At 55.6% G+C, this 270,058-nt stretch overlaps 19 protein-coding genes across 47 annotated transcripts in view; 11 read left to right on the forward strand and 8 right to left on the reverse strand.

Moving 5' to 3' along the window:
- The first annotated feature begins 252 nt into the window (after window positions 1-252).
- On the forward strand, window positions 253-12,463 carry CCDC130 (coiled-coil domain containing 130). Of its 5 annotated transcripts, none has more exons than XM_027587693.2 (11): window positions 253-317; window positions 2,510-2,568; window positions 2,662-2,862; window positions 4,114-4,167; window positions 5,390-5,472; window positions 6,870-6,925; window positions 8,277-8,337; window positions 9,081-9,223; window positions 9,306-9,478; window positions 11,463-11,601; window positions 11,768-12,463. In XM_027587693.2, the coding sequence occupies exons 3-11, from the start codon at window positions 2,860-2,862 to the stop codon at window positions 12,247-12,249; spliced, it is 1,194 nt and encodes a 397-aa protein (XP_027443494.1). In that variant the 5' UTR covers window positions 253-317; window positions 2,510-2,568; window positions 2,662-2,859; the 3' UTR covers window positions 12,250-12,463. The 5 variants fall into 5 exon arrangements, with proteins under 5 accessions (XP_027443494.1, XP_027443496.1, XP_027443493.1 ...); XM_027587692.2 differs by lacking the exon at window positions 253-317 and adding an exon at window positions 324-740 and having other exon boundaries at window positions 2,480-2,568; XM_027587694.2 differs by lacking the exon at window positions 253-317 and adding an exon at window positions 324-740.
- An 871-nt stretch (window positions 12,464-13,334) lies between these two features.
- MRI1 (methylthioribose-1-phosphate isomerase 1) lies at window positions 13,335-19,240 on the forward strand. Of its 2 annotated transcripts, XM_027587596.2 has the most exons (7): window positions 13,335-13,724; window positions 13,805-14,043; window positions 14,861-15,036; window positions 16,459-16,635; window positions 16,713-16,937; window positions 18,603-18,732; window positions 19,181-19,240. In XM_027587596.2, the coding sequence occupies exons 1-6, from the start codon at window positions 13,593-13,595 to the stop codon at window positions 18,728-18,730; spliced, it is 1,077 nt and encodes a 358-aa protein (XP_027443397.1). In that variant the 5' UTR covers window positions 13,335-13,592; the 3' UTR covers window positions 18,731-18,732; window positions 19,181-19,240. The 2 variants fall into 2 exon arrangements, with proteins under 2 accessions (XP_027443397.1, XP_027443395.1); XM_027587594.2 differs by lacking the exon at window positions 19,181-19,240 and having other exon boundaries at window positions 18,603-18,832.
- A 339-nt stretch (window positions 19,241-19,579) lies between these two features.
- On the forward strand, window positions 19,580-25,618 carry C1H19orf53 (chromosome 1 C19orf53 homolog). Its single transcript, XM_027586824.2, has 3 exons — window positions 19,580-20,130; window positions 20,208-20,263; window positions 22,576-25,618. The coding sequence occupies exons 1-3, from the start codon at window positions 19,827-19,829 to the stop codon at window positions 22,717-22,719; spliced, it is 504 nt and encodes a 167-aa protein (XP_027442625.1). The 5' UTR covers window positions 19,580-19,826; the 3' UTR covers window positions 22,720-25,618.
- Window positions 25,619-29,540: 3,922 nt separating this feature from the next.
- ZSWIM4 (zinc finger SWIM-type containing 4) lies at window positions 29,541-47,641 on the forward strand. The gene is made up of 14 exons (XM_027585150.2): window positions 29,541-29,693; window positions 31,690-31,891; window positions 33,355-33,711; window positions 34,329-34,477; window positions 34,578-34,728; window positions 35,536-35,703; window positions 36,297-36,659; window positions 37,983-38,120; window positions 38,439-38,693; window positions 39,191-39,326; window positions 41,818-41,972; window positions 43,126-43,289; window positions 45,100-45,181; window positions 45,571-47,641. Exons 1-14 carry the CDS (start codon window positions 29,541-29,543, stop codon window positions 46,428-46,430), a joined length of 3,333 nt encoding a protein of 1,110 aa, XP_027440951.1. The 3' UTR covers window positions 46,431-47,641.
- Window positions 47,642-47,781: 140 nt separating this feature from the next.
- LOC118357267 (serine/arginine repetitive matrix protein 1-like) lies at window positions 47,782-55,369 on the forward strand. Its single transcript, XM_035728944.1, has one exon. The coding sequence runs from the start codon at window positions 51,922-51,924 to the stop codon at window positions 52,849-52,851; it is 930 nt and encodes a 309-aa protein (XP_035584837.1). The 5' UTR covers window positions 47,782-51,921; the 3' UTR covers window positions 52,852-55,369.
- A 12,862-nt stretch (window positions 55,370-68,231) lies between these two features.
- C1H19orf57 (chromosome 1 C19orf57 homolog) lies at window positions 68,232-103,653 on the reverse strand. 4 transcript variants are annotated; one of them, XM_027581765.2, is made up of 11 exons: window positions 103,626-103,653; window positions 103,275-103,338; window positions 102,762-102,813; window positions 98,746-98,923; window positions 95,380-95,461; window positions 95,033-95,143; window positions 90,980-91,370; window positions 90,093-90,199; window positions 85,931-86,016; window positions 83,799-83,891; window positions 82,824-83,553 (listed from the first exon to the last, which is right to left on the reverse strand). In XM_027581765.2, the coding sequence occupies exons 3-11, from the start codon at window positions 102,790-102,792 to the stop codon at window positions 83,403-83,405; spliced, it is 1,230 nt and encodes a 409-aa protein (XP_027437566.2). In that variant the 5' UTR covers window positions 102,793-102,813; window positions 103,275-103,338; window positions 103,626-103,653; the 3' UTR covers window positions 82,824-83,402. The 4 variants fall into 4 exon arrangements, with proteins under 4 accessions (XP_027437565.2, XP_027437566.2, XP_027437564.2 ...); XM_027581763.2 differs by having other exon boundaries at window positions 90,093-91,370; XM_027581764.2 differs by lacking the exons at window positions 82,824-83,553; window positions 102,762-102,813; window positions 103,275-103,338; window positions 103,626-103,653 and adding an exon at window positions 68,232-68,438 and having other exon boundaries at window positions 90,093-91,370; window positions 98,746-98,972.
- On the forward strand, window positions 70,417-80,939 carry NANOS3 (nanos C2HC-type zinc finger 3). Its single transcript, XM_027581766.2, has 3 exons — window positions 70,417-70,540; window positions 76,419-78,652; window positions 80,625-80,939. The coding sequence occupies exons 2-3, from the start codon at window positions 78,199-78,201 to the stop codon at window positions 80,690-80,692; spliced, it is 522 nt and encodes a 173-aa protein (XP_027437567.1). The 5' UTR covers window positions 70,417-70,540; window positions 76,419-78,198; the 3' UTR covers window positions 80,693-80,939.
- A 153-nt stretch (window positions 103,654-103,806) lies between the features above and the next one.
- CC2D1A (coiled-coil and C2 domain containing 1A) lies at window positions 103,807-119,656 on the forward strand. Of its 3 annotated transcripts, none has more exons than XM_027587459.2 (29): window positions 103,807-104,101; window positions 105,462-105,597; window positions 107,172-107,287; window positions 107,382-107,447; window positions 107,720-107,854; window positions 107,953-108,187; window positions 111,488-111,612; window positions 111,945-112,017; window positions 112,165-112,236; window positions 112,345-112,475; window positions 112,554-112,626; window positions 113,292-113,425; window positions 113,775-113,889; window positions 113,971-114,143; window positions 114,862-114,984; window positions 115,070-115,128; window positions 115,220-115,336; window positions 116,583-116,656; window positions 116,731-116,789; window positions 116,905-116,956; window positions 117,081-117,180; window positions 117,261-117,351; window positions 117,649-117,786; window positions 117,883-117,947; window positions 118,524-118,587; window positions 118,683-118,809; window positions 118,888-118,964; window positions 119,052-119,099; window positions 119,176-119,656. In XM_027587459.2, the coding sequence occupies exons 1-29, from the start codon at window positions 104,042-104,044 to the stop codon at window positions 119,194-119,196; spliced, it is 2,859 nt and encodes a 952-aa protein (XP_027443260.2). In that variant the 5' UTR covers window positions 103,807-104,041; the 3' UTR covers window positions 119,197-119,656. The 3 variants fall into 3 exon arrangements, with proteins under 3 accessions (XP_027443260.2, XP_027443263.2, XP_027443262.2); XM_027587462.2 differs by having other exon boundaries at window positions 117,886-117,947; XM_027587461.2 differs by having other exon boundaries at window positions 113,778-113,889.
- A 466-nt stretch (window positions 119,657-120,122) lies between these two features.
- PODNL1 (podocan like 1) lies at window positions 120,123-125,161 on the reverse strand. The gene is made up of 10 exons (XM_027586256.2): window positions 125,020-125,161; window positions 124,682-124,906; window positions 124,020-124,113; window positions 123,654-123,718; window positions 123,419-123,528; window positions 122,957-123,113; window positions 122,581-122,696; window positions 121,462-122,119; window positions 120,708-120,856; window positions 120,123-120,553 (listed from the first exon to the last, which is right to left on the reverse strand). The coding sequence occupies exons 1-10, from the start codon at window positions 125,020-125,022 to the stop codon at window positions 120,403-120,405; spliced, it is 1,728 nt and encodes a 575-aa protein (XP_027442057.1). The 5' UTR covers window positions 125,023-125,161; the 3' UTR covers window positions 120,123-120,402.
- A 13,725-nt stretch (window positions 125,162-138,886) lies between these two features.
- DCAF15 (DDB1 and CUL4 associated factor 15) lies at window positions 138,887-147,430 on the forward strand. Of its 2 annotated transcripts, XM_027583997.2 has the most exons (13): window positions 138,892-139,298; window positions 141,033-141,130; window positions 141,233-141,368; window positions 142,081-142,187; window positions 142,271-142,410; window positions 142,494-142,664; window positions 144,488-144,922; window positions 145,009-145,100; window positions 145,203-145,331; window positions 145,442-145,527; window positions 145,760-145,864; window positions 145,945-146,060; window positions 146,432-147,430. In XM_027583997.2, exons 1-13 carry the CDS (start codon window positions 139,167-139,169, stop codon window positions 146,485-146,487), a joined length of 1,803 nt encoding a protein of 600 aa, XP_027439798.1. In that variant the 5' UTR covers window positions 138,892-139,166; the 3' UTR covers window positions 146,488-147,430. The 2 variants fall into 2 exon arrangements, with proteins under 2 accessions (XP_027439799.1, XP_027439798.1); XM_027583998.2 differs by lacking the exon at window positions 145,203-145,331 and having other exon boundaries at window positions 138,887-139,298.
- RFX1 (regulatory factor X1) lies at window positions 147,248-178,650 on the reverse strand. Of its 10 annotated transcripts, none has more exons than XM_027583985.1 (23): window positions 178,580-178,649; window positions 177,946-178,400; window positions 170,431-170,782; window positions 163,268-163,377; window positions 162,962-163,045; window positions 162,154-162,261; window positions 161,067-161,183; window positions 159,840-159,935; window positions 159,069-159,452; window positions 158,165-158,259; window positions 155,000-155,384; window positions 153,392-153,573; window positions 152,251-152,370; window positions 152,048-152,163; window positions 151,699-151,817; window positions 151,488-151,597; window positions 150,977-151,128; window positions 150,796-150,893; window positions 149,595-149,744; window positions 149,284-149,492; window positions 148,731-148,884; window positions 148,606-148,651; window positions 147,248-148,496 (listed from the first exon to the last, which is right to left on the reverse strand). In XM_027583985.1, exons 3-23 carry the CDS (start codon window positions 170,735-170,737, stop codon window positions 148,327-148,329), a joined length of 3,312 nt encoding a protein of 1,103 aa, XP_027439786.1. In that variant the 5' UTR covers window positions 170,738-170,782; window positions 177,946-178,400; window positions 178,580-178,649; the 3' UTR covers window positions 147,248-148,326. The 10 variants fall into 10 exon arrangements, with proteins under 10 accessions (XP_027439786.1, XP_027439789.1, XP_027439784.1 ...); XM_027583988.1 differs by having other exon boundaries at window positions 163,268-163,374; window positions 170,431-170,786; XM_027583983.1 differs by having other exon boundaries at window positions 170,431-170,786.
- RLN3 (relaxin 3) lies at window positions 178,614-198,587 on the forward strand. 2 transcript variants are annotated; one of them, XM_027584000.2, is made up of 5 exons: window positions 178,614-178,745; window positions 179,271-179,362; window positions 181,848-181,999; window positions 195,882-196,098; window positions 197,859-198,587. In XM_027584000.2, the coding sequence occupies exons 4-5, from the start codon at window positions 195,905-195,907 to the stop codon at window positions 198,082-198,084; spliced, it is 420 nt and encodes a 139-aa protein (XP_027439801.1). In that variant the 5' UTR covers window positions 178,614-178,745; window positions 179,271-179,362; window positions 181,848-181,999; window positions 195,882-195,904; the 3' UTR covers window positions 198,085-198,587. The 2 variants fall into 2 exon arrangements, 1 of the variants encoding a protein (XP_027439801.1); XR_003518065.2 differs by lacking the exon at window positions 195,882-196,098 and having other exon boundaries at window positions 197,870-198,005.
- A 266-nt stretch (window positions 198,588-198,853) lies between these two features.
- Window positions 198,854-214,558, forward strand: IL27RA (interleukin 27 receptor subunit alpha). Its single transcript, XM_035726212.1, is given in 15 exon segments — window positions 198,854-199,030; window positions 199,515-199,632; window positions 202,788-202,945; window positions 203,034-203,191; window positions 204,671-204,830; window positions 204,932-205,005; window positions 207,065-207,248; window positions 207,343-207,531; window positions 209,335-209,436; window positions 209,512-209,670; window positions 212,664-212,789; window positions 213,198-213,291; window positions 213,484-213,575; window positions 213,702-213,781; window positions 213,783-214,558. Coding segments are annotated over 15 exon segments (1,965 nt in total). The 5' UTR covers window positions 198,854-198,936; the 3' UTR covers window positions 213,960-214,558.
- A 152-nt stretch (window positions 214,559-214,710) lies between these two features.
- Window positions 214,711-224,347, reverse strand: PALM3 (paralemmin 3). Of its 2 annotated transcripts, XM_027583995.2 has the most exons (7): window positions 222,844-224,347; window positions 220,361-220,409; window positions 219,222-219,302; window positions 218,524-218,666; window positions 218,283-218,367; window positions 216,654-216,699; window positions 214,711-216,550 (listed from the first exon to the last, which is right to left on the reverse strand). In XM_027583995.2, exons 1-7 carry the CDS (start codon window positions 222,882-222,884, stop codon window positions 214,791-214,793), a joined length of 2,205 nt encoding a protein of 734 aa, XP_027439796.2. In that variant the 5' UTR covers window positions 222,885-224,347; the 3' UTR covers window positions 214,711-214,790. The 2 variants fall into 2 exon arrangements, with proteins under 2 accessions (XP_027439796.2, XP_027439795.2); XM_027583994.2 differs by lacking the exon at window positions 222,844-224,347 and having other exon boundaries at window positions 220,361-220,592.
- Window positions 224,348-227,859: 3,512 nt separating this feature from the next.
- Window positions 227,860-230,267, forward strand: MISP3 (MISP family member 3). Of its 2 annotated transcripts, none has more exons than XR_003518063.2 (3): window positions 227,860-228,968; window positions 229,338-229,558; window positions 229,831-230,267. XR_003518063.2 is itself a non-coding variant. In XM_027583982.2 (3 exons), exons 1-3 carry the CDS (start codon window positions 228,398-228,400, stop codon window positions 229,846-229,848), a joined length of 663 nt encoding a protein of 220 aa, XP_027439783.2. In that variant the 5' UTR covers window positions 227,860-228,397; the 3' UTR covers window positions 229,849-230,262. The 2 variants fall into 2 exon arrangements, 1 of the variants encoding a protein (XP_027439783.2); XM_027583982.2 differs by having other exon boundaries at window positions 229,485-229,558; window positions 229,831-230,262.
- A 1,100-nt stretch (window positions 230,268-231,367) lies between these two features.
- C1H19orf67 (chromosome 1 C19orf67 homolog) lies at window positions 231,368-237,326 on the reverse strand. Of its 3 annotated transcripts, none has more exons than XM_027583981.2 (6): window positions 236,828-237,326; window positions 235,979-236,123; window positions 235,756-235,856; window positions 235,484-235,669; window positions 234,992-235,126; window positions 231,368-231,669 (listed from the first exon to the last, which is right to left on the reverse strand). In XM_027583981.2, coding segments are annotated over exons 1-6 (903 nt in total). In that variant the 5' UTR covers window positions 237,163-237,326; the 3' UTR covers window positions 231,368-231,668. The 3 variants fall into 3 exon arrangements, with proteins under 3 accessions (XP_027439782.1, XP_027439780.1, XP_027439781.1); XM_027583979.2 differs by lacking the exon at window positions 231,368-231,669 and adding an exon at window positions 234,153-234,534; XM_027583980.2 differs by lacking the exon at window positions 231,368-231,669 and adding an exon at window positions 234,180-234,534 and having other exon boundaries at window positions 235,484-235,606.
- Window positions 237,327-238,367: 1,041 nt separating this feature from the next.
- On the reverse strand, window positions 238,368-241,613 carry SAMD1 (sterile alpha motif domain containing 1). The gene is made up of 5 exons (XM_027583978.2): window positions 240,322-241,613; window positions 239,602-239,896; window positions 239,413-239,509; window positions 239,189-239,300; window positions 238,368-239,095 (listed from the first exon to the last, which is right to left on the reverse strand). Exons 1-5 carry the CDS (start codon window positions 241,279-241,281, stop codon window positions 238,937-238,939), a joined length of 1,623 nt encoding a protein of 540 aa, XP_027439779.1. The 5' UTR covers window positions 241,282-241,613; the 3' UTR covers window positions 238,368-238,936.
- Window positions 241,614-243,456: 1,843 nt separating this feature from the next.
- PRKACA (protein kinase cAMP-activated catalytic subunit alpha) lies at window positions 243,457-260,104 on the reverse strand. 3 transcript variants are annotated; one of them, XM_035722367.1, is made up of 10 exons: window positions 260,058-260,104; window positions 252,622-252,683; window positions 252,035-252,163; window positions 249,068-249,166; window positions 247,939-248,021; window positions 247,013-247,139; window positions 246,815-246,910; window positions 246,593-246,715; window positions 244,528-244,692; window positions 243,457-244,112 (listed from the first exon to the last, which is right to left on the reverse strand). In XM_035722367.1, exons 1-10 carry the CDS (start codon window positions 260,101-260,103, stop codon window positions 243,987-243,989), a joined length of 1,056 nt encoding a protein of 351 aa, XP_035578260.1. In that variant the 5' UTR covers window position 260,104; the 3' UTR covers window positions 243,457-243,986. The 3 variants fall into 3 exon arrangements, with proteins under 3 accessions (XP_035578260.1, XP_035578262.1, XP_035578264.1); XM_035722369.1 differs by lacking the exon at window positions 260,058-260,104 and adding an exon at window positions 256,639-256,675 and having other exon boundaries at window positions 243,920-244,112; XM_035722371.1 differs by lacking the exon at window positions 260,058-260,104 and adding an exon at window positions 253,252-253,385 and having other exon boundaries at window positions 243,920-244,112.
- A 2,105-nt stretch (window positions 260,105-262,209) lies between these two features.
- Window positions 262,210-270,058, reverse strand: part of ASF1B (anti-silencing function 1B histone chaperone) — an 8,349-nt gene continuing 500 nt past the window's right edge. Inside the window, exons 2-5 of one of the 2 annotated variants that reach the window (XR_003518285.2) lie at window positions 265,762-265,877; window positions 263,802-263,978; window positions 262,971-263,419; window positions 262,229-262,624 (exon numbers count right to left, since the gene is read on the reverse strand). Coding sequence is in view for 1 of the 2 variants with exons in the window: in XM_027585433.2 (XP_027441234.1) it covers window positions 263,213-263,419; window positions 263,802-263,978; window positions 265,762-265,877 (500 nt within the window). In the remaining variant the exon portion in view is untranslated. Of the gene's footprint in view, window positions 263,420-263,801; window positions 263,979-265,761; window positions 265,878-270,058 lie in introns of both variants that reach the window. The other variant, XM_027585433.2, reaches the window with a different exon arrangement.

A 270,058-nucleotide genomic window follows, 5' to 3' on the forward strand; every position in this document is an offset into this window, starting at 1 on the left:
CTAGCCGTTCAAAAGCAAGGAGCACGTTCCATCTCCCGCTTCGCCCAGGCAGACCGCGCTCCCCGGAAACCTGGCCTCACACTGGGCCAGGCTGGGCGGGCGGGGCCTGGGAAGCATCGTGACGCCCCACAGTTGGGAAGGGAAAGCCTGGATTGGTCCACTCCTTTTGGCATTTAGCCAATCAAATCAGGGCGACGCTACCTCTTAGCCCCGCCTCGCGCCAGCGTCCGCGTTACGCGAAGAGTGTGCCACGCCCCCTTGAGCGCCCAGGACTCACTTCCGGGCACTGGCACGGCGTGACGTCAGGAGGAGGGCAGGTAAGTACGCGCGGGCGGAGGGGCGGTCAGGCCTGGTGAGGGCCCGGGGTCTGGTCGTTGCTTCACCCGGTCTCGGAGCCTCCCGATGGGGGACGAGCGCGCTGGGGGCCGCGGGGGCTCTGCGGTTGTGGGCCCATGTCCGGAGCCGGCTCCTGTCCCAGCCGCGACCCCCGACTGAAATCCCCGGGCCCCGGCCGCGACCTCAGCCCCAGCGCCGGGCCATATTATGCCTGAAGGGCCCTTAGGTTTTCTTCTCTGAAAAATGGGACCAGTGAGCCCCTACCTCACTGGGTTATGGTGAAGATTTTGATGCTTGTAAAACGGTTTGGCATGAGAAATAATAGAAGGTACCAGCATACAACTCTGCATCAGGCGCTGGACTAAGTACTTCAACTCACTGAGTTTTGACAGCGACCCTATCAGGTTGATACTTTTATAAACCCTCTTTATAGATGAGAGAACTGAGGCGCAGAGAGAAATGCTTTGCCAGAAGTCAAAACGCTAGCAAGCAGAGTCGGGATCCAAGCGCTATGCCCTAAGCCAGTGGGGTTTATAATTACTCCTAACACCAAGGACCAGAGATTTCTATACATTCATCCTGTAGCCCCACCTGTGCCAGTCACTGTGGTGGTAAATCCCCTGTAAGAGCCCCAGCTCCTGAAAATGGGGTACCCTGCAAACACTTCCCAATGTCTTATTTCATTCACCGCAATCCCAGAAAGTCCTGTCACCATCACAGACTCTTTACAGGTGTGGAAATATAAGTTCAGAGATGCTCAGACACTGGCTGAAGTCACCCAGTTGGGAAGGAGTGGAGCTGGGTTGCAGGCCCAGGGAACTGCGCCCCAAAGCCTGAGTGGGCACTTAGCTGTTTTGTTGACAAAAGCATTTTTAGGTTGGAAGTGACCTTGGGAAAATCTGGTCCAGGGACACACTTTACAGATGGAGGATCTGAGGTGAATAGATGTTCAGGGTCATGGCAGAACTGTATACATCTGGAACTTTTCACCCCAACTTTGCCTCTGATCCTGGGCAAGTCTCTTAAGCCCCCATGTCCTCATTCATCAACTAGGGATAAGAGTGACATAAAGCAGACGAAACGAGGCAGTGATGTCGGAGTCGGTACAGCGCCTGGCATGCAGTAACTGGTAGACAGTACACAGCTAAGTTGGCAGAAACAGTTAGATACTTCCTGACTCTAGCATAGGGAGCCAACAAACTACACCCACAGGCCAAAACTACACCCACAGGCTACTGCCTGATTCTGTACAGGCTGACAGCTAAGAATGGTTTTGACTTCATAGGTAGTTGGGAGAAATCAAAAGGAAGTATATTTTGTGACAGGTAACAACCATGTGAAACTCAAAATTCAGTGTCCATAAATAAAGTTTTGATGAAATGCAGCTGACCCCCATTTACATACTGTCTGCAGCCGCTTTCTAGCTGTGACAGCAGAGTTGAGTCATTGGGACAGAGGCAGTTGGGTCCGCATAGTCAGAAATATTTACTATCTGGTCCTTGATAGAGAAAATTTGCCAATCTCCATTCTAGAATACGCTTCAGTCCCTCGTAGCGTCTCTCTTTGGTGTCAAGTAGAACTTTCTTTTATTTGACCTAAAAGTCTCTCCTGCAAACATACGGGAGGAGGGAGGTCGCCCACCCCAGCTTAAGGAGCTGTGTGTCTGATACCTGTGTCACCTGCACTAATTCTTAGGGGAGTGGTTCACACAGTCAGCATTTATCAGGGGCTAGGCACTGTCCCAGGTGCTGGAGATACAGCACAGTGTGACCTGGTGGAGGAGACAGACGGTACACAAGTAAACCGCCACAGGGCCATGTGATAGGAACCCCAGGGAAGAAGCGACTTTAGATCAGGTAGTCAGATGAGGCCTCTGACAGAGATGATGTTTGAGCTGAGGCCTGTGACAGAGAACAGACAGCTGGTGGAAGAGCATTCAGGGCAGTTAGCCTGCACCGGCTGAGGCTTTGAAGGCAGCCAGGGAGCCAGCATGACTGGAACAGAGTGAGGGAGAGGGAGAGGGGTAAGAGGCATGCTTGGAGAGGCAGGCAGGGGCCCCACAGGCTATGGGAAAGGGTTCACTTGATTCTCCAACCGATGGCAATCACTAGAGGGGTTTAAGCAGAAGAATTTATATTTTAAGATCTCTTTCTGGTCCCTGTGGGGAAAACAGACTGTAGCAGTCAAGAGCAGAGCCAGAAGACCAGGGAGGAGGCAGCTGCGCTGGTCCAGGTAAGCGATGATGGAGGCCCGGAAGGATGAGAAGTGTCAGGTGTGAAATACATGTTGGATGGAGAGTGAACAGGACACTATCTTTCTAAACAGACAAACACCGCTCTTTGGAGGATCCTCTAAGCTGCCGCCACCACACACAGCCCACAGCATCTTCTCCGGGAAGCCGTGGTCCCTCCACCAGGCTCCCCGGGAGGGCAGGACTGGGTAGGGGGTTGACACTGCACAGTCCGTGTCTCATCTTTTCAGATCAGCCGTGTTGAGGGCGAGGACCGGTAGGCAGCTGCCAAGATGGTGAGTGGACAGCCTTGTGCTCATTGGGTTTCTCTTCTGGTCTTCATCAGGCCCCCAAAGTAGCTCTTTCCCTCCCTGTCCCCAAGCTGTAAGGTGGTATTTCCAAACTCTGGATCATGATCTTTTTGGTGCAGTGGTTCTCAAACTTTGCCATGCACTAAAATCATCCAGGCAGCTTTTTTCTTTTCTTTTCTTTTGATTTTGTTTTTTAAGGAGGTGAAATTCATTAACTGTTGTAGAGTGTATGATTTAGTGGTGTTTAGTATGTTCATAGTGTGGCACAGCCACCACCTTTATCTAGTTCCAAAGCATTTCCCTCTCCCCAAAAAGGAAATCCCGTCCCCATGAGCAGTCACTCCCCAGCCCCCCTCCCCCAGCCCCTGGCAGCCACCAGCCTGCTTCCTGTCTACATGGACTCGTCCATTTGGGACATTCCTTGTAAGTGGAATCATACAATATGTGGCCTTTCGTGTGTGGCTTCTTTCACCGAACCTAATGTTTTTGAGGTTCATCCGTATTGCAGCAGGAATCAGAACTTCGTTCCATGTTGTGGCTGAGTAATATTCCCCTGTCTGGATCGGCCACATTCTTCGTATCCGATCATCCACTGATGAACATTTGAGTTGTTTCCACAATTTGGCTGTTGTAACTAGTGCTGCCGTGGGCATGCGTGCAGAAGGATTTGTTCAAACACCCGTTTTGCAAGGTGCCTTTTAAAAGCCCTGTGTCCCGGCACCACACCCCAGAGCAGACCCTGTCAGGAGAACTTCTGGGGGTGGGAGCCAGGCATCGGTATTTTAGAAACTCCTCAGGGGGATGTAATGTTCAGCCAGGTTTGAGACCCACTGCTTTGGTGGGTGATGAGGTCAGTTTATTGGGGGGCTGCCAGCATTGAAAAAGCAAGACCCTCACAGCCGGGGTAAGCGTTCTTTCATAAAACCTGCACTGGGCTTCGCTCTATTACATGTGCGTGTGCACAGTGGCAGTGTTAAATGTGTCTTGCTGTTGGTCGTGGTCCCAAAAACACTGAACACCCTTGCTTTAGGAGAGTCTGATCCTCGTGGAGTTTTCCACAGTGATGATGGTGGTTCACCAGTCCCCAAGTCACAGTCTCCATTCAGACCCTCAGAGCCCAGGGCTTCTCTAGGATGTCCCTCAGTCTCCCTCATCGGGGTGCTGCCCCTCAAGGCTGCACGACGAGGTCTCCTCCAGGACACCCTCTCTGAGTCACGTCTCTCTTCTGCTTCCCAGGGTGAAAGGAAAGGTGTAAACAAGTACTACCCTCCGGATTTCAATCCTGAAAAGGTAAGGGCAGGTTCCCTTTCCCGTGTCCACACTAGCAAAGAGACTCCACAGCAGGGGCCGCAGAGCACATCATCCGCTCCTGGGGTCAGAGCCACGGCTGCAGAGCGTGGGTGGCCTCTGAGGGCTTGCTGCCATGCACTTGTCACATGGGGCTCAGGACAGTCTTTGTTCCCAGTGGTAAATGTGGCTGTGTCATCAGTGACCTTTTACTCTGGGCCCAGCTTGGCGTGTTTGCGGCAAAGGTCAGGAGGAGGTCCAGCACACGTGCTCTGTGTCAGACCCCTTCGCTCTCCCAGCTCCACCTCCTCTGGCTTCCTCTTTGTTCCCTCAGCTGTTCGCTCTGCCTGGAATCCCTTCTTCTAACCACAGGCTCCTTCCCTCCCTTCAGGTCTCTCCCCACAGAGGGCCTGCCTGACCACCATCTCGTTCTCTGTTGCATCACCTAGTGCTTTATTTCTCTTTGTAGCCCTTACAACTCCCTGATGCACCATCATTTCATTTGGATATCGTCCCTCTCCCCCTCTAGAACTTCTGCCTAAGGGCAGAGATGTCCATCCGTCTCGGTCACAACTGTGGTCCCACACTGTAGGCACTATGTAAGGGCCTGGGGACAAATTGTCCCAGCTACGTGATCCCGGGCACGTGACTGGGCTCGCTGTGCCACAGTTTCCCCATATGTCAAAAGGGGGAACTAAAAATCAGCCCAACGTCACAGGATCCTTAAGGGGTTAAAATGAGATGACGCAGGGCGCCTGGCTGGCTCAGTCGGTAGAGCTGTGACTCTTGATCTCAAGGTCGTGAGTTCGAGCCCCATATTGGACAGAGAGATGACTTAAAAATAAAATCTTAACCTTAAAAAAAAAAAAATGAGGCCCGTGAAGTGCCCAGTAAGCGCTGACCGGTGCTGTCCCCCCACCTCAGCATCCTCACAACACCAGAGGCGATTACAGTCACCGTCCCCAGTCGACAGATGGGGGAAACAGAGGCTTGGCAGGCAAAAAGCAACATCACTCCCCAGGGTCACACAGCTCTTTCAGCTCCTAAATGGAAGAGCAAAGATTCAAACTCATGTATTCCTGCTTCCAACCCCACTTGCTTCCCCAAGGCCTTAGTGCCGCGTGGTTCGCTGTTGGCACCTGCCGCAGGACGTGAGCAGGCGGCCTCTCAGCCGGGGAGAGCGGGCGTGGCTGTGCTAATCCGCTCCCTTGTCCTCTCCCCACAGCATGGCTCCCTCAACCGGTACCACAACAGCCACCCGCTGCGGGAGCGGGCTCGGAAGCTGTCGCAAGGCATCCTCATCATCAGGTAAGGCCCCAGCACCGCCTGGGGACCCCTGCACTTTGTGCCACCTGGCATCGGGCTCTAGGAGAATTCAGCACCCCTGATTTTGTCCAGTGTCGCAGGGTCTTAATTCCAGAAAGCAGGAAGTTGCTCTATCCGTCAGCTATTGCCACGTAACCAAATGATAAACACGTAATGTGTGTTGCTCACAATTGTGCAGCTCTGCTGGATGCCTCTCTTGGCCTTGCCTGGACTTGGCTGACTCGGGCTGGGCTCTCTCACCTGTTCAGGGGTCACCTGCCTGGAGACTGGCTGGGCCGGCACGACTGGGCCCTGCTCCACGTGTGTCTCATCCTCCAGTTGGCTAGCTTGGGCTGGTTCACGTGGCAGCGCCCGGGTTCCAGAAGGGAGTGAGCACAGGCATGCAAGGACTCTTGAGGCCAAGCCCCAGAGCGGGCACGTCATCCCTTCTGTCTCATTGCCCAAAGCCAGTCGTGTTGCGGGGGGTTGGGGGGGGTGGTAATTCATCCACCTCTTGACAGGAAGCATTGCAGAGTCACATTGCAAAGGGCACAGATACGGGGAGGATAAAGAATCCCAGCCATGACCGCCATTGAGCCAGGACAGTGGCCCTTCCCGCAGGGCTCTCCTTCTGTGTGTGGCCCGCTCCCCAGTGGCCCAGCCACAACAGGAAGCAGAAGCCAGCCTGTGGTGCCTTGAAGGATGAGCCCTTGTCTGCTTCATGGACTCTGACCTCCGTCTCTGCGGTGTAGCCTGGGCCTGAGTGGAGGATCCAACAACAATCATGAGAGGCCGGAATGTTGATGGAAAAAGAATCCAGATCTGAGTGCCAGCAATGGCCTCGGGGGGCACAGAGCAGAAGGTCGCCTTGGAACACCCCCCCGCACCTCCAGCCCCAGAGCCCACCATGCTCAACCGCCACGGTCTGTGCACACCAGCTGCTCCCACTCTTGTCTGTGGGGCCCTCCACTCATACCACAGTGTCTTTACTTCGCCTCATTATTCATCATTTCGTGGTCTTTTAAAATGGAAGCTCTGTCACTCCTGCACACGGACGGCCAGATCAGTGTAGCAAATAGAACCATGGAAAGAGATCCAGGGACCGTACAGCAACCCCGCTAAGCTCTGGTCGGGCCACTGCTCCACTCAGCTCGCTTCCTCCTCTGCTCCAGTTGGTTTAGCTGACAGGGTGAGGCATGAAGACAGGGCCACACCGGTGGAGACTCACCCGGATGGGGTGAGCCCGCGGGAGAGCAGGATGACAGGATCGGCCTGGCTGTAGGAATGCCTACTGCTGTCTGTCCTCCCCACGCCGCGGGCTGTGGCAGGAGGTACGGGCGCGCAGACCCAGGCAGGGCTCAGGCAGACAGGTGCCGATCGGCCGTTTTCTGTTCTTGTAGGTTTGAGATGCCCTATAACATCTGGTGTGACGGCTGCAAGAACCACATCGGCATGGGTGAGCTTCGCCTGCCCTTCCTCTCCTCACCCCACCCCCGACCGTTCAGCCCCGCAGACGGCGAGCCCCTTCCCCGCCCGGCTCGTGAGAGACCGTCTCCACCCGGGGCCTGTGATCAGGAATCGGAGAGGAGATAGGCATCCCAGTGACCGGTGGGTTGTGGAGAGCAGTGAGGAGGCCCGGCTTTGCCACTTCCTAGCTTGGGGACCCTCAGTGGGTGACTTAGTCTCTGTGTGCCTCAGTTTACCCAGCCATAAGTTCAGATGGTATGAGTGCCCCACCTGTGTGGCATACAAAGTACATAGCACACAGCACATGTGAGGGCTCATAAACTCAAACTGCCACTGCCCTTGCTGTTACCTTTAGCGTCTGGACCCCTGTCCATGCCGCAGTTGGATGGACAGACAGACAGACATGGGTCCATGGTCCTATGGGCAGCTCTGAGAGCGCAGGCCAGTGACTTGACCCACCTGGCTTCCGTTTCCAACTCTGTGATACAGGGACCCTCAGCTCTTCATGCAGTGTCTGGCCCAGGACAGGAGCTCGCTCTGTAAATAGGAGTGGTGGCTCCTGGCATGAGGGTCCAGCCTCTCTCACAGGGACCACGGAAGAGCAGAAGGAGGGGCTGGGCCACCCCACTGCTGAGGAGGATGAGTGACACTCCCCTCTCACCAGTAGGTCCCCTGATCAGACCCAGCCAGGGGCATCTGCAGCAAAGGCCACCAGGTGCTCAGGGGACAGAAACAGGGTGCAGCCTGACACCAGAGGCGGTTTACCCTCAGGGTCATGAACTGAAGCAGCCACCAGGAAAGGAAAACTCAGGCCACACCACCCACCAGCCCAAGCTCTATTTTTGTAGCTGAAGCTGTTTTCACCCAATGAGCAAGATTAAGCAGATCAAGATTATATATCATCTAATCAATGAAAAAACAAAAAACACAGACGTTGATAATAAAAGCCAACCCTTCTTGAGCACCTGCCACGTCCCAGGCCCTATGCTAAGTGATCTGTGAGTACTATTAGCTCCTGTGATTCTCACAACAGCGCTGCGTGGTAGGCGTTAAGAGTCTTCCCTATTGAACAGATGGGGAAACTGAGGCCCAGAGGGCCAAAGTAGCCGGCCTAAGGTTGCCTAGCTGGAATGTGGTGGAGTCTGGATTTGAACCTGGACCCTCCTGCTGCCCACCCACCCTCCCCAGCGGCTTGAGCACCTGTCATGGAGCCTGGACATGGCTCTTTCCCACCTTGAATTTTAGGGCCCTCCAGGGGTGTCCCTGGAGGAATACCATCCCTTTCTGTCCCCCACTCAGGGAAAAGATGCTGAGCCTCCATTCTCTCCCTCTTCTCCCAGGTGTTCGCTACAATGCAGAAAAGAAGAAGGTTGGCAATTACTACACAACCCCAATCTACAGGTACAGGCAGCCTGGTTGGTGTCTCAGAGGGATGCATCAGATAGCTGCAGGGCGAGGGGGCTCCAGTGGTGTCCGACTAGAAGGTCAGCCATTCCGTGATGGCCATTTCCTGCGGTCCGTTCCTGGAAACTGTCCCGCTCTGTCAATCGGGGCACATCCCCTCTGCCTAGAACCCTCCATGGCTCCCACCTTCCTCAGACTAAAAGCCTGAGCCCTCCCCATGGCCCACAAGGCCTTGCACGCTCAGCCTGGTCCCCTCCCTATCCTCACCTCCGCCCACTCTCCCCCTCGAGGTCCCTCACACACCCCAGAAGGACCCCCTCCTTGGGTTTCTGCTCCAGCACCACCTCTGAGAGAGGACTTTTCCAAAGCAGCGCTCACCACCCGACACTGGTTGCTCGTGCATTTGCTGCCAGTGTGGCCCCTGCTGGAATGTCAGTCCCTCCAAGAGCAGGCTGGCATCCCTCACTGCTGTGTCCCCAGCAGCTGCCGCCCAGCCTGCCACAGAGCAGCCTGACTCGGGAGGGGTTTGTTGAACGCGTGAGTGAAAAATGAACAAACACCAGACAGCATGTCAGTTCTGGGCTGATAGGACGGTGTCTGTCTCACCCACGGCCCTAATCCCAGATGCAGAGCTTGGTGTGTAGTAGGTGCTCAGTGAGCACTTGTCACGTGACGCGCACAAACAGAAGGAAGCAGGCGGGGGTGCCGGGTGGCCTGACTTCCGCCCTCTGCCCACCCAGGTTCCGGATGAAATGTCACCTCTGTGTCAACTACATCGAGATGCAGACGGACCCCGCCAACTGTGACTACGTGATCGTGAGCGGCGCCCAGCGCAAGGAGGAGCGCTGGGACATGGTGGATAATGAGCAGGTGCTGACGACAGGTGAGCACGGGGCGTGGGCCCCAAGGCCAGCCGTGAGGCCGAGCGGGAGCCTGAAGGCCTTGCCGCCTTCTGGCTATCACAGAGCACGAGAAGAAGCAGAAGCTGGAGACGGACGCCATGTTCCGCCTGGAGCACGGTGAGGCTGACCGGAGCACACTCAAGAAGGCCCTCCCCACCCTGAGCCACATCCAGGAGGCCCAGAGCGCCTGGAAGGATGACTTTGCGCTCAACAGCATGCTGCGGAAGAGGTTCCGGGTGAGTGGGGGCGCCTGCCTGCGGTCGGGACCACGAGGGAGCGGGCGTCGCTGACATCGGAAGGGGGAAAATGCAGGGGCAGCCGTCGCCATACCACGTCCTAGCTCTGAGCCACGTCCCTACCTCAGGGCACCCACAGGGAGCCCCAGCTTGCCACGCACTTACCTGCTACTCAGCTCATAACACACATTTCATGGATCCACTCATCTATCCCAAAACGAAGTCCATAGATCGGCAGCCCACCCCTACATAGATCGGCAGCCCACCCCTACATAATTGCCAAAATCATCTCTGCAGTGCCCTGTCGTTAAAAAAAAAAATTTTTTTTCTTTGAAGGGAAAGTCACCTACAGTGAAATGTAATCGTGCACGTTTCAGTATACGAATGTTTGGCCAAGACCCCTGCCCTGGCATGGAGAGTCACCAAGGGTACAGGGGCAAATGCCGACCCCTGTCCCCAGGGACACAGTCCTGGCTCGAGGACACCCCAGGGCCCTGCTGTCAGTGACCACAATGGCTTCTGAAGTTGTACCAAAGATACTGGGCGGTGCCACGTCACAGGGAGTCAGGGCCCAGGGTCAGATGAGTGTACCATGAACGGATTTTTCACCCTCTCAGGCATCTGGCAGGGCACCAGAAAATCCTGCAGGACGTGAGAACCTTCCCTCTTCCCTCACTCTTTGGGGCGCCTTGTGCCCCCCAGGCAGGCAGGAGCTTCCCCAGCAACCGCCATGGAGCGCAGGCTGTCACCATCCTACAGCTCCTGTCCCTTCCTGCTTCCTTTGCTGATTGTTCTGTGGTCATTATTAAGAGTAAAACGACTAGTTTTCTTACTAATTATTTGTTATCAAAAACATACGCTTCCAGCCGGTCCTGTGCCCTGAGCTATGTGTCCCCTGCCTTCTGGGTGTCTCCCCATGAGGTGTCTAAGGACCCTCAAACATACAAGCCGCCATCTGGCCCTAAGCCACCCCCCCGCATCTTCCCCTTGTCGGCAATGGAGGCATCTCTGTCCTTCTAGGGGCTTAGCCCCCAAAACCTGGAGTTGACCTTGACTCCCCCTTCACCCCTGTCTCTTGTTGGCAAATTTTTCAGGGTCTGACCACTCCCACAGCTCCCATCATCTCCTGCCTGGACCAGCACAGTCTCTCAGCCCTGGTCTCCAGGCGCTCACCCCCACACCCCACAGAACACAGTCTGTTCCCCACATGGCCACCAGGAGGCACCTGTGAATACCTGAGTCATTTCACATCTCTGCTTAGAATCCTCCCTGACTCCCACTTAAAATAGAAGCCGCTGTCCTCTGCACGGCCCACAGCCTGCATGGTCTCACCTCCTCCCTCCCCACTGTCTCCACCTTCTCCTCAATCACTTTATTCCAGCCACACGGGCCTCCTCGCTGTTCCTCAACCACCCCAAGCACGCCTCTGCTTCTGGGTGTTTGCACAGGCTGTTCCTTCTACCTTGGAACACTTTTCCACCAGATACGCACTTAACTCCTTCATTCAGACATCTTTTCTCAAATGTGACTTTCTCGGGGAGACCTTGCCTGACCCTTCCCGCCATCCTGCACCGCCATTTACAGTTGAACCCCTCGCTCCCTACCGCCTTCCCGGCATTCTTTTTCTCCTCGCCACTTTGTCTCTCTCACCCACTAGAATGTCAGCCACGTGAGGGCAAGGGTTTGTGTCTGCTCACTGCTGCATCCCCAGTGCCTAGAACAAGGCCTGGTACAAGCTGGCCGTTCTGTGAATATTCATGGGACGGATGAGCAGAGGACTGAACAGTGCGCCTATTAATGATCCTTGCATCTTGCACTTGCTGAGTGACTTCTGCATCCTGGGCCCTGTGGGAGGCCCTTTCCTCGAACGAGCTTGAAGAAGAGGAAGCTGAGCGGAGGGACACAGCCCAGGTCAGCGGGCAAGGAAGAGGCAGGTCTTTGACACCCACCATACCTTTCCCCCACCCCGTCCCCCACCACACAGGAAAAGAAAAAAGCCATGCAGGAAGAAGAAGAGAGGGACCAGGCGCTGCAGGCTAAGGCGAGCCTGGCCATCCCACTGGTGCCTGAGACAGAGGACGACCGCAGGCTGGCCGCCCTGCTCAAGTTCCACACCCTGGACTGTGCGTGGGGAGCCAGCAGGCGGGAGGGGGGGGCTGGGGGGGTGGGAGGGGGACTGGGCAGGCAGAGATGGGGGTCCCCGGCCACGAGTGGGCTGTGGCAGGCCAAGGCAGGGGGCAGCTTTGGACCTCCTTCCCTCTCTTCCCTCCCTTCCCTCCCAACCCCCAGCCTACGAGGACAAGCAGAAACTCAAGCGGACAGAGATCATCAGCCGCTCCTGGTTCCCCTCGGCCCCGGGACCCGCCACCAGCAGCAGCAAAGCTGGCAGCGTCCTGAAGAAGCTGGCCCAGAACCGCAGATCAGCACCGGCCTGCTCTGCCATCACTGTGGGAGACCTGGGCATCGTGCGACGGCGGTCCCGGGAGGTCTCAGAGAGCCCCCAGCACGCAGCAGAGACCCCCAAGTCTGGGGAAACATGGGTGCCAGAGGGGAACACCCAGGATGGGCCCACATGCCCCCAAGACTGCTCTCCAGAGACAGCCGAGACCCTCAAGAGCAGGGGGCCTCGGGGGCAGGAAGGGACGTGTCAGGACAGGCCCCGGTCCCCGCCAGGCTCCTCTCCAGAGGCAGCCACCCCCCAGGACACGCCACACCCGGGCACCCTCAACTCCTCTCTCGTGGCTGATTACTCCGACTCCGAGAGCGAGTGAGCCGTTCTGGGAACTGGACCTGCTCCAGAGGCTGCGGCGGGCCCAGGAGGCCTCTCAGACTGCAGCCCTGCTTGCCCACCAGCCCTTGGAGAGCTCAGACGCTGCCCCTCCCCAGACCTCGCCTTCCCGCAGCAGGGAAGATATTTATTTGGTCCTGGAGAGGGTGTTTGTGCCTTGTGGGACAACATCCCAACATTAAAGCCCTGCTTCTTTGTCCCTGCCTCAGGTTGCTAGTTGGGCCCAGGGGCTGTCTCTCCCACCCCCACCCAACTGAGCTTTGGGGACCCTCATCAGCCAGTGTGATGCTGCTGCCGCACCTGTGGCCCCAGCCATGATCCCCACCCGGCCTGATGAGGGTTTCAAGGTGGAGGCTCAGGTTGGTCTGCAGTCCAAGCCGACTTGCCAGAGAAGGCAGCACAGGCTGAGGGCGAAGGGTGGAAAGGGAACCAGGCTGCAGGAACCCCACCGGGAAGGCAGGGGGGGGGGGGGGCGCTGGGAACATAGGTGGTGCCTGAAGCGCCTGGGCCTGGGGTACGCAAGTGTGGGGGTTTTCGTTATCCCCAGCCTGCAGGGATGCCTTGGAAGGTCGTGAACGAGCTCCCCTGCCCCTTCCCTACCATGATGCATCTTTTGAAGGGAACTGGCAAACTGAGCAGAAAAGGGCTCAGAAACAGCAGGGCATCCACCCAGAGATGCTGCCTGCCCCCTCCCCCTAAACCGTGGAAAAGGAAGATCATTTAACAAGCATTGGTGGGGTGTTTGCATTGTGCCAGGCACTAACCTAGGCCCTGGGGATACAGTGGTGAACCAGACACACGGCCCTCTTGGGGCTGAGGTTCTGGCCAACTTCTTATTTGTGCCTGTCCCTCGGGGGAGATGGTAGCCCCAGTGGCTGTCCCCAGCCCACCGGCTTTTGCTCCCTGCCGGGATGGGAAGGTTTCGGGGCAACAGTTAGACCCCTCAGTCCTTGGAATCCCCCAATTCAGGCCTTTCTCTCCTTGAGACCACCTTCTGCACTCTGGCCAAAGTCAGGCGCCTAAGGGTGACTTGGGGGATCACGCTATGAGGCCCTAATTCTCTCCGGCTAAACACAAGGCCTAGAATCCAGTAGTTGCTCCATAAACGGTGCCATCGGTGCTTTCCAGGAGGCGGCTAACTGCCCAGACTAACCGGGAAAAGTAAGGCGGGATTAGTCGCGGGGTCCTGCGGGTTTGCTGTGCGCATGCGCCTCCTTGGGGGAGGGAGCGCGCCGGTCCCGCCCCCACCTCGCGTTCCGGGCCAGTCCAGCGTGCTCGGGTCGCCCCCACTGCTTCCTGAGTGGCCGTGAGCGAGGCGGTGACACCATGTCCCTGGAGGCGATCCGCTACTCTCGGGGCTCGCTAGAGATCCTCGACCAGCTGCTCCTGCCCCAGGACAGTCACTACGAGGCAGTGGGCTCGGTGCGCCAGGCCTGGGAGGCTATCCGCGCCATGAAGGTGGGGCCACGCGGCGGAGCGGCGGGGCCGGGGGGGGGGGGGGGGGAGCCCCCGCCTGACCCCAGGATCCCCCCCTCCAGGTGCGCGGCGCCCCGGCCATCGCGCTCGTGGGCTGCCTCAGCCTCGCCGTGGAGCTGCAGGCGGGCGCGGGGGGACCGGGACTCGCCGCGCTGGTGGCCTTCGTGCGCGACGCGCTGAGCTTCCTGGTCACCGCCCGGCCCACCGCTGTCAACATGGCCCGCGCGGCTCGCCACCTGGCCGAGACCGCAGCCCTGGAGGCTGAGCGCGAGGGCGCCACGGAGGAGGCGGTCCGAGAGAGGTAGGGGGACCTTGTGCCAGGCACTGCTCCACGTGGAGGCTATTAACTCATTTTTTCGCAGAGCGACCCGTTTTACATATAGGGAAACTGAGGCAGGCACGGCACATCAGTCCAAGGCCACACAAGCAGGACTAAGAGCCCGCCCCAGACAGCTGGGTCCCAAGGTTCTTGCACTCAGTCCCTTGACTCTCCCTCCCCAGAACACGCCCAGCCCCAACTGCCTTAGAGGTCCTTTTCCAAGCCACTGCATTCTCCTGGTTTTTGCTTTTGAGGAATTTTGTTTCCTGTCCTGATCCCCTCCCTGCCCTTTTGTTTTTCCACTCTCCTCTGCTGCAGCTCTGTGGTTACCTTCCGTGTTCCTTGACCCCACCAAGCTTACTCCTGTCTCAGGCCCTTGGCATATGCTATCTCTGCAGGCGGCTATCCACAGAGCTAACTCTCCATCAGGTTTCAGATTTCTGCCTTTCCCACCGCCTCACGTAACACCGTTCATCTCCTGTGCTCTGTCCCCCGATTCGGCTGCCTTCTCCTTCACTTCATTAACCGCTCACCACCTGCTTCCCCCACCCTACTGTGAGCTCCACAGGGGCAGAGATCGTTCTCCTATTCATTGCTCTGCTCTCCCACACACACGAGGTAAACGTGTTGTGTGAGCAAATGGCGTGACAGGTGACAATAACGGAAGCGTGTCGGCCCCCAAAGCCTGGAGAGGCTTTGAGCAAGAGGGCTCCTGCCCAGGAGTGTTGGCAAGGGAAGAGGGGCTAGCCTGGGCACGAAGGCCTGGTGGCTGGTGCTGAGAGCCTCTTGTCGGCCCCAGAGTGATACGCTGCGCTGAGGACATGCTGGAGAAAGACCTCAAGGACAATCGGAGCATCGGGGACCTAGGAGCCCGCCACCTCCTGGAGCGGGCAGCTCCTGGGGGCGGCAAGGTGACCGTGCTGACCCACTGTAACACTGGTGCACTGGCCACTGCTGGCTATGGCACAGCTCTGGGTGAGTGGGCATCCATGGGAATGGGGAAGGGGCCTTTTTGGATGCTAGAGAAAGAAACCCTAACCACTTTACCCACCAAAAAGATGTGAATTTATTCTTGTACACAAGTGTTTAGGGTGTTATCTTTAGGTATGGCTGGATCCGGGGGTCAAATAGTGGCATCAGGAGCCATCTGTCCCTGTTCCTAAATTCTGCCCTCCTTGGTGGCATCATTCTCTGCTCCACAGGTCAGCAGGGAGGCTGCTAGGGTTCAGATCATGAAGAGCCAAGTCTCTAAGCTGACAGTGCCAGAAAAGGCTCCTTGTATCTCAGGGGCTTTAATGGGGTCACTTGCTTATCCAGGATCAATCAGTGGGTCCAGCCCAACCCGTGTGCCTAGAGAATGCGCAGGATGCAAACTCCAAGAGGACTGAGAAGGGAGGGGCTCCCCAAAAGAAAGCTTGGGATAGCTCTGACCAAGAGATTTGACTGCCTGCCTGGGCCCTGCCTTTGTGCCTGGGGACTGAGGCCTTGATGGCAAGACACCGATTTATTCACTAAACAAACATTGTTTAAGAACTAGAGTGCCCCACCATTCCTGCATACGTGCATTCCTTTATCTACTCAGCACTTACTAAGCACCTACTGTGTGCCAGGCACAGTTCTGGACACCGGGGACCCACCACTGAACACAGTAGACAAAATCTCTGCCCCGAAGATTAGGAAAGTAGGAGAAACAAACACAACCAATCAATAAATAATGTGTGCTGTGTTCAAAGGTGGTAAGTACTAAAGAGAAAGCCAGGAAGGGGTCGGAGGTGTGGGGTTTGCTGGGGGAGATTGAGGGATCAGGGAAGGCCTCACCGAGAAGATGTTCTGAGGACCCATGTACCCGGCAGAGGGGACAGCCACTGCAAGGGCCTGGGGATGGGACTGTGCCTAGTGAGCCTTTGGTGAGCTGTGCTTCTATTTTTTTTTTAACATTTTATTTATTTGGGGGTGCCTGGGTGGCTCAGTCATTAAGAGTCTGCCTTTGGCTCAGGTCATGATCCCAGGGTCCTGGGATCGAGCCCCGCATCGGGCTCCCTGCTCAGCGGGGAGTCTGCTTCTCCCTCTCCCACTCCCCCTGCTTATGTTCCCTCTCTCTCTCTCTCTCTTTGTCAAATAAATAAATAAAAATCTCTAATATTTGTTTGAGAGAGAGAGAGAGCAGTGGGGGAGAGGGAGAGAGAATCCCAAGCATGCTCCACGCTCAGCACAGAGCCCGATGGAGGGCTCGATCCCACAACCCTGAGATCACAACCTGAGCTGAAATCAAGGGACGGACATTCAACCAACTGAGCCGCCCGGGTGCCCCTGAGCTGTGCTTCTCAACAACGAGCCACCCTGCCTGTGTGTCACCTTCCGTCTCATCCTGACATCCTGGTGGGCCGGGCCCCACAGGTGTGATCCGCTCACTGCACACCCTGGGCCGTCTGGATCATGCCTTCTGCACGGAGACCCGACCCTACAACCAGGGAGCCCGGCTGACTGCCTTCGAGCTGGTGTACGAGCAGATCCCTGCCACTCTCATCGCAGACAGCATGGCAGCAGCTGCCATGGCCCACCGGGGCGTGTCAGGTGTGTGGGCGCGGTGCCGGGGGGTGGGGCTCCGGGCATCCAGGGCCAGGTTATGACCCCAGCATCTTGCTCCCCAGCTGTCGTCGTGGGAGCCGACCGCGTGGTTGCCAACGGTGACACGGCCAACAAGGTGGGAACCTACCAGCTGGCCATCGCCGCCAAGCACCACGGCATCCCCTTCTATGTGGCTGCCCCCAGCTCCTCGTGTGACCTCCGTCTGGAGACGGGCAGGGAGATCGTCATCGAGGAGCGCCCAGGGCAGGAACTGACCGACGTCAATGGGGTCAGGATTGCAGCCCCCGGTAAGCTCTCCCCTTAGAGGGATCACCACAGTGCCTGGGCACCCCCCTTTAGGCACCGTGGCCCCTTCACGGGGCTGGTGGATTTAGGGTAGAATCAGCCTTCTGGGGCATAAGCAGCTTTTTCCAGCCATTTCTTGGAACAGAAGCACCTTGAAGGTCAGATTCAAGGTCAGAGTGTACAACTAATGAGTTAGGAGACTTAAGGCAAGTTGTCCTGCTATTCTCCGTCTGGGTTTCCTCCCTTGAAGAAGAAATGAGAATACTGCCTTGCATAGTGCATATGGAGAGACACTGATGTTCTCGCCTTCCTCACGCCACCTGGCTGCCATGCGCAAGATGCCTGCATTCTTGCATCCCCCAGGGCCCCAGTGTTCACATCTGTAAGATGAGCGCTTACTACGGCCCAGCTTACAAACCCCAGGGTTGTCAGTGAATGCACCCACGTGATGTGGAGGACAGTGCCTGACCCTTGCTTAGCGCTCATTAGATGGTAACAATTATGGTTGAAATCTTTTATGAAAAGGACCCAGTTAAGATCCCTAAGCACCGAAAATACTGTGGGGCTGCTACCCCAGAGTCCCAAATATGGAGCTAAGGCAAAAATCACACTGTACAGCTAAGCAGAGGGAAGTCCCAACATTCTGTTGTTTTGTGCTCCAATTCGTTACAGCATTTTAAAAATAGATATATTAATTCTATAAATTTTTTTCCTTCGTTTTGTTTTTGGTGCCCCTGCTTTCCTGGAGGCATAATGAGCACTGGCCAAAATCCCTGTGAGCAGAGAAAACAGAGGCCACCAGTTTGCAGCCTCTCGTGTAAGAGGTTATTACTCTCAGCAAATATTTTTGAGTACCTGGCCGATTCTCGATGCTGTGCTAGGGTGCCGGGGACACAGGAGTGAAAAAGATGTAAACGCCCCTGCACTCACGGAGCTGACAATCCAGTGGGAGAGATAGACGACAAACAAGATAAATACAAAACCACAGTGTACGTTAGAAGCGGGTGTGAGCGCAGGAGAAATAAACAAGGCAAGGACGGGCATGGGAAGTGTTGGTTGCGGGAGATTTAGACACAGTGATTGGAGAAATCCTCGCCGGGAAGGTGACATGTGAGCAAAGACCTGAAGGAAATGAAACCGTGAGTCACGTGACTACTGGAGGCAGAGGGGACTGCCCGTGCAAAGGCTCTGAGGTGGGTTCTTAGAACTTCTTACAGAGACCCTTGGAGCCGGCAAAAGTGGGGTAAGATGTCTATAAGACTTCTTTTTTTTTTAAAGATTTTTTAAATTTCTTTGACAGAGCGAGAGCAGGAACACAAGCAGGGGGCGTGGCAGGGAGGCTGATTTGGGGCTCAATCCCAGGACCCTGGGATCATGACCTGAGCCGAAGGCAGACGCTGAACGACTGAGCCACCCAGGCGCCCCGTCTATAAGACTTCTAAGACTTCTTGGACAATGACAGCCCAGGAATGGGGGGTGGGGGTCTAAACTAGTTACTGGGTGCTAAAGCCCCATGTAATGCCTTCATGCACTTACAGAGTGAGCATCCCCAGATTGTCAAGGATTCCCCAACTCATGAACCACCGTGGGGGAGACAGGTGACAAGAGCCTGAGAACTTTCACAGAGCTAAATACCTGCTCTCTTGCCTCCCCTTTCTCTCCTGCAGGCATTGGGGTTTGGAATCCTGCCTTTGATGTCACCCCCCATGAGCTCATCACTGGCGGCATCATCACAGAGCTGGGGGTCTTTGCCCCTGAGGAGCTCCAGGCAGCCCTAAACGCCACCGTCTCCTGAGGGTAGGGACCCCTAGATGGACCCCAGAAGTAACCAACCTGACTCTCCATAGTCTGCCCCCATTCTCTTAGGTTTTATAATAAACTTCTTGAATGGCTTGCCCCCAAATTGATCTTCTTCCCCAACCACCCTTCTTCCTAGAGTAGGGAGAGCACACAGGGCCTTTGCATGGCTCTTAAGAGCCCTATAACTGGAGCCAGTCTGCCCAAGTTCAAAACCCAGCTCAGCCCCTTTCTCTACAGTGTGGTCTTGGCCAAGTCACTTCCCCTTTCCATGCTTTGGTGTTCTCATTTATAAAATGGGGACGATACTAGCACTGCCCTCGTAGGTTGCTTCAGGGCTAGAACTAGGGCAGTGCCTGCGGTACAGAATTTTAGAGGGGACACCGAAGAGCTCAGTAATCAAGATAAATAAATAATAGCTTCCTGAATTATTTTCTATTTTTTCTAGAGAAAGAGAATGAGAGCGCAAGCTGGGGGTCGGAGCAGAGAGAGAGAGAGAGAGAATCCCAAGCAGAATCCATGCTCAGCATGGAGCCCGACACGGGCCTCAGTCCCACAACCCTGAGATCATGACCTGAGCTGAAATCAAGAGTCGGACATTTAACCAACTGAGCCACCCAGGCACCTCCGATATTTTTAAGTAATCTCTACACCCAAAAATGTGGCTCAAACTCACAACCCCAAGATCAAGAGTCACATGCTCCACTGACTGAGGCAGGCAGCACCCCTAAAATTCTTTTTTTTTTTTTAAGATTTTATTTATTTATTCGAGAGAGTGAGAGATAACATGAGGGGGAGAGGGTCAGAGGGAGAAGCAGACTACCTGCTGAGCAGGGAGCCCAATGCGGGACTCGATCCTGGGACTCCGGGATCATGACCTGAGCCGAAGGCAGTCGCTTAACCAACTGAGCCACCCAGGCGCCCTAAAATTTTATTTTTAAATGTTGAGAATGCTATTTATATTGATTACTGAATTTTAGGCACCCTTAGAGTTTGCACCATTGAGTGCCTCAGTCACCTCACCCTAGTCCTAGACCAAATTTTATGTACAAAGGGCATAAAACTGTTTTACAAAACAAATGAGTCCTCAGTAAATGTTATCTTACCATTATAACCTTTACTTGGAAGTTTTTGCGAAGGTTTGCGTACGATCCGCTCCTCTGGGCGTCTGTCTCTTTAATGCTTTGCCACGTTGTGTCCCGTGGGCCTTTGCGCCCTGCGGCCCCGCTGTATCCCGTCGTGCCTTGCGCCTTCCGGCTGCGATTGCTTACAACCCCGCCTTTTCCGGCACATGCCAGATCATGGCGCAGGGGCAGCGCAAGTTCCAGGCGCGGAAGCCGGGGAAGAGCAAAGCAGCGGCAGCGGCCTCAGAGCGGAACCGGCGCCCGAGGAAGGGTGGTGAGGAGCTGTCAGGGTTCTGGGGGGCGAGGAGGGCCTGGAGCTCCCCGGCCTCATGCTAGCGCGTCTCTTCCCAGGTCGTGTGATCGCCCCCAAGAAGTCGCGCATCGTGCAGCAGCGAAAGCTCAAGAAGGTGAGTGTGGGCGTGCGAGCGGCGAGGGAAGGAGCCTGGAGGCCCGTGAGGGGCGGAGGATGGTGCCCGGACAACTCAGCTCTCTGAGTCTGTTTCGACCCCTGTGCCATGAGAAACGGTACCTCACGTACCACACTCAGCGGGCCTCGAAGGAGCAAGGCCTGACGCGCAGAAAGCGTGAAACGCACGTTAGCCGCTCTCGCTGTTACCGTTCTTTAATAGAAGTGGGGAGGGGAGGTGGCGTGGCAAAGTAGAAACCCCAGCTTTGCAGAAAGGCAGTGCTGCGTGCGGTCGCAGCTCCAACAGCTAGTATTTCTTCACCCTGCGTCTTCTAACTTGTAAAATGGTCATAGTAATAGCACCTTTCTCCCAGAGTTGTAGGGATTGCTTCCAACCCCGCCTTTTCCGGCGCTTGCCAGATCATGGCGCAGGGGCAGCGCGAGTTCCCGGCGCACAATACGATGCCATGGGGCTTGTAAAGCGCCGAGAACAGCACAGGACGCAAGTGAACGTTAGCTGCGTTGGTTGTCATTTTTGTGGTTGTGTTTAAATGTAGCTTCTTTATATAGGTGGGTAGGGGTGAGTTTACAAAGAAGTTTAATTTGAAACTGGTTTTATTGGAGTCAGATTTGAGTTCAAATTGTACTCCACATTAACTAATGTGTAATCTTGAGCAAATCGTTTCGTTTCCTCAGAGCCTCGGTTTTCTGAGACCTGGGTACCGAGCGATCTGCCTACCTCCATCTGGCAGCGGGAGGCGGGCTGTCTCATGGGCATCTCAAACTCAGCATATCCAAAACCAAGCTTCTGATCCTCTCCTCTGCCTCCCAGACCTGACCCTGCCACAGTCTTGATTCAGCAAGACTCTGTCCTTCCAGATACTTGGGATCATCTTTGATTCCCCTCTTCTCTCATATCTGGGTCAGATCCCATTCTTTTTGCTTTTAGTATTAATCTAGAATCCACCCATTTCCCCCCTACCTGGTCCCATCCCATCAGCTACCCCCTGGACCAGTGCAGGGACATCCTCCTGGATCGCCTGCCTCCTCTCACAGCCACCAGAGGGCGCCAGTGAGCACCCAAGTCTGGTCTTCTGCTCAGAGCCTTCAGTGTCTTCCACCCTACCTCAAGAAAAGCCCACATCCTCTCCATGGCCTGCAAGGCCCTGCATGATCTGCCCCTGTCACCTCCCTGCCCTCCTCCTACTCTCCCCCTTGCTCACTGGCCCCTTAACTGTTCTTATCCCACCTTAGCACTTCACTGGCTGTTTCCTCTGCCCAGATTCTTCTCCCAGAAATCCACACAGCTTCCTTTCTCAGAGTCTAGTCTGACTGCAGGTGGTGCTTCTGAGCAGCTGTCTCCGATAACACGCATCCCTCCTCGTCCCATGTTCTTTCTTGGATAGCAGCGCTTACCTTCACCTTAACCTAGTGGGTCATGGGCATGTATGTTGTCTCCATACGCACGGGTATGGCTGAGTGCCAGCTCCCAGAGGGCAGAGATTTTTCTGTGTTTTGTTTGCTGTTGTGTCCCCTGCACCCAGGTATGTGACAGTCATGGTGGTCATGGTCCTTGGAACTCAGGCAGGACAGGGCAGTTTGGGAAATATGATTAAACTACCAGTTTGGGGGCGCCTGGGTGGCTCAGTTGGTTAAGCGACTGCCTTCGGCTCAGGTCATGATCCTGGAGTCCCGGGATCGAGTCCCACATTGGGCTTCCTGCTGAACGGGGAGTCTGCTTCTCCCTCTGACCCTCTTCCCTCTCATGCTCTCTATCTCTCATTCTCTCTCAAGTAAATAAATAAAAATCTTTTTAAAAAATAAAATAAAATAAAAATAAACTACCAGTTTGGAACCCAAACCCCTGTGCCTTTGCTTGCTCACGTCTCTGTGTCTCGGAGCTCCAGTTCCACCATCTGCCAGGCGGAAATGACATGGGCCAGGAAGGGACTGCTGCCTGGAAGCTGAGACCAAACGCTCTGGGCATGCAGGGTTCCAGTCTCCCATCCTTCACCTGTTTGGGGAAGCCTGGACAAGTGCCTCCTCACTGCAGGAACCTGTTTCTTCATCTGTAAAATGGAGATGAGTAGAGGTGTAAAAGCTGAGGTCCAGAGATGAGAACAGGATTTTTTGTGTGTAACACCCCGAAGGGTGCAGGACAAGACTTAAACCCCAGACCCTCAGGTGCTGTTTCAGGGGGAGTTGCTCATCCAGCCCCCTGTGCACGCTCGCCAGTGAGAGGGCATTGGGTCAGGCGCTCCCCTCCCTCCACCTCAGGTCCGAGTCTCATTGCCCTGTGGTTGCCCCCCCCAGGACCTGGAGGTCGGGATCCGGAAGAAGATCGAACACGACGTGGTAATGAAAGCCAGCAGCAGCCTGCCCAAGAAGCTGGCGTTGGTGAAGGTTCCCGCCAAGAAGGAGGCAGCCTCTTCCTCCTCCACCAAGACACCTTCCTAAGGACACCAGCCCATTGGAGGCCATCGCCGCAGCCTCCGTGCTCAGCCCTATGCAGGTGACCCCACTGTAAGAAGCCGTGCTCCCCACAGCTTCGGGTGACATGCACCTCAAATTGCATTGGGGGCCTAGCCCATGAGCAGGTGATCAGCAGATCTGGAGTGCACTGGTCAGCTTCCCAGGGTGCCAAGGACTCCAGAAGGGAAGGAATGTTCACCAGCTTCCTGTGTCCCCCTCCTCTGGTCTTGTCTCCCCTGGTTTAACCCAGAGCAATAAACGTGACTGTGATTCCTCCTGCGTTCCCATGCTCCTGTGAGTGGGGACCAGGTGTCCCAACTGGGTTAGTCCCAGCGGTTCCCACCAGAGACCAGCCGTGTGCCCACGGAGGGACAAATGGGCTTCTGCACCTTCAGCCCGGGAGCTGGAGGCGAGTCTTCGCCCCTCCCGCCCTGGGTGACTCCCACCAACCCCCTCACTTGCCTGCATGCCCAGGTCACCACCTCTGCCAGAGACAAGCCAGGCATCTATGGGGAACGACCCATAGGACAGATGCTGACACCGCCTGGTGGGGTCTCAGTGCTAGTTCTCAGCACTTGTGAACTGCTCAGGGCCACCTTGATCTTGAAAGCCCTAACAGCTTGTATTTATGTAGTACCACCAGTGGTCCAGGCACCATTCTGGCGCTTCCCTTGCAATGGCCCAGTTAGGCCATGTCAACATTACCGAGCAGGGATTTGCACAGCCACTTGCAGGGTCCCCACTCCCCACTGACCAGCTGCTGTCTCCTCCAGACTGAGACCCTCTCCTTCTGCCTCTTGGAACCCTCCGTCATTCCCGGTTGGCAGTCGTGCCTGTGAATCAGCCAAGAATCTGACAGCCTTCCTGCCCTCCCCCTGCTGGGGTGTGGGGAGCGGGTCACGGCCCAGGAACAAGGCTGCAGTCGGGGTGACACTGAGCTGCTGCCTTGGGGGAGGTGGCAGCACCTGTGGGTACAGGCAGCCACACCTGTGAGTGACTGGCTCCCAGCCAGCGAACCCACCGCAGTCGGCTTTTCTGGGTCCCACATAGTGGTGGTCAAAAATTTCTGAACTAAAATTTTTCTACAAGATAGGGGACAACTACGGTGGAAAACAGTTCAGTGGCTCCTCAGTAAGTTTAGCCTAGAATTACCGCCTGACCCAGCCATTCCACTCCGAGCCACATGCCCAGAAGGACTGAAAACAGGGACTCGACTCGACAACAGCTTGTACGTGACGTTCACGTCACCTAAAGATAGCAACAACCCAGGTGGCCCTCAACAGACGGTGGGGAGCATGTGTGTCTGTACGAGGAATGTGCTTCCGCCGTAAAAAGGTATGAAGCACCCACATGCCACGACATGGATGCACCTCGAAAACATGCTGAGTGAAAGAAGTCGGCCGCAAAAGGCCATGTGCTGTAGGATTCCATTGATGTGAAATGTCCAGAAAGGGCAAATCCACAAGAGAACAGACCTTGATACGGGGGTCCATGGTTGAGCGGGGGAGGGGGAGTTGCTAATGGATGCTGGGGTCATCTTTTGGAGTAAGAGTTTTGGAACTAGACAGACATAATGGTTGCAAAACAGTGAAATGCCACTGAACTGTACACTTTCTTTTTTTTAAGATGTATTTTAGTACAGGGAGGTGGGGCAGGGGGAGAGAGAATCCCAAGCAGACCCCCACCAAGCTTGGAGCCCCACTTGGGGCTCGAGCCCATGACCCTGAGATCATGACCTAAGCTGAAATCAAAAGTCAGCCGCTCAACCGACTGAGCCACCCAGGTGCCCCTGAACTGTATGTTTTTAAATGATGGATTTTATATGTGAGCAATTTCACACCAAAAAAAATTCTAATTTATATCTTGAAAAATCAGAACTTGTGGCAGCAGAGCCCAAATTCAATGGAAAGACTGGCTTGGGGTTTCCCCAGGCCCGATGCTCGGGTTTCAGCGGGGGCAGGGGTGGGGGAAGAGGGGCTGGAGGACTGGAGGGCAGGGCTGCGTTCAGGGGTGTGGCACGCGCACGCGCCCTTCCTTGAGCCCCACTCGGGCAACCCCGACACCCGTGCCATCTGCCCACAGCATAGCAATGTCTCCCCTAAGCAGGCAGCGAGGGGCTTCCGCTTTTTGAGATGGAGCCCCTCTGCCCACTGGGCATTTACTGTATGCCTGCCCCGTGCCAACCTCAGCTCAGGAGAGCTGAGAACTGGCATTGTAGTGGGGAAAACAGAAAACCAGGAAAACCCGCCAAGGCTGCCCCCTCCAAACCCCCACCTCCTCTCTGTCCTGCCTCCTGCTGTGGTTCCCTCCCCCTTCCGGATGTCACCTCCGAGAGCCCTCTGCCCTCCCGAACCTCCAGCCCCAGGAGCGGTCACTCGGCACTCGCTCTAGACTGGTCTCCTTTGCGTCTTTGTTCACTGCTGTGTCTCCAATACCTAGGACAGTGCGCAGGAGGCGCTTAATGAACAGGTGTTCATTGAATGAAGGAAATAATGAATTGTTTCCCTTTTTTGCAAGGAAAATCTTGCATTTCAGTGAATCAGTTCTGATTATTCAGTGCATCATCTCTATACAACACGCCCTTCCGGGTTATCTGATTCATAGCATTGTCTTTGACCTCAGCTCTGTAAATTGTAAGCAACTGATAGCAATATAAAACCACTTATCTGTAGACATGCAAATTCCATCCCGGCCAGCAGGGGTTTCGCTGACAATCCTCCTTCCCTATGGAAAAAAACAATTTGCCCCCATCTGCACGTTTATTTGCACAAATAGTCTGATAATGTAAAAGTGCCTGTTCTCCAGATTCTCTTTTGAGCCGCGTATAACATCTGCCTGGTTCCCACGTGAGTTCAATAAAAACGTTAACACGTGTCCATCTTTACGTGTCTACGGGAATCATGATTTCTCCCTCTTCTGGAAATTATTTGTTAACCTTTTTCTGGAATCTCAGAAGAGCGGGGACTGGGACAGGGTGCCTGGAAGCCAGGCCAACCCTACTGGGTCCCGCGGCGCCCAGGCGGGCCAGGGACTCCTGTAAACTGGCTCCTTTGTCCCTCTGACACCAGCCCTTTGGAGGAGGACCCCAGGGGCGAGGAAAGGCATTCAGGCGCAACAGGTATGAGGTCTGGAATGTCAACCCACTTGTTCCCCCTTGGCCCCACCCCCTCGGCCTCCCCAAATAGCCTCACGGCCCGCATGACTTTTCCCTCTGCTTGTTCCTTCCAGCTGCCCACAAAAGCCCACCAATGGTGCGGAAGCCAAGAGCCCCAGACTTTGGAAAATAACTATACCTTGAGTTCAGTGCCAGTTTCTGCCACTTCCTGGCTGTGTGATCTTCAGCAAGTCCTGTCCCCTCTCTGAGCCTCTGTTTGCCCATCTGTTAAATGGGGATCCTAACACCCCTCGCTCAGTGTGGAGAATTCTGGAGCCTGAGGGCTGTGAGGGCTGTAAGGGCTGCTTTTGTCCGAAGAGTGGAGCCCAAGACTAGCCACTCAGCCTGTCCTGTCTTGCCTGTCACACTGGCCCTCTCTGCACGGCCAGGGCAGCCACTAAATACGGCTTTTGAGACACGGTTATTCCTTCCCAAGCCTTTCCTCTCCTGCTTCCACCATCCCCCTCCGCCTGAATGCCCACTTCTCCCGGCAGGGCCCTGACGCTCAGCCCATGAACCTGTGTTCCAAAAGGGAAAAAAAGAAATGAAAGAAGTAAATCTTGCCAGTTGGGCAGGCCAGAGGGGCTGCATCAGAACCAGGAAGCGAAACTGCCCGGGCTGGTTTCCCGCCTGAGTCAGCAAGGGCAGGGGTTGGGGGGGGGGGAGGGGGTTGGGGGGGGCGCAGCTGGCAGAGGACAGGGACCCTGGAAATGGGTGGGGTGGCCACAGAGCTGGGGGCCCCTGTTCCCCTCCAACTGAGGCTTCAGGGCCACCCTATTTCCCATGGGTCTCAAAGACATGTGGGTTTAGGATCAGGAGCTGTGGATGCCTAGACAGTGAGCTCACAGAGGCCTGGCGGGGTAAGTGCGGCTTCCATCTCCCTGCAGCCCAAGCTCACTGGCTGCATGGAGAAGGCAGGACATGTGGATGGCTGAAACTCTGCTCCCAACCTCTCCCAGGAGGAGAGCTGGCCGAGAGAGACTCCCAGGGGCCTTTCTGACCTCATAGATTCCCCAGAGATCACTGTATGGCCTTGGGCAACTTTCTGACCTTCTCCGGGCCTCATTCCCCTCATTCGTAAAATCAGGAAAATGGAATAGAATGTTGGTGCTTCCCAAACACTGTGCATTTGATTCCCAGCCAATGCGACAGACCCAGCCCACCCACAGGGCTTGAATGCTGGCCCTATCCTAACCCTGCTGGGGGCCTGGAGCATGTCACCTGACATTTCTATGCCTGTTTTTTCACCCAGGAGATGGGGATGATGACAGTGTTAGCATCTGTTGTTAGACAATAAACATCCTCACTCTGTAATAGCCTAGTCTCAGTTCCTCCTCCAGTAGTCAACCGACTAGAGCAGCCTTGAGTGACTTCAACATCTCGGGACACCCACTGAAGCATCCTCGGGGACCGGGACCCGGGCTTAGCTGATACAGCCACACACCAGATGCTGAAGAGGACTGCTGGTAAGGGCACCCCCGCGGTCCTGTTTGCGAGGGGAGCAGTTGACACGCGGGCTTTGCTGAAGTCCTCCCTGCCTCTCGCCACACGCCAGTGACTCCTTCCCCATGCGTCCGTCTTTGCCTCCAATCCTTTGCAAGAAAGGCACGTGGCGTAAGTCTAGGGCTTCCCAGTCTGGGTGACTTCAGGCAAGCACTTTGCTCTCCAAGCCTCAGTTTCCTCATCTGAGAAATGGAGCCTGCGATCCCCACTTTGCAGCACTGGTGGAAGGCTTAAGCGTGATAAATGCGTGGGAGCAGTGAGTACGCCATTGCCATTATCCGTGTCCTTTCTGTTGTCACTGTGGCAAGCTGTCTCAACACCGCCGTTGTCCAACAGAAGTTACAATGCAAGTCACGTATATAACTTTAAACATCCTGATACCACATAAAATATAAAACATGAAACAGGTGGAATTAATTAGAATAATGTGTTTTATTTACCCAAACTTACCTAAAATACTATCATTTCGACATGTAATCAAGATAAAAAATTTTTTTCAATATCAAAAATTCTTAATGAGCTATTTTACCTTTTTTTCCCCTCAGCTAAGTCCTTGAAAATTACATTTACAGCATAACCCAATTTCGCCCAGCCCCATTTCAAGGACACAAAGGCCACTTGTGGCCAGTGGTGACCCTACTGGACAGCACAGGTTGGTGGGAGTTTCCTGAATGGTGAGCTGGGGACCCGCCAGAGAGTGCAGCTGGAAATTCCTGGAAGGAAAAAGCTGAGTTTCCATACGCGGTGGGGAGACTGGGGGCAGCCATCAGGCCACTTTAGGACCAACTTGGGCTGTTCCTGCTTTGTAGACGTTTCAGCGGAATGGGAGCAGAGAGTACGAGTTGATTCAGTCACTAAGTTACTACACATTGAATGACTGCTGTATGCCGGGCGCTCTTCGTGTGCTGGCCCTAAAGCAATGCTCGGATTACACATACTACTGCCACTGGGGGTCTCAGTGGAGAGGGAAGAGACCGAAATTAAGCAACTGCCGAACTAGATAAAGAAATGTAGTGATCCTGGAGAAAAGTATGGCTAAGAGGAAATGTAGGATTTTCCACGTACAGGGGGAGAGGAAGGATGGCGTGGGCCGCGGGGCGGGAGGCGGGGCGGGGCCGGCGATCAAGACCACGGGCGGCTTCCGGGCAGGAGAGGCTGGCCTGGACAAAATGGGTCAGAAAAACAATCGGAGGTGATCGGATGTGACAAGTATTAGTTGAATCTTATGAAATTGCCATCTTAGTAGGTCGGAAAATCAGCAATTTCATATGACTCAACGTAATATTCAAGGCACAGAATGGATTGAGGGTTCTCAGCTTGGGGCATGGGTTGGGCCCTATTGCTAGAGAACAGGTCTGTAGCCCCCAAGAGCTCTACAAGGGGCCTGTGATCCCCGCCACGCCCCCAAATATCAGAACTTGACTCCGCGCACAGAGAGGCTGAGAGAGTTTCTCGCCTCACGCAGCCCAGAGGGAGGAGGGGCTGAGCTGCCGCCTTGGAATCCCGCCGCTCAGTCTCGCTCCCGGCCGAGCCGTGTTGATTGTCCCCTTGCGGAGCCCGGAAGCGACCCTCGGTAAACAAAGCCGTGTGTGGGCGCAGCCCCAGCTGCCCGGGGCGCGCTGTCCAGCCGGAGGGGGGCGGGAGAGGAATGTTGTGAATGAACTCAGGGCCCGCCCCGAAACTCCGCATAAGGCCTGCGCCGCGGGGGTCCTCCCACCGTGATTGGCCGCCGGCGCCCCATGATTGACAGCACCGCCCGATGAGCGCTCTGATTGGGCTTCCCCGCAAAGGACAGGCAGCATGTCCAACGAATGAACAACGAGAACTTGGCGACGAGTCTGGCGGTGTAGCCAATAGCGGAGGAGAGTCTCGGAGGCCGAGGGGGGTCCAATGGGGACGGGCGGCGGGGGCGGGACGACGGCGGAGGATAAAGCGGCGACTGAGGCAGCTTCATTGTTGTGAAGAGTCTTAAAGGGGCCGCATCACCCGGCCGGCCCGGCGCCGGGCGGGGGTGGGTGCGGCTGGGGTCCCGGGGCGGCCGAGCGCGGAAGACGAACTGGAAAGCGGGTAGGGGGCGCGGGAGCAGGCAACGCAAAGCGGGCATCGGACTGACCCCCCAACAGGCCCCGCCCCGGCCCCGGCCCGGCCGATGGACCCCCCCGCGGCCAAGCGGAGCCGGGGCTGCCCCGCGGGACCGGAGGAGCGCGATGCCGGGGCCGGGGCCGTGCGCGGCCGGGGCCGGCCCGAGGCGCTGCTGGACCTCAGTGCCAAGCGAGTAGCCGAGACCTGGGCCTTCGAGCAGGTGACGAGGGGTGGGGGGGTGGAGGGACGCACCCCCAACCCCTTCTCCCGACTTGCCTTTTCCTCCCCTCCCAACCCCCAGCCTCCGGACCTGCCCGCGTACGAGACACCCCCAGAGGTTCCCTCCAGGATCCTTAAGTCCGCCCGGAAACACCCTCTCATCCTCCCATTTCACTCCTTCAAGCCCTGTGACCCACCCCCATTCCTCCTGCCATCCCTGCCCTCCACCCCACAAGACACAGGGATGCCCTCAGCGCCCTAGATCCTAGCTCAGGACACTTCCTTCTTCTCCTGCCCCAGGGTCCTCGCACAACCCTGGGTACCCTCTTTTCCCACCTCATCCTCAGCTCCCAATTAAGGCACCTCATTCAATCCTCACTTCTCTTTCCGACTTCTACAAGCCACCCCCACTTGGGGGGACACCCCCATCTCATCCCCTAGAGACTCCAGATCTCTGCCCCACACCCCCAGTAAAGAACTCCCCCATTTCTACAGACCCTAGCCTCAAGATACTCCTTTCTGTCCCCGATCCATGCCTCCAGAACCCACCTGTCCCCTGGGGAACTCCCCTCCTCCAGATCCTTCCCTGGAGTCCTGCTCCCCTCCCTCAGTACTTCTGGGACCACCTCCCACCTGGGGCTGCCCAACCCCTCCAGTGTCAGGGTACCCTCTTACATTCCTCCTATTTCCCCGATGCTCACCCTCCCTCTGTCCCCCAGCCATTCTAGTCCTTCCATAGGTCGGCGGCAAGGGCAAGGCTTGGGTCATAGTCCATGTACAGGTGCACCTGGAACCCTACCTCTGTAGTTTCTGGGGGCTCTGCCACAATGCCTCAGGGCTGGGGCGGCTAGAGTCCCCTTTTCCAGCCTCAGAGTGTGCCTCTGGGGAGTGGAGATGTGGCCTGGCTCTGACCAAGCCTTCTGCAGTCCCCATAGGCTCTGTCCTCTATCTGGCTTTGGAGGGTGCTCTTTGCTCCCTGGCCTCTCCAGAGTTAGAAGCCTGCTGGGACCGATGAGTCTGGGCCAAGTGTGGACGGGGCAGGCTCTGAATCACGGCCTGGAAAATCCCTCCTTAGTCATCTGCCAACTGTCCCTGAGGCCTAAGCCAGTCACTGTCCCTCCCACTTCCCCCAGAAACCCAGGCCTGGGAGCTCTGGGAGGTCGCTGCCCCTTTATTGTGCGTGAGACACCCAGCATAATCCTGAAACCATCTCTCATGGTTCCCATGTGCCCGCCCTGATCAGGCCTGGTGCTAGGAAAGCTCTTGGCCCTCAGAAGCTCCTGGAATCCTCTGCCGCCCTTTGGAGTTGTTGTTCTCCCTCCCACTTTGAGGAAACTGGAGCACAGAGAGGTTGAGAAACTTGCCCAAGGTCACTCAGCCAGTGAGTAGCAAGCCCAGATTGGAACATTGGTTCAACCAGCTTGGTTCACTGCCCAAAGCCCACAGGGGTGGTGAAGACATCCCTCCCACCCTGCAGGCCCATGGAGGCTGAGAACGGAGCCTGTCTTGGGAGTCCAAGCTTGCCAGCTGTGAGACTGAGCAAGTGAATTCAACCCATTTCTGAGCCTCAGAGTATCCAGGCTGCAAAATGCGGTGATTACTAATATCACTGAGATGTTACTATGAAAATTATGGAGAATCACATACACAAAGCATTTAGCATAGTGTAGGCTTAGAATATGGAGGCCTGATCACTATTCTTATCATTTTTGTCTCCGTTTCTCCTGCCCCTTCAAAGCCTGGGAGGTGAGACTATGTTACATCAGGACCCCAGACCTGACATCCAGGAGGGAAGTAGCACAAAGTTCTAGAACACTGAGTACAGGCCAGGTGTTATTGCAAGTGCGATACTCAGGAGGCAGGTGCCGTTAACATCCCCACCTCACACTTGAAAAAACAAGCTCAGAGAGGCAAAGTGACTTGCTCAGAGTCATACTGCTCCTAAGTGGCAAAACCAGGATTCAAGCCGGGTTTCTAAGCCACCGCCCTTCCCACAGGTGGAAGAGCGGTTCTCCCGGGTGCCAGAGCCGGTCCAGAAGCGCATTGTGTTCTGGTCATTCCCACGCAGCGAACGGGAGATCTGTATGTATTCGTCCCTGGGCTACCAGCCCCCGGAGGGCGAGCATGACGCCCGGGTGCCCTTCACCCGCGGGCTGCACCTGCTGCAGAGCGGGGCCGTAGACCGAGTGCTACAAGTGGGTGAGTGCTTGCCCCCACCTCTGCCAGGAAGGCCAGGAGGTCCAGCGCAGGCGTGGAGGAGAAGGGGGTAGAGGGGGGCCTGGGCCAAGGCGAGGGAGGGTGGTTCCAGACCTCTGGCTTCAATGCCCAGAGAGGGTTTTACAAGATATTGTGAGCTTAGGATCACAGATCTGCCTAGACCCCAGGCAGCGGGCTTAGACGGGGCTTGGGGGAAGGATGGTGAACCAGAAAGCGGGAGGGGAGGTCCCAGAACTTAGGTGGCAAGAGCCAGCTGAGGGTGGAGCACTGAGGCTATTTCTAGATCCTAGGTGGAGGGCCACTACGGGGGTTGGGTACGGGATTCTGAGCTAAAGGCAAGGGTGGTCCTAGAGTCCTCAAGACCGCTTGCCTGGTGGGCGGGAGTAGAAGTGGTGACGCTGGGAGGAGGGCTGAGGAGCAATTTGTAAACCAGGAGTGAGAGGAGGTTTCAGACCTCAAACGGAGGGACCCGGTGATGTTCTGGCGCCAAGGTTTCAAGCCGGAGGTGAGACGCAGTCTTAGACCTCAGGCAGAGGGACTCGGGTGGAAGTTGGGACCAGATGTTTAGGGGTGGTCTCACATATAAGGCAAAGAGGCTTAGGTGGGAGCCTTGAGTAGAAGTTTAAGATCAGCTATGAGGGATGGTCTTAGACCCAGTGGGGTCCAGGTGAGGGAGGGTAGGGGGCAGAGGTTTGGAACTAGAGGTGAGAGAGGATTCTAGACCCCAGGGAGTGGGGCTCAGAAGGGGACAAGTAGAGGTTGAGCCAGAAAGCAAGTAAGCCCAGGAAGAGTACACCTCCTAGCTGGAGGCAGGGGCTTGGCTAAGATGACCTTCCCTGAACCCTGTCAGCCTGGGGGCCCCCTTGCCTGGACATGGCCCAGCCCACCACAGGCTTGGCCATCTTCAGCCGGTATGAGGAAGCTGCCGTCTCTCTGCATGACGCAGTCAGGGCCAGATGGGGCCTGAGCTGCCCAACCAGTTGGATAAGCCTGGCATCTGGGCTCCCCAGGGGCCAGGGAGGGGTGATGGAGTGGCCTGGCCCCTCGCCTGCCACATCAGCCCCTCACCCCCAAGTGTCGCAGGCCTTGGGCATCTTCCCAGGAAGTTACGGGACTCCTGGAGCCCAGGCCGTATTCACGGTAACCCAAGGGCTGAGAAAACCACCTTCAGCATCATCACTATAATATTCTTCAGAATTAGAACAGGAGCAAGCATTTGACTGTATGCCTACAGGGTTCTAAGCACTTACCAAATACTAGCTCATTGAATCCTCTTACAAATGCATGAGGAAGATGTCACTATTCGTTCCCATTGAACAGAGAGGTTAAGTGGCTTGCATGCTAGGTTACTTCATGGGATTTGCACTTGGGTCTTGCTGTGCACCATGGACGAGCACCCCTGTCCTGGGGTGACACAGCATTGGCTGGCTTGGCTTTGGTCTTAGGGTTCCATCTGAGCGGAAACATCCGGGAGCTGGGGGGCCCTGGAGAGCCCGAGCGCCTTTACCACGTCTCCATCAGCTTTGACCGCTGCAAGATCACGTCTGTGAGCTGTGGCTGCGACAACCGTGACCTTTTCTACTGCGCCCATGTGGTGGCCCTGTCGCTGTACCGCATTCGGCACGCCCGCCAAGTGGAGCTGCGGCTGCCCATCTCCGAGACGCTGTCTCAGATGAACAGAGACCAGCTGCAGAAGTTCGTGCAGTACCTCATCAGCGCCCACCACACCGAGGTGCTGCCCACCGCCCAGCGCCTGGCTGACGAGATCCTCCTGCTGGGCTCCGAGATCAACCTAGTGCATGGTAAGGGCCCCCCCGGGGACCTGATGGTGGCGGCATCCTCAGGTCCCCTTGATCCTTGAGTGCGGGTGGGGAGAGCGCCCTTGCCTGAAGTGGAGGTCACACACCTCCTAAGTGGCAGATCCTGGATCTGACCTGGCTGGCCCCGGACACAGGGAGCTTCAGCCCCAGGGTGAGGGTGCCCCAAGAGCACAGGAGCCGGCCTGAGTGTGGGTGGGTAGAGGGCATGAAGGGTATGTGTAGCCCATGGGGGCGGGGGTGGCAGGGGTGGGGGATGGGTGGGGGATAGACCGGGAGCTCTTGGGAGGATTCGGAGCTACAAGAGGCTGTGGGAGGATGGGGTAGGGCGGAGGGTGGGGGCTGATGGATAAGCGGTGGATAATTGAGGATGGCGATGGGTGGATGATGGGGTGTTGGGGTGACCTGCGCGTGTGCAAAAGCGGATGCGCTGAGCCCACGGATGGTCAAGTAGGACTGCAGGTTAACGCGGAGCTGGCGGGAGCTGGCGGGGCTCCGGTGGGAGGGGCTTTGATCGGGATCAAGGTGGACTGGCGGGGCTGGGCAGAGGGGGCCTGAGGGAAATTGGAAGCCCCAGCCTCACTGTCCCTCCCTCCCCGCAGGTGCCCCAGACCCCACGGCGGGTGCAGGCATCGAGGACGCCAACTGCTGGCACCTGGACGAGGAGCAGATCCAGGAGCAGGTGAAGCAGCTGCTGTCCAACGGCGGCTACTACGGCGCCAGCCAGCAGCTGCGCTCCATGTTCTGCAAGGTGCTGCGCGGGCACGGCGGGCACGCGGCGGCCCGGGACTCGAGGCCCTGGCGCCCCGCCCCCTCCTCACCACGCCGTCCCTGCCCCCATCCCGGCACAGGTGCGGGAGATGCTGCGGATGCGGGACTCCAACGGGGCGCGCATGCTGATCCTCATGACCGAGCAGTTCCTGCAGGACCCGCGCCTGGCCCTGTGGCGGCAGCAGGGCGCGGGCATGACCGACAAGTGCCGGCAGCTGTGGGATGAGCTGGGTAAGGCCTGGCCCGAGGCGCGCGGCGCGTGGCGGGCTCTGGTTGCCAGGTCGTGCTCACCCCGACATGAGCCTCTGGCCCCCGAATCCCTTCCATGTTCACTAGCACCTCTGATGCCCGAGGCACTGTGTGTGTCGGGTTGGGGGGGGGGGGCTGGGCAGGAAACAAGGGATTGACCCCTGCGCTCCCGGAGCTGCGGAGCTGACACTTGGCGGCAGAGACAGACAAGACACTACTACAGACGTCCTTTTCTCTAAGGGCCGGTAGTCAGTCCCTTTGACTCTGTGGGCCATTGGTCTCTGTCACGGCTTCTATGGCGGCATTCCAATACAATCGTATTTAGAGACACTATTTATAGGAAGTTCATGTAATTTTCACAAGTCACAAAATATTCCTCTGATGTATTTTTCCCCAACCATTTAGAAATGGAGAAGTAAATCTTAGCTTGCAGGCCATTCAAAACCAGGTGGCGGGTTCAGTTTTATCCACGGGCAGTAGTCTGCTGACCCCTGTAATACAGGGTGGTAAGTGCTATGGGGGAAAAAAACAGCAAGAGGAGTCTGACAGCCTGGGGTCGAATCCTGCCTTCCCACTTCCCCAGCTGTGTGACCTTGAGCAACTGCTTTTGCCTCTCTGTGCTGTAACGTGAAGAGACTATTGGTTGCAACCTCAGAGGCTCGAGATGAGGGGTAAGCAGAGACCAGTGCCCAGCACACAGCAGGCACTCCACACGCGTGTGTGGCTACTGTTGGCGTGAATGTCAAGTCTCCCTCATGCGCATGTTCACTGGCCGCCCTCCCTCCCCAGGGGCCCTGTGGGTGTGTGTCGTCCTGAGCCCCCACTGCAAACCAGAGGAGCGGGTGAGCTGGCTCCAGCTGCTTGGCAAATGGGACAAGCTGGATGTGTGCCCGCTGGAAGAGGGCAACTACTCTTTCGACGGGCCCAGCCTGCAGCCCACCGTGGCCCTCAGCCCAGGTAGGAGAGGGGCCCCCAGCCTTTGCCTGTCCTCCCCGCCAGGAGGGAGTGAGTGCCCAGGCCAGGGCGGCGGGCAGCTCGAGGTGCCTGAAGTGAAAGGCTTAAGATGCCGGTAGTTCTGGGCTGGTCTCCCCACTCAGCCTCCTCCTGGCTGTGGAGGCAGGGATGGGGGGGGGACTGAGAGAAAAGGAAAAAGATATTTAGGAGAGAGAGGCAGAGATGGAGAGAGAGAAAGGGAGAGACAGACAGGAGAAAGGAATGGGGTGTGGGGAGAGATGGAGGGAGGAGAAGAGGGATGAAGTCTGGGGAGGGGGCAGGATGGACAGACATATGGACAGTTATTCACCCTCCATTGTCCGTTGACACGAAGGGCTATAATAGCTCCCCCAGCGCGCGCATGCACACGCACATGCACGCGCGCGCGCACACACGCATCTTTGAAAGGCTGTTTAAAGGATCTGGGCAGAGGACACACCGCAATCGCTGTGTGTCCCAGGGGAGTCTAGTCCCAAGCTGGCGCTCGGTCAGGGGAGCTGGCCTCAGCCCAAGTGCTAGGGCCCCCTAACCAGACCATGTGGGCGCCCCTCCCGCAGGCCTGGAGGAGGAGGAGGAGGAAGAGGAGGAGGCAGCAGCTGCAGGTTCCCGCCACACCGTCTTCGGCCGCGCCCTCCAGGCCGGGTCGCTGCACTGGAGTGACGCCCACCTGCAGAGGATCCTGGCCAGCGACTCCTACGGCCCCAGCCTCACAGGCACCATGGGCAGTGAAAAGCCCACCTTTGACCCCCAGGGCCGCCCACTGTGGCTGGGCGAGCCATTCCCCACCGCCTGCGCCCGCGTGGACACCCTGCGTGCCCACGGATACCCCCGCCAGGCCCTGCGGCTGGCAGGTGCCATCATCAACACGCTCCGGCTACAGCGGCGGCATCAGCTCGAGAGCTACAAGCAGCAGAAAAAAGGTGGGTGCCACGACCGCCCTGCGCCCCTGGGCCGTAGGCACAGATGCCGACTGATGGGCGCTGTGGCACCCCTGACGTCTGTGGGTTCCGCTCGGGGTCCCATCAGGAAAGCCAGGCCACCCGGAGTCTTGAGCCAAAAAGAATTTAATACGGGGGATCGAGGGCTCACAAAAGTACCGGAAGAGCTGTAGGATTGAAAGTCAGAGAAGCCACTGCTTAGGCTCAAGAACTTGAACTTCAGAAGCACAGGGATTGCAGCAAACTGCTGACAGTGAGCTCAGCAGCCTGCAGCCCTGGCAGGGGGGGGCCGCTCCCAAGAGAATACTCGGAATCTGCTCGAAAAACCTCCTGTCTGTGCCCTGCAGACAGCCACACACCTGCTCACGGAGGCTGCAGGAGAATCAGGGCCTCCTGTCCCAGCCTCCGTATCTCACACAAAGGAGCCTGGGACTTGTAGTTTCTAAGTTTCCAGCCCCTGTGGTATGGGGTGGGTGCCAGTCACAAGTCTTTCAGGAATGGGGACCCAGTGTGGCCAGATCTTTCAATTTTCCAAGACAGGCCAAAAATCTGTATTATGCGATGTACAGTTTACTGATTTGTAAACATGGGAAACAAATTCAAATTTGTGTTAGAGAAAAAAAAAAAAGCCACACTGTATGGGCCAAAAAAAGAACATGTTTGTGGATGAGCTATGGGGAGGCAGGAGGGAGGCCACCAGTTTCATTGTCTGGGTTGATGGGTCAGTTATCAGGAAATTGAACCCTGGGTGTCAGGGAACCCTGGGGGACCTGGGACCCCAGCAGAGTCCTGCCCCGGCCTAGAGGCACAGGGAAAGCCCCCCAGAACAGGTGAGAGCTATGCTGAGATCTTACGGACGTACAGGAGTTTCCCAGGAGAAGAAGAAGGAGGAACAATGTACCAGGTAGAAGGAACAGCAGGGGCAGAAGCCCAGAGGCAGGAGAGGGCCAGCTTATGGGAGGAGATTGGAGAATGGGCTTTCAGGTGGGGCAGGTGGCCACATGGGGCCCTGAAAGCCAGTGGGGCTCAAGAGAGGTGGGAGGGAGGAGAAAGACAGGGGGTAGATGTTTTCCGAAGCGCCCAGTTTCACCCCCTCTGTCCCTGCCAGGCCAGGGTCTGGCTGTGGGACAGGAGGCCAAGGCTGTGGAGGTGAGGGCTGCTACAGAGCTCCTGGGCAGAGAGGATGACTGCCTGGTGGGCGGTTGGTGGGCGGGCACTAGGAGGCTGGGCTGGGGTTCAAGGAGAGAAGCCCCCCCCACCTAGACTTGTGGGGGACAGGCGTTGAGCCCCTTATACTGCCTGCAGAGCTGCTGCAGAAAGGTAACACCTGCATCACCAACACGGAAGGATGGGTGGGCCACCCCCTGGACCCCATTGGCTGCCTCTGCAGGGCGCTCCTGGAAGCCTGCCGCCTGGAGGAGGAGACCCTCACCCTTTACCCAGGTACCCGCACTGGGGCCCCTGCGAGGAAATGGGACATTTCCCCTTCCCCCGCCCCAGCCCAGTACCCCAAGAAAGTGGGGCCACACTCTTATCTTTGGTGACGTCTCCACACTTGGAGCCAACAGACTTCACTTTTCCTGAAAGCGAGTCCACCACAGACCCACTTCTCTGCTGGTAGAAGGTGTCTGGTCAGTGCTGGGAGCTGCTGGGTTCCCCATAAGCCCAACCCCCCAGTCCCCGTGTTTGAGTTGAAGAGACCCCGGGGTCCCCGGAAGGGGGCGCCCCCCCTCCAGCAGCCTTGGAACCCATTTCCCACAGACTCGGGCCCCGAGAAGCGGAAGACAGCCTACCAGCACGTGCCGGTGCCCGGGAGCCCCGGGGAGTCCTACTTGGCGCTGGCCCTTGAGGTGGCACTGCTGGGCCTGGGGCAGCAGCGGGCCCTGCCCGAGGGACTGTACGCGCAGGACAAGGTGGTGCGCAGCGAGGAGCAGCTGCTCTCCCTGCTGGAGGAGGTGGAGCTGGACGAGCGGCTGGTGCAGGTGCTGCGCAAGCAGGCGGGGCTGCTGCTGGAAGGTGAGGCCCGGCCCAAGCCAGCGGGGTGGGGGGTGGGGGGTGGGGGGGTCCTGCCCCTGCCCTCTAGTGGCCTGGTGGCTGCTGGATCAGGAGGCCGTGTCTTAAAGGTGAGATCAGCCCTAGAAAGTGCCTGCTACCAATAGGGCCGGGGGCGGGGGGAGGGGGAGGCCCCGCCCCTTGCCGAGGCCCCGCCCCTTGCCGAGGCCCCGCCCCTGGAGCAGGTGTAGCCCCACCTCTATCTTCCGGCCCCGCCTTGCATCTGCATCCTGCCCCCCCCCCCCACCAAGGGGTGCCCAGGGTCTCTTCTTCGGATTTTCCAGGGCTTTTCTGTCTCAGTCCTGCATTACCTCCCCCGCCCACCTCTCTAGCCCCTAGCGCCAGCCAATCTATCTGGGGACCAGCCCATGCCCTCCTCAGAGCCTGGGGTGTGAGGAGACCTGGGGGGGTGGTGGTGATGAGCCCTCGCGGGGGGAGCTGAGCTCAGGATGCCCCTGCAGGGGGTCCTTTCAGCGGATTCGGAGAAGGGCTCTTCCGGGAGAGCGTGCCCATGCACACCTGTGCCCGCTACCTGTTCATGGCGCTGCTGCCCCACGACCCCGACCTGGCCTACCGCCTCGCGCTGAGGGCCATGAGGTGAGAATGGGCCGCTGGGGACTCGGCCCAGGGGACTGGGCAGGATTGGAGGGTGACAGTCGCCCTTGGAGCCCCATCCTCCCGCCAGAAACTCACAAGCTGGTTGATTCCGTCTCCCCCAGGCTGGCATCCCATGTTGCCCTGTGTTTTTGATTCTGAAGTAAACACATATATTATTATTTTGAATTTGAGAGAGATCCACATGGCACAGAATCAGAGCTCTTGTCCAGACATTTTTGTCCCCGCTTACCCAAATCTCTCTGGAGACCAGCAATGTCACCACTTTCTCCTTATCTATCCCACAAGAATCAAGATTTCTGCAAACCCAAAATCTGGAAATTCAAGGCTGATCTTCCTTTTACACCCATGATGCGTCCTGTGTCTGTTCCTTGCACCTTATTTTCAGTGAACTTGGCACCTTAAAGGTTTGGTTGTATCACATAGCATGTGAACTGCTATAAGGATGTATCATAAAAGAACCAATTTAGAGTTGATAGACAATTGACATTATTTCCCCAAAAATGTTGCCGTGAATAACCTTATCATTTCTCATGTACCAACTGACCACAGAAGCAGAATTTTTAAAGGCCCCCTGGGTAGTACACCATGCCCAACAAATAAGGTGAATTCTGTCCCCGGTCTCTGATCCCATCATCCAGAGATACCTATTAACAATTTAGCGTGCATCTTTCCAGAATATTTGGAATGAGTAATCTGTGAAGAGCTGTGATTTCTAAGCCAGGAACCAGCACATGACAGCCCCTGGGCCAGATGTGGCCTGCCACGTGTTAAACCCATGAGATCAGATCAAGCTTTTACATTTTTAAGTGTTTAAAAATAAATCAAAAGAATATTCTGTGACACATGGAAAGTAATATGAAACTCAAGTTTCAGTGTCCAGCAATGAAGTTTTATTGGCACACAGCCACACTCATTCATTTATGTATTGTCTGGGGCTACTTTTGCGTGGCAAAGGCAGAACTGAATGGTTGTGACAGAGACCAAATGCCCCCCCCCCCCACAGAGCCGAAAATATTTACTGTCCAAACGTGTGCAAAAAAAAAGAAAAAAATGGTGCTGATCCCTGGTCCAAATCCATGACTCACATTAACCTCATGTAATCTTTCTTTTTTTTTTTAAAAGATTTTATTTATTTATTTGAGAGACAGAAAGAGAGCACGAGCAGGGCAGAGGCAGAGGGAGAAGCAGACTCCCCGCTGAGCAGGGAAGCCCAACTTGGGACTCCATCCCAGGACCCCGGGATCATGACCTGAGCCAAAGGCAGATGCATAACCGACTGAGCCACCCAGGTGCCCCTACCTCATGTAATCTTACCAACCTAGAGAAATAAGCATGTTTACCCCCATTTTACACATAAACACGCTTAAGGTGTGTCCAGAGTCACATGTCGAGGAAATTTCGATAATATTTGAAACCAGAATAGTCTTGACTCCTATTGCATGCTGTTGATCACATCTAACAACTTTGAAGAACTTTCTACATACAAAATATATATGGGCTAGACGACCCATCGAGTGGGCTGTCTAGCAATATACCCCTAGTGGGCGTGTAAAGCCATTCCAAAAATGTTTGCTGTCTATCCACCCATTGTGTACTGCTGCTGGAGGTCCAGCAGTGAACAGAATGGTCACAAATGCCTGCCCTCATGGAGCTGACACTTTAGTGAGGGAGATGAAATAATAAGTTCTTTTAAATAAGAATTAATAGGTAAACTATGTTGTGTGTCAGGTGGTGACCTATAGCAAAAAAGGCATGGGAGAAGTTGGGAATGGGAATTTCACATGTGGGGGTGTCAAGGAAGAACCCACTGAAAAATATTTGAGTAAAGACTTGAGGGAGGTGAGGGGCGCCTGACTGGCTCAGTCATTAAGCATCCGCCTTCAGCTCAGGTCATGATCCCAGGGTCCTGGAATCGAGTTCCACGTCGGGCCCCTTGCTTGGCAGGGAGCCTGCTTCTCCCTCTGTCTGCTGCACCCCCTGCTTGTGCACCCTCCCCCTCTCTCTCTGACAAATAAATAAATAAAATCTTTAAAAAAGAAACTCGGGGGAGGTGAGGGAGAATCTGCAAGGACGTCTGGGGAAGAGTGTTCCTGACAGAGGGAACAGCATATGCAAAGGCCCTGAGGTAGGACTGTGTCTGGTTGTCTTTGAGGGACATTGAGGGGAACAGTGGCTGGAGCAGAGTGAGAATGGGAAGGGGGGTGACAGAAGGACTATTGGGGGCTGCATCAGGACACAAACAGTCTCCTCACATTTTTATCAGCCCTTGGTGCGTGAATAGAGCGTTGTTTATTTAATCGACCTCCAGGTGATGAGCAAACAGTACTCCAGTGAACATCTGGCACACACATTTTCCGTCTTCCTGCATGCCCGTGGCTTTGCTGGCCCAAGCAGGGAGGCTCCAGTTGAGGCAGGAGGCCCCAGCCTCCTCTCAGCATGGGCTTGCTTCTCCCCCTTCCGCCCCCACCAGGCTGCCTGTACTGGAGACAGCATTTCCAGCCGGAGAAGCTCACCCCAACCCACTGGACTCCATCATGAGCAACCGCTTCCCCCGCTGGTTCATCCTTGGCCACCTGGAGACGCGCCAGTGCGAGCTGGCCTCTGCCATGCTGACAGCTGCCAAGGGTGAGGACGGAGGCTGCCCCCTGTCCCGTTCCCCCGCTCCCCCGCCCTCTGCCTTTTCTTTCCTCCGTTCCCTCATCCCTTCCCTCTCCTTTTTATCCTTTCATCAAATTCCAGTCTTCCTTGAGCACTTTCTAGATGGACCAGGCACTGTCCCAGGTGCTGAGGAGTGACCAACACTGTTCCAAGGCCTGTGCCCTGTGGTGTTCCATTCTGGGGGCGGGCAGACAGACCTTAAACAAGGCCAAACACTTAGTGACGTCGCGCAGTGAGCAAGCAGGGAACAAGGGCCGTGGAGGGGGAAAAGCAGACAAACACTTAAGCCAAGAGGGCGGAGCTGTTGCCTGCACCTGTGTCCCTGTCACCTTAGGCCACCATAACAGCACTGCTCTGGGGCTGGGAGTCCAAGGTCCGGGTGCCGGTGTGGTGGGTTCCCAGGGAGGACTCTCTTCCTGGCTTGCCACCCTCTTCACAAGGCAGAGAAAGAGAGCGCTCCCGATTTCTTCCTCTTCTCAGGACACTCATGCCATCATGCTGGGGATGAGGGCTTCCCCGTGAATTTGGGGAGGGCTCTGTCCAGGCCGGGAGAGCATTCCAGGCAGACGGAACAGCCAGTTCAAAGGCCCCGAGGCTGGACCGTGCCTAGTATGTTTGAGGAGCGAAGGAGAGCAGTGACAGAACTATAGGCTCTGGGCCAGCGATAATAGCAATCAAAGCTCTTGACCCATGAAAGCCTTTCGAGTACGGGCTCACCGTGGCCCTGGGAGGCAGGTACCCTTGTGCTAGTCTGACCCATTTTACAGATAAAGCAGCTGAGGCACAGAAAGGTCAAGTGACTCGCTCGGCGTCACATAGCTGGTGAATGGCGGGACGGGGATTGAACCCTGGTGTTCTGGGTCCAGAATCACTGCCCTTGACAGTTAGGGGTCCCCAGGTGGCTTCCTCCTGTTGGGTGGTAAGAAGGAGAGGAGAGGAGAGAAGAGAGGGAGTGCCAGAAGTGGTCTGGGTCTTCCCAGAGCCATTGCCAGCTACCTCTGCCTCCTCACATGTGGGCACCTGGGGGGAGGAACCTGGGTGAACAGGTCAGGCAGCAGCAGGCCTGGTGCCCGGTGTGCCGACTGTGCCAACCATGCCCTCCTCCTTCCCTGCACCCCAGGAGACCCCAAGTGGCTGCATGCAGTACTGGGCTCCATCCAGCAGAACATCCACTCGCCTGCCCTGCTCTTCAAGCTGGCGCAGGACGCCTGCAAAACGGCCACCCCGGCTAGTGCGCCTCCCGACACCACGCTGCTGGGCATTGCGCTGGAACTGGGCCTGCAGGTGAGGGTCAGAGGGGGGATGCTGCCTGAGGACAGGCCTCAGCGGGAGTGGCACCCCTGGGAGTAAGGGTCCCGGGAATGGGGGACTGGGGTCACCAGTGGGGGATGGGCCTGTGAATGAGGGACTCCCGGGTAGTCTGAAGGTGAGCATCCCCTCCTGGGGGTGTGGCTGAGGAGGAGGATGCGGGGCACGGGTCCTGTAGGTGAGGGGGTGGGCCACAAGAAGAAGCCGGGCCTAGGGTGCTAGCCTTGGGGTGGGGCCTGGAGCTGGTGTGCCCACTGGGTGGGGCCCGGAGCTGGTGTGCCCACTGGGTGGGTTGGGCTGAAGCCCAGGGAGCAGAGCCTCCGGATGAGGAGCTTGCTTGGGGGCAGGGCCTGTGGGGGACCGGCCTAGAAGAAAAAGTTGCTGCTGAGGGGGAGGGTCCTGAAGGCGAGGAGCCGCCTCTGCAGATGAGGTCTGTGGTTGAAAGTCCTTGAGGCAGGGCCTGCGAGCTGGGGCCTTCGCCAGGGGCCGGGCAAGGGCTGTCCTGCTGGGGCAAGTCAGAGACCAACATGGGTGCTGCCTGTAGGTGAGGAGTCAGCTGCAGGGTGTGGGACCCGGAGGGGGCAGGGCCTCAGAGTGTGGCCAAAGTAAAGTAAGAATGGAGAACAGTTTGGGGCAGGCTTGCAGGATGGGGTGGGACCTTCCCAGGTAGAACCTGCCTCCAGGGGGCCTGCAGAAGGCAGAATTAGTCCCGAACACTCTGCTGTGGGGAAGTGGAATCATTGTAGGGGGTCTGGGGGAGGTGAGATGAGGGAGGGATCTTTAGAGAGGTGAACCACTCCTTAGGAGCTTCCAGTAGGCAGAGTCCACCAGACAGGATCTAGGGGGAGGCAAACAGGGAGGGTGCTTATTGGGGATAGGACCCAAAGAAGGTAGGGACCTGTAGGGCAGGTGCTTTGTTGGGGACTACAGGGGGAAATCTGCTGACATGAAGCATGGAACTTTTCCAGAGAGAAGGGGCAGGTTGGATTGCTGTCTGCGGTAGGCACCATGGAGCCTCAGGATAACACCCACAATAATAGCAGTAACAGTAATGCTGGCATGGGTTGAGCACTTTGAATCAACAGATACTGTGCAAGATATTTTTTTTGGAAGGGAGCGCCTAGGTGGCTCAGTCATTAGGCTTCTGCCTTCGGCTTGGGTCATGATCCCAGGGTCCTGGGATCGAGCCCCGCATCGGGCTCCCTGCTCCGCGGGAAGCCTGCTTCTCCCTCTCCCACTCCCCCTGCTTGTGTTCCCTCTCTAGCTTTCTCGCTCTCTCTCTGTCAAATGAATGAATAAAATCTTAAAAAAAAAAAAAAAATCTTTTTTTTAAAACAACTTTATTTTTTATTTTATTATTTTTTTAAGATTTTATTTTTTTGAGAGAGAGAGCACGAGCGGGAGGGGCAGAGGGAGGAGGGGTCAAAACAGACTCCCCACTGAGCAGGGCGCCCGACGTGGGGCTCAATCCCACGACCCTGAGACCGTGACCTGAGCCAAAGGCAGTCACTCAACCAACTGAGCCACCCTGTGCAAGATCTTTACCTGAAAATTTGCACTGAATTCTTAGAAGAGAGCCCTGAGGTAGAGGTTTTGAATCCCCATCTTACAGAGGAGGAAAATGAAGGCCCAGGAGGTGAGGCCACTTGTCCGGATCACGTGGCTCACGGCCGATTCGGCCCTTAACGCTCGAGTCTCCTGGGCCCCTCAGGATCCCTGATCCCCTCTGTAGGCCAGTGCGAGGTTTTGGGTGATCCCCTTCTCTCTCCCCCTCCCCGGGCCGCAGGTGATGCGGATGACCCTGAACACCATGACCTGGCGGCGGCGGGAGATGGTGCGGTGGCTGGTCAGCTGTGCCACAGAGATCGGTGAGTCCCCGAGGGAACCTGCCACCCATCTCCCTGTGGAGAGAGAAGCAGAGCCTTTTCCCTGGCTCCAGCCCGAGGTCAGGGCTATGCTGGTGGGGAGGCGGGTTGCGGGGGACAGAGCTGGTCGAAGGCCTGGAAGCTGGCCAGGCTGAAGTGGCTTAGAGAAGGGACAGGAGCCCTAAAGCGGTACATAGAACCCCCCCCCACGCACTCTCCCCCACACACACTTTGGAAGATGAAGTGCAGTTTGTGTCAAGCTGGGGGTGGAGGCAGAGGGGTTGTGTCTTCAGCCCCAGCGGGTGGGGATGGCGGCGTGAGGGCAAACCCGGGCACACTCGATTGGCCCCTGCCCTCCTTCCTGGCCAGCTTTGCCCTCTTGCCGCCCCCAGGCCCGCAAGCCCTGATGAACATCATGCAGAACTGGTACTCCTTATTCACACCGGTGGAGGCTGCCACCATCGTGGCGGTGACCGGCACCACGCACGCCACGCTGTCGCGGCTGCAGCTGGACGCAGCCCGGCGGGAGGAGCTCTGGGCCTGTGCGCGCACCCTGGCCTTGCAGTGCGCCATGAAAGACCCGCAGAACTGCGCCCTGCCCGCCCTCACCCTGTGTGAGAAGAACCGCGCAGCCTTCGAGGCCGCCTACCAGATCGTGCTGGACGCGGCGGCCGGCGGCCTGGGCCACGCCCACCTCTTCCCGGTGGCACGCTACATGGAGCAGCGCGGCCTGCCGCTGCGGGCCTACAAGCTGGCCACGCTGGCCCTGGCACAGCTCAGCATCGCCTTCAACCAGGACAGCCACCCCGCCGTCAACGATGTGCTCTGGGCCTGCTCGCTCAGCCACTCGCTGGGCCGGCACGAGCTCTCCGCCATCGTCCCCCTCATCATCCGCAGCATCCACTGCGCCCCCATGCTCTCTGACATCCTGCGCCGCTGGACCCTCGCGGCACCTGGCCTGGGGCCCCTGGGGGCCCGCCGCGCCACCAAGCCGCTGGGCGCCGACCGGGCTCCGCTCTGCCAGCTCCTGGACGCCGCAGTGGCCGCCTACATCGCCACCAGCCATTCCCGCCTCACGCACATTAGCCCGCGGCACTATGGCGACTTCATCGAGTTCCTGGGCCAGGCCCGGGAGACCTTCCTGCTGGCGCCTGACGGGCACCTGCAGTTCGCCCAGTTCCTGGAGAACCTCAAACAGACCTACAAGGGCAAGAAGAAGCTCATGCTCTTGGTGCGGGAGCGCTTCGGCTGAGGGGCAGCAGGCCGCGTCGGGGACCCCCTTGGCCCCCGCTTCTGTGGCACCAGCCTCCATCAGGGGCCTCAACACTGGGGGCCCATGTGGCATTTCAGTATTAAGTCAGGGAAGGAGCCCAGCCGGAGCTAGGTGGTCTTACCTGCCATCCCCCCGAGCCCTACTGGAGGGGGGACCACCCCGGGGGGGGGGGGTGACGTCCTGCCACATGCGTGCCTAGGAGTGTGCGAGCGAGTGTGCGAGACGCAAGGATCAGAAGCCATACCACCACCCAGAGGCCTGGAAGGGGGTGTGTGCTTGGGCAGCTGGTATGAACCCGCCTTGGGCACCCCAAAAGCAATAGGCAAGCTCTCCCTCCCCAAACTCGCAGGCCTGGCTTGGACTGGGGGTGGGGGTGGGGGCTGCAAGGCAGGACTTTCCAGAAACTGGCTCTTAAAGTCAATGTAGCAGACCCTCTCCACACCCCACTCTGGGTGGCCAGGGGACTTGTGTTAGGGCGTCTAAATCTCCTTTTATACCCTCCCCTCACTGCCTCAGGGGCCCCGTTCCGCAGCCCTATGCCCTTGCCAGGCTGCCCAGCTGGGACCAATGGCTCATCCCCACTGAAGGATTTAAAGAGGCCTCAGGCCTCAGCCACATACCTCACCCCCCCCCCCCAGTCCGGCCAGGACTCCCATTCCCGAGGATGCCAAGGTCCCAGGGTGGGCTTGAGGGGTCACTCCTGTCCCTCCCCCTACCTGCTAGTCACTGGACATACAACTCAGGAACTGAGCCAGGCTCATGCTGTCCTCCAAACCTGGTGTTGGGGGGAGACAAGCCCAGGAGAGCCAGAGACCCCCCACCCCAGATCTGGAAAGCAGAAAGGTTGGCATCTTGGCATTTTCTGGCTCTGGCTCTGGCTCTGGCTCTGCCTTTCTCCTCCTCCTCCATGTCCCTGCTCCAGCCCTTCATCTTACTCTCCCTTTCCATATTTCCCTCTATTTCGCCTATTTGTGGCTCTGAATCGCAGCTGCTGTCTCTCTTGGGTCTCCCTTGCCCCACCTTGGCCCAGGGACGAGGAGGGAGAGTGTCCCACCCCGATCACCCCCTCTGTCTTTTCTCCTCTTGTAATTAAGGACAAAATCATGTCATTTTGTAACTTTTTTTCTATTTATTGAACTGTATATTGTATTTCCTTTTTCCTTTTTTTTTTTTTTAAATATTGAACACAGCTTTTGAGACTGAGGTATGTCCCCTCCCCCCACTCCAGACCAGGGCTCCCTGATCCCTCCACAGAAAATCTCCAGCCTTACTTGCTCGGGGCACAACTTCAGGCGAGGGATGGAAGGGTGCAGACTGCTGGTTTCACCCAGTGGCTGTAGTGGAGATACTCAGGGCTGACCCCCAAGAGGAGTGCTTTATAACTGTCACCTGTTACAACGCCTGTCCCAACAGCCCTACGAGTCGGGAGGAATATCCTTCCCATTTTACAGAGGAGAAACCTGGGGTTCCGAAGTTTAAGGAAAGGGTACCAATTTTAGGAAGAGACAGAGCTTTACGATGCTGGAGCCAACCCTGGCCACCTCAGGCTTCACGGCCCTTACAGTGCTGGCAGTGGCCACTAGGGGGTGCCCTGGCTCCAGACACCGCTACTGGGGGTACTTGTCTCCCAAGTTGCTGAGCACGGGGGCCGTGTCAGGTGCTCGGTGCACCTGGGAGGGGAAGACACACCCCTCCCCACCCACCAAAGATGGGAATCCTGGGCTTGGGCTAGGCCTTGGTGGGCGGGCTCTGGCGTTGGCTAGGACGGGTGGGCGTGGTCAGCGAGGGGCGCGGCCCGGGTGCGGTCCTGGACTCCTACGCCGCGGATGAGGTTTTTCGAGGCCCCAAATAGAGGGAGCGGTGTGGCCTGGGGGACTGCGAAGAAGGCCCTCGGTTGCCTTCCTTCCGTGGCTCCCTGAGAAGCAGGACCTCCCTTGGGATCTGCCTGTCTTTGGAGAGTGACAGACGGGTGAACAAAGTGTCTGGGTCACTGTCAGGGCCGGGGCAGGCGAGGACAAGCTTCCCGGAGGGGCGGGGCAGTGGGCGGGGCCGGCCGCTAGAGGGCGCCAAGGTGGCGCGCGCAGTCGTGGGCGGAGTATCGGCTGCGCTGGGCACAGCGATTGGCTCGTGGCGACGCCCTCCGCCAAAGAGGGCCAATTGGACATGGACCCATCTCCCGCCCCGCCTCGCCCCTTCCCGCAGGTATGTGCCGGCGGACTCCAGCTGGACGGCCTGCTCCTTTGCGCCGCCTGGAGGCCTGCTCGGGTAGAGGTGGCAGTCCCGGCGTGCTTGGCGTTTTCCTTCACCCTGTAGTCTCAGCTGCCTGCAGACGCCGTCCTCGGACTTGGGCCTCTCCCCCTTACTGTGCCCCTCAGTTCTCAAAGTCATCCAAAAATGTCCCCCTTGGGCCCGGGGATTCCTTCGTGACACATGCACACTTCAAGCCCAAGTTCCCTGCCGGCATTCTCAGATACCAGCACCCCAAGTCTTCCCTGAGGCCAGAGCTCTCCCTTATGTCTCAGCCACCCCCAAATATCACTAGCTCAGGACCCTCAGGTCCCAGTTATCTCTGAATGCCCAGTGTTTCCCTCAGGGTCACCACTGGCTGCCACCAGAGGTTGGGTTCGACGCCCCCCTCCATTGGGGCCAGGCACACTCGGGTCAATGTCCTGGGCTTGGGTCATTCCTCATGATGACCCCCATCTAGGTCCTTCCCAGAACAGCGCTCTCTGTCATTGCATTAGCCCTGAAAGTCAGGGTTTCCTTCAGGGTCACCCCCTAATCCCAGGACACCCCTCAAGGTCACCCAGCCTTCTCTGCCTGTGTGACTAAATTGTGGCCTTCCTCAGAACAGGTGGGACAGAGATGAAGATCCTGTGAGGTCAGGAGCTCAGGGTGCAGGAACAGTAAATTCAGGGCCATCAACCCTCCCCACCCAAAAGGCCAAAACTGCAGGGATGGGAAGAAGGAGTAAACCACAAACTCACAAACTATCAGACCTTCAGGAATGAGGCAGGGGGCAGCTTTTATTTTAATTGGACAACAGGAGCCACACACAACACAGACCGCTGCCCCAAGCTTATGTCCGCCCCTACCCCAGGTGGGACAGGAATGCTGGGCCAGCTCTGACGCCCTAGGGGGCTGCTCTCTGTTTCCCCAGTCTCACTCCAAAAAGAGCCCCATCCCATCTGATACTGGACAGTCTCAACTTTTGGACAGCCTGGCACCACCTGAGGACTGAAAAGGCCCGTTTGTGTCCTTTCTGGACTCACAGGGACCTTGCTCCCTGCCCCATGTGCCAGGAGGGTGTCAGGGCTCCTCCCCCCAAGTTAGGAAGCTGCAGGGCTCAGGGAGAAGGGGCCAGGCCCACTCAGGTCAGGCCAGCCTGGTTCCGGAAGCTGGAGTTGGCATTTAACGGTCTGGGGACCCAAGGCAGCTTCCTCTTGAGTAACTGGCTGCTGGGAAGGTACAGGCCTGGCCCATGCCCCACCAGGCTTAGGAGAGAAAGGCTCCAGGATGGGAGGGTTGTGGGGGGGTGTGGGGGCTGCAGACACAGTTTTGCCCTTTTTCATGGAGGGGCAACCACCCACCTGCCCGTTCTCCCCAGGAGTACAGCCCAGCTCCAGGTAGGACTGTGCAGGGGGAGGCCCTCCCCAAGTACGTTGTTGAGGGAGGGGGCCTGCAGCAGACAGCTGGGTCCACCTACCCCATTCCAGGCTACATCCCTCCCCAAGTCCCTCCTCCAGACACAGGTCTGGGTCTTCCCCCCACCCCCACCCCCCAGGCATCAGCCCACCCAAGGAAGGCAGGTGCCACAGGCTCCGAGGGGGCTCGACTCCTGTTCCTGCTGAACTGAGCCAGTCTGCACAAATCAACTGTGTTTCAGCTCAGTAGGCACGGGAGGCAGAGCCCAGGGAGGCCCCCACAGTGGGACAGGCAGGCACAGCCGCAGAGCCGGAGGAGGCGGGGTCCCGGGGGGCGGAACTTAGCCACTGTGAACACGACTTGGTGTGGACTCTGCTCACAAGCAGCTAAGCCCTGCTCCCCAGGCCGGACGCAGACAGCAGGGGCCTCTTGTGCCACCCACCCCCACCCCCATCCCCGGGCAGTGTCCTCAGCGGTGGTGGCGGTGGTGGAAGCCCCAGAGGCAGGGCTCAGGGTCGGTTGGAAATCCCTGGCAATGTGATTTGTGACAGGCAGCAAATCCCATCCCCAGGAACCCCAGCCGGCCATGGCACAGGGGTGGGGGGGCACCGGGTGGGGCCAGCAGCTGGCACCTGAGGGGGGAGAGAGAGCAAAGGAGGTAATGAGATTTGAAGACGTCTGTCCTGCAGGTGCCCCCTGCCTGCTGCTGCCCACGGAGGAAAGCCCTCCTCCCCGCACGCAGCAGCCACGGAAGAGAATGCTGTACCATCAGGATGCACGCCCACACCGCAGCCCTGCCCTCAGTCCCAGAGGCAGAGATGCCCAAATCCCTTTGGGCCAAGGAGGCTGCAGGGACTCCCAGAGCCAGGTCCCCCTGCTTTTCCCGCCCCCCCCCCCACCAGCGAGCCCTGGGCGGGCTAAATGGGGCCATGAGGAGAGGAAGTCGAGGGGGTGGCAGGCAGGCGGGTGAGGAAGTGATCTCACCCCAGCTGGCGCCACTTCCTAGAAGCCTGAAGGGCAGGAGGAAACCACCAGGGCCTCCCCCCGTGGCCCCGTCTCCTCAGTGGCCAGGCCTCAGCCTGCACCCCAGCAGAGCAGATGCCTGCAGTGGGTGTCCAGCTCTCCCCTTGGGCACACACATCCCCAAGAGCACCACACCCAGGCTCAAGGTGCAAATCCCCACTCAGCAATTTCCCAAATGCCCTCCAAGCCTCAGTTTCCCCATCTGTAAATCAGAGCCAAGGGCCTCAACTGCATAGCACAGGGAGATTTCACCGAGAGTGCATATGTCATTTCAGCAAGTGCCCAGCACCAGGACTGCCTTCCAGAACTTTCAGGAATCAGTGCAAAATGAAATTGGGGGACCCATTCTTCACAAGTTAAGAATGTCAAGATGCTGACAGCAGAACATTAATCCAGGCTTCAGGTCGTTCTAAGCAAGGGAGACTCTGTGAGCTGCATGGTCACAAGCCCATGAAGCCGCCCTATGTTCAGTAAATGGAGATCTCCTTAATGTCAAGAGCCCTGTGGCTAGGACACCCCAACTCTGGAGCCAGTTTGGGCAGATCTGAACCCTGGCTCTGTAGCTTCCTAGCTGGGTGACTCCTAGAAAGTCACTCAACCTCTCTGGGCCTCCCTTTCCCCATGCGCAAAGCAGGGATGTCGTGGTAAGGATCTCAGAAGTGATACGTGTAATTAAGATGGGGCTGGGCTGTTATCATCAGGCAGAAACAGAAAAGACGGTAGAAATGAGGACTCTGAACGCTGGTGGAACCCCAGTGCTCAGAGCTGGTGGCATCCACCACTGGGAGACAGGTGGAGAGCGATGTCCTGCTCTCTTCCCCAACCCGTCCTATACACGCACACACAGACACTGGCCACCCGCTTTCCCAGCAGGCCCCAGCCCAACCCTGTCCCCTCAGGGTCTGGGGGCACCAACCGGGAGCAGACAAGGCCCTGCAGGGCGGCCGGCCTCCCTGGGCCGCCTCCGGAAGTGAGACAGCACATTCGTGTCCCAGGGACGAGAACGGGAAGGGCGGCCATTTGGCCAGGCCCGTTTCCTGTGGGGTTTCCCCTGCACAGAGCCCCGGGCTGGGGCCAAGGCCACTCCCCATCCCTAAAGGCACAAAAGGCCTGGGTCTCTCATGGATGGGGCACTGCCACGCAGGTGCCCAGGAGCCAGGACCCCCGTTACCAATGGTGTGCCTCTCGGGCTCACAAGAGGTGGTGTCCAGGGAAGGCCAAGTTCTTGGCAGCTGGAAGCCTGGGGAGAAGATGGGCCCCTGGGCCGAGGGAGCAAAGCAGGCCCCGAGCCACACCGATGTATGTATGTATGTATGTATGTATGTATGTATGTATGTATGCTGGAGTATGCTCTGCAGACAGGGCGTGGAGGCATGAGACAGAAGCAGGCAGGCGTACTGCTACCCCCCAACCCCATGCTCCAAGAATGAATCAGGGGCAGCTTCCGCCGGGGGCGCCACCACCACCACCGCCCCCAAGCCTGGTCCCCAAATACTTTCCACCCTCTCGGAGCAGCTGGGATCGGAAAATACCAAGGGCTACAGGCCCCGCCCTGCCCGCCACCGCCCGCCCTCCCAGCCTGTCACTAACGCTTTGCCTAATGGGCCTAGACTCTCCGCAGAGGCTCCCTGGGCCGGGCCCAGAGCCAGCCGCCAACCTGGGCTGCCCAGCCAAGTGCCGCCTGACCACCAGCCCCCCATCCATTACCCCAGTCCCAGCAAAGCGACCATAACAACGGGCCCGATGGGAAGCCCTCAGAGGCTGGCACCTGGGTGGAAGAGGGCAGGACAGTGGCAAGTGGGTGGGCCCCCGCTGCCCACCCGGGGCTGGGGGGAGGGGGCAGGCCCAGGAAGGGGTGAGTAAGTGAGGACTGAATCACTTGTTATAAATAGGGGAACCATGCAAGTCATATCCCAGCCCCCATTGCGCCCAGCCACGCCACACCAAACTCCAACCCCTGCCCTAAACTTTAATCCCCCTAGAGTCAGTCACAGAATTCCCAGGGTCCCCTTAACGTCCACACTGAGAGCCCTTAACTGAGGGGCACACCCTTCTGCCATGTTCATCCCTTGCCGTGTCCTCATGGGTCCACGTCCCGGTCCTGGCCTGTGTTTTGGGGGGCCCCTGGCCTCAAGGCAAATCACTGTCTTCTGGGTCATGTCCTCCTTCCTCAATACCCCAAAATTCCCAGGCCCAAGGCTTAGGGCCCCCAGGATCCCCAAGGCATTCTAAGGGTGTGGGTGACCACAGTCCTGGATGGTGATGCCAGACCCAGGCCAGGGGAAGGCCAAGGGTCTTAGAGGCTCAGAAGTCAGCTTCCTGGCGGCTCACCACCCAGGCCCCCCATCCCAGACCACCCAGGCCTGCTCTGCCCAGGGCCACAGCTCAGTGACCACACCCAGGGTGGCGCCAGCTCCAGCACCCTGGGGCAAGGCGCCGCTGGAGCATGACTCAGCCGTGCCCAGCATGGCGGCGTCCTTCTCTGCCCAAGGATTCCCACACGCCCACGCCCACTGCCCTCCGTGTACGTCCTTCCCAGGTGACCAGCCTTCTCCAGACACACCTCCTTGTCCACCCAGGACACCCGAAGGCAGGAGGAAAGGTGGCCAGAGCGTCCCACAAGGGATCTGCCACAGGAAGGGGAAGTGCGCTTCTCTCCGCTTGCTTTCCAACGCTCCCCATTTACAGATGGAGAAACTGAGGCCCGCAGGAATTCAGAGCCAGGCCCAAGGTCAGGCAGTAAATCTAAGGAAAAGCCAGGACTGCTCCTGGCAGAAAGTGTATCCAAATGGGAAGGGGCTGGCCAGCCAGCCCAGTGAGGGGCGGGAAAGGTGTTTTCTTAAGAACCCCCACCCCAGGGTTCCTGGCGGTTTCTTTCACCGCAAACAGACCCCCCTCTACTCAGCTTCCCAAGGCGAAGGGCACACTCTGAAAAATGCCTTAAGGTATATCAAAGCGCCACCTGAGTCCATAGGAATCCGGTCACCCCACTCCCCACCCTGAGCATAGGGCCAGTCACCCTGGGACTGCAGATGAGACAGGGATCTGCCCAGCAGCTGCAGCTTCCACGGAACATCTGGCCTCCACTTACAACAGGCAGGGGTGGGTACGGGGGTCCCCGGGAGGACCCTGGAGCATCCGCTTCCGCTGTGGCTCTCCAGTGAGCAAGGGTCTGCGGAGACTTGGAGGCTGGGCCAGCACAGACAGGCCCGACCCCCCTGGACACGCCCTGTCACGCATGTGCTCCGCGTGCCAGCCCTGGGCCAGGCCCGCAGCTATTTTCGGGCCCCCTCTTAGGCCCACAGACGAAGCCTGCCAGTTGGGGTCTTGAAGGAGCTCCCAGAGGACATCCTGCAAGGGCAGAGGCCAATGGGCGCCCTTCTGGGAGCTGGGACAGAGCTGGCACCCGGCCCCAGGGCCCGTGCCTTCCCAGGACGGCGGCGTGTGAACACATGCGCACGGGCTGGCCCGGGCAGGGTGCGTGGGCGAGCGGACAGGGTGTGTCCCACATCACCTCGCCTCTGAGCCGGGGCACCTGTTGGGTACTGCCCTCCAGCTCCGGCTGGCATGGGCAGGGCTGCCAGAGGACACTCCTCATGCCAGGGGTCCCACACACACACACACACCCCCCCCCAGCCTTACCCTCATCCACCACCCGTCATCATAAGCGGGCAGCTGGTTAGGGCCGAGGCAGGGAGGGGACAGGTGACAGAGCCAACTGCACCTTCAAGGCATTCAGGAGGCCACGGGGTCTGGCTGGGCCTGGCTGGGCTGGGTAGGCAAGTCAGTGTAGGGCTGGGGGCTTTGGTGGCAGTCAAGTCCAGTGCTGGGGTCAGAGGTCAGTGTGGGGCTAGAATGCAAGGTTCAGGTTTTAGTCTGGGCCCTTCCACCCTCCCACAGCCCAAGGGCATGAGGACTGCGGTGACACAAGGCTGGGAGTCAGCCCTCCAGGAGTCTTCCAAACCCCAGGCCCCCTTCCAAAGGGACCCTGAATGAGCTCTTCTCTCCTGGGCCAGGAGGGGCCAGGAGGGAGGAGAGGGGTCCCCCAGTCTCCACGAAGCTGGGGCTACAATGCTGGGCCCCCACCCCATCTCCTCAATGGCAGGCCTCCCCTCCACTCATTGGCTGATATGGCGAGAACTTGAACCACTGTCACCCACCATCCATGGAACTCTGGGAGACCCCCATCCACTTCTCCACCCCATCCCCACCAAAGGCCAGATAGGTACCCCAGGAGTCCAGGCACAGTATATCCATCCCTCCTAACCCCAAGCCGGACATATGCCCTCCCCCTTCCCACCCTGCCGCGGACTCCGTGCCCACCTTGACCTGCCCCAGTCTCTGTGGAACCCGCCCTCCCCACCACGCTCTGATGGGTCTCATGGGTCTCCTGTGGGGGGGGAGTGGCTAGGGGTCCCCACTGGGCTCCCGGGGAGCGGGTAAAGGTTGGGCCGCCCTTCCCCCGCTCCGTAGGGGGCGCCCCGGGACTCTGCCGCCGCCGCCGCCGCCAGATGCACGATCCCCGCTGCCCCCCCGACCAGCCACCGGCGGCGGGGCGGCGCTCTCCCCGTCGCGAAGGGCTGGGGACCCGCCGGGCGCACCCCCCCACTCCGCCCACGAGTCCGGCGCGGAAAAGTTGCCGCCGCCGCCGCGGCGCCGCCGCCTCCCTCCCGGTTCCCTCCCCGACTCACCCGCGGGGGAGGGGAGCCGGCACTCGGGGCTCCGGCCGCCGCCCGGGGCCCGGCGGCAGAGTCGTGGGCGGGCGGCGGGCCCGAGACGGGCCGGGGTCGGTCGCCGGCCGCGCTCCATCCCACTCACTGGCCGGCCCGCCGCGGGGCCGAATCGCTTTTAAAACCTTCCCGTCTCCTCCCCCCGGCCGGACAGGGGGCGGGCGCGGGGCGGGGCGGGCGCCGCCGTCATGTGCCCCCGGAGCCGGTCCGCCCCCACTTTCTCTCTCCGGTCCCCCAACTCAGCCCCAACTTTCTCCCTCCTTGTCCCGACTCTACCTGGGGCCCCAAACCCAGCCCAGCTTCCCCCTCCCGGCCCTGGACTCTGGAAGCAGCCCCAGATTTTAAGCGAAGGCTCTCCCCGCGGGGAGGGAGGACAGAAGCAGGGGTCCTAATCCCCCTTGCACCCCCAAACCCCTCTTGGCAAAGTCCTGCCCCTGCGCAGGAGGAGAAACACAGGAGGCCGTGGGCAGGGGCAAGGGAGATGTGGGGTGGGAGGCGCGGCTCCAGACCGAGGACACACCGCTACGGTGTACCTTCCCTGGGAGGGCATGGGCCTGGGTATCCTGGGTTCCTGCCAATGGGCCTGGGTATTCTGGGTTCCTGCCAAACACCAATACCCACTTCCTCCAGTTCTTCCACAGTGTCTTCTTCAACCCCAGGAAGTCCCTCCTTTTATCCCACCCAACCCTCTCCTGCGGCCATTGAAGACTCTGCTCCCAGTCCTGGAGCAAGGTTCCCTCCCTGCTTTGGCTTCCCAGCATCGCTGTGCCCGCCCCCCCCCCCCCCCCATCTACCCAGGGGCTCTGGGAAACTCCCCAGCTCCTGGAGTATCCCTGGAATAGAGTCCGTCCCTGGATCCCTCCCTCCCTCCCTGCCTGCGTCTGTCCCACCACATCCTCCACCGACCTCCCCTCCACCCAGAGAAACACGGCTGCATTGTTCCCCAGGACGGGGCCCTGCCTTGGGGCCTGGCCTTGTGCCCAGGTGGGGGGCCAGGAACAAAACTAAGCAAAGGAGGGGCGGGGTGCCCTCTGCCGCCAAGACAGCCTCCTCGGGCATGCCTGACTGCCACTTTGCCCTCTACAAGATGGGACAGGAGCTGCTGGCCGACAGACCACCACCACCACCACCACCACCACAGCGGGTGGGGTTCTGGAGCCAAAGGGCCCTTCTCAGACCTGTGTGGGCATTGCTTTGGGGGACTGTTTCTCTCCACCCACTCCCGACATTTCTGAAGTCATATAATTGGGGCTGGGGGTCAGATTCTTCACCACCCTCCTCCTGGGCAGTAAGAGTAATGCTGGGGAGTGGGGAACCCAGCAGCAGGCCCAGGCAGGGGACCAGAGGGACTGGTTGGATGCCTCTGGGTCACCTCGCACCCCAGAATTCCTCCAGAGTCCTTCATTTCCTTGGTTCAGCTCAGCAGGCTCCCACCTTGGATCTTAGTGGGATGGGGAGAGGCGGGTGAAAGCCACACCTAGCTACCATCCCATGGGACCCAGCCTGGGGGGTTCCTGGGTCTTTCTTCTCTGTGGGGCCCAAGGGGCAGGCTGGCCCAAGCAGCAGGATCTGGCAGGTTGGGGCAGGAGGGGGCAGAGCAGCCTGTGGGGCCCTGGGGGAAGATTTGGGGTGGCACAGAATTCCCCAACTCAAGGCGGGGCCCAGAGAAGGGTGGGGCACTTGCCACATGGCCTCCTGAGCAGCTACAAACAGGGGAATGGAGTTCTCAGGGTCCAGGGTCTCACACACACACAGGCTTGTCATTGCAGAAATAGAAAGCGACCAAATTACTACAGGGCACCCCCTCCACGTTGCCCCTCCAGAATGCCTCCTTCAGACCCCAGAACAAGGCCTCCCATCCAGAACCATCCCTCTCCTGTCAGTAATCCGGTTGGGCACACATTTAGGAGAAATGCCTCCTCCGTGCTGTCCTCCAGCGATACCTGTGCCACGACCTTGTATACGCCATTACCTGCACGTGGCTCAAACCACCCCAGCTCACTAAGCATCCCTCAGCACAAGCTTGGAGGGAGCTCCCAGTGCCACCAACCCTCCCTCTGGATCCCCCGACGTTTGCCCCACATGCCCTGGTCCTGGGCTGACCAATTTACCCAGGGACAGCAGCCAACAAGGATAGGAGCTCTCCAAACTGGCCAGCCGATCCTTTGTCATGACAGGGAGGGGTAGGGGTACAGGGCCAGGGTGAGGCCAGGTTAAGTGGTCAAGTGGCACAGGGATCACACACCCCCATTTGTTTATTCTTCAAACATTCATTGAGTGCCTGCTGTGTGCCAGGCACTGTTCTGGGCACTGGGGACACAGCAGAGAACAAGCCAGAAAAAAATCTTTGCCCTCATGGGGCTGACATCTGTAGGGGAAATAAACACATACAAAAACAGAGAGAGGGGTATAAAGATATACTGTGTGTCGGGTGCTAGGTGTTAAGGGAGAACAGAAGGGGGCAAAGGAGATGATGATGGAGCCGGTGGGGGCCAGGTCAGGAAAGGCTGCATGAGGAGGAGGTGAGGGGCGCCTGGGTGGCTCAGTCGATTAGGCGTCTGCCTTCGGCTCAGGTCATGATCCCAGGGTCCTGGGGTCGAGCCCCGCATCGGGCTCCCTGCTCGGCGGGGGGCCTGCTTCTCCCTCTCCCACTCCCCCTGCTTGTCTTCCTGCTCTTGCTGTGTCTCTGTCTGTCAAATAAATAAATAAAATCTCTAAAAAAAAAAAAAAATGAGGAGGAGGTGACATTTGAACAAAGACTGGTAGGAGGTGAAGGAGGAGCCATGCAGACATCTGTAGGAAAAGTCCAAGGTGGAGGGAACAGCCTGTGCGAGGCAGGAACATGCCAGGAGGATTTGAGAAACAATGAGGAGACCAGCGTGATGGAGGGAGGAGGGTAGCAGAGTGGAAGAAGATCTGAGTTTCAAATGCTTGCTCCCCGACTTTCTAGCTGACTATCTTTGGCCAAGTGATCACACTTCTCTGAACCTCAGTTTCTTTATCTTGAAAATGTGCAGTTTGCAGTTGTCACAAGGCTCTGAGAGATGAGAATAAACGTCCTGGCCCAGGGCCTGGGGTGGGTCAAAGTTGGATAAGCATGTGCACAGAGGTATACCAGGTCTACGCAGTCATGTAGGCCTGGGATGGGGGTGCTGGGTCAAGGGACCCTGACAGACCCAGCTGCCCGGTAGGTCACCCCAGCTCACACGCAGGGCTGCCTGCCGGGGCCCATGGCAACGCTGCACACAGAGACATCAAACAGGCCCTGCCGAGGAAGTCCCACGTCACTGTGGTTAGGGTGGCTCCTCCCAGCCCAGCCCCCCTGGCGCTCGCGCTCCTCCTTGCCAGTCTGGGCCCCGGCCTCCCATCGCCCTGGTGACAGGCGGTGTTACGGAGTGAGCAGGGATCCCACCACCTGCCCCCTCACTGGGGCTCCCGCGATTCCCCACATCCGGAAAAAGACATTATGAGGCGGCCCCAATTCACTGCCGCTAACCCCTCCATTCAGCCCACCCTCGACCCGTGGGGGAGCACCTGGAAAGCCCTTGCCTACCCACCTAGAGTTCAGAGTAGGAGAGGCCCCAGGGACCTGTGGGGACCCCCCAGCCTGGCCCCTGAAATCCCTAGGGCAGGGTCTGGGTGTTGCTCCGGGGCACTGGAGGGGTGAGTCACACAGGAATAGCCCCCAGGCCCGGCCCAGCCCCCATCCGAGGACTGACTCACCACCCACCCAGCACCGGATGACATCAGGGCCTGGCCTGCCACCCTCACTTGGCATCGCGCCAGAATGGGGGCGCCCAAGAGGTGTCACATCTGGCTGCCTTCTCCCCTCTGCCTGGGGCCTGGCAGGCGCAGGGTTAAGGAGGGGCCCTCCTGGGGGTCTCCCCCGTAATCCCATCCCCCCCTTTTCCCGGGGATTTCGGGCCCCAGCCCCTCTGACGTCACTGGGGGTTGCTATGGCAACTGGCTGAAGTTCCCAAATAAAATTACCGCGGGCGGGTTAAGTTTCCTAGGAGGCAGCCGACGGGTAAACAATGGCGGTGGCAGGCGGGGCCGACGAGGGGCCGTCTCCCCCTCCCACCCCTCACTCCGCTGGGACCCGGGGGGTCCCCACGGCGGGGAGCAGGATCCCCGCCCCCTCCCGCCCGGGACCCCAGAGTCCGTGAGCAGCGAGGGCACCGGCGCACAGATGGGGGACAGCGAAGCCACCACCGGGAGGAGCGGGGGGATGGGGGTGAGGGGGGACCTCGGACGCGAGGCTAGGGCGGCGGGGAACAAAGGGGGGACCCGAAGCCTGGGATCCGCCCTCCGCACACCCCGCCTCCCCACGCCCCCCGCCCCGACCCGGCCGGCCGCCAGTCCAGCTGTGGCTGCTCCCAGCTGCCTGGCTCCCCACATCTGGCGGGCCGCGCGCTCACTTCCTGTCGCCCTGGCTGCCTGGAGGGAGGTAAAAATAACCCTCCCCCTCCCCCTGCCGGCGGGCGCAGACGGCAGCCCCTCCCGGCCTGGAGGAGGGCGAGGCCGAGCCGCAGCGGGGGAGAGGAGCCCCCCTGAGGCCGCCTCCCGTCCCTCCCACTGCCTCGGTGTCCTGGGAGGAGGGGCGCAAGGCGGGGGGGGTGGCACGGATCCTGGGCTGCGGGAGGGGGCCTTCGGGCCACCAGAAACCGAGGGAACCTTCGTGCCCAGGCCCGGTCTCCCAACCCGGTGGAGGAGGGGGTGTGCCAGCTCTAACCTGCTGGTGGACTGCAACCGACACGCCTGGCTTCCGGCGGGGGGGGGGGGGTTGTCACTCACAGCTATACAGACGACTTACCAAAAGTTCTCTGGGTCTCAGTTTACCCATCTGTAAAATGGGACGATAGTGTTCACCTCGAAGTGCATTTGCTCAATATTGTTAGCTCTTCTCTTTTCCCCATCCCTGGGGAGGCAGGGAGTAGGGGGCTTGAGACCTTCGAGTACTCTCGCCAGATAAAACACGAGACAGTTACATTTGATTTTCAGATAAACAAGGAATCGTTTTTTTAGTATAAGTTATGTCCCATGCAATACTTAGGACATATTTATACTTAAAAAATAACTTACTTGTTCTACATCCGAAAATCAAATTCAACTGGGTCTCCTGTATTTTTATTTGCTAAATCTGGCAACCATCATCTCTGGCCTGAAAACACTCCCAACAGACACCTCCCCGGTCTCCTTTGCTTCTTCCCTTACCCCTTCCACCCCTTCTCCAGAGACAGTCAAATCACATCTTCCCTCTACCATCCCCTGCAAAAACTTCCTCCATAGTCCCCACCTCTTCTGACCACAGGCGCTGCTTGTCAGATCCCCACTTCTCCCCAGCCGGTCACACTCACCTGCCCACTCAGGAGCATCCTGCAGAGCCTAGGGCATCACCTCTTCCAGGAAGCCTTCCTTACCTCCCACCATGACCCTCTTGACTTTAGACTCTCCAGGAACCCTGTACTCTTTTGTCTCCCCACTTAACCATTTGAGTGATTTATTCAATCGTTTGAGTAAAATATTTATCTTAAATGATGCAGAGGTGATCCCTTTCAGGACAGATGGTCACTTCCCAGTGGAGGTGAGGGGGGCGGGAAGAGGCACATGTGCAGCCCACCCTGCTCTGGTGCTGGCACCTGCTCTTTTTCCCACCCTTCAGGTCTCCTGTGGGCAGCTTGATGGGGTCCTGGGGAGCCAGAGTGGAGTGATAACTGGCTTCTGGAAACTTTCTCCCTGCCCCCAAATAGCCTGGCAGTCTGCGAGGGAGCCTGGTACAGCTTCTGGAGGGCAAGGCCTTCAGCTGTCTTGTCGACAGCCCCCACCACACCCTTGCATGTCCCACCTAAACTCCGAGGTGGGCTTGGGGCTCATACCTATGCTCCAGACTCCTCCAGATAGGCCCACGGCCACGATGGCGCATGCACCTGGCTGAGAGAGCCATGGGAGCCCACGTGAACCGCTTGGATTCAAACTTGGGAGCTCTGCATCCTCTGGCAAAGAATTGTGCCTCTGTGCCTCAGTCTGCCCCTCTGTAAAGCGGGAATAATACCTGTGAACTGTCAGAGGGCTATTGTGAACATTAAGTTAGTTAATACACGTAGGTACACATGGGTGTAGACCAGCTTGGAACACAGAATGTATTAAGTGTTAGCCCCTTTGTGGGGGGAGGGTGGCGGGGAAGAGGAGGAGAAGCCAAAATATCCCACTACAGCCCTCCTGATCCCCCAACCCCAGGCAGGCACCCTAAGTCCCTCTACAAAAATGGTTTCGACCCCTTGGTCACATCTCCGGCCCGGCTCCTCAGGGCTCTTCTCACCCCACGGCGAGTGCACGGGGCCATCCCCTGACCCCGGCACCGCCTCCGGAAAACCAAGGGAGCGTCTGGCTTGCGGCGACACACCCTCTGTCCCCCGACCCCCATTGAACCACAGCTGTCTCCTGAGCCCTCGTGTCTGCGCCCACCAGGACTGCAGGCCCGATCGGAGTCCTTAATCTCGGTAAGGCCACAGGTCCCGGAGCCCCGCGCAGCTTCCACCCGGCAGGAGGCTCGAACCGGGTTCTCGCGTGCCGACGGGGCGGGCCCCCGGCGGCGGTTGCCCGGCAACGCGCTGTTTGTTAGCGCGGGGGGGCGGGGCCGGCGCGCGCGGTGACTCACAGCGGCGTGATGCGGCCGGGCAACGCGCCCGGCAGCCTGGCGGGCGGCCAGGCCTCTGCCGGTCCCCGCGGCTGGAGGGGCCCGGCGGCGGGGGCGTCCCAGCACCCAAGTGGGTGCCCGAGGCCCATGGGGAAGCGGCGGAGCCAGGCCCCAGCTTTCGGGTTCCGTTCGAATCCTGACCCAGCTTCTCACTCTTTGTGACTTGTGCGTTCGTTGCCTCAGTTTGCTCGTCGTTAAAATGGAGGCGACATTGCAGGATGCAATAACCCTCCACTGGTGCACAAGGCAGCTGGGATTATTACCCTGTTACACTCCAGGGCAGCAGTTGTGGTATGCCCCGACTCGGTTTGATCTCCTGTGTCTTTGGGCAAACTCCATAATCTCACGGAGCCTCTGTTTCCCCGTCTTAAAAGGAGGTGGCAAGAATTCCCTACCTCTCGAGTGGCTCGAGGGTCCATGACTCAGTAGTGAGACAACGGCTGGCACATCTCAGTACCGGGGGTCTGCCCCCTAAGGAGGGGAGGGAGTGTAGGAAGTTTTCTCAGTGGTCTGAGCCCTCCCGGTAGGGCAAGGAGGTCAGCGCAGGGCAGGGGCCCATGGAAATGGGTGTGGGTCCCAGGCCCAGGGTAGGATGGCATGAACGCGGCTGCAGAGGCCCCCATCCTGAGGCCGGAGCTGGCAGCACCTGCTGCAGGCGGGCCAGAGGGGGGCCTGGGCGTGAGTCACTGCCCAGCAATGAGGCGTGAGTCACGCAGGGTGGGGTCCCCCGGCAACCCCCCCAGCCGCTCCCACAAAGGCCCTTTGAGAAGAGTTCCCCACCCCCTCCTCCGGTCCTTTAGGCCCTCGGGAGGTTGGGATGTGGGGCCAAGACCCTGATGGGCTACCCCCAGGAGCCCTGGCCGGCCCCGGAGGCCACAGCCTGTTTCCACCCTGTCTGTGAGAAGTCACCGTGGGCAGCCGGATATGTCCCCCCCCCCCCCCCCCCCCCCCCCCCCCGCCAAGGGGCTTCCAGGCCGCCTGAGTCACTCCGGGGACAGCAGTGGGTCACATGCACACAGTGGACAAACTGAGTCAGGCTGTTTGGTAAGGCCGGCAGGCAGGGGTCCTTGGACTCAGGCTTTGTGGAAACCCCAGGAAAAGCCAGCATTCCTGCCCCCTGCCCTCGCCTGCTTGGGAACCTGCAGCTCAGGGTAACCCACGTCCTCTGGCAGGACAAGGGGTGTTGTGGGCACATCTGGCCACGTCTCCCCGGCTTTACCACCTCTCTGCGCAGGCCTCCCTCCTTGCCGACCGTGGGGCCTTCTCCCCACCTTAGCTGTCCTTCTTGAGCTTGGTGTGGGAGGAGCAGTAGGGTCCTGCCCACTAAGGAGAGTGAGGCACTCTGCAGGGTTGGGTCCCAGAATTCACAGGGTCACCCAAACACTCAGTAATCATAAGATGAAACTTTTTTTTTTAAGATTTTTAAGTCATCTCTACACCCAACACGGGGCTTGAACGTACAACCCCAAGATCAAGAGTCACATCCTCTACTGACTGAGCCAGCCAGGCGCCCCAAAACATTTTTGTAACAGCTTTATTGAGATAAAATTCACATGTCCTATGATTGTCCTATTTAAAGTATACAATTTGGTGTTTTTAGTATATTCACAGAATTGTGCGGCCACCACTACAATCAATTTTAAAACATTTTCATCCCCCTAAAAAGAAACCCTGGTACCCATCAGCGGTCATCCCCCATTTCCCCTCCACCTTCCCTAGCCCCTGGCCCCCCTAATCCCAGACTACAACGTCACTCGGGACTGGCTTCACTCACTTTTCAAGGCTTTTTCATGTCAGAACATGTATCACTACTTTGTGATTTTTTTATGCGGTGGGATGGGATACATCACATTTTTTTATCCATTGATCGGTGGATGGACATTTGGGTTGTTTGCACTTTGGGGCTGATATGAATAACGCTGCTGTAAATATTCTGTGCAAGTTTTGTGGGGCAGATTAAATAAGATTTATGAGCAGTGTTTTTTTAAGTAACCTCTACCACCAATGAGGGGCTTGAACTCACCACCCCAAGATCGGAAGTCACATGCTCTATCAACTGAGCCAGCAGGTGGCCCTTGAGTGCAATATTTTTGAAAATCAAAATTAATGTGAAAAATCCACGATGAAGAAAATATCAATAATTTTTTTTAAAGATTTTATTTTTAAGTCATCTCTACACCCAACGTGGGGCTCGAAACCATGACCCTGAGGACCAGGAGTCATAAGCTCCAGTGACTGAGCCAGCTAGGTGCCCCCAAAATATCAACATTTTAAGTAAAGACAGGATCTGATAGGGCTGGGATTAGGGAGATGTGAGAGAGGTGAGTCATAAGTGGGCAAAATCGGGTCTTGCCTAGACCTGAGCCTTCCAGGGAGGTTACCACTGGTCACACGGGGCTACGGAGATGTGTCTTAAGTGTGGATTTTTTTTTTTTCCTGAAAGAATGTAAACAGGGGCACCTGGCTGGCTCTAGTTGGTGGAGCTCCCCACTCTTGATCTAGGGGTTGTGAGTATGAGCCCCACGTTGGTGGTAGAGATGACTTAAAAAAAAAGAATGTAAACAATCTATTTTTTATTTGATTACATGTTGAAATTATACTATTTTGGATCTATTGGGTGAGATGAAATATATTATTAACATTCATTTCACCTGTTCCTCTTTACTTTTTTTTAAATGTGGCTACTAAAAGTTTTTTTTTTTTTAAGATTTTATTTATTTATTTGAGAGAGAGAGCACATGAGAGGGGGGAGGGTCAGAGGGAGAAGCAGACTCCCCACCGAGCAGGGAGCCCGACGCAGGACTCGATCCCGGGACTCCAGGATCATGACCTGAGCCGAAGGCAGTTGCCCAACCAACTGAGCCACCCAGGTGCCTGCTACTAAAAGTTTTTAAAATCACACGTGTGGCAGCTCGCATTTGTGGTTTGCCAGAGCCTTCTGCTGAAGGGTGCTGCCCTGAATTGGCTGCCCGTTTCCTTCCCTCTTGGGGACTTCTCCAGCAGCTGCCTGATCACACCACTGACACCAAGTTGCCCAGTCATCACTGTCCTCCATCTCTGTGTAGCACCTTGACCTTGGTCTCTTCTTCTTTTTTTTTTTTTTAAGATTTTATTTATTTATTTGACAGAGAGAGCCCAAGCAGGGGGAGTAGCAGGCAGAGGGAGAGGGAGAAGCAGACTCCCAGCGGAGCAGGGAGCCCGACGCAGGGCTCGATCCCAGGACCCTGGGATCATGACCTGAGCTGAAGGCAGATGCTTAGCCTATGGAGACACCTGGGTGCCCCTCCTTGGTCTCTTCTGCCTTGGCCTCAGGACACTACTTTCTCCTGGTGTCCTTCCTCCTCTTCAGTCCTCTTCGTGAAATGCCTCCCAAATGCCTCCTCCCCAGGCGTAGCTTTGGTCACCGTATACTGATGACCCCTTCTCTGAACACCTCCTCCGGAGCGCCCCACAGGTGCCTCCAACTCACCCTGCCCCAGTGGACCCCCACCTTTCCTCCTTGGTTCCTCACCCCCCACACTTGGTCCATCCCTCAGCCCTGTCGGCCCCAGTTCCCAAAGCTGTCCATTCGCACCTGTCCCCCAGACCCCCCTTAATCCAGTCCAATATGTTTTCTCCTGGGCGGCCGCACTGGTCTCCCCACAGGCCCTCTGCTTCCAATCTTGTACCCTTGGCAGGGCGCGTGAGCTGGTGCATGTGACCTCATGTTCTTGCTTAAAACCTCCCAAAGACTCTGTTTTTTCGTGATTCACACAGTGGTTGCACAGCTATATTTATTTATCAAAGCTCATCGTTTGTATAAAGGCTGAATTTTACTCTCTGTAAATTCTACCTCAAGAAACTGAACTAAAAATAAAAACCCTCCAAATCTTCCTGTCTTGCTTAAATCTAAACTCCTCAGTGGCCACCGTGGCCCTGCATGACCCCACCTCCCCCAGAAGCCTTCCCTGATTGCACCGTCCTGCAGGCTGGCCCCCGGGCCTCCCCTGTTACCCACGTGTGCCTCCAGCTCTTAGCACCGAACACCCCTCGTTACAGCCAGCTAGCTCTGTGACTGTCCTCCCATCAGTCGGGGGCCGGCAGGCGCCATGTCTATGTTGTCCCCCTGCGTGCCAGGAACATGGTAATTATCAATACGTCGATGCAACAGATATTGTCTGAGACTCTGCTCTGGTGCCACAATGATCAAGACAAAGCTTCCTGCCCCGAAGGAATGACACGTGAGTACAGGAAACAGACAAGAAATGAGATATGCTGTAAAACAGTGTGGTCAAAGGTGATAGGGTGATGGAAAAAATAAGGCAGGATAAAGCAAGGGGGTGTGATTTTAACCAGGAAGGGAAGGGGGCACTGAGGAGGTGATATCTGAGCAGAGACCTGAGGGAGGCAGCCTTGTGGGTATGGGGGCCGGGCGGGGGGGGGGTCGGGGGGGAGAGTCTTTCACAGAAGGAACAGCCAGTGCAAAGGCCCTGAGACTGGACTATGCCGGGTGTGTTTGAGGAACAGTGAGGAGACCCACGTACTCAGCGCAGAGTGAGCAAGGAAAGGAGTGGAGGAGGTGAGGGCAGCAGAGATTGAGTGTGCAGGGCGGTGGGGAGGATGGGAGCTCAGTCTGAGTGAAATGGGAGCCACGGAGAATTCTGAGCAGAGGAGGGAAACAACCCGATTCCGGGGTTCCCAGGTGCCCTCGGGCTGCAGTGGGTGGACCAGACTGGGCGAGGCTGGGGCAGGAAAGCAGGGAGGTAGTGGCTGCCCCGGAGCAGGGAGAGACCTGGTGGGGGCCCCAGAGCAGGTAGGAGGCTGATGCACTTAGGAGGGACAGTAGCTGAAGGCATTCATGGGCTGCATTTTGTGAAGGAAGGTTTCGGCCCCCGCAGCTGGAATGATAGAGCCACCGTTTCCGGGGACTATGAAGAGGGCTGGTGAAGTTGGTTTGTGGTTGGAGGCAAAGCCTCGTGCAGGCTGGCCCTGTCCAGACTCTGGTGGGGTGCAAAGCAAGGTGTCCTCACAGCCTGGGCCTTGCCTTCTGGAGCTTTTCTCTTGGCTGACTCCTGAGTGTGCGAGCTATACACCCATGTGGGCACAGGCGGCCACCACCCAAGACCTGGTTGACCTGGCCTGCGCATCCATGGCCACAACCTCGGGGACCTCTTGGGACTGGGGCTCTGACCCCTGCTCACACGGCCACCTGGCCCACATCCGGGTCTCTAAGGAGACCCCCGAGGGGACAGAAGGTGACATGGGGTGGGAAATCTCTCAGGGAGAGGTTCAAGAAGAGCCGCTGCTGAGTCACAGCCGCGGGTCCCCTATGAGTCAGCACTGGCCGGGGCCCCAGGAACCGGGGGCTGGGGGTGGGGTGAGGAGGGCAGTTCCCACGCCCAGAGGAACCAGGCGGTTGGGGCACTGGGGCTTTCCCCACTGCCTCTCCCATCCTGTGCTGGGCTCCAGGGGATATTCAGAGGACTCTGGGGGGAGGAAGCAGGGAAGGGGGGGGCCCTGACCACTGGACTGGGCTCCTGGAATCCTCTTCTACTCTGACCCAGTTCAGGAATGCAGAGGCTGCCCGCCCAACAAACGTGTTGCAGCAAGAAGGAGTAGAGCTAGCCATTAGGAGGGACCACGTGCAAGGGAGGCATTTGTGGAGACCTCAGTTCTTGGGGGTTCTATTTAAGAAGAGCTCCTTACTTCGGGGGCCCCTGCATTTTGGCAGTGGAGGTTCCAGCCTGGGGGTGGGGTGCAGCTGCCAAGAAGTAAGGGGTGTGGGAGGCAAGGGGAGCTGAGCTCCCAGCCCTGCCTCACAGAGGAGGGTTCTGGAGTCTGCTGCCCCCTGCTGGTGGCCTCGGGAAGCTTCTCAGGCAGAAGAGTTCGTTGGAGCGCGTCTTCAGGCCAGTCCTGGAAGGAAGGAGATGGGGGAAAGGCCTGACACAGAATGGCAGCTCTGCGGCCTCCAGGCTGTGCCACCTGGGGCAAGGGGCAGATCCTCTCTGGGCCTCAGCTGCCCATCTGTAAAAAGGACAATAGTCACTTCGTTGGCTTGCCAGGAAGAGTCTGAAATGATTGTCAGTGAACGAATGAATAAATGTTGTATATTCCTTTTCAGTTAGGGGAGGGGAGGGCACAGGAGGTGAGCCCACCCACGCAGACCCAATTACTGTTTCCTCCCATATTTTTCCTTGCATGCCCTCCTCTCGTTTAGGGGGAGTTAGGGATAATGTAGGGCTGGACCCTAGGAGCCTTTTGGGGTGGTCCTAGGGCCATCCACCTGCCTGGGCCAGCTAGAGCTTGGCTTTCTGGGCTAAGACCTGAGGAAGGGGGCAAGGTGTGGGGAAGGTGGACCTGCCGAGGGAAGAGCCAGGCAGGGCTGTGGTGAGGGTGCAAATGGGGAGGGGCATGGCCAGGTAGAGCAAGGCCATGGCCCAACAAGGGTTAAAGCTTGGGCTTGAGTGGGGTGCAGGAAGGTTCTCTGGCCCCCTGTCAGCCTGGGATGGGGAATAAATAAATAAACAGAATGAGAAATCTGTCAGCTCAGCCCTGGCCAATGGGAGGCCACCTGGCTCAGCAGTCTGCCCCGAGGTGACCTCCTCCACCAGCCACCAGCCACCGTGGCCACAGCAGGCAGGGACTATGTGTGAGCTGGGGGAGTTTATGGGGTTTGGGGCGTGTGGATCCCTGGAGGGAGCTCAGCAAGTGTCCGTTTCCCGCTGGGTGTGCCCGCGTACCTGGTGGGGGGGTGTGGGTGTGGGAATAGGGGGGCTCCATGTAAGAATCTCTAGGAGATCAGGGGAGCCCCGACCTGTGTACAGCTTCTCAGTCGACCTCCTGTTTTTATGGCCCGTGTATGTGCCCATGCCAGATGGCCGCAGGTACACATGTCCCCAAGTGTCTCTGTAGTTCCTGTGTCCTTATGGGCCCCTGTGGCCCTGGGGACCTGCCTGGGGGGTTTTCTGGGCATGAGCATTGGTTCTATGAATTCTAGCATGCCTCTGCCCTTTTGTACATGAGTAACTGTGCCTATATTTGTGTGTTTGTGTGTGCCCCTGAGCCTGTGTGCCCAGCGTATCTCCATATATGTGTTGCGGTTCTGCGTATATATGCCTGTGTGTTGGGGTATTGTGCGACGGGGTGTTCCCCTGACTGTGCACCCCGGGGGGTGGAGAGGTTTGTTGGTTCTGTGTGTGTCCCTGTATATGTGTGTTCTCGTCCGTGTGTGTGTGTTCTGTGGCCGTCCCTGGAGGTGAAGTCTGGGCACGTCCCTGTCAGTATTTTCTCTGTGTGCCCCCGGGCTCCTCTCCAGGCGTATTTCAGCTCTGAGGACAATCCTCCGGTCCTCTGGAAGTGATGTGTCTGTGTTTTCATGTGTCTACGTGCTCCCTGGGTCTATGTGTGTAGCTCGGTTCTATGGACATCCTCGTGTGGCCGGCACCCCGGTGTCCCTACATGTCCCGACATCCCCTCCCGTGGGTATGTCTGGAAACCTCTTGCACACCCTTCCCTGTGTTTGTGGTCCGCGTGCCTTGTGCGCGTGTGCTCCCCGTGCGCCTTTGAGGTCTGCGTGCGTCTGGGTCCCTGCGTGTGCCCGCTCGCGCCCCCGTGTCCCCCGCGAGGGCCCCGGGAGCTGCGTCCTGACGCCCCGTGGGCATCCCCGCGTGTGTCCCGGTGCGCCTGGCGGGAGGCCTCGGGACACACGCGGCCGCCGCCGGACCCACCGCCCGGCACGGCGCGGGGAGGAGGGAGGGGGCGGCGGCGGCGGGGAGCGCGGGCACGTCACCGAGACAGACAGGCTGGCGGGCGGGAGGCGGCGGCCGCGGGTTCGAGCCGGCGCCGGAGCCCCGCGGCCCCCTCCCCCGGCCCAAGGCCTGGGCACCCCCCCCGCCCCCCCCGCCCAGCACCGAAGCCGCCGAAATGCAATTTCCCGTGCAGGCGCCTCGACTCAGGGGGCTTTTCCGGGCTGGTTTGGAAGGCAGAGGGGCAACGCGGCGGCGGCCCAAACCGAGGTGAGCGCGGGCGCCGGGCGGGCGGGGGTGCCGCCCGCGGGGAGGGGGCGCGGCGGGGCGGGGCGGCGGCGGGACCCGGCTGCGGCCCCCTCGCGCACCTGCTCCTGGCCCGGGGGCCGGCGCTCCGGCCTCTGCGGCCCGGCCCTCCATTGTTGCGGAGGCTGGAGAAGGGGGGCGGGGAGGGCCCGGCGGCATCTCTGCGTCTCGCCTTCCCCGAGAAGGGGAGCCGGGAAGGCCAGACCCCCCAGAGAGGACAGGCCCTCAAGTCCCCAGGCCTGGGCCGCCGGGGGGTGGGGGGAGGGCGGGCCGAGATGCCCCCGTGGGGCGGGGACGCAGGATGGGGGGTTTGGGGGCCGCGGAGCACCCGCCGCCCGACACCTGGCCACGGGGAGGCCGCGGGGCCGGGCGGCGGCGAGCTTTGTTCTTGGGGGCGCAGAGCAGGTGGGGGCCTTGGATATCCAGGGCTGGGAGAGGCTCCGGCCGGCGCGCGCGTTCGGAAAGGCGCCCCCGGCCAAGTTCACGGGCGTGCGGGCCTCCGCGGGCCCTGCGGAGATCGATCTCGGCGGGGGCCTGGCTAGGGCCTGGCTGTGGCCGTGGCCCCGGGGCTGCAGCCACGATGCCCGCAGGAGCCCCGGCGCCCTCCGCGGGCTCCCCGCCGGCCTGTCATTACCGGCGGCGGCTGCAGGGTATTTACTGGGGCCAAGGTTTGCTAACAGGAACACGCCCTCCAAAACTGGCCATAGAAGGGAAAAATGGTCCAGAATCCCACTGCTGGGGAGCCCTTTTAAAGCGACAGGACCCTTTCACAGGGATTTCGCCCTGGAGGGCATGCTGAGGGTGGGGGGATGAAGATCTCTCATTGGCTGATAGGAGCTGAGAAGGTGCCCCCCCTCGCACCCCAGTGCACTTCAGTCCCCCCCCCATCTCTTTCCCACCCATTCCCTGCTGCCCTGGACTACTCACAGATAGATTTACAGAGCCACGGTTAGATACTCCCAAATCCCTGACAAAGTCTCCCAATCCACACTTTATACGTGGACAGACATCATCCCCATTATTACATCACCTGCAGGAAAGCTTATACACACACTCACACACAGTCACTCACAATAATACTGCCACGTGGGCCCACACATCACCCACAATGACGAGGACATCCAGGGCTGACAGCTGGAAAACACTGCTACATTGAAAAATGTAGCCATCACCGTCGGTGGCCACGGTGTAGACAAAGCTTTGCATATGACACTGACACACACATAGTTCTCTACTGCACGCGCAGAACACTCATTGTTGCACGGGCACCCGAGGGCTGTCACCCAGAGTCACCATGACTACCGCAAATATATTAAATGCCCAGACACAGGTGTAGATAGATACCATTAGCCACAAGACTGGTGTGTGCCTGCCCAAGCAAGGACCTACTGTCACCACAGTCCCCCAGGCAACTGACACATTGATGGTACAAGGCCCGTACAGACCCTGACGTCAGGTCATCATAATCATCATATACACACATACAGACCCCCAATAACAGCTGCACTTGCGGACACATGGTAGCCCATGGTAAAAACTGACCTCCTAGACACCATTATGACACCGTCACCCACACACAGATATGAACACTCCAACAGTACCTAGACCTATAATCACTTACCCTAACACTTGATTATACCCCTGGACACCTAACATAATAGCAACACACAGAATAACACCTGCACAATGGCACACAGACCCACAGGAAAATGACACAGGGACAGGCAGAAATCCACAGTCACCTGGATGGCCATAAATCCCACACTTGTTTATTGAGCATCTGTTAGGTACCGGGCCCTGTTCTAGCACTGGCGATGCAAGAGAGCTAAATCCCTGCCCTCCTGGAGCTGACATTTTAGTGAGAGGGAGGGGGCACCATAATCAGATAAAGCACAGACTGCAGTCACCCAGAGTGACACTGACAGACGCCAGACACCCACACACCCCGGCTCACACATCGACCTGCGATTCCCCACAATTAGCCTGACGCACACCCACAGTCACACACAAACATCCACACACAAACAGAAGCCCACGGGAGTGCCGACACCTGGGCCAACACAAAGACACCCTGGCATAGAGACAGGAACCCACTATAGCATACCTACCTGGATATACAGACACCCACAGAACCCCCCAGAATAGCCCACCAGAGTAGCTTGGAACCCAAGCCCACTGCAGCGCTGCCCCCCCCAGCCCCCGCCCCCATAATGGGTCCATTGGTAGCTGCTTCCTGCATTTTAGAAGATGGAGTCCACCCTGACCCAGACCCAGGGTCACCCTGCACCATGAACCTCAGCAGAAGTGTCTGAATTTCCCATCAACCTGCCCGAGGCCCCTCCACAAGCCCCAACCCTAACCCTGGAGAAGCCGGAACCTTCTTGCCTCCCCCACCCCCAGCCTCGTATCCGGTGGCCTTGGGACAGAAGCTCAGGCTCCCAGGCCACTGGGTGCCGCCCGGTCTTGGTGGGACAGATGAACCCCTTGGCTGAGGACCCCACCTGAAAGGCCAGGCAGCTGCAGAGGAAGCCAGGAAGATAGCATGGGGGGGGGCAGGTGGGAACCTGAGAGGCCATGGAGGTAGCAGGGAAATGAGGAGCCCCCTTCCCTACACAGCCTGGGCCATCAATGGGACCCCACTTGGGGAGCCCCAAGCGTGTACTTTGGTTACACACTCCATCATGGGCTCTTTGTCTGCCAGGCCCTCACCAGCTCCTCCTGCATGTCCCCCACCAATGTCTATCCACACACACAGGGACAGGTGCACACTGGGACATACATACAGGGGCATGCAAGCAGGAACACATGCATGGACACACATACAGGGACACACAGGCTGCCAGACACCCTCTGGAAGCTCTGTGTCTCTGACCTCATGCCCCTGCTCCCTGTTCAACTTGACAGCAGAGCTGTCCCCATCCATCGTCTTCCCATCTTGCTCCACTGGGACCTCTCACCTGCAGCTCTGACCCCCAGACCCACGCCAGCTGCCTTGCCTTCCTACAGCTCAGGGTGGGGTTGGGGGCAGGTCAGTGTGGCTTCTGGATGGCTGCCCTCACCCCCTGACTCCCAACCCCCTGCCTAAAAAATCCTTCCAGCTGGTATGTGGGGGAGGGGGGCGGGGGGGGGCCAAGGACTAAGGACCAGGAAGAGGCAGAATAGGGCTAAAAGGCCCTGAGGAGTGCTCCTCCCTTGCCCCAGGGTCTGGGGTTGGGGGTAGGAGGAGACAGCTCCCTACCTCCCTTACGCTGGGCTTCAAAGTCAGCTGGAAACCCAGCTGGCCCTCCAGAAGGTTGGTAGGATGCTTGACAGGAAGAACAGCCAGCCTCCCCCCTCCTACCTTCCCAAGGGCCCCAAGTCCAGACAGTGAGATGCAGACAGAGCAGAGGCCACCCCCCACCAAGGGCCCAGCCCCAGACATGGAGGGGACAGGCTGACAGGCACAGGTCAGGTGTAGAGAGGCAGACACACAGGCAGACCCGGACCGCCGGAGACAGAGCAGGAGACCCAGACAAATACTGGCCCGTGAGGGGCAGTCAGACCCAGACAGACACCAAGCGCAAGGGCAGAAGCCTGCACGGACCACTGCAGACAAAAGCAGACAGGCAGACCCAGGAGAGGCCCCAGGCAACCCCCCCCCCCCCCGCCGCCCCCACAGGACCGGTAAGGGCTGTGCGTTTCCTCCCACCGCTTCCTTTAGCTGGAAACCTTCTCTTCTTATCCCAGCCTTGAACCTCCAGACCAGGCACCCTCTGATGGTCCTTCCCTTGTCTTGAGGTCAACCCTTCTAGCGACTTCCCTCCTTGGTAGGTCAAGGTCAGAGCCCTCCAGGAAGCAAACCAGAGAGGAGGTACAGAAGGAAAAGGGTGTCTTGAGGAGTCCCGCACCAATGTGGCCAGTACCTCATGCCTGATGACCCCACATTCTAGCTCCATAGTTATCACAAACAAAGCTTTTGAGGAACCTGGGTGAGTTCGGTTCCAAACTCTCAGAGCCTCACTATCCTCATCGATAAAATGGGTATCCTAATAATAGAGTGATGTACGTAAAGCGTTATTATTATAACCCTGCCCTCCCAAACCACCCTTCTTCCCAAGAGTTCTAGGCAGGCTGCTCTTTAGGACTTTGATCTTCAAGGCAGGAGACCCCACAGGTTCCCTTAGAAGAACCTAGATATCCTGAGCCTGGCAAAGGGGAGCCCTCACCTCATCGCCTGAATGGGGCCCTGTTGGCTGGGTTGATGGACGATGGGGGAGCACTCCCTACCCTGAACTCCAGACAGGTGTGGGATCGTGACTGGACCCCTGCGCAGGGGCAAGAGGGTGGCCTCTGGGAAAGGGGCTTCATGAGGTAAGGGAATTCCACGGGGGGGGGTGAGTGTTTCAGGGGTCTGGCTCCACGGGGTTCCGATGTGGGGACAGGTCCTGTCGCGGCAGACCTTATGGGGGTTGGGCTTCAAGGGAGTGGCCCCGGGGACTCCATAGGGACGCGGTCTGTAGGGGTCTAGGCAGGCCGGCTTTAGAGGTGGGTCCTGAGGGGCGGGGCTCGGTGCGGCCGGCGCTCCTAAAGCCAGGAGGGTGCGGAGAAGGGGGTGGGTTCTGAGGGCGGGGTCTGGGGGCAGGCCTTAGGAGAACTGGGCTTTTTTGAAGATGGGCTTAGAGGGCGGTTTTGTGAAGGGTGTTTGGGGGCGGGCTCCATGGGGGTCTATACGGGCGAGCTTTAGGGGATGGGTCCTCAGAACCGGCCACCGGTGGGTGGGCGTTCAGGGGCAGGTTTCAGGGAGAGGCCTGGGTCGGTGGCTTCCGAGGGGCGGGTCTTTGGGGGCAGGCTCTGGGTGGGGATCTCGGGGACCGGGCTTGGAAAGTTGTGCAGGCTCAGTCTGCCTCCGCCAGGGGGCGTTTTGGGGTTCACTTAAGCTCAGCACACTTGGGATCCCTGATCCGCCTTAGGGGTACTCCAGGGGGTTCCTTTAGGGCTCAGTATTCCCCAGGGAAGTGGGAAGGGACTGGAAATTTGAAGGCCTCTCCTCAGGCAATCCCCGGGGGTCCCCAGACCCAGGTGGGGGCGGCCTTTCCTGAGACTGCGTGCGGGGGGACCCTGGGGCACAGGCGCCCAAATCTGCGGGTCCCTGGAGGGAAGGACTGCGGACCCGGTTTTACAGATGAGGGAATAGGGAGGGGCAGCCATCTTGGCGTAGCCGGAGTTCCAACAGGGATTAGACCGACGTCTATTTTGAAGCCCGAGGGTGAGCGACCTTGTACCCCCACATCAAGATGCAGCCCCCCGCGTCGCTGCGTGCATGGGCACTAACCTCAAAAGGGCCTGAATTCAGATGTCGAGACCCTCCAGGCGGCCAGTGGGTGTCCCCTCTAGTCCTCTGGCTTCTCCCCGGTCCTGTGGGCAGGTGGACCCTGGGGCAGGCCTGGCAGTGGCCCCACTGCTGGCCTCGCATTTGCAAAGGGGAACAACCCCCCGGGGTTGTTGTGATTCATAAACAATAGTGCCGGAACGCCGAGACTCACAGAAGGTATTACATTGTATTAAAATGACTTGTTTATCTCTTTGTTGCATCGATGTCCCGGGGGCAACAAGCGCCAGGCAGCCAGACGTCTTGGGGCCACTAGGAATCCCTCCTTTGCCTCTCAGTAGCGGTGCCCTTTGGCCTCAGATTCCCAAACTGACAAATAGGAGTAATATGCACCTTCTAGGGACGTTTTGAAGGTGATTTGAGTAAATGTGTCAAGAAGCAAGACCAGCGCCTGGTACTGCTCCGTCTGTGTAGCAAAGGCTACATAAATATCTACAGTTATTATTATTTATATTTATCTTGTGCTTTTTCCAGGTCCTGGAGCAGACAGTTCCTGCTTGCTGACTTACTGAGTCAATAGGTCCCTCCTTCCCTCCTCTCTCCTTACCCACCCTATCGGGGTTTTCTGTCCCCCCCTTCCCCAGTCTTGGCCCCCTGGAGAAGTTGCCAAGGGTTTGGGGGAACATTCAACCTGTCGGTGAGTTTGGGCAGCTCAGGCAAACCATCGACCGTTGAGTGGACCCCGAGGCCTGGAACTGCCATCCATCCATCATGACCCCTACCTTCCAGATCTGGGGGGCCAGGGTAGCTCTTAGAGCCACTCTGAGCACACTTCCTTTAGGCCACAGCGAAGGTCACAATCAACATTCATTGTTGTCGGTGGGTTGTGAGGACGGAGGCCAGACCCACCGAGGGATGAATGTCACTGTGGCTGGGCCGGACACAACCTGAGGGGAATGGGCTAGGGGACAAGACCCACTCATACAGTGCCCTGACCTCAGCCTCTCACCCCTTGGAGAGAGCTGGCATCTGGGATCCTGATGTCAGGCCTGACTTGGGGACCAAATCCTTGGGTGTGTGTGGGTGGGGCGAGTTTGGGGGGCAGATCACAGGCTCAGGGCTGGGCACCTGGAAAATCTTTCTGAGGGGGTGGTGCGCTCTGTTCCCAGAGGGTTCAGTAAAGGTTTCTTGAATGAGTGAATGAACGAATGAATGAATGGGGTGGGCAGGCAGCATAACCCCTCTTCTCCATGTCCAACTCCAGGGCCCAGCTTTCTCCCTCTCCTTGCCCAGCACCCACAGACCCCTGCTTTACCCTCGACTGCCTGCCCACTTAGCACCCTGGTGCCCGCTGATCCTTCCATCTGCCAGTCTCTGCCCCACCTGGTAACTCCTGGAGGTCTTATTTAAGGGGATGAGGATTGAGGCACTGGTGAGTGCTAGGGGCCCCCCCCATTAGCCCACCTGTGTCTCTGCTCCCCCTATAATGTTTTGTCTCACCTCCTGTCCACCCTAGGGCCAGCACCTAACCTTGGGGGCGACAGTAACTAGATGGGGGAGGCAGGCTTTTGTGTTTGTGTTTGTGAGTAAGTATGGGCAGGTGGCCTTACACCTCAGTGAGTTCATCCATTAAATGGGGGTTCCACTGAGATAATGGGTGTGAAAGCTCCCTGAGGGAGACCTGAGCTAGGGGCCTCAATCCTTGTCCCTCCCCCTCCCATGAGCCAGGCACCATCCCCCTTCCCCCGGCAACTGGAGCATCAGTAGCTCCCCTCTTCCGCAAAGAGCCCAGGGGCACCTGGCTCCTCCCCCCAGCCCAAGGGAAGGAAGACAGAAGTTACTAAGTTACTGACTACATCAATGCCTGTCTTTGGGGTGGGGCTTCCACACCCCCCCCATCACCCTGTGGGGCAGGAGTGGCAGGCCTCACAGGCCTCCTCCAAGGAGGGGTAGGCAGGTGTAGCCCTCCCAGTGCCCTCTGGGGGGTGTGTCTCCCAATTGCGGGGGGGCCCCCTGCAGCCTGTGTCCTGTCACCCCCCATTGCCCCCCCCGCCCACCCAGAGACCAGGCATCCCCTGGCAGGTGCATTTATGGGGGAGCAGCAGCAAGCCCCCCTGCGACAGTAAGGATCCTCCCACAGCCTGCTCCTCCCCCTTCTCACCCCCTTGGAGGTATAAGGAGGGAACTGACAGCCCAGACTCCTAGGCTCCAGAGAGGGGAAGGGAGGGGCAGAGAGGAAGGGGTAGAAAGAGACCTTTGGGCACGCAGGGTTTATTCTCTCTCTGCCCCTCTGCCTGGCACACATTGCCCAGCTATGGGAACCTTCGACCTATGGACAGATTACCTGGGTTTGGCACGCCTGGTGGGGGCTCTGCGCGGGGAAGAGGAGCCCGAAACCAGGCTGGACCCCCAGCCACAGCCAGCTCCAGGACCAGGGGCTCAGAGGCCCAGCCCGGAATCACCAGCTCCTGAACGCCTGTGCTCTTTCTGCAAACACAACGGCGAGTCCCGGGCCATCTACCAGTCCCACGTGCTCAAGGATGAAGCGGGCCGAGTGCTGTGTCCCATCCTGCGTGACTACGTGTGCCCCCAGTGTGGTGCCACGCGCGACCGTGCCCACACACGCCGTTTCTGCCCGCTCACTGGCCAGGGCTACACCTCTGTCTACAGCTACACCACCCGCAACTCAGCTGGCAAGAAGGTGTCCCGGCCTGACAAGGCAAGGACGCAGGACTCAGGGCATCGCCGAGCAGGAGCAGCCTGTGCAGGTGGCTGGGGGGACCTGGTGTGGAGGGGGCCAACCCTGGGCTTGTGGCTAAGCCCTCGGGGCCTCTGTGAAGTAGGATTAATGCCAGTGCCCACTTTAGAGGGTTGGGGGTAGATAATCAGTGTAGAAAACTTAGAACAATATTCTAGAAGTGTTGCCCAGTGTGAATAAGCTGGGGCTGGGATTAATTTGTGGCCTTGCGCAGGGGACCTCTCTGGGCCCACGGGGAAGTTGCTCTCCTTTTCCAGGCATGGGGTGCTCTGTCAGGGAGGCTATGGGGACTTGTGACGGGATCTGCAGTTAGGTATAGCAGGGGCTCCAAATCCTGTTTGGCACTTAGGAGCTGTGCAGCCTGAGAGAAGTTCTCAGCCTCTCTAAACCCCAGCTTCCTCATGCCCCTCCTCTGTTCACTCATTTGCCAAATAGCTTGTGTGCCTTTTGTGCCAAGTGCTGAGCTGTACCAGCAGTGGGAAAAGGTAGAAGGGAGAACGGCAGTTAAAACAGTGCGATGAGTGCGGAATGGAGGAGTCTAGAGGAAGCACCTGATCTAGATGAAGGGGTCCAGGAGGGCTTCCTGGAGGAAGTGACTTCTGGAAGTCTAATTCGGTTTGATGAATGCTAGAAGTGTAGCCCAGGCACTGGGGCTCGTTCAGGAACTTAGTGAAGTTCAGTGTATCTGGAACAAAATGTGTGCATGTGTGGTAGAGAGGGAGGTGTCAGAGATTCGGGGGCCAGCGGAAGAGCCTATAGGTCCTGGACTTGGGTACTAGGGAACCACGGAAGGGGCAAGACCAGGTCTGCGTGTTTGAGTGTGTTAGACCTCGGCGGACTGGTTGGATTGTGAGGACAGATTTTAAGAGTGCTGGAAGGCAGGACACTAGTCCTCCAGGCAGAGATGTCCATGGCAGGAAGGAGGGAGAGAGGCCTGGCACCCGGGGAAATGTGTTTGGAGAAGAACATCGGGAGTTTGCTGTGTGTGGATCAGCTCAGGAGGGCAGCTGGGGTGAAGAGATCTTCAGTTGAAGCCTCCCTGAGGCTGGCTCTCCCCACACTGCTTGGCCTACCACGTGGGGTCACCCTGTCTCATCAAATGTGGATTCCAATTCTTCAGGTCTTCTGCAAGTCTGGGTGGGGCCCCAGGACCTGCATTTCTAACTAGCTCCCAGCCGTGTGGGAAGGCCAGGGAGCAGGGAGGCTGCAGGCTTTGAGTAGCTTGAGCGTACATGGTAGTGGTTGTTATAGACGCAAAAGGCCTCAGCTTCTGTGGGGTTTTAAAAAGCAGAAATCGTTTTAGCAACTTTGTTTTTGCAGAAGTCAGCCAATAGGGAGGTGGGCCTGACTGGGCCATACCGCTGCCCTTTTGGGTGCTCTCTGTGGGTACAGCCTCCCCATCACAGTGTGAGCTCCTTGAGGGAGGTGACTGGGCGGGACGACCCCACCCTCACCCCCGGCAGCTGTGCAGGAAACATTTGATCGAAGAACTGAGTAGATACTAGAAGAACTGAGTAGATACTATTCCCCCAAGAGATTCAATGAAATCCACCTGGGAGATGGGGGAGCTGAGGGGACATAGAGATGATGGTCTCAGAACCTTTTTTTCTCTTAAGTGGGAGAGAACAGGAAAGTTCCCTTCCCCAGGCATGGAGGGTGGGGTGGAGCCCCCCTTAGCACCAGACTAGTAGAAAGTCCAGCTTCCTGTAATGTTCTGGGTGTAACAAATCTGGGGTCCCCGGAGCCCTGCGGCCACAACGGGGCAGCACAGCCAGCCAGAATTAGAGTTTCTGTGCTTTGTGTCCAGCTCTGGGTCCCACCCTGGGCTGGCCAGGCCTGGAGTGTCACAGGGGTGCTATTCTAGGAGCAGCCCCCAGGTGGCACTAGAGCCCCAAAGCCCTGAAGTTTGAATCCGTACTTTGGGAGCATGGAATCATACCCTATTATTGTTTTTCTCCTTTTCCCCTCCTTTTAAAATCCAGGTTCCAAAGGTGCTGGGAAGTCTTCTGGACCTTCACCCTCTTCCTGCTGCCCCTCCACTTCTGCCTAAGAGACTGGTGCAGGGAGGATGGAGATGCTGCCTTCCCCTGGGTGTGGGGACCCACGCTCGATGGAGGATGTATTTTCTGGGAAGATGGGACCTGCCCCTCAGCCCTTGCCCCAGCCTGGAGGCCTGGTAAGAGCAGGGCCTGAGAGCACAGCTGAAAGAGCCCCCATGAGGAAGGAGGTGGCCCTCAGGCACCCTGGCCCTCCTTCCCCAGCACTGGGCACCCAGTCAGCGCTCAATAAATGCTTACGAATGGATCAGCATAATAGCCCAGGTCTTGGGATGAGGTAGCATGAACAGCTCCTGAGGGGCTGGGGCACCTCTTTTCTATCCTGACTGCATCCATCAGCCCCCACATGTCCCCACCTGTTACTTGGATTCTGGTTCATCCTGGAGCATTGGGTGAGCTGTTTTATGCTGAGAAATGGAAGTGGGCAACACGGGGTGACAGTGGGGTTTTGAGGGGTCACCCCAGCACTTCTGAGCACGGCACTCGCTGCCAGGTTAGCACCATGAAGCCATTTCTATGATGTTTGGTATTTTCAAACTCCCTTCCAGCCATCCCTCACACAATGACATGCCAAATGGGTAGAATTCTCCACATTGGAGGCGGGGGCCTGATCTGAGAGGGGAACTGAGAGACAATTAGACCAAGCCCTCCCTCCTCCTTCAAATCATCCTGACCAAGGAGGCCCTCAGTGAATGTTAAGGTCCTCACAGATGCCTCAGCAACAGGGCCATGGAGTCACATGCCATACTCAGAACAAGGGAAGGACTTGGGGGGGGCGGTGCAGGGCTAGGCAAAGAATGGGAATATGTCCTGGGGCGGTGGGCCAGCCAAGACCTTGGGCAGGAGGCACCACGGAAGTGATTTGGCTCTGCTTGGGCAGAAATGGGAGAGAGATGGAGATCCATCACCACCGAGGTAGTGTGACCCAGTTCTCCTGTGCCAGGGCTGTGTTTGCGGGAATCCCTACTCCCGGTCTGCTCCTCTGGCCTCCAGAGGGCAGCAGGTGGCAAGTGTCCGTTAAAATTCTTCCCCCAAGCCAAGGGCTGGCCTGGGAACCTGGGCTCCATCCCTAATAGCCCACACTGCCTCCCAGAGTTGGGTGGGAGCAGGATTTGGACTTTGCTGGTCCCCTCTGCCCTTGGCTTTGGACTTGAACTCCAAAGGACCTGAGGCCACCGAAGGAGGAGGGCTGGGGTGAGCTGGGGATGGGAGACAACCCTTGAAGACAGCCTGCTGCCCAGGCTTGGAGCAGGGAGGGGAGGAGGAGAAAGAAGACACAGAGGAGGGCTCCTTAGCAGCCCCAAGAGTTTCAAATTGAGTTAGGGGACACAACATCCCAGCTACCCCCAGCTGTTTGTAAGTGCTGATTGTATAGACCAGAGCTGCTGGGGCTTGAGACCCAGGGAACCAGGAGAATGGACATGTCCTGGCAGGTTCAAGGGAGGAGCTGCACATCCAGCCAGAAGTGGTGGGGGACCTTGACCCCCCTCACTTCCCTCCAGCATGGGGTTTCCCCGGGTCTAAGAAGGCAGTGGGAGGGGAGACCTGCCTTGACCGTAGGAATCGGGATGTGGGACTCACAGGCCAAAGGACTGATAAAGTCTCGGGGCTGGTCAACCTTTTGGTCACCAATTTAGAAGCACTGTGTTCTATAAAATGGGTTTGGCAGCAGCACCTGCTTATGACAACATCATCAGGGTTGTGTAAGGCTTGGCACTCCCTGTGTCTGTATCAGTAACAATCCCCCAGGACTGCCTCCTTCCGGTCTGGGGCCTAGAAGCAGTTTGTGCCTCGGAGGATGGGTAAGGCCACCTGAGCACTGAAAGCAAACCTGCCAACGCTCCAGTTGGGTGATCAGCTATGATGTCTCAGTGGGCTTGCTGCTCCACAGATACGGGGGTGTCTGTGCTGGAATGTGTACACACACGTGCACACACACAGCCACCCATTCCTGGAGACTCGGACACATTCAGTAACTTGTGGGGGGACCCCTTGATTCACAGGGCCCCGCGGTAGCCCAACCTGCCCTCCTGGGGAGGAGAGAAGTAAAAGAAGAAAGAGGTGTTGGTGGGCGGAACATTAAGGAACTGAAAATACCTCCAACCCCAAATAGCAGGTCATAGATCCACACTAGGGAATCATTTATTAATGGTGTAACCAGAAAAAATAAAATGGAAATCCGGAGAAAAACAAAAGTACCTCCAGGAAAGAAAGAAATTCTGAACCTCCCATAACCTGAGCTAAAGAATGAAATTTGCAAATCCAGATAAACATCTGGGTGGCTCTGGGCTCTGTTCAGAAGCAGCTGGCTTCCGGAGGGTTGGGGGCACAGCCAGCCTCCTGCTGACTGCCTGTGGCCTCTGCTGTAACTCCGGGGCGGGGGTGGAGCAAGTTCCGTCCCTTACCGACTCCCAAGGGAGGCTGCTGACATGGGCCTGGCCTCTTTTGTTTCCCTTGGGAAGCCGACTTCCGGGTCGTCTGAGGGGAGGCTTCTGGGGCCCACTAGGACCTGCTTGAGCATCTTACAGGATAAACCAGGGGGCATACAGGGCCCTGCAGGCTTTCCAGGGTCTGCTGAGGGATTGTTCCCAGCTGTTTGGCGGCAGCACCTCTGGGGGCCAGCGCAGAGCAAACACACACAGGCGCTGTGAGTTTGTGCACATGCGTGCACACAGGGTGCTCCTGAGGTGGTCTGGAAGTAATCTACAAATCCCTCCAGGATCCCCGCCCTGGAGGGAGATTCCCAGCCCTCTTTGATGTGTAGGGTGCTGGGGCTTTCCCTGCCAGCCTCGCCTTCCGGTAGCTGAGGCGCTTGAAGGCCTCCAGGTCCCGGTGGGCGCTCATGATCAGCCGGCTGCATGGAAGTTGCAACAGGGGCTGTGTGTGCTCCACCAGATGCCCAAGTGGGGACCACACCTCCCATTCGGGCACAAGTGCCTGCTCACACTCCCACATAAGCTCACACACGTGAACACTCACAGGTCTTGGACACACAGAGGCAGATGCAGGCACTGGGCCCTCCCCGCCATCCCCCAAGGCCCCATCCCCTCTGCCACCTCTTCGGCCCCGTTCATCCATGGATCCCAGCCCAGTGCTTACTTCAGGTTGGAGAGCTCAACAACAAGACCGCGCACGGTGTCTGTTGCATCCTCCATCCTGGCGGCTTCACAGGCCTTGATCCCTACACAGGTCCTGGCGGGAAAGGAGGGAAGACAGGAGGTCTGACCTCACTGGACAGCTCTGCCAAACTCTGTTCTGGGGGCTTTTGGTGGGCCTGGAGCTGTCTTCTCTAGATATTAATACCTTTTCCAGATATGAAGCCACCAGAGACAGAGCGCTGATGGCCAACCCAGCTGGCTCTACCATCAAGAGCACATCCAGAGTCCAGCCTCTTCTCCCCACCACCTCAGTCCTTGTCTGGACAGTTGCCACAGCCTCCCTGACCCCCTGTTCCGGCCCCTACAGCCTGTCCCCCATTCAGCACTGGGGTGGGGGTGGGCTGTGAAAACAGAAACCCAGCCCAGCACCCCTCCCCGAAGCCCCTGCACCATCTGCCAGCACCTCCAGGCCCCCATTCCCCCCCCCTTCCCCCCCTGCTCCAAGCCGCACTGAATTCCTGGCTGATCCCTGAGCACTTCTGAGGGCCCTGGAATGTTCTTTCCCCAAAGTCTCCTCCTGGTGGGGGGAGGGAGGCTTCCCTGATCACCACGTTAAAACTTTAACCCCTTCCTCACTGTCTTTTTCTCAACACTCCACCATCTGACTAATTTGCTTGTCTCTCACCCTCCCACCCCCACCAGATGGAAGCTGTGTGTTTTGTCCCACACTGTCTCCCCCGTGCCCAGAGCAGTTCCTGGAAAAGCTGGCACTGGATCACCTTAGTATCTATGGAAGGGGTAGATGCACCACAGCACCCACTGTATCTAATGCATGCGGCCTGTGGATGTGGGCAGAGGGCTGCCCTCCTGGACTCAGGCCAACAGCTGTTCCTAAATCCTCCTCCACCCCAGCGTGGCAGTGTCTCCTGGGCTGTCACTACCAGGACTCCAGTTCTACTTCACCCGCTTCAGTCACCCTGAGATGGCATGCCGGCCTGGCCTTAGCCTCTGCGTGTCTCACTCAGCCATAGGCCACTGAACCAGACCCATGACCTGCCTGGGGGGGCTTCCAGATGTCCGTGTGGGTCACATCAGAGGCCACTGGAGATTCAGACATGAATCTCCCTTCTCTTTGCTTAAACAATAGTAGGGTCACTCTAGCTAAACTGCCCCTGATCCCCACATGTGCATGCGCGTGTGTGTGGCAACAAGTGGTACAAATGTGTGCATGAGCAGGAGATGGGAACGTGGCCACCCTCGACACTGAGGAGGAGCAGGAGAAAGAGAAAGGAGATACACTCTGCCAAGGGCTGTGTCCCTCACCCCTCCTCCACACCACTTGCCAGACAGAAACAGAAACTTGGCCATGAATAATCGATAAACCGCAGCCTGTGCAGAGAGACCAGTTCAAGTACAAGGTAACAGGAGAGGACTGTCACCCAGCGCTAACGGCTGGCAGGGCTGGGAGGAAGGACACAAAGGGAGGTGATGGACTGTGAGAAGCTCTGGGGTGGAGAGAGAGGACCCCCCCCAACACACACACACACACACACACACACACTCTCTCTCTCTCTCTCTCTCTCTCTCTCTCTCTCTCTCTCTCCATGGCCTGCAGGAGGGAGAGAAAGCAGCCTGCCTCAGGGCACTGAGCCAAGTGCAGAGATGGGGCGAGTCAGGAACAAGTCAGGAACTCTGGAGGGCCCTCTGGATGCCGGAGTGGGGGCGGGCCCAAGGCCACTGGTTTTTATCCCCGTCTGGGTCCCCTTCCCCTCCACAGATACTCAGGGTAAGCTCTAGATCCTCTCTCTAGAAAAACACATGTAGTACATTAAAACCTATGGAACTGGGGGGTACTATCCCAGGGGCCCTGGGGAGATACTCTGGTTTAGCTGTAGATCAAGGATCACCAGTTCTCCATTTGTGGGGAGCAGCGGCACGCACAGTGTGAAAGACGGGGCTCAACTCCCTTCCTGAGGCCCATGGAGGGAGAGGCAGGGCTGAGGTGAGGGAGAGTACGGGGGGGGGGGGGGGCGGGTGCCAGTGCCAGGAAAGCAGCGACACTCTCCCCTCGCAGGGACTTAGGGACGACTGCTACAGGGGCAAGAGTCCGGGGTTAGCCTCCCCCTTGCCTACCTCAGCTGGAGTTCTGTGAGAAGGCCTCCATCAGCATGTGGGCTTGTGCCAGGCCAAGAGCGCAGCCTGGTCCCCATAGGAAACAACTATGAAGAGAGAACACACCTGTGAATGGCCTTGCTGGCTGAGCCCTGCACCGGGAAGGAAGAGGTTCATGCAGGGCACCTCTCAATTCTCCTGGGCTATGTCAGGAACACAGAGGTAGAGATTCCCGCAGGAGAAAAGTGGTGCAGTGAAGAGACAGGACGCCCTGACAGCTAAACCTGGGGGCCACCAACCCGGGCTGCAGTCACCCTCCCCATTCAGAAGGAGCAGACAGGGCAATGTGAGCCTGTTGTCCCTGGTGCCCCCTGCTGAGCCTGTGCTTTCTGAAGGGCTGATCTGTGCTGGCCGATGGCTCTGTCCCTGACAGCTGAGGTGTGGCACTGTCTCCTGCTCCTCCTGCAGCATCTAGAAAGGTACAGAGAAGGCCCTCAGTGATGCTGACTGGAGCGAGGTGGGCACCTGGTGTTGAAGGGAAGAGGTTGGCCAGGTAAGCTACCTGTTTCGTGTCAGGGAAAGATTTTACAAATATATAGTCAGGGGAAAATTTATAATAGGGGAGAGAGCCAGATAACCCAGAGAAGCTTAAGTTTCTAAATGTCAACGGTGGGGGCGCCTGGGTGGCTCAGTCGTTGAGCGTCTGCCTTCGGCTCAGGTCATGATCCCGGGGTCCTGGGATAGAGCCCCGCATCGGGCTCCCTGCTCGGCGGGAAGCCTGCTTCTCCCTCTCCCACTCCCCCTGCCTGTGTTCCTGCTCTCGCTGTGTCTCTGTCAAATTAATAAATAAAATCTTTAAAAAAAAATGTCAATGGTGGTTTAATGTTCATGGAAAATGTCAAGCTCAATCATGGATGGGACATATGTCCCTCCGAAAAGAGGCAAAGAGGCTGGGGTAGAGTGGCCAATCCACGGCCTTTCTGAGGAGACCAAAGTCCTAGAGTAAGAAGGGATCTGTTCCAAAGACGTCCTTTCAAAAGCAGGCCCCTCTCCCCTGACAGGGGCGGGGGATGGGATGAAGGGCTTGAGCTATAGCTTACACCTGCAAATTGTCCCTGAATCCCAAGAACAGATGCAAAGAACTGCTTGTAGCGCAGTGGTTCTCACTGGGGGATGATCACCCCCAGGCACTTCACATTGGTCAGCACACTTTGGTGGGAGGAGTGCTACTGGCATCCAGTGGGTAGGGGCCAGGGGTGCTGCTCAGCACCCAAAACTGCACAGGACAGCCCCGCCCCAGAGAACTATCGGGACCCAAATGCCAGCAGTGCCAAATCAGAAGCCTGCTGTGGACAATACAGCACCTCCCAGGCATCTGGCCTACCGTTTCATGTAAGTGACTCTGATTTAAAATACAATTCACCCAACTCACCGGGCCATTCTTGGCCATGAGGAATATTCCCCCTCCTAACACTTCAACCACTGCTCCCACCAGGGTTGTGTAAATGTTTGACACAAAGGCAGTCCTTGTACTGAATGTGCTGGAAGCCATCACTGTACGACCCAAGAGGGACTTGGAATCAGTTTTATTTTTTAAAGATTTTATTTACTGGGGCGCCTGGGTGGCTCAGTCAGTTAAGCATCTGCCTTCGGCTCAGGTCATGATCCCAAGATCCTGGGATCGAGCCGTGCATCGGGCTCCCTGCTCAGCAGGGAGTCTGCTTCTCCCTCTCCCTCTGCCCTTCCACCCTGCTCAAGCTGTCTCTCTCAAATAAAAATCTTTAAAAAAAATTAAAACAATTAAAAAAAGATTTTATTTGAGAGAGAGCAAGCGAGAGAGCACAAGCACGGGGAGCAGCAGAGGGAGAGGAAGAAGCAGACTCCCCGCTGAGTATGGAGCCCAACACAGGGCTCCGTCCAGGACCACCTGAACCAAAGGCAGATGTTTAACTGACTGAGCCACCCAGGCCCTGGAATCAACTTTTAAATGACACTCCTTATGCAGCGTACAGAGGCTCCACCAGCCCTGTGGTGAGTGTCAGGTCCTAAGGGAGCTACAAGAAGAAGAAAATACCATGCTTTCCTGGGAGGGGACCTGGGTTTGAAACTGGTCTGTCCCTGCTGTGTAACCTGTGAGGCCCCCAGGTGCCTCCTCTGAAGCAGTGCTCACATAAGCTGTCCCACTGGGGGGGAGGGGGGCCTGTTGGCGGGAGGCCGCTGCTGCCACTCTCCATCCACCTGCCCTCTGTTCCCAAGTGTCCCTGTCCAGCAGGTCCTCCTGCCAGGCTCCATCCAGTACCTTTCTGTGGGAACCTGCTCGTGCCAAGGTCGCCCTGACATGTTCGGGAACGCCCGGTATCAAAACAAAATGTGTCCAGACGTCAGCAACCTTGTCAGGGCAGCACCTCCGCCCCTGGAGGACCTGTCAGGTCTGACCACCCCAGCTGTCTGCCAGTTCCCTGCACTGCGGATTGTTTGTTGTTTCCAAAGCCCAAAGTCACTGGCGGCCTATCAGGAGGGGCTTGCTCCTTTGCCTGCTGGATGCCACTAAACATCCCAACTGCTTCTCCTTTAGCCACTGCCCAAGAGGCAGAGACTGGGAGTAACTTAGACTCCTCTTCTTTCCAAGGGCTGAGGCTCTAGTTAAAAGATTTCAGCTGTGCCGGCACCTGCACGCCTACCTACCCCAGGTGACTGTGTTCAAACTCTAGGACTGGGCTGCACTGTGATTTACTTTCCAACATCTTGCTCACCTGGTGATCGAGAAATGGGTGGCACAAGGAGCCGGGGGCCCACATGTGGCAGGGAGGGCCCGGTCTGAAGTCACCTTGCAGATAAACACTGTGAAGGGCCAGAAATGACCCTCGGCCCTCCCTTGGGAAGGCAACGCCTTGGAGACCCACATTTGCCCAACCCAGCCACATTCCCCTCTGTGGCTGCAGCAGCTGGCTTTCTTCAGCTGGGTACCAAATGAAACACTATGCTTGTGTTTCAGGGCCAGGTCGTATGAAAAGACTCTTTAAGTGCTGAAATGATAGGGTACAAAATGTTCACTCTGGGAGAGAGGTGGGAACAGTACTACCACAAACCTCACAGGGGCAGGGACCACGCCTAATCTGTCGACTCCTGGCAGAGCAGGCTCTTGATAAGCATGTAACCAAATTAATGTTTTAAAGATCTCAACAGGACAGCCGAAGAAACAGAGCCCGATGTTTGTGAAGCAAGCTGGGCTCTGTGCTCCAGGTGAGGGCATCTGAGGCACAGGTGTGGAATCAGGCCAACCTGGGAGCAGACCCAGCCTGTTTCCCTCCCAGCTGTGTCACTTAGGGCAGGTGCCTGAACTCCTTCGGCCTCTTAACCACACCCAGAATGTGGAAAGAGAACCACCTACCTCTCAGAGTGTGACTGCAAAGCACTTAACCCAGACTCAGGCGTGCCAGTGGTCACGGATGTGGTGCTTCCCCGGGGGCGGGGCCAAAGCAAGTCTGCCACCTGCCCCCACACAGGTGAATGCCAATGGCCTGCAGAGGCTCGGCAGCTGGGGAAGGTGATGTTGGGTAGCTCTCCCACTGCCTGTTGGGCAGGCAGATCCCTGAAGAAAGCAAAGTCCCTACAAATTCCAGCAGGAAAGCAAAATTCTGTGTCTATGTTTGAAAAAAAAATCATATCAGGACCCTGAAATGACCCTTAAGATGGGCAAAGGCTCTCTCCAGTTGGGGACTGAAGTACTCTCCCCGCCAAACCCAGCTTTGACATGGCTGGCTTTTTCAAAGTGACCCGTCAAGGTCTCAGGCATCCTCTTTATATCCCTCAGAAACCTGCAGCTAGAGCCAGGCCCTGAAGTGTGGAGAGGGTGGGTAGAACCGGGGGCTCCAGTCAAGGAAGGGAGGACCTCCATCAACTCTGCCTAGGCTGACAGAATACATGTGTGTCACTGCCTGGGGCTCTTCAGCTCCCAGACAGACCGACCACTTACAGAAAGGCAAGTCTGTCCTTTCTGGAAAATCACTGACTCCATACCCACCAAAGCTGCAACTCATTCCTCTACACCCGTGTGCTATATAAACAGATGGCCATACAGCACCCCAAATTCCACACACCCCCTACCGGGTGGCTTGGGAGACGTTCATGCCACTTGACACCTATCCTGAGATGGTCTGCCATAATGTGGGGAAGCTCTTACCTGCGCAGGTGAGGCTTCAAAGTCAGGGGCTTCCAGGGCATCCCGTATCTGGCTGTCCGGCAGGAAGTCAGGTTCCATGGCCGGGGACTCCCCCAGCACAGCCTGGTCTGCAGAGCCAGGAGGGGGCTCAGACCAGCCTGTGGGGTCCGCGGGGGCATCTATGCTGTCCTGGCAGGTCCTGGTCTCCTGGGAAGAGCCACCCACAGCTTCTCTGCACACTGGTGGAGCAAGGGCTCCAAGAGACAGACTGAACCCCTCAAGGTCTTGTTCAGGGCTCTGGCGACCTAACTCAGTGGCTTTTTTACTTGTGGGCTGCAACAGCAAAGGCAGTGCACACACACCTCCGAGCCCCTCTGTCTGATCAACACCTGGACCCATTTCCGAGGCTAGAAGACTGGAATCTCCAGCACCTATTATGGGCTCTCTTACCCCGTGATCCAGAGCCAGGGAGGCTGCAGGGCCCCCCGGGGTGTTTCCAGGGCGCTTGTCTTCCCACCCTGCCTCCCCTCTATGTCCTGTCTCCCCAGCGAGAGGTACATAGCTGAGCAGGCTTCCACTGCAGCCTCCATCAGGGGCCTTCCCCCTGGGACAGGTAGATGCTCTGGTGCTGTCCTGTTCATCTGGCCTGACCACCTCTGGAGCCCTCTGTTCTGGCTCGGTGGGGTCTGTGCTCACATCTGTGATGACAATGGTCTCAAGGTAGGAGTGTCTTGGGCTGCTACAACTCTGTTCTGCTTCCCTGCTAGTCTTGCTGGGTATCTGCATGGGGTCAGAGAGGCCCTGGGCTGCAGATCTGGGCTCTGGATCCTGAGTGATGGGACCTAGGACGCCGTCTCCTTCCTCCTGATGCCTCTCAGGCAGGTCAGCCCCTGCTCCCCCTTTGGCACCTGTTTCCTGAAGTGCTCCTTGGTCTGACTCCTCTTCAGCATCACTGCTCAGCAGGAGCCCTTTCTGGCCATGATAGCCTAGAACCCAACACCCTTCCCTGCTTTCACCATCTGGTGTGTTGGTTCCTTGCTCCGAAAGGTGGTCCTGGCTGGCCGTCTCAGAGGCCAAGGGCACTGTCCCCCATTCTGGAGAGGCATCAATGGAGGCTGAGGGCTGAGGATTCCCATTGCCAGGCACATGTGTCATGGGGTTTTGGTCTCCGTATTCAGGGTGGGTGCTGTCTACCTGGGTCTGGGCACCCAGCTCCCTGGCCTCCCAGGGAGCAAGCCCTAGGGACTCCTCCCACAGCTGGCTTCTGGCCTGCTGGGCGCTGGGCTCTGGTGGTGTTTCCTGTGGAAAGAAAAACACTCAGCCTTGAGCCTTCAATAATCAACCATTCTAAAGATTTTTTGGGGCACCTGGGTGGCTCAGTTGTTAAGCGTCTGCCTTCGGCTTGGGTCATGATCTCAGGGTCCTGGGATAGAGCCCCACATCGGGCTCCCTGCTCAGCGGGGAGTCTGCTTCTCCCTCTCCCACTCTCCCTGCTTGTGTTCCCTCTCTGGCTGTCTTGCTCTGTCAAATGAATAAATAAAATCTTAAAAAAAAAAGTTAAAAAATAAAGATTTTTTTTTTAAGTAGGCCCCATCCCCAACATAGGGCTCAAACTTACGACCCTGAGCTCAAAAGTCAAACACCTGACCAACTGAGCCACTCAGGTGCCCCAAGATTTCTCTAGTTGTAGCTGCCCCTGTACAAAGTCTCAGATGCTGCACATGATGCACCCAAATAGGGTTCAGTGCCAGAGCTGGAGGGGAACTGGAAACACCGGAGTCCTCCTTCCATCAGCTCCTTTCCACCAGCATCAGGCACACGGAGGCTCTTGGACAGATCAAGGATACAAAAATCAAGGAGGCCTGTGGATTCTGCCCATGTCAACTGCCTGATGCCAGCAATGGATGCTAGTTATAGAAGAGGTTACCACTGGAGGAAACCGGAGGAGAGCACACACGGACCTCTCTCAAGTGTTTTGTTTTTGTGGTAAAATACACATTACATAAAACTCAGCATCTTAACCATGTTGAAGTGTACCGTTCAGTGGCATAAAGTACGTTTACACTGTTGTGCAAACATGAACTCTTTTCATCTTCCCAAACCACAACTCTGCCCCTATCCCTCTCTCCCAACACCTGGTGTCCACCAACTACCTTCTCCCTGTACTATACATATATATATATATATATATATATATATATATATATATTTTTTTTTTTTTTTTTTTTAGAGAGAGAGAGAGAGAGGGTGTGTGCATGTGCCACGGGGGGTGGGGGAGCAGAGGGAGAGAATCTTAAGCAGGCTCCAGCACGGAGCCCAATGTGGGCTCGATCCCAGGACCCTGAGATCAGGACCTGAGCTGAAATCAAGAGTTGGACGCTTAACTGACTGAGCCACCCAGGCGCCCCTGCCTCTACAGATTTGACTCCTCCAGGGACCTCCTATAAGTGGAATCCTATGGTATTTGTCTTTCGGTGGCTAGCTTACTTCACTGAGCATAATATCCTCCAGGCTCATTTATGTTGTAGCAGGTGTCAGAATGTCTTTGCTTTTAGGGCGCCTGGGTGGCTCAGTCGTAAAGCGTCTGCCTTCGGCTCGGGTCATGGTCCCAGGGTCCTGGGATCGAGCCCCACATCGGGCTCCCTGCTCGGCGGGAAGCCTGCTTCTCCCTCTCCCACTCCCCCTGCTTGTGTTCCCTCTCTTGCTGTGTCTCTCTGCCAAATAAATAAATTCTTAAAAAAAAAAAAAAAAAGAATGTCTTTGCTTTTTAAGGCTGAATAATATTTCATTGGATGGATATGCCACGTTTTGTCTATTCATCTATTGAGGGACACTTGGGTCCGTGCTGTTTTTGTAACTTTCTAGGAGTCTATAATTATTTCAAGATAAAAACCTAAAAGAGCAAGAGGGAGAACTGAATTGTCTGTAACAGAGACAGAGATGACCAGAGCAGGGTGGGAAAGGAGGGTTCTGGCTGGGACATAGATAGCTAACTGTCCTTTAGGAGGATGGCAGCTCAAACCAGGCACTCAGGCCTAAACCTAAAGAAACACTGCAGCCCCTGGATCTCCCCCAACTCTGGATGCTGGTAGCTGACATTTCCATCTGGTATCTCCTGGTCACCTCCAAGGATACACGACCAACACCAGCTCCTGAGTGTGCCCTCAGAGGCTCCCTTTCTCCACTACAGCAACTCCATCCTTCAAGCTATTCAGGCCCCAAACCCTGGAGTCAACCCATCACCTCCCTTCCCCTCACATCCATGCCATCAACTCTCCCTTCCTACTGGACTGCAAATAATTACATTTGATAGGTAGGGACTGAGGTTTGTAACCAAGGGCACTCTATAACTGCAACTGTCCCCCTTCCCACACTTCTTTCATACAGTGATGAGCGCTGAGGGAGATACCTCTGCCACAGTTACCTCTCTACACCAATCAGACCAACCTTCCTAGGAGGGTCTGCACTGCCAATATCAGACCACTGAAGGCCAGAGCCTGTCAATTTGACTTCAATGAAGCCAGTGGCAACCAGCCACTGAGTTACACACAGCGTTTCCCGCACATTTTCAGTCAACAGTGAAGCTAAAACCTCTCTTATTACTTAGTTTAATTTTAAGTAAGCTCTACACCCAACATGGAGCATGAACTCACAACCCCGAGATCAAGAGTCACATCCTCCATCGACTGAGACGGTCAGGTGCCCCAATGCCCCTTGTTTTTAAATTAAACTTTTTGTAAGATCATTGTAGTTTTATATCCAGTTATGGATATGGAAATGATGGGGAAAGACTCCTCATGCCCTTTACCCAGTCTCCCTCAGTGGTAACATCTTGCATAACTTGAACACAATATCTCAACCCAGATACTGACACTGATAAAGTCCACCGACCTTATTTGACTTTCCAGCTTGACCTATACTTGTTTGCGTGTGTGGATGAAGTTCTATACAGTCCTCTCATGGTGGAGGCTGTGCATCCACTACACAGATAAGATATGGAAAATCTCCAACACGAGATCCCTTGTGCTGCCATGCGTAGCCACACTCGCCTCCCTCCCACCCTGCCCACCCTGCTCCAACACCATGCAACCACTGACCTACCCACCATCTCTGTAATTTTCTCATTTCAGTAATGCCATGCAAACGGAACTCTACAGTGTATCACCTTTTGGGACTGGCTTTTCCCACTCCACATAACGCCCCGGAAGTCCATCCAGATTGTTGTGTGTTTCACTACTTTGTCTTTTATTTTCATTTTTTTTTTGAGAGAGAGAGACACAGCGAGAGAAGGAACACAAGCAGGGGGAGGGGGAGAGGGAGAAGCAGGCTTCCCGCTAAGCAGGGAGCCCGATGCGGGGCTCGATCCCAGGACCCTGGGATCATGACCTGAGCCGAAGGCAGACGCTTAACGACTGAGCCACCCAGGTGCCCCTTGTCTCTCTTTTATTGCTGGGTTGTGTTCCATGGTGTGTTCAGCCATTCATCCACTGAAGGATATCTGGGGTGTTCCCAGTTTGGGATGATGACAAACATGGCTGCTGGAAATGCCCACCACTCACTTTTGTAGGGGCCTCTGTTGCCAGAGACATCATCACACCTGGGGCTCACAGTGGAAAGGATGAGAGAGTATATTATAAGACCCATCCCCCCACCCGCCCCAAACCACACAAAAGCTTCCAAGAAGTAAAAGGGTTCACGGATAGAATATGGGCTGTCTTTCTGCGTTTTTACTATTCCCATGCAACCTGGGGAAGAGGGCTGTGGCCTTGACTGCTTTGCTGCACGCACAGCTGTCCTTAGCGCCTCGCACAGGCCTGGCACACACTCCACAGACATCTGTAGCATGGTGTACTGAAAAGGCGCATGCAGACAAGTACAGGTCTAGCCAGTGTCAAAGAAAACCAAGGTTGAACTCAGCTGCCAAGGCTGGGCCAAGAAGAAGCTGTGTCTACTGGGCTCACCTGACTGATTTTAGGGGCTCCACCCCCAAGGTCCTCTTCCCTCAGCTCTGTTTGTCTTGTCACTGTCTTCCTGGGTTTTGCAAACGGGGGGACAAACCTCCTGGCTGAATTCTGTAAACCAGACACAACAAGAACAAAACAGCAATAAAGATAAGGGGAGGGATGAGGTTTCAGGAAACAAATGCCAAACCAGTTCCTTTCTTGCAGCCTCAAATGCAGCCCTTGCCCTCCGTCCGCAGCGCAGTCTCACCAGCCTGTCAGCCTCCTGGTGAGGAACGGAGACAAGAACTCCAGCTTAAGGGAAGCAGTGTCATTGGTCATACATGAGGCCCTAAAAACAGGCTCACCTGGGAAAAAAGAGCGGGAACTGGCTCCTCTTCCGGTTGCCCGAGGAGCCTCAAGGGAGCTCCTGCTTCCTCATCATGGGAGCTGGGTGGAGAAAGACAAAACAGAGGAGGTTCTGAAGTCCTAGGATGCTGTCAGTGTGTGTGGTGAGGCAAACAGATGAATCCAAAGGCAAAGTAGTGCTCAGTCTCCTGTAAGGGAGGCCCTGAAGCACCTGCTTAGAGAGGGTGGGATGGAAAAGGGGAGCAGCACCTAGGGTGACACTTGGCTGCCAAGAAGGGTGCAGAGGCCCACATCTAGAATCCAAGCTGCCTGCTCTAGCAGCAGTTCACTCTTATAATCCCGGGAATTGGCTCCTAAGATAAGAACAGGAATTCTCATTTGGAATGACACTCCAACCCCCAACTCTGTAAATTCTAGAGAAATGAAGTTGTAGATTAAAAAACCAAAAACAAAAAAAGCAGGTGTATTCATAATTGCCAAAATGCAGAAGCAACTGAGGCAGCCTTCAGTGGGTAAATGGATAAACTGTGTGCATCCAGACAATGGAGTATTATTCAGCGCTAAAAGAAATGAGCTATCAAGCCATGAGAAAACTGAGAGGAAACTTAAATGTATATTCCTAACTGAAAGAAGCCAGTCTGAAAAGGCTAAGTAGGTACTGTATGATTGCCATTCTTTGACATTCTGGAAAAGGCAAAACTATGAAGATAATAAAAAGATCAGTGGTGCCAGCGTTGGGGAGGGGAGGGATGAACAGATGGAACACAGGATTTGAGGCAGCAAAAATACTCTGTATGACATTATAATGGTGGATACATGTCATCCTGCATTTGCCCAAACCTACCGAACGTACAACACAGAGTGAACTCTGAAGTAAATTGTGGATTGTGGGTGATTATCATATGTCAGTGCAAGTTCATCCTTGGTAACAAATGTACCGTTCTGGTGGGATGGTGATGGGGGTGTGTGCGTGAGGTGGTGGGGGCGGGGAGGGTGGCTATGAGAAATCTCCATACTTTCTCTCCAATATTATCGTAAACCAGGCACCTGGGTAGCTTAGTCTGTTAACTGTCTGCCTTTGGCTCAGGTCATGATCCTGGGGTCCTGAGATCAAGGCCCGCATTGTGCTCCCTGCTCAGTGGGGAGTCTGCTTTTCCCTCTCCCTCTGCCCTTCCCCCTGTTCGTGCTTGCTTGCTCAATTCACGTGGTCTCTCTCTCTCTCAAATAAATAAATAAAATCTTAAAAAAATTATTGTAAACCTAAAACTGCTCTAAAAAAATTAGGTCTTTTTAGAAAGCATGTGAGACTTACGGTTTTATCTAAATAAATGTGGATGTGTATATTGTTAAGAAAAAAGATCAAAACCCAGAACTAAACCTAAGATTTCAACTTTAGAAGGGGAACAGGAAAAAGCATGAAGATATAGTAATAGGTTTAAATTGTATTGGGGAGCTGATGGGGATAGAATAAATCTAGATACTGATAGCAAGAGTCTGTCAGAAAAATTTTTTTAAGATTTTTTTATTTATTCATTTGAGAGCGAGCGAGCGTGAGCACAAGCAGGGGGAGAGGCAGAGGGAGAGAGACAGAGAGAGAGGGAGAAGCAGAACCCCCTGCTGAGCTGAGAGCCTGATGAGGGGCTTAGTCCCAGGACCAGGAGATTATGACCCGAGCTGAAGGCAGATGCTTAACGACTGAGCCACCCAGGTACCCCTGTTTGAAAATTTTTATTCAGAATGGGTTGTTTGGGTGGCCTGTAGGGTACCAGTTAGGATTTCATTTCTCAACATAAATGTGTTAAGTTTGTTTGCTTTATATTGTTTTTTTTCTGTTATACTTCTATGCACATGGTATTTTTTTTTTAAGATGTATTTATTTATCTGAGAGAGAGAGAGGGAGCACACGTGTGGGGAAGGGGCAGAGGGAGAGAGAGAGAGAATCTTCAAGCAGACTTTGCACTGAGTGCAGAGCCCAATGTGGGGCTCGATCCCAGGACCCTGGGATCACGACCTGAGCCGAAACCAAGAGCCAGACGCTTAACCGACTGAGCCATTCAGGCACCCAGCACGTGGTATTTCTTAATAAAACATTTTAAAAACAAAACTAGAAAGGGCGCCTGGGTGGCTCCGTTGGTTAAACAACTGCCTTCGGCTCAGGTCATGATCCTGGAGTCCCAGGATCGAGTCCTGCATCGGGCTCCCTGCTCAGCGGGGAGTCTGCTTCTCCCTCTGACCCTCCCCCCTCTCATGTGCTCTCTCTCTCATTCTCGCTCTCTCAAATAAATAAATAAATATTTAAAAAAATAAAAATAAAAACACAACTAGAAAAAAGAGGGTGGGAACCCAGCAAGATGGGCAGTGCCTGGGACCCCACGAGCCCTGTTGGCCTCGCCAGGAGCGGGGAGCACAGTGATATTGTGGTGCCTGGGAGAATGGCTTAGGTGTGACATGTGGCCCCTCTTCATATCACACACACAACAGTGCTACCTTTTGTCTTAAGACTGTAGTGACCTGAGATCACACATCTTCCACCTCCAAAAACAGTTTTCTTGGTCAGACCGTGTGCTGCAATTGTTTACTCAGAAAATCTGGTAGACCAATCCATGAGGCTTTCTCTGAGGACTTTGGGTAGCAGGAACCCTCCTTGTCCTAACTCCTGCTAACCCTTTCTACTTTGCTCTAGTTACATGCGGTTTAATCCCATGAACAAACTATTCTCCAGATCTTCCTTTTTTCCCCACTGTGCTTAAATTACATATTCCTGAAGAAAAAAAAAAATAAGGGAGCTGGGAAACCATGGTGGTTACGAGCGCGGGCGCCAGACACAGCCAGATCCCCAGCTTGTGCTGCACCAGCTCAGTGGCCTTGGGCAAATAAGTCATTTGATCTCTCAAAGTCTCAGAGTCCTCACCTGTGAAATGGGGATAAAAACCTATCTCACAGTGCCATGAGGATTAAACAAACTGATAGGTGTTTATCATTAGCCCACTGTCTGACACATAACTGCTATCCCCTTTCATGGGTTATTATTTCGCAGACCTACAACTCCATCAGTCCTTTCTTGGTCAAGAAGGAATGCGGAATAAACATGGATTTGACCAGCAGACAGGACAGATGCATTCTATTATTAAGTGACCTTGACAAATTCAAGGTTTTCCTTGTTCGTGGTTAAAATATCAACCTTTCTTGCTCGAGAGGAGAGTCTGGGGAAGAAGGCTTTGAGAAGCAACCGGAGGGCCCCTGAGCCCCCAGAGGGAGGTGTGGAATTGGATGAGTCATGTTGGTCCCCTCCCCTTTGCATCCTGTCTACCGGGCTGTGTCCACTGTCAGTGGGGAGGCTTGCTGGAATGTTCCAAGTCACCTACCTGGAGACTGTCTGTACTGGTTCTTCTGTCCTCCGCTCTGCAGAGGGCATGGGTTCTAATCTGCCTTCTGACTCCTCACGGAGACACAAAGAGCCCCACTCAGAATTCTGGGGGGGGGCGTCAGAGTCTCCTAGCCTTGGGTTCTTTGGGGCCTTCATAGGACGGACTCCTTCTCCTCCTGATTTAGAGAGAAAGGAAGATGAAGGGATGGGAGATGCAGGGAGCATGCACTACCATGGCTGACAACCACACCTGGCAGGAACACTGCTGCAACATGAGCAAGCTAATTCCAAGGGTAAGAAACCCCCTGCTCTGACTCTAGTCTGGAGCGAGAGATGGGATGGCACCTCGTCCAAGAGTTTAGGTGGCCATGGGATTCAAAGGCTTTTTACCAAGGACTGGTTATGACTGAGACTGAATCCTGAGGTAGCCTGGCACCAAACTACATGAGATAACCCGGCCCAGCCAACTGTCTCTCTAGGAAGGTGGTGAGAGGTGTGTACTGGCTTCCATGAGTCTCAGCTCAAATGTTGCTGCAAAGGGCCAACCCTGACTTCTCTATAGAGCACCCCCTTTCAGACCCATGCTCTGTTTTAATCATTTCACAGTTTTTTGTTTTGTTTTGTTTTTTGTTTGAGAGAGAGAGGGGAGGGAAGGAAGAGAGAACTTTAAGCAGGCTCCACACCCAGTGCAGAGCCTGATATGGGGCTCGATCTCAACCCTGAGATCATGACCTGAGCTGAAGTCAAGAGTCGGAAGCTTAACTGACAGAGCCACCCAGGCACCCCAACTTCAGTTTTTTGTTGTTTTTGTTTTTTTGCCAGTATCTGATGTACTGGTTATTTTTTGTCTCCCTCAATACAAGGAGGGGCCTATCTCACTCTCTGCTGAGTTTCAAGTGCCTAGGAGATCATCTAGTACATTGCTGGTGCTCAACAAATACTTGGTAGATGACTGAATAAACACATTTGTAAAACAGAGATCACCACCAGGAAACACAGATGGGACTAAATTATGTGCAACTCTAGTTTTCTGTGATGCCTGCAGATTATCTGTCCTGGGAAAACTGGGACCTAGGGTTGAGTGCTAGGGAACTGATGTCCCAGCTGCCCCCTGGTCCCTTGTATCTCTGCAGTATGTTCCCCATCACTGAAAAAAAAAAAAATTAGGAGCCTAACACCTATTTGCTGAGTGGAGGAAACTTGCTTACACAGAAACTGCCAATAGTGGCTGACTTCTAAGGTCTCCCCGAATCTGGCCCCAACCTAATTATCAAAAAACAAATGACAAGGGTTGAATCTAGTCAGTTCCATGACAGACGTAGTCCTGAGAAGTTGGGTGTGTTATGATAAACTTCAAGGTAGGGTTCCCACTATTACACCCATCTTATGGATAAGAAAGCTGAGGCATATGGAGGCCAAGGAATCTGGAATGGGATCCAGTCAGTCCAACTCCAGAGCCTGCATACCTAAGTGTACTTGAGCATTTACTGAGCACCTACTATGTACTGTGCCCCTGACCCCACAGTGAGAACAAAAAGGCAAACCAGACTCTGGCCTGATCTTTCTGGAGGCCAGTCAGGTAGACCCTTTCCAACCTCAGCTCCTTACATACCTTGAAGTAAACCCATTGAATAAGCTCCCTCTCCCTAATACTGATCACCAGGGTTCTTATTAGCATTCATTTGGCTGTTTGTGCTCCAGTAGACCAACATGACATTTCTGCAATTTCTGAATTCTGTAAGTTATGGTGTGCCCATTTAGAACTTTACCGTACTGCTATGTATCTGATTAGCACTCTCAGCGAGAAGCATTTTTCTCTTTCTCCTGACTAGACCCTGAGGGTTATGAGGGCAGGAATTGAGTCTGTTGCACCCTTTGATCTCCTCCTTGCCCTGCCTTTCACCTCACCCTGCTTAGGTGTTCACCCCAGTGCTGCACTCAGAGCAAGGCTCCAATGAATGCTTCTTACACAAGCATATTCCCATCTTGTGATCTGCCAAAAAAAAAAAAAAAGTGAAATCAAGCAGCTTTGTTTATTTGGTTTCTTAAGATGCCCAAACACTAGCTTGCTTTGCTCATCCAATGGACATGTGCACCAAATAAAAACCAAAATATCAACAGAAGTGAAAAGCCTCCCATTTCCTTCCTGTGATCTGTCCCCACAGGACTAATTTAAGAAAAACTAAAGGCAGAACCTTATGTTCAACACCAAAGGCCAAAGACGCTGGGAGGGAAGGGCTTCTTTCACCACCTGCCAGAATCGTCTTTCTCTATCCCCACCCCCTCTAGGACACACAGAAACAGCTGTCCTGGGCCAGCCTGGGATCCACTGAGCTAGGGAGCCCACTGCCAAGAGAGGCCCCAAATGACCTGCTGTGGGTGGGCCTGGCTGTCCCCAGCTTCCCCCACCAAGGTCAGTGAAATTCCTGTGTTTCCAAGCAGCCTGTTGCTCATCTTACACAAAACATTTTCAATCCATTGCTAATTTTTCTATCCCACATTGTGGGGGAAAAAAAAAAAAAGAGTGCTACTCCCTATCCTCATTATCCAGGAAGAAGTCATTTCTAAACTTAAGAAATTTAAATTATCTTCGACAATGACAGTGAAATGGAGCTATGTAATATGGCATGCTTTTCTTTGTGCATGAGAAAATTATACGTATATATATTGACAAGTAAAGATGCTCAGAATAAAGTAAAAAATGGGGACTGCAGATCAGCATGTGTGATGATTCTATTTTCCAGTAAAAAACACTGTATTTGTGTATACATAGAAAAAGTTTGGAAGTAGTGTACTGAGGTTCATTCCCTGGCTTTTTATGCTGTCCTGTGATTGATCATTGTCCCGTGGTTGTGCTGGACATTAACCTTAGGGGAAGCTGGAGGTAGGGTAGAAAGAACTCTGAACTATTTTTGTAAGTTTTCTGTAAGTCCCAAATTATTTCAGAATGAAAAGGTTTTTGTTTTTGGGTTGTTGTTTTTTTTTTTTTTTAAGTCTGAGAGGGGAATCATAATACCAGCATACACTTGTGTACTACCTAGGGTCCATCCTTCATGCTTTACAAATATTAATCCTTTTTTTTTTTTAAAGATTTTATTTATTTATTTATTTGAGAGAGAGAGAATGAGAGATAGAGAGCACGAGAGGAAGGAGGGTCAGAGGGAGAAGCAGACTCCCCGCTGAGCAGGGAGCCCGATGCGGGACTTGATCCCGGGATTCCAGAATCATGACCTGAGCCGAAGGCAGTCGCCCAACCAACTGAGCCACCCAGGCGCCCCTACAAATATTAATCCTTGAATGAACTCTAGGGCAGAGTTCTCCACCTTGGTACTCTTGACATTTGGGGCCAGATCATTCTGTATTGTGGGCACTGTCTTGTGCACTGTAGGATTTAGCACATCCCTGGCCTCAACCCACTAAATGCCAGTAACCAGCCCCCACCACACACATCAGTTGTAGAAACCAAAAATGTCTCTAGACATGTCCAGTGTCCTGAGGGGCAAAAATCCTCCCCCCAACCAGGTTGAGAATCATTGTTTGAATGGAAAGGGTAGGTGCCTTTATTATCGTCTATTTATAGTACTCTGAGGTACAGAGTAAGTCATCTGCCATCACACAGGAAGCCTGAGAGCTGGGATGAATCCAGGGTTTTGGTTCCAGAGTGAAACACTTAGCCACACACCCAATGACCTTGTAGCACATCAAAGACCTTGTAGCTCTATTCAAAGGTCATCTCTGAGAGTGCACCCCTGGCCTAAGCCCATGGGATCCCACCAGAGATTGGAGGAAGCTCCAGAAAGCTTTCACTTTTTACTGTATGCACCCAGAAAGCTTTCACTTTTTACCATATGCACTTTCCACAACTTATACTTTTCTTACTAGCATGTATTAAGTCACCTTTTTTTTTTCAAGGAGCTTGCTGTGATCATGTTAGCATTTCTGCAACAAATAAGCCTACATTCCTCCTATACCAGAAGCAGCAATAAAGCAGTGTCAACTCGAATGTCCAAATACCTGAAGTCCGAAGCTTTTTCCTCTTACTCATTTTATCCCTCTCTTGAAAAATCTGAAAACAACGAGCAAAATCCCCTCATTACAAGTAGTCCCCGTCCCTGGGTACAGACCCAGTGACCCTGGCTGAGGGCAGAAGCCACCCTCACCCCACCTCAGTTCATCTGGCTGCCCCCGGGGGCCAAGCTGGGCGGAGTCACAGCCACCTTGGGCCATGACCGGGTACGAAAACCTCCTCCACGCTGCAGAGAGCAGAGGGAATGACCCATCTGCCCATCCGGGGAAGCCCCGACGACCCCAGCTCTAGTCCCTGAATTGAGACAGGCTATGTGAAGCCCCCTCCCCACTGGCGGTGGTCTGAGACCCTTCCAGGGACACCTGAGGATTCTGGAAGGAGCCACCTGGGGCCCTTCGAGGGGTCAGGAAACCCTGTGGGGGACGCCTGGGGCCCTGGAAGCAGGAGTCGTCACAGACCAGCTCCTGCCAGCCCTGGGGGCCAAACAAGCCCAAACCGACCTGGGCCGCTGAGGTTGTCAAGGTCCCTCTGTCCTTATCAGGAACTGAGTAGGTCTGCCTGGATCTGTTGGGGAACAATTCGGTTAAATTATTTGCGTGAGGATTTTTTTGGAAAATAAAAGGCAAAGTTGGCCCTCACGGAGGCCGGGCGGCTGGGAGTCTGTAGCTTAAAGGCGGGAAGGCCCGAAGCCCGAGCGCTGAGGACCCCACTTCCGGTGACCAGACCCACACTAACTCCACCCCGGCCTCCTAAACGTGTGGAATGCCCAGACCGGGGCCGCCAGGAGAAGCTAGAGCCTGCAGGTGGCCACGGGACGCCGCAAGTTCGGCGGCCGCCACAGCCCCTCACACCTGCGCGCGCGCTCCGTCTCTTTCCCGCGCAACCCGCCGGACCGTCGCGCGCATGCGCGACGCTAGCACCGCCCCCTCACACCCACGCACGCCCCGCCTCTTTCCCCGCGCAGCCCGCGGCCCTGCCCACCGCCCCGCAGTACGCACGCGTGCCCGCGTATTGCCTGCCGGGAGTTGTAGTTTCAGTGCGGCGGGCCCAGCAAGTCCAGTGGCTGCGCTCCGGTGCCGCGGCGCCCCGGGGCCGAGGCGGAAGTGAGGCGGCCACCCCGGGGCTCGAGGGCGCGGGGTCAGCGGTCGCGGGGCACCAGCGAGGGGCACGGGGCTCAGGAAGTGCGCGTGCGCGGCGATAGGCCCCGGGGGAGGAGGCAGGCAAGGCCAGGCGAGGTGGCCAGTGGCCCGGGCGTCCAGCCTGAAAGATGCACAAGAGGAAGGGACCCCCGGGACCCCCAGGCCGAGGTGCCGCCGCCGCCCGCCAGGTGAGTCTGTACCCCACGGCCTTGCCTAGGGAACCCTACTCACCCCTATCACAGGTTCAGGGGAGGTCCCCACCCCCCAGGGGAACCCGATCACCACCCCCAGGTGAGCCCCGGTCCCCGCCCTCCAGATGAGGTTCTGCTCCCAAAGTGCGGCCTGCTGGCCCCTGCTCCCCAGCTCCCCAGCTCCTCAGCTCTTGGCGCCCCGCCCTGGGCTCAGGGCCACCTGTTGCCGCAGCCTCACCAGTTTGGGAGGGGAAGGCCTCGGACCTGGGCTAAGGATAGTTACTGCACTCCTGGCCTGAACGGGCACGGAACCTCGCGTCTGCCAGGCCAAGTCAGACTCTTTTTATCCCCACTGTACAGATGAGGACACTGAGGCCCAGAGAGGTGAAGACAGCTTCCCAAGGTCATAGGGATTAACGGCTTGGCCAGAGTGAAGTGCAAATCCAGAGCTGCTGCCATGAGCCCGCGGGACTGTGTCTAGACCTCCTTTCCTTCTCCACCTCCTCTGCCCCAGGCACCTGGAGAGTTGATTTTCTCAGTTATGATGGAAGAAGCCCGGGCCATAGCTTAGTGCCGGGGTATTAAGAGTCTGGCCAGCCTGGAGTTCCCTGCTGGTCTCTGCACGTTGGACACTCGGCTTCTCAGCTCTTACACCTCAGATTCCTCATCTGTAAAATGGAGGCCCTAACAGTTCTTATGTCACAGGACAGTTGTGAAAATTCATTGAGATAGTTTATGGAAAGTGCTAGAACATAGCCCTCAATAAGTGTAACTTCATTATTACTATTAAAAGGAGCCATACATAATTGCCCATTTTGACCCACAGAAAAGGCAATTTTGTATAGTTCAACATAATATTATCACATCATGATTGGTCATGAACCAGGAGGGGATAGGAAGACAGGTCTGTTACACAATGAAAACCCCGCTTTCGACTTCTGTGTTGTTTTCCGGGCTTCTGTTTGCTCTTGCAACCTTCCCGCCTGGCCCCCTCTGCTGAGTATGCTGGAAGGAAAAGCCCAGGTGTGCAGAGTGACTTTGCTTTGCACAGGGTGTAGGGCCGGCTTTTCCTACTGAACTTGGTCAGCAGCACATCATGGGCGTGGGCTCAGAGCAGGGAGCAGGGTCTCTGCCTGCCCTTTGCCCCATGTTGATCTGTGCCAGAGGGCCTGGCCCATCTTGGGACACCTGTTGCATTCTGAGCCCGTTCCAGCCTCCTGGCACTCCCCAGGGAAAATGACTTTCCCCAGGAGGTCTGGATTTCCTTCCTCCTGAGTGAACTCTGGGTCCATCCTGGCTGCCTCTGGCCAGGTGGGGTGCATTCCGAGGTCTGACTGGACCCTTGCTCTTCCCTCAGCTGGGCCTGCTGGTTGACCTCTCCCCAGACGGCCTGATGATCCCTGAAGATGGAGTTAACGAAGAGGAACTGGAGGCCGAGTTCTTGGCCTTGGTTGGGGGCCAGCCCCAAGTCCTGGAGAAGCTCAAAGGCAAAGGTGAGACTCTCAACACACCCCTGAACATTTTCTGAGCTCCTGCTATGGTCAGGGCTCAGCGCTGGACCCTGGGGAGAAGGAGGAGAGGAGACAGAGAAGGTCTTTGCCCTCCTGGAACCCACAGCCTGGGTAAGGGGTTAAGTGATCAACTCTGGACCCAGGGTGAGGGTTCGAATCCCAGCTCTGCCACTTACTGGCTGTGTGACTTGATGAGTCCCAGCATCGCTGTGGCCTCAGTTCCCCCCTCTGTAAAATGGGAATAATGACTGCACTTAATCACAAGAGTTACTCTTCTAGTGTTCATAAAGCACTTCACACAGGGTCTAGCGTTTCCTCCAGCTTGCAGTCCCCGTGATGAGGGCTGGGATGAGGGAAACACAGAACGATGGGAGAGACCTGTGAGCTGGGGCCAGATGCCCGCAAGAGGCACGCACAGTAAGGAGGGCCAGGTGAAGAGCTGGGAAGCACTTTTGGGAGAGTCCCCAGCACCTGCAAAAGCCCCCTATGGGAGGTGGCAGGAGGCAGCAACTCTGTAGTGGGCAGTGGGGCTGGAGCTCCGAGGGCAAACGGAACCTTTATACTTTTCCGCTGATTCAGTCAACCCTCGTTATTGATGAATTCCATATTTGTGAATTCCCCTACGGGCTAAACTTTATTTGTAACGCCAAAATCAATACTTGGGGAGCTTTTGCAATTATTGGCAGGCATGCACAGAGTTGCTGGAAGTTGGAGTCGCTTTTGTCTCGGGGCATGCTGTAAACAAGTGTCCTTTCCACAGTCTGTGTAAGGCTGCATTTTTTCTCATTTTGGTGCTTTTTGTTGGTGACTTTACTCTTCAAAACGGCCGCCAAGTGTAGGGCTTAGTGCTGTCTCGTGTCTCTTAAGAGCAAGAAGCCTGTGATGCGTCTTATGGAGAAAAGACGTAACAGATGAGCTTCGTTCAGACGTGAGTTACAGTGCTGCTGCTGGCCTTGAGTTCGGTGTTCACAGATCAACAATATGTATTTAAAAAGGTGTCATTAGATAGAAACACACATTAAGCAAGGTTATGTATTGACTGGTTGACAAAAATGTTGTGCCCAGAGGCTCATGGGACCCGAACCTTGTATTTCCTCTAGGGGCCATGGTCCAGTGTTCCCTAAGCCAGCGTTTAAGGCAGTTTTATAGAACAGAACTAACACAGATAATGAGGATAACTCAAATAACAAAATGCTGACCACATGCTGTTCTGGAGCTTCATTTATCTTTAGTTCCCACAACCCACCTGTGAGAGAGAAACTGTTGTCCTCGTCCGATAGATGGGAAGACTGAGTCCCAGAGAGGGCAAGTGACTTGCCCAGGGCTCCAAAGTGAGAAAGCTGTGGAGCCAGGGTGCCAAGTCGGGCTTGAAAAGGGAGAGATGAGGCGGGCAAGATCTGCGGGGATCGGGATCATACCTGGTGGGCCCGAGGGCCACGGGGTGCCATGGACGGGCCGGGAGGGGGACATGCTGCCCTAGTCCTTGGGGTCATGGGATGGGAGGCTGGGGACTCTTGAAGGATCCCAGTCCAGCTGGCGCCTCTCCCTGTCGCCAGGCCCCCTGCCCATGGAGGCTATTGACAAGATGGCCAGCCTGTGCATGAGAGACCCGGATGAGGGTGAGGATGAGGGTACGGACGAGGAGGATGTGGAGGCTGATGATGACCTGCTGGTGAGCACCCGGGGCAAGGCAGGGGGCCTCCCGCGCTGTCGTTGCACCATCCGGTGGGCCCTCATGCTCGGCCCCCGGCCGTGTGCCCCTGCAGGCAGAGCTAAACGAGGTCCTTGGGGAGGCGCAGAAGACTGTGGAGTCCCGCCCTCCTGTGGCTCAGGTATCGCCCAGCAACCTGCTCGCCATAGCCCAGAGTTGGAGGCCTTCCCTGGCCCCTCAGCCATGTTACCTTGGGCGGGTGACATGGCACCTCTGAGACCCAGTTCCCTGCACTGGAACGGGGATGATGATTTCTTCCTGGCCGGGGGGTGGGGTGGGGAGAGCTGGCCCAGGGGCAACATACCTGGTGTGTGGGAGGCACTTGACAAGGGAGCTCTTGGGGAGAACTCGGGTGGGGTCACCACCGAGACCATGCCCCGGCCCCTCCTGCAGCCGAAGGCCACAGCCCCCAGCCCAGGGGTGGAGGCCACCTTGCAGGAGAGGCTAGCCCTCTACCAGACAGCGATCGAAAGCGCTAGGCAAGCTGGAGATGGTGCCAAGATGCGGCGCTACGACCGGGGGCTTAAGGTGAGCGGGCAGGTGATGGGAGGGTGCTGGGACCCTACCACAGCCCACTGCACCCAGCTCCAGGCTCCTCTAAAACCCACTTTCACACTTCCTCCCAGACACTCGAAAACCTGCTGGCCTCCGTCCAGAAGGGTAACACCATCGATGAAGGGGACATCCCGCCACCTGTGGCCGTGGGGAAGGGCCCGGCAGCCACGCCCAGCCACTCTCCGGCACCTGCGCCGCCGGCCTCTGCAAACCCGCCAGTCCCAGAGCCCAGGGTCACGGTAGAGGGTCCTCCTTCCACGGCTCCAGCCACATCCATAGGCTTGGCTAAGCCCCAGCTTCCTCCAGGTAGGCCAAGGGCAAGGCTGGGCTGACGTGGGATTTGCAGGGGTGGTATTCAGCAGTTGGCCATTTTATGGGGGTGCTGACTCATTCATTCATTAGCTATTCATTCATTCATTCATTGAGCGCAAACAAACTGGGGGGAGGGGCAGAGGGAGAGAGAGAATCCTAACTGCGCTGAGCACAGAGCCCAACGCAGGGCTCAATCCCACAGCCCGGAGATCGTGACCTGAGCTGAAATCAGGAACCGAACGCTTAACCAACTGAGCCACCCAGCCTCCCCTGTTGTTAGATATTCTTAACACCCCTCCTCTTCCTAGGTCGTCATGCCTCTGGAGTTCATGGATACCTTCTGTGTGTTGTGTTGGTATGATATATATAACATAACGTTGGCCATTGTAACCATTTTTCAGTGTGCAGTTAATTGAGTGGTGTAAGCACCACCCCTATCTTTTTCCAAAGATTTTTTATTACCGCGAACAACAACTCTGTCCCCATGAAACACTAACTCCCCATTCTCCCTCTCCCCAGCCCCTGGCCCCCACCATCTGCTCTCTATGACTTTGCCTCTCCTAGATATTTCGTGTAAGGAGAACCACACGCTAGTTGTCTTTTTGGGTCCAGCTTCTCTCACTTAGTGTAATGTTGCAGCGTGCATCAGAGTTCCGCTCCTTTTGGGGGCTACCGTTCTCATGCAGAGAGTTGTAAGTGGATAATTTCCAAGCCCTCAGCTTGTCTGTCTTCGCTCCTAAAACTCACCTGCTGGAGGTTTTCCAACCTCCCAACAGGTTTTCCTTCTCGGGTGGCCCTCCTCCCACTATGGGAAAGGAGTGGCCCCCCCCCTTCTAGAATATCAACACAGGCTCTGCCCCAGAGGCAGACACTCCCCAAGCGAACCGGAGAGACACTTAAAACTGAGCTGGCCCAGTTGAGAAAGTAAACAGCAGGTCTAAATCTTTCCATAGCCAGATTGGTTCCTGAGCTGTTGTTTTGGCAAAGGTCAAGGAGGATTGTTGGAAATCACCACCTGAATTTCGCCACCGAAATCACCAAAACGTTTCTCACCATGGGGTTTTGGCACATAGGTTGGCAGGGGTTCAGGGGATCCCCCGACAGGGTGATGACAAGACTTTGCCTCTTGCCATCTGTTTGTTGGTGCGAAGCAGGTTTCTTTATGCTTTAAAAAAGGAAGACAGGGAAATTGGGAAAGAATAAACCGGGAAACAGGAGATAATTGGTAGAGGGTGGACCCAGCCCCGACCATGTCAGGCAAGAGGTAACTTGCTCATAAAATTTTACTCTTTTTTTTTTTAAAAAAGATTTTATTTATTTATTTGACAGAGACACAGCGAGAGAGGGAACACAAGCAGGGAGAGTGGGAGAGGGAGAAGCAGGCTCCCCGAGGAGCAGAGAACCCGATGCGGGGCTCGATCCCAGGACCCTGGGATCATGACCTGAGCCGAAGGCAGACGCTTAACAACTGAGCCACCCAGGCGCCCCAAAATTTTACTATTGGTATATAAAAATTCTTCATCCCGAAGCTTGATATATTTAGGCTTTGCTCAATTGCATGCTAATAATACCCATGATCCAAACTGGGAAAGCATTTTCTTAACTCAGAGACTTGCAATGATGGGACATAAAACCAGGCAAAAGACAAGGTGTTTAGCTTCAACCTACAGACAGCTTTTCAGGCAACTACACCTAAACTTAAAGCTGTAAGTACAGTTGTCAGTCTGAGAAAGTACAACGCATGTGGCTTTCCAGGCGTTTCTAGGATTTGTGGACCCTGGGTGGTGTATTTATTACCCTTTGTTTTTTTATACCAAAAATTGCACGGATTGCTTTCAGTTTAGAGATACTTCCCCTGAAAATCTAATGAACTGTGTTATTTGATCCTGTAATGAACACACCGAAAAGAAGCTTAACTCTTTGTTTCTTCACTTTGCCAACGCACTGCAGGAATGGATTTTGGTTACAAGTGTACAATAGGGTGGTCAAGAGAAGACTTTCAAGCACCCACATTTACAGTTGACCCTTGAACAACGCAGCTTTGAACTGAGCGGGTCACTGTTTCTTTGATTAACACAGTACAACACTGTATTTCTCCTCCTTGTGGCTTTCCTACTATCATTTTCTTTAGCTTACTTTATTATAAGAACATGGTATATAATGCACATAACATACAAAATGTGTAGATCGACTGCCTTTATCATTGGTAATGCTTCCAGTCAATAGTAACCTATAATAGCGAAATTTCGGGGGAGTCAAAGTAGATTTTCAACTGTGTGGCAGGAGGGGCGTTGGTACCCTTAACCCCAACATTGTTCAAGGGTCAACTGAATGCCACTGAACTGTATACTTAGAAAGGGTTAAGATGGTGAATTTCAGGGGCATCTCGGTGGCTTAGTCTGTTAAGCATCTGCCTTCAGCTCAAGTCATGATCCCAGGGTCCTGGGATCGAGCCCCACATCTGGCTCTCTGCTCAGTGGGGAGGCTGCTTCTCCCCCTCCCAAATAAAATCTTAAAAAAGAAAAAGATGGTGAATTTCATGTGTATTTTGCCATAATTAAAAAAAATAAATAAATGAAGGGGCACCTGGCCGGCTCAGTCCATAAAGCACAAAACTCGTGATCTCAGGGTCATGAGTTTAAGCCCCATGTTGAGGGTAGAGCTTACTTAAAAAAAAAAAAAAAAAAGTATATTGGTGAGTTTCAAATAACCATGGTAGTTAACGTACATTAGATTTTAAAAGAGTGATGTGATAGTTTTCTTTTGTGAATGTCAGTATTTGCAAGGCACTGGGAATGACAGCTGTGGCCACTTTTGAAACTTAAGACAAAAACTTTTGGATGCCAACTTAAAAATGCCTAAGGGTATGTAAGTTTTCCTAAATTCTCTTAGGGGCCAAACAGCAGTGGCTCCAGAGACCGCCAGGCCTGGGCTTGAGTGCCCGCCACACCATCTTCAGGCTGTGACCTCGGGGCGGGGGCGCAGCATCCCCTCTGAGCCTTGTTCTCACATCCGTGAGATGGACCTAAAGAACAGTCTTCATTGTGAGGGTTAAATAGAACTGGTTCAGGGGCGCCTGGGTGGCTCAGTCGGTTTAGCATCCAACTCTTGGTTTCAGCTCAGGTCATGATCTCAGGGTCATGAGATCAAGCCCCACATGGGGCTCCATGCTCAGCTCAGAGTCTGCTTGTCCCTCTCCCTCCCCCTCTGACCCTCTTTTCTCTCTCTTTCTCTCCAAAATAAATATATGAAATCTTAAAAAAAAAATGGTCCATACACTGTTCCCCCTTCCAGGTCCCTGCAGCCCCGGCCCCCTGGCCCAGTTGCAGAGCCGCCAGCGTGAATATAAGTTGGCTGCCCTCCAAGCCAAGCAGCAGGGAGATACTGCCACTGCCACCAGACACTTCCGTGTGGCCAAGGTGCGTGCAGACGGGCGGACGGGGTCGGAGGGCGAAGACAGGATGCTTCTGGCTTTGCATGGTGGCCAAGAGCAAGAGCTCTGCAGTCACACAGGCCCACATTTAAATCCTGGCTCTCAGTCACTCCAGAGCTGTAGTTTGCTGTACCTCTTAAGCCCCAGTGTACCCTCTCTGTGAAATGGGCATAAATATTGGAAGGGGCTTAAAGCAAGATGGTGCAGAGGAATGGGTGGAGCTGGGGGTCCTCTGTCAAATGGTGGGGCACAGAGGCTCCCCACAGGGTCCTGGCCCCCAGCTGCAGCCTCTTCCCCTGATCTCCTTCTTTCCGTCAGAGCTTCGATGCCGTCTTGGAGGCCCTGAGCCGGGGGGAGCCTGTGGACCTGTCCCGCCTGCCACCTCCCCCTGGTGAGAACCCTACCCTGCTCACCCTTCAGGACTTGATGCTGCCACCCTCACTGGTCACCTAGGAACCCCCTCAGGCCACATGAGCCTGGGGTGGGGGAGGGGGTGCCCAAGCAAGCCCCTCATTGGACTGGACCTCTCTGCCCTCAGACCAGCTGCCTCCAGACCCACCGTCACCACCACTGCAGCCTCCAACTCCCACCACGGTGCCCTCCACGCCAGGTAGGCTCCTGGAACCATGTGTGACAGGCAGGCCAGGGCAAGACAGTCTCTCTCCTTCCCAAGACTCAACCCGGCCCCTCTGCCTCCCACTGCCCCCATCTGCCCCAGAGGTTCCCCCACCTCCGCGGACTCTCCTGGAGGCACTGGAGCAGCGGATGGGGCGATACCACGTGGCTGCAGCCCAGGCCAAGAGCAAAGGGGACCAGCGGAAGGCTCGCATGCATGAGCGCATCGTCAAGGTGTGTGGGGGCCCGGTGGGCAGGTAGACGGCCCCTGGAGACCTGGCCCACATAGCCCTAATACTGTGTCCGCTGCAGCAATACCAAGATGCCATCCGAGCCCACAAGGCCGGCCGAGCAGTAGATGTGGCTGAACTGCCAGTGCCCCCAGGTAGGCACTGCCCCTCCCCCAGCCCTCTGGCCTCTGAGCATGGTACAGGCCCAGGGAGCTCTTTGCTACGCCTTCAGGATTTCTGCAAACTTGTTAGACGATTGGTAGCTTAAAGTTGAGTCACAGTAGGAGTGTTTACACCCTGGCAGTGGGCAGACACTAAAAATCAAGGGGGTTTATTGGGAGAACCTATTCATTAGCCCACCATCATCTGATCCCTCCATTTCTTCTTTGTTCAACTCACTCTCTCCTAGTCATCAGCTCTCAGTTTTACACATACCTGCTTAGCCTCCCCCCAATGGGTTGGGGGTCTCCTCTGGGTTCTCAGAGCTGCCTGTGTGTCCCCCATGAGAGCAGTTATCACTTAGCACCTTGGTCCCCTGGGAAGCCCCCCAGGCCTGTGACCACCTCTTGTGCCCAGTACCCCACCTCATCTAGTGCTAGCTTGTTGGAGTCTGGTCAAGGCCCAGGGTCCGGTGAGAGGCACCAAGAGGCAAGAGGGAGGTTGGAATGATCTGGTGTCTACACAGAAGCAGCAGGAGCTCCTTCCTGGATTCAAAGTATATCCAAAGCCCTGAGGCTCCTTAGGAGGGAGAGGAACCCACGTTCTCCACCATAATGGCATGGGTCTCTCCCTCCTGACTGGGTCCTGACTGGCCGCCCAGGCTTTCCCGCCATCCAGGGCCTGGAGGCCACTGAGCCCACCCCGCAGGGCCTGGCGGGGGTCCTGGAGACTGCCATGAAGCTGGCCAACCAGGATGAAGGCCCAGAGGATGAAGAGGATGAGGAACCTAAGAAGGTGTGAGGGGCTGGGGCCTTGGGGTGAGGCAGGGAGCGGCAGCAAAGCAAAATCCTGACATTGGGGAAGAACTGGCCTTATCCCCGCCCTGTCTCTTCCCGGCTGTGTGGCCACGGGCGGGTCATTTTGCTCTCTGATCCTGTCTCCTCATCTGTAAAGTAGACGTGGTGACAGTCTCTGTGTCCCAGGGCTGTTGCAAAGATTCAACGAGAGTGGGACCATAGGTTGCGTTCAGTGCTGAGGAAGCGGAAACTAAGACAGTCCCTGCTGTCAGCGTCAGGCCCTGACCTCTGGGGAGTGGAACCACTGCAGGCACTGGGAGAGCTCTGACTTCCTCTCCCTCCCTCAGCAGCCCGCCAGCCCTCCGGCCCCCGTGGCCCAGCCCAAGGCCCCACCCTCAAGGGCACCCCAGTCAGGCTCTGCCCCAGCAGCCAAAACAGCCCCCAGGGGCACATCCACCAGAGGTAGGTACGCCCTCCCCTCCCTGGCTGCCCGTTGCCTGGCCATGGGCTGGGCAGCACCCATTGACACCCCGGTACCCACAGCCCAGCAGCAACTGGCCTTCCTGGAGGGCCGCAAGAAGCAGCTCCTGCAGGCTGCACTGCGAGCCAAGCAGAAGAATGACGTAGAGGGTGCCAAGATGCACCTGCGCCAGGCCAAGGGGCTGGAGCCCATGCTGGAGGCCTCACGCAATGGGCTGCCTGTGGACATCGCCAAGGTGAACTCTCTAGGCCTGCTGGACTTTCCCAGGCACCCACCCATGGGGCTCTGGCCACTTAGCCATGTGCCTGGGAGTATATTAGGGTTCAGGCGAAGCTGCTATAACAAATAGGTCCCCCTAAGACAGTGGCTGAAAGAAGACAGACATATTTCTTGCACGTAATGCTCAGGGCAGTCTGGGCTCTGAAAGACAAAGCCCGCTATGGCCCAGGTTCCTTCCATCTTGTTGCTCTGCCACACCCTAGGAGGTCATCTTTGTCCACATGGTCAGAGTGGGTTGATGCCCTGTCGTCATTCAGTCTGTGGGAAGTGAGAGAGAAAGGGCAAGGCAAGCAGTTTCCTTTAAAGGAAGTGACACGGTGTGCCATCACTTCTGCTCACCTTCCACTGGCCCGAGCTGAGTCACATGGCGTACCCAGCTGCAAGGGATGCTGGGACATGTAGTCTCTTGGCTGTGTGCCTAGCTAGAACTCCATTACTAGGGAAGAGAGGGTAAGGATCACATTTGGGGGAAACAGTTAACAGAGGCTGCCACTTTGGGAAGGACCATCCGCTTTTCTCTTTGCACCGCTTGTCACCTTGGAGAAGAAGAAAGACCAGGGCAGGGGCAAAACAGTGGTCCAGGAAGTCCTCTCCAGGGACGGTTGGCATTTCCGTGGGTGGGCCTGTTCATTGCTGACCAGCAGTCCCCTCCCCATGATCCTTGTCTTCCTCAGGTGCCACCCGCCCCTGTCAACAAGGACGACTTCTCTCTGGTCCAGCGGCCCGGCCCGGGTCTGTCTCAGGAGTCTGCCCGGCGCTATGGCGAACTCACCAAGCTCATAAGGCAGCAGCACGAGGTGAGGCGGGCCCCCGGCCGGCTCAGCGGGCCTCCCTCAGGGTCATGGCCCCCCAGCCCTCCCCTCACTGTCTCCTGCTCTTCAGATGTGCCTGAACCACTCTAACCAGTTCACCCACCTGGGCAACATTGCCGAAACCAGCAAGTGAGTGCCCCTGTCCCCACCTCTGCCAGACATTTGCACCCCCAGCCCACCCCTGGGACTAGGGACCTGAGCAGGGCTCTCTCGGTGGCAGGTTTGAGAAGCTGGCGGAGGACTGTAAGCGGAGCATGGAGATTCTGAAGCAGGCATTCGCCCGGGGTCTCCCCACGCCCACTGCCCGCTTTGAGCAGAGAACCTTCAGCGTCATCAAGTAAGGCCCTGTTGCCCCTTGGCCCAGGTGCCCCTTTGGAGAGGGGTTTGCACTCCCCAGAAACCAGCAGAAGACTTGCCTCTGGGGGAGAGTTTGGTTGGGTGGTGAAAGCACGGTATATGCAAGGGTCCTGAGGCAGCTGTGAGGTGCAAGTGAAGGATGGTGATGGGGTGTTGACAGTGACACATTGGGAACTGGGGAAGATCTAGTGAGTGCAGAGATGTGCCTTGTCCCGAGGCCTGGGCGAGCCCTCGGATGGTGGTTGTTGGTCCTGCTCCTGTCAAGCCTTCCCACAACCGGGAAAATTGGGGTCATTTTTCCCATTTATAGGTGAGGTTAGGTGCAACCACTGCAATAACCTAGGATAAGCCACACCCCTCACCCCAGCTCCCCGCCACCTTGCCTCCATCCACTGTCCCCATTTTCTCACCTCCTGCCGCGCAGGCCTCTTTCTGGTCCCCAGATGGACCAACTGTGTTCCTACTTGGGGCCTTTGCACCGGCTGTTTCCTCTGCCTAGACCTGCTTCCCCAGGTCTCCATGTAGCAGCACCTTCCCAGCATCCAGAATCACCTGTGATGTCACCTCCCCTGAGAGGCTCTTCTTGACCACTTTGTCTACAGCAGCCTTTCCTGAGCACACTTCCACTCTCTCCCCTATTTTAATTCTCTGCAGGGTTGCTTTGTTTCTTTATTTATATATTCATTGGTCCTGTGTTCACTCAGCTAGCTTGGGCCCCGTGAGCCCAGGGATGGGGTCCGTCTCACTTACTTCCATATCCCCAGCAGCGAGGACACCGGCAGACACATAGTAGGGGCTCCAGAAATATTGCTAAATGAAGGGAAGGTCCCCTGGCAGCTAGGGCACTCACTGGCTGGTACATGGTAGCTTAAGAAATGTCAGATGAAGCGAATAAAGAAGACCGCATAGCAGCTGGGGCACTGGATGATGAATATTAGGGACCCCCGAAATGTTAAATGAAGGAAAGCTCCCCCCGCCCTGAGGCCACCGGCTGGCACAGAGTGGGTCCCAAATAGATCTGTGCAGACTGAAGAAAGGTCTCAAAAATAAGCCATTGGCAGAACTGGACAAAGAACTCCCGGTCTGTCTGATTCTAAATCAGCCTAGGAGCTGATACACCCACAAAGGCCAGCAGGGGGTTTGTTCCCTGGCCCCGCGGAGGGAAGAGAAGGCCGGCAGGCATTGGGGCTGATGTGCCTCTGTCTCCCCACCTGCCCTCCCCGAAGGATCTTCCCCGACCTCAGCAGCAATGAGATGCTCCTGTTCATCGTGAAGGGGATCAACTTGCCCACGCCCCCAGGTGAGGGGCGGCAGGCTGGCGGCAGGGCTGAGGGACTGCCCCTCTGCCCAGCTCTGACCCTTGTCTGCCCACAGGGCTGTCTCCCAGTGACCTGGATGTCTTTGTTCGGTTTGACTTCCCTTATCCCAATGTGGTATGTGGAGAGCCGAGGAGGGATGGGCTCAAGCCTCATCGGGCTGGGAATGGGTGGGCAGGGGGCCAGGGGAGGCCCCAGCCCCTAAGCTTCCCTGCCTCCTATTCGGTTGCAGGAAGAAGCTCAGAAAGACAAGACCAGTGTGATTAAGAACACAGACTCCCCCGGTGAGCTGAGCGGAGGCTGAGCGGAGGCGGGAGGCACCCCAGCCCCATGCAGCGAGAACATGAGACCATAGCCTGACCCCTCCCTCTTTCCTCTTCACCCGCCCCATCCTCATTCCCTGAGTAGAGTTCAAGGAGCAGTTCAAACTCTGCATCAATCGCAGCCACCGTGGCTTCCGAAGGGCCATCCAGACCAAAGGCATCAAATTTGAAGTGGTCCACAAGGGGTGAGCTGGGGGTGCTGGGTGCACTCTGGGGGAGAGGGAGCTGTCGTGGGCCAACCATCGTGTCCCCTTCACACACGCAGGGGGCTGTTCAAGACTGACCGGGTGCTGGGCACAGCACAGCTCAAGCTGGATGCCCTGGAGACAGCGTGCGAGGTCCGGGAGATCCTTGAGGTGAGATGTGGACATTTGTCCGAAGGCTCCGGTGTGGCTCTGTCACTTGTTAACATGACTCAAATGCTTCCTACAGGCCCTGGGCCTCGCAAGGGTCTCCTCTGCTGACCCAGACCCTCCCCCGGGGTGGGGGGGCGCAGGTGTCCCAGACCTTCCTACTACCCAGCCCTAAATATTCCCAGCACCCTGCTCCATTTTGACCAATTGGTATCTCAGCCATACCCAGGGGCTCATATTTTGGAAATCGCCCTGGTTCCCCCTGATCCCGACCCTGAGCCTCTCCTCGTTTCCACCCAGGTCCTGGATGGTCGCAGGCCCACGGGGGGGCGGCTGGAGGTGATGGTCCGAATTCGGGAGCCCCTGACGGCCCAGCAGCTGGAGACCACAACTGAGAGGTGGCTGGTCATCGACCCCGCGCCAGCAGCTGTGTCCACGGTGAGACTCTTGCCCATCAGCACCCCCAGGGAGGGAGACTTGGTTTGGGGGTTGAGGGGGAGGCGGGAATCACAGCACTGGTTCTGTCCACTGAAGCAGGTTGCTGGGCCCAAAGCGAAGGCCCCTCCCGTGCCTGCCCCTGCGAGGGAGCCAGGGAACAGGTAGGTGGCTGGGCCAAGCCATGCTGGAGAGAAGCCCCTTCTTCCTGTCCCAGCCCCTCCCAGACAATTTCCCATCAGGCACAAACTGTAGCAGGTCTCCCCCGTGCTCCAAAACGTGTCCTGCCTCCCCTTCTCCTGAAGCGTCCAGTTTAAACTCCTCAGCCTGATTTTTAAGGTCTTTTGTGATATTATCAATATACCCAGTAGTCTTCTCTCTCTCCACTTCCTTCTGTTGGCTCATGGTTACCTACACCTAGTTTTTACTGGCCTCTGGGCTTTTCTGTGGTCTTGCCCTGAGCACCCCTACCCACTTGGCCCCCACTCTTCTGCCCAGCTCTGACTCCTTTGGCTCCCGACTTGGCTATGGCCTCCCCTAGGAAGCCTTCCCTGACCTCCTGGCATTGCACTTGCCTGAGTGTACAGTCATCATCCCCACTAGGTTGCGGGCTCAGCAACAGCAGGGTGGGCCTGGCTTGTCTCCTCCCGTTCCCCAGTGCCCAGTGTGTCTGTCAAATTAATGGGGTCAGGGCCTGGCGGGGGGTCCTTGCTGCCCCTCACCCTTCTCCAACTCCGTAGATCAGCACGGCCCCTGCACAGCCTCAGCGTGCTGGCCTTCGATCAAGAGCGTCTGGAGCGGAAGGTGGGCGCCTGCTCTGGCGGGCTCGGTGGGGCAGGGTTGGGGGGTTCTGTAGGCCCCGGGCAGGGCCATCACAGTGCCCCGCTTGGCACCCCCAGATCCTGGCCCTCAGGCAGGCGCGGCGGCCAGTGCCCCCGGAAGTGGCCCAGCAGTACCAGGACATCATGCAGCGCAGCCAGTGGCAGAGGGCGCGGCTGGAGCAGGGGGGCCCGGGCCTCCGGAGGGGTAGGGTCTTGCGGAGGGGTGCGTGGGGGCGGGCGGGGCAGCCGTACCCATCCTGACCCGGCCCCCCCCCCCCATCAGAGTACGCGGCCCAGCTGGAGCGTCAGCTGCAGTTCTACACCGAGGCCGCCCGGCGCCTGGGCAATGATGGGAGCAGGGTGAGCCGGGCGAGGGCCGGGGGGCAGGGGCGCAGGGGGCGGGGGCCGGTGGTGACAGCGTCCCACTGACCACCCCTTGGCCCCCAGGAGGCCGCAAAGGAGGCACTCTACAGGCGGAACCTGGTAGAGAGTGAGGTGAGTGGCCAGGTATGGGGTTGGGGGGTGGCTGTGGCCATGAGCACCCCCCTGACTCCTGTGGCCTCCCCCTCAGCTGCAGCGGCTCCGCAGGTGAGGGGCCAACCAGGCGGGTGGCCCCTGGAGAGTGGGGCGCAGGCCCAAGGCCACAGCTGAGGACCAGACAAGCAGACAATCAGCGGACAGTCAGCTCCAGATGGACACATTCCCCCACTGGGTCCCCCCAGCCAGGCCACAGCCTCCCTGGCAGGGGACGTTGAGGGCAGTACCGCCAGCCAGCTTGTGCCCCTTGCCCAGGCCTGGCTGGGTGGGCCCCGGACAGTCCTGTTTGCACAGCCTGGGGTGCCGGGCCCCTGGCCTGCCCCGGAGGTGGGGGGGGGGGCAGCTAGGACCAAGCCCCGAGGGCCCCTGCGAGCACTTTACTTCCTGTCCCTCCCCAGCCTTAACCCTGAATCCCACCCACACCCCAAAGAAGCCGCTGAGGTCGGCCAGAGCCCGGCTGGCTCCCCAGGGCTGACACAGGGAATAAACAGCCAGGGCCACGCCTGGCTCACTCTGTCCTGTCTTTGTGTCTTGCTCCCACCCTCTGTGACTAGCTGGGTCTCCCCCCACAGTCCCTCCGGGGATTGATGGAGAGGTGTCTGCAAGAGGGGCAGGCTGTGGGGGGGCTTGTGCCTCCGAAGGATGTGTCCGCTTTGCACATTTGCTGCAGGGGTATGTGGGAGGGTCCGTGGCCTGCTTCGGGGTGTCTGACACGCCCTGTGTTTCTGTAGCTGGTGGCCTTGGGCGTATCTGGGTTTACACGCGTGGTCAGGCATTGCCTGGTGGTTCCTGGCGACCCACGAGTGTCTCGGGGCTTTGAGAGCCAGCCCTGCTGCTTACTGGCTATGGGACCAAGTTGCCTGACCCTCTTAGCCTCCCACAGCTTCACCTTCCTCAGCTGGTTGCGGGGATGGTGAGAGCACCTCCTGCAAGGTGAAGGGCAGCTGGTGGGTGGTGAGCACTTGAAAGGGTTAGGCTTTATTGTTGCTGTCCCCACCTGCACGGGGAGTGGGGCATGTGTCCGGCAGGGCTGGCGTTGTCTGTGTGCCTGGTGTGCGAGCTGCACGCTTCGGCCTCTCCCAGGGTGCCCTGTGTGTGGAGACAGTGCCCTTGCCCCAGCCTCCTGGCCGACACAGGTCAGGCGGCCCAGCCCTCAAGGCCTGAGAGAGCCTGGTCAAGGCCACAGGTGTCCACTGTCTCCTCAGTCCATGGCCCAGTGGAGCCCCAGAGGTCTGGGCTGAGCTGCTGGGCCCCTCCGGGCTCAGGGCCCCCCCGCCTGTGGCTGACGTGGAGCTCTGGGTGGCAGCCGGACCAGGACCTGCTCGGGGTTCCCCGCCGTATCCACCACACTCAGGTGCAGGAGGCCCAGGAAGGCTTCAGGCGCAATGCTGGTCATGTGAAGCCTGTTTGCCCTGGACCAAGAGGCGGGCATGAGAGTGGGTGCCAAGGGAGTGGGCCACAACCGTGCTGACCCACCCAGGCCTGCTCGGGTTCCACCACAGCCCTCCAGGGGCGCCCCCTGCCCCCCGCCCACCTGGACCCGCTCTACCCAGCCGCCCCGGGCACCTAAGGAAGAGGGCACGCAGGCGGGGTGTGCTGAGGAAGGCTTCGGAGCCCACGTGGCTGATGCGGTTGCCCTGCAGGTGCAATTCCTCCAGCGCCTCGGGCAGGTCAGGGGGCACGAAGGACAGCTCGTTGTGGCTGAGGTCCAGCACCTGGGCAGAAGGACAGACAGTGCCGTGGTGGCCCCAGGCCTTGAGCCATCCACTCAGCCAGGCCCTAACCTCTCTTCCGGGGCGCGCCACACCCGGGCCTTCTGCCCCTCCCCCTGCCAGAGGTACAGAGTTCCCTCTGGGGCAGGCCGTGATCTAGGCGCTGGGATGCCAGGCGGATGGATTCAGTCAGTCATTCACAGAGACGGTACTTCCCTCACCTCGTGCCCCCCCGATACTGTTTACTTCGGATCGTGGTCGACTGCTTTCTCCCTAACTAGCGTGTCTGTGCCGGGCCGGGAGCTGTGTCATTTTGTGCCCAGGGGCATCTGCAGTTCCTAGAACAGCGCCTGGCCCCCACAGATGCTCTAAGCTCTGTGGGATCCAGGGTGTTCAGAGGGAGCTAGAGGTGCCGTGTTTGCTGGGGGAGGTGGACGGGGCGGTTGCCGAGGACCAGGTGGCAGGGAATGCACAGTCAAAGGCCCGGAGGCTGTATCTGTCGTATCCACCCCCGGCCCATGGGCTGGGCTCTCTGTGGCATCTCAGGGCCTCGCGGGGCGCTGCTGAGGGGCCGTGGGGACAGTGCGGCTAACCAGCCCGCCCCTGACCTGGAGGGCCTGTAGCTCGTGCCAGGTGCCAGGCCCGATGTCTCCAATCCGGAGCCGGTTGTGCGCCAGGCTGAGCTCCCGCAGCTGGTCCAGGCTGGCCAGCAGCTCAGGCTCGAGGGCCCGCAGCTGGTTGCGCTGTAGCCGCAGGGTGTGCAGGCTGCCAGGCAGGCCGCCGGGCACCCGGGTCAGCTGGTTGCCGGCCAGGTCAAGGCTGCGCAGGGCACGCAGCGGGCGGAAGGCCCGGCGGTGCACTCGGGCGCTGACCAGGCGGTTGTAGGCCAGGTTGAGCTCGGCCAGGCCCGGCATGCCGGCCAGGTCGCGGGCGCCCAGTGTGGTCACGTGGTTGTGCGGCAGCACCAGGGCCCGCAGGCGGCGGGGCAGCATCGGGGGCACGCGGTCCAGCCTGTTGCCGTAGAGGTGCAGCGTATGCAGGCCCCGCAGCGGCCGCAGCGCCCCAGCGGGCAGCCCCGTCGCTCCCAGCTGGTTGTGCTGCAGCAGCAGGTAGCGCAGGCCCCGGGCACCGCGCAGCCGGGAAGCCTCCACCCACCGGATGCGGTTGCGGCCCAGGTGCAGCACGGCCAGGGCACGGGGCAGACCAGCGGGCACCGAGGCGAGCTGGTTGTGGGACAGGTCCAGGTACTCGAGGTGATGCAGCTTGCTGGCGGGAGAGAGGGCCGGCGTTGGGCTGCGTGCCCAGAGTGGGGGCCGGGGGAATCTTGGGGGCGGGGGCTGGGGAGTGGTCCCGAGGTGGAAGCTGGAGACCCTTGGGGGTTGGATGAGTTGAGAGATCTGGGCGGGAGGCACACTTGCTGAGGTCAGGGCAGCTTCCAGCCTGAGGGTTGGACATAGAGGTGCAGGACAGAGTTCTCGGTCCAAGATCGGCATGTGGCGGTGATGATGTTTGGATAATAAAACTGAGGCACAGAACAGCCGGGAGCAAGGATGGCTGCTAGGTGCTTGGCTGAGCCTGACGCGCAGCAGGTGCTCACCAAACGCGCCCTCGGTTTGGGAGTCATACACCAGAGGGGGATAGAGGGTTGGGGCGCCCAGGCTCTGAATCTTCAACCCCTCCTGCCAGCACAAAGCTGCACCCCTGTCCTACCCTGTCCCAGGCCCCACCTGAAGGTGGTGGCGTCCAGGCCGCTGTCTGTCAGCTGGTTGTGCTGGAGGTAGAGTTCACGGAGGTGGGTCTGGCGGCTCAGGGCTCCTCGGGGCACCTTGGAGATGAGGTTGTTCTGGGAAGGGAGGAGAGAATGAGAGCGGGGGTCAGGGAGAGAAGGCGGCGGGGAGCTATGGAAGGCTCTTGAGTAAGGGAGTGACAAGGAGCTCACTTGAGCAAGGCTGTTCAGAGAGCACCTGTGAATGGCCATCGGACAAAACTAAAAGATATTTCTGACTACCGCAATTGTGAGGAGGTGGAGGGCTCCCCCAGGAGAGAGGTGAGGCGGCCCTGAGGAGGCAGGAACGTGGGGGTGGCGAGGTGAGGGAGGGGCACCTGCAGGTGGAGCCGCTCCAGCGAGGGCGGCAGACTGGGCGGCAAGTAGCTGAGCCGGTTGCTGGACAGGCTGAGGGTGGTCACAGCTTCAGAGCCATGGAAGGCGTCGGGGGGCAGGCCGGCGTTGCTCAGCTGGTTGTTGTGGAGGTACACGGACCTGAGGGGAGCCAGGCTCCGGCCACCAGCCCTCCCCTGGCCTTCCCACCGACCCCCATTCCTACCCTGCTCCCCAGAGCTGCCTTCGGTGTGCGCACGTGCATGTGTGTACCCACTGTCTCGGCCTCAGTGTGGAGTTCTCCAGATGGAGCATCCAGGGTGTCCTGCCTCAGACAGCCCCCAGGCTAGGGCTCCGCCCCCTCAGGCCCCAATGGGCAGGTTCATGAACCCCTCAGACTTCCAAGGGTAGGGGGTGACCCCAGGCACACCTGAGGTCTGAGAGGTCTGGGCTGGGCCAGGGGCTACCTGAGCGCCGGCTTCTCCCCAAAGGTAAGCGGGAAGATCTCTGTCACTTGGTTGGCAGCCAGGTCCACAACTCGGAGGGAGCGGGGCAGAAACTGGGGGGCCACCGAGAGCTGTGGGAGCACAGTGACGCTGGTCCTGGAGCCCTGCCCTGCAGCCCCCTGCTGTCCCCTCTGCGCTCTGCTGTGTGACCCCGGCCAGGCCAGGCCTCGGGGCCAGGGCAGGTGGGGATGCTCACCTTGTTGTGGGCCACATAAATGTGCTGCAGCTGTGTGAGGGACTCAAAGGCCTCATCAGGCAGCCCTGGGAGCGGGACAGGCAGTGAGGGGACCCCAGGCCTGGCTCAGATAGGGGCAACGAGGGAGCCGGTGCTCCCAGCTGCCCCAGGGCTCCTGTCTGGGGACTGGCAGAGGCCCCTCCAGGCACCCTCCCACACACCTCCCCACCCGTCCTCAAAAGCCACAGCCCCCATCATGCCCTGAGTTTCCATCCGGCTCAGCAAAGGGCAGTTCTGGGAACTACCGCAGAGCTACCCACAGACCCGGCAGGGGAGGGAAGGGGCCGCCTCCGGCCTCCCTCCTCCAGAGGTCCCCTCACCCCTCACCCTCGGAGGAGATGAGATTGTTGTGGAGGTTGAGGGTCCGCAGGCTGCTGAGGCGCGACAGCTCATTGTAGGGGAGCTCCTGGAGCTGGTTGTTCTGGGGGAGGGATTCACAGCCCTGAGCCCTCAACCAGTGGCCAGAGCCCCGATTCCCAGCTCCCCGTTGCCTTAATCAAGGGAAACTTGTCACCCCTCACTCCTACACTTGATCCCCAAAGCCCCATTACCCTGCATCTAAAACAACCCCGTAACCACAAACAGGCCTGTGACCACCAAGATGTTGACCCCCGGCACCCCGTCTGTTCCTATAATTGACCCCTGACACCCATTACCCTGACTCCAAGCAACCCCATAACCAAAAAGACGTTGACATCTGATACTCCATCGCCCCCACAATTGACCCAAATGCTCCGTCACTCTGACCCCCAAAAACCCTGTAGCTGCCAAGACATTGACCTCTAACACCTCCAAACTCTCAGCCCTTCCTACTTCCAATACCTGTACCCCCACCTCCAATTGCCCCCAATGCACATACCCCAACACTCTCATCAAGGCCAGCTCCCACCACTGCCAAGTCCCACATGTCCAACACGGACCCCATACCCCACCAGCCTCAACCAGAGCGCTCTGCACGCTCCCCCTACCACGCCTGGCCCGGGCCCCACCTGCAGGGAGAGGTGCTGAGCTGCCCTGGTGATGTTGTCTGGGAACACCTGCAGGTCCAGGCCGTTGCAGTGCACCGTGTCTGCCCGGGGGCAGGAGCAGCGCGGGGGGCAGGTGCGGGGCGGGGGCCGCGAGCTCTCCCCCAGGTGGGGGAAGGCGGCGTCCTCCATGCTGGGTGTGGGTGGGGGGCTCGTCAGCAGCAGGAGCAGCAGTAGTAGGCTCAGCCGCTGGGAAGAGAGGGACCCATGGGTCAGGGTGTCCCCAGGCCGGGCACCAGGTCACCATGGCGACAGGAGCATCCCCGCCGGCAGACTCCCCTCCCTCCCGACCCCCACCTTACCATAGCCAGCCCCAGCTCTGCCGTCTTGCCTGAAATGCCGACCAGGGCTCCCTAATGGAAACCAGGCAGTCACCTCCTGGAGCCTCTTCCGTGGCTGCCACCGCCCCCCATCTCTTGGCACAGGCCACCCTCCACCCGGCTTGTTCTCCCAGGGACTGGGTGGGGGGGAGTGGAGAACTAGCTGGCCCACCCCCGTCCCCGCCCTCGGGAGGGTGGGCGGGCTGCCGGATGGGTGGTGAGGACAGGCCAGCCCGTGCCCTCAGTCCCACCCCCACCAAGCACCCCAGCTCAGCTTGCGTAACCTCGGCCAGCCTGGGCCGGGCCACAGGAGCATGGAATGCTTGGGGGAAAGCTAAGATTCGCCCTGTCTGGTATTTGGGGCAACCACAGAAATAGGGGTGGGGGCAGAGGAGTGGAGGATGCTTCAGGCCAAGGAGGGTCCCCAAGGAACTGGGGCTGGGCAGCCAGGGGTCAGGGCAGGTCTGGGCTCAGCCCTGGGGGCGGGGAGGGGGGGTTTGGCTCTCAGCCAGCTCTGCCATTTGGGCCCCTCCCCCGCCACAGCAGCCGCCTGAAAGGAAATTACACGTATTGAGGCACCAGCCCGGTGGTTAAGGATATGCGCTCAGCGCCAGCCTGCCTGGGCCTGAACCTGGGCTCTGCCACCTCTCTGGGCCTTGGTCTCCCACTCTGCAAAGTTGGGGGGGATGGTTGTCTCATCTCTCAGGAGCCGTGTAAGGATCAAATGAGATAGTCCATATGAGGTGGGTGCGACAGTGCCCGGCACATTCCACGCCCTGTACCCCAGAGCAGCAGTGTGGGGAGAAGCCGACCTTTGCCCCAGATCCTATTTCCCAAGATGCGCCAACTTGCCAGCAAGGTGTCTTCAGGCAGATTGTTTTCCTGCCCAAACCTCAGTTTTCCCACACATAAGACAGAGATGACAGAATACCCTTCTTCCTCGAAGGGCTCTCACAAGGCAAAGCCAGGTAGTGGACAGAAAGTTCTAAGCACCACATCTGCCCCTCACAAATGCTCAGCTTGGAAGTGGCTGAGCCAATGGGCTGCATGAAGAGGGTGAAGGAGGTTGAAGGGGGGAGGCTTCCCAGAAGCAGAGCTTGAGACAAGGGTTGAGTGCGTTTGTCTTAGAGAAAGAAGCTGTAGGGGAGCAAGGAAATGACAGAGGGAAGGAAGGGAGCAGTCCACGATGAGTTATTGCTGGGATAATCAACTTGCCTGGAGCTCGCCAGTATTAGCACTCAAAATCCTGTGTCCCAGGAAACCCTTAGTCCTGGGCAAATTGGGGCAGTTTGTCACTCTTGTTATCAGGCAAGTTCCCGCCAGAGGCAGATGGGGCTCAGTCCTGCTGGGGAATGCTGGTAGATTGTGTAGGACACACGTCCTACCTGGGTGGGGGGTGGGGGGAGCTGGGATATTGATTCTCCAACTCCCTCCATCAGGCACTGGTTGAGGGCTGCCCCTGAAGGGTCTCAATTCACTGGCACTTTGGGGAGAACAGGCACCAGCCCTAAATAGATATAGGTGCCTGATGGTGAGGCCTGAGTGGGGCATGGTGGGCTCCAGACAGCACCTGTTATGGGAGGGTAGGGGGCAGTGAAGTACATCAGGGGAGTGGGAGGAAGGGACCAAGATGTGGAAGAATGATGGAGAGAGAGGGTGTCTGTATTATTAATCTCTCTTCCACAAAGGAAGAAACTTGGAGGTGGTCATTTGCCCACATTTCCCAGGACTGTGTGGGCTTGTGACAAGAGACACTCAGGGTCCCTCGGGGCTAGGGTAGGAGCTAGGTCTTAGCTTCAGCCAGAAGAGAGCAACAGTCCCCATCCCAAGTTCTCTATGTGGCACCAGTGGCTGTTAGCTTGGACACTGGGTAGAAGCTCCTCCGTCTCACTGGCAGAGTAATGGGACTAGCCCCACAGAGCTACTGAATTACTGCACTGATCCTAGCCCCAGTGAGAACCAAGCTGTTTCTGGTAGGCCTCTTTCAGTTGCAAAGAATGGAGAACCCAAACCAAACTAGCTAGTGCAAATGAGGGCGTTTATTGACTCATGAACAGAAATGTTCCATGGATGCATCTTTCAGGCATAGCTGGATTCTGGGGCTCAAATGACGTCCTCAGGACGGATTCCCTCTCTGTCTCTTGGCTCTACCAGCAGGCTTCTTTGTGTGGGGCCTGGATACTCCAGCAGCAACGTGTGCACATCCCCAGCCTCAAGCTTAAAAATCTCATTGGCCTAGCTTTGATCACATGTCCATCTGGAACCAGTCCCTGTGGCCAGAGGATGGAATGTCTGATTGGCTAAGACCCTAACCACTGCTCTTATAGATGAACCACTGGCCTTATCTCCCTGCAATAAATTCCCTTGTCTCTACCTTGCACTGCCCAGCCCAACCCAGCCCTGCCCTGCCCTGCCCTGCCCTGCCCTTCCTAGCCCTGCCCTGCCTAGTCCAGCCTTCCCCTATCCAGCAAAGAGTTCTGCAGGGACTGCAGCGGAGGAGTATGGTCGGCCAACATAGAGCCTAGCATAATCACCGTTTATTTCACCTTCAGGAATGCACATAGGATTGTGTCTGTATGTGTGGGAAGGTTTGCACAGGGAGCGAGTGTTGATGTCTCTTGGCTCTGACCTCAGAGTAAGGAGGACCATAGGGGTCATGGGAAGAAGGGAGAGTTGCAGTAACACTGGGCAGCTAGTGCAGCAGTCTGGTCTCATTTTGGTTGCCGGGGGGTACAGGGAGGAGGTGGGGTTGATGCGAAAGAGAGCAAGAGAATGATGGGAAATGTAGTCTCCCAATTAGAGAAGGAAAGGAAGGGCCTTAAATCAGTACCACTAATGATCCCAAGGTGCACCTCCTCATCCTCTAATGGCATTCATCCTCAAGACACAGGCAAACTTCTCAATCAGCCTTCATCTGGCTAATTAGCCCTTCAGGATCTGAGCCAAATTCATAAAATTACTGATAATTATCTTAGGCATATGGCTGCCTAAGATAAAGAACCACATTTCCCAGCCTCCCTTGCAGCTAGGTACAGCCCTGTGACTGTGTAAGCCGACGTGGTATGCATATCTTTGAGGGAAAGGGAGTGCCTTTCTCCTCCCTGTTGTTGGAAGGTCGATGTGATGGCTGGGACTCCATCAGCCATCTTGGGTGATGACATTACCCTGAGAATAGTGGCCTTGAGGAGTGGAGCAACAAGATAGAAACAACCTGCATCTCACATCTGAAGGAAGGCCATCCCTGCAATGGCTAGGGTTTTGATTACCTCCTACCTACCCTGCTGGTGAAGGAGGGATCTCCTGCTCTAAATGATACAAGGTAGTCAAGCATATGACATCCAACCCTGTATAGAAAAAATCGGCCTTGGCTTATTAGTCATATATACTCACAGCCCAGAGGAGGGGAAGGACACTGCACGCCATGCAGAGCCGCATGGGGGTGTCGCACATGGGAGCAGAGTCAAGAAACAGGGTCAAAGCAGCTAGAATAGTCACCAAATTCACAATTAAAATTAGCATATTTATTTAAAATGTGACCTGCAAAGTTTAGTAATGAAAATTGCTTATTCATAAAAGAATATGCTTAAATTAGTGTGACTCTTGTATATAATCACCAAGAAGCTGGGATATATTTTTTTTCATAAAGAAAAAAATTTAAAAAGCAGGAGCTGTGGCAGGCAGGCTTTGTAGTGACAAAAGGACGAGGTGACCTCTGGTTCCCACGGGAGGACGTGATTGACATGTTTGGATAATTTCTCAGGCTGGCGGAGAGGTGAACCCATTAGGCTGAGGACCAGATGGGGTGCAGCTGGTCTGGCTGATAGAGGAGCTAGCTAGGCTGGAAGTCTCTCCCTCCGGGTGGGGGGCATATCTCACAAAAACAGGGAAACTCTCATGGTTGGGCCCCTTTGGGGCCCTATGAGGCTCAAAGATTTTTTTTTTTAAGATTTTATTTATTTGAGAGGGAGAGAGAGAGAGAGAGAGCATGAGCAAGGGGTAGGGGAGAGGGAGAGGGAGAAGCAGACTCCCCGCGGGGCACCTGGGTGGCTCAGTCGTGAAGCATCTGCCTTCAGCTCAGGTTATGATCCCAGGATCCTGGGATCGAGCCCCATATCCGGCTCCTTGCTCAGCAGGAAGCCTGCTTCTCCCTCTCCCACTCCCCCTGCTTGTGTTCATGCTCTCGCTGTGTCTCTCTGTGTCAAATAAATAAAATCTTTAAAAAAAAAAAAAAAGCAGACTCCCCGCTGAGCGGGGAGACCATTGCGGGGCTCCATCCCAGGACCCTGAGATCATGACCCAAGCTGAAGGCAGGCACTTAACCAACTGAGCCACCCAGGGGCCCAAAAAAGATTTTTTTTTATTAATTAATTTATTATTTGAGAGAGAGAGAGAGGCAGGGGGAGGGGCATAGAAAGAGGGAGAGAGAATCTTAAGCTGACTCTGTGATGAGCATGGAGCCCAACACGGGGCTCAATCTCACTACCCCAAGATCACAACCTGAGCCAAAACCGAGGGACCCTTAACTGACTGTGCCACCCAGGTGCCCCAGATGTCTTTCTTGTGTAAGCCACCATTTCTATTTTTTTCTCCTTTGAAAAAACAACATACTCTAATCCTAACAACTATAGAGGCTATCCACAGAGTGAGAGCTGAAGCCACAGCATGGATGGCATTAGCCAAGAAGAAAGTATAAAATGAGAAGGGAGACCAAGGGAAACTGTTGAGGAAGGCTTATGCCTGAGGGGTGGGCAGAAAAGAGCCTGCAGTAGTCATGGAGAAACAGGGTCAGAAAGAGAGGAGGAATCTGAAAGTATCTGGTAGAACTGAAAATGTGCCTGCCATGTGCTTGCGATGGTTAATCGTATAGGTCAAGTGCAAGGTTATATTATAAAATGATATTGGGCCATGGGGTGCTCAGATTAAACATGATTTCGGCGTGCATCTGTGAGGGTGTTTCCAGAAGAGATTAGCATTTGAATCAGTGAACTCTCTAACGTGGTAGATAGCCCTCCCCAGTGTGGAAGGGCATCATTCAATCCACGGAGAGCCTGAATAGATCAAAAAGCAGAAAAGGTGTGGCCGGGGCTCCAGGGAACAAGTGCACCCGGCTCCAGGGGCTCCAAACAGAGCAGGTTCAGCCACTTGCCTCTGACAAAATCCAAAAGCAGGGAAAGGAATTTATTTCAGTGAGGCCAACACCAGGAAAGACAGCGGACTAGTGTCTCAAAGACGGTCTCCCAAGTGCAGAAAATACTCCCAGGTTTATAGAAGGAAAATGTGGGGCAAAGGTGGGTGGGTACGTGCATGTGGGCAGTGAAGGTCAAATCGATCATTGTCATGGAGTCAGTCATGGATGGGGTCTTGCTAGCTCAGGGCAGTCCTTATGCTCGAGTGGGTAGTTTCAGTTTCCATCTCAGGAGGCTTTGCCCTCAGCGTCTTCCACCAGAGACAAGCTGGAAAGAAGAACCCAACTTGGAAAGTTTGAGGTCCAAATGGAGGCAGCCAAAGTCCTCTTTCAAATGGAGGAATTGGCCCTTTTTTCTTCTGGTCTGACTTTTGAGTGGGAAACTGGTCTTCCCCTGCCTTTGAACTGGGATTTGGAATTTATACCATCAGCAACCCCGGTTCACAGGCCTTGGTGCTCAGACTGGAATTATACCATGAGGATCCTGGGTCTCCAGCTTCCCGATGGCAGATTATGAGACTTCCCAGCCTCCATAATCACATCACCTAATTCCTCATCATAAATCTCTCTCTCTCTCTCTCTTTTTTAAAGACTTTATTTATTTATTTCACAGAGAGAACAAGAGAGCACAAGCAGGGGGAGTGGCAGAGGAAGAGGGAGAAGCAGACTCCCCACTGAGTAGGGTGCCTGACTCCAGGCTCGATCCCAGGACCCTGGGATCATGACCTGAGCTGAAGGCAGATGCTTGACAACGGAGCCACCCAGGCGCCCCTAAATCTCTCTTGCTATAGATAGATAAATAGATGAGACGTAGATATGGGTATAGATAGAAGGATCAATAGTTAGAGATAGACATAGATCTATTATCTACATAGAGATTGAAGGAGATATTTTATATGTATAAAATGATATATATGTGTAAAGGATAAACATATATGATAAGAAATATATAGAGATACACATATATCTTATTGGTTCTGTTTCACATGTGCAAGTATAAAAGGATATGTATTATATATAGATAAAGGCTAAAGGATATATATATGATATATCATGTATACGTACCATATTGGTTCTGTTTCACCCGTGTATTAGATGGGCAGGCGAGATCACAGCCCCGAAGGTAAGTGACTAACACCAGAGTTGGTCATCCACACAATACGACCCCAACGGATCAGCAGGGTCTCTGAGCCACTCAGGGATCCAAGCCCAACAGAAGCTGCCCCATCTTGAAAGCAGCCCCCACCATTGCTGGCCACCGTGGAAAACAGAGATGGGACTCCCAGGTCGGCCTTTCAGGGTTTCCAGCCAAAAGTACCATCTAACCCTTTTGTTGCAGTTTCATTGGGCAGGATTAGTCACATAGTCCTGCCTGACTGCAAGGGACAAAGAAAGTGAGGGTAGGGGTGGGGGGCTGGGGAGGAGCAATTGGACTATTTGGAGTATTACTGTCTCTGCAGCACTCAAGATCCAGAAGTCTATTCGGAAAAATCACTTTTTTAAAAGATTTTATTTATTCATTTGAGGGAGACAGTACGAGCAGGGGAGAAGGGCAGAGGGAGAGGGAGAAGCAGTCTCCCTGCTGAGCAGGGGCTCGATCCCAGGACCCCAAGATCATGACCTGAGCTGAAGGAGATGCTTAACCAACTGAGCCACCCAGGCACCCCTATTCTGGAAAAATTTTTACACAGCCAGTAACAGATTTGTGCAAGGATGTCCCCTGTGGGTCTCTTTTATTACAGTGAAAATTTTCCCCTGCCCAGGATCCCAGCTTTAATTCACGTCACTTCCTCAGAGAGCCCCTCACCAGAACCCCCAATCGGAAGCAACATTTTTGTCTCTCTCTCCTCTTCCCTGCTTTATTTTTCTTCCTGGTATTTCTCATGTCCTGATATATATATTTGCCCACTCTCCATGGTCCTCCCCCACTGTGGAGGGGGGCCCTTGGCCATAGTCACCTCTGTCTGCCAGCACCTAGAACAACGTCTAGCACATACCAGGTGATCAGCGAACATCTGCTGTGTGAGCAAATGGAAAAAAAAAAAAAAAACCCATCAGAGGGGAATAAACAAACAAAAAACGTGTCCTATTAAAATAATAGAGACCCACCCGGATCTAGAACATACAACGGACTCTGTCTCTACATAATGTATTAATTTCCTAGAGCTCTTGTACCAATGACCACAGACAAGGTAGCTTAAAACAACAGACATTTATTTGTTTCAGAAGTCCAAATTATTTATCTGGGCTTGGGGAAACTGGAAGTCCAAAGTCAAGGTGTTGGCAGAGTTGTTCCTTCTGGAGGCTCCTTCCTTGTATCTCTCCCAGCTTCTGGTGGTTGCTGACAAGCTTTGATGTTCTTGGGTCTGTGGCTGCGTCACTGCAATCTCTGTCTCAATTTCCATGTGGCCTTTTCTGTGTGTGTGTGTGTGTCTGTGTGTGTGTGTGTGTGTGTGTCTGTGTGTGTGTGTGTATGTGTTCATCCTCCTCTCTCTTGTAAGGACTCTGGTCATGGGATTTACAGCCCAGACGGTTAATCCAGGATAATCTCAAGATCTTTAATTTAATTACACGTTTTTTTCCAAATAAGGTATTCACATGTTCTGGGGGTTAGGACATCAGGATATCCTTTTGTGGGTCACCATTCAAACCGTTGTATGGATTAGTGTGAGTAGGGCTAATCGTGGAGGAAAGAAAAGGTGCAGAGCAGGTTGGCAATTTTGATCATTTTCGTAAATTAAGAAAGGTATCCACTGTCTCAGAGGGAAAATTGGGTAGCTGGGGCTGAGGGGAGAGGGGGCGTTGCCAATATATCCTTGTATGTCTGTTGAATTAAAAAAAATTTTTTTGACTGTGGTATTCATGACATACGACAGAATGAAAATGTTTTAAAGATTTATTTATTTATTTATTTAAGAGAGAGAGAGTAAGCGAGGCGAGGAGCAGAGGGAGAGAGAGAGAGAATCTCAAGCAGACTCTCCGCTGAGCGCAGAGCCAGACATGGTGTTCCATCTCACAACGCTGAGATCATGACCTGAGCCAAAATCAAGAGTCGGACACTCAACAGACTGAGCCACCCAGGAGCCCCCAGAATGAAAATGTTTTAAAGTGTACGTGAGGGCGCCTGGGTGGCTCAGTTGGTTAAGCCACTGCCTTCGGCTCAGGTCATGATCCTGGAGTCCTGGGATCGAGTCCCACATCGGGCTCCCTGCTCAGCAGGGAGTCTGCTTCTCCCTCTGACCTTCTTCCCTCTCGTGCTCTCTATCTCTCATTCTCTCTCTCTCAAATAAATAAATAAAATCTTTAAAAAAAATAAATAAAGTGTACGTGAAATCAAAACTCATCATTCCAGGGGCACCTGGGTGGCTCAGTTGGTTAAGCGTCTGCCTTCGGCTCAGGTCATGATCCCATGGTTCTGGGATAGAGCCCCGCGTCAGGCTCCTTGCTCAGCGGGGAGCCTGCTTCTCCCTCTGCCACTCCCCCTGCTTGTGTTCCTTCTCTCGCTGTCAAATAAATAAATAAAATCTTAAAAATAAAACTCATCATTCCAAACCTCTGCACGTGTGCACCTAGAAAACCATAACCATAGTTACTGAACATTTCCATCATCTCCAAAAGCATCCTTCTGCCCCTTGGTCAGCCCTCCCCCAACTCCCTCTTCACCCCCAACCCCAGGCGACCATGGATCTACTCTCTGTCACTACAGATCAGGTTGCATTTTCTAGAAACTAATATAAACGGAATCATGGCGTGTGTAGTTTTTGGTATCTGGCTTCTTCCATTTGGGACAGTGAGTTTCAGATTCATCTGTGTTACATGCATTGAGAATTCATTCCTCTTTTAAAATTTACTTTAAAATTTTGAACAACTGAGATAGAACTGACATAGAAGATGAGTTTTAGGTGTACCATAATTTGTTCTTGTTTATTATTCAGATGGGCCACCATTTGTTTATCATATGTTGATGGACTTCTACTTGCTTCTTACTTTACATAAAACTGTTACTTTACATAAGGCTGTTACATAAAACTGCTATGAACAGTCCTGAGCAAGTCTTGGAATAAACGTGTCTTAGAGAAGTTATCTTGGGTAAATACATAGGAGTGACATGGCTGATTCATACAGTAAGTGTCCATTTAACTTAAGAAACTTCCCAACGGTCTTCCAAAGTGGTTGTGCCATTTTCCACTCCCACAGGCACTCTCTGAGAGTTTCAGTTCCTCCACGTCCTTCTCAACACTTGGTGTGGTCAGCCTTTCATTTTAGCCATTTTGGTGGGTGTGTCATGGTATGTCATTGTGACGTGATTTCTATTTCTTTGAGGACTATTAATGTCAAACGTCTTTTCTTGTGCTCATTGCCCATTCTAGGTCTTCTCTGTGCTGAATTTCAAACTGTGTAAAGGTAACACCTATTTAAAAGTATATGATCACACCCATTGGGATGGCTTGTATCAAAATAATAGAAGATAACAAATGTTGGCAGGGATGTAGAGAAACTGGAACTCACTATTCACCCAGGTGCTACAACCATCTCTAACCCCCTTCTTGTCTCCACCCTAATACCCGGTCCGTGAACATAACCCATTGCCTCCAAATATGGCCACTTTTCTCCTTCTCCATGCTATTACATGAATCCAAGCCACCACAACTTCTACCTCTGGTCGCCCTGAGGTCATTCTTGCCCACCACCACTAGTCCCCTAAACATTCTCCACACAGAAACCAAATGACCTTTCACCAAAACTCTTCAAAAAACTTTTTATTTTGAAATAATTTTCAACTTACAGAAGATTCGTGCTAGGAACTAAATGTTTGTGTCTCCCCTAAACGCATATGTTGAAACTTAACTCCCAATGTGATGGTATTAGAAGGTGGGAGCTTTGGGAGGTGATTAGGTCATGAGGATGGAGCCTTCATGAATGGAATTAGGGCCCTATAAGAGAACTGGTGATCTCTCTCTCCTTCTCTCTCTGTCTCCCTCAGCCATGTGAGGATGTAGCAAGGAGGCAATTGTCTACAATCTAGGAAGTGGTCCCTCACCAGACATTGGCTATGCCAGCGCCTTAGTCTTGGACTTCCCAGCCTCCAGAACTGTGAGAAATAAATGTTTGTCATAAACTCACCCCGTCTATAGTATTTTTATCATGGCAGCTCAACAGGCTAAGATAATTTGCAAAATTGGCACCCGCAAAGTTCTTGTCTACTCTTCACCCCACTGGCCCGAATGTTAACATCTTGCATAACCATGGTACGCTTGTCACAAAGAAGAGATTAACTAACATGGCACAATGCTGTTCATTAAACTACAGACTTAGGGGGCGCCTGGGTGGCTCAGTTGGTTAAGCGGCTGCCTTCAGCTCGGGTCATGATCTCACAGTCCCGGGATCAAGTCCCACATCGGGCTCCCTGCTCAGCGGGAAGCCTGCTTCTCCCTCTCCCACTCCCCCTGCTTGTGTTCCTGCTCTCACTATGTCTCTCTCTGTCAAATAAATAAATAAAATCTTAAAAAAACAAAAACAAAAACAAAACTACAGACTTAGTATGAATTACACCAGTTTTCTCTCTGATGTCCTTTTCAGGTCCAGGATCTCATCCGGGACATCACATCATATTTCATTTATCACATCTCCTAAGACTTCTCTAATCTGTGCCAATTTCTTGGTCATGCTTTGTTTCTCACAACTTTGACATTAAAAAAAAAGATTTATTTACTTATTTGAGAGAGAGAGAGAGAGCAAGTGGAGGGGAGGGGCAGAGGGAGAGAGGGAGAGAATCTCCAAGCAGACTCCACGCTGAGCACAGAGCCCAACACGGGGCCGGATCTCAAGACCCCGAGATCATGACCTGAACTGAAACCAAGAGTCAGATGCTTAATCGACTGAGCCACCCAGGTGCTTCCTCATGACCTTGACATTTTTGAAGTGTCCTAGTCAGGTCTTTTGTAGAATGTCCCTCAATTTGGGACAAACATCTGATGTTTTCTCATGAGTAGACTGAGGTTATAGGTTTGGGAGACAATACCAGGGAGGTTATGTGTCCTCATTACATCATATCAGGGATCCATGCACATGATTCATTGCTATGATGATAATGTTTTTTAAGATTTTGTTTCTTTGGGGCTCCTGGGTGGCTCAGTCGTTAGGCGTCTGCCTTCGGCTCAGGTCGTGATCCTAGGGTCCTGGGATCCTAGCCCTGAGCCCCATGTTGGGCTCCCTGCTCCGCGGGAAGCCTGCTTCTCCCTCTCCTGCTCCCCCTGCTTGTGCTCCCTCTCTCGCTGTGTCACTCTCTGTCAAATAAATAAACAAAATCTTTAAAAAAAATAAATAAATAAAGATTTAGTTTATTTATTTGAGATAGAGAGAGAGAGAGTGTGAACATGAGGGGGGAGGGGCAGAGGGAGAAGCAGGCTCCCTGTTGAGCAGGGAGCCTGACGCAGGGCTCCATCCCAGGACCTCAGGACCATGACCTGAGCTGAAGGAAGACGCTTAACAGACTGAGCCACCCAGGAGCCTCCCCTGGGACGATAACGTTGATTACCTGGTTGAGGTAGTATCTGCCAGGTTTCTCCACTGTCAAGTTACTTTTTGCACTTTCCATACTTTTATTCCTTAGAAGCAAGTCACTAAATTAATCCGGTTCACACCCAACAAGGTGAATTAAGCTCCACCTCCTGGAAGGAGGAATATCAAACAATCTGTGGATTTTTTTTTTTTTTTTTTTTTTTTTTTGAGAGAGAGAGAACGCATGTATGAGTGCTCGGGTAGGAGTGGGGTGGGGGTGGGGTGGGGAGGGGCAGAGGCAGAGAGAGAGAATCCCAAGCAGGCTCCACACCCAACACGGAACCTGAGGCAGGGCTCAATCCCACGACCCTGAGATCATGACCTGAGCCTAAATCAAGAGTCAGACACTTAACCTACTGAGCCATCCAGGTGCCCCTGTGGACATATATTTTTAAAAACCCAATAATTAATAAATATTTTAGAAGAGATACTTTTAGGGTAAGCAAATGTTGCGTTTCTCCTTGAAGTTTCACCCACTAATTTTAGCATTCATTGGTAGATCTTGCTTGCTGCAATTTTAACTGTGGTGTTTGTCTGATAATGATTTTTTATTTCCCTCATTCCTTCTATACTTATTAATTAGACATCTTCTATATGGAAGGGTGGTCTCTTTTCCCCTATTTTTATTCAATCATTTATTTATACCAGTATGGACTCATTGGTATTTATTTCTTTGGATCACAATGATCTTTTATTGTTAGGGTTTGTTTTAAGATTTTATTTATTTATTTGACAGAGAGATAGAGCACAAGTAGGCAGAGGGAGAGGGCGAAGCAGGCTCTCCGCTGAGCAGTGAGCTGGACGTGGGGCTCAATCCCAGAACCCTGGGATCACGACCTGAGCCAAAGGCAGCCGCTTAACCAACTGAGCCACCCAGGCACCCCATTAGTTTTGTTTTTTTTTTAAGTAATCTCTTTACCCGACATGGGGCATGACCTCAAGGCCCTGAGATCAAGAGTTGCATGCTCTACCCACTGAGCCAGTGAGGCACCCCATGGATCACAATGATCTTTTAAATCTCATAGCAGATTCCATCATCTACTAAAAACCTTCCAGAGACTTCCCTTTCTGCTTAAGAGTAAAATCCAGCTATCTTGCTTACCAACACTCCCTGCCTGGTTCCCAGTCCTTATCTGTCTTCCTTGGTTATTTTTTTTCCTTGCTCATTCCTGCTTTGGCCCAATTGGCCTTTTTGTGGTCTCTCAGTCATGCCACCCTCATCCCTCTGAAGGCTTTGTCTTCGCTGGAACATTTCTCTTCCTCACCTGCACAGGGCCCCTCTCTGACTGTCCCGGGCAGCCTTCTTTCTTCCCTTTGATTTCTAATCCTACCTGAAATTAGGTAACCGAATTCTTACTTCCTTGTAAATCTATTTCCTTGTTTATCACCTGTCTTGTTCACCAGCGCCTAGACCATAGTAGGTGCTCAATAAATATTTGTTGACTAAATGAATGCATGAGGCTGGAAGAATGTGAAGAGCAAGATCCATTCACTTCCTCCCTGATTATAGTCACAGTTGAGGTATACGCATGTCAGGTACTCAGGAGCACTACACTGTAAGGCTCAGTTTCATCCTGTGTAAAATGGACATAATAAAAGGACCTATCTGCAAAACTGTTGCAAAGATTAAAAGAGCAAACGCCACATGAAGACGACACTCCTAGCAGACATTCAACAATTACTATTACTGTCATCTGTAAAATGGGCACAACAGCGATCTACTACATAGAATTTTTGTAAGCTCAGAACCATGTCTAGTACATGTAAAGTGCTATATAAGCGATCGATGCTATCATCGATCATCATCATCATCATCATCATCATCATCATCATCCCACCAGGCCGCCCCCAGCCCATCTGAAAGATGTTTTCATTTAATCTCATTTTTTTTTCTTTGGCAAAGCCCTTTCCTCGGCCTGGCCGGGTGGCCCCAGGATACTCGCCAGGCCTCTGTGCATCCGGATAGGGCGCTGTGGGGACTCCGGCCGGTGTGAACTGGGGGCTCCGATCGCCCCGCCCACGGGCCTGGACCGCCCGCGGTCTCCATGGAAACCCACCAGCCACAGGGGGGCGTGACGCCGCCAAGAGGGATAGGGGCCTTCGCCTATCCGGTCAAAGTCATCTCGGCAAGGGGCGCAAACGGGGCCTCTGATGGGTGCGTCCTTGCGGAAAGGCGGGAATACGGCGGCGAACCACGGGGGTTGTACCATCTCTACCAGTCAAGGGCCGAGGTGGCTATGATGGACAGGCCTAGCGGGAAGAGGCCCCGAGTGCGGGCTTTCACCCAACCGACCGGCCTCAATGCCGAGAAAGGGCCAATGAGGAGGCGGCGGGGGTGGGACGAAAAGGCCGGTTGCTCCGGAAGTGGAGGGAGGGGGTGAAAATGGCGCCCAGCTCGAAATCGGAGCGGAACAGCGGGGCCGGGAGCGGCGGTGGCGGCCCCGGGGGCGCCGGGGGGAAGCGGGCAGCGGGGCGGCGGCGGGAGCACGTCCTCAAGCAGCTGGAGCGGGTCAAGGTAAGGCCTGAAGTCTGGGAGGAGCGCGCCGGAGGGTGGGGAGATGCGACGAGGGAGGCGGAGGGAGGGAGGGCGTTCGCGGGGTGAGGGGTTGGGGGCGGAGCCCCGGGGGAGGGGGCTCGGAGGAAGGGGGGCTGGGCGGGGCCCAGGGGAGAGGGCTTGGATGGAGGGGGCTGGGACGGGAGTTTGGATGGAGGGGGCTGGGGGCGGGGTCCCGGAGAGGGGGCTCGGATGGAAGGGCTGATGGGGGTGGCCGAGAAAGGGCTTGGATGGGAGGGGGTCGCTGGAGGAATAAGGAAGAAGGGGGCGATTCAGGGTCAGACTCATTTTTCCAAAACCCTGCTCCCATGGCCCCTCCGTTATGGAGCCTTCCCGCCCCCTTGGCGGAGCCCCTGGTACCGGCTTTGGGCTTCCTCTGCCTGGTGTTCCTCTCTGTGCCCCGGCTCTGACCACACGGGAGCTGGGAGTTCCTGTACCTGTGTCCGCCTCCCCCATTGAATGGGAGGGACCTCCTTGGAGAAAGCCTGGTCTTTCCCCTCAGATTGGGAGCTCCCTGAGCAGGGCTCTGTCTTCTCCATCAGACAGTAAACTCACAGCGTGCCAGCATATATCTCCCGCATCAGTTCGGGAGCTCTGGGAGGGCAGACACGTGAATCTGTTGTCAGGTCAGCAGCAATCTGGGCAGAACTGTATCCCTGTGGATAGGGGGAGCACCTTCTCCATTAGGCTGGGGACTCCGTGAGGGCAGCTCTGTGTCTCCTCCTTTTGACGAGGTCCTGGGGCAGGGACAGTCTCCGCCTTCAGCCTGGTTGTTCCCTGGGTTGGGCTGTGGCTCCACCCTTAGCTTGGAAGCTCCCTGGATAGGGATTGTGTCTCCACTGTCAGCCTGGGCCTCACCAACAGGGCTGTTCCATCAGACTGGGATCCCCTTGAGGAGTGGGCTGTCTCCCCCATCTGCTAGGGAGCTCCCCAGATAGGTCTCTTTCCCATCAGACTGTACTCTCTTGAGGGCAAGGCCAAGTATCTTACTCAGACTGGGCTCTAGGACTCAGGGTGCTCTCTGATGCCCTACTACGCAGCTTGTGCCCGCCTGCCCCCCCCCCCCCCCAAATCCTTCCTTGAAGTTTTTGGGATGAGGGAGTCGGTTAGAAGGCGGCTAGGTTAATTGAGAAGGGGGAATTGGGCAGGAATTGGAAGGTCGCTGGTCAGCCCCACTGTTCTGCCTCAGTGGGTCCCCAGCTGAAGCCAAGGCCGTCCCAAAGGTCCTGAGCACCCTTTGTGTAAGCTAGTGGGTCAGGGACAGGTGAGCTCAGTTGGTCAAGCCTCCTTAGGCGTCGAGGACACCCACAGGTCAGTGCACCATGAAGCAGCCTTCAGGAAGTCAGCCAGTGGCCCATTGTGACCAAGGGTGAATGGGGAACCTTCCTGGGGGTGGGGGGTGATACCATTGCTGGTCCTTAGAACCTGGGTGCTTGGGCAAGAGGGGCTCTGAGGCTGGAGAGATGTGGGGCCAGGAGGGTGGCATGGGTCCCTGGTGGAAGGGGAGGCTCAGGTGAGGCCCAGCTGATCTTCCCCAGCTATTCCGACCTTCCAGAGCTTGGACCACTCTTGACCGTCATGGTTATTAGGAAGTGGGCCTATGTGTCTGGGCCAGACCTTGGGGGTGCTAATCTGCTTTAGGTTGGGGGGGTGGTGGTGATGGTACCTCATGAGCCAGGGCCACCCCTTCCCCAGATCAGTGGGCAGCTCTCCCCTCGCCTCTTCCGGAAGCTGCCGCCCAGGGTCTGCGTCTCCCTCAAGAACATTGTGGACGAGGACTTTCTCTACGCAGGGTGAGGCTGCGTGAGGCTGGGCTGAGGTGGGGGAGGTGGCGGGGGAGCTGGGCGGAGGCGGCAGACCGGTCCTGACCTGCTCTTCTGCCCCCACCCCCACAGACACATCTTCCTGGGCTTTTCCAAGTGCGGCCGTTACGTTCTCTCGTACACCAGCAGCAGCGGGGACGATGACTTCTCCTTCTACATCTATCATCTCTACTGGTGGGAGTTCAACGTCCACAGCAAACTCAAGCTGGTAGGGCCGGGCCCAGGGCTGGGCTTTCCCTTCCGGCAGCATGACCAGCAGATCACAGCACCCCCGTGAGCCTCAACTTCCTCGTCAGTAAAGTGGAGAAATTCTACTCCAAGGGTCATTGTCAGTATTCCGTGTATTTGGTCAAACCACATGCAGTTGCCGTTTTTATAGTTGAAAGTGGGTAGATAGTGGCACTTCCGTGTGGTTCGACTCAGCAATCATGCCTGTCTGAGAAGGACATGGCAGGCTCAGGCCAGGTGGGACCCGTAGCTTTGCTAGCCCGTTCGCTTAACCCTGACTTTGATTCCTTGACCGCCCCCTTCCAGAAGGTGAGTGCAGTTACCCCAGTTTACACATGAGCTCGGAGAGGTGAACAGGTTTCAGGGTGGATTGGGCGTGGAACTGATGTGTCTGGCAGAGTCCCCTTTCTTGGGGCAGGGCTCTCCTCAGCTTCTGCCTGTGCCAGGCTGGCCTCCCTGGTTCCCCTCCTCGTAAGGGGAGCCTCCCCAGCCTGTCCTCAGGAAGGCGGAGGGGTATGGTATAGGAGCTGCTTGGGACTCCCTGGCTCGAGCCACCCCCCTCCCCAGAAAGGGTGCTCCTGCCAGCTCAGCCCCAGCTCCGATTCTAGCCCAGCATGGTGCAGCCTCGGGTCCCCTACGCCCCCCCACCCTACCCGCTATGACCGCATGCCGACCCTGAACCTGCTGCTCAGGTCCGGCAGGTGCGGCTGTTCCAGGACGAGGAGATCTACAGCGACCTGTACCTGACCGTGTGCGAGTGGCCCAGCGATGCCTCCAAGGTCATCGTCTTCGGCTTCAAGTAAGACTTGGGGACACGGAAGGCCTGGGGACCCGGGGAGGGTGGGGCGTGGACCAGGTTGCTGAAGGAGTGCCGGCCCCCAGCACCCGCTCGGCCAACGGGATGCTCATGAACATGATGATGATGAGTGACGAGAACCACCGAGACATCTACATCAGCACTGTGGCCGTGCCGCCACCAGGCCGCTGCGCCGCATGCCGGGAAGCCAGCCGGGCCCATCCAGGTGAGTGGCTGGGGGCCTCGGGGTGCGGGCTGCCTCCCTGCCCCACGGCCACGAGTGAGCCCGCGGGGCATGTGTTGCTACAGGCGACCCGAGCGCGCAGTGCCTGCGGCACGGCTTCATGCTGCACACCAAGTACCAGGTGGTCTACCCCTTCCCCACCTTCCAGCCTGCCTTCCAGCTCAAGAAGGACCAGGTGGTGCTGCTCAACACCAGCTACTCTCTGGTGGCCTGCGCCGTCTCAGTCCACTCGGCAGGTAGGCCCCCCGGTCTGATGATGGGCCTGGCGCCTGCTGGAATCTTCAGAGCCCCCAGTGCCCTGACCCCGAATGAGGTCTGGAGAGGCGAAGTCCCCTGTCCGAGGTCACTCGGCTGGAAAGCGGGAGTACGGACTCCAAAACTAGCCATGCTCCACCCCAGCTCTGTCTGCCGGCTCTGCCTACACCTGCCTCCAGTAGCCACTTGAAAGTGGCTTGCGTGATTAAGGAACTGAGTTTTTAATTTCAGTTAATTTTAGTTGAGTTCAAACAGCCACACGTGGCCGTGGCTACCATGCTGGGTGGCACAGTGCTCTTTTCAAAAATTTAAAATTTCAGGGAGTTGTTAGTGGACAGATGGCTGTCGTATGTCTTTGGGAATAGAAAAAGTGCCAGTGGAGATCACAAGGTGATGTCCCTTGACAAGGTGGCCAAAGTTAAGCTGGATGATGCTACCGGCTGGTGGTGATGTGCGGCCCCGGGGCCTCCCCTGCACTCTCGGGGCCGCAGGGCAGCAGTGTGACCACAGTCCTGCACCTGGGCATGTCCAAGGCTTTGGGGGCTGCCTGCTGTCCATCCCTGGGGATCAGGGAGGTGGGACAAGGCAGGTATTCTCTTGGATCAGCAGCCCCAGTTGGGTGCCCCGGCACGCATGTCCATGGAGCGTTGCCTTAAAGATGTGCTCCGATGCAAGAGAAACGGAAGGAGATCTATAACCAGATAATGATACCACTTACATATAAATTAAAAGTGTTCCGATTTTGCAAGAACCCAGTCAAATGAAGAGACCCCCGCTAACTACATTAAAATGGTTGCCCCTGGGAGAGGGAGGGGAGCGGATATGAAAAGAGAATTAAATGTATGTAACTGAGCCCCCACATCAACAAGGGCCAGGATGCCTTGTCCCCAGGCCCATCCAGGGGCCTCCTGACCCTGGCCGCCTGAGCCGCTGGGGGCAAGGCCCTGCCCCTCGTCAAGCTGTGAGCCCCCAACAAGCCGGGCCTAGCTGAGGCCCATACCCCCCGGGCCTGTGGCTATGGGTCCCTGTAGGAAGGGCCATGTGGGACACGACTCAGCTGTGCGCGTTCAAGGGTGAGGGGGGCACTGTCACCCATGTCTGTCACCTCACCATTTACGCAGAAGGGGAGTGAGTGTTGTCCCCGCTGGTGGACGGACAGCAGTGCATTGGTTCGCATCGTGTTGCAGCGTGACCTTGCGCAAGTTTCTCTCTGAGCCTCAGTCCTTCGTCTCTGAACTGGGAGGACACGGCCCCCACCCTCCCAGGATTGATTGTGGGGGGTCCCACGGAGGTGGTGCCCAGCTCCCGGTGCTGCTCGTTGAGTGCGTTAGGGCTGTCCGTGCTGCGCCCACATCCCCCAGGGGGGGTACCGGTCCCTAGTCAGGCAGAGACACATGGAGGCCTGGGATTTGGCTGCTGTGTGCCCAAGCCAGTCAGCTCCCGTCGGGGAGGATGCATGGCTGTGTAGTAAACTTCGCTTTTGTCACTCTCAGCCCCCCCAAGGGCAGGGAGTTTTGTGTCTTATTTGCTCATGTCCTTAGTGTGTGGCATTTGGTAGATGCTCAAAACTAAAGCCTGAACGAAAGTGTTGCTTATGTCCACGCGTGCATGTGTGTGTATAAGGCCTTTTTCCCTTCTGAGTGTTTCTGACTGATCTTTCAACATAGGTAAGTCTTGTAGAAGGGTCTCCTCAAGGTGGATTTCTAAGAACAGCCCCCCGGGGCAGTGAGGGCGGTTGGCAGTGTCCTAAACTTGACCTCGTCTGTTGATCACCCCCCACCTCCCTCTCTGGTTTTTGTTCCAGGCGAGAGCAGCTTCTGCCAAATCCTGTATGACCACACCACCTGCCCCCCGGCCCCTCCCAGCCCCCCTGGGCCCCAGAGCCCCGAGGTGCCCCCCGCCCTCCCCAGCCCCTGCCCTGAAGCGGCCCCCGCCCGGCCCCCCGGGGCCCCCGAGCCCTCGCCCGCCGTCGCCAAAGCCAAGGAGTTTGTGGCCGACATCTTCCGTAGGGCTAGAGAGGCAAGGGGGGGGGCCTTGGAGGAAGCCCGGCCGCCCCCCTGCCCGGGGCCATCGGGCAGCCGCTGCCGTCTGCCCTCGGAGCCCCTGGCCCCGGGCGGGGAGGCGGCACCCCGAGACAGCCCCCCTGCGGCTGAGGCGCCCGCCCCGGAACCTGGCTACGTCAACTACACCAAGCTATACTACGTGCTGGGCTCCAGCGAAGGGACGGAGCCGGAGGACGGTGAGCCGGGAACCCAACCCAGCGGGCAGGGCCGCCACCCCCTACCCCCCGCCCCCTACCGCTACTCCCACGTCCTGTTCCCTTAGAGTTCGAGGATGACAAGATCTCCTTGCCCTTTGTGGTGACTGATCTCCGTGGCCGTAACCTGCGGCCCATGCGGGAGCAGGCCGCTGTCCAGGTTGGTGCCAGTGGGGGTGGGGTGGGGGGGTGGGCGGCCCTCCCCCTGGGCAGTCTGCAGGGGTGGCAGTTGAAGCAGCCCTCCCCGGCCCGCTGCCCACAGGGTCAGTACCTGACGGTGGAGCAGCTCACACTGGACTTTGAATACGTCATCAACGAGGTCATCCGCCATGATGCCACCTGGGCCCACCAGTTTTGTTCCTTCAGTGACTATGACATTGTCATCCTGGAGGTGGGCCCCGGGGAGGGGGACAGGGCGGGCCCAGGGCCTCTCTGTTCTGGGCGTCACCTCAGTAGCTGTCCCTGTCATCGCTGCCCCTTCACCGCCACCACCTCCCCCAGGTCTGCCCGGAAACCAACCAAGTCCTCATCAACATCGGCCTGCTGCTCCTGGCATTTCCGTCCCCCACCGAGGAGGGCCAGCTCCGGTGAGCGAGTGGGAGCAGAGATGCCCCTCATCTGCACGGCAGGAGGCCACGCTCAGCTCCTTCTGCGGGGGTGGGCGAGTTGGGACGGGAGATGACTTCCCCTGCCCCCCAAAACTTGGACCGCGCACTCCATTACTGCTCCAAAGACAGAAGACCCTCAGGGTCGCCCGGGTCCCAGCTGAGGGACCCGTTGGTCCCATCCCTTTCTCCTTTGCCCCCCACCCCACTGCAGACCAAAGACCTATCACACCAGCCTCAAGGTGGCGTGGGACCTCAACACGGGCATCTTCGTGACAGTCAGCGTTGGCGACCTCACCGAGGTCAAGGGGCAGACCAGGTGAGGTGGGGCCGGGGCGGGGGGCCGGGGGCCGGGGTGCGTGGCCTGGGTGATGAGAGCCCTCACCCCCTTGCCCTCAGCGGCAGCGTCTGGAGCTCATACCGCAAGAGCTGCGTGGACATGGTCATGAAGTGGCTGGTGCCGGAGAGCAGCGGCCGCTATGTCAATAGGATGACCAACGAGGCACTGCACAAAGGTGGGCCCTGTGACCCGATGACGGTCAGGATCGAGGCCCTTCTCTGGTGCCATGCCCGGCCTAGAGCACGTGCGGATTCCTCAGTGTTCCTGAATGGAGTCTGCTGGCCGTGCTAGTGGAACTAGAGTGAGGGGAGGGCAGGCTCGGGGAGGACCGGGCAGGTGTGGCACCTGGGGACCCCCAGCCAGTGCATACACTCATTCAGCAGACCTCTACTGGGAGGCCGCTGGTGGGAGGCCCGCAGGATAACTCAGCAGGGTCGCTGCCTTCTGGAACCTTGTGGCCCAAATCAAGTCAGGGAAAGAGGCAGGCCCCCTCCCCTCAGCCTGGGCCTACAGACTCCATGGCTCCCTTCTGACCCTTCCCTGCAGGGTGCTCACTGAAGGTTCTGGCAGACAGTGAGCGATACACGTGGATTGTGCTGTGAGGGCCCGGCCGTTCTGGACACTGACTCCAACTACCTCCGTGGCCTGGGAGCCGGCCGCCTTCCTGGCAGCCTCTCCCCGGCTGGCCGGCCGACCGATGACCTGCCGACCGACGAGACGACCGACTGCCGGGGCCGGCACTCGTGTTAGGCTGCGGGGAAGGGGGCTGGGCGGGGCAGCCCCTGGTGGCCTGAGAGTCCGGACGCTTCTTATTTATGCCTATTTAAGTTGGGAAGGGGCAGAGGGAGGGAGCCCCCTGCCCCCCCCCAGCCTCAAGCGCCCACCTTCACCCTGCGCTGGGCACAGGCCCTTGCTCTCTGTGCATCTGCCCCTTTCCTTGGCTACAGGTGTGGACATTGCCCCCCAGGGAGGCCGAATGGACCCCCTTTCCCTGCCCGCCCCAGCCTCCCCCCGCCTGAGGTGGCACACCTCGTGGCCATCCCCTCCCCCACCCGTCGTTCCCCTTCATGTAATAAATGTTTTATTTCTGAACCTTGAACTCCCCCTTACTGCCGCTCGAGGCCCAGTCAGAGCCCCGGCCCCAGGGCCCCGCGACTCAGCAGCAGCCACATAGCACAGCGGAATTTATTGTGTTTTAAGAAAGACTACAAAAAGGTAGAAAACAGCTCGGCACACTAGACTACCACACGCGTGGACACTTTCACGGCCAGGAGGGGGGGGGGCCCCGAGGGAGTGGGGAGGGGACATGAGGGGCCACCCCAAAAGCTGTAGCACGCGGAGCACACAAAATAGTGATTTTTATACAATAGGTCCGATCTTTTTTTGTCTTTTTTTTTGTCTTTTTTTTTTTTTTTTTGCTTTTTGCCATAAACATCTATCTCACAGGTTGAAGACACTGAGAAAACCGGAACAGATAAGGCCATGATGGTTGGAAAAAAACCAACAAGTTACCAACTCCGCTCAGGCGGCTCACAAATCGCACAATAGTCATGTGGGGGGCGGGTCGCACTGCACGGAGGAGAAGCACAGTCTCCCGGGAGAGAAGGAGCACAGAGGTTCCATTACAAACCAGAGGCGGGTGGCCTGGGACGCCGGGGTCTTGGATCTGAGGGAACCGAGCCCCCAGCCGGGGCCGGGACAGGCGCGGGCACTTCTGGGCCCCACTGCCAGCAGCAGGCCCCTCTGGACTCCCACGCCCAGCCCAGCCTGCTGCTCTTTGGAAGCTGGAGGCCGTGCCCCTGGCCGCCCTCCCCTCAACCAGGCCGGGACAGTGCCCTCCTCGAGGGCTGCGGGGCAAGGGAGGGCCCAGCTCTGGAGAAGATGCGACACCCACGGCTTTAATTGCACTTATACCAAGGAGTGGGGAGCGGTGGGGTTGCTGGGGGAGGGGTCCCGGGGCTGCTGCTGACAGTGGGGGTCCCCAGGTGATGCCCACCTGTGCCCACCTGGGGCTCAGGGTTGGGCCCGGGACAGACTGTGCAAAGCCAGCGAGCTGAATAAGTTAACAGTTCCACAGGGGAGGGGGGCCTGCCTGCCTGCCCCCTGGGGTGGCGGGAGGGTGGGGCTGGGGGAGGGAGATGCTGAGGCCTTCGGGGCCAAGGAGCCTAGCTGGCTGTCCCATGGGGCACCTGGGCACGGCGGCGGGTTCCTTAAGGCACGTCTTTTGTGTCAGTTTGCAGCTGCGGCTCCGCCCGGCCCTGCGATTGTGCCGGCCCCACTGGGGGCAGGGACCCCCTAGTCTTCCCTGTCTTGGCGGCCCCCTCCCGGCCCGAGGCTGGAACGGTGACAGCGAAGCCACAGAAGCTGTGAGGGACCCTGGCGTGGATGGGCGGTGGGGGCGGGCGGGCGGGCGGGGAGGCGGGGCGGGGGAGGCCGCGGGCTTAGCTGGAGGGCAGCGCCTGCACGAAGAGGCCACGCGCGTCTGTCCGTGCCAGCTTGGCCGGCGGCTCCAGAGCATCAGGGCCCAGCGCGGGCGACTCGCCGCCGGCCGCCAGCGAGATGTCCTGCGGCAGCTCGTCCTCGCTCTCCTCCTCCTCTTCCTCCTCCTCGTCTGGGGCACACAGAGCAGGCCCGACTCAGCGTGGCGTCTCCTCCATCCCCACCGCCCCGTCTGCCGCTCCTTGGGCTGGGGCCCACGCTAGGGGACACGCCCCGCCTACCTTTGTCCGGGTCAAGGGGGTTCAGCGAGGTGGTCAGGTTGGCGAACTGCAAGGAGGCAAGACAAGGGGTGAGGGTCCCGCCGAGGGGCGCCCCGCCCGCCCTCTCAGCGCCCCGCCGCGCGCACCTCGCCCATGACGGCGATTGGGGTCTCGCCCTTGGCCTGGGCCACGCGGTGCTCGATCAGGTAGTACATGTACTCGTCGTAGAGCAGCCGGATGAGATGGAAAGAACCAAAGCTGGCAGCGCTGCGCAGGGTCAGGTCCCGGATCACCATGGAGCTGTGGGCGGCGGCGGAACGGAGGCCATCAGGCCCGGTGCCGCCCCTCGCCAGCCTTCCGTGCCTCAACGACGCCCCCCTCCGCCCAACACGCGCCAGCAAGCCCTGCTATCCCGGTCCGGCCCCGCCCTGGCTTTCCCAAATGCGTCCATCAGTGAGAGCATAGGGTCCTCACCCCGCCCACCGCCAACAGGGACCTCCGCCCTGGTGAAAGGGAACCCGAGCCACAAGGAAGCGGGATCTTCTCTGGTCCCAAATCCTGCAAGGAGGCGGGGCCTCCCCGATCCCATTTTGGCCGGCCCCCCGGAGAGGAGGAGCCGCCCCAGAGGCCCCGCCCCCAGAAGGAGGGCCGCCCCGCCCCTTCCCACCGGGATCTCGCGGAGGCGGAGCCAGAGCGCACCTGTAGAAGGACCACTTGAGGAGAAAGAGCTTGGCGGCCTTGGGGAAGCCGGCACTGCCCTGGTAGGGCTTGAGCACCTGGCTCACGACGCCGTCCAGCCAGGCCGCCCACTGCTCCAGTGAGTTCTGCTGCTGCAGGGTCACCTTGAAGTCCTGCTCCAGCCGCTGCACCACGCGGTCCTCGCAGCGGCACACCCACGAGGCCTGTTCCTGGAGGACGGCCGGCAAGTGCCCGCGGCTCAGCCGCCGCCCCGGGGCCGCGCAGCCCTCACCCGCGCCGCTCCGCGCTCACCGGCCCTGTCCTGCGCTCACCTGCACGTTGGCGAAGTCCACGCGGTTGAGGTCGCTCAGCATCTGGTTGATCTGCGCGGTGTTCTGCAGCACGGCGCGCGCTGCCTGCGCCAAGTGGTTGAGCGACGTGTAGCGTCGCAGTGTCTGCGCGAAGGCGCCGGCCGCTGCCACCTGCGGGGCCGGATGTGGCAGGTGGCGGATGTGCGCGTGGACGGTGCGCTTCCCCCCTCCCCCCATCCCCTGCCCCATCCAGGGCAACTTCTCTGAGCCTTTCCTTGTCCTAAAAGGGAGGGATGTACCTCGTCGCTTTTGTTGGGAGATCAAGCGGTCGGGATTTTCAAACTTCGGGTGGGCACCCGAAGTATGGGACAAAAAAAAATTTTTTTTTCCAATATAATGTGTCTGACCAGCATTATTATTTTTTTTTAATGAAAGGACGCAAGAGAAATTCTCAGAGGGTACTGCCCGGAATGTCAGGTTAGGGAAGGTGGGGTGTTGTCCATCTTGGTCATTGCTGTGCTCCCAGCATGGGGAACCATGCTGGCACACAGTAGACGCTGAATAAATGCGTGCTGAATAAATGAATACATTTATTCATTTTCTTCATTGGATCCAACTTCTACTCCTTCCACCTCTCCACTCCTCACCCCCTGTCCAGTGCACCCAGGAGTAATGCTTCAGATGCCCAGTTCCATATAACTGTCTCCACATTTTAAAGACAATGAAAACCCCCTTTTCTTCCTTTTATTTTTATTTTATTTATTTTTCTTCCTTTTCTTCCTTTTATTTTTTTTGCTCAAGAGCAAGCACATCACATCTAATTCCTCACATCAGAGTAGTAAGTGAATATGCAGCATTGATGAAGAGGGCTATTATTATTCTGTTCCCTTATGTTTTTTTTTTTTTTTGCTTCAGCTGTCTGAAAAGAACTACTTCGAGTTGCGTTTGGTTTTTATTTTTTAAGATATCATATTGTGTACAAAAACACCACAAAGGGGTTGTGTTTCAGAAGTGGGTACCTGAGGAGGCTGGTTTGTTCCTAAAGCTCACTCTGAGGGAACACGCGTGGGGACAAATTCTATGGCCTCTATCAGGGAGAGGAGACCAAGGCCCCCAGCCCTCAGTTCCACAGCCAGGTGGCAGGATCTGGGCTGTGCACCCAGGCTGACCGCTCAGCCCCCTCCCCGTGAGCCTGTGCCCAGGAGCCCCTTCACACCCTCACCTTCACACGCAGCATCTCCTCAGGGATGTTCACCATAGCATGGGTGAGCCAGCTCTCCAGGCTCTTGGCAAAGTTCCGGATCGCTTGGGTCAAGGCACCTGCGGGTGGCAGCAGGGGCTGATCAGGACTGTGGTGGGTGGGGATGGGGAGGGCAGTGGGGGGGTGGCTGTCCTGCACTCACTGGGAATGGGCCGCAGCACGTCAGGGATGAGGATCTCCACCAGGCCCTGGTACAGCACGTTGTCACAATGCTTGGTCCACTGCAGCACTGGCTCAAACTTGGAGAGGAGCACCAGGCTGGCCTTGGGCAGCCGCTTCTCAGCCTCATCATGCCTGTGGACACCCACCCCACCCCCGAGGTCAGGCTGACACGGGCCCCGATGCCCCCGGGGTCAGATGGGGATCTTATACCTTGCACATCGGGCACAGGCACCCACCCACTGCAGGGAGGAAATGGCTTAGCGAGGCATGCTATCCCAAGCACTGAGTGTCAGACTGATACACAAGCACTGAAGTGGGGGTCAGGAGGTCATGTGCACCCCACAAACTGTAAGGGGTCAGGCAGATACCCCCCTTCCACCTGAGGTCCGAGGTCTGGCTACCCCAGCCCTGGGCGCTGACTCTCACCGTGCCCGCCCTCCTCTCCCTCCTCCCCATCCCCCCCCCCCCCCCCCCCCCCCCGAGGGACTCACACAGCCAGCGGAGGCGCCTCGTTGGGCTGGCTGAGGTTGTACCTCCAGAAGGTTTTCCACAGCGTCTCCACCAGGGTGAACTGTAGGTTCACCATGACGTCGACAATGGCCTGTTGGGGAGGCTGGGATGCTCAGGGACATGGTGGGGGTGGGAGGGGGGGCGGGCAGCATGGCTTTCCCTCGCCCCTGCCCACTCACCCAGCTGCCCTACCTCACAGTGTTCCCGGTACAGGACCTGAAAGGCCTTGATATCCCCGGGCCCGATGCCCTCGGGGAGCACTTTGCCCTGGAGGTCAAGCTCTGAGAAGTCAGGGAGACTCCTCGAGGCATCTGGAGGCAGGAGGGGACACCATGAGGCCCTTTATCCTCCACCTGCCTGCCCCCCCGCCAAGGCTCTCCCTGGGATCTTATCAAGTTGTCACTTTCCTCCCAAGCAGGGGTCCCCCCCTGGGCAGTGGGGAATGAGGCAGCTCCGGGAAGGCAGATGGAACCAACTGCACGCTCTCCAGAGGCCTCAGACCCCGGCCCGGACGCCGCCCCATGGGCCAGGGTGCTCTCACCCAGGAACTGCTGGTACTGCTGGACCTGGGCGCTGATGTCGGACAGCCCGGTGGCCTGCTGTGGCCCCACGGCCACACCGTTGGTCATGCCCTCCATCTTCTGGATGGGCTTGAGCCTGGAGAAGGGGTAGGGTTGGGGCACTGAGACAGGCCAGCACGCCCCTCCCCACCCGCCAGCACAAGGTCCGGCTCCATCCTCCTACCTCTGCTTCTGCGAGAAGGGCTGGCCCCGCATGGCCATGTGCTGCTGGTCCTCCATCAGCCGCAGCAGGGGCGAGCTGGCTTTGATGCGCAGGCCGTAGTAGTGGTATTTGGAGTTGCCCCTGAGAGGGAGGCAGAGGCTGAGAACTGGGCTGGGGGGTCTCCAGTTGTCCACTGGGGACCTTCACATCACACCTGCCTCCCCCTGCCTGGAGGCCAAACAGCCTGGGGCAAGACCCATGTTCCACGGAGCCAGGGGTGCTGTGCTGGGGAAGGGCAGGGGCTGTGGGTGCCAAGAGAGGTCCCCATATGCCAGCTGAGTTCTGAGAAGACAGGGCCAGCCTCTGGGGCACTCCTCGACCTCCGATCCTGACACGGGGCAGGAATCAGCAAGTACTTGTTGACTACTAGTTATAACAACTTGCCAGGCACTGTTCTGAGCACTTAGCATGTGCAAATGCCCGTGTTCCTTATCCCCGTCCTCTGAAGGGTGCTCCTGGCACCCTCCGGGGACAGAGGAAGAAACTGTGGCACAGAGAGACGCAGTACTTTGCCCACGGGTTATGCACATGTAAGTGAATGAGGGGACACTTAAGCCGGGAACTGGACCCGAGAGAGAGGAGCAGGGCTCACCCCAGGGAGGTGTGAGGGTTGCAAAGGAGAAGAAGGGAAGGGTGGGTTCAGGGGATGGCCCCTTGTTCCTTCCCACATGAATTCAGACTTGAAGGCGCTGATTAAAGCACCAACCGTGTGCAGCTCCCGCACTCTCAAGGTACGTGCATCTCGGCACTGGAAGCCAGATCAGCAACGAGAAGCGACACAAAAGCCACGTGGGATGGTGCTCCGCGGTAAGGAGGGGAAGCAAGCAGGGAAGGGGGTGGTGGCGAGTGTCAGGGAGGTGGCAGGTGGGAAGGCTTCAGGTTCAGTTAAGGGGGCCGGGGGCATTGGAGTAAGGAACCGGGGAAAAGTGCAGGAAGGAGAAGGCAGAGCTGGTGCAAAGGCCCTGGGGTGGGTGTGCGTGGCTGCCAGAGGCAGGGGCCAGTGGGGCTAGAGCAGACTGAGCGAGGGCATGAGGGTAGCCCCGGCCCTGGAGAACTTGGGGTGGGGGCGGGCCTTGTGGCTTCAGGGAGGTGGGTGGCCCACCTGGTGCCAAGCCGCCGGGTGCGCAGGCCCATGAAGACAGAGCGGATGAGCTTGCCGAAGGAGGCGGCGTTGACAGGCTCCAGCTTCTGCTCCTGGCAGTGCAGCAGGTAGTGGCAGTAGAGCGTGCTCCGCGGCAGGCTCACCCCCTCTGCTGTTTCATAGTTGTCCAGGAGCCACTGAACCTGCGGCCACACCGGGGACAGACAGCACCAGGAATCACTGCACTTTCTCGGGGACTCCCTGCGAAGGGCTCTCTGTACCTATTTCCAACTGTGATCCTGACACCACGGGGGTGGGGGTGGGGAATGGGACTGAACCTCATGGAATTCTCTAGAACTGCACTGTCCAATGTAGCTGCCACCAACCACATACAGCTATTTAATTTATACTGAGTGGAAGAAGCCAGTGTCAAAAGGTCATGTGGAGGATGATTCATAGAACATTCTCAGAATGACAGCATTATAGAAATGGGGAACGGATTCATGGTTGCTGGGGGTTAGGGATGCCGAGAGGGAGCAGGGCGGAGGTTACAATGAAGGGGGAGCAGGAGGGCGATCTTTGAGGCAATGGAACGGTTCTGCACCTTGACCGTAGTGGTGGTTTCCCAAATGCGTACCCATGATAAAAAGATACAAGTAGACAGCCACACTGTAGCAAGCCCAGTTTCCTGGTTCAATACTGTACTGCAGTGGGGTAACCGGGTTGGGGGGGGGCACAGGATCTCCCTGTACTATTTTTGCAACTTCCTATGAGTCTATGATTATATCAAAATAGTTTACAGAAAAACAAACGCAACTCAGTTCCTTGGTGACTCCAGCCACATTTTAGGTGCTCACTAGCCACATGTGGCCAGAGGCCTCTATACTGAACAGCACAGACAGAATATTTCCATCACTGGAAAATGTTCTACAGCACAGCACTGTTCTAGAGAAGCACGTTTGCAAACTTCGGGTAAGGACGCGTTACAGGGTCATGAAACCAGTTAGGTGGGTCACAGCCAGCATTTAAAAAAATAGACTAGAAGCCGGGCTGCATGGGTGTTTAAGGGAGGAGGGCCTGCTTGCTTTCTGAGAAAGCTTCTGTCTTGATTATGTGGTCCAGGATGGTCAAAGGGCGGTAGTTCAAATCACCCCAGACCCCAAGCTCCAAGAGGACAAGGACCACCACGGGACCACCAGGCCCTGACCCGTCCACAGTCACGAGCCAGTGAGGGGCCCTCCCCAAGCAACTGCATACAGCCCACGTCTGGGCAGAGAGAGGTCATCTCGCTGCCTTCCAGATGCACAAAGAACCTTGCTCAGGGCAGCTCCCTCCATGCTGGTGCCTGCCTCTCCCACCCCTTGCTCCATACCCACCATCCTCAGTTTTATACAGTCACAGGAGACAAGCCTCTTGGGGCACTGCTCTAACAGCTTCATACATGTTAGCTGAGGCCCAGAGAGGTGAGTAACTTGTCCGAGGCTACCCAGCAAGGATTTGATCCCAGAATATCTGCATCTGAGGACACTGATGCAACGGTTGCGGTGGCTGATGGTGGCAACTGATCCCCCCCCCCAGCCCCCCCTCCTCCCACTGCGGGCCTCTGCTGGGGCCCGAGTTGGTACTTACGGTGGCTGGCGAGGCACGGGTGGTGTGGGAGTAGGACTGGCTGGCACTGCCCAGCATGTAGCCGCCCTGGATCACATAGGTGCCCGCTCCGCCGCCGCCGCCGCCGCCCCCCCCGCCGCCGCCTCCCCCGCCGCCGCCTCCCCCGCCGCCGCCGCTGCCACCGCCGCCGCCGCCGCCGCCGTTGCTGGCCCCAGCCCCGCTGCTGGTGGAGCTGCCGACCACCTGGCCGCCGGACACGTACATGGGCACGGAGCCGCTGCTGACCACCGCCTGGGAGGTGGCGGGTGTGCTGACCTGGGCGGTGGTGCCTGCGGCCTCGTAGTAGCTGGCACCCGCTGTCTGGGTGTACAGCGGCGTCTCCGGGTAGGGGTAGGTACTGGAGCGGCTGAGACAGAAGCAGAGGGAGGAGTCAGAGAGCCAAAGGGTCCGACGGGTCCGAGGGAGGGGGCTCCTGCAGGGTGGGGAGCGGGGAGCAGCAGCCCCCGGCGCAGCCAACAGTCAGCCACCTATGCCGGACCAGGCACCCCCTCCCCAGTGCCTGGTGGGGCACAATTTCTCATTTAACCGTCCAAGTGGCCCCTGGCATGGGAGTCCACATCTCAGATGTGAAGAAGCCAAGACAGAACGGCTAGGTCACTTGGAAGAGGCCACACACTTCAGTCAATCCAAGAAAAAAAGACTGAGTACCTACTGTATGCTGGACACTGTTCTAGGCACTGCAGACCCAACGGTGGGTAAGACAGAGGAGGCCCTGCCTGGGGGTTAATGTGTTGGTGGGGACGCCAGAGGAGAAGCAAGCACAAAGGTCAATCAAGGGCACTGCAGAAGGTGGGCCATGCCCAGGTGGTAAATGAGGCAGGAAGAGGGTGCTGGAGAATGGGAGGGGGCTTCTATTTCTACATCCAGTGGCCACCCTGGGGAGCCACTCAGCGATGACTTTTGGAGTGCAGAGGCATGTCCCTTTGAGACAGTGACATATCGTGCCCTGCAGCCTTCTCCTCAGGCCATCCCGGGACCTGAGTCAGAGGATGCAGGCGTGAGGCTGAAGTCGTCGCAAGAGAGGGAAAATGGGTCCACCTTTAGAGGAATGTTAAGTGAAAGATGACAGGATCCTATGGACGGGTGACAGAGAAAGAGGAAGGTCCTGCCAAAGAAGAAGCTCCAGAACATTCTGTCAGGTGAATGGAAGAGGTGGGGAAAAGTTAAGGATCCAGACAAAAGTAGGGATTTCCGGAAGAGGGGGCGATGAGGCCCTATTTCATATCTCCGTCTGCATCCGTGGTGGTGGAGGCCCCATGGAGGGTGGCAGGTGTCTCACAAGACAGCGTGGGGCACAGTTTTGATTTCAGAGCCCTCTTTACATATTAGTGACTAAAAATAACATCAAATGTTAGAAATCCAAAAAGGAAGCAAGGCCTGCCTCAGAAGGCACTGTCGGAAGTCTCCTGAAGGAAGCAGGGGAGGGAGGCAGCAAACAGAGGGATGGGGGGTGGGGGTAGGGGGGGATGGCGGGAGGTGTGGTCACCTAGGTGAGCCCCCTGCCTCATGGACACCAAGATGCAGCTCTTGATCAAAGCACCCTGGTCCACGTGACCATAAGTGGCACTGAGCGGCACCAGGCAGGGACCACAGACGGCCCAGCCCAGCCCAGCGCCCCACATGCAAAGCATGCTCCAAAAATGTGGCTTCGGTAACTATTTGCTGAATGACTGACTGAATGGGTGCGTCTCTGGACACGGCCTGGACAGAGCCACGGACAGAGGAGCAGGGCCTGTGGCTTTGGCCAGGGTGGGCACCCAGACTGCCGAAGGGCTGAGAACCCAGTAAAAATCCACCACAAGAGAGAGACAGAAGACACAATGCCGCTAACAACTTCGCACGGCAGAAGAATCTGACGGCAATGATGGGCTACGTGTGATCACACATACTAATCACGGAGGGAAGAATTCAAACAGAAGCAAAGGACAGATGCTACCAGGGGAGGCAGAAGGAGCCAGCATGGCACCACAAGGCCAGGGCTTGTGCCTCAGCTCTGCTTCTAACACCCCTGGAGGCCCTAGGGGGCCGCACTCTTTTCCGGAATGCCCTCTGTGCTCCCTACCCACTCTGGCCAACTGCAAGGCTAAGAGACTGGCAGCACCGGAAATAAATCAACAGAACTATGGGGTAGCTGGATGCCATGGACCATGACTCAGGTGCCAGGGTCATGCCCCCTGGGATCTGCCACAGCATCATGACTCAGGGACCGAGATGCTCTAGGAGCGAATCCCCAGCATCATGCCCGCATGGGACAGGGGTGGGGATGTAAGAAAAAAAAACCAACAACAGACAAATGTAAAGAAAACCAATGAAAACTTCCAAAAATTAAAACAACAATCACTTAATCCTGGAATTATTACTACAGACAATGGGAGGCGGAAGATGGTGTGCGGAGGGTCCTGGACAAGAGGGAGCCAGAGCTGGCTTGAGGGCAGGCCTGGGGCATGGCATCTGCCCGGTGTGGCACACGGTCATGCCGCAGTGTGTGTGTGTGCAGCGGCAGGGAGCAGGGGTCACCCCAGTGTCAGCCGGGTGGGCACTGGCTACGTCGTTCATGCTCCATCTGCACAGTGGGGCACCACGCAGCTGTTAAACAGGGTGACTGGGGGACCGCTCAGAGAAACTCGCAAGAGCGTCAAGATACACAGCTGGGGGAAGAAATAAGGGACAAACACTCGGCCTGTTTCTGCACAAAAAAGGGGGTAGTTTCTATTCTCAGAGTATCTCTGGGAGGAAACAAAGAAACAGGTCACAGCACCCCCTTTGGAGCAGAGTTGGGGTCAGCAGTGAAGACTTCCTTTTCACTGGTAACATTCCCTCTTACTTAAAAAATTCTGTCTTGTAAAAATTAAATTTTCTTTTTCCTTTTCTAAAAACCAGGCCCATCTGACTCCAAAGCCCTAATTGATACTGGGATGCCTGTCCCAAGCTGTGAGGGTCCCCTCTGCTTTGCCCCTGCCAGATGGCTGCTGGCTATCCTTGGGAAGCACCCACCACCTGTCACCCGAGGCCCTGAAGTCTGGCTGGTCTGCTTGGGGCTCGGACTCAGGCCTCAAGTCCTAGCAGGGTCCTGGGCAGACCTAGGTCTCACCTCCTGTCCCCTCCCCCAGCCCTCTGCCCACTCACATGGCACTGGCCGTGTAGCTGGCGTCACCACCCTCCACATACTGCACTTGGCTGGAGTACACGTGTGGGACAGGCACCTGCTGAAGCTGCTGCACCTGGTGTGGGAGGAAGGGCACACAGAAGGTCAGGGGTGGGCCCACTCCTCTGCCTCTGTCTCTAAAGGGCTGGTGGCTGTCCAAGCTCGCAAGGACACCTGGCTCCCCGGCTGGAAGGTTGCATTTCTGGGCTTTCTGGACACATCCTGGACAGGGCCAGGGGTCAGAGACCCAGGGACTGCAGTCTCGGCCAGGGCTGGGGATGAGGTGAAGCTATGTCAGGAGAAGCCGGGACTCTGTGCTTAGGCTGGGGACAGCAAGAGTGGGGCCTGAGGTGAGGAGGGCTGAGGGACCCAGAGTCCTACTGTGGGTGTGAATGTTGGACCCCAGGAGTAGAGCCAAGCACTGGGACAAGGCTGTCGCTAAAGCTAAAGTTAAAGCCGGAGCCTGAAACTACGTACAAACAGGGCCTCAGGGGTGGAGCCTGCATCAAGGGAAGGATCCCTGTCTGCAGGGGCGGGGCCTGGAAACTAAGTACAGGATGTTAGGGGCGGAGTCAGAGGTCAGGGGTGGGGCCCCGGTTTGGGGGACGGAACCTGGAATGACTGACAGGGCCTCAGGGGCGGGACCTGAATTTCCCACCCCATCCCCCCACCCGTCCGTGGGAGCGGAGCCTGGGATCTGGAACCCGCCTTGGGGGTCGGGGTGGGGTCAGAGGCGGGTCCCCAGACTGGGCCGGCCGAGGTGGGGTTGAGGGGGCTTCAGGGCTTGCAGGGCCTGACGGGCAGCCCGGGGCCGGGCGCGGGCCGGGGCCGGCGGATCCCGCCCCCGCCCGCCCGATGCCCCCCGCCCGTACGTCCGCCACCTACTTTGAGGGCCGTGGCGGCCGTGCCGAACACTAGCACCTGGGGGACTCTCTGGATCCTGACCCTCTGGTCGGGGCTGGCTCGGGCCGGGAGCCCGGGCAGTGGCTCGAAGACCACTTTCTGCTGCGGCAGGAGCAGGTGCGGGGGCAGCACGCCCACCAGCTCCACCCACTGCTCGGCGCCCGGCTCGTAATGGGGCGACGGCGGCTCTGGGCTGCCTAGCTGCGGGACCTCGCCGCTGCACGCGGGCGGGAGCGGCGGCGGCTCCGGGGCCAGCGCGCTCGGCCGGGGCCCGGGCGTGCGTGGCCGGGGCGGCGGCTCCGGCGGCGGCGTGGGCCGGGGCTCCTGCTGCTCTGCCTTCCTAGCGGGAAACTGACTGCCTGAGCTCTGGAGGACAAACAGAGACACTGGGGGGTCACCGGGGGCGGCCGCGGGCGGGGCGCCAGGCCTCCGCCGCCCAGCCCACCGGGTCGCTGAGCTCACCAGCAACCCGACAGGTCTCCCACCCGGTGTCTCTGGGAGGGGAGAATCCAGATCCCTCTCTTAGCAAAACCTGGGCCCTTGAACTGCCAGGTGCCCGGGGGTGGGGAAAATGGGAAGGCTCCAAGACCGAGTCTGCAGCCCACAGCCCCAGGTGGAGCCTGGAGCGGGGCTGGGGCCCTTGAGGATCCCCAGCTCCATTCCCTCCCCGCGGCCTGAAGGGCCTGCACCCCTCCCCAGCCCAGCCCGGGCCCAGTCCCAGTTTGCCCAGAGGCAGGTGGAGGAGACACGCACCTCTTGAGCCACGTGAACTGGCGGGAGCCCCTGCACTGTGAGCTGCTGCACGGGGCCGGCTTTGGGTGCCTGTGGAGTGGCTTGGACCACGGACCTCTGGGGAGGGAAAAGGCAGGTCAGACTGTGGTGACCGTGGTGCCCCTGGTGGCCCACCCATCCCCGAGTCCCCACCCCATGCCCACACGAACCCATGTAAGCGTCAGGGCAGGCTGGTGAGAAAGAGGCCACCATCCTGCAGCTTTTCCCTGCCCGCCCTTCACCGACTGCCTTTTAGGGGATTCATCGCTATGTTGACTCTGGGCACCCAGTTACTCATGTGAACAGAGGCTCATCAAAGTGAGGCCAACAGGAAGTGTCAGAACTGAAGCTGAACTTGGGTCTGAGTGAGGGAGTTCTTGCTGTCCCCCCGTACTCTCTGCATGGGTTATCCCACACCCCCACATCCATGGTGTTGCAGAGATCCTGAGATCACCCTCAGGGCACACAGTGAAGGACAGAGGCTGGGGTGGGGTGGGGGGCTGGTGGATTAGAACTCAAACCCAGGCCTGGACGGTCAGAGGGTCTGTGGTACGCAGCAGGAACATCTGTGACTCCTTCAGAGTGACATTTCTGCTTTCCTTTAGGGGAAGAGTCTATGGCTTTCATCTGGTTTTCCAAGGAGTTTGGAACCCCGCAACTTGAGTGATAACAACCAGATGGCAGACACCCCTTGCCACTTAACCTGCTCCAGCTGCCATGACTGGTAGCTCAGAGCAATAGCCTCTGCGGGTCCCCAGAATCCACCCTGTAGTCTGAGGAAGAGCCTCTGCCCCTCCCAAAGGCTGGCCATGGATTTGGAGCTTGGGCCTCCCCCTGAGCTCCTTAGGGGTAAGCCAGGACTTGGCTGTGGGGCTTCCTCCAGGCAATTGGGCCCAAAGAGGCCAGGTTGTTTCTCAGAGTTTTCAGCGCCTGTCCAGCGCCCGGTGTTAGGTGCCACCTGTGAGGACCAGATTTCATCCCGCAGTAGCCCCGACCACCCTGCCCCCAGGCTCCCAGGGCAGAAGCCTATGTCCATTATTTAGACAAGGATGCTGAGTCTGGAGTGAGGTAGAGGCGCTTGCCAAAGGCCCGGGGGGCCTGCTGAGGCTGTACCCCCATCTGCTTGGCTCCCATAGACAGTCAAGGACGCTGGAGAGGCTGCCTGGCCAGGACCCCTTGCCCCAGCCACTGCCCGCCTCGGCCTGGCACCTCTTGGGTGACGGGGACACTCTGCTGAACGCCATGGACCTGCAGCTGCTGAGGCACTGTGCCCGTGGGGGCCCCAGCCGTCTTGCTGGAGGAGCTGTTGGCCTGCACCGGCGACCGCTGCAAGGGAAGGAGACACGGGGGCGTCGTCTGGGCACCCGGGCCCTGACAAAACCCTTTTCACGAGGGCTCTCCCAAGAGCTGTTTGGGGAGGGTGGCAGGCCGCAGAGGTCTTAACCTCCTAGGCTGGTAACTGGCCAAATCCCATGAATCCAAATGCCTAGTCCCTGCCCCAATCGCACCCAGGCAAAGCTGGGGATCCGGCCCAGAGGTACTGGTAGGGGGACCCATCCTCCCCAGCGACGATGGCCTCAGCTCAGAGGTCACCCGTTGCCTCCACAATCAGAGAGCCTGCAGCCCTGAGATGAGGAGGGGTAGGTGAGGGAATCGCGACTTAACAGATGAGGTTGCTAAAGCACAGATGGGAAAGGACGTCCCAAGGCCACACAGCTGAGTGGTAGCGCCAGGCACTGACCCCAGACTGGCTACAGGTCCCTGTTGGCTCTGGGCCATGCTGTGGCACTTCATACCATTAGCTGTTTTACACATAGAAAACACTGGGCTCAGAAGGCTCCAGGGGCCTGACCAGAGACCCCCAGGAAAAATGGCTGAGCTGGGGGTCTGACCGAAAGCTCCTGATGCTGCCACCCATGCTCCCAGCCACCCATGGCCCGCTTGCCTCCAACACCCTCGTTGGTGTCGGGGGGGGGGCCAGAACCCCCCCTTGTAGTCTGAGGAAGAGCCTCTACCAGCCCTGAGCGGGGCTGGGGGGCCTCCTTTCCTTCCTGGGATACAGAGTCCTGAAGTGGAGCTGTGAGGCCCATCTCAACCTGGGGGGAAGCTACCTCCTCCTCCTGGAGCCAGCGGGGCCATGAATCAGGCAGCCAAGCCACCCAACCTGGGCTCAACATGGACTCTGGAGGAGCAAGTGGGTTTGGGGGGCAGGGACCCCTCCAAGTATACTTTGGGGGTACATGGCCAACCCGGGGAGAGAGGTACAGGGAGGGCAGCTGATGGGGCCATGACCTACCTCAGGGGGCGAGTGCACCTGCGGGGTGCCATGCACCGTCAGGGAAACCTGGCCACCCTTGCTGCCTGGGGCTGTGCTCTGCACCACCAGACGCTGCGTGGGGAGAGCCTAGAGCCGGGAGGGAAAAGGACCACAGTTGACTCACAACAGCCCGCCCGGCTTTCCCGAGCACCTGGCACCATACCAGGCGATGTCCTAGTGGACACACCTGTTAGCTCCCGGAACTGCCCCAACAGTCCCAGTACAGCCCCGACACCCCCCACTTCACAGAGGGTGACAGAGAGGCTCAGGATGGCCAAAGTCCTCGCCCGAGGTCCTGGAACCAGCAAGTGGCAGAGCGAGGGTCTGTGTCCAGGGAGCCTGGCTCCATAGGCCACGCGGAATTATGCGCCCACCCTTGGAGCCTGACAGGACTTTGCCCCGTTCTGTTGCTGAGCCCCACCACCCTGCCCACAGCCTTCTGGGGAACAGACCACCGCCACACACTCACAGTCCCTGTGCTGGCTACGGGCTCCTGGCTCCTAACTGGCATTGGGTTCTCGGCTTTGAGACAATGGGGCTGGATCTGAAAGTCACCTTCCTTACTGCAACTCCTCAGTTGTGTCTATTAAGAGAACTCAGGCAGGTGGTCCTTCCCCTATGGGCCCTGACTGCCATGGTCTCACTCGCTGGAGGCAGCAGGTGGGGAGGACCCCAGACGGAGCCTCTGTCCTTGATGCTGGTGAGGGCAGATCTGAGCAGGCCACAGGGAGTTGGTTGTGCACCCTGGGGGAGGCTGTGAGGGCTGGGCCGGGTGTGGCAGCCTTACCTGCTGGGGCACTGGGATGTTGGTGAGCTGGAGGGGTGACACGTGGCCCGGCTTGGCCTGCACGCTCGTCTGGACCAGCAGACGCTGTAGGGGCAAGGAGTAAGGACCTGAGCCACGCCAGCTTCCCCGGGGAGGCCTGGCCCAGGTGGGTGGAGGGGTGGCTGAAGTGAACAGCTTGGTAAGAACATGGGAGTAGACAGCTCTGGCAGTGGGGCAGGACGGGAGGCCAAGTTCCTGTGGCCATAGTCACTGCTGCCCCTCTCAAGTACCCTCCCAACCCGCCCCCGGGGGAGGAGTGTGTCCTACCTGCTGGGTGCCCTGCACCTGCTGAACCACCTGAGTGGGGACTCCGGTCTGGCTGGCTGTGGAGCCCGGGCTGGCCTCCGATACAGTCTCGCTGGCCCGCATAGCGCCTTCTGGAGGAGGGGTCACTGGGTCAGCTCCGCCTGCTGTTCCCCACCCCCACCCTGAGCCTGAGCCTGAGCCCACTGAGAATGGACGATGGAGCCTGAAGCGGATCCCTGACAGGGCCGGGCCTCTCCAACAATCCTGCCTGCCTCCTGGCCAGCCCTGATACTGCCCACTGGGGTGAGCCATAAGGCCCTACGATCTTTTTTTTTTTTTTTTAAAGATTTTATTTATTTATTTGAGAGAGAGAGAATGAGAGATAGCACGAGAGGGAAGAGGGTCAGAGGGAGAAGCAGACTCCCCACCGAGCAGGGAGCCCGATGCAGGACTCGATCCCAGGACTCCAGGATCATGACCTGAGCCGAAGGCAGTCGCCCAACCGGCTGAGCCACCCAGGCACCCAAGGCCCTACGATCCTTGACATGCAGAAGCAGCCCCACCCCACCCCACCTCTCCACGTCCCAAAGCCAGACCAGAAGGGGTGACTGAGGAGCAGATGCAGCAGAGGCCCGGAGGGCTGGATCCCTTTTCCCAACAGATAGGATTTGTGGAACTGGCCTCCTACCCTGGGGTCTCAGCAGCCGTAGAAGGACCAAGGTGCTGGGGCCACCTTCCTCAAGATGACTCCTGGCTTCCCAGGAATAGAAGATGGTCAGAAGAGTGACCCTAGAAGGCCTTGCCAGCCTGTGGCCAAGCACCCCCTCCCTCTCCACTGTCCCAGCTTCCCTGTCCTCAATGGGACGAGGGAGGAGGGGGCTGGGAGGGGGGCAGGCAGGTACTCACGCTGACAGGCAGCCGAGAAGAGGCAATCGTGGAACATGGTGCCCCTACCCCGCTCCTGCCCCCGTCTATCTAGGGGAACCTGCCCCACACTCCTCACTCCTTGCCCACCTCTTTGGGAACAGCAGGGTGCGCGGGCGGCTTTATACCCGCAACCTTGGGGAGCTAATCCCCCCGGTGGATGCAGAGCTCCCCGGCTGCCCTCTTGGAATAAACACTCTCCTCTGAGCAGGCACAGCCCAAGCAGGGCCTTCTCTGGGCTGGGGCCTTGCTATGAAGTCAGGAGGGAGGCTGGTACCCGGAGATGCTATCGGGCGGGCACAGGTCAAGTTTCATGCACATCTCACTGAGTGATTAACAAGGGAGCTGAGAAGGGGAGAGGCACAGAGGGCAAGTGTCCCTGAGAGATGCTGGATGGGAAGCCCCCCCACCCCAGCCAGGACACCATTCATCCTGCCCCTTCCGTGTGGCCTGGCTTGCTCCCAGCAGTTCCAGAGGCCAGGCTGGGGCTGTGGGGAGCGTATGTGTCTGCCCTTCCTCCAATGTGCTACCAGGAGCCAAGGCCCCACTGCCACCTCCTGGGGGGTCCCCTGGCAGGACAGGAGGGTGGCGGGCAAGGAGTAATAGAAGTGACTAGAGTGCTTCCAGTGCCCCAGGTGCTGTGCTAGGGTCTTCCTGCGTAGCTGGAGACAGAAGGAACTTTTATTACCCCCGTTATCGGATAAGGCAAGAGACGGGGAGAGAGGAAGTGACCTGCCCAGCTGGGAACTGACAAGCCAGGATGCTGGCCCATTATCTGTGCCCACATAAACCTCACATTGTGCATGGAATCTAGAGCTTCAGGTCATGCTTGGGCTGACACCCCAAGGGCAGCGGTGAACAGTAAGGTAGGGGTCTGTGGGAACACCATAAGGACCAGAGCATCCTCAGCCTCCAAAGTGAGGAGCTGGGCCTCAGCTACTCAGGGGGGACACAGGGAGAGGGGCCTGGCCAGGGCAGAAGGGCAGCCCCAGGTAGATGCAAGAATCTCAGGGACCAAGTCCGGGGCAGAGCTCATGAATGTGTTATGTATTGGGTGTAGGGGGAGTGGTGGCCAGATGTGGGAGGTGGTGCTGGGGGAAGCCTCCCATTGGCCACATGTGGGACAGGCATTGGAACAACCTCAGGCCTACTTGGCCAGCTGCCTCTGCAGCCAATTCCAAGAGACACCATTTCCTACATTTGGCTAGAATCTTCCCTTGCACCCACTTAGGCTTCTGTGAGCAGTGAGGGAGGTAGCCCTCACTGAGATGGGCCCCTGGGGAGAAACCTGAGAAAGCCCCAAGTCACGTGAGGGGCCCCAGCACACCTGGGTGTCCGTGGGACACGGGGAGCCAGGCCCAGCCCAAGGAATGGCACCCAACTGAGGCGGCCTCGGACAGGTTTGGCCTAGTTCAGGGTGGGCAGTGAGTGGGGGGCTGGCCCCAGCTACCTCCTAGGCCCAGAGGCTCGGATAAAAACACCAAGGCTGATCCTTCTGTCAGCGGGACACTTAGCATTTGGGAGGCCTAGGGACCTGCTGAGATCAGGGATCTGCCTGGGATGGGGAAGCCCCAGGAAACAGTCTGGGATGGCCCTCAAGGCCGGGATCCCCACATCTGCCAGGCATGCCGGGCTGTACCATGAGGATAAGCAGGTGAGATTCCAGAGTCTACTGTCTGGATGAGAGGCTTCCTGTGTGTGTCCCTGTCTGCCCGTGTCTTGCCCTTGCTCTGTGTGTGTGTGTGTGTGTATGTGTGTGCGTGTTGGGGGTTGGGGTATGAAGTCTGCAAGCCTCTGCATCTGTCTGTCTGCCTTCTCCATGCTGGGCATGTGCATGAGACCAGGGAGGGCCCCACAGTCTCAAGTCTGTAGTCAGGAAGTGGCAGCTGATTTCCTGTCCCTCAATCTGATGAGCATCTCTTCCTCCCTGGGCCCTGCACTTCCCCACTGAGACCCGCTCACATCTCCAATGCCGTGAGCTGTGAGGGGGGAGGCTGAGAGAAGCCCGAGAGGCTTGATTACGAGCTGGGACCCTACTCCTCACGGACGACAGGTGGGGCAGTCTGGCTCCCTCCCTCCTGATCCTTTGTCCCTGGAGGTGACTTCAGGCTGGGGCTCCTGAGGGGGGCCTGTGGGTCCCGGGTCCCTTGTCTCTTCTGACCTTGGTCTCCCCATCTGTGCTTGGAGATGCTGACAAACAGCCCCCCGTCTATCTCATGGACACAAGTCTTGCGGGACTCGCAAAGACTCCAAGTGTGAGAGAAGTAGGGAAGGAAGGCTGGCCGCAGACGCTCCTTCAGCCCAGCCCTGTCGGCTGCGGGCAGGCTTGGTTTCACCTTCCTGGGGGCGGCTGCCAGGACCCACAGTGCCCTCCTTCCACCTCGAGTTTCGGGCGAGAGGCTGGCAGCCTGTGAGGACAGGGACTTCCGGATCTAGAGGGCTGTTCCTGAGCAGGGAAACTTGAGCTGCCTTCCCATCACCTCCACAGACACCTCAGGGCAGAGCCCACGAGGACCGGGCTGGACGAGCTGCCTGTGGTGTCGTTCTCAGCTGGCTTCTAGCCTGGGCTCCAAGTTGGGTCCACCCCCCACCCCCCACCCCCGGCTCCTCCCTGCGTCTCCCTGGCTCCCTGGTCAGCTCGGATTGCTCTGGCTCTGGAGGAGCCCCAGGCGCCTTGCCGCAGCCTTTACTGGTGTCAGGTATCTCCCCTTACCCCCGCCACGCCTGGGACGGGCTCAAGTGGCCCAAAGGCCACCCTTAGATGAAAAGGGACACTAACCCAGGAGAGGGTCATGGAGAAGTGCTGGGAAATCACGGCAAGGGGGTGGGGGGAGGGGTCAACGGGGCAGCAAGTGGAGTGACAAGGTGCAGCCAACCTCCTCTTCCTCAGAACAGATCGAGTAAGCCTCACCCAGTCACCCTCCGGCGGACAGCCTCACTGCCATAAGAACAGGGAGCAGCAGGGAAAAGAAAGTCGCCAGGACCCCTGTGGAAGACCATCAAGGTGCCACGAGACCAAAGAAGGAATCCGAGGAGTCACACCAGCAGGCCATTCACTGCAGCCCACCCCCACAGAGCGGCCCCCCAGTGCAATGGGGGATCGGGGCGGGGGGGCGGGGGGGCAAAGGCCTTGGCCTCTAAGCCGGGGACTGCCTGGGCATGCACCAGGAAGAGCTGGAGAGGCTGAGGGGGAGCGAGGAATGTGCCAGGAGTTGGGGTGCTCTGGGGCCTGGAGCCATGGGCCTTTTCCAGACCCTTGCCCTGAGGACCCCGGACCCCCCAAAGCAGCCAAAGCCAGCACCCAGGAGGTCGAGGGCCAATCGGATGCCCTGTAGGCTGGCCAAAGTCCTCTAGCGGTGCAGGCGAGGCCCCCCACCCGCTCCTAGCTGCCCGGGGCCGACAGACTGGGAGGGCTGCGATGGGTCAGGCCAGCCTTCGCATGGGTGCTCATGCCACAGAGACTCAGTGGACAGAGCCCTGCCCTCAGGGACAAGGGGATGGACATCACTGCCCTCGTCATCACTTCAGGTGATAATGAGTGTTAAGAAGAAAAACAAAGCAAAGTGAGGACACAGGAATGAGCAGCGGAGGTGGGGAGGTGTGGGCCTCAGGGAGGTAGCACTGAACCGACACCGGACCACAAGGGACAAGCCACCAGGAGGTCTGGGACAGCAGTGCTCCAGGCAGAGGGCACTGCAAGTGCAAAGACCTGCAGGCCAGACTGAGCCTTGTGGGTTTTTGGAGCTGCGGGAAGGCCAGTAGGGGTGGAGCAGGTGTGGGAGGGGGCGGGGGGTGGGCAGGTGGGGCCAGGAGGCTGGCAGGCCTTCCAGACCAGAGTTGGGAGGCCAGGAAATTGTCAGCAGGGGGGATACAGGAAGTGTGGAGTTTTTAAAGCCCTTCCCTTGTGGGAGGGGCCACAGGGGGCCAGCTCTCCTCAGATGAGAAAGCCAAGGTCAGGGCTTCTCAGAGAGTGTCCCCAGGGCCACCTGCCTCAGAATCTTCTGGGTCGAACTGGGTTGTGATGGGCTCCCTCTTGGTCGCTGCGGGGGTGGACTGTGACCAGCGAGGGCAGAGGCTGGACCAGGGTAGGGGCCGTGGAGGTGGGAGAGGCGGTGCGTTCTGGCAGCACTTGGGAGATGGAGCCAAGAGGTCTTGCTCAAGAAGGGGGAGGACAGGAATCCATGCTGACCCAGGACTGGGGTGGTATTTATTAGGATGAAGAAGTCTCAAAAGAGGGTGGCCCGGATGAGGGGAAAAATTCAGGGTTCCATGTGGCCATGCTGGCTTGAGAGGACCATTCAATCCTGAGCGGATGGGTCACAGGTGGCTGGGGTTCAGGGCAAAGACCACAATGCGGGCATGTTGTTAGCACCAAGGGGGCAGGGAAAGCTGAGATAGTGGACTAGGCCACCATGAAGGGAGATGAGGAGGAAGCAGCAAAGGGGGCGGAGAAGGGAGGCAGGGAAGTGGGTAGAGACCGGGGCAGGGGGCGGTTCTGGGAGGAAGGGGACCAGTGTGTCAGGTGCTTCCCAGGGCCGGAGGAAGAGGAGTACCAAGAGTGACCAGCAGACGGACAAGATGGGGGCTGTGGGTGACTCCAACTGGGGCGCTGGGTGAGGGGAAGGCAGAGGCAACAGAGGAGAGAGCACCAGTTAAGGAAGGGAGGGTGAATCCTTCAAGGAATTCTGACTTAAAAGGAAGTGAAGACGTGGGCAGCAGCTGAAGGGGTACAGGAACTGGGGTTTTTGATTAAATCGGGAACCGTTTCATCTCTGCAGGCTGGTGGGAAAGATTTGTAAGAGAGGGACCAAGCGATGAGGCCCTGGAGCGGATGGCCTGGGATTCGCAGCGCCGGTGGCTGCAGACAACCCTGGGAGCTGGGAGACTGGCTCGGGGGAGATGGGGTCCTTCTTGATATGTGGAGTCACCTGTCCCCAGTGAGGTAGGCAGCGGGGTCAGGGGTAAGGAGGGCAGAATGAGACAAGATGATGGAGGTGGGGGGGGGGGTTCTTGTTGGGGGGGGGCCATGCTGGTGAGAAAACCCAGCAGGATAACTGGGCAGTGCTGGGAACCCGCCGGAGATTTGTGGCCTGCGGACCCTGGCTACGTCCATGGCTGGTGTTCTCAGTGTGGCTCTCACGTGACATCCCTCCAGACCAGTCCCTGTGGTAAAGCGTCACCACCCTGAGCCCTCTCTGGGGACCCCCACACTGCCAGGAGCCTAAAGGATGCTGCTCAGGGCCCCGGCTACACCTGTTCTGGTCCCATGGGGCCATGTCAGTTACCACGTGTCACTCTATATTGTCCCATCTTCCTAAACCCAGTCTTGACCTGCCTCTTCCACAGCCTCCCAAGATGCCTTTATGATTCCCATCCCTTCCTTCTTTTCCACTCTGGAAAGATCGGGCGGGGGGAGGGAGGGACTCACCACATCCTCCCTCCTCCACTGAGCACACTGGAAACCACGAATGATGCCCAGTCCTGGTCTGAGCTCCACCTTCCCAGGGGAATGACGACCTGTCCTGACCCTCTGCTCAGCCCGTCTCCATCCCGGAGGGAACTGGGGCATGGGGGAAGATGGTCTAGGCAAGAAGCACGGGTGCCACGACCTGAGCCCCTTGGTCACTTTCTCCACGGCCATAAGGGTAGACCACAGTGAGAAACAGGGGTCCTTGGCCACATGATCATGAAATTGCCCAACCAACGGCCTCCCTCAGCCCCTGGGTCCTGCCAGAACCGAAAAGGTCGCACCTCCGGGGAGGCCTCCCAGCTGACCTCCCTGAAATGCCTCCGTGAACACCTCGCATGTATCCCCCGAGCTCACGAAGCTGTTACCAGCCCCCTGTGGATGAGGAAACAGGCTGAACTGGTGAGAAACGAGGCCAGGCCAGGAGTGCAGCGGCGGGGTGCTCACCCTCCATCTCCAAGAGATGTTTGCAAACCTTAAGTCCACCACCCAGTCCTTTCCTCAAATGGCAGTTGACTTGGGGACAGAGACAGAAACAGCCCTATGAGGTGCCCTGGTGGGAAGGAGTTTAGGGGGACAGAAGCCTCATCGCCTGGCCTGACAACTCCTTCCCCAGAAACACCCCCCCAAGTCCCACCGGGGAACCCCAGCAAGTTTGAAAGCTGCCGTGCTGGTGACAGGGACAGGCACAGCATCACGTCACTGTGCCCCCCCCATCCAGGATGCCGGGCTCCCCAAACTCCTCTCCGAGTTGTTCACGGGGCACCCTAGCTGCGGGTGCATGTCCACTTACCGGAGACAGTGACCACGATGTACTGCTGGGACGCCGGGGACGGCGTGGGAGCGCCGGCCGGCTGCGAGGGCGTGGGGGTGGCCGGGAGCTCCGTCACGTACTGCTTCTGGCCGCCTGGGGGCTGTGCCTGGGGCTGCGGGCTCTGCAACTCAGTGACATATTGGGGCTGGGGGGTAGCAGCGGTGGCGGGCGGCTGCGGGGGCTGGGGCGCCGCGGGGGGCGGCGGCGGTGGCTGGGACGGGGCCTGTGGTGGCTGGGATGGTTGCGGGGCTGCCTGTAGCTCAGTAACATACGCTGGTGTTGCCATGCCAACAGTGGGGAAAATGATAATAAATAAGGCTTTTTTTTTTTCCTTCCTTGGGAAGAAGAAGAGGAGGAGGGAAACAGAAAAAAAAAAAAAAAAAAGAAGAAGGAAAAACAAGAATTAATCTACAAGCAGAGGAAACCAGGGACAGTTCCTGGCTCCCTAGAGACACGTTTAGGTTCCTCACTAACTTAATTAAATCCGGAGGCTGGTGGCCAGATACAACCAACCCATCACTGCAGGGGAACTGGGTATGAACTGAGGCTGGTCTACGCCACTCCCTTTCACCCCTGCTCAGGACTTCTGCCTTCTCCCTTCCCAGCCCCTGGTGCCTGGGGGACCCCTGCGTCAAAGGCGGGGGTCGGGGAGGAGGGGGTCAAATGGTGCATTTCTCTGAGGGTTCCTGAAAGCTGGGCACTGTGCTGAGTGCTTTCTCTACATTATTTCATTTTAAACTTTGCAACAACCGTGTCTGGGTTTGAGTTTGCTCTGCCAGATGAGGAGCTGAGGCTCAGAGAGGTTGAGGAGCTCGGCCCAGGCCACACAGCAGGCTGAGGCTGAATCCTGGGCATTCTGAGCACTTGAGTAGTTGGCTAACTGCTGGAAGGTAAAGTCTGGGGAAAGCTGTCTCCAGGCCAGCCTGTCCCAGTTCCTTACGCCTGCTATCTGGGCTGGGAGTCTTGGCTGAGGATCATTCCCAGTGGGGTGCCAGAAAGGGAAAGGTGTTTGAGTCCAAAAAGCCCTTAGAGCAGCTTGTGGCCTCAGGGGTTTTCAGGCCTGAACGGACCATAATGGGTTACAACACCAGATGGGAGCTCATCACAGGAAGAGTGCCCTTCTGAGTCCAGGGGCCCTGGGCTGAGAGCAGGCCCTGGCCACAGGGCAGGCTCAGCAGTCACTGCTGACCTCAGAATGGGGCCGGCCCAACCAGGCAGGGGCAGCTTTTCCAACTGCTCAAGGGTCATGTTCCCTCTCCCAGGTACTGGGCTAGTACCGTCCCTCTTGCTGAGCTCTGTCCCTTCTAGCTCACCGCCCCCCTCCCCGTGCTAAGCGCCACCCTCCCTCTCACCCAGCCCCGCCTCATCAGAAGATGAGCAAATGGTTTCCCCGCTGCCCACACTAATGGGTGCCATCCCCAACTCCTGAGCATCTGAGGACGAGGGAAGAAACACTAGAGTGGTGAAGAGGCGGAGCTCCAGCCCCCATACCTTGGGGGCCCCTGCCTGGCCCAGGGAAGTATTTGAGTTGGACAGGCCTGCCTGCGGTCGGTCGCCTGTGACACGCGTGGGCACTCCAGGCCACTGAACCAGAGGCTCTTCTGCACTAATCCTGGAGCACCTGTGTGCCATCGTGCACCAGCAGGCGGCCCTCCAGCCACTGGTGACCAAGAGTGGGATTTGCAAGGGGAAGGGGGGTGGGAGAAGCAACTGCTGCTGGTTGACCAGAAGCCCCAGGAGCCTCTGCTGTGCTCACTTCTGCCTAGCAGCCCCATGAGGGAGGAGCCACCACGGCCATCTCACAGATGAGCAAAACCACGTGAAGGGTGCCCAGCAACTGGTAAGAAGAAGATCTGAACCCAGGTCTCTCTGACCTCCGGATGTATGCTCTTAGCCCCCAGCCCTACTCAGGGAGCCAGGCACGGGGCTCGTTTATTTCTCATACTCAGTAGATAGCATCTTCCCTGTTTTTCAGACCAGGAGACCTGAGCCCTACCCACAGAGATTAAACACCTGCCACACACAAGAAAAAGTCACTTTCCCCCAGCCCCTGCCCTCCCAAACTCCCTCCTGCCAGCATCAGAGGGGCTGTCTTCCAGGGGCTCCTCACACCACTGGGTCCACACTCTGGCCCAGCGTAGGAGCTGGGGTCACCGCAGCTGACTGGTGTCCATCTGCCTGGTGTCAGGCCCACCTCAACATGAACCCTGACCTGTCTCTTCATTCACAGACACGTTACTGACCTTCCTCTGGGCCTCAGTTTCCCCATCTGTACTGGGGATGATGAGGACACCAATTCATAGGGCTGTCATAAGGATCCGACAAGACAAGCCCAGCACCCAGTAAGCGCGGAGATGTGGAAGCCTCTATTATCTTGTCACTGAACAAATACCCGTGCCAGGTGGAGATGGAGAAGGGTGGGGGGAGGAGAGACACACACATTCCTCAGGCTCTTAGAAGGAGGTGCCCAGGGGGAATCCAACTCTGGTGTTCATCAGCATCATCTGCGGAGCTAGTTAAATGCAGGTTCCTGGGCACCACTGCCCAGGGAGTCTGGGATGGCCCCAGAGTCTGCCGTTTGAGCTAACTTCCTTCAGGATGATTCTGAGCCCATTGGCCCTGGGAGAACTCTCTGAGAAACCCTGGCCTGGGCTTTCTGGGCCCTAGCAGAGCTTGCTCCTATGGTACCTCCCACAAGGAAAGGGCTTTTTTTTTTTTTTTTTTAAGATTTTATTTATTTATTTGACAGAGACAGACACAGTGAGAGAGGGAACACAGGCAGGGGGAGAGGGAGAAGCAGGCTTCCTGCTGAGCAGAGAGCCCGACGTGGGGCTCGATCCCAGGACCCTGGGATCATGACCTGAGCCAAAGGCAGGCGCTTAACAACTGAGCTACACAGGCGCCCCAGGAAAGGGCTTTAAAAGCTCCACACTTGCAGGGTGCTTTCTCCTTGAGGTGCAAAGCCCACGGGCCCCATTCCTTCCACTCAGCGGCAGGGGAAGGAGGTGACAGCGAAGGCTGAAAGGCCAAACTTGAAAAGGTGAAGGTTAGATTAATGAAACAGTTAAACCCACTTCTCTATTGGAGGCCTTCTCAGCACTGTCATTGTCAATCTCTAGGAAGGGCAATACAGGATACCAAGTGTCCCACAATTATTCGTCGACCAGGGAGCCCTTTTCTTTCCATTTGTGGATGACTAGGGCAAGCAGAGCTCTGCAGGGTGCTCTCTAGAGAGAAATAAGTCACAAATATAAACAGCATGAGATCCCTTCCTTTACAGAACAGGGCACACGAAACAAGGGAATCGCTCAGCAAATCTATTCCTTGGCAATGAAACTGCCAAGAAAAGCAAACCAGTGGCTGCACCTAACTTCAAAGCCAACAGCTGTTTTTGGAGAATGTTTGAATCAATTACTTTAGGTCAGGGGCCGACAAACTTCTGTAAAGGGCCACGGCCAACATTTTTGGCTTTGAGGGCAGACAGCCTCTGTTGCAACTACTCAATTCTGCCACTGCAGTGTGACAGCAGCCATAGATAATATTTAAACAACCGAGCGTGGCTATGTGCTAATAAAAACTTTATTTGTAGATACCGAGATTTGAATTTCATATAGTATCACATGTCCTGACATTTTATTCGGGCCACAAAATTTTCTTCTTGTAATTTCTTCCCCAATCATTTAAAAGCATAAAAAATCATGCAAATTCACAGGCCATGCAAAACCAGGTGGTAGCCATAGTTTGCTCACTTCTGGTTTGGATTCCAGATTCTCTAACCAAATGGTTTATGTCTTGGGAAGGCCCTCCTAAGAAAATGGAGAGAAAACTCCCTTTCCTCATCTGTAGAATGGCTTTGATGAGGAACTTGCTGGGAATAGGGAAAATTCATATAAGGATATGGGTTTCCTTCATCTTCTATATCCAGTTAGTTTTTAAGACTTCTCAATGATTCCTTCAAAATAGATCCTAAGGAGGTATTACACTTCTCTCCACCTTTATCAACACCCTTCTACTCTGAGATCTCATCTCTTGCCTGGACCCCTGCAACACCCTCATTACTGGCTCCTAGCTCCACTCTTGCCTCGATAGTTCTTAAGATCCTTTGAGGGCGCCTAGGTGGCTCAGTCGGTTGAGCATCTGCTTTTGGTTCAGGTCATGAACCCAGGGTCCTGGGATTGAGCCCCATGCTGGGCTCCCTGCCTAGCAGGGAGTCTGCTTCTCCCTCTATCCCTCCCCCCCTGCTTGTGCTCCTGCTCTCTCTCTCTCAAATAAATAAATAAAATCTTAAAAAAAAAAAGTAAGATCCTTTGAAAGCACAAATCCTATCTTGTCACCCCTCTATTCAGAGGACTCCATGGCTCTTATCACAGAGACGAAATAAAATCCAGAGCCCTTCCCAAGCATTATGGGGACTTGAGGTCTTTCCTATCTCACTTTGAATGTTCTAGTCAAACTGGCTCTTGCTCCTAGAATGCTCCAGGCCTCCTCCTGCCTCAGGACCTTTGCACCAGACTCTTCCACCTGAATGACATGTTCTCCTCACCTCTAGCCCCATTCTCCACTGCTGGCTGCTTCTTATCATTCAGATCTCAGCTTATATGTCACCTTCTTGGGTCTCAAGTGTGCTCTCCTCCCCCAACCCCAAGCACTCTGAAGCACATACTCCTGTTTTGTTTTCTTCCCGGCCCTGTATTTCCTTGTCTGTTTATTTTCTTATTCATAGTTCCCTTTCCCACCATGACCAGAAATGTAAGCTCCCCAAGAGCAGAGACCCGGCCTGCCTTGCCCACCTCTGCATCTCCAGCTCTGAAAATGGGCACACGGTACGGCCTGCCTTGCCCACCACCGTACCTCCAGCTCCCTAGACGGGCACATAGTACGGGCTCAACTTTTACTGTCAAATACGTGTCCACACGCCAGGAGCACACTACTAGTGAGTGTCAAAGGCCAGTTTGAGTCTACCAATTGTGAACAAGTTCCTGCCTCCTGCCTCTGCCAGCAGCAGGCTTATGGCAGCAGGGGTGGGCGATGCCCCCTGGTCCAGAATGGGCTCCGCAGCCCAAGAAGAGTACTAGGCACTGTGCAGTTGCTATCTGCAGGCTTCGTCCCTGGGGGAGTCCGCCTGGCCCATCCCCGAGCTATTGAGATGTGTATGGGGAGGGAAAGGCAAGGACTTCAGCTCCAGAGACACCATTCCCACGACACCCACACCCCTGGCTCACCCAGCTGCCTCCTGGAAGCCTTGGGGCTGAGTCTGGGCCCAGGCCCAGGAGAATTTTTCTTTTTGGCTACTCTCCTAAAGCGGCAGAAAGGCTATTCAGGAGCAAGGGGAATGGCACTTTCTCACTAGAAACTGGAGTCCTGGTATCCAGCTTCCTGGGATCTCTGTCATCTCTGTCATCAGCCCACAGAGCCCAGCAAGTGAGTCAACCTTTAAAGCCACTAGGCTCTCGCCCAATTCAAAATGATAAAAATAAATGCAAACGGTGTAATTCAGAGGGCTGAGCAGGAAGGGCCAATCATGAGAATAACAGTGGCAGCTAACAGAGTTTGAGCAATTACTAGGTATCTGATGCTCAACATGTATTCTTTTACAGGATCCATAACACAGCAATATGAGCTTAAAATTATTACCAATGATCACTGCCCCTAGCTTAAGGGAAACTGAGGTCCAGAGGAGTAAAGTAACACATCCACAAGCACACAGCTAGAAAACAGGTGATTGTTTCCAAAAGCAAACCAAACCCTCGTCAAAATAGCCCTCTGGGCTTGGGCCCTTCAAATATAAAAGTTATGGCGGGGGAGAGGCAGTTAACAAGACTAGATGATCAGTAACATCACCTTCTGCTCAAAGTTTGCCTTTCCAACAGGTGGTAATGACCATTCAGGCAGACTTGGTATTTCCAGAGTTGTACTGAAAACTAATCTCCGCCCTCCCTAACTTTCAAAGGGGTCCTGCCACCTCTCAAAGAGGACCGGGTCTAGAAAAAGTCCCTGGAGAAGTGAGACCCACCCCCCCAACTTTATCTCAAATTCTTGAGAGAAAGCTTTAGGAGAGCCTGAAACAATCGTTCTTGAAGTTTATTGATTTTAAAAGAAAACGGCTGCAATTTGCACACCACCACTCTGCTCTGCTGATGCCAAGCTCCAAAGCAAGACAGAGAATAAACAAAGTGGACTTGGCCCAGCTGGCTGCTTGAAAAAAATAAATTCTTTCCCAAGTTGGCAGATCTTGTTGCCCCGCAAAGCAGACGCTCAGATTTTCCTGTAACAAACATGGAGCACTTCCCTTTCCTTCTGATCTTGATGGCCCGCTCCTGACCATGTGGCTCTGGAGGCTGGTAACTCCTCAGTGACATGTGACCCAGTTGACACCAACTTGACTGACACAAAAACATGTCTCTGGCCAAGAGAAGCAGCTTAAGAAATCTAAGAAACTTCCTCGGGCGCCATTTGCTTCCCATTCCCAGAAAGGGAGACTGTGATGAGTAGAATGGTTAGAAATCATCCCAGCTTCAGAAACAAGTCCTCTGCCCAGGGACAACACCAGATCTAAGAGAGCAGCCCACAGAGAAGCAATCAAGTTTCTGTTCTGTCTCAGTCACCCGAGATCACTCCTCCCTGCCATGGGCTCTGATTTCTGCACACCAAATCCTCTCGGCTAAAGCCATATTCCTAGCCCACAGCTTCTCCATGAAACTTTGTCTTCCCTTGCCTTCTCTCAGAGAAAATAAGGTAGATTTAGCAGCAAACAGCAGTGTTGAAATCAAGATTAGTTAACTGTTTTATCAAACCGCATTCAAAAACAGCACATGGGGTAGTTCAAAGATGAGCCCTAGAGAAAGCTCGAAGATGAGCCCTAGAGAAATTCCTGAAAGGAGTCAGGAGTCCCTGAAATGCAGAAAAGGAACGACAGCAGGGATTCTCCCCCACTTTACAGGATGGAAAACTGAGGCCTGATATGTGGCAGACAGTGTGTACTGGGAATGACTGGGAGCGGGGGCTTCGAAAGCGACGCAGCACAGGGGGCCTCCCATCCCTTTGGGATGCCGTAAAGCCCAGGCGGCAGCTGCCCCACCCGGTTCCTCCCCGGCACCCCCCGCCGCCCGCCGGCCCCGCCCACACCTTAGGACCTGGCCCCGCCCACTCACCTCGGCCCCGCCTCGCCCCTCCCTCGCTCCTATTGGCCCAGCCTCCCCAGGCCCGCCTCTTCGTACCTCCCAACATATAAAAGCCCCCCGCCCCGTCCGGCCGACCTCCACTCGCCGCCGGCCCGCTAGCGCCCGCCCCTCGCAGGGGCTGGGCCCCGGACCCCAGGGGCGGGTGGTGTCGCCCCAGCCGGGCCCCGGCCCCCTCCCCCACGGCCCCGACAGTCGCCGCCGCCATTTTGACCGCCCGCCCCTTCCCCCCGGACTATGATTACAGCGACAGCCGCCGCCCCGGCCCCGCCGCCCTCCCTGGCCCGGCCCGCCACCCCGGGGCCGCCCCGGTTACCTCGGCTTCTTCCTACTTCTGTCCGCAGAAGGGCTTTCCAGAGGTCTCGGAGGCGACGTTGGGAGGGGGACGGAACGTGCCGGGGTCCCCGGGCCGGGCAGGGTGGGGGTGGGGGTGGGGGTCGGCCGGGCGGTTGTTGTTGTTGACTCGCGTTGCCGGGTTGCTTGGTCGCCACGACTACCGTGGCTATGGCGCCTCCGTTTCCCTCACCGGGGCAACTGTTGCTACCCACCCTACATACGTCACGAGCGGGGGCGGAGTCCTGGGTGATTGGCGGCGCCAAGAGAAGTGATTGGACGGCGGTAGGTCCTGCTCCTAAGCTATTGGCCCCAAGTCACGCTTTTCAACACCCTCTCGACTTCTCGGCGCTCTGATTCATCGGTGTGCATGTCCATCAAAGGAAACTGAACCCTCAAAGGCAGGAGAACCCGTCACTCCCGCAAGGAAGCGGTGGCCTAAGAATAAAGGGGTGGGGTCTGTGAGGTTGGGATTGGTTTGCGGCTGTAAAACCTGCCTTACGGTTCCGCTAAAGGGACGTCGATCTATTCCAAAGGTTTGCCGCGCTCTCTAGCTGGGAACCGTGCGCATGCGCGACACGCAAGGCCAACTGGGAATGGTAGTCCGCTCTGCGTACCTTAAACGCCTTACCAACTATAAAAGGCGAGAAAGGGAAGCGCTCTTCCTTCAGACTTCTCCCTTCCCCGGTGGGTCAGTTCCTAGCTTCGCGCGCTTACGTCACGGGAGGAATGCGGTGACGTGACCTGCTCTTCTGTGACGTCGGCGGCGGGCCTGGGTTAGAGGTTCGGTGACGTCACTGGGCGCTCTTCCCCTACCCTCGTTGCCCTCTGGTGGTGGGATGGTCGTGGGGAGCCAATGTGGGGTTAGATCCCAGGTCCCATCCCCCGAGCGCGCGGCCACCTCTGCCTAGACCGGGCCTCCGCGCCTGCTCCCGCCTCCCCGCCCTCTCGAGCCGGATAAGGTCACTGGGGCCGGGACAGCCGCGGCTATCTCGGCCCCGCAGGCGGTGCGGAGGGCTCTGGGAAAGGTCTCCCGCAGGCGGAGGATTTAATTAGAGGCTTCTACCGGCGGCGATAGGCAAAGGCCGGTACCCAGCCCTTCCCAGGGGAGCTCGGGCCGCCCTGCAGGGCCCCACACCGCCCCCCGCCCCGTTCCGCTCCCCAACACCGTCCTCCTCGCTTCAGTTTCCGCAGGGAAGAAGAGACAGAAGCGGGTTAAGATTAGGGTGAGCGCGCCTCAGGCGCAAAAACTCAATCATTAAGATAAATGACATTCTAATCCAGTATTTTTTTCCGATATTTTTTAAGTATCAAAATTAATGGGAAGAAAATCCGTGAAGAGCAAAATACCGAAATTTTAAGTAAAGATAAGATCCGCCAAGGACTGGGATTAAGGTGAGGTGAGTCATGCAAGTGCAGGATCGGATCTTGTCTTTTACTTATTTAAAAACATATTTTAATCATTGAATTTTTTGCTTTAATTTTGATTTTTCAAAATATCTTGATAAGTGAGTTTTTGGCACCCCGTTCTTCAAATTTTGCGCCTTAGGCTCCACCAGGTCAGAGCCCATGGTTCTAAATTCCACTTCTGCTATGTGACAATGAGACAAAGAGGCTCTATCTCTGAGCTTCTGTTTCCTGGTTCAACCAATTTCACACTTCTTGTGGGCAAGGCCCGGACTGTAAAAGTAAAGCGGACAAATCCTTAGACCTTGCATTCTACTAGGGGAGACACAATTATTAGTGAAATTAATACATGAGATACGTTTATGAGGGCTGTAAGAGCAACATAAGAGGGTGCTGTCGCCTGTGTCCCCTGATCATGCAAACTGAGCCTGAGTGGTGGGTGAGGAAGAAGCAAGCCCCATAAAACCCAGGTGGTGGGAATTGCAGAGGCAAAGTCCAGGCGGGGAAGGAACAAACATCTGGCTGGGGCAGAATGAGCAAAGAGGAAAGTGTCAAGGAGGTGAGGTCAGAGAACTACAGGTAGCCAGTTGACTCCTCAGAAATCCTCCCAACAGGGGTGCCTGAGTGGCTCAGGGTCCTGGGATCGAGCCCCGCATCAGGCTCTGCTTCTCCCTCTCCCATTCCCACTGCTTGTGTTCCCTCTCTCACTGTTTCTGTCTGTCAAATAAATAAATAAAATCTTAAAAAAAAAAAAAAAGGAAAGAAAGAAATCCTCCCAACAACTCAGCAAAGTGGAACACACACCCCCACCACCACCACTAGCCAGGTGAGCAAACAGAATCTCAGAGGTGAAAGGTGCTTCCTCGGGATCACACAACTGGAGGCAACAGAGCCCAGACAGCCTGTCTCCTTTTCTGGGACTTTCCAGTGTGCTTTCATGCCCCTGGATGTGACCCTCAATGGAAGAGGAGAAGCAGTAGCAGTCCCAATCTGCCTGGAACTGCCCGCTCCACCCCAGCCCTGACAAGTCCCCCCAAGAATTCATGAGACTTCCAGGCATAAGGTGTCCAAAATAAATTGCAGCTGGCAGAGCAAAGTCACTCAGCCCTGCAGCTGCTGTGAGACAGGTGGAGGTCCCAGGGCCAGCCCTGTGGGGAGTTGGGACTAGAAGCCCTATTTCCACCTCCAACCCATTTCCCCACCTTCCTGACATCCCTAAGCCTTAAGATGGGCACAGCCAAGCCTGAAACCATTTCTTCAATCACAAATATTCATTATAAGCCTTTGTGGCAGGGAAGGCAGTGTGGGCTGGAAATGTTCTAAATTTTTTATCTGATAGTGCTTGCATGGGTATATAAAGATTTTTATTTATTTGACAGAGAGCAAGAAAGGGAACACAAGCAGGGGGAGTGGGAGAGGGTGAAGCAGGCTTCCTGCCCAGCAGAGAGCTTGATGCGGGGCTTAATCCCAGGACCCAGAATCATGACCTGAGCCGAAGGCAGCAGCTTAACGACTGAGCCACCCAAGCGCCGCATTGCGTGGGTATATAGATATAAAGACTCCTTGAGCTCTCCATTCAAAATCTGTGCACTTGGGGCGCCTGGGTGGCTCAGTGGATTAAGCCTCCGACTCTAGATTTCAGCTCAGGTCATGATCTCAGGGTCATGAGATCAGGCACTTCGTAGGACTCTGCACTCAGTGTGGAGTCTGCCTGTCCCTCTCTTTTTTTTTTAAGATTTTATTTATTTATTTGAGGGTGAGAGAATGAGAAATAGAGAGCATGAGAGAGAAGAGGGTCAGAGGGAGAAGCAGACTCCCCGCTGAGCAGGGAGCCCGACGCGGGACTCGATCCCGGGGCTCCAGGATCATGACCTGAGCCGAAGGCAGTCGCTTAACCAACTGAGCCACCCAGGCGCCCTGTCCCTCTCCTTCTGCTCACACTCTCTCTCTCTCTCTCTCAAGTAAAGAAAAATAAAATCTAAAAAAAAAAAAAATCTGTGCACTTTATGTATATTATGCTCCAATTTGAAAGTTTAAAACACATGCACACATTATACCATTGGAAGCAGCTCTTGACCAACTCCTTTCTGAAACATTGGTAATTAAAAGTAAGGAATTAAGGATGGTCTTGCCTCCCCAGTATTAGCTTAAAAATTTAGAAGGAAAGGGGGGTGCCTGGGTGGCTCAGTTGGCTAAGCAACTGCCTTCGGTTCGGTCATGATCCTGGAGCCCCAGGATCGAGTCCCGCGTCGGGCTCCCTGCTCAGCGGGGAGTCTGCTTCTCCCTCTGACCCTCCCCCCTCTCATGCTCTCTCTCTCTCTCTCTCTCTCTCTCTCTCTCTCTCTCAAATAAATTAAATATTTTAAAAAACTTTAGAAGGAAAGAGAGAATTTAAAAAATCACCATTTTGCAAAAGCCGAGGAAACGATTTGGACAGTGATCATCAATAGGCATTATAAAGCCTATTGGGTGTTACAGGTGAAAGGATGATGGGGAACAATATACGCACAAGGTGCTGGATGGCTCGCTGGCTGTAGGGGAGTGTGGACTTCGTCACGGGAGCCAGATTGTCACCGGTGTTAGCTGCAATGAAGCTCAACATCACAGTGAAGGGACCTGCAGCCTCAAAAGTAAGTTCACAGCTTCTCCTACGACACATCTTGCCAAAATGTTAAACCTGACTCTGATTAAGTCTCTCAGCCTAACATCCAGTTTGCAGAAAATGGAAAGCGTCGAGAGACAAGTTAAACAACAGTATCGGGGGCGCCTGGGTGGCACAGTCTGTTGGGTGTCTGACTCTTGGTTTCAGCTCAGGTCGTGATCTCAGGGTCATGGGATCGAGCCCCGTGTCCAGCTCTGAGCTCAGCAGGGAGTCTGCTTGAGATTCTTCCTCCCCCTCCCTCTGCCCCTCCCTGCCCCCTAAAATAAATAAAATCTAAAAAAAAAAAAAAAGACAACATTTGGAAGCAACAGACAAATCCAGAAGCTGGGGTGTCTCTTCAACAAGTCAGTCCTGGAAAAAAGGAGTGGGGACTTTTCTAGGGCCAAATTGTTCTTTGTGGTAGGGGACTGTCCTTGCATCATAGGATATTGTGCATCATAGGGTATTGAGCAGCATCCTGGCCACCACTAGACGCCAGTAGCACCCTCCCTTCCCAAGTATGACAGCCAAAGAGGTCTCTAGACTGAGCCAAATGTCCTCGGAGATATTACCCTAGAGATCACACAGCAACTGACAGAAGGACTTGGGGTTCCCAACTGTCGGCCCGCAGACAGACATTCTCTCTTATTTAAGCCAGTTATGGGGTCTCTGTTAAACTGAGAGAGCTGTGACTTGGTAATTCTGTTCCGCATTTTTATATTCATTGAAGGTTTTGCACGAGGTAAGGATACTCATTGCAGTGGGAAGCCATGTAGGTGTCCATATTTCTAGAAAGATGAAATCAGAAGGCTGCATGATATAGAATACTAAGCCAATGGTGAAAGCCAAGTAGCTCTTAAGAAATGTAATGCTAGGGGTGCCTGGGTGGCTCAGTCATTAAGCGTCTGCCTTCGGCTCCGGTCATGATCCCAGGGTCCTGGGATTGAGCCCCGCATCGGGCTCCCTGCTCCGCGGGAAGCCTGCTTCTCCCTCTCCTGCTCCCCCTGCTTGTGTTCCCTCTCTCGCTGTGTCTCTCTCTGTCAAATAAATAAAATCTTAAAAAAAAAAAAGAAAATGCTAGTGGGGTGAAAATCCGCACACTGTAGCATTTTAAAATACGGCAACCTTGCTCCCAACCTAAGTGGCAAGAGGAAGAGATCTCCACGGAGTTTTGCTAAAAGGGAGAAAAAAAGAAGTTTAAAACTATCTACTGGGGCGCCTGGGTGGCTCAGTCAGTTGGGCGTCTGCCTTCGGCTAAGGTCATGATCCCAGGGTCCTGAGATCGAGTCCCGCATCGGGCTCCCTGCTCGGCGGGAAGCCTGCTTCTCCCTCTCCCACTCCCCCTGCTTGTCTTCCTGCTCTTGCTGTGTCTCTCTCTGTCAAATAAATAAATAAAATCTTAAAAAAAAAAAAAAAAAAAACTACTAATGTGCCAGCTAGTAACGAGAGTCTGACACTGGGTGCATTGAAATGCAAACAAGATATCCTCCTGTTATACTGGCAAATCATCATAAAAGCTGGTGCATTTCTGCTTATTATACACGAAGCATTAGGAATGATTAGCTGGCTAGTTCTAACAAACTTTTCAAACTACACGAATGGGTAAAAAAATAAATAAATTTTTAATATATGAATACTGTGCAGATATATCCATGGATAAAATGGGATTGGTGTCAGGGGACACCCAGTCAGTTTGGGAAATAAGTTGCAAGCAAGGTTTTGATGAGTTAAGATGATCTTGGGAAGGGGCGCCTGGGTGGCTCAGTCGGTTGGGTGTTTGCCTTCAGCTCAGTTCATGATCCTGGGGTCCTGGGATCGAGTCCAGCCTCAGGCTCCCTGCTCAGTGGGGAGCCTGCTTCTCCCTCTGCCTGCTGCTCCCCCTGCTTGTGCTCCCTCTTTCTCTGACAAATAAAATCTTTAAGAAAAAAAAAAAAAAGATGATCTAGGGAAAACACTGCTGGAAGTATTGCATCATCAGAGCCAAAAGAAAGGTTGGGAAAAAAAGGAATGAACTGAGATTTTAAAATAAAAACAACAAAAGTCTGAGAGGTGATCCCCTAAATACTTGGGCTTTGAGAGAAAATGCTTGGGGCACATGCATATTTACATGAACTTATGTCCACCTAAGCAGGACTCCCTGCTTTTTATTTATTTGAGAGAGAGCAAGAGTGAGGGGGAGAGGGAGCATGAGCAGGGGGGAGGGGTAGAGGAGAGGAGAAGCAGACTCCCCTCTGAGCAGGGAATCCAACATGGGGCTTGAACCCAGGACATGACTTGAGCCAAAGGCAGATGCTTAACTGAATGAGCCACCCAGGTGCCCTGAATAAAATCTTAAAAAAAAAAAAAAAAACAAGCATACAAGATAAACATTAAATACAAAATGCTACCTCCTGTTGTTCAAGAATATATACCTTTTTTTTTGGGCGCCTGGGTGGCTCAGATGGTTAAGCATCTGCCTTCGGCTCAGGTCATGATCCCAGAGTCCTGGGATCAAGTCCCGCATCGGGCTCCCTGCTCCTTGGGACCCTGCTTCTCCCTCTGCTTCTCTCTCTCTCTCTCCCTCTGTCTCTCGTGAATAAATAAATAAATAAAATCTTTAAAAAAATAAAAAATATATATATATATACCTTTTCAGGAACACATGGCAAATGCCTTAGAGATTCTGGCAATGGTTTGGGAAGAGCAAGGAACTGGAGATCTGAGATGAAATTAGACCAGTGAGGGCTTTGCATGGATCAGTGAAGGTGGGATCGTGTTTGGGGAGAGACTTGGCTGGGTGAGACGTAGGCTCACTGGCATTTGGGGAGCATAAAACCGATTGCAAAAGGCTGAGGGCCAATTGGGAGGTGAGGGATGGAGACGATGAATATGGGTTAGATGTATTTGGGTCAGGAAAACAGATTCTAAATCTGTACTGTCTAATATGGTAGCCACTAGTCTAGTGAAGCTACTTTTATGGGGAAGGGATACCATTTATTTCTTTTTCTTGCCAAATTGCTCTGGCTAAGATTTCCAGTACTGTGTTGGATAAAAGTAGTGACAACATGTACCCTTGTCTCATTCCTATGTTAGAGGAAAAGCTTCCAGTGTTTCACCAGTGAGTAAGATGTCTGCTGTGGGCTTGTCATAGATGGCCTTTATCATGCTGAGCTATGTTTCCTCTATGCCCAGTTTGTTGAGAGTTTTCATCATGAAAGTATATTGAATTTTGTCAAATACATTTCTGCATCTATTGAGATGATCATATGACTTTTATCCTTCATTTTGTTAATGTGGTGTATCACACTGATTTGCAGACGTTGAGCCATCCTTGCATCCCTGGAATAAATCCCACTTAATCATGGTGTGTGATCCTTTAAATGTATTGTTGAATTCAGTTCACTAATAGTTTGCTGAGGATTTTTGCACCTACATTCTTTTTTTTTTTTTTTAGATTTTATTTATTTATTTGAGAGAGAGAGAATGAGAGATAGAGAGCACGAGAGGGAAGAGGGTCAGAGGGAGAAGCAGACTCCCTGCTGAGCAGGGAGCCCGATGTGGGACTTGATCCTGCGACTCCAGGATCATGACCTGAGCCGAAGGCAGTCGCTTAACCAACTGAGCCACCCAGGCGCCCCAGCACCTACATGCTTGAGGGATGTTGACCTGTAATTCTCCATGTAGCTATTAAAACTAAAAGTAACTAAAATACAATGAACCATTTAGTTCCTCATTCCTCCTGAACACATTTCAAGCACTCAATAGCCACATGTAGCCGGTGGCTACTATGTTGGAAAGCACAGATGGAGAACACTCCCACCATTGTAGAAAGTTCTGTTGGCCTGGGCTGCTCTAAATCAACTCTGAGAAAACATTTCAGAGACTCAGGAAAATTTGAATATGTGTGTGGTATAAGATGATACTGAAGAATGATTGTATATTTGTCTTTGTGTAAATGTCCTTATTTTTTAGAAAGGCATGCTATAGTATTTGGAGATGAAAAATGATGTCAATAAGGTTGAAATGAGATAGTGTGTTTAAAGCACCTAGCACAAAACCAGGCACTCATCAAATCCTTAAAAAATGTTAGTGTTGGGGCGCCTGGGTGGCTCAGTCATTAGGTGACTGCCTTCAGCTCAGGTCATGATCCCAGGGTCCTGGGATCGAGCCCCGCATCGGGGGCATCGGGCTCCCCGCTCGGCGGGAAGCCTGCTTCTCCCTCTCCCACTTGCCCTGCTTGTGTTCCCTCTCTCGCTGTGTCTCTCTCTGTCAAATAAATAAAATCTTTAAAAACAATGTTAGTGTTAATTAATTTAAAAGTTTGGAGAAATGGCAAATTGGGAAAAAATATTTACAACTCATTTTACAACGAGATAGTGTATCTCCTTCATATATAAAGAACTCTAGAAATCAAAAAGAAAAAGATCAACAACCCAAAAAATAATGGACAAAGGTAGCCAGAGAGGAAAGAATAAACTATAATAGCTCTGGAACGCACGGAATATGTTCTACCGCACTTATGGAAGGGAAATGCAAATTTCTCTGACATACAATTTTTCACCCGTTATACTGGCAAAAATCCAAAGGTTGATACACTCTGTTGGTGAGGCTATAGAGAAACAGAACCCTCACTAGTTGCTGGAGGGAGTGTGAATTAATCTGTTCCCCAAAAGGAACATTTGGAAATATCTATTAAAAGCACAAACGCACAGAAGCGCCTGGGTGGCTCAGTCGGTTAAGCATTGGACACTTGATTTTGCTCAGGTCATGATCTCAGGGTTGTGACCTTGGGCTCCATGCTCACCAGGGAGTCGGCTTGAGATTCTCTCCCTTTCCCTCTACCCATCCCCCTGCTCGCTCTCTCTCAAATAAATAAATAAATCTAAAAAAAAAAAAAAAAAGCACGGGGCACCTAGGTGGCTCAGTTGGTTAAGCGTCTGCCTTCAGGTCAGGTCGTGGTCCTGGGATCCTGGGATCGAGTCCCTCATTTGGCTCCCGGCTCAGCGGGAGTCTGCTTCTCCCTCTGCCCTCCCTCTCCCCTCTCATTCTCTCTCTCTTTCTCTCAAATAGATAAAATCTTTAAAAACTAATAATAATAAATAAAATATTTAAAAGGCACAAGTGCACGTATTCTTCAAGCCAGAAATCTCACTTTGGGGGAATTTTTCTACTGATAACACTTGCCTGTGTGTGAACTAATGTTTCTACAAGGTTTTTCACTGCAGTGTTAGTTTAAAAACACATGGATGAGGGGCGCCCCGGGTGGCTCAGTTGTTTAAGCGGCTGCCTTCAGGTCAGGTCATGATCCCAGGGTCCTGGATCGAGCCCCACATCGGGAATCCCTGCTCAGTGGGGACCCTGCTTCTCCCTCTGCCTGCCGCTCCCCCTGCTTGTGCTCTCTCTCTCTGTCAAATAAATAAATAAAATCTTTTTAAAAAAATGGATGAAAAAATGTCTGTCTCTGGGGGTGAAGTTAACTATGGGGCATCCACACAGCAGAATACTCTGTAGGTGTAGAAAACTAACAAGAGTGTATGAAGAGAGTTTTATTTATTTTTTCAGAAGTGGGGGAGGAGCAGACGGAGAGGAGAGAGAGAATCTGAAGTAAGCTCCACGCCCAACGCGGACCCTGATGCGGGGCTCAATCTCACAACCCTAAGATCATAACCTGAGCCAAAATCACGAGTCAGATGCTTAACCGACTGAGCCACCCAGGCGCCCCTGAAGAGAATTTTAATAAGGGGAGATCTCCAGCATTTGTTAAGTGGTGGGGGAAAAGGTGTAGCAGAATGTGTAAAGCATGCGAACTTGAATTGAAATTCTGATGCAGGCTACCACGTGGTTGAACTTGAAAACATTGTGCTAAGTGCAAGAAGCCAGACACAAAAGGACAAATACCATATGAGTCTACTTAGACAAGGTACATAGAATAGGCAAATCCATAGAAACAAAAAGGGAGGATGGTGGGCATCAGGGGCTGAGAGGAAAGGGGGGGAAATGGGGAGTTAGTATTTAGTGGGGACAGAGTTTCAGTTTGGGAAGATGAAGAGCTCTGGAGATGGTTGGTGGTGGCAGCCGCACAACCATGTGATGTACTTAATGCTACTGAACAAGACACTTAAAACTGGTTAAAATGACATATTTTATATTATGTGTATTTTACCACAATAAACAATTTTATTTTTAAAAGATATTATTTATTTATTTATTTGACAGAGAGATAGCACAAGTAGGCAGAGCGGCAGGCAGAGGGAGAGGGAGAAGCAGGCTCTCTGCTGAGCAGGGAGCCCGATGCGGGGCTCGATCCCAGGACCCTGGGATCATGACCTGAGCCGAAGGCAGCCGCTTAACCAACTGAGCCACCCAGGCGCCCCCACAATAAACAATTTTAAATGCTCCCTTTTATGTAAAAGCAGATGTGTGTGGGGGGGTAATAGAACCTATATTCATATTTGTTTATACGGGTGCACAGAAATTCTGGAAAGATACTCGGGGCACCTAGCTAGTCAGTTGGTTAAGCAGCTGACTCTTGAATTCGGCTCAGGTAATGATCTCGGGGTCCTGGAACTGAGCCCCACGTCCAGCTTCAAGCTCAGCTCCCTCACCCTCTGCCTCTCCCTCTGCTCAAGCACTCTGTCTCTCTCTAAAATAAATAAATCCGGGGCCCCTGGGTGGCTCAGTCGGTTTAAGCATCTGACCTCGGCTCAGGTCATAATCTCAGGGTCCTGGGATCGAGCCCTGAGTTGGGCTCCCTGCTCAGTAAAGAGTCCGCTTGTCCCTCTCCCTCTACCCCTTCCCCCACTCGTACTCTCTCTGTCTCTGTCTCAAATAAATAAAACATTAAAAATAAATAAATAGGAGCGCCTGGGTGGCTCAATCGGTTAAGCATATGCCTTTGGCTCAGGTCATGATCTCAGGGTCCCGGGATCGAGCCCTGCATGGGCCTCCCTGCTCAGTGGGGAGTCTGCTTTTCCCTCTCCCTCTGCTTCTCCCCCTGCTTGTGCTCTCTTTCTCTCTCTGTCAGATAAATAAATAAAAATCTTAAAATACTAAATAAATAAATAAATAAATCTTTATTTAAAAAAAAGAAGAAGAAGAAGCAAAGAAAGATATTCAGGAAATCAAGAGCAGTGGGTTACCTGTAGGGGAAAGGAGGGGTCTGAGGTTGGGAGGGAGACACTGCAACATAAACATTCTTATACTTTTTGTTTCTTGACCCACCAGAATGTATTGACCGTTCAGAAATAGGATTAGTTAAGAAGTTTGGAGAGAGTGGCTTTGTTTGGGATTAGTAAAAGTTGGGTGCATTTTTTTTTTAAAGATTTTATTTATTTATCTGACAGAGACACAGTGAGAGAAGGAACACAGGCAGGGGGAGTGGGAGAGGGAGAAGCAGGCTTCCCGCTGAGCCTGGAGCCCGATGCAGGGCTCGATCCCAGGACCCTGGGATCATGGCCTGAGCCGAAGGCAGACGCTTAACCACTGAGCCACCCAGGGGCCCCAGTTGGGTGCATTTTTATGCTGACCAGAAATAATGATGATGATGAAAATAATAATGATATTGGGAGCACATAACATTTCCCGAGTCTTTGTTTTTTTTAAAGATTTTATCCATTTATTTGAGATAGAGAGAGAGCACAAGCGGGGGGACAGAGGGAGAGGGAGAAGCAGGCTCCCCAGGGAGCAGAGAGCCCAAGGAGGGACTTGATCCCAGGACCACGGGATCATGATGTGAGCAGAAGGCAGATGCTCAACCAATTGAGCCACCAGGCACCCCCTGATTCTTATGTATTAGCTTCCTATGGCTGTTCTTACAGTTTGCCACAAATTGTGTGGCTTACAAAAATGGCAATTTATTCTCTTACAGTTCTAGAGCCCAGGGGCCCCTGGGTGGCTCAGATGGTTAAGCATCTGCCTTCAGCTCAGGTCATGATCTCCAGGTCCTGGGCTCGAGCCCCACGTCGGGTTCCCAGCTCAGCAGGGAGGCTGCTTCTCCCTCTCCCTCTGCCTCTCCCCTTGCTTGTGCTCTCACTGTCTCTCTCCTCTCTCTCAAATGCATAAAGTCTTTAAACAAACAAACAAACAAACAAACAAACAAACAAAAAAAACAGTTCTAGAGCCCAGAAGTCTGAAATCAAGGTGTCAGCAAGGCCATGCTCCCTCAGCTCTACGGGAATATCCTTCCACGTCTCTTCCAGCCTCTGGTAGCTCCAGACATGATTTGGCTGCTTTGTGTACATCACTCCAATCTCTGCCTCTGTCTTCCCATGGCCTTATCTCTTCTGTCTGTGTTTTCAGCACCTGTCCTTGGATTTAGGGTCCAACCAGATAATCCAGGATGATCTCATCTCTAAGTCCTTAATTACATATGCAAAGACCTTTTTCCCAAATAATATAATGTTCAAAGTTCCCGAGGGTTAGGACGTGGAGGTATCTTTGTGCAGGTCCCATGCAACCCACTGCACTTGCCGTACGCTACGTGTGGTGCTGAGCGCTTTGCATAATTTCACCAAAGTCCCCAAACAGCCCCGTGAAGGAAATATACTTATTAACTCCATCTTCCCAATGAACTCAGAGAGATGCCCCGCCTTGCTCAAGGTCTCGCGGGAACTGGAATTTGAATGCAGCTGTATTGCGCTCAAAACTCTGATTCTGTGTGAGGCACAAAGGAGCCTTCTGGTTCTGGGCCAGTCAAAATCAGACAGGCAGCAATTACCTCCTGGCATGATCTTTTCCAGCCCGTGAGCCAGGCATTGGGGATATGGAGAAAAGGGCAAGAGGGTGCGTCCCTGGAGAATCGCCAGGAGGGGAGTAGGTGGAGGGGAGCATATTATTCATCAGCCCTTTCAAAGCTGTACAATCAGATATGACTCCCGCCTTTGGGAGCATTGCCTTGGCCCCAGACACCACAGGCGGCAAGCGAGGCCAGGAGTTTGTCACGAAGAAAAGGACAAAGGAATGAAGTTTGAATCCAAAGGGAATGTGTCAGGTAGAAATAACATTTAGGGGCACCTGGGTGGCTCAGTCGTTAAGCGTCTGCCTTCGGCTCAGGTCATGATTCCAGGTCCTGGGATCGAGCCCCGCGTCGGGCTCCCTGCTCAGCAGGAAGCCTGCCTCTCCCTCTCCCTCTCCCACTCCCCCTGCTTGTGTCCCCTCTCTCGCTGTGTCTCTCTCTGTCAAATAAATAAAATCTTAAATAAAAAAAAGAAAAAAAGAAATAACATTTAAACAGCGCTTACTGCTTGCCACAGAATGTTTTAAGATGCACTCATTGACTCTTCCCTATTTTACAGGTGAGAAAACCAAGGTACAGAGAGGTTAAGTGACTTGCCTATGGTCACACAGCAGGAAAGAGGCAGAGAAGGGATTCCAACCCAGCTCAGCCCATCACCAGAGCCCCTATTATTGTTTATTTAAATTGGGGTGAAATTGATAACATAAAATTAACTGTGTTAAAGCGAACAATTCAGGGGCGCCTGGGTGGCTCAGTCAGTTAAAGGGTTGCCTTCAGCTCGGGTCATGATCCCAGAGTCCTGGGATTGAGCCCCGCATCAGGCTTTCTGCTCAGCAGGGAGCCTGCTTCTCCCCCTCCCTCTGCCTGCCGCTCTGCCTACTTGTGCTCTCTCTCTCACTCTGTCAAATAAATACATAAAACCTTAAAAAAAAAAAGCCAACAATTCAGTCTCATACAGTATATTCACAATGTTGTACAACCACCACCTCTGTCCAAAACATTGTAACATGTATCAGAACTTCATTCCTTTTCATGACCAACTTGTTTTCCGTTGTATGGGTCTACCTCATTTTGTTTATCCATTCATCTGTTGATGGGAATTTGGGTCATTTCTGCTTTTTGGCTGTTGTGAAGAGTGTTGCTATGAACACATGTGTGCATGTAACATCGAAGTGGTTAATTCTATGTATAGGAATTTTACCCCAATATTTTAGTTTATTTAGATTTTATTTATTTGAGAGAGAGATAGCATGCAGGCAGGGGGAGAAGCAGAGGGAGAGGGACAAGCAGACTCCTTGCTGAGCAGGAGCCCAAAGTGGGGCTCTATCTCACAACCCTGAGATCATGACCTGAGCCTAAACCAAGAGTCAGACACTTAACTGATTGACCCACCCAGGCGCCCTTACCCCATTATTTTTTTAAAGATTTTATTTATTTATTTGAGAGAGAGAATGATCAAGAGAGGAGAGAGCACAAGCCGGAGGAGGGAGGAGCAGGGAGAGAAGGAGGAGCAGACTCCCTGCTGAGCAAGAAGCCTGGTGCAGGGCTTGATCTCAGGACCCCGGGATCACAATCTGAGCTGAAGGCAGACACTTACTGCTTACTGCTTGCCACAGAATGTTTTAAGATGCACTCATTGACTCTTCCCTATTTTACAGGTGAGAAAACCAAGGTACAGAGAGGTTAAGTGACTTGCCTATGGTCACACAGCAGGAAAGAGGCAGAGAAGGGATTCCAACCCAGCTCAGCCCATCACCAGAGCCCCTATTGTTGTTTATTTAAATTGGGATGAAATTGATAACATAAAATTAACTGTGTTAAAGCGAACAATTCACTGGACCAACTGAGCCACCCAGGCGCCCCTACCCCCAATATTTAAAAAAAAAAAATGCTATCAACTGAGAGGACCTAGAAGCAATGACATTCCTGCCCATCCCCCATCCCCAGTAGTGGTGAGCAGAGTCAGCACCCCAATCTTGACTTCTCAGCGCCATTCTCCATTAAAGGGAATCTCATATTCTCTTTGGGAAAGTGGCTGATTCTAGGACTGGGACAGGGAAAACACAGGACAAGCCCCAAATTTCTCGTTGTGCCAGACAATAGATGTACTAAAAAACAAAAACAAACAAAAAATATGGAGTCATGTCAAAAGGACAGTGCGTGAAATGAAATGCTTAGAGCAGGAACCAATTGAAAGAGTTCCCAATGGCCACAGCTGGAACAATTCGGGCAACAAAATAAATAACAACAGTATTGGATTATAACCCAAAGAATAAAATAACTGTTTACGAGTCCATATTGGTATAAATAAATGATTGAATAAACAAATAACTGGAGACAGAAACAGCTCTTCCTTCCAGAATTCCAAATCATAAATAATGGTAAATGTAGAAGGAAGGGGGTAATGGAAAATTACTAATAAACAAACACCACGGGAATAATTTCTATACACACGATCCACCCAGAATGCTAAAATCAGTGGTTAGACTTTAAATGGAAACAGAATCGGGGCGCCTGGATGCCTCTTGATTTCGGCTCAGGTCATGATCTTAGGGTCTAGGGTTGTGGGATCCTGCTGTGTCGGGCTCCCTGTGGGGAACCTGCTTGAGATTCTCTCTCCTTCCCTCTGCCTCTGTGCCCCCTCCCCCGCCCTGTGCGTGCACACTCTCTCTCTCTCTCTCTAAAAAAATAAGTAACTCTTAAAAAAAAAAAAGGGAAACAGGATCCTCTCATAACCTTAAAATATTTCATCCAAAGCATTTCTCAATCACTATACTTTTTTTTTAAGATTTTATTTATTTATTTGACAGAGAGAGACACAGCGAGAGGGAACACAAGCAGGGGGAGTGGGAGAGGGAGAAGCAGACTTCCCGCGGAGCAGGGAGCCCGATGCGGGGCTCGAACCAAGGACCCTGGGATCATGACCTGAGCCGAAGGCAGACGCTTAACGACTGAACCACCCGGGCGCCCCTCAATTACTATACTTTTAACACATGTCCACAAATTCTTCCAAATTCTCCCTTCCCAAAAGATGGAGACTAATTCCTCTGTCTTGGGGAGAGGCTGGAAATGTTGTTTTCTGGACTCGAGTAGTGGTTACAAAATATGTTTCGTTTGTGAAAATTCTTCCAGGTGTCCCCTTATGATCGGTGCACTTTTCCTCATGTGTGTCCTACTTTGATCAAAAGTTCAAATTGTTAGAACGCAAAATGAAAACAGAAAGGAAAGGAGACAAAGAGCCATCTGTCTCAGAGACGCACATGTGAGTGTTAGAATTGTGCCGGAAAGCAAAGCAGTGATGACTGAAGGCAGGATGGCGGCCACCTCTGGGGGTCAGGGCGGGGTTCTGAGCAGAGAGGATATGCAGTGGGGGTGTCTGTGCTGTTGGCACCACCTATTTCCTGACCTGAGCGATGCTGTCCTGGATGTCCTGTTTCTGATTCTTAAAGTTTTACCTTCTAAGGGGGGAAAATCGGAGGGGGAGATGAACCATGAGAGACGATGGACTCTGAAAAACAAACTGAGGGTTCTAGAGGGGAGGGGGTTGGGAGGTTGGGTTAGCCTGGGGATGTGTATTAAAGAGGGCACGTTCTGCATGGAGCACTGGGTGTTATGCGCAAACAATGAACCATGGAACACTACAACCAAAACTAATGGTGTCATGTATGGTGATTAACATAACATAATAATTAAAAAAAATAGAAAAAAAATTTTACCTTCTGGTGGTGTCCTGGAGCTAGCTGACACAGACTTGTGAGAACTGATGGTTAACTTTGCAGGACTTTGGCGACCACACTGACATCACATTGGTAGCTTGAAATTGGCCAGAAACAAACAACTGCTACAAATCAGGGCCTTTTTTTTTTTTCCTGGAGAACCCATTTGTAAACGTTTCCCAGCACATCACAGCTTCTCTATGTATATTAATTAAATATTTTTAAATTATTATTTTTATATATTTTATATATTTTATATTAATATTAATATTTTCATTTATTTTTAATTTATGTGTAAAAACACACATAACATTTTGCCATCTTAACCATTTTTTTAAAGATTTTATTTATTTATTTATTTGAGAGAGAGAGAGAGCACATGAGAGGGGGAGGGTCAGAAGGAGAAGTAGACTCCAGGCTGAGCAGGGAGCCCGATGCGGGACTCGATCCAGGGACTCGATCCAGGGACTCCAGGATCATGACCTGAGCTGAAAGCAGTCGCTTAACCAACTGAGCCACCCAGGTGCCCCATCTTAACCATTTTTAAGTGCCTGGTGACATCAAGCACAGTCACCATCCATCTCCAGAACTCTTTTCATCTTGCAAAATTGAAACTCTGTCTCCATAATAGTTTTTTTTGATCCTTAAAATTTTCGCTTGGAGGGCATGGATTCTGGAGCCAGATGGCTCTGTTGGAATCTCCATCTCCACCCCACCCCCTTACTAGCTGAGCGTGGGCACCTTCTGTCACCACTCTGTGCCTCGGTTTCCTTGTCTGTAATATGGGGATAATCTTAGTCCTAATCTCATAGTCCAGGGGCTCTCAAAAGTGTGGTTTCTGGACCACTGCAGCATCAGCAAAGCCTGGAAATTTGTTGCAAATGCAGCTTCTCAGATGCTCTGTAAATAGGGCCCTATTTTAAAATAGGGTTTTAACAAGCCCTCCAGGAGATTCTGAGGCTTGCTCAAATTTGAGAACCATTATCATAGGTTATTGGGAGGATTAAGTAGATGTAAAATACTTAGAGAGGTGCCTGACCTCACAGCCCAGCCCATACTGTGGAAATGCTCATTATCATTGTTGATATTATTCATGGAGGAGGTCCAATGGGGGGGGGGCGGTATCTGGCTGTGTCCTCTCTTCCCATCTGGTGGGGTCTGGGTTCCTGGTCTCTGCTGAACTGAGACCTTCTCGCCCTTTCTGTTGAAGATGACAGTGAGCTGGACCACGTCACCCCAGCCATGGTTAAAGGTTATCACTTGGTCCTGGAAATGGGAAAGGTCGGGGTGGGGGGCCATGCCTGTATCCCCTCTGCTGAAGGAGATAAAGGAGGTCACTTGCCTTCTCTATGACAAGTGGGGGGAGCCAGGATGTATAAATGAGGGGGCCAGGAGGCAGCAGAGTCACAGACACCCAGGGAAGTTGCCTCGCTGTGCCCCAGAGTCCCGGGTGTTGCTGTCCAGCATGGCCAAGCGCCCGCTGCTGTTGCTGCTGACCATGTGGGTGCTGGCTGGGGAGCTATGGCTGAGGGCTGAGGCCCGGGCATCGCCCTATGGAGTGAAGCTTTGCGGCCGGGAATTCATCCGGGCAGTCATCTTCACCTGCGGGGGCTCCCGGTGGAGACGGTCGGACATCCTGGCTCCTGAAGCTACGGGTGAGGCTGGGGAGGTAGCGTGTGGGGGGAGGGGGTGGACAGTGGATGGGACATGGGATGGTCCAAAGAGCCAGGGACGGGGCAGAAGAGTCCTTGTCCTACTACGTGCAACTGGAGGAACTTGCCCAGGCCTCAAAGTTGGGCGGAGCTGGGACGAGCCAGTTAGCAGAGCCGGGATAGGGGTGGCAAGCCATCTACACCCTCTAGTCATCCGAGAACTAGCTACTATTTCTGGAGCACCTGCCGAGTGTGAGCCTGCCTTAAGCAAGGCTGCTGCTTGCACAACTCCTAGGATGGGGGGTGGGGTGGGAGGTGGGACGCCATTTAGAAACTGACACTGAAGTGCTTTTCAACCTCCGAGGAAGGTAGTGTGGGGTACACAAGGCCAGATTTTGCCACCTAGCAGGTGACCTTCCTAACGAGTTGGTTACCCTCTCCGAGCCCCTTTATCTGAAAATAGGAGGCCCGGTCTCTGAATCTCCCAGGATGGTTAAGTGGCAACACTGAGTCAAAAACAGATTAGGACACCGTCTAAACTGGGCAGGGTGTTCCGTCGGGGCTCAAGCAGGGGGCATGGGGCCTAGTTTCATGAGGGGCAGGAGCCTGGCCAAAAAAAAAAAGGGGGGGTTGTGATGATGATGGTATGAATATGGACTGGAAAGACGCACTGCCTGGGTTCAAGTAGCAGCCCTACAACTTCATAGCTGAGTTTTCTTTCTTTTCTTTTTTTTAAGATTTTATTTATTTGACAGAGAAAGACACAGCGAGAGAGGGAACACAAGCAGGGGGAGTGGGAGAGGGAGAAGCAGGCCTCCCGCGGAGCAGGACCCTGGGATCATGACCTGAGCCGAAGACAGACGCTCAACCGACTGAGCCACCCAAGCACCCCCATAGCTGAGTTTTCTTGCACAAGTTAGTCTACCAAATCGTGCCTCGGTGTTCTCGTCTGGAAATTGGAGATGATAACAGCTGCACTCACTTCATGGGGTTGTCATTGTGAGGAATAAAGGAGTTAATCCACTAAATCCTTTAAAACAGTGTCTGGCACATAGTAAGTGCTCAATAAATGATCAGTGCTATTTTGAATGCTTCTCGTGTGCCAGACACTGTTCTAAGCTTTTCTTTGGGTATTAATTATCTCATTTACTCCATATAAAACTCTAGAAGAAAGGAGTTATTAGTACCCCCACTTTGCAGAGAAGGAAACCAAGAGTCAGAGAAGTAAATTCATATGCTCAGGATTATAACTCAGAGAGGCTGGATTGGTGCTTAGTTCAGCTCCCAAACATATGTTCTTTTTTTTTTTTAAGAGCCCCATTTTATTTTTTTATTTTTATTTAGATGTATTTATTGATTTGAGAGAGAGAAATAGCATGAGTGGGGGGGAAGTGCAGAGCGGACGTGAATGATTGAGTGCAGAGCCTTACGTGAAGCTCGATCCATGACCCTGAGATCATGACCTGAGATCATGACCTGAGCCGAAATCAAGAGTCGGAGGCTTAACTGATGGAGCCACCCAGGTGCCCCCCAAACACATGCTCTTAACCATCAGGTTCTCAATAAAGAGTAGGAGAAAAGAAATGACAAGAGAGAAAAGGCAAGCTCAGTGAGGTTGAGTAATTTGCCCACCAAAGCTGGAACCTGGGCCTGAATGGAGTAAAACCTTTGACCATGAGGCTGCATCACAAGAATCGAAGTAGCTGGGCCAGCCAGACTCTGCGTGTGACAGAAACTGAGCCCCAAGCCCTAACTCTTTTCATCTTTCCCCTTCCCAGATGCAGACTCGGACCCAGACAGTGAGCTGGATGAGTCAGTAGCCTCCAGCGAGTGGTTGGCCCTGACCAAGTACCCCTGGGCTTTCTATGGGAGCCAACCTGGCTGGCAGGGGACTCCGGGGGCTCTGCGTGGTGGCCGTGATGTCGTGGCGGGCCTCTCCAGCAACTGCTGCAAGTGGGGGTGCAGTAAGAGTGAAATCAGCAGCCTCTGCTAGACCAAGGACCGGGGGGCCAGGGGCCCAGGGTCCAGCTGGGCACCTGTCTCTGGCCTCTCATGCATTCATTCATCGGCTAATCAGGTCAGGCGCTGTGCACTTAGACACAGTCCCCCCTAAATGACCCTGACCTTTGACCAGCCTATCCTCACCTGGCCGAATGGAAACCTCTGGTCCTGACCCCTGACCTCTTCCCAGCCTGGCCTAGGCTCTCTGCTGCAGTGGTGCCCCTACTCTACCCAAACTGATCTACCCTCATCCAGACCTTAGCCCTAACTGATTCTCTCTTGCCCCAACTGTAGCCTCTGTCTCCCGACCAGCCCAAATTATGCTCCTGCTCCATTCCAGCCCTCGCCCACTTCTTTCTCCCTGCCTTCCAGCCCCTCCCCCTCCAGCCCCACCTGCTGGGGTTCTAAAGCTGGGGACCCTAGAACTGGTGGTGGGAGCCCTGGGTTCCCTTCATGTCCTGGGGTGGGAGGCTCGGTGACGGGACGGATCAGACCCTTCTTCAACCCCAATAATAAAAGTTCCAAAGGACTTCGCGGCGTGTGAGTGTGTCATGGCGGGGGTGGGGGGTGTTGGGTGTCGCACCGGCTTCAGGGGAGCTCGGCGGCGGCCGCCGCCGCAAGCCCCAGGCCGTCCCCCCTCCCCTTCCGCTGCCCCAGCCGGCGCCGCCGGGGACTTTCCGCCGCGGGGAAGGGGCGGGGCCCCGGAGCACCAGGTGCGGAGGCGGCTGGGAGGGGAGGGGCGCTTCCCGTCGCCGCTCGGCGCCGGGGCCGCACAGCCAGGCGAGCGGCGGGGCCGCGCTGGGCCGGGCAGGGCCTGGCGGGACTCGGGGCGCGGTGCGGCGCCATGCGGGGGGCCCGGGCCGCCCCCCTCCGGCCGCGGCCGAAGCTGGTGCTGCTGCCTCTGCTGTTGCTGCTGGGCCACCGGACGCGGTCCCAGGGTGAGTTGTGGAGCGAGCCCGTGGCGGGCGCTCGGCCGCCGCGCTCGCCGCCAGAGCGCCGGGCCTCCGCGTGCACCGCAGGTTTGCGGAATGAACGCCCCAGGTGCAGACGCCACGTGCACCTCCCCGGGCAGGGACCGAGCGGAGAGAGGAGTTGGCGCACGGGGGGGTGGGGGGTCGGCCGCGAGGTGGGAGCCCGAGGCCCCCGGGTGGTAACAGGATGTGGCTGGCAGAGGGAGGGGAGGAGTTATGCCCGAAGCCTGGGGAGGGGTGTCCAGCGCCCCCTTCCTGCTGCTCATCCCCGGAAGGGACCCCCGGATCGCCCTCCACAATTGGCAGAAGTCGGGGGGAAGTTCAGGTTCTGCATGTGCAGGATGGGGGAATTGAGCCCCTTCCCTGGGACATCCTCCCCACCCCACCCCACCCCACCCTCCCCTCCCCTCCCCTCCCCTCCCCTCCCCCCCTCCCTCTCCTCCCTCTCCAGACAGCCCTGGGCCACTGCAGTGCTATGGAGTTGGACCCTTGGGCGACCTGAACTGCTCGTGGGAAGCTCTTGGGGACCTGGGAGCTCCCTCCACGCTGAACCTCCAGAGCCAGAAGTAGTGAGTACAACCGGCTGACTTGGGGAAACTGAGGCTTTAGAGGGGTGGCCACTCAGGTCCCAGCATAACTCAGGTTGAGAGGACCCCAATACTTCTGCTCCGCAGCCCTACCCCTCTCCAGCCCTTCGATTCCAGGTTTCAGCATTTCCTTGTTGTGTGAGCCTAGACCAGTCACCTTCCCTCCCTGTTCCTCTCTTTCCTCCTCTGTCAAAAGGTGATAATAAAGAAACTGCCTCCCAGCGTTAGTTGTGAGGATTCAATGATTTAGGCATTGGCAAAGAGAAATTGCTTAATAATTAGAAGCTGTTTTTTATTGCTGTGTGGCCTTAGGCAGGTAGCCTAACTTCTCTGAGAGTATAAAAAGATACTTTGGTCTGGTGCCAGGGATGCAGCAAGGAAAGAGGTAGACAGAAAGCCTGGCCCTCGTGGAGCCCACAGTCAAGGGGGAGACCTGGGTTCCTTCGTGATGAATCACACCTGCAAACTCAAATTCATTTCAAATTTGGCTAAGTGAGGGAGGAGTAAAGGCATTGAAAGGTGGGAACCATGGTGGGGTGGGTGGGTATTTTTTTTTTAAGATTTATTTATTTATTTGAGAGAGAAATAGTGAGCGAGCACACAGAAGGAGAGAGAGAAGCAGGCTCCCGCTGAGCAGGGAGCCCGACGACGTGGGGCTCAATCCCAGGACCCTGGGATCATGATCTGAGCCGAAGGCAGACACTTAACTGACTGAGCCACCCAGGCGTCACTTGTTTTTTTTTTAGTGATGGTAAAATACTCATAAAATTTACTATTTTTTTTCTCAACCATTTTTAAGTGCACAGTTCAGTGACATTAAATACATTCACATTGTTGTGCAATCATCACTGCCATTCCTTTCCAGAGAAGCCTGGTTTTAAATGATGTAAGACAGAGGAGTCAGAGAAGGTCCCCCCTTGTTTTAATGGATAAATTCACATCACATAAAGCTAACCCACTTTTTAAATATATTTTATTTACTGATTTGACAGAGAGAGACACAGCGAGAGAGGGAACGCAAGCAGGGGGAGTGGGAGAGGGAGAAGCAGGCTTCCTGCCCAGCAGGGAGCCCGATGTGGGGCTCAATCCCAGGACCCTGGGATCATGACCTGAGCTAAAGACAGACGCACAACGACTGAGCCACCCAGGCGCCCCAAAGCTAACCCATTTTTAAATGAACAATTCATGGGGTGCCTGGGTGGCTTCCACTCAGTGGAACCACTGAAGTTCCACTCAGGTCATGATCCTAGCATCCTGGGATTGAGCTCCATGTCAGGCTCCCTGCTCAGCGGGGAGTCTACTTCTCCCTCTCCCTCTACTCCTCCCCCTGCTCGTGCTTTCTTCCTCTCTCTCTGTCAGATAAATAAATAAAATCTTAAAAAAAAAAGAGAACAATTCAGTGGCATTTGGTACATTCACAGTGTTGTGCAACCACCTCCTCTGTCTAGTTCCAGAACATTCTCATCACCCCAAAAGGAAGTTCCATCCCCATGAGCAGTCACTCCCCATTGTCCTCCCCCCAACCCCCCACCAGCCCCTGGCAACCACCATCCTGCTTTCTATCTATGGATTTGCCTGTTCTGAACATTTCATATAAATGGAATCATAAGAAATATGGCCTTTTGTGTGTGGCTTCTTTCACTTAGCATGTTTTTGAGGTCCATCCACATGGTAGTAGGAGTCGGAACAACCTTCCTTTTTATGGCTGAGTGATATTCCACTGTATGGATCCACCACACTTGGTGTAGCCATTCATCTGTTGGTGGACATGTGGTTTGCTTTCACCCTTTGGTGAATGTGACCCGCACTGTTATGAACATACATGGACAAGTTCTTGAGTTCCTGTTTTCAATGCTTTGGGGTCTGTGCCTAGGAGTGGAATTGCTGGGTCCTATAGCAATTCTGTGTTTAACTTTTTGAGGAACTGCCAAACTGTTTTCTGCAGCAGCTGCGACATTTTCAGTTCCCACCAGCAGTGTACAAGGGCTGCAATTTCTCCACATCTTCACCAACACCTGCATTTTTGTTGTTGCTGTTGTTTTATGAAGGCCTTATTCTGAACCTCTGAAATCTAATCCTTCAGGATATCCTCAACGCCTGGCTCGCTGTCACCCACATCTGGTCTTGTCAGCAAGCCTTGCCAGCTCCACTTTCTACATTATCCAGAATCTGACAGTCTCTACTTCCTGGGCACCCACCCTGGTCCAACCCCCCCATCCATCATGGCTAACCTGGGCGGTGCAGTCAGTAACCTCCTCCCTCCGGGCCCCTGGCTTGCACCTTTAAGCCCACAGTCCGTTCTCCGCCACAGCCGCCAGGGGGCGCCTGTGAACATCTGCATCAGGCACATCTCAGCTTTGCTCCCCGTCCTCCAGGGGTCCCACCTCACTCAGAGTAAAAGCCCAAGTCTTTCCTGTGGCCCGCCAGGCCCTGCACACTCTGCCTGTCACCTCCCTGCCCTCACCTCCTCCCACTGTCCCCCTCACTTGTTCCACTCCTGTCCTGCAGGCCTCCTCCTTGCTGTTTCTCAAACACACCAGTGAGTGTACCTCAGGGCCTTTGCACCTGCCGCAGCTGCCTCTTCCTAAAATGCTTTGCCCCAGGTACTGCACGGCTCCATCCTCCTGTCCTTCAGGCCTTTGTTCAAAAGTCTCCTCATTTGGGAGATCTCTCCTGACCACCCTGCCTAAAATAGCACTGTCATTCCTCACCACATCATCACATTGCATCCTCTTCACCCTGAAGACTATTCTTTATCATCAATCATATACATAACTGTTTCGCTGGCTGGGTAGTTGCATAAGTGTAAATGTGCGGACATATAAGTAGGTGCCAATGAATATAATAAGCAATGCTCACATAACATGTATTGGGCGTCCAGTGCTGTTCTAAACACATTCCATTTATTAGCTCATTGATTCCCCTCACTCTCCGGCTCTTCAGCAGGTACTTCTATCACCCTCGTTTTGTAGCTGAAGACACAGGCACAGAGAAGTCAAGTCACTTGTTCAAGGTCACACAGCTCTGAAGCAGCAGAGCTGGGATTTGAACCCAGGCAGAAGAGTTATCGTTATGACTTTGGACCCAATCCCAAATACACCACACACACCCACGATCCCCACCTCTCTTCTCCACAGCCATTCCAACAGAACGTGGACTGTGGCAGTGCCCACCGGACAGAGCTGGGTGACCGTCCCCCGGGAGCAGCTTACCATGTCCGATGAACTGCTTGTGTGGGGTACCAAGGCAGGCCAGCCTCTCTGGCCCCCAGTCTTCGTGAACCTGGAAACCCGAAGTAACAGGCGGGATGGGGGGGTGTGCTTTGTGTGGAGTGGGTGGTCCCGGAGGCCCTGGCTTAATGCATCTGGCCTCCCCTTCCTCAGTGAAGCCAGATGCCCCCCGGCTGTACCCTGACGTGGACTTTTCAGAGGATGAGCCCCTGGAGGCCACTGTCCATTGGGCCCCACCTGTGTGGCCACCCCATAAGGTCTTGGTCTGCCAGTTCTACTATCAAAGATGCCAGGGGACAGCCTGGACCCTGGTGAGTGTCAGGGGCCCCTTATTCCCCACCCTATTCCAGGCAGGGCCCAGGGCATCGTCCCTAAATCAGAGACCCAGCCCAGAGCCGGTTCCTTACTTGTCCTTATAGTCTGTTCACATTTCCCACAAAAGACCTGTACATGTATCTTGTTCAGCTAAAAAAATCACCCCCCCACCAAATAATCTAAAATTCCATGCAGTCCCAATCCCAAATTCCACTTGGAATTTTTGAGAAACTCAGTAAACTTCCTCTAACATTTTTGTGAATGAATAGAAGTCCTCCAATAGCTTACATTAACCTTAAAATAAGAATAACAGAAGACAAATATTTAGAGAGCATCTACTGTGTGCCAGACACTATTCTAGGCCCCTTATTGAACCCTTACAAGAACTCTTTGAAGTAGGTGCATTTTATACCTACCCATTTTACAGATGAGGAGCAAGGCTTGGTTTAAATAAACACCCCCAAATAATGAGTAAAGGCAGCTGACGTTTCTGAGCACCTGCTGTGCATCAGGTCCCAGGCTAATTGCATGGATTATCTTGATGAGTCCCTCCCAACCTCCCTTTATAGTAGATGCTTTTATTTATTTATTTGTTAATTTTTGGTTATTTTAAGTAAACTCTGCGCCACACATGGGTCTCAAACTCAGGACTCCAAGATCAGGAGTCGTATACTCCATTGACTGAGCCAGCCCGGTGCCCCCGTAGCAGATGCTTTTAAAGATAGCCATTTCATAGTCGGGGAAGCCAACCTCAGAGAATTTAAGCACCTTACCAAGCTCACACAGCAAGAAAAATGGAAGAGAACTCTAGAGCAAGGAGACCCCTGAAGAAGTTGGGGTATCAGCCCATGTACTTTGTACAACCCAGAAGTTAACCTATCTTCTCCTATCTCATTGGCCAGAACATAGTCACGTGGTCTCACCTGATTATAAGGGAGGCTGGGAAATGGAGTCCTTACTCTTGGCAGCCACATTCCCAGCTGATACTCAGGGCTTCTATTTCCAAAGGAAGAAGGGGAGAATGGATATTGGGGATAGCCAGTTGTCTCAGCCACCTCATGCAAAACATCACAAGGTAGAAGAGAGTTGTCATTGTGATCATTCATGCATTTCAGAGAAAGGCTGAGAGATGCAGACTTTGGAGTCTTGACTGCCGGGGTATGACTCTCATCTCCAGCACTCCTCTGCTTTGTGACCTTGGGCAAGTCACTCCCCCTCTCTGGGCCTCAGTTTTCCTCAACTGTAAAATGGGGATAATAATAGAATTCACTACTTACTGCTATATGTGACCCATAGGGTGGCCAATTCATCTCCTCTTTTTGCTGGGGATTATCCTAATTTCAAAGCCAAAAGCCCTGTGTCCTGAGAACCCCCATGGTCTGGAACAAAGCAGGATAGTTGGAGCTTGCTGACATAACAGGTCAAGTAGTCTCAACTCAGTCCTCAGCTTCACTGCTCTTTCCTCTATCCCCCAGCTGGAACCAGAAGTGAAGTCCATGCCCCTGGCCCCTGCTGAGATCCAGAACCTGGAGCTGGCCACTGGCTATGAGGTGCGTGGCCGCTGCCGAATGGAGAAAGAAGAGGATCTGTGGAGCGAGTGGAGCCCCGTTTTGTCCTTCCAGACACTGCCGTCCGGTGAGGGTCTCCAGGCTTGCCCCTACAGCCTCATCTCCCCTCCTAGCAGTCTGTACCACTAGGCCGCTCTCATTTGTACCCCCTTCCCTCATCCTTGACAGCTCCAAAAGATATATGGATATCTGGGAACCTCTGTGGGACACCAGGCAGACAGGAACCCCTGCTTCTGTGGAAGGTGAGCCGTGGAGAGCAGTTCCATTCTCTCTGCATATGTCCAGAAGCCCCACATAACACCAGTGTAAACAAGACAGCAGTTCCGATGCCGCCTTCTTGAGGTTGCTCCAAGGCTCCAAGGAGGGGATGCTCAGAGAGGCCCTAGCATAGTGCTGGGCACAAAGCAAGCCTCCAGAGATCTGAGCTGAGACGTGAAGGTGTGTACAGGTGTTCCAAGAAGGGGGGAACAGCAGGTGCAGAGGTTTGAAAGCAAGACTAGGCTCAGCTCCGTAAAATAGAGCACAGTGTGCCAGGGCTTGGATGCTAGTATCAAAATGGCATTAGGAGTTGATAGACAGTGAGGCAGCCATCCTCACTGATCCAAATCTGTTGAGCATCTGCTATGTTCCAGGCATTGCTAGGCCCTGGCTCACAGTAAATATGGCAAGGAACAAAACAACAGGGCCCATACCGTCTTAGGCCACACAAGCTAATATTAAGTTTAACCACACATAACACAGAGCTCTTACTATGTGCCAGGTTCTAGCCTACACGCTCATTTATATCAACTGAATTTACAGATGAGAAAAATGAGACACAGAGAGGTTGCTCCAGACCACACAACTGGTAAGTGGCAGAGCTGAGATTCACTGGCCTTCAAACAGCAATTCACAGCCTCAGTGTCTCTATATCATAACACATACTTGGTAACACCCTTTACTATACTGAAATGAAACAAAGAGGTAACCCATTTTTCTCATGTTTTAAAGAATATATAATAAAGTGTTCTAATTGTAATATTCTGTGGAAGATAAAGGGAAAATAAGGTAACTGCATATGGCAATTCTGTTCAGCAGTATGAGATGAGCACTAAATCTGTATGTACCTAATAATAGAGCTTTAAAATACATATAGCAGAAATTGACAGAACTAAAAATTAAAAAAAAAAAAAAAAGAAATTGACAGAACTACAAGGAGAAATATATGAACCCACAACCATTGTGGGAGATTTTAATACACCCCATCGGTGATTTCATAATAGATGGAAAACAAGTCAAGATCTGGAATATTTGAACATGTGATTAACAAACAACCTAATGGACTCACAGAGGAAATGTCAGAACATGCCTTTCTTCCATATACCATTAGGACATTTACCAAAGTCAACCACACACCAGGCCATAGAACCAGTTTCCAGGGACTTCAAAGTGGTGAGGTGATGCAGGGCACATTAAAGAATTCTCTAATTAGAACACAGATTGTGCTGGGAACTGATCATAAAAACTGTCCAGAAAGTCCCCATGTATCCTGAATATTTAAAAATTCAGTGAGTACTGGGGTCCCTGGGTGGCTCAGTCATTAAGCGTCTGCCTTTGGCTCAGGTCATGGTCCCGGGGTTCTGGGATTGAGCCCCACGTCGGGCTCCCTGCTCCACGGGGAGCCTGCTTCTCCCTCTCCCGCTCCTCCTGCTTGTGTTCCCTCTCTTGCTGTGTCTTTCTCTGTCAAATAAATAAAATCTTAAAAAAAAAAATTCAGTGAGTATTAAAACTAGGTCCCCCCCCCAAGATTCTGTCTAAGTACATCAAAAGGAGTTTGGTTCTAGGATCAGTTAACATTATTAGACAGGATATTCATCTACAAAAGTTTTTCCTCTATACAACAGTGGGAATTTTGAAATCCCAAAGAATTGCACAGGACACAGACTAGGATGAGGTGAGTAAGGCAGGGTCAGATCCTGTCTCTACTGAAAATCTTGAAATTTTGTTTGTCATGGGTTGTTTGGCCTTAATTTTGATAGAATAAAATATAATTTTTCTTGATTATTGGGATTTTGGTATCCTCCCCTTTAATTTTTGCAACCAAGGGGAGTGCCTTACTCACTTCCCCCTAGTTTGGGTCCTGGAACTGCGTTCTAATGTCACCTCTGCCACTGAGCCCCCCCGAGACTTAGTTTCTTCATCTGTAAAGTGTAGCCAACAGAAATATTTCACTGGCTGGTTTGTCAGGTGGACCTCACTGAGATATACAGCATGTGCCTGATAAATGGGAGATAGTAACCCCTTCTTCCTCTCATCCCTCAGGACCGGGGGCACTGCGTGCAGATGAGCTATAAAGTCTGGTTCCGGGCTGAAGACCAGGAGCTGATCCAGAAGACGGCTCCCTGCTGCAGCTCCTTCATCCCCACCCAGGCCGAGTGGGTCGGGGTGTCTGCCGTCAATGCCACGAGCTGGGAGCCTCTCACCAACCTTTCTTTGGCCTGCTTGGGTAAGAGGCTGTGAATTTCCTCGGAGCAGTGCCCTGGCGAGGGAGGCGGGGACTTCCCGAGTGGACAGCTGAGATTTCTCCAACCCCCATCTAGGTACCGACGTCACCCCCCATGGCGTGGTGGTCAGCAACGTTGCCGGCAGCACAGAGCTGCTGGTGACTTGGCAGCGGGGGTCTGGGGAGTTGCAGGAGCATGTGGTGGACTGGGCTCGAGACGGGGATCCCCTGGAGGACCTCAACTGGATCCGGCTTCCCCCTGAGAACCTCAGTGTTCTGTTGCCAGGTGAGGCCCTGGGACACCTGGGTCCCTATATCAGCTACTGCAGAGCAGACTGACGAGTGGACCTGCAGAAGAGAATGTTGTGGTTAAGGTGTCATTAATTCCTGCAAGCAGTGTTCATTGACAACACTCACCATGTACCAGGCTGTGTTCTAGACACTGGTATCTGCAGTGATAGCAGCTGATGTCTACTGGCATTTACCAGCAGCATTAAATTACTCAGACTTCCTTATGAAGTAAGTTTCTGTTATTATCATGCTCGAGGTAGAGATGAAGAAGGCGGCCCAGGGAGGTGAAGCAACTTGCCCGAGGCCACACAGCAAATAGATTGTAGAACCAGGATTTGAACCACATACTCGGGCCCCTCAAGCCAGGCCCTGAACCATCACACCATTCTCTCTCTCAGCAACATCCCCATCCTCATGGAGCTGACTTTCTTGTGGCATGAGCAGCCCAGTGAAACAAACAACAACAACTAACCATGTACATCTGTAATGTGCTTGGGGGAAAAAAAATAAAACAGGGCAAAGGGGATGAGGCAGAATTGATATTTTAGAAAGAAAGGTTTTTAGAAAAGGCCTTTCTGGAACAGCAGTGTTTGAACCAAGACCTGAAGGAGGTGAGAGAGGGAACTATGAGGAAGTCTGAGGGAAAAGCAAGAGGGAACAGACAGTGCAAAGGCCCAGAGGCAGGAATGTGCCTGATGTATTAGAACAGCAAGGAGGCCCTCATGGCTGGAGTGGAATGAGGGGGAGAGTGGGAGGAGGTGAGGGCAGGGAGGTGACAAGCAAATTGTGCAAGACCTGGTGGGCCACAGGAAGGACTTGGGCTTTTGCTCTGTATGAGGTAGGAACCGTGGAGCATTCTGAGCAGAGGAGGGAAATGCCCTGACTCAGTAGCTAACAGTTGCTCTCTGGTTGCTCTTGGGGGGAGTGGACTGGGGAAAGGGTCAGGGCCGTACCAGGTGGGAACTGAGGAAGGGAGAGAAGCAGGCAGGTTCTGATTGGAGGTCCTGGGGCAGAATTTTGGGGATCCATTTGGATATGTTGTGTTGGAGATGTTCATCCAAATGGAGCTGTCCATGGGGCTGTTGGCTACTGAGGTCTGGGGGCTTGCAATGAGTTGTGGGCTGGGGTGTGGCATTGGGGAGCCCATCTTTGGTGTAAAGGACTTGGGGGAGCACGGGAAGGTATTGAGTGAAACATTTAGGAAGGACAGAGTTCTTCCTAAGGAAGGAGGAGCCCCGATTCTGGAAAATTCCCATTTGGGGAAGGCCAGGCAGCATCAGTAGGTTTTGCGAAGGGACTTCAGGAGCCTCACTCACCATAATGGGGGGGTATCAGGGCCCCACCCAGAGCCTGGTGTTTAAGCATCTCCCAGTCTGGCACCTGCCTTTCCTGGCCTGAAGGTTTTCTCTGGTCCCTGAAGCATTTTGCCCATCTGAGCAGCAGTTTGGAAGCACTGGTGATTTAAGTCGCCTTGGATGCGGCCTGTCACCAATTACTAATAAGGGTTGGTGGATAAATATCCCAGCTTCCTCCCTCCTTCGATGGGCTCCCAGAGGTCGCCAGCGGGGTTGCCTGCACTGGGAACTTGTTCTCATTTACTAGCTGCCTTTCTTTCCCTATTTCACTTCCCAGCTGCCCTGTTGGCATTCTGTGGGGTTACCACCCAGAAAAATTACTGTTACCCAAGTATTTATCTCAGCATGTCCTTCAGGAGACCCAAGTGAAGACGCCTACTGAGTAGGAAATGAGTAGGGGAGGGCGAGCCAACTCTAACTGTCTTTGCTCCTCCACCGACCAGGGAATTTTGAAGGAGGAGTCCCCTACCGAATTACAGTGACAGCAGTCTCTCCTTGGGGCTTGGCCCCTGCCCCCCCAGTCTGGAGGTTCCGAGAGGAACTGGGTAAGTGGTGGAGCAGGAGAATGGGGGATTCCCCTGGAACCCTGGCTGGCCTTGACCCACTGGCTTTCTCCCCAGCGCCCCTAGCCGGGCCAGTGCTTTGGCGACTCCAGGATGCCCCCCCAGGGACCCCCGCCATAGCGTGGGGAGAGGTCCCAAGGCACCAACTCCGGGGCCTTCTCACCCACTACACCGTGTGTGTACAGAGCGGGACCAGGCCTTCTGTCTGCATGAATGGTGAGCTTCACCGCCTCCTGCCCCACAAGACCCACCCATCAGTCTACCCCACCCTTGTCCCCAGATGGGCCCCTTTGCCTCCCTCTCAGGCCCTAGGAAAATCTGTGATGGCATCTGTTCCCTAGTGGACAATAACCCTTGTGGCTATCAATATAATGGACTGTCATTTGACCATTAAAAACGAAGACTCTGATCTATATTTATTGACATTGAAAGATGTCTGTCATGTTTATTAAGTGAAAAAGACAAAAAGCTGACAAAACTCCACAAGGTGGTTCCATTTGTGTAAAATAAACCTGGCACTGGGCAAAGCAGAGGCACAAATGTGAAAAGAGATTGCCCACAATGTCAACAGGATTATGTATGATTTTTATTTCTTTTTCCTACCTTTGGGTATAGGCTACATTTTTACTCAGAAGACAAAAATTCCTTTTTATTTTTTTAAATTTTTTAAAGATTATTTATTTATTTATTTGTGAGAGAGAGAGTGAGAGAGGGAACACAAGCAGGGGGAGTGGCAGGCAGAGGGAGAAGCAGACCCCCCGCTGAGCAGGGAGCCCGATGTGGGACTCAATCCCGGGACTCCAGGATCATGACCTGAGCTGAAGGCAGACGCTTAACCAACTGAGCCACCCCAGTGTCCCAACACAAATTCCTTAAAAATACCTTTATTACCCCTTTTTTTCCTAATTACAAAAGTTATCTGTGCTTATTACCATAGCTGACACATTAAAGGAGTATGTCATCAAGAACATCAGCATTCTCGGAGCACCTGGGTGGCTCAGTCTGTTGGGCGTCCAACTCTTGATTTTGGCTCAGATCATGATATCAGGGTCATGGGATCGGGCTCCCGCCTTGGCAGGGAGCCTGCTTGGGATTCTCCCCCCCTCCCCCACTGCTCTCTGTCTCTCAAATAAATAAATCTTTTTTTTTTTTTAAAGAATATGCGTAGGGCGCCTGGGTGGCTCAGTTGGTTAAGCGACTGCCTTCGGCTCAGGTCATGATCCTGGAGTCCCTGGATCGAGTCCCACATCGGGCTCCCTCTGACCCTCCCCCCTCTCCTGTGCTCTCTCTCTCTCATTCTCTCTGTCTCAAATAAATAAATAAAATCTTAAAAAAAAAAAAATAAAAATAAAAATAAAAGAATATGCGCATTCTCATAATTTTGCTGACACTGGTAATGCAGCTTCCAGACTTTTCCATGCATCTTTTAACACAGAGATAGGAGTTGTGTTCTTTGAAGATTTTTAACTTTGTATTATAGAAAATGCAAGCACATACAAAAGTAGGGAGACTAGTATAACAAACCCTGGTGTGCCCACCAGGTGTCAACAGTTACCTACTTTCTGCCAATCTGCTTTCATTTTATCCCCTGCACTTTTTTTCTAGAGTCTTTTTTTTTTTTTTTAAGATTTATTTATTTATTTATTTGACAGAGACAGAGAGAGAGCACAAGTAGGCAGAGAGGCAGGCAGAGGGAGAGGGAGAAGCAGGCTTCCCTGTGAGCAGGGAGCCCAATGCGGGGCTCGATCCCAGGACCCTGGGATCATTGGCCTGAGCCGAAGGCAGACGCTTAACGACTGAGCCACCCATGCGCCCTTTTTCTGGAGTCTTTTGTGTCATTTTACCCCTAACTACATCACTGCTTCACTATTTGTCTCTAACTGATAAAGCCTATTTTTTAACATAATTACTTTGCCATGATTGCACGTTACAAAAGTATCGATCATTAGATTAAAATTTTTATGGTTTTATTTTTATTTTTTTAAAAGATTTTATTAGAAAGAGAGCATGTGCATGAATGGGGGGAGGGGCAGAGGGAGAGAAGCAGACTCCCCTCTGATTGCAGAGCCTGCCTTGGGCCTCGATCCCAGGACCCTGAGATCATGACCTGAGCCAAAGTCTGATGCTTAACCAACTGAGCCACCCGGGTGCCCCATTTTTATTTTTTTCAGATTAAAATGGTTATACATATCTATGTTATTAAATATAGGTACATTTATTATTATTGTTATTATTATTATTATTATTATTATTTTAGAGAGGGAGAGAGAATCTTAAGCAGGTTCCACGCCCAGTGCGGAGCCTGATGCAGGGCTCAATCTCACCACCCTGAGATCATGACCTGAGCCAAAATCAAAAAGTCGGATGCTTAACCAACTCAGCCACCCAGGTGCCCCTGGATTATTATTATTTTAAAAAGAGGACCATGTAATAGACTATAGTTTGGCCTCTCAATCTCTTATGACTGTGATGTTTTGCAACTTTCTTTTTTTCACCTGCTGATTTAGCTTGGATGTCTTTCTACGGCAACAGAGCTCGATCAGTGTTCATGTCTCCCATCATCCTACAACAAATCAAAAAGCTACTTCCTCTTTTGGCTTAAAAGCAAAAAAGAGGGGCGCCTGGGTGGCTCAGTGGTTAAGCATCTGCCTTCAGCTCAGGTCATGATCCCAGGGTCCTGAGATCAAGCCCCGCGTCGGGCTCCCTGCTCACAGGGAAGCCCTGCTTCTCCTCTCCCATTCCCCCTGCTTGTGTTCCTGCTCTCGCTGTGTCTCTCTGTCAAATAAATAAATAAATAAAATCTTTAAAAAAAAGAAAAGCAAAAAAGAGCAGTTTAGTAAAAACAAGTAAACAAATATAGTTCTGGGAGGTGCACGTCTTCCCTGTCTAGGGAGAATCTCCATTCACTGGATTAGTGTGTAGATGGGGGATACGATGCTCATTCTTTCTTTTATTTACTTGAATAAATATCATTTTTGAGTGCTTTCTGTGTGCCAGCCACTGGTCCAGGTGCTGGGAATATGGCCCTTGTGGAGCTAACTTTCTAATGGTCAGAGAAGGCCTCACTGAGGAGGTGAAATTTGAGCAGAGACCTGAAGGCGGGAGCCATGTGGATATCTGGAGAGAGTGTTGCAGACAGAGAGGAAACACATGCAAAGGCCCTGAGGTAGGACTTCACTGCCTCCCCAACCTCTTGGTGTGTCCTTCAGTGAGTGGCAGCACCCGGAACATCACCCTGCCCGACCTTCCCTGGGGTCCTTGTGAGCTGTGGGTGACCGCATCCACCATCGCGGGACAGGGGCCACCTGGTCCCATACTCCGGCTTCACCTACCAGGTAGTGGGGTGGGGTGGGACTGCCATAGGAGGGGACCTGCTCAATTTCAAGGAGATAGGGGTTTCAGTGAATGAGCAACCTTTTGACGTGGGGGTGGTTACTGATGACACCTCAGGGGCATTCTGATCCTTCTAAGTACTCTGGATTATCAGGCAGTGTGTGTCTCTGACCCTTTCACCCCTCCCTGACCTTGACCTATCCCTGATGACTGTTTTATTCACAAGCCCCACTCCCACTCCAAAATCTCCCTGCACTTAGCCCCTACCCACTCATGAGCATCCCCCCTTTACCTGCCTCCTTCACCCAAGCCCTGCCCCATGCATCATCCTTTCCTGATCCCTCCCCCATCCCTCCCCCATCCCTCCCCCATCCCTGGTATCCAAATATTCTTCTGCCCCTTGGCCTCAGATAACACCCTGAAGTGGAAAGTTCTGCCGGGTGTCTTTCTGCTGTGGGGCTTGCTCCTGACGGGCTGTGGTGTGAGCCTGGCCACCTCTGGAAGGTGAGGCTGTCGGACATGCGGGTCTCTTCCCCAGGTGGGGAGGGCAGCTGGACACTAGCTCAGCTTTGGTTGGGGGTGGGGGGGCAAGAAGTGAGGGGGACACCTCAGGGCTCCGTGGACGTTCCTGGGCTCTGCAAACTGGGCCTGGGTATCAGGTCACCTAGGTTCTCTGCCTTCTTACCTGCTGGCCAGGTGCCTCCACCTTCGGCACAAGGTACTGCCCCGCTGGGTCTGGGAGAAGGTTCCAGATCCGGCCAACAGCAGTTGTGGCCGGCCCCACATGGATGGTGAGGCAAAAGGCTGGCTTGTCCAGGCCCCCCTGGGAGGTTGGCAAATGCGGGGACAGCGGGTAGTGGGTGGCAGCAGGTCAGGGAGAAGCGGGGGGCAGAATCCCCATCTCTTCTCTTCCCAGGAGGTGCCACAGGCTCAGCCCCCCAGGGACTTCCCCATCCTGAAAGTGGAGGAGATGGAGCCACTACCGGTTCCGGAGCCCCCCCCAGGCCCCCCCCGCAGCTGGACTCTGCTATGAGAAACACTTCTTGCCCACCCCCGAGGAGCTGGGCCTTCTGGGCCCGCCCCGAGGTCCTGAGTTCTGGCCTGAACCGAGCCCAGGCCAGGAGAGGGGTGCCCATTTGACAGATGAAGACACTGAGGCTCAGAGAGGCTGAGTCCCTTGCCTGAGGACACCCAGCCCGGAAGAAGAGGTTGAAGGACCCCCTACAAAGGAGGGCCTGGCCCTCCCGGAAATATATGGATGGAGGAGGGAGCAAAGGACCATGTATGAATGCAAGGCAGCAGCTCCGTCCCCCGATCTGTCCCACGGCTAACTGTAGCTGGGCGCCCCGCTGCCCCCCTGCCCTGCAGCCAGGTGCAGCCCAGGTTCCTGCTGCTGGCGGACTGCAGACTGCGGGCAGGAGTGCCGCGGGCTGAGGCCCCGACAGGCCCCGACGGGGTCAGGGCTCCTCCGCACTCTCTCCCCTCGCCCACGGGCTGGAACACCAGTGTGCCCGCGATCCAGCTCTAACCGGAGGGGACGGTGGAGCAAGAAGGGGAAAGGAACCTCAGGCCCCGAGGGACTGCGGGACTCTGAGCCACCCGGAGAAATACTTTCACACTCGTATAGCTCCTGAAGCTGGGGCACTTTGTCCAGCAGCCGCTCCTGCACTCATACCCACTCCATCTCCGCTGCCAGCAGGAGGGAAGCCCTTGCTTTCCCACCGGCAGGTGCTGAGCCGGTCCCGTGCCAGCAACACACACTCAAACTGTCCGAATGCCTGAACGTTTTATTTTCAAGTATAAAGGCTTTGTCGTAGAAGGGGGCCAGGGTCACAGGCAGTGGGAAGCGTCCGGAAGCCCGGGAGGAGGTGACATGCGGGCCAGCTGGCTCCCGGGGGCCCCAGCCAGTCCGGGGGCGCGCCGTGTGCCTGGGACCCGCCGCTGGACGCCGAGAGGCCGAGGTAGCTGTGAGAGGCGCTGGGTGCGGGGCGGAGGACGTGGGCTCACATGACCGCACAGCACTGGCACGTCTTTTGCTTTGGGCCACTTGCCTCTTCACCCTCAGCAGGGGCAGACGGCTTGGGCTGCCGGGCAGGGGCATAGGTGGGCACGGGCCGGGCACTGGGGTGGGCCCTGGGCCCTTGCACCCGAAGAAGTGGCTGGCACTCGGCAGGCTGCTCTGGGGTGGGGGTCTCCGCCAGGAGCGGGGTGGCATCCCCCGAGGGGCCCTGGCCCTCAGCAGGAGTTTGGGGTCTGACAGATCCCTCCTCCAGGGAGCCTTCCTGCTTCTCCTGGGGCTGGGGTTCTTCTTCTTCTGGCCTTGACTCTTCCTTGGCCCCCAGGGGAGCCCCTGCCTCACTCACCTCCTCTGCCTGACATTCCTGTCCTCCCCCAGACTCTCTCTGCTCTTCTGGACTCAGATCTTCCTCGACTGCTTCGGTCTTCTCTGCCTCCAATGGTGCCTCACCTCCTCCTTCCTCGGCCTCCAGTGGCTCCTCACCTCCTGTTCTCTCTGCCTTCAGTGACTCCTCACCTCCTCCTTTCTCAGCCCCCAGTGGCGCCTCACCTCCTTCCTCGGCCTCCAATGGCGCCTCACCTGTTCTCTCTACCTTCGGTGATCCCTTGCCTTCTTTTCTTTCCATCACTAAAGGTTCTTCGGTTGCCTTTAGCTTCTCTTCATCTCCTTTCTGCTGTACTCCCAACGGTTCCTCATCTTCCTTCTCCGCCTCTAGCTCCTCCTCACCTCCTTTCTGCTCTACTTGCAATGACTCCTCGCCTCTTTCCCTCTCTGCCCTCAAAGGTCCCTCAACTGCTTCCCTCTCTGTCCCCAGCTTTTCCTCACCCCCTGTCCGCTCTGGCTCCAAGGAGTCCTCGCTTCCTTTCCTCTCCACCATCAGAGACATGTCTGCTCCTTCCTGCTCGGTCCCTGCCTTTTCCTCACTCCGCTTCTTTACTCCGCCCACTGGTTCCTCTGCTTGGCTGCTCCCTGCCTCCCAGGCTTCCTCCCCTGCCCCCCTCTCTGCCCCCAGTGGACTCTCAGGTCCTGCCCCCTTTCCCCACACCCTTGGCCCTTCCAGTCCCTCCACCACCAGCTCCTCCCACTCCTCGCTGAGGGTCACCCTCTCCACCCAAATGAAAGATCCCTCCTCTCCTCCAGAGCCCCCTGGCCCATCAGCATCAGGGCTGCCCCTGGGAATGCCACCTTCTCCAGGAGCTGCTCCCTCCAGTCTCACCTGAAGCCCCGGCGAGCCGGTCTGCGCAGCCTTCCGGCCCCCGCCGCCCGCCTCCCCTGTGGCCTCTGAGTCGCTGCTGTCTGGTCCTCCCACCCCCTCCCAGACCACCTCCACGATGCCCCTGTCCTCTGTCACCCAGGAGGGGAGCTCTGGGCAGCTGGCTTCCTGCCTGTCCCCAACTGCCTCCAGCACCATCTCCTCTACCTTAGCTTCCAGCTCTGGGCCCGTGGCCCCGGTGACACAGTCCTCTGTGGCCCTCAGCCCCTCCCATACCACCTTCACCACACCCCCGTTGGCCTCATCCACGCCACCCTTGGATGCTGCCAGCCCCCGACAAGGCTCCTGCTCTGGAGGGGGGCTGGGTCCAGGGCAGGGGCCATTGGCTTCTGAGGAGGCCCCTGCTGCCCCAGGGAACAACTTCAGGGCTGGTGGAGCCCTGACAGCCTCATCTCTGGGCTCAGAGGGGGACTCTGGGGACGTGTCCACTGGTCCGGCTGGTAGGGAGGCTCTCTTGTTCAGATCAGCGTGGTCTTGGGGAGTGAGAGGAGACAGGGGGCAACAGAGTGAGATTCTGTCCCCCCAGATTCAGGCCCCTCTTCTTGGGACCCCTCAGGCCTGAGCACAAACACCCACCTGTGGGACCTGCCTCCACCGTAGGCTGGGAGAGAGGTCGGTGACCCTGCAGGGAAGGCAGAGACAAGGTCAGGGCAGCCCGCGTCTCCACCTCCGGCCTCCCTGCATGCGGGTACCCTCCCCTGCTCAAACACCTTCAATGTCCCCCCCACACGTCTCGCTCAGGACCAAACCCCGCCTTCCTCACCTGTCTTATCACCCTCTGCTCTAGTGCATCACACACAGTAGGTGCTTAATCAATACTGCGTCCATGAGCCATAGCTCTGTATTAGAGACCTACTCTGTCAGCTACTGAGGTTTCTGTGGGACAAGGGACACTTAAGCCTTTTGCTATGGGGACTTACATTCCAGGGGGGGTGGGGTATAAACATAAACACAAATAAACATGTAATGCCAGGGAGTGAGCAAGACTACGGCAGAAAAAATAAAAGCAGGAGGAGGGGCTCTCGAAGTGACACTGAACAGAGAGAGACCCGAAGGGTAGGAAGAGCTGGCCTTGAGTCAAGAGGTAGGTAAGGGCATTCCAGGCTGAGGGGAAAGCAAGTGCAAAAGCCCTGGGGCCGCAATGAGCTACACAAGTTCAAGGACTAGAAAAGAGCGTCAGCATAGCTGGAGTGGAGAGGGGGGCGGTGCAAGACTATGAAAATGGGCTCAGGGAGGGGAGCGGAGGGATGGCCAAGCTCCAGGGATCTCCTCCTCACAGTTCTCCGATCTTATCCTCTTTCCAGCCTCCAGGCCTTTATGTGGGCTGTTTCCTCTGCCTGGAATTCCCTTTCCACTCTTGCCTGGCTCCCACTCAGATTCAATATAGATGGCTCTGCCTCCAAGAAGCCTACCCTGAGCCCACAACTTCACTCAGGTGATTCCTCTGTGCTCCTCCCCTGCCCAGGTCTCCCCCCATCACAGACTCTTGGACGGTGAGCTCCCGTGGGCCGGGAATCCTACCTTGCACCTCTCTGGCAAGAACTCCTGGCCTATGCTAAAAACCCAACAAGTGCTTCCCACATTGATGAACAGGTCTCTTCCTCCCTCTGTGCCTTGAAATGGGCACCTAGGAGCTAAGGTAACACATCAGGTGGGAAAGCTGCACCGCACTGTGGCCAGGCACAAATGTTGCCAGATCTTTGGACTTCAGGGACAACCCAGAGAGCCAGATTTTAATGTGAAGTTGTCGAAAGCCTGTGTGTTGTGTAGCATGCAGAATGTATCTTAATACAAGGGCTACTAAAACAAAAGCCTATGTGGATGCCCCAGATCACAAGAGCATCTCATGGTGACCCATTCCCCACTCTGAGGCCAAATTCCATGAGCACCCCCACACACACACATTTTCCCACCGTGTTCCTCACTCTGGCCATATTAGCAATCACATAGGAAAACTTCTCATGCCTCAGCCTGGTGCGAAGCTATGATCTTGTTAACCGCCCCCTCACCTCATCCAGCTGCGTGCTGTTGCTATTCTCATTTTAGACATAGGGAAACAGGCTGGAGCAAGGCAAGTGACTTGTCCAAGACCACAAAGCAAAGAAATAGCAGAGGACTCAGTGGTTAAACTGCACCTGGAGAAATCCTGCTTTTGTCCCTGCTGGCTGCCTCCCCCACCACCCATTTGCTCCCCTGGCCCCTCACCTGTCTGCGCCAGGTGGGCCTGCCTGAGGACTTGTGCTGGGCACCTGTGGATGCACCTTGCAACAGCTGCAGCTGGGATTGGAGTCTGAGGAAGAGAGGAGGCTGCTGGGAGCCAGGCCCCCAGGCTCAATGCTTCCCCCCCCCCCCCCCGCCCCGACACACACACCAATCCCCAATTTGCCACTTCCCTGGAGTGGGCCTGGGGACCTGGCCTAGCCAGGCTGGCAGGGGCCCAACTCACGTGAACAAGCTGTCTTCCAAGTTCTGGATTCGGGCCTGAGCCTGGCCCTCAGGTGACTGGGGGTCTTTCGAGGCAGACTCCTCCTGCCGCTCCGTCCCCTCAGCCGTCCCGTCCATTAGCCAACGCTCCCGGAGAGACTTCCTCTGGGCACGGGAAGGTAGCTCGGGCGGTGCACACTGACTACCCCACCCCATGTAGGGTCCCCTCCTAATCTCCTAGGCTGGGAAGATTTCTTATTGCCTAAAACCACCCGAATGGGACAGACATTTCTCCTTCAGGGTGGGATATGATACATGGCCTCACTGTGCACCCCCAATGTTGCCAGGTGGGACAGACACCCCATTACCAGCCCATAGCTCTTCCAGCCTAGAACAAAACACCCATCATCTTCCAGAATGGGACAGGCGCCGCCAGAGGCGAAAGCAACGTCTCTTTTGGCCCCTCCCTACCCCGAAGCTGGGCAAACACCTTCACTGTCCGCATACTCTTCCTCCAAAGGTGGTACAAATGTCCCCATCACCACCACTACCTCCCCCCACTCTCCCAAGCAGAGGAAAAATGCCCCCCAAGCTGGAACCCATGCCCCCAATTGTTCCCCCAAATTGGACAGAGGCTCCTATGATTCCCCCCAAACCGACTCTCATAGACACCCCCACTTCATTGCCCGGGCTGGGCAGGCGCCCCTGCCCGCCCCCAACCTTGAGCCGCTCCACGCGGAGTTTCTCCTCCTCCAGCTCCCGGCGCGCGGCGCGGATCTCCTCCTGCAGCCGCCGCTTCTCCTGCGCACAGAGGACCGGGAGCTGCCCGCGGGCCGGGCGGGGCCGCCGCCTCCCTTTCCGCCTTCCCTCCTCCGCGGGGCTCGCGGGGGCTCCCGGGACTCCCGGGGCTGCGAGCCGGGCGGGGCGGCGGGGCGGCGGAGCGCACGTCGGGGCCCCGGGCGGGGAGGGGGCTGCGGAGGAGCTGACTCAGCAGCGGGTGGGGGCGGGGCGGCGGGGGCGGGGCCGGCCGCGCCCGGGATGCTGCGGAGGCCTAGTCCGCGCCGAATGGGGGTCTGTGGAAGGGGGTGGGGGCGGGGCCTTGGAATGGGGATCCCCAAGGGGGATACGGAGGCTGTGGGGGTCCGAGATATAGGGTTACAGGGAGGGGGGTTCAGAGAAATGGGGGTCCAGGTATGGATATCAGAGGGAGGGGGCTAGTGAGATGGGGGGTCCGGAGAGGTGCAGTCGTGAGCGTCCAGAGAGACTGGGGCGTAGAGATGGGGTCCGGAGAGATGGAGGTGCAGAAATCGAGGGCTGAGAGATAGGAGTTAGTGAGATGGGGGTTCAGAGGGATGGGGTACAGATATAGGGATCAGAAGGATGGGGGTTCAGAGAGACCGGGGTGTAGAGATGGGGTCCAGAAAGATGGGGATGCAGAAGCGGGAGATCAGAGACATTGGAATTAATGAGATGGGGTTCACAGGGATGGGATCCAGAGAGATGAGGATCCAGAGATGGGGGTCTGAGAAATGGGGTTCAGACATGGGGTGTTTGGGAGACAGGGGTTCAAGAATGGAGCATCGGATGCGGTTTCTGGGAGTGTGGAGTACACAGCCTCACCATTCTGAGGGTGGTGGTGACCGGACAGAAGAACTGGGGAGCAGAGGGACCTGAGGATTTAGGTGGGGCACTCAGGCAGTCCTGGAGCTGAGGGTGCCTTCCCCCTCCTCCCCCCACCACACACTTCACAGCGTTAGGCCTGCTTCCCGCATTGAGAGAGAGAGGTGAGGAAGAGACCTGGGGCAAGACTAGGGGTGCCCAGCACGCCGGGCGGAGCGCCCTGGGAGGGCTTCACTTACAGCGATGACCTCTAGCCGCTGCCGGTAGAGGGAGCTCTCGGCCATGGGCCTGTGGGGAGAAGGCAGACACTGCGGAGGGGGTCTCCCAGGGCCACCTCCTGAATGCTCTCCTGTCTGAGCCAAGATCCCTGAGCTGCTTGGAAACCAATCGAAGCCCAGCATTTTCCTCTATTTCCCCTTTGCAACTGAAAGGAGTTGGGGGAGAGCCCAGGGGTCCTTTGGCGGGGGGGGGGCGGGGAGCAGAGACCATGACAAGGTGAGCTAAAGCCCTTCCTAGGCCTCACATCACCTCTCTGAGCCTCAGTTTCCTTATCTGTAAAATGGGCTGGAATAGCTTGATCCTCACCTTGCAGAGAGGTGCCCTTGCAAGGAAACGCCCATGCAGGAAAAAATAGGACATAGTGTTCCAAAAACAGTAGTGTCATTTATTATTAATAACTTTAGTAATTCCTATGATTAATAATGTTTATAGTTAATTATAAGAACCATTCCCAGGCTGTGCTACAGGCACTCTCAAATCCTGCCAGGCCCCTAACATGCTGTGTGTCTCTTTCCAATTCCACACCCTCTCCGGACCTCGGCTCCTACCCAGGATACACCTTCAGCCCTGGGGGATGAGGGAGTCTGGGGAGAAAAGTGTCCATCCCACAGTGGACACATGCCATTGCATGTTACTGGAGCTACCTGCCAACTCCCCTCCCTGGGAGCAAAGGTTACCAGGTCACGTAGCCTAGCGTTGGACTCTTGAGCTGGGAGGAGGCAAAGGGGTCTTGCTGTTTAAGGTTTAACCTGAGATCCCCCCGTCATTGACCTCCTTGCAGCACCCCAGGATCCCCACTTCCCAGCCTACAGAGCCACCCTTTCTGGGGGACGGGACAGTCATTGTCACATGAACCTATCATCACAGATGTGCATTGATCGCTCACTGTGTGCACATGCTTCACAGGCCAATATCTAGAAGGATCTATCTATTTGCCTGTTGTCCCTGACATTCAGCCCAGGGAGGAGGGCACAGGGCAAGCCCTCAAACATTTATTAATTTGAGCACTAACTCTATTGCGTGAGCATTAGCCTCGTTGCTCAAACTCTGCTGGGGCCTCCCAGATCTTCCCTGGCCACACCATAAAGACATAATAATGCAATGCTTATTACCTATAGTGCTCAAAGTGCTCTAGAGGGTTTCCTCTAGGCTCCCACAGTCACCTCCGCCTCTCCCTCCCTGCCCTGATCTTGAGACACTGTAGTCCACTCTTTGCTGAGTTGATATTCTGAGAATAAAATCAGCCAACCATTATTAGCCAGTGCATACCATGTGCCAGGTGCTGTTAAATGCTTTGTCTCCAGTAATTCATTTAATCCTCCCAATGATCCTGGGAGGCAATCGTACTACTGTCCCTATTTTATGGATGGGGAAACTGAGGCACCAAGAAGTAGTGGAAAGACTTGTCTAAGATCACTGAGTCAGGAGATCAGAACTCAGGGCTCTTAGGCCCCAAACACTGGGAACACTGCAGGGAAGAGGGGAGTCTAGCCACCCTCTTATGGCAGCCACGAGGCCAGAGATCAGCCTGGGAGTTCCGATTTCAGTTGGACTACGGGGTTGAAGTCATGCTTTGCAGGGTATCCCAAAGGGAACCCAGACCCCCTGCTAATAAGTTTGCCCCTGGGGGAGGGCTAAAGTCCCCACCCTCTGCTGTCCCATTCCCAAGATGTAATCTCCCTGCCACTTCCTTGCTGGGGGGGTGGGGTGGAGATCGGGTTCCCATTGCTAGGCAACCAGGTTTGTAGTTGGTGAATAATGCAACGGGGGACCCAAAAGAGTGAGCAACCAAATTGGGGTCCCGGGGGGGAAACTCTTTTCCAGAACTCTTTACAAACCTCTGGAGCCTTTCCCCCCTCTTACTTTAAAATGCCCTCAAAACTTGAATATTAAAATCCTCTGCACACCCCGTTTGATAGTGTTTATCTCCAGCTCTACAAGAACAGTGTTCGTGGCCGTGGCCTTTTGTCATCAGGAACACTTGGTGACCATTTCACTAAGCAGGTGATGGTTCCGATTTTGCCACCATCTTTCCCAGTTTGGGAGCTGTTAACTTTTTCTGTTGTATCTCAAGCGTTTCTTCCCACCCTGGACACTGAGGTGTGTTTCTAGAGGCAAAACATGGGAGTGAGGGACCCTGGCATTTCCTGCCCCCTCCCCAGTCATAGCCCCACCCCCAGGCTGGACTTTGAGCTTGAAGACTGCCTGCAGAAAATCCCTGAAAAAAGGAGGTGGGGGTGCACATCTCCCACCTGACTCTCTGGGGGAGGGGGACATGAAAAGCCCGTGGGGTTCGCTGCTGAGCTCTCTCCATTACCCCTAGCGCCCTTAGGAGAGGCCAAGCTGGGGCTCTCACCCCCCTCCCCCCCCCGGGGGAAAGGCCAGCGACCTCCGAGCCCCTCCCAGGCCCTGCCCACCAACCCCCCTGATCCCGGACACTTACATGGGTGTGGCCGGAGACCACATCTGGCTCTGCAGGGCCATCTCTGCCTGGAAGCCCACCTTCAGGTCTCCAAGGTCAGGACCCACCACCCGTTTGCCTGAAGGTGCCCTGGAGGCTGTGACTTGGCTGGTGGGAAGGGGGGGCTGCAGGAGGGCACTGGGAGAGCTGGTCCAGCTGGTTTGGGCCAGGAGGCAGGAGGCGCAAGCACGAGGCTCGAGGGGGGTTGGGGGCTGGCGGGCAGTTCTGGGGAGGTACTATCAGCTGTCCTGATAAATTATTTACCAGCCACTGGCCTCCTTGCCGCACTTGGCTGCCTCACCGCAAACACATTCACATGCATGGTGCAGTGTGTGGGTGAGAATGGGGAGTCACTGACCCCTCCAGAGAATGGCACCTGTCCTTGGCACCCCAGATGCCTCTCAAGTCCAGCTGCCCACCAAGGGTCACCAACGTGGCACATTACACGCGTGCGATACTCTTATAAACTACTGCCCTCCCTTCTTGACCCTGGCTGTCGGGTGGGGAGGGAAGCACTGATCCAACTAAGGGATTCTGGAGACCAGAGGCTGAGCACCACGGGAACCAGGAGGTCTGGTCCCTGGGTAACTGTGGATGACTTGCCCCAGGTTTCTAGGCCGTGGTTTGCCCTTTGTGAAATGGGAGAATTAGATCAAGTGGCCTCCAGGACCCCGACCCGCCTCAGAGGCTATAAGAGTTAGGGGTGGGGCAGTGGTGAGGAAGGTCCAGAGAACTTCCTACCCAAATCTCCAGGGTCCTTGTTCTCTCCTCCCCATCCTCTTCTTAAAGGGCCAGCATCCTGTTTCTCAGGTGACAGCACGCCTCATTTACCCTTTGCCATTTGGGGGAAATCATCTCTTACTTTCCAGGCTAGTCTCCCACAGCCCCCAGTCCTTCCCCCATCACAGTCCTGGTCCCGCTGTGCAATTTGACATGAACCTCAGTGAGAAGGGACCTTGCCCCTGCTAGGACCCTCCCCATGTGACCAAGGGACCGTGCCTACCTAACTCCTCCCTCCCTCTTTTACATCTTACCTGGGGTACTCAGACCCCAGAATTCCCTGCCCAAATGGTCCTGTGCTCACCAATAAGGCCTAGGTGCTTCCTGAATGCCCACCATGCGGCCAGGGTGCGCCTCACCCCACTACCTCCAGCCTGACAAGTGGTCAAGCGCAGCTATTGACAGAGGGGTGAGGATCAAGCTTGGACAGCGGCACAGGGTCCCCAGGTGCAGGCACAAGGCTCCTTGCTATGCAGGAGAGAGTTGAAGGTGGGAAGTCAAGGGGGCCAGGCTGAGAGCTGAGGTCTCCCTGAGCCCCACATTCTTAGTACAAGACTCCTAGGGATTCAAAATGTTTTCATTTGAACCTGGCCTTCTAAGTCATTCTGAAAGTACATTTGCCATGATAGGAGGAAAGAACATACTTTTTTTTTTTTTAAGATTTTATTTATTTATTTGACAGAGAGAGACACAGCGAGAGAGGGAACACAAGCAGGGGGAGTGGGAGAGGGAGAAGCAGGCTCCCCGCCGAGCAGGGAGCCCGATGCTGGGCTCGATCCCAGGACCCTGGGACCATGACCTGAGCCGAAAGCAGACGCTTAACGACTGAGCCACCCAGGCGCCCCAGAACATACTTTTTAAATCAGTTTTTAATCGTAGTAAAATACATATAAAATTTACCATTAGTGGCATTTAGTACATTCATGGTGTTGTGCGGCCATCCCCTCTGTCTGGTACCGGAATATCTCCATCACCCCGAAAGGAGACCCCATGCCCATTCACAATCTCTTCTGATTTCCTCTCCCCCAGCCGCTGGCAACCACCAGTCTGTCCCTGTAGATTTACCTACTCTGGACATTTCATATAAATGGAATCATATACTATGTGGCCTTTTGTATGTCTGATTTCTTTCACTCAGCACAATGCTTTTTTTTTTTTAAGATTCATTTATTTGAGAGAAAGCGCGCGCGCGCGCGCGCGCGAGAGAGAGAGAGAGAGAGAGAGAGAGAGAGAGAGAGAGAGAGCATGAGCAGGAGGAGGGGCAGAGGCAGAGGGAGAAGCAGACTCCCCGCTGAGCAAAGGAGCCTGACACAGGGCTCAATCCCAGGACCGTGAGATCACGACCTTTGCTGAAGGCAGACACTCAACAGACTGAGGCACCCAGGCGCCCTAACTCAGCATAATGTTTTTAAGATCCATCCACAATGTAGTGTGTGTCAGTGTTTCATTCTTTTTATGGCTGAATAATATTCCTATTTTTTAAGATTTTATTTTTTTAGGTAATCTCCACACCCAACGTGGGGATTTGAACTCACAACCCCGAGATCAAGAGTTGCATGTTCCACCCACTGAGCCAGCCAGGGCCCCTGAATAATATTCCATTGTATGGATTTACCACATTTTATTTATCTATTCACGTGTTGATTGACATTTGGGTTGTTTCTACCTTTTGGAGGAGAGGGTGTATTTTTTAAAAAGATCTATTTATTTATTTGAGAGAGAGAGCGCGCACACAAGGGGGAGGAGCAGAGGGAGAAGGAGAGAGAATCCCAAGCAGGCTCTGTGCTGAACACAGAGGCTGACGTGGGGCTCCATCTCAAACTCTGAAATCATGACCTGAGCCAAAATCAAGAGTTGAAGGCTCAACTGACTGCACCACCCAGGTGCCCTGAGAATGTATTTAATTGTTTGTATTTATTTGTTTGAATTTAATTGTTTGTAATTTATTTAGTTTTACAACTGTTAAATATTTAGATGTATGGTATGTAGGCTTCCCTTTGTACTTTTGTCCTGTATTCTACTTCGAGGCAAGACTGTTCTATTTATAATTGTGTCTGTCTCCCAAACTCAACTGCACCTTCCAAGTCTGATTTGTTTCTTTATTCCCAGCACTGGGGTAGGTGCCTCGTACATATCATTAAATAATTCTTAAGTGACTGTTATATATCAGGCACTGTTCTAGGCATGGGGTAGTTGGGTCTACGTGTGACCAAACAGAAAATGCTGTAAGGCAGCTCACTTTTGGTGGTGGTGAGGAGAGAGATAATATACAAATAAAGGCAATTAGTGATAACTGCTCTAGAGGGCGAGTTACAGCCAATAGCAGGGTTAGGGTTATGGAGAAGGGCTATGTGTGATGCAGGCTGGGTGATCAGGGACTATTTGTCTAAAGAAGTGATATTTGAGTTGAGAACTGCATAGCAGAGGCCAGCCATGTGATGAGTCCTTCCAAGCAGGGAAAAAGGCAAGTAAATGCAAAGGCCCTGAGGTAAGAGTGCACTTGGGGGGTTTGAGGGAAGCACAAAAGCTGGAATGGAGGAGTGAGAGAGGGAGTGTCAGAAGATGAGATCTGAGAAGTGGGCAGGACCTTCTGGGTCAGAGGAGGGAATTTGGATTTTTCTTCTGAGTGTGGTGGGGAGCCATTGGAGGGACAGTGAAGTGGCTGGGATGAGGGTGGAGAGACGTGAACAAATTCAGAATATGTTTTGGGGGGGCAGAGCCTGCAGATCCAACAGCAATCCAACATATGGATGGACTGGAGCAGGGCTGAGAGAGAGGTTGAGGTAGATTCCCAGGTTTGGGGCATGAAAAACAGAATGGATAAGTTGCCACACATAGTGGGGAGTAGAGCTGGGGGGATCCGAGAGTTCAGTTTTGAAAGTGTTCAGTTTGACATCTATTACACTGAAGAGTGTTGAAGATAAGTCCAAAACCCAGAGGAGAAGTCAGAGGTAGCGATATAAATTTAAGAGACACCAGCACAAAGATGGCATTTAAAGTATGAGGTTGGGAGACACCTGGGTGGCTCAGTCGGTAAGCATCTGCCTCCGGCTAAGGTCATGATCCCCGAGTCCTGGGATCGAGTCCTGCATGGGGATCCTCTCCCTGCTCAGCAAGGAGACTGCTTCTCCCTACTCAGGGAGAGTAGAAGGAGAGGGTGGGAAGGAGGGAAGTCACCAGGGTGGGCAGAGAACTGGGGGAAGGAGTGACCAGAGAGTTGGATTATTCCGGAGGCTGTTTAGCGCTCCCCCTTTCTCTAGGTAACTATATCTTTCTTCCTGGTCACTCCAGAATAGTGGAGTGGGGCCAGAGGGCAGATTTGGAGAGAGCCTGGGGGAAGAGTGGAAATTGTCTTTTAGGGGCGTCGGTCCTGCCGTTGAACGCCACGGTCTGGCGCCAGCTATGGGGAGCTGCTCCATACCGCAAGCCTGGATACCTCTCCGGGGCCTTTCCAGCCGCCTGAGCCCAAGGTGACCGCCTCTCAACCGCAGCTGCTCCGCTAAGCTCTGGGCGCGTTGTGTCCGTCCCTCCCTCTTCCCTCAATCTGGAAGTGCACTTGGCCGCGGACGCCTCGCTGACTTTTCCGGGAGGGGTGAAGGGAAAGCAACCTCTGAGCTTGACGAGGGCAGTGGCACACCTCGCGGAAAAGGCCTCGCTGAGCCCAGAAACCCGGAGGGAGCCTGGGGCGCGCCAGGAGAGGGCTCCTGGCGCCCCCTCCAGTCTGAGCCGTACGCTGCAGGGGTGGAAAGGGGCTGGACAGCCCCGAGGCCAGGGGCGTTGCGGCCCGCCGGCCTGGGCGGGGCTAGCGAGGCCCCGGAAAGATGGCTTTGGAGGACACCAGCACCAGAGGGCCAGTGGTTCAAAGGCCCAGCCCGAGGCACAGTTGGGGTCAAGCCTCCTGGGAATGCCGGGGACGTAGGAGCGAAAAGGTGCCAGGGTGGCACCCCGAGAGTTGAACGGCACCCAGACTTGTCTCCCAGCTGGCGGGCCGAGTCCAGGAAAAACCTCTTACAAGAAGTCTGGTGCCCCGAGCTGACCTGAGGCGCGTCAGAGCACGAAATGCGGTGCCCTGCCGAGGTTCCCCCCTCCCCTCCCCGCCCCGAGGGCGGTGCCAGGGCGGGGCCGTAGTCTTCCCTGCAGGTGCAGGGGGAGGTGCCCGGCCCTGCCCCGGGGGGCCGTTCTTGGAGGCCAGGGGCGGGTCAGAGAACCCGCCGGCGGTGACTGTGCCACAGGTGCCGCGCAGGGCACCGTGGTCTCAGCTCTGGGCATCAAAACTCCGGCTCTGGAAACTAAGTCTTCCGAGCTGCTCTCAGCCCTGTACACCGAGGGCCCCGGGCCAGAGAGCGGAGCCCTGGGGTCGTCCGAAGAGCGGGGCCCCGAGACCCCCGGGTCAGCGAAGTCCCAGGGCCTGCCGCAGAGCAGGACGCTGAGGTCCCCAGGCCAGGAGGCAAGGTCTCCGTGCCCTCTGCAGAGCAGGGCGCGGAGACCCCTGAGCAAGAGAGCGAAGTCCTTGGGCCATCAGCGGGGCTAGACGCAGAACGCCCCGGGCCGTCTGCAGCTGGGGCTTTTGAGAGTCTCCGGCCCGGCAACCACGACCCCAAGCCGTCTTAAAGCGCGAAGCACGGGGTTCCTGAAGCAGTCTCCTCTTCCGGATCCCGAGACCTTCTCCTCGGGGTCAGATTCCGAAGGCCCCCTGCAGCATTTTCTACTGGGCCCGAAGACCCCCCCCCCCGGCAGGCCCCCGAGGAGCCCGTTCATGGAGACGCCCATCGAACGAGAAATCCGCCGCAGCTGCGAACGCGAGGAGAGCCTGCGCCGGAGCCGAGGCCTGAGCCCTGGCGGTGCAGGCCGAGAACTCGTCGAGCTGCGCGTGCGGTCTGTGCTCAGCCTGCCCAGCCCCGGCCCCGCGCTCCCGCGCGCCCTGGAGCGCGCGCGGGCGGGCGCGCAGATGCAGCGAGACATCGAGCGGGAGGCCCACCGTCAGGCGGCGCTGGCGCGCCCCGCAGCCCCAGAGCTGTGCGCCCGGCCGCCGCCGCCGCCGCCGCTGGGCGAGCTCAAGCGATTCTTTGAGGCCGCCGGGGGACGCGGCTCCTCGTCGGCGGCTGAAGGCGGCGCGGACCCGCAGGGGCTGCCCGATCCTGGAGGTCGGCCGCGCTTGGCCGTGCAGGGTCGGTGCCCGGTGCTGGCCCGCGCACCGCCGCGGGTCGCGCCGTCGCTGCTGGAGCAGGAGGTGTCCGAGGTGCGTGAGCGCGAGCGGGAGCTGCAGCGCCAGCGGCTCAGCGTCTATGGCACCGCCGAGTTCAAGGAGCCCGCGCCGAGCCTCACGGGTAAGCCACGCGCGCCCTGACGCTGGGTCTGTCAGGGCTCCAGCCGCCCTCACCGACTGCCCAACTCCAGTGGCCTCTCTTCTGGCCCTCAGGTACCCCCTCAGGGCTCCCAGACTCCTGGGACACCCCCCCAACTCTCTGTACCCTGCCCACCGCTTCAGGGCTGCCCACTCCCTGTGCTCCACCCCGAACTCGGAATGGTCGACTCCCAAATCCACCTCACCTAGGCTCTTGGTGAGAAAGGGAGGAGGATTCTAGGTGTCTTTATCGGATTCCAGGGAACCCTGCTTGGGTTCTGGCACTCCTGGATCCTCCCTCTGAATTTACGAGTTTCCATCTCCCCACTCTGGGTTCGCCTCCCTCCTTCAGGTTGCTCCCTCCTTCAGAATGGAGGCTTCGATGGGAAGCAGGGTAAACGCCTGTGTGTTTAAGGGGCGCGGCTGGCCTCCCTGGTCCTGGCCGCCTCCAGCTGGTGACAGGAGGGGCAACCCCGGCTGAGCACCCCTTCCCCCGCAGCGAGCAGGGGCGACGGAAAGCTGGCGGTGACCTGGCCTCCCCGCAGAAAGGCGTCTGAGAGCGGCTTGGAGCAGGTGGGAGCCCCTTTCCCCCTCTTGCCTCAAGCGCTAGTCGCTCGTCCCTACCCCCCTCCTCCTCGGGCGCCAGGGTGCTGGGCCAGGGAACGTGCACCCCCGCGTCCCCTGGGAAGTCACTCTGGGCTAGGACACAAAGTTCTGGGCACGGCCCGGGGGTGACAAGGATGCGGTAGTCCCGGGGCCCAAACCGCCCCACCCTGTGCCTGGGTGTGGCTCCTGCGGTGCGCGGGTCCTTAAAGTCAGCCTTCCGTCTGGCCTCCTCTCCCCAGGAGGAGCGGAAGCCTTGAGGTTCCAGCAGGCTGGGACCCCCTGCCAGAGGTAAAATGCATATCAGAGGAAACTGGTAGGGGTGCCCAGGAGTGCTCTCGGAATCCACTGAAGGCCTGGAAGAGGGCCAGCCGTCTGCGCTGGGGAAGATGAAATCGACCAGCTCCTCCTTGAACCTGACTGTGAAATTGACCAGTCTCTTCTATAAAACTGTTAGTCCCCACTGGGAAACACTACCACTCTCAAACCGCCAGTGAAACTGTTCCGCCCTTCTCCTAACTGCAAACCCAACTGGCCTCTCCCTCTGGCCTTTGCGATTAGAGGGCCAGGGTCTCCGCCTCGGCTACCCTCACTCCCCAATAAAGCCCCTTCTTTCTGGGCAGTTCAGGCTGTTTTCCTCTGGGTCCCTTCGTCTGGGCTGGGGCGGGAGCGCGCCTGGCGGAGGAAGGCCTGAGAAAGCTGCAGGAGGCGCGGGCCGGAATACAGAACGTACCCCTTAGCGTCCTGTTCTGGGGCTGCTGGTCTCTCCTGGCCCGGCCCGGGTCTTGGTGCCCCCTGGCGGCGCGGGCGCGAACTGCGGCGCTCGGACAAATGAGCTCACGCCCTTCCTTTTTCCAGACATCGTCAACATTTTATTGGTGCCAACTGCATGCCCGGAGCTGGGCGCTGGCTAGACGGAGGTGATAAGAGGTTGTTCCTGCCCTGGGGACGTAAACAATAGCTACCAAAAACGGGGTGGTGGTGGTGAAGGGTACAAGCTTCTTAGCAGGGCATACAAGGCCATTTATAATCTGTCCAGCTATTGCAAACTTCACATGCCTTATCGACCCCAGACAGATATTAAAGAGAGAAATGGGGTGTGCTTTAAAATGCCTTGTTTCAACGGGCAGGTAAGTGTTCCTCCATATCAGCAGTACTACCAATGAGTGAACTCAGTGGCACCAGAGCTTCTGATTTCCAAAAGCACGGGGTCGGGGGGGAGGTGAGGGGGAACCCAGCCTTTAAAAGAGAAATCTAGGGGACCGCGGGGGGTTCAGACAGTTAAGCGTCTTAGGTTCAGGTTATGATCTGCGGTCTGGGGATCGAGCCCCGTGTCTGCCTTCCCACTAGACATGGGAGTCTTCATCTCCCCCTGCCCCTCCCCCTGCACACACTCTCAAATAAAATCTTTAAAAAAAATAAAAGAGAAACCTACTGAACTTTAAACGTGACTTTTGGAGCGCCTGGGTGGCTCAGTCTGTTAAGTGTCTGCCTTCGGCTCAGGTCATGATCCCAGGGTCCTGGGATGGAGCCCCACATTGGGCTCCCTGCTCAGCAGGGAGCCTGCTTGTGTTCTCTCTCTCAAATAAATAAAATATTTTAAAAATGTGACTATTTAGAAAACTTTTTAAATTGGGGGTGGGGCACAGGAGGTGCAACAAGCAGCACCTGTTTGCAATAAAGCTCGTAGCTGTCAATTGTCAAGCCCGCCTTAATTTCTCTCCCAAGCCGAGGTTCAAGCGCCCCTTTCATGGGGTTCAAGAGAGTCTGTGAACACCCTAAGTTGAATTAAGTGTATCTATGCAGTTTTATTCTGTGGTTTTTAGGGTACCAGCTTCTTGGGGGCACTGAGACCCAGAAAAGACCCAGGAATGTTTTAGAATCATTGTTTCAACGCTTGGATTTGTCCAACTCTTTATGCCCTGGGTCTAGCAACAGGCTTGATTCTCCATAGGGAGGACAAGTAGCTAATGAAGAATGAAATAATGCTCACACAGCATTGGACCCCAAGAGAAGCTCAGTCCAAAAACGAACCACCTGATCCCGGCATCAGCACACTGAGCGCATCCTTGACGGTGACTCTGCAGAGAAAGCAAAGATCCAGCACTGTCAAGGTGGGAAATGGAAACAGCCAGAGCTGATTCTTAATTCCCAGCAGGGGAGCTTAGAACTAAGCCTGTAGAGTTGACAGAACTACTAAAGTGTGGACCTGGGTTCTCAACCTTTCCTGCAAATTAAAATCACCTGAGGCACCCTTATGTTGAGTAAATCAGAATCTGACGGGGCGCTTGGCCTCAGTATTTTTTTAAAGCTCTACAGGTGCTTCCCACATGGAGCTAAGTTTGAGACCCATCGTGTAGGTAGATGTATGCTAGCAGTTCTCACAGTGTAGTGCTTGGACCAGCAGCCCAAGGATGGCTTGGGAACTCCTCACAAACGCATTCTTGGGCCCCATCCCAGACTAAAAATCAGACCCTCCACATGATTCCATGCTAAAGTTGGAGACTCATGGTTATCGAGAGTTCACAAGCAACAGGATTCAGGAAATCAAGCCTGTTTCCTTCCTCTCCCAGTACTGCCACCATGCACCAGAAACCTTTGTTGTTTTTATTTTTAAAAAATATTTTATTTATTTGACAGAGAGAGACACAGCGAGAGAGGGAACACAAGCAGGGGGAGTGGGAGAGGGAGAAGGCGGCTTCCCGCAGAGCAGGGAGCCCGATGAGGGGCTGGATACCAGGACCCCGGGATCATGACTTGAGCTAAAGGCAGTCGCTTAATGACTGAGCCACCCAGGTGCCCCCAGAAACCTTTAGTTTTAAGTGGCCTGTGGATTTGCCTTGAGACTGTCTAAAGCTGTGTGGCTGGTCTGAACTGAGATGTGCTGTAAGTATGAAAGACATCAGATTTCAAAGACTACCCAAAAAGAACTATCTCAATAATTTCTTGCATTGATTATATGTTGAAATAATATTTTTGCTATGTTGGGTTAAATAAAAATCACTGGGGCGCCTGGGTGGCTCAGATGGTTAAGCATCTGAGCCTTCTGCTCAGGTCATGATCCCAGGGTCCTGGGATTGAGCCCCACATCGGGCTCCTGGCTCAGCGGGGAGCCTGCTTCTCCTTCTCCCTCTGCCTCTCTCCCTGCTCATGCTCTCTGTATCTCTGTCTCAAATGAATAAATAAAATCTTAAAAAAAAATCACTAAAATTAACCTGATCTTATTTTTTACCTTACCTTTTTTAATGTGGTTACTAGGATGTTTGAAATTACGTATGTGACTTGCATTTGTGGCTCAATTTAAACGTTTGGACCAAGCGAAAGAGTCTTAACAGTGTGTGTCTGTGCGCGCGTGTATAACTCACAGGGACTAACTTAAAACCGTATTGGGAAGCTTCAGAATCCCCTTGAACTCATTCAGACTAAACAATCTTGATGAAGTCAGAAATTGTACCCCCCCCGCCGCCGCCCCCCAAAGGATCAAGGGTTTTGGTGTCCAATTCGGATGATTCATTTTACCTCTCACGTTCGTTTTTGTCATCTTAAATGTGCCAGGGAGTTTTAGGTAAGTTAGTGCTTTGCTCAAAAACGTAAAGGTTAGGGCGCCTGGGTGGCTCAGTTGGTTAAGCGACTGCCTTCGGCTCAGGTCATGATCCTGGAGTCCCGGGATCGAGTCCCACATCGGGCTCCCTGCTCGGCGGGGAGTCTGCTTCTCCCTCTGACCCTCTTCCCTCTTGTGCTCTCTCTCTCTCATTCTCTCTCTCTCAAATAAATAAATAAAATCTTTAAAAAAAAAAAAAAAAAAAAAAAAAAAAAAAACGTAAAGGTTAGGTCTCTCCTCTGACTCCAAAAATGCTACAAGGAACGAAAAGGCATGCCTTAAAGAGGGTAACTCGCGGATGAGTGACTGCCGGGTCAGGAAGAACACCCTTCCTCACGCAAGGGACCAGCTGCAATCGGAAAGACCGGTTCAGGTTCGAGCTCCTCCACTTGCTCGCTGTAGCTTTGAATAGGTGAGTTTACCTCTCTCAACCCGGGTCTCCTTTCCAGTCCAAGGTCGGAGTTAAGGTTAGAGATCCCAAGCTGGAGTTCCTTACGGCTTTCCCACCCGGCGCGCCCCGGACACCCTGCGTAGTAACACGACCTACCCACTCCATGACCCAGAAGCTGGAAGAGGAAGATTTGACTCTGGCCTTTAGGAAACTGACCCCCGGCCCTTTCTGGGGCACGTCGGGAAATATAGTCTTTTCGGTAAAAAGAAGTCACTTCCGGGTCAAAATACGAGAGTGGGCGTGGCTCCGGGGGTCCCTTCCCCCATTGGGCGTTGAATTTCCCGGCTACCCAAAACTTGCGGTTTTTTGGGTTCCGGTTGTTGACAGGCACTGCTACTTCCCTTTTAGCTTCATGTGCGCCTCTGCGCATGCCTTGAGCGCTTGTCCACCCGCCGAGGGACTTTGGTTTTTGTTTCAAAGACTACATTTCCCAGAAGGCCGCGCGAGTGGGCGGGGCTCCCTCGCCCCACGGGGTGGGGCGCGGCACTGCGAGCGGACGCTGAGCCTGTGACCTCTTTCTTTCTTTTATTTAACGCAAAACTGGTGTGTCCACGCGAAGGGCTCCGCGGCCGGGCCGGACCCGGTGCGGACTGGCTAGCTCGGCCTGGCCCCTTGGAAGGCGAGGCCGAGGTGCACTGGGAGAACGAGTGAGCCCCTCCCCTGCTCCCTCTCCTGGAGTTCGGAACTGTCAAGCTCCAGCTCCCACCCTCTCTCCAGGCTCAAGACCCCTGCGCGGCCCACGCCGCGGGCCCGGCCGTGCTCGGGGGCCGGGCTGGGCCTGCCTGGCCCGTGAGGATCTGCACCAGCAGGTCGGTGGCCAGCATGTGCGAGGGCTCCTCAAAGCCGATGGTCAGCAGCTGCTGGTAGTCCCCAGGCGGCTGCGGGCACAAAATCCTGGGGGCCGGGACAGATAGGCCTGGACGTGAGCGCCCCCTGCTTCTCGGGAGCCCCTCCCCTCGAGTGAGAGGCTGTGGCTGAAAGAGGCTTTGTTTCAGCTGGGGGTGGGAAAAACCCTGGGGGTAAAGTGGTTTCCTTGTTGACGAGAAACCTAGAGGCTTTGGGAGGCTGAACAGCTCTAGCCCTGACCTGGCCCATCAGCCAGCTAGCTGTGTGTCCTTGGGCTGGTAACTTAACCTCTCTGAGCACCTGTTTTCTTCTTTGTAAAATGGGGCTTAAAGTATAGACCTCAATGGGTTGTTACACAAGTCTGCATAAAGCACTTTTCAGGGCACAATAAAATGCTATCCTTATTACCAAGGGAAACAATGTTGGGGGAGGTGGATGGTCTTTGGTGGGGTTCTGCCCCTCCCTCCAAGCCCCAAACCCACTTTGCCATCGCCCTAACTCCTACCATGAATAGAGGTCATCCTCGGCAGGTCCTAGCGGCACCCATCGTCCAATGGACCACAGCTTTTGGATCTGGGGGCACGAATTGGCCGGACTCTTGCCTGTGTCTTCCCATGTATCTCGATAGCACAGGAAGTAGCTGGGAGGGGAGGGAGAGGGGTTGTCAGTTAAGAATGAGCAGTTTCCTAGCTTCTTCTTTTGAGGGCTTTGATTTTGGGGGTGAGGGAGAACTCCTCAGAATTTGCCCTCGAATTCTCACGTAGGGATGTGGCTCAACACCGAGGCCTTTTCTCCCTGTCAGCCTATGTTTAAGATGAGGACTTTTAATGGGAGGGTGAAATTTTTTTTTTTTTTTTTAAAGGTGGGGATGGCCTTTCAAAGATCTTTGGTTTCCTGCTTGGCTTTCCATGCTTTGGTGGTGGTGGTGGTGGTTCAGAGGCCCACACTGGCATTCTGCAGAGAGAGGGAAGAACTCTGGTTCTATAAGGAGACTCACTAATCCACATGGGAATCTTGCCCCCTGCTGCTGGGCTCTGGGGTGGTTTCCAGGTTCCAACGCATCTTCTTGTAGAGGTATCGGGGGAAGCGGCTGGCGGTGTAGGCGGCTGGGGCGCAGTATCTGAAGATGGACACCTCATGAAAAGGGCTGATGGAGAACCTCCCGCAGAAGAAACAGGAGATACTGGCGGAGATGGGAGAGTGGGGAATGAGGCTGGGCTCTGGACTCCACCCTCTCCCCACCCCCATTCCAGTCTCCTACCCTTTTACCTTAGGGGGTCAGTCTCCTCCAGGTCCACGAACCCGAAGGAGGCATACATGAGGACCAGCTGTTCCAGGCGCAGGGTCAGCTGTTGGGAGATTTCCAACAGCTGCATGGAAGAAGGGGCATAATGAGATTAGTTGGCCTGCCGGGATCGCCGTCCCCCCATCATCTCCCACTCCTGAGGGGTGAAGAAAGGGGCATAGGGTCTAGGAAACCTGCTCCACACACCCCCTTTCGGACCAGCTCCTGCAGGGCTCCATAGATGGGGGGCACACTCCGTGCAGCTGCCTCCAGGTAGAGAAAGTAGGGCTCACACATCTGTAAGAAGGTGGGCATGGCCTTTGCCATCTGTCCCTTCTGCACTCGGTCCCTGCTAAAGGGAAAAGGGGGCCTTTACCTGGGGTCCCTCACTCCCCGTTTCCCATTCTACTCACTGCTGACTTGGACCTCTGGCCTGGAGCCCCTATTAAAAACTTCCCCCCCCCCCCGCCCCCGTGCCAGGCCTTTCTCAGTATCTTCCAGGACCATTTGCATCAGAACCATTGGGAACACTTGTTAAGATGCTGACACCTGAGTTCTACAACTGGCTTTCACTCAAAATTTCCTGTAGGGTGGAGCCCAGAAATCTAGGGTTTAAACAGCCTCCCCGAGGATTCCAATGGATACTGAAGTGTGAGAATTCCAGTCCCTTTCCCCCTGGGCTGGGCATCACACTATCCTTTGGTGGTGGTGGTGGTGGGGGTTCTCCTCACACCGGTAGCCGGTTGGGCCAAATCTGGCCCAGATTGGTTGTTTAGCCTGCCCAGGGTTCAAAATGTAAGCCAACAGTTAAAAAGTGGGAGAAAAGTCCTCGTGAATTGGCAACCCCCCGGGGGGGCAAATAATAGCAGGCGCTCCCTAACCCCAAATTTCTACACAGTTCTTATCACTCTTCGAAATGGGATCCCCAATCAACTAGCTTCACTTACTGTCTCTGGCTCCTGATGCTTTTGAGTTTGGGAACCTAGCATGTGTTGCCTATCCTATTACTCTCTCCTCAGTCTCATTCTCGGGACCTAGGACCCCGTCCAGCATCACCTGTAAAGCAAGTAGCTCTGGAAATCATCTGCCTTCTTGAGCAGGTAGCGGAGCTGTTCGGTGATGGGGCTGAACATGGTGTCCAAGGGTAAGCAAGGAGGGGCGGGCCCTGGGCTCGGGGCCAGAGGCTCGGGGTAAGGAGTAGCGGTAGAGGCCTCCGGCAGCTGCCCCTGGACGTCCTCCGGTTCTGCCTCCGGTGGATCCCCAGGCCCGCCAGGGGACGCCGACCAGGAGGGGTCTCCGCAGGGCTGCGCCCCAGGTTCCAAGTCGTCCGGGGGCGGTGTTTCCCCCGGGCCCGGGGGGAGCGGCTCCACGAACCACTGCTCGGTAGCCATCGTGGGGTCGCAGGCGAGGACCGCAGCTCTTTAAGCCTCCGCCGCTCACGTTGGCCGCGGGTTCGACCCCGCCCCGGGGAACCTCGGACTTGCGGGGACTGGGAATGCGGCCCCCCTCCAACTCGCCCCTGCCTCGACCTCTCCGCCGGCGCGGCGCCGCACGGAGGGAGTTCGCCTCGTTTGAATTTCAACACGCGGGAGGGGCGCGCCTCTCCGGTCCGCGCTGCGCGCCCACGGGGCCCCGCGCACATGCGCGCTCCCGGAACCTGGCTTGGGGGACGCGTCCGAGAGAAGCGACCTGGGCCGGTGCTGGCGCGGCCCTGTCCTGGGGTGCGGCCCGGGGGCCAGTGCCTTTCTCCTAGGCGGTTTCCTAGGGAAGAGGGGTCTTTACCGAGCCTCCAAACCCGGGGCGCGGGTACATAAAGGGAGGACGCCGAGGCCTCGTGGAGTCTGACTCTGGCCCCAAAACCTGTATATATATTTTTTAGAACTCTAATGGAGTTGGGAAACTGCATTAGAACTTAGTAGGGACTTGTGATGTCAGTAGCTGTTTCAACTGATAACAATACTGAAAATCTTCACTTGGAAAAACGTGCCGGTCCCATGATCTCATCCCTTCTGTTCCTTTTATTGGCGAGGACCAGGAGGCCTGAAGACCCTACCGTGCGTCCAGAACAGACCCGACCCCCAATCGTTATAGACTAGATTCTTGGTGGCATGCCAAGGCTGACAGACATCCAGCTAGGAAGCCAAATACATTAAATACACTTAAAAAGACTCTGGGTAAAGAACTCAGACAGGTGTCTGACCCCACCCTGTGTGACCCTGAGCAAGCATCTTTGCTGTGCTGAGCCAGTTGCCTCTTGCAGAAAGTGGTGTTTTATGAGCTCTCTGCCTATGGGGCTGCAGAGAGAACGACCGAGAAAATGCTCATAAAGCCTAGTTAGCTGCTGGGCACTCAACAAATATTTGAGCACCTACTGTGTGCCTGGGCACTGTTCTGAGCATCGGGAGATGATCCAACTAAGCAAATATTCCTGCTCTCCTGAAGCACTTCCTGTCCCAGCTGGCTGTCAGGCAGCCCCATGCACTACCTGTCCTCCTCAAACAATTTTGTCTTAACCCTAGACTCTCCCGGGAGGCCGATAGCTCTTCAAGCCCCTCCCCCCATTCCATTCATAAAATTGAACTCCTGGACATTTTTTTTTTTAAAACTTTATTTAAAAAACCTTCGGTGCAATATTAAAAAGCAATACAGCCAGCTGGAGCAACAACCAACAGAAAGAAAGGAGAGGGTTAGGGAAGACCCAGAGACCCCACCCCAGCTGTTCCCAGGAGCAGACAGGGATGGGGCATGGGTGGTGGGGGAGAGAGGAAAGGCCACCCACCAGAATGAACAGGCAGAACAAAACATTTATATAGGAAACATCTGGCTGAACTGAAGAAGATCTAGGGGAGATAGGAAGCCCCCGTTTTTGTTTTTTGCTTTTTTGTTTTTTCAAAAATGTTCTAGACTTGGGGGGAGGGCTGGCCTCCTGGGGTGAAATGAGCAGGCCCTGTCCCACCCCACACTCCTCTGTCATGGAGTACAGGATGTGCTGGGGGCCAAATGTGTTTATGCTGGGGAAACTCAGGGAAGAGATGAGTAGGGAGGAATACCCCTCACTGGAATCTGTTAGGAGGGCTGAGAGCGTCCCCATCCAGCTCCTGGACTCTGGGGGTCTTGGGTGAGATGGGGGCTGGAATGGGCTGGGGCAGAGGGGAGGCTGGGCGCTCAGCCTAGAAAGCCATCGGGGTCGTCATCCTCAAAGTGGCCTTGCTGCAGCACCTTGATGTGGTGCTCGTAGATTTTCAGGGCTGGGCCCAGGCGGATGGACAGGCCAGTCAGCACATCTGTGCGCTGCATGAGCAGCAAAGACTTGCCATCGATTTCCTGGGTGGGACAGAGAGAGCAAGTGAGCAGGGTCAGAGCAGAACCCCACTGAGGCCCCGGCACAGAGGGGTACACCGAGGGCTAGGAACTCGCCTGCTCTTGGAAAGCTGTTGCCTGCTCTGGGAAGCCGGCCTCGGTGAAGTACTCAACCACATCCATCACCGTCCACTCCACAGGGTCAGCCGGCTTCTCTTTGCGCCCAGAACTGTGTCACAACAGAGGGAACCAGTGAGCAGCGATACTCCTCTGACTCTGTTACACACACACACACACACACACACAGGCAACACCCCCATGTCTCAAAAACCCCAACTTACGGACAGCCAAAGGGGGTTCCATCAGCCCCTGGTAGGGCTGGTTTTCCTGGGGGCAAAGGCACAGGGGATGGGGAGTCTGGCCCAGTGGCAGCAGAGGCTGGGAAAGAAAACACGTATGCCTGTGGCTTTGTCTTGGGGCTCAGTTCCTCCCCACCAGGCAACACCCCCCCAACTCAGAGAGATCCTTACCTGATCCCCCTTCCTTATTCATGGCTGCCATGGAGAACACTTGGCGAGTACCACTGCCTGGTGCCGGCCCCCGGCTTTCATCCTGGCCCTGGTGGGGTCCACAGGGTGTCCACTCCTTGACCCTCTCCTTGGCACTCTGAGGGCCTCGCTCGCCATTAAGCTGGTGGTGCTGGGCACCTGCTGGACGGTCACCCTCAGGCACCTCCGAGCCCTCAGACACATCGTCTTCATCATCTTCCTCTTCGTCATCTTCTTCCTCCTCTTCCTTCTCAAGCACTCGTTCTTCTCCACCTCTCTGGTGCCGGGGAGAGAGGCAGGGGAGGTTAGTAGCTGTTCTGGCCCTGGGCCCAGTCCCTCGGATCCAAGAACGAGTGGTGTGCTTAACACCCACCTTTAATACCAACACGGACTAACTTTTACACATTCAGTCCGTGCCAGGCTCTGTGTTAACAGAGCCCTTGGTAGCCAAATCTCACTAAACTCGCTCAACAACCTCAAGGGGTCGCTACTGCCATTAAGTCCCGTTTTACAAGCGGAGGAAACTGAGGCTCGGCAAGATTAAGTCACTTGCCAAGGTCACCAGGCGCCGAACCCGCAGGAAAGACACGAAAAGCCAGGGCCGCCCGCCACCCGGTTCCTCCCGGGACTCGCGCCCCGCCACCAACTTCGCCCGCACCTGCCTACCGCGCGGCACCCCCCCGCCCTTCCCGGCGCGCTCACCTTGCTCCGCGACGCGCGGGCGCTGGCGGCCGGCGGCGCCCGTCCGGGCCTGTCCCCGCGGGGCAGCGCGAGCGCTCCGAGGCGGGTGCGCTCCAGGCGGCCCCGCGCTGCCGCCTCTTCCTCCAGCAGCCCCTGCACGCGGCCGCGGGTCAGGCGGCCGCCGGCGCCGCCGCTGCCCCCGAGGTAGCGCACGACTTCCCGCAGGCTCACGGGCCGCGCCGGGCCGCCGGCCCGCGCCGCGCCCCCCTCCGGCGGCTGCTGTGGCTGCGGCGGCGGCGGCGGCTGCTGCTGTGGCGGCGCCGGCGGCTGTGGCGGCGGCGGCAGCGGCGGCTCCCGGGCGGCGACGGCGGGCGGGGGGGCGCGGCGCGGGCCGGCCGGGGGCGCCACTGCCGGAGGAGCGGCGGGCGCGGGCGGCGGCGCGGCCAGGGGCGCGGCCCGCTGCGCGCGGGGGCCCGGCTGCGCGGGGCCGGGCGAGGGGGGCGCTGTGGCGGCGGCAGCGGCGGCCGCGCGGGGCGCCCGGGCCGGGGCGGTGGCGGCGACGGGCGCGGGCGGTGGCGGCGGGGCGGGCGTGGGCGGCGGCGCGGCGGCGGCGGCGGCGGCGGCGGGGCCCCCGCGGGGGGCGCGCGGCGGGGCCGGCGGGGTGGCTCCGCGCCGGGGCGGCTGGACGCGCGCCGCGTTGCGGTACGAGATGCTCCCCTTGTAGCTGACCCGGAGCACGGCGCGCTGCTGGATCAGTTTCTCGAGCTCGGCGCGCGTGCGCTCCGGCTCCGGGCCGTGCCGCCGCCGCACCATCCGGCAGATGCGCTCCAGGTCCGGCCGCGCCTTGCGCGAGCGCAGCGAGTCGATGGTGTCCAGGATCCACTCTTGGTAGTGCGGGGAAGCGGCGGACGACGAGGCAGCGGCCGCCGTGGTGGCGGCCGCCGCCGTCTCCGGCGGGGGTAGGGCCGGGGGCCCCGCCATGCCTCCCGCCCGGCCCGGCTGCACCGTGCGCGCTGCCTCCCTCCCAGCGCGGCGCCCCCCTCCCCGGCTCCCCTCCCTCCGCCGCTGCCCGCCTCCTCCGCCTCCCCCCCCGGGGGGCGCAGCGCCTCGGCGGAGCGGCGGCGGCGCTGCTGTTTCTTTCCAAAAAAAAAAAAAAAAAAAAAAAGCGAGAGAGAGGGAGCGCGAGAGAGAAAAAACAGTGAGAGAGAAAGAAAAGAGAGAAAAAAATATGCACACACTCACTCACTCGCACGCACGCACACACAGACCCGCTTCTGCTGGGCGCGCGCGGGGCCGGGGATGCGAGGAGGGAGGAGGGGAGCGCGGCGCGGCCGGCCCCTCCCCGCCGCCGCCGCCGCCGCACGCGCGCCCTGCGCCCGGGACACTCCGGCCCCCCTTCCTTCCCTCCCTCCCTCCTCCCCGCCGCCCGCCTTCCTCCCTCCCACCCCCACGCGCCCGCTTTTAAGGTGGAGCCCGGGCCCCCCGCCCGCCCCCTTTACCCTGCGCTCTCGCTCACTCTGGCTCGCTCCGGCCCCCCCTTACAACTCCCGCGCGCTTTTTAAGGAGGCGCCGTGGAGTTGGCGCCGGGGCGGGGGCGGGGGAAAGCGGCGGGCGGGGGAGGGGGAGGGGAGCGCCGGGGGGGAGGGGAGAGGGGGCGGGCGGGGCGGGCGGGCGGCGCTCGGCCGCCCTCCAGCCATTGGGCGCGGGACCCAGACGTCCCCGGCGCCCAGCCCCCCTCTCCACGCCTCCCCGGCGCGCTCCGCTCTCGGGACCGCACTTACCGGGAACTCGCCGCCCGCGGGCCGGGCCGCTGCGCTTGCCGGGCGCCGCGGGGACCCTCGGACTGTCGCCACCCCCGCGCCCCAATGGCGCGCTTGGCCCCGCGCTCCGCGCCGAGGATGCGGGGAGGGGGGCGCGCACGGTTTCCCCCACCCTTTACCCCTCCCCTGCCACGGCCGCCCCCGCCGCCGCTCGGCCTCCCGGCGCGCCGGCCCCAGCGTCTCCCTAGAGCGCCCTCTCGGCCGAGGGCTGGACGCCGAGGGGGCGCGCCGCAGATTCGGGAACCCCGAATCCAGGGTCAAAGGGCACTTTGGCGCCCCCTTCTCCTGCGGGGCGGGGTAGTGGCGGAATTCCAGCCAAACCCGGTTTTACAAGGACTCCAGGCCAGATCCTGATCAGCCTGGACGTTGCGGTCCGAAATTCTCTTTCCAAACCCCTGGGGGTATGTGGGCGGGTGACCGAAGTCGGGAACACCAGCGACACTTTTTTTTTAAACAAAACTTTATTGGTAATAGTTTTCAAATATGTTTACAACAGCACACTGTTCAAGAGGAAGTCGCGTCCTTCGCAGCACACAGGTTGAATCGCCCCCGTGCCCACCCGGGGCCCCACCCCAGGCCTGAGAGCTCCTCCTGGATGGGGAGAAGTTATGAGAGGGACAAATATGGGGATGAATGGGGTGGCTCCCCACTTTTGTGTTGAGAGAAAAAAGCACAAATTGGGGGGGGAGAAAGGGTGATGGACAGCTGACAGCTAAGCAGAGGAGGAGCGCCCAGGATGGGGGGAGGGGGGCGGAGGCTGCCGGGTGAATAAAACAGGCAGCCCCTCCCCAGCAACCCTGGCCTTGAACCCCTGGCCAAGAGGCGGGAGGAGGGCTTTGCCTTCTTTTGCGGGGGTTGCCTTCCCAACTGAGCAGAGAGGAGGCTGGGCATTAAAATCTAGCTGAGAATAAAATTAGAGTTTGGGGGGAGTGCTGGTGGGAGGAAAGACCCTGGGCTTGGGGCTCCCCTTCTATCTTTTCGGGGGACAACTCCTTTTTGGCAGGGAGAGGGGGCAGCCGCTTTCTTTGTCTTGGCCGAAGCCCAAGGGTGAAGAAAGGTCTGTTGGGGCAGAGGGGGACAGGGGCTTCCTAAAGGGGCTGAGACCCTTCCAGGCTTGCCAGGGGACCCCCCCAGGGTTGGGGGGAGGTGGGCAGAGGAGCAGAGAAGATTAGCAGCTTGGGGCGGAGGTTTGAACCCCAGCTCCTTCCTTTAGAAATTCAGTCTGCTTCCCAGCCTTGTTAAAATGGATTTGGGAAGGGGGCAGCTTGGGAGGGGTAGGGGAAGGAGGAGGGGGAGGCACTGGTGGAACTTAAATAAGATTATACTTTTTTTTTTTTTTTTTAAATTCTAGCAAGCAGCCCACTGAACAGGTCACTAAAATCTCTCCTTTCCAGGCACCACTGCTCTGAAGAGAAGGCTGGCCTTTCCTTCATTTGCCCTTAGAGGGTGATGCCTGTGGTTTAGGGGGGGTGGGGAGGGACTTAAGTTTGGGCCCCTCTTTCCACATCCCGTCCCTGAATACACCAGTAAGACATGGTCTGACTGGAATATAGAAACTCGTTTAAAACAGGCAGAAGTGGGCTGGGTGGGGGGCTTCTTGGGAGGAGGAAGGCAAAAGCGGTAGGGGGAGGTAGGAGGGGGAGGGGTTGAGGGGGAGCAGCTGGTGTTTCCATTCCTCTGAATATCTGGCTTCCTGCTCCCCCTACCCTGGAGGGTGGGGTGGGGTAAAATTAGATGCAAGGAACTCTGGGGCCCTCTGGCTGTTCAATCCAACCCTCCCACCCACCCCCACCAAAAAAAAAAAAAAAAAAAAAAAAAAAAAAAGAAAGATGAAGAAAGAAAACCCGTGGGGGCACAGGCACACCCCTAAAACTCAGTAAACTCCTTGCCACACTTCTCATTGATGGAGACTCGGATCTCTTCTTCCTCATAGTCGTCAAAATTACTCGTGTCCCCAGGGCCTTTAAACTTTGGTATGAAGGGAGCTTCCACCTGGAGAGGGGTCAAGAACGACTCAGACCTCCGTAGTCAACATAATCATCCTTACAACAATAAATGTGAATGGCCTAACATTCATGAGATAACTTCCTCTGACCCAGGCCTGAGCTTAACATAAGGATGTGGACTCACCTTAACAGCCTAAGAATCTCATTATATAGCCAGCTCACCAGAGGGGTGTCTTGTGCCCAAGGTCACAGAATGGCCAAATGACTCCACCAACCCCCATCTAGACCCCACTGTCCTAAGGCCCCTCAGCTATACTGACTCAGAGCCTGTGGCCTATTTTTAGATGCCACTGCCCTTTCCCTCTCTCCATTGGTAGCCCTCCCTGGCTCGTGGCCTCTGCTCAAAACCCTCAGTGCACCTGGTGGGGATGGGGGGTGGCATGGGGAAGGAGGCAGCGCACCTTCCTCTGGTAGATGGCGATCCAGTCAGTTGTGGCAAACCACTTGTGGTTCTTGATGTCGTTGACCCCGTTCTTGAGGTTCCCGAAGCGTTTGGTGAGGTCCACCTGCAGCAGGTTCCGCAGCAGATCCTTCAGGTCAGAGCTGAAGTGGGATGGGAACCGCACCTGGAGAAGGGGTTAACACAATCAGAGTGGGGGACTTGTCTGGAGTCTGGGGAATCCCAGAATGCTGCCTTTGCCACCTAATAGTCCATCGCAGGTGGAGAATCCTCAACTTAAGTGTGCTTTAGGATCCCATTAAAAAAGCCTGTCGGGGGGGGGGGTGGCGCCTGGATGGCTCAGTTGGCTAAAGCATCTGCCTTCAGCTCAGGTCATGATCCTGGGGTCCTGGGATTGAGCCCCATGTCAGGCTCCCCATTCACAGTGGGGAGCCTGCTTCTCCCTCTCCCTCTGCCTGCCATTCCGCCCCCCCCCCCCGCACGTGCTGTGTCAAATAAACTATTAAAAAAAAAAAAAAAGCTTGCTGGACCCACTGGAGTTTCTGATTCAGGAGGTCTGAGAACCTGTATGTCTAGCCTGTTCCTTGGCCATGCTGATGCTGCTGGACAGGGGGCCACCCTGGGAACTGCTGCTCTAAGGTAAACCCTATGATGGTTCCCGTTTTAGAGATGAGGAAACAGGCTCAGAAGGGTTAAACAGCCTGCCTAAGGTCACACAGAGGAGCGGGACTGGGGGCCTTCAACTTGGGTCTGTTGGACCCCAGAACTTAAATTCTTAGCTACTGCTTCCTAAGGCAGCTCTGCCGGGGTCTGGGGACTTCTGAAACATTCATGGTTGAGAGAGAAATGACTGTTTTTGTTTCCACCCCCCCACCCTCCATAGCTAAGATTCTTCCACTCTTTAAGGCTCACTTCAACTCTTCCAGAAACTTCCCCAAAGCCTTGTTTGCAGTCACTGGATTTATAGCCACAAGAACTAAGTTCCAGCACTGCTCTACATCTTACACGCTGTATGACCTTGGCCATGGCCCTTAACCTCTCTGGGCCTGTGCCTGCCTCTCTGGCACGGGGCAGATATCCCAGAGTCGCATGAGGGACAGAATACCGCTGAAGGCGCGTGGGAACTGTAAAATGCTACAAAGAAGGGAGTTATGCTCATCTTCTCTTTCCTCCTCAGAACCATCTATGGTTTTTTCCTTTTCTCCGCCCCCCCCCCCCCCACTTTGGGCCATTTTCCCTGCAATTTCTTTTCAGCCTAGTGGCAGACACCTCGTCTTTCTCTTTTTAGTGACCCCACATTGCAGCTGATTTCTCAGAGATGCAAGTGTCCGGTTCCCCAGTTCTCATATGGGTACGATGAGGCTCAGAAGGGCAACGGCACTTGCCCGAGGTTTCAAAGCCAATGGGTGGCTGAGCTGGGAGCTGCTTCCTCTAATTCCCAGGCCAGGTGGAAGGATGGCTGGGTCCTCCCAGCCAGGTAGTGAGCTGAGGGCAGAGGCGGGGTTCCCATCCTGTCCTGAGCCCTTGGGGCCTGTGATGATGCTGTCCAAGCCTGAGATTCATCACTCCTTCCAAGTGCTGGGGTACAGCCGAGCAGGGCGCATCGTGCGGCAGCGAGCATGTCTGCACTCTGTGACAGCTCTGCCACCCCAACCTGTATCCCCAGAGTTAGCAAGTCTGCATTTGGGAGAGGAGGCATGGGCCGCATCCCTTAAGTGACCCTGCAGGGTCTGGAGTGGCACCTGGGAACCGCACATGGTTGCTTCCTGCTGTGAAACTTGTGGAAACTCATGCTCAGTGGGATGACCGGAGGCAAGCAGTCTCCTGTCGGGCAGGGAAGGTGTTCGGGTGAGGCCTGGGGTTCTGGAAGCATCAGCAATGTGGGTCCAGAATTAGATAGGGAGGTTGTGTGAGGTGCTGGCCTGTTCATGTGGCTGGTGCGCCCAGCTTCACTGCTTGGCCTAACTTAACTTCTAGATTGTTCTGACACTGTATGCAGGGCTCCATGGTGAGAACTGGTGGGGAAGGGGCTGTGTGGGGGCTTAGCCCCCATATCCAGGCCTCACCTTCCCAGAGACAATCTTCTCATAGATCTGGATGGGCTGGTCAGCGAAGAAGGGCGGGTAGCCAGCAGCCATCTCGTAGATGAGAACCCCCAGGGCCCACCAGTCCACAGCCTTGTTGTAGCCCTAGAGGGAGAGGCAGGGGGTACGGTGTGAAGAGAGGAGGGTGAGGAGGGGGTGCAGGTGTAGACCTCAGGGCAGTGGGATGGGTGGGGCGGTGCCTACTTTGCTCAGGATGATCTCCGGGGCCAGGTACTCAGGGGTCCCACATAAGGTCCAGGTGCGGCCTTTTACACGCTTGGCAAAACCGAAGTCTGTCACCTGCAGACACAAGAACGGGCTGTTGGCCAGGAAGGAGACAGGGAGGGGGAGGATCCAGCCCATGGCCGCCTGGGCCTGCCCCTTGCCCGTCCTGGTGGGCACCTGAATGTAGCCCTGCTGGTCAATGAGGAGGTTCTCCGGCTTCAGGTCCCGGTAGATGAGGTCAAGTGAGTGCAGGTACTCGAAGGTCAGGACGATCTGGGCCGCGTAGAAGCGGGCATGTGGTTCACTAGTTGGGACAATTGGGGAGGGGACAGGTGAGTGCGGGTGGTTATGCCCAGCATGACCTGCCCACCGCCAAATGGTCTAGCAGCTGGGCCCTTCAGAGCCACCCCAAACATATAAGCAGAGCAGACTTCTTCGTATATGGTCCCACATGGGAAGGAACCCGCATGTCCATCAACAGAGGAACACAATCAGACTGTGGTTAGCTTCATACAACGGAATCGTACCCAACACCACTGCCAGGAAAAACGATGAATACACTCAACAGTGTGGCTAGATGTCAAGATGATTATGTGAAGCAAGAGAAGAAAGGAACAGAAGAATATAAACGGTGTGATTCCATTTATATCCAGCCCAAACCCAGACCAAACACATTTATGGTGTTTGAAACCAGAAAGGACAACTGCTTTCTTCAGGGCGGCAATTTGCCAAGAATGGGGTTCGAGGGGATTTTCTGGGGTGATGGAAATGTTCTCTATGGTATTTTGGGTGGTGGTTTCACAAGTGTATGCAAATGCCAAAACGTTAAGCTCCTGTGCGTTCTGCCGTATGTAAAGCACATATCTACATAACTAAGGTAAATGATAGCATGAATTTTAAAACTGCCAACTTAAAACAGTGAGACCAAAGTCACCGTGCTTCTTCTGTTTTGTGGGGGCTGAGAAATCACAGATTCCTCGGCTCAGGGGCAACAAGAACCCAGACAGACTTGGAGAGCCCACTTCACCTCCCAGATGGCTTGGTCACGTGACGACACCTGTGGGCACACCCGGGCCCATCGTGGCAGGGGCTGGCCAGCTCACCTGAACCTTCCGATCCGCCGCAGGTGCGAGAACATCTCCCCGCCAGGCACATACTCCATGACCATGTATAAATTCGAGTTGTCCTATGGGAAACAGCGGCTGATCAGGGGCCCATCTGAAGGCCTGGTGCCTTTACATGGTAGGTGTTCCAGAATAAAGCGACAACAACAATCTTGGCTCCCATACGAAGCCTGTTCGCAGTGCCAGTCGCTGTCCTCCCTGAGCCTCCTGGCTCATTTCCTTCCGCCCACGAAGAAGAAGGGGCAGCTGGGATCCTGCTCCCAGGGGGTGAAAGTGAGGGCCAGCAGGTGGGGTGGGAGGGGCCCAGCCGGTGTGCCTGGGCTGGGGAGAGGACTCTGGGGCATCTCACGTCTGCGACTGTCTTGACTGAAGCTTGAGGTCACAGTTTTGTCACCTGCAAAACGGGCCCAGGATGGGCTACAGAATTTGTGGGGCCCCAGAATAAAAATGTGAAGCCCCTTGTTAAAAAAAAATTATTACAACTTTTAGGATGGCAGCAGCTGAGCTTTAAACCAGGCACGGGGCCCTTGTGACTGTCTGGGTCTCAGGCTTCGAATGGCTTTCCCCAGATCTTGTGGTCACAGCTTAGGACAACACCCAAAATAGCTCACGGAGGGTGCTCACGTTGTGCTCGGAACGGTCATGGCCACCCCATTAGGTGGGGAGTGTTGGGACCCCCACTTTATAGACAAGGAAACTGAGGCTCACGGCAGTGAAGTCCTGCACCGGCGTGACACAGCCTGGAGGAGCGCAGAGCTGCGCTTTGAATCCAGGCTGCGTGGCGCCGTTTGGGCCTAGAGTCGTGCGTGCGTCAGGTGCTTTGCTGTAAAATGGAGAGGTGGTTTGGAGGGATGTCAGCCAGGTTGGGTGATCTGCCCCAGGTTCTCAAGCTAGAAACTGGTGGGCCCAGGAGTTGATTACGGGTCCACCAGAGTCACAAGCTGACTCCTGCCCCCAGCATCCCTCCTCTGGGGCTCTCCTCCTTTCCTGTTAGGGGGCCTGCCTCCTCGGGCAGCCACTGCTTGTCCTTGGCCCCCACCTGAGCCCTGGGAGCCCCGAGGCTGTACCACCTAGCAGTGGCCCCGGCCCCCGAGCACTGGGACCCCACCTTGAAGGAGAACTCGAGTTTGACGAGGAACGGAAAGTTGACCGCTTGCAGAATGCGCTTTTCGTTCAGGGTATGCTCGATCTGTTTCAGCTTCACCACCTGTCGGGGTGGGAAGGAAGGTAAGAGAGGGTCTGAGAGGGTCCTCCTCTTCCCGATGCCCAGAAGCAACCCCCTGGGCTGGGCTGGTTCCTTTGAGTGCCCACAGCCTGTAGAGCCTTGGGCTGGATGCTGAGGACATACAGAGAAGGCAGAAGCTGCCTGTCCCTGCATGGCATGCAGTTCAGGGCAAGAACACGAGTCACCAAGCCTCATGGCCCAGAAGGGTCAGAGCCATGGTGGGGGGAAGCTCGAGGCCTGCGGATGCCCAGGTAAGGGGCCTGGTAAAGTCAGGGGGACGGGGGAGTCAGAGAAGGCTTCCTGGAGGAAGGGGCAGCTAAGCTGAAACCGAAAAGACAAGCAAGAGTGGTGCCTAAGAGATGTTTAGAAATACTTTCCCTGCATCCAGAGCACCCTCCCCACAGCCACTCAAACCCCACGCTGATTCTTCCTCAGCTGTCCCCAGCAGGTGCCTCACACATAGTGACAAGAGCCCTGAGGGCTATGCGCCGTGAGCATGGCATTTTGGAAGACTCAGATGCAGAGAAGGGAAGTGACTTGCCCAAGGTCACCCACAGCTAGTCAGTGTCAGGCCCGCATGTCACACGCAGGCAGGCTGGCCCCTCGGTCAGCTCTGATCTGCTGTGCTAGGGCTTTTCCCGCTTTGCTCACAGCTGTATGCTCCGGGTCTACACCTGCACTGTCCAGTAGGTCCACACTAGCCATGCACACAGCTGCTGAGCACTCGAGATGTGGCTAGTTGCCTGGGGAACCGAGTTTAAAATTTTAAGTTTCTAAAATGAGGAAAATTTATGGGCGCCTGGGTGGCTCAGTCGTTAAGCGTCTGCCTTCGGCTCAGGTCATGATCCCAGGGTCCTGGGATCGAGTCCCTCATCGGGCTCCCTGCTCCACGGGAAGCCTGCTTCTCCCTCTCCCCCTCCCCCTGTTTGTGTTCCCTCTCTCGCTATGTCTCTCTCTGTCAAATAAATAAAATCTTAAAAAAAAAAATGAAAATTTAAAAACGAACACTCGAGGCAGTTACTGGGTGACTTTTAAGCCTGAATGGAACAAACGCGGGCTATGTGAATCTGCTTTTCCAACCTCTCTGCTTTTTCTTGTTTTTCTAGCGAAAACTGAACATCTGAACAGAGATGTAAGTGTAAAATACATACTGGATTCTGAAGACTTAATACAGAAAAAAAATGAGATGTCTCATTAATGGTATTTTTACACTGGTTACATATGTTGAAATTATAATATTGTACATATACTGGCTTAATTAGAGCACATTGCTGAAATTAATTCTACCTGTTTCTTTTTACTTTTTAAAGGGGGGTGTTCTACAAAATTTAAAACCATATATGGCTTGTATTACCTTTCTGTTGAACAGTGCTAACTTACAGCAGCACCTGGCATAAAGTAGGGTCTCAAATATATTTACAGAAATAAGGTCTGTGGGGCGCCTGGGTGGCTCTGTCAGTTGAGTGTCTGCCTTTGGCTCGGGTCATGATCCTAGGGTCCTGGGATCGAGCCCTGCGTCGGGCTCCCTGCTCGGTGGGGAGTCTGTTTCTCCTTCTAACCCTCCTCCCCACTTGTGCCCCCTCTCTCTGTCTCAAATAAATAAATAAAATAGAAAGAAAAAAAGAACGAATGAAAGAAAAAGAAAGAAAGAAAGAAAAGAAAGAAAGAAAGAAAAAGAAAGAAAGAGAAAGAAAGAGAGAGAAAGGTAGGTTGATCGGTCTGCGTGGGGCGCCTGGGTGGCTCAGTCAGTTGAGTGTCTGCCTTTGGCTCGGGTCATGATCCTAGGGTCCTGGGATCGAGCCCTGCGTCGGGCTCCCTGCTCGGTGGGGAGTCTGTTTCTCCTTCTAACCCTCCTCCCCACTTGTGCCCCCTCTCTCTGTCTCAAATAAATAAATAAAATAGAAAGAAAAAAAGAACGAATGAAAGAAAAAGAAAGAAAGAAAGAAAAGAAAGAAAGAAAGAAAAAGAAAGAAAGAGAAAGAAAGAGAGAGAAAGGTAGGTTGATCGGTCTGCGTGGGGCGCCTGGGTGGCTCAGTCAGTTGAGTGTCTGCCTTTGGCTCGGGTCATGATCCTAGGGTCCTGGGATCGAGCCCTGCGTCGGGCTCCCTGCTCAGTGGGGAGTCTGCTTCTCCCTCTCCCTCTAACCCTCCTCCCCACGTGTGCCCCCTCTCTGTCTCAAATAAAGAAATAAAATAGAAAGAAAAAAAGAACGAATGAAAGAGAAAGAAAGAAGAAAGAAAGAGAAAGAAGAAAGAAAGAAAAAGAAAGAAAGAAAGAAAGAAAAAAAGAAAGAGAGAGAGAGAGAGAAAGAAAGAAAGAAAGGTAGGTTGGTCGGCCTGTGTGGGGCGCCTGGGTGGCTCAGTTGGTTAAGTATCTGCCTTTGGCTCCGGTTGTGATTCCAGGGTCCTGGGATCGAGCCCCGCATTGAGCCCCGTATCAGGCTCCCCGCTCAGTGGGGAGTCTGCTTCTCCCTCTCCCTCTCCCACCCCCCCCACCCCTACTTGTGCTCTCTCTTGCTATCTTATAGATAAATAAAAAAAAAATTAAAAAAAAAAAAAAGAAAAAAGTAAAGTCTGTATAAATCCAGTACTTTCCCCAGGAAGACTTCTGGCTTCCTTGATACAGGCTAGGTGTCTGAACCCGTGTCCACTGCCTGGACTCCCATCAGTGGCTGGTCTGGAGGGGAAGCTTCATGAAGGCAGCATGGGCATTTCTGAACCTCGGGTCTGGCACATTATGAAGGCTCAGGAAACAGTTGGTGAATGACAGACAGGAAGACCACTCAGGCAGTGGGAAGAGTCTGAACCAAGGCCTGGTGGGGGGGACGGTGGCCTCCTGGCCGGTGCTTACCTTCTGTTTGTCGAGGATCTTCATGGCAAAGTGGTTCCCGGTCTCCTTGTGCTTCACCAGCATCACTCGCCCAAAGGAGCCCGTGCCGAGGGTCTTGATCCGTTCAAACTGATCCAAATGGGCTGTATTCTGTGGGCAGAGGGGTTGGGAGGGTCAGGGACCCCCTCCAAGTCGGGGAAGGCCAAGGTCCAGGGCATGCCCTCTGCCACCAGCAGAGGGGGCTCTGGGGAGGGGGTGGAATGATGGGCTGAGGACAGGGGGTGGAAAAACAAGATGGCGAAGGACACATTCCTTAAGGCGGGTGGCAGGGGCCAGATCCGGCCCTGGCCCGGGGCCCAGGGACTGCTGGCAGCTGCGTGGGGGGCAGGGGCCACCAGGTGGAAGGGGGTGGTGGGGTGGGGGTGCGTGCCAGTGGGTGATTGGGTGCCTCTGTCCAGGAGCCCCCACTGGCATCTAGGGAGCAATTGGGGTCAGGTCTGGAGCCCTCTACAGGGCCCTAAAAGTCCTCACCATGTTACAGGGACACAGCTGGAGGGCGGGGGGCCATCAGCTCACCCCTCTCAGGGCTCTGAATCCAGGGGGCCTACCTGAGCAGGATTTTCCCATTTTTTAAGAAAATCTTCTTTGGCTTTGGCTAAGAACTCTTTCACTGAAAGGAAAAGAGAGAGAGTGTTAGTTAGAGACCCCATCTTATTGGGGTGGGCCTCGGCTATTCCTGGGGAGATGCCCATTTGTGCAAAGTGGGGTGTAGCTGTCTCAACCTAGAGACTGACCTTTTCCCAGTAGCTTCAGGTGCCCTGGCTGAGCTGGAAGGCAGCTTTGGGGGGCCCTGATCTGGGCTGGGGGCCTGGGCCCCCTTTACTCAGAGAAGTGAGATACAGCCTCAACTCTGTCCCAAATGAGGTGCAAGGTGACTCGGGGGTTACTCTTAGGGGTACAGAGAGTGACGCCCAGGCCAGCCCACCCCCACTTGCCCCAGTTCTGACCGACATTCCATGGCCAGGGCCGACGCCAGCCAAGATATTTATAGCCTGGGGATTTGGCTGCTCCTCCAACCCCTTCTCTGGGGAGGCCGGGCCCTGGGTGGAGGCCTCTGGGGCTCGGGTAGCAGGCGCCCTTGGGGGGCTCAGCTGTTGCCTTGGCCCCCAGCTGGCCCCATTCCCGCCTTTGCCAGTCCAGGGGTCCTTCCTCCAGAGCTGGTTCAAGGGGAGCCTTACCCGATGTCCACACCCCACGGGCCCTTCAGCACCCCAAGGCGAACATCACCATCCGGCTAATGGTGAAGACCTCCTGGTGGACCCTGGGTCTGCTCACTTGGTTCGCCTTTTATCCATTCTTCCCATTTAACGCCCTAGGAAACTGAGGCTTGAAAACAGGCATTCTTGCCAAGGCCGAGAAGGAGCCCAGCAAAGCAGTTAGGGGCCAGAACTCTGGGACAAGATGAAGTTCAAACCCCAGCCTGGTCTCTGATGAGCGGTGCAACCTCAGGCAACTGACCTGACCTCAGTTTTCCTCATCTGTAAAATGGGGTTAACACTAGTAACGACCTGGTAGGGTGGTTGTGAGGACTGAATGAATTAATCTTGGCAAAAGGGGTTGGACAGTGGCTGGTATGGGGTTAATGTGATATAAATGGCAATTACTGATTTTGCTTTTAGGTATTTCTAAAAACTGAGGTATAAAATATAGGGCGTGGGGAGTACACTGACCTTTCAAACTCTAAATGTACAGCTTGGTGGATTCTTTCATTACAGACCAGTCCTTGTAACCACCCCCTGGGGCCAGGCACGCTGTTCAGGGACCCTTCCTGTGTGCCAGTCCTGTGCTGAATGCTTTCCGTGCTTAATTCCTACCCTAATGGGTCAGACCTGCTGTTCCTCTCCTTGTACAGGTGGGAAGACTGACCAGGCCTGAGGTGGCCTGCCGGATCTCAATGCCCACAAGATTAACTGCTTCGCTCCCGCCTGGTGGCAGTGCACAGGGTGGCTCGCAGACGGAGCTGTCTTCCACCCCTTGACACCTGCCACCCTGAGGGGTCCTGCGCACTTGTACTTTGGCCTCGTCTGTCATCTGCCCAAACTACCCAGACACAGCGCCAGGCATCCCACACAGCCTCGTGGGTGGCCACCACTCCCACCGTTCCCAAGACTCCCCTCAGCGTTTGGAGGGAAGAACCTTCCATGGGGTTGCAGGAACGGCAGACAGAGGAGAGACTGTTGGCCAGGAAAGCCCTAAAATGAGTGACTGGGCAGAGAGGGGGTAGTCAAGGAATGGCCACGAGTCCTAGGCTGGTACCTGGCTGGGCCATCAACTGCTTGAGACCTCTCTGAGCCTGGGGGCTGCACCAAATCCAGTGCTTTCCCTAGCAGAATCTTTTTTGATGCATAACACCTTCCTTGGAAACCTCCAAACATACACGCTGAATTCAGGATGAAGGTGGCGGGGGAGAGGGTACCCTCTTGGGACTTCACCTTTGCCCACCTAACAAGGCAAAGGAAGGGGTGTGGGAAGAATCCAGGAGAATGCCTGGTCCTGCTTTCCTGTTTGCTCTCAGCCCTCCCTGAGAACTACCATATTCTGCTTTTTCCTGACTTAGTGGGCCTGCCTCTGGCTGTCTGCTGGTACCCCACTGAGAGGCTCCATGGGTGCCTTGGTCCTAGTACAGCTCTTCTCTAGACTCTCAAAATACTAAAGGGCCCAAACTGTGTCCCCTCTGGTGCCATCGGTTTGCCAGATTTGGGCATAGTGGGGAGGGGGGGACAGTGCCAGAAGGAGTGGGCAGATAAAGAGGGATAATGATGGGGGGGGCCCCAGCGAGGAGCCCCCATACTCACCTCTGCTTCATATGTCTTCCAGCAGAGGATGCAATGGGGGGGGTGGAGAGGGATAGGGTGACGTGGGACCCATCTACCCCGGCCAGGGAGGCTCAGGGTGCTGCCCGCGGCTTACGCGCCCAGAAGGTGTGGTGCAGGTAGCCCAGGAAACGGAGAGTCAGGTGGGCCCAGAGAAGCAGCTGCAGCCACAGCTGGAAGGTGGTCTCCGAGTCACTGCCCTGGCCACTGCCTGACCCCACATCCATCCCAGGCTGCCCTGAGCCCTCCCTGGAATCCTCCCTTTGCAGGGAAACCAGGAACACGCAAGGCCTCTGAGCTGGCTTCCTCTGAAGGGCCTCAGGGGACCAGGGAGGAGGAGCCGGTTGCCAGGGAAGCATTTAAAGGTACCTGCTCCCGGCTGGCCAAGGTTTGCGAAGGCCCTCCTGAGGATGTCCCTTCTGGCTGGCCTGGCTGCCCCAGGGGTGGTGTGCTAAAGCTAACTTCCTGTTCCAGGGACTTCACTGCTCCCAAGATGCCAGGTCCTGCCGTCCTCAGTGGGTGCTGAACTACCCAGAGGATGGCACCGGATGTGCCCAGGGCAGTGCCCACTGGGCAGAGGAGAAGGAGTTAAGGTTCAGGCCCAGGCAGCAGCAAGGGGCTCCCTGGGGCCAAAGAGGCCCCAGAGCCCCATTAATTAGCTGAAAGAGCAGATGGAGAGAAAGAAGCGGTGGGGGTGGGCGCAAGAGCCACCCTATCTCCTCCCCTAAGTCCTCTTTGAAACTGGAGCCCCCAAATCCTGTTACCCCAAGAGAAAAATGGGTATATCTGGATTTGTCTTGCTCCTATGTGGGGGCAGAGAGGGGACTAACATCGCGGGATGTCCTTGGCCTCTGTCAAACCTTGCCCTGTGCTTGGCTCTGCTTTCAGCCATGAAAGTCCAACCGGAAACGAAAGGCTAAACCTAGGGGTGGGGGAGGGGGAGGCAGCCTTGACCATCTTCCTCCTTCTTTCCACATCCCAAATAAAGTGGAGGGTCAGTGGCAGCTTCTCTGAACGTGCCCAGCACCCGTGGCCCCTGCTGACAACAGGAAGGGGCAGAGAAGGGAAACCCAGCCAGCTGCTGGCTTATGAAACCCACCCCCCTGCCATGTCTCCCCCGAGGGATGGAGGGGTGGTTGCCAGCCTCCACTCTGGCCGGGATTCGATTTGGGCTAACAGAGGGAACCCCAGACACCCCTCAAAAAGCCAGGGCCACAGCAGGAGGCAGGAGCCCAGCCTCAGACACCCCAGACAACAATCTCAGCACACTCAGCCCTCTGAAACCTGTTTGTCTGGGACACGGATGGATGGGACCCCTATTCTGGACTGGATCGCTCCCCAGCCGGATGGACACCCATTCTGTACTGAACCATCATCCACTATGACCTGACTCCACCACTGAGCTGAACCAACCCCCATTCTGAGTTTAACACAACATTGGGCTGGGCCACCCCACCGCCTTGGTCTGAGCTGGACCCCCTGTACTCGCTTTGGCAGCACATATACTAAAATTGAGCGGGACCCCCGCTCTGGGTGGAACATGCCCCCCTTGTCTGAATGGGGCCACCCATACCTCTGCTTTTCCCCAGGCCCCCAAGCTCAGGGTTGTTAGTCAGGGGGGTTTCCAGGGCTAGCCATGGGTCTACAGACTCCTCCTCTCCCCCTGTTCCCGACACCCCACTGCAGCCCTTCCCTGGCTTGAGGGGCAGAGAGTGCCTGGGAAGTTGCTATAGCAACAGGGCTCATCCTCACCATCGTTGGGGTTGGAAGCCATCACTCAGTCTTCCTCTCAGAGCACCAAGACTACGGTGGCTGGGAAGGCTCATGAGACCTGCTGTACCAGCTTGGCTGCCCATCCCCAATACTCCGTCTATAGGGGGAGGCAGGGAGTTGTGGGGTGGTGGCAGGAAGAGAAGCCAACTTAGGGACCAATGGGTCCAGGGAAGGGACAGATAGGACCCTCAAGCTTCTGTAGGTCTGACCGGGATAAGGGAAAAGCTGCCTTGGCAGGACCCTCTTGGGCACCCATACAACTGCCAATGCACAGAAGGTGCTTGCTGCTCTCAGACAGGCTTCTGTAGGGTGTCAGAGGGCCTCCGTTCTCCTATCCAGGGACCTCCTGGGGGCGCTTCTCACAGAGCCTGGATCTGCTTGTCCCTGGGACCTGGAGGGGTATCTGGGGGCTCCCTTTCACCAGTCCCGCCCCTTCTGTGGGCCAGCTCCCAGGGGTGCCTTCGGCCAGTGCCAGCCAAGGCCTGAGCTCCACTTGGCCGCCCGTCCCCAGGCCTCTTGGGAGGCCTTCTCCCAGTTCTCCAGCTTGCTCAGAGCCCAGGGCTCGGTCTTCTTTATATGTTCTCTCAGCATCTTCCCCGGGCCCCTGCTAATGGCTTTGGCATCTTTGGGTTAAGATTTCTCCCACCCCACCAGGGCTTGTTCTCGATCCCTGCCCTCCTGGGAGGAAGCTGACACTGTGTCCTGCCATGGAGACAGGGGCACAGGGGGCTGCAGGATGCCCGACTGGTGTCTACTATGGCTTGGGCGTTTTCCTGACCCAGGTCAGGCTGAAAGCTGGCAGATGAAATTCAGGTGCCCCCTGCAGGCTGGCCTGGCTACTGCCCCCGCCCCCACCCCCACCGCACCCTGGTTACAAGACAGCGGATTTTGTCTAGTTTCGTCCTTTTGGACTCAGAGCTCCGAGGCACAAAGTGGCTTCCTCTCTCATCCTATTTCCTCTTCTAAGAGCCCCTGTAAGCCTCTGGAAGGGATGTACAGCTTGGGGCATTTCCCGAAGTGTGACATGGGTCCCACCCGCAGGGCACGAAATGATTTTAGGGATGTTTCACTTTTTCAGTTACATTGTATTTTAATGTGTATCAGAGAGAATATGACTAACACAGCAATCTCCTGATTTCATTTATATTATTGCTCAGGACAGATCAAACTTTACATCTGAATAAAAGTGGGTCACAACTTTATTATTTTAAATTAAGAAAATATAAGGGAAGAGAGTAAAAATCAAGGAGGCAGCTTAAGAATGTCTGGGTCGGGAAATTCTGGGGTCTACGAACTGGCTGGTAAGTGGATCTGGATGTGAATCCTGCCTCTTTGACAAAGTCTGTGTCAAACTCAGACAGCGTGTTTGGAAAATTTGGAGAAAACTCTGCTACGAAAATCACTCCAGCAGATGGATCTATGGAGACCGTTTAGCCTGGCACGTCCTAGATGCCCAATAAACAGTAGCTCTGTTTCACTGTGATAGTCCACTTCTGGGTGTCTGGCCTGTGTTCTGGGAAAATTAGCGGTTCCTTCCAGAGCCTCTCTGATCTTTCTCTCGGGGATCCTTTTCCCTGTGCGGCTTTCCGCCCCACTCTGCATGTGTTTGATATGCCTTGAAAGTTTTCCAGGACGATGTCATCTCCCCAACTTTCAGCTGAGCTACTGCAATATATAGCTACTTGCCTCCACCTTCCACCTCCCAGCCAGCCTCACCTGCTGGGGGCCCCAGCCCCTCCCCCTCTGCCTAGTCCCCTCCAAGCTCATGCCCAGACCTTTTTTGGTCACTACCCACCTGCTCCTCTGTCATCAAGTGCTCAGCTACAGGCACTTGCCTCCCTGTCCCCCGCCCATCGGTGACATGTCATGCCTTCCCATGGCTGCTTGATGATTCTCAGTTCTGCCATTTGAATCCGTGTGGGAATAAAGTTTCCTGGGTTTCATGCCTGCATCTTTCTGGGACAGGGTATTCAAAGGACTCAGATGCTGGGGTCTGAGATCAGAAACTGGGAAGGGCGTATTTGGACATGGCCTCCCTTTTCAGCTCTATTTCTGGGTAACTGGAAGGGGATCCTAGCTAAGGTCCAGCTATAGGTCTGGAGTGATGACAATTTAAGACCCGGGGGAACTGAGGAAGGGGCTTGAGGCCATTTCTGAAGCCATTTCCAGATACAGATCTCTCTGGCTGGAAAAGGCCAACACCAACATAATTTGGGGGCTGAGGGGGAAACAGGCCTCTCTCTGGCTGAGCCCTGGGAATGATCAGAATCTATTTGTCCCTTGGCAAAGCAAGTCATTAGATGTCAGTCACTACTCTCCCCAACTGTCATGCCTCAAGTCCCCATTCTCACCATCCCAGCTCAAGCTGAATGAGCCCTGCTAAACCCAGACACTTCATACCCCACTTTTCATCCCGGGCCAGGAGAGGGTGAAGAAACCCTGGGGACTGGGTGAATGACGGAGCCTCAGTTGTGAAACAAGCATTTATTTAGGGGCACTCCAAGAAGCCTAGAGCTCACTGCATAGCAGGAGATGGGAAGGAGCTCTGCTGCCGCCCCCCCCACCCCAAACCCAGGAAAGAAGATGCAATGAATCCCAGCAAGACAGGCTCAAACTTGGCTTTGGAAGCACTGAAGCAGTTCTCTAGGTTCATAAACAGTCTGCTACCTCAGCCAGAGACAGACATTTGCTTGGAGGAGGGAACACAGGCAGAGAGGCAGAGTGACAGAGTGACAAGATGAGAGAGGGGCAGAGGGACCCAGAAAGATCCTGTCCCCCATGCCAAGTGACACAGAAGGGAAAAACAATGCTGGAGGAGGCTCTGGGAAATGCTTAAGGGGGGCAGCGTGGGTTTGGAGGGGGGCTGTGATAAGGTGAAAAGGGGAAGGGCAGGAGAAAGATGGCGGGGGCTGGAGGGGGGAGGGGTGTGGTCACTAAGTGGCCAAGGTCCCTTCGGGGTGGAGGCAGACCCCACAGCACTCCCAAACTGACAGAAGCCTGGGTCGGGGTCTGGCAGTGGATTCCATCAGTGGGAGAGGTGAGTGAGGAAATGGGGGGATTAGAATCTGGGAAGAGGGGCCAGGAAAGGAGGGGGTGGGGTGGTGACAAGGCCCCATGTGGGGCCCCAGCGGTCATACGTGCCTTGGTTGGCAGTGACAGCTGGGTGTGGGGGGGCACAGTCTTTGCAGTGGGGGGTGGCCTTTGGCAAGGGGGCCCCTAGGGGGTCTTCTGCGGGCTCTGGGCCCCAACCTTGGACAGGCAGGGGGAAGGGGCACTGGGGGGGGGATGAGCAAAGAGAAGTGGGGGGGGGGCGCGTAGGGGGAGGGGCCAGGCGGTGATGGACAGGGCGGGGGCGGGCAGCGCGGGACCGGGATCGGGGTCATGGCCCGGGCACTCACCGCTCTCCTGCTCGCTGCCCTTCTTGGCGGCTGCGGCGTTGCCCATCGCGGCGACGGCGGCCGGGGCCGGTCCCGGAGCTGCGGCGCGGCGGGTGCTGGCGGCGGCCGGCGGCCCAGGAGCGCGCTGGGCGGCGGCGGCGGCCCCTAGGGTTGGCTGCGCTGGCTGCGGCGCCGCGACCCCCGCCCAGCCCCTGCTTCCCGCGTCTCTCCGCGCCCGCCCGCCCGGGAACCTCAGCCCAAGTCCGCTGCTGCTGTCCGTGACGCCCCCGCAGCCCGCCGCTCATTGGCCTAGGCCGTCCGGAGTGACGGGGCCGCGCCGCCGCCCATTGGTCCTCCGCAACCCTCCCGAGCCACCATAGGCCCTCGGCTCCGTGACGCGTGCCGCGGACTCCCGGCCACTCGCGAGCTCGCGAGGCCTCAGCTGGGCGGGCCGGCGCACCTGACTGGTCAAGGTTTGCGACAGGGCCCCTGGCCCGCCCAGCGAGGCCGCCAATTGGCGGAGGCGCGCTGTCCGGCCAACCCCCCCGCAGAACATTCAGTGTCAATCCCGGGGTGAGAGGGCGGGGCGGAGATGCAGCCTACTGCTCTGGCCGGCCGGGCGGGGCGGCGGAGGCAGACGGGTGGCCGCGCCGCGCTCCGAGGCCCAGGAGGCGGTCCAGGCGGGCGCCCGCCTGGCCCCCGTACGCGCCGCAGTCCCCCGCCTCCGCTTAGTGCGGCAGCGGCTGCCGGCCAGCTAAGGTTGGCGCCAGGGCCTCCCCCCCCCCTCCTGGCGCAGCCGCCGTCCACCTGCCAGCGGGGGAGGGGCGCGACGGGCGCCTCGGGTCAGAGGTCGCCGGGCCTCCGGCAGTCGTCATTCGTAAGGCCTGGCGCAGGATAGCAGGGTACGGGCCGAGGAGCCTTTTAGGTCTCCTCCAGCCACAGCCAGAGCTTCAGGAGGATGCTGGGCCCAGGGAGCAAGGGGTAGTTGGGAGGGGGCTCTGTGTCCATCGCTTTGCTGGGCATCCACTCTGGGCTTGTGCTTGTCAGCTGGCACTTGTTAAGTACACTGCGCCACATTCCTATCACGGAGGTACTATTACCATCACTCCCATTTCACAGATGAGGAATCTGGGGCACAGCCAGCCTGGGGATGCCCTTTGGGCAACACAAAGGGAAGCTGCCCTCCAGAGCAATAAAATGACTCTTTTTTTTCTGGGTGCTCTTTTATTTTTAAAGATTTTAAGTAGTCTCTCCGTCCAATGTGCTGCTCCAGCTTACAACCCCAAGATCAAGAATCGCATGCTCCACCCACTGAGCCAGTCAGGCACCCCTGGGTGCCCTTTTAAAGCACAGCCTGAGGTCGGTTTCTCACTGCCACACTACTGACATCTGGGGCAGGGTCATTCTTTGTTGGGGAGAGGGACGGTCCTGGGGGTTCACTATAGTTTTAGCCAGCATCCCATCTCTACCCACTGGATGCCAGTAGGACCTGCCTCTTCTCCACCAAAACCATCTCAGACATTGTTAAACGTGCCCCGGGGGGCAAAGTGCCCCCAGTTGAGAACCACTGAAGTAGAAGACCCAAACAGAACTTGCCAAGGGGAGCAGGGGGCCAGATGAGCCAGCTATCTTGACTCAAGGGCTAGCTGGTCTCAGGTCTACAAGCCAATTGGCTGTTCTGCCTATAGATTTATACAATCTGCACCCTCTCCAGCAGCTGTCGGCACCCCACCCGTGTCCCTAGGTCCATATGTTTCTGGGAGGGAAGAGTCAGGGCACTTCTGTGAATTATGGGGAAATGGCTCACCAGCCAAACCAGTCTTCTCTGGGCTGTGCGGTTACAAAGTAAGGCTAAGTAAAATTTAATAAAAGTGTTGCTGTGTGTGTCCTTGGAGCATGATGTTAATTTCTTCCTGTGGGTCAAGGTCAAAGTCTAAAAAATCACTGTTATGCTCTATCCAGAACAGCTGGGTTGCTTAACTTTTGACAAAGAAAAACCCCTCCCTGAACCTCAGTCTGGAGTACAATTATGTAACCAATTAAGACTAGGGTAAGAAGCTGAGCAAAGGGACAAAGGGCAGTCATCCCACTGGCTGGGGCTAGAGCCCCCTCACCACATCATGAGGAGAGATGGACAAATCTGCCTCGGCACACTTAAGACAAAAGCAGAATCAGTCTAGATGAAGTGCTTTTTATTTTTAGATCAACCAAACATATTTAATATAAAAACCCTTTAACATACAAACTGTAATCACAATAGCATCCACATAGCAGCAAGGGAACGGGGTGTCGCGGGGAGCATGGCAGGGGAGAGGTTTTCAGGGTCCCTATGGTTTCTTGTGCCCGCAAGAGCACGAGGTCTTCACAGAGGGCAGATCAAGGCAGGCAGAGGGGCCCTGATGCCAACACTGAGGCAGACTGAGCAAAGCAGACTCCTCCAGCATGCCATCTTCCCACCATGGCAGCCTCCAGGGAAAGCCAGATCCAGTTAGGAGATGACGGGAAGGTGGTTGTGATTGAGAGGAGAGTCAACCATCATTCCTCAGCATCCTGCTGAGAACGCCTTTGGGAACAGAGTTTTCCAGAGGCTGTTGGATTAAAAAGACTTAAAAACTGTCCTGGGAGAAAGACAGAAATTGTGTCTAAGCGTACCTTCTAACCAAGATTCCTTGCCTGTGACTCCAAAAAGCTGGGTGTATTTGCTCCGATGTTTGGAAAGGGACAGGAATGACAGAACCTTTGGCTCAACAGGGCTGGAGCCTTGCCAGGCATTGACCAAGAAAGCCTCAAGGCAGGCCAGGGAAGTCTGTGGGAAGAGCTCTGGGTCAATGGTACTCAAAGGAGCATGATGGCACAAAGGCCTGCAGGTGGAATTTATAGTGTGTGTGGAAGAGAGAAAAAACACAAGTCCCAAAGAATTAAAAACTGAAGTACCTGCTTCTTACAGGTCTGGGCAGTAGAGGTAAGATGATCCTTCTGGGTCAGGGTTGGGAGAGACCTGAGGCCTGCTCCTTCCTCAGAGCCATGGTCTGACTGGCCTAGGTATAGTTGATGGCCCCAAAGTCTTCCAGATGGCCTCCATGGGATTGTCCGGGAGGCCCAGCTGCCCTCTCCAGATGTGCTAGGAGACTGGCCACAGTCCTGGCGGGGCCCAGGTAGGGCCTGGATTCCCGCAGTTAGATGCAGTCCATGGAATTCTCAGGGAGGAGGCCGGGGATGCAGCCAGGGAGACCCAAGCCCTTGATGGGAGCACAGCTGAAGGGGAGGCCACAGCCCAGGGCAGGGTCCTGGTTCTCTATGGCCTCTAGCCTGTCCATGTTGTTATCCCAGTTGATGTGGAAGCGGGTCACTCGGGGGTTCGAGGCCAAGATGTTCCTCTGGAGCTAGGGCAGAAAGAGGAACGTCAATCCCTGTCAGCATGCCCTGTCATTACTCCCACGGAGCTGGGGCACCCCCAGCCCTTGCCCCAAGGCCAGGAAGAACAGAGCTTACTTATTCTGTCACCATCAGCAACTATGGGTAGAACTCCAAGGAGCGCCTATATACCATGACTTAGGGCTGAGACCTATCTAATCTCAATTCTGTGAGGCATGCTTCTGAGAAACAAAGACCTTTCTCTCTCTGGTTCTAGTCTGGAGCTGCAAGATCTGAGCATGACTTGAAAACCTTAAGAAGTGACCTTGGCTCCCAGTTCCAATGACTCAACTCCCCCAGGTGCAAAGGAGCCAGCCTGTCCGAAGCAGGAAGTGCAGAGACAGGTCCCACCTGAGAGAAATCTGGCTTCAGGGGTGGGTTCTCCCGCAGCTCGGGACTGGGGTATTCGTTGTTGACGTAGTAGCCCACACGGATGAACTCCTGTCCATGATAGGTGCAGGTGATGAGGACCACGGTCACACCCACAGCATCGGTCTCAGGGATGAGGGATGGGTTGGGGGCGTCAGCCTAGAGGAAACACACCCTGTGCCTTAGCATTGATCGCACAGCCACACCTCCATCTTGTGATTTTCAAGCAACACATATTTACTGAGCCAAAAGTATGGTCTCTGCCAACGGGAGTTTCTAATCGAGTGGGGAAGACAGAATCAATCCCGTAAATGCCTGTAAAATGCTCGGTGTGACAAGTGCCACAAAGGAGTAAATGGTGCTGAGGAGTGTAGTGAGCAGGGGGGAGGGTGGCATAAGATAAGGCAGGTAGGTACCAGGCCACCCAGGGCCTTTTGGGCCAGTTAAGGGCTTGGGGAAGAGCAAGAATATTTAGCAGGAGGTAAGTGCTGCATCACTCTTGTGGTCTGTAAAGACTGGCAGCGTGTGATGTTGTGATGGGAGGAGGGCCATTATGTGAGCAGGGAGATTCAGCAGGTTACAGTGGTCATCCTGGAGGTGTGGACAGCGACTTAGACCAGAAGGGAGAGGACAGAGGCAGATTTGGGGTGTGTTGTCATGGATAGGACCAGCTACATAACTGGTACAAAATGAAACCAATATAAAATGAAACATGGGATCCCTTATTCACAAATTAGTAAGTTTTAGCGAGTGACAGCAGATTAGACCAGGTGCCGGGCCCTGTGTGGCTGCATGGGCTGAATGCTCAGGAAGCCAGCCCTGCTTGTGGAGTGGAGTAGACGGGCTTGGCTTGCTGGTGGCCTGGCTACAGGTAGGTGAGGCGTTAGGGGATGGGAGGAGGTTGCTTGGATTGAGGAGGGAGCGGCAGAGTGGGATGTAGTGAGGACTGAGGAGAGTCTTTGCTTTTAATATCTTTAAGTATTTATTTATTTTAAAATATTTATTTATTTATTTGAGAGACAGAGAGCGAGCGAGAGAGGGGAAGGGGAGGAGTAGCAGAGGGAAGAAGAGAATCCCAAGCAGACCCCATACGGAGCCCAATGCAGGGCTCGATCCCATGACCTCGAGATCATGACCTGAGCCAAAACCAAGAGTCAAGACGGCTCAACCGACTATGCCACCCAGGAGCCCTGGTGATTTTGCTGTTCAGGATGGCTACCAGGCATAGTGCTTAGTGCAAGGTGATGATGTGCTTTATGAGGAAAACGTGTGTTAGATAAGTTTTGTTCAGGCATGAGTTATAGTGCTGTTGGGAGTTCAATGTGAATGAACCAACAATAATACTAAATAAGGTGTCTTTCAACATAAATACACATGAAACAAGATTATGTATTGATTGGGGCGCCTGGGTGGCTCCGTCGTTAAGTGTCTGCCTTCGGCTCAGGTCGTGATCCCGGGGTCCTGGGATCGAGCCGCGCATCGGGCTCCCTGCTCCGCGGGAAGCCTGCTTCTCCCTCTCCCACTGCCTGATTCCTCTCTCGCTGTTGTCTCTGTCAAATAAATAAATAAATAAAATCTTTAAAAAAAAAAAGATTATGTATTGATTGGTTGACAATAGGACTTGTAGGAACCTATCCCTGTATTCTTCCAGGGGCACTGGTTCAGTATTCACAAATTCACTAATGCAGCATTTGCAGCGACCTTATAGGACGTGACTCCCGTGAACAATGAGAATCAACTATGAATCAGTGGCTCATGGTGACAACTATGACACAGAAGTGGAGGAAAGGGAAATGTATGAAGTAGTTCTGAGAGGTCAGACAGTTCCTGAAAGCAGAGCCAGAATTTGAACCTCAACTTTTGGCCCCTGAACCGCACTGTGTGCTCTCAGGTACAAGAGGATGTCTCTCGGTGCCAAGGCCTTAGGCCTTGTCTTTCTTACCTGAAAGATGAACATGTGTCTCCCCGCTGGGACAGGCCCAACTAGCACGGAGTCTAGGATTTGATCAAACTCCTCACTCTCAGCTGAGCCAACATAAATGATCTTCCACTCTAGATCTGTAAGGATATGGGATATTAAGGATTTGAAATACCTGGGCAGCACGAAGGCAGGGGAAGGTCTTCTCATGTGAGTTGTAGACAGATCCTTAATGTATTGAGAGAGTTTTATTCTCAAGAATACCTGACATCTGGGGACTAAGTGCCAGGTACCACAGGCCTGAACACTGGAGTGGGCATGAAACTCTACTTCTAGAGGGGAAATTTCTCCCGTGAGCCTAGGTGTGCCTGGTGACCTTGACTCTGCATCTCCAGGGAAACTCGGGGATCTCAGAGCCTGAGGGTGAACCGTATGGCAGAGGTTGAATTAGGAGCCACGTGACAGAGGCGTGCTGAGGAGGGAAGTGCAGGGAATTGGGCCATTCAGGGCCCTGCCCACTGGGTGCTGGGATAGGAAGCAGCATCCTCTTTCACACACAGGGACTGGTGCCACCGAGCTGAATAGATCCCTCGACAACTGGGGCAGGGCAGCGGATTCCAATCCAGCAGGAGAGCCAGCCAGCGGAGGGGGGAGACGAGGCCACTGGGGGAGCCAGCCAGCCCCCAGGTCTTCCAGTTCCAGCACCAACTCATGCCTCCCCTCAGACATTTGGGTGACAGTGACTCAGTCAACAAACGTGGCATCGTAGGATGATCCTTCGAACCCCAACTTGCTTGCACCCTGTCCAGTAGGGGGATCTCATCCCTGAGTAGATTCCAGCAAGGTGAAAGGAAAAGTGCTTAAGGAGACCCTGCCCAGCAAGCACAGGAAATTCCCAGCGACTGCTGCCTCTTGCAGGAGGTCCAAGTGTATTAGGGGCAAGGTCATGCTAGTACAGGGGAGGTTGGCAGGAGACCTGCAACTTATTTTAGGTTCTTTGAAATTACACAACCTACAGCTCCAGCAGCCGGCGGAAATTTCACAAGCTATGAGTTTCACAGGAAGCAAACTGTTGTTGAAGTTGCCCTGTTTCTTGGTCCAATGTCCCACAAGAGCATCCAACTTGGGAAACACTGCTATGCTGGGCCACAGCTACGGAGGTTTGTCACCCGAGCCCCAAGCTCTTCCTCGATACACTGATTTCCTGTCCCTTTGCAGCATCACGCAGGCCTTCTACTCAGGGACCCAAGCAGGTCTGTGGCATAGACCTCACCGGGGCTAAAACCCCAGTCTCTTATTATTTGCAGGGACCGATTAAGTTTACTGATTTATCTTTGTGACAAGGAGTGACACGACTAGACAGAACATGTTTCTGGACACACAAAACTCAAGCTGGCTCTGTCCTTACCTTTCTAACACAGCTCTTTATTTTGGTAGCTTTCCTCCTGCACCCCCCGCCCCCCACCGGGGGAGTCCTGTATGTGTGCATTTAACTAATGTGCTGGGGGGAGATAAAAAGGAGGCTGAAGGAGAGCAGGTCCTGTGAGGGTCACAGGCACTGAATGTTCGATACCACTGGCAAAACCTAATCAAAGACTGGTGTGGGTGCTGTCCGGAGAAAATGCACTGCACCAGCAGCCAGGCAAACGGGCCACCATGGCTCCCTCCAGAGGGGCCGAAAAGAAACCAGAGAAATGACCGAGGACCATAGAGAAATACTGACTCAAGGGGTTAGAGGAGATGATAAAGTCATCTATGGAAGACAGCAGATGCTTGAAAATAAGGACCTACAAACTGGATCACCTTAAACTTGCTGAAGCGTTTGAAGCAGAAGCATACTTAAGTGGCTCCATTTTTTAATATAACCATTTTTTAGAAGTAGGAGGTGATTGCACACACATAACATGGTGTACCTAACTTTTTAGGCAATTTCAAGGGTAACTTGACAGTATTCAATTTTGTCTTTATGAGGGGTATAGCTCAGTGGCAGAGCATTTGACTGCAATTTTGTCTTTATGCCCTGACTTTACAATCAAACAGTCGACAACATGCTCCTCCACTATGTACGAAAACAAAACCAAAACTAACAACCTGATTAAAGGCATGTAAAAATTCATCATAGTTGAACTAGCTGGAGAACGTTTCCCGCCTTAAGACAAAAACAAAAACAAAAACTATCTAGTAGGCTTTTTTTCTGTTTATCACTTTACCTTTGTTCAGAATCATATAGATGAATCGTGGCCTGATCATGGGGTTAGCTGTGGGACAGAACATCTGGTTCCATGACTTATTCAAATAGTGGCTATTGAATTTCTCAGTGAAAGAGAAAAAAAACACACCTAATGTATTAAATGTGGACCCAAGCCTTGGAAGCATCTATTTCCAGTTGCCGAGGAGAAAAAAGAACCAAAGGGGCTTGGAGCCCTTGGGAAACAGGGCCAGCCACTGATTGGGGGTTGGGCCTTTCATCGGATCTTCAGTTGCCAGTGTCAAGGAAACAAGACTGAGATTTCTCCAGAATCTGAGAGACTTCTAAAGCCTGGCCCCCTCCATCTGTTTGGGAGGCAGGAAACAGATTCTCTGTGCTCCATGGGAAGAAGGCCAGAAAGAGGCAAAAAGCAAGTTGACAGGTCAAAGTCATGGACAGCCCTAGGGGTAGAACCAGAGTCTGGGTTTCCAGGCCAGAGTTTGCTTTCCAACTTGCATTTCTCTGAGCAAAAGCTTTATTGTTTGGGTGTAATTAATAATAGCACCCCCTTCATTCTCTTTTGAGAGTGTCCCGACGTGGAAATAAATTCTATGGTCAGTCTTATTTATGCTCCACTTCTTAAAATAAGGGATGAATTCTTTCTTTCCTAGGTTATAGCAAAGGTAGAGAACTCTGGACTCAGAACTTAGAGCCAAACTCTAGTGTCAATGCTTCTACAGACCTCACATCGAGACTTCTACTTCTATGACCCTGGGGAAGTCATTCCATTTCTCTCTATTAAAAAATAATGACCAGTAGGTTGACTTTTGACTTTCCTGCTCGGAGTCTATAAACAGTAAAGTAACAGAGCAGAGATTTTCCTAGGAATAGAAGTACTAGATAAGGACTATGCAACCCTTTTTAAATGCAAGGAGCATAAACAGGCTGTTTGAAACCTGATCTCCTGCCTTCTGGGAACTGTGAATCCCTTAACCTATTAGCTCCTTATATCTCCTCCTGGCTTTAAAATTAAATTCTTATTCCACACTGTCATTCTACACTTTAATTATTTATTTACACCCTGCCTTGTTCCAGAAAGGATTTAACTGGGCTTATTCTATAGTTAGTCACAAGTAGATTCCTTAATTTAAAAAGGAGAGAAACTGGGAGAGACTGATCTATTGACCTAGCCCAAAAGCACATCTCTAATTGTTATCAACCCCAAATTAATCCAAGTGGCTGGCTTTTCCCACAAACCACCCACCTACCACTGAGAGGCGCTAGTTAGCACACCATGGCCTCACAGATCTCCAGCTCCTCAGCTGCGGCCTCTTCTTTAACCACCAAGTGGAGAATCTGTCTAATGGAGTACTTCCTCCTGAAAGTGGTGCCAAGAGTCCCTGGGCAACCTTAGATTTTCGATTTTTATAGACCTTTACTTGAAAGGTCTTTCACTCTTTGTGGTTCCTGTCTTCTCATCTGTGAGATGAGAGCCATGTCCGCCTTTTTAACACACGGATGAATAAGTACATCTGTGAAAACACCTTGGAAAAGATGCACAAAAAGTTCTGACCTCCCAGCCAATTGTTTGAAGTCAGATACCATCATGGCTCAGCCTGGCCCACCCACCCCCCAGACTGGGTCAGACCATCAAAAGTGTTGAAAGAATTTCTGCAGTAGATCAGCTGGAACCTGGTGGGCAGACAGTGGGAACCGGCTGATGCTTGACTGGTTACTCCTCAGATATGAGTGTATTTATCGAAGCACACAGACAGGAGGGAGGAACGGGAGCTGGGGAAACCAAGTTATCCTGAAAGACTTGAGCTGGAAACCTGCCATGCTTCCCCAGGTGGAGCAGGGGGAAGGCTAAGGAGGTGGGAAGCCAGGTTCTAGGGCATGTGCTTTGGGGGTAGGAAAGCAATCAGAAGTGGGTGGGGGTGGGGTTGTTTTAAATATCAGCAGCTTGGAGAAGGGATTACTGGGAGACAAATGGGGAGATCGGGGCGAGTAAGGTCTTGCCACGGGGGAAAGGGATTTCACAGAGATAAAGGGTAACGGAGGGGCTCCGCTGGGAAAAAAGGAAGGGATCCTGGGGAAGACAGTGTGACTGAAGGTCTCTGCAGGTTAAAGAAT

Source organism: Zalophus californianus, chromosome 1, assembly GCF_009762305.2.
Source record: "Zalophus californianus isolate mZalCal1 chromosome 1, mZalCal1.pri.v2, whole genome shotgun sequence".
Taxonomy (NCBI): Eukaryota; Metazoa; Chordata; class Mammalia; order Carnivora; family Otariidae; genus Zalophus; species Zalophus californianus.

What these genes read in the sequence shown, in the direction of transcription:
- PALM3 (XM_027583994.2), bottom strand. Translation starts at nt 220,522, where the DNA reads ATGCTGGGCTTCGATTGGTTTCCAAGCAGCTCAGGGATCTTGGCTCAG. An exon ending in TCCGCGTGGAGCGGCTCAAG is followed by an intron (nt 218,667 to 219,221) that starts GTTGGGGGCGGG and finishes TCCCGTGCCCAG; the next exon opens with AGGAAGTCTCTCCGGGAGCG. An exon ending in GGCCCACCTGGCGCAGACAG is followed by an intron (nt 216,700 to 218,282) that starts GTGAGGGGCCAG and finishes CCTTCCCTGCAG; the next exon opens with GGTCACCGACCTCTCTCCCA.
- C1H19orf53 (XM_027586824.2), top strand. Translation starts at nt 19,827, where the DNA reads ATGTTATCTTACCATTATAACCTTTACTTGGAAGTTTTTGCGAAGGTT. An exon ending in CCGGCGCCCGAGGAAGGGTG is followed by an intron (nt 20,131 to 20,207) that starts GTGAGGAGCTGT and finishes GTCTCTTCCCAG; the next exon opens with GTCGTGTGATCGCCCCCAAG. An exon ending in AGCAGCGAAAGCTCAAGAAG is followed by an intron (nt 20,264 to 22,575) that starts GTGAGTGTGGGC and finishes TGCCCCCCCCAG; the next exon opens with GACCTGGAGGTCGGGATCCG.
- CC2D1A (XM_027587459.2), top strand. Translation starts at nt 104,042, where the DNA reads ATGCACAAGAGGAAGGGACCCCCGGGACCCCCAGGCCGAGGTGCCGCC. An exon ending in CCCGCCCTCCTGTGGCTCAG is followed by an intron (nt 107,448 to 107,719) that starts GTATCGCCCAGC and finishes CCCCTCCTGCAG; the next exon opens with CCGAAGGCCACAGCCCCCAG. An exon ending in CACGGTGCCCTCCACGCCAG is followed by an intron (nt 112,237 to 112,344) that starts GTAGGCTCCTGG and finishes CATCTGCCCCAG; the next exon opens with AGGTTCCCCCACCTCCGCGG.
- LOC118357267 (XM_035728944.1), top strand. Translation starts at nt 51,922, where the DNA reads ATGTCCTGCTCTCTTCCCCAACCCGTCCTATACACGCACACACAGACA.
- ZSWIM4 (XM_027585150.2), top strand. Translation starts at nt 29,541, where the DNA reads ATGGACCCCCCCGCGGCCAAGCGGAGCCGGGGCTGCCCCGCGGGACCG. An exon ending in CTCGCGCTGAGGGCCATGAG is followed by an intron (nt 39,327 to 41,817) that starts GTGAGAATGGGC and finishes CGCCCCCACCAG; the next exon opens with GCTGCCTGTACTGGAGACAG. An exon ending in CGCTGGAACTGGGCCTGCAG is followed by an intron (nt 43,290 to 45,099) that starts GTGAGGGTCAGA and finishes CCCGGGCCGCAG; the next exon opens with GTGATGCGGATGACCCTGAA.
- C1H19orf57 (XM_027581762.2), bottom strand. Translation starts at nt 98,972, where the DNA reads ATGCTCCCTGCATCTCCCATCCCTTCATCTTCCTTTCTCTCTAAATCA. An exon ending in GAGCCCCTAAAATCAGTCAG is followed by an intron (nt 91,371 to 95,032) that starts GTGAGCCCAGTA and finishes TTCTTTCCACAG; the next exon opens with GAAACACCACCAGAGCCCAG. An exon ending in GTTGAGCTCTCCAACCTGAA is followed by an intron (nt 83,554 to 83,798) that starts GTAAGCACTGGG and finishes ACTTCCATGCAG; the next exon opens with CCGGCTGATCATGAGCGCCC.
- RFX1 (XM_027583985.1), bottom strand. Translation starts at nt 170,737, where the DNA reads ATGGCAACACCAGCGTATGTTACTGAGCTACAGGCAGCCCCGCAACCA. An exon ending in ACATCCCAGTGCCCCAGCAG is followed by an intron (nt 162,262 to 162,961) that starts GTAAGGCTGCCA and finishes TCCCGGCTCTAG; the next exon opens with GCTCTCCCCACGCAGCGTCT. An exon ending in CCCGTGCCTCGCCAGCCACC is followed by an intron (nt 153,574 to 154,999) that starts GTAAGTACCAAC and finishes GTGTGGCCGCAG; the next exon opens with GTTCAGTGGCTCCTGGACAA.
- C1H19orf67 (XM_027583979.2), bottom strand. Translation starts at nt 237,162, where the DNA reads ATGGCTACCGAGCAGTGGTTCGTGGAGCCGCTCCCCCCGGGCCCGGGG. An exon ending in GAGGAGACTGACCCCCTAAG is followed by an intron (nt 235,670 to 235,755) that starts GTAAAAGGGTAG and finishes CATCTCCGCCAG; the next exon opens with TATCTCCTGTTTCTTCTGCG. An exon ending in CAAGATTCCCATGTGGATTA is followed by an intron (nt 235,127 to 235,483) that starts GTGAGTCTCCTT and finishes CTCCCCTCCCAG; the next exon opens with CTACTTCCTGTGCTATCGAG.
- NANOS3 (XM_027581766.2), top strand. Translation starts at nt 78,199, where the DNA reads ATGGGAACCTTCGACCTATGGACAGATTACCTGGGTTTGGCACGCCTG. An exon ending in AGCAGGAGCAGCCTGTGCAG is followed by an intron (nt 78,653 to 80,624) that starts GTGGCTGGGGGG and finishes TTTAAAATCCAG; the next exon opens with GTTCCAAAGGTGCTGGGAAG.
- PRKACA (XM_035722367.1), bottom strand. Translation starts at nt 260,103, where the DNA reads ATGGGCAACGCCGCAGCCGCCAAGAAGGGCAGCGAGCAGGAGAGCG. An exon ending in AACTCGAGTTCTCCTTCAAG is followed by an intron (nt 248,022 to 249,067) that starts GTGGGGTCCCAG and finishes TGTTTCCCATAG; the next exon opens with GACAACTCGAATTTATACAT. An exon ending in ACCAGCAGGGCTACATTCAG is followed by an intron (nt 246,911 to 247,012) that starts GTGCCCACCAGG and finishes TTGTGTCTGCAG; the next exon opens with GTGACAGACTTCGGTTTTGC.
- CCDC130 (XM_027587693.2), top strand. An exon ending in CAAGGCATCCTCATCATCAG is followed by an intron (nt 5,473 to 6,869) that starts GTAAGGCCCCAG and finishes CTGTTCTTGTAG; the next exon opens with GTTTGAGATGCCCTATAACA. An exon ending in TACACAACCCCAATCTACAG is followed by an intron (nt 8,338 to 9,080) that starts GTACAGGCAGCC and finishes CTGCCCACCCAG; the next exon opens with GTTCCGGATGAAATGTCACC.
- MISP3 (XM_027583982.2), top strand. Translation starts at nt 228,398, where the DNA reads ATGGAGACGCCCATCGAACGAGAAATCCGCCGCAGCTGCGAACGCGAG. An exon ending in GCCCGCGCCGAGCCTCACGG is followed by an intron (nt 228,969 to 229,484) that starts GTAAGCCACGCG and finishes CTTCCCCCGCAG; the next exon opens with CGAGCAGGGGCGACGGAAAG.
- RLN3 (XM_027584000.2), top strand. Translation starts at nt 195,905, where the DNA reads ATGGCCAAGCGCCCGCTGCTGTTGCTGCTGACCATGTGGGTGCTGGCT. An exon ending in GCTCCTGAAGCTACGGGTGA is followed by an intron (nt 196,099 to 197,858) that starts GGCTGGGGAGGT and finishes CTTTTCATCTTT; the next exon opens with CCCCTTCCCAGATGCAGACT.
- SAMD1 (XM_027583978.2), bottom strand. Translation starts at nt 241,281, where the DNA reads ATGGCGGGGCCCCCGGCCCTACCCCCGCCGGAGACGGCGGCGGCCGCC. An exon ending in GGAACCCCCTTTGGCTGTCC is followed by an intron (nt 239,301 to 239,412) that starts GTAAGTTGGGGT and finishes GTTGTGACACAG; the next exon opens with TTCTGGGCGCAAAGAGAAGC. An exon ending in CAACAGCTTTCCAAGAGCAG is followed by an intron (nt 239,096 to 239,188) that starts GCGAGTTCCTAG and finishes TGTCCCACCCAG; the next exon opens with GAAATCGATGGCAAGTCTTT.
- DCAF15 (XM_027583997.2), top strand. Translation starts at nt 139,167, where the DNA reads ATGGCGCCCAGCTCGAAATCGGAGCGGAACAGCGGGGCCGGGAGCGGC. An exon ending in AGCCAGCCGGGCCCATCCAG is followed by an intron (nt 142,411 to 142,493) that starts GTGAGTGGCTGG and finishes GTGTTGCTACAG; the next exon opens with GCGACCCGAGCGCGCAGTGC. An exon ending in ATGACATTGTCATCCTGGAG is followed by an intron (nt 145,332 to 145,441) that starts GTGGGCCCCGGG and finishes CACCTCCCCCAG; the next exon opens with GTCTGCCCGGAAACCAACCA.
- MRI1 (XM_027587596.2), top strand. Translation starts at nt 13,593, where the DNA reads ATGTCCCTGGAGGCGATCCGCTACTCTCGGGGCTCGCTAGAGATCCTC. An exon ending in GGCCCACCGGGGCGTGTCAG is followed by an intron (nt 16,636 to 16,712) that starts GTGTGTGGGCGC and finishes CTTGCTCCCCAG; the next exon opens with CTGTCGTCGTGGGAGCCGAC. An exon ending in GGTCAGGATTGCAGCCCCCG is followed by an intron (nt 16,938 to 18,602) that starts GTAAGCTCTCCC and finishes TCTCTCCTGCAG; the next exon opens with GCATTGGGGTTTGGAATCCT.
- PODNL1 (XM_027586256.2), bottom strand. An exon ending in TGGAGCGGCTCCACCTGCAG is followed by an intron (nt 122,697 to 122,956) that starts GTGCCCCTCCCT and finishes CTCCCTTCCCAG; the next exon opens with AACAACCTCATCTCCAAGGT. An exon ending in ACGAGCTACAGGCCCTCCAG is followed by an intron (nt 120,857 to 121,461) that starts GTCAGGGGCGGG and finishes CCTTCTGCCCAG; the next exon opens with GTGCTGGACCTCAGCCACAA.